General features: G+C 39.9%; 17 protein-coding genes across 28 annotated transcripts; 5 read left to right on the top strand and 12 right to left on the bottom strand.

Moving 5' to 3' along the window:
- Nucleotides 1–1,967: 1,967 nt before the first annotated feature.
- LOC102234498 (calcium-independent phospholipase A2-gamma-like) lies at nucleotides 1,968–25,247 on the bottom strand. Of its 2 annotated transcripts, XM_005796401.3 has the most exons (10): nucleotides 25,072–25,247; nucleotides 23,591–24,839; nucleotides 22,881–23,030; nucleotides 21,690–21,841; nucleotides 21,439–21,533; nucleotides 20,388–20,559; nucleotides 19,847–19,904; nucleotides 19,548–19,742; nucleotides 8,100–8,295; nucleotides 1,968–4,527 (listed from the first exon to the last, which is right to left on the bottom strand). In XM_005796401.3, the coding sequence occupies exons 2-10, from the start codon at nucleotides 24,770–24,772 to the stop codon at nucleotides 4,259–4,261; spliced, it is 2,469 nt and encodes an 822-aa protein (XP_005796458.1). In that variant the 5' UTR covers nucleotides 24,773–24,839; nucleotides 25,072–25,247; the 3' UTR covers nucleotides 1,968–4,258. The 2 variants fall into 2 exon arrangements, with proteins under 2 accessions (XP_005796458.1, XP_023208280.1); XM_023352512.1 differs by lacking the exon at nucleotides 8,100–8,295 and having other exon boundaries at nucleotides 4,359–4,527.
- Nucleotides 25,248–25,590: 343 nt separating this feature from the next.
- Nucleotides 25,591–28,489, top strand: LOC102235626 (dnaJ homolog subfamily B member 9-like). Of its 2 annotated transcripts, none has more exons than XM_014473732.2 (3): nucleotides 25,591–25,753; nucleotides 26,056–26,286; nucleotides 27,185–28,489. In XM_014473732.2, the coding sequence occupies exons 2-3, from the start codon at nucleotides 26,070–26,072 to the stop codon at nucleotides 27,604–27,606; spliced, it is 639 nt and encodes a 212-aa protein (XP_014329218.1). In that variant the 5' UTR covers nucleotides 25,591–25,753; nucleotides 26,056–26,069; the 3' UTR covers nucleotides 27,607–28,489. The 2 variants fall into 2 exon arrangements, with proteins under 2 accessions (XP_014329218.1, XP_023200295.1); XM_023344527.1 differs by having other exon boundaries at nucleotides 25,595–25,762.
- Nucleotides 28,490–29,536: 1,047 nt separating this feature from the next.
- Nucleotides 29,537–42,065, top strand: LOC102234672 (dynamin 1 like). Of its 4 annotated transcripts, XM_014473548.2 has the most exons (20): nucleotides 29,537–29,792; nucleotides 31,521–31,665; nucleotides 31,948–31,977; nucleotides 33,361–33,407; nucleotides 33,869–33,940; nucleotides 34,028–34,114; nucleotides 35,396–35,558; nucleotides 35,700–35,820; nucleotides 35,934–36,065; nucleotides 36,981–37,187; nucleotides 37,278–37,398; nucleotides 37,490–37,645; nucleotides 37,743–37,832; nucleotides 37,913–38,005; nucleotides 38,116–38,169; nucleotides 38,346–38,417; nucleotides 39,014–39,190; nucleotides 39,875–39,984; nucleotides 40,097–40,256; nucleotides 41,621–42,065. In XM_014473548.2, the coding sequence occupies exons 1-20, from the start codon at nucleotides 29,691–29,693 to the stop codon at nucleotides 41,675–41,677; spliced, it is 2,196 nt and encodes a 731-aa protein (XP_014329034.1). In that variant the 5' UTR covers nucleotides 29,537–29,690; the 3' UTR covers nucleotides 41,678–42,065. The 4 variants fall into 4 exon arrangements, with proteins under 4 accessions (XP_014329034.1, XP_023181227.1, XP_023181234.1 ...); XM_023325459.1 differs by lacking the exon at nucleotides 31,948–31,977 and having other exon boundaries at nucleotides 29,538–29,792; XM_023325466.1 differs by lacking the exon at nucleotides 38,346–38,417 and having other exon boundaries at nucleotides 29,538–29,792.
- Nucleotides 42,066–42,185: 120 nt separating this feature from the next.
- Nucleotides 42,186–48,334, bottom strand: LOC102234247 (troponin T, cardiac muscle isoforms-like). Its single transcript, XM_005796312.2, has 12 exons — nucleotides 48,229–48,334; nucleotides 47,583–47,637; nucleotides 47,428–47,438; nucleotides 45,674–45,695; nucleotides 45,522–45,579; nucleotides 45,309–45,425; nucleotides 45,140–45,217; nucleotides 44,924–45,034; nucleotides 43,042–43,154; nucleotides 42,827–42,917; nucleotides 42,671–42,708; nucleotides 42,186–42,496 (listed from the first exon to the last, which is right to left on the bottom strand). The coding sequence occupies exons 2-12, from the start codon at nucleotides 47,618–47,620 to the stop codon at nucleotides 42,451–42,453; spliced, it is 723 nt and encodes a 240-aa protein (XP_005796369.2). The 5' UTR covers nucleotides 47,621–47,637; nucleotides 48,229–48,334; the 3' UTR covers nucleotides 42,186–42,450.
- Nucleotides 48,335–48,667: 333 nt separating this feature from the next.
- cald1 (caldesmon 1) lies at nucleotides 48,668–69,833 on the bottom strand. Its single transcript, XM_023350026.1, has 17 exons — nucleotides 69,737–69,833; nucleotides 64,067–64,170; nucleotides 62,976–63,101; nucleotides 61,162–61,486; nucleotides 60,490–61,044; nucleotides 60,256–60,369; nucleotides 60,096–60,131; nucleotides 59,185–59,252; nucleotides 58,811–59,057; nucleotides 58,574–58,699; nucleotides 58,175–58,218; nucleotides 58,007–58,082; nucleotides 55,794–55,928; nucleotides 55,571–55,708; nucleotides 54,284–54,352; nucleotides 53,882–53,927; nucleotides 48,668–51,227 (listed from the first exon to the last, which is right to left on the bottom strand). Exons 2-16 carry the CDS (start codon nucleotides 64,138–64,140, stop codon nucleotides 53,895–53,897), a joined length of 2,166 nt encoding a protein of 721 aa, XP_023205794.1. The 5' UTR covers nucleotides 64,141–64,170; nucleotides 69,737–69,833; the 3' UTR covers nucleotides 48,668–51,227; nucleotides 53,882–53,894.
- A 1,511-nt stretch (nucleotides 69,834–71,344) lies between these two features.
- On the bottom strand, nucleotides 71,345–75,386 carry bpgm (bisphosphoglycerate mutase). The gene is made up of 3 exons (XM_005796310.2): nucleotides 75,292–75,386; nucleotides 74,005–74,613; nucleotides 71,345–72,676 (listed from the first exon to the last, which is right to left on the bottom strand). The coding sequence occupies exons 2-3, from the start codon at nucleotides 74,603–74,605 to the stop codon at nucleotides 72,501–72,503; spliced, it is 777 nt and encodes a 258-aa protein (XP_005796367.1). The 5' UTR covers nucleotides 74,606–74,613; nucleotides 75,292–75,386; the 3' UTR covers nucleotides 71,345–72,500.
- Nucleotides 75,387–76,722: 1,336 nt separating this feature from the next.
- Nucleotides 76,723–80,794, bottom strand: LOC102233211 (troponin I, slow skeletal muscle-like). The gene is made up of 8 exons (XM_014474023.2): nucleotides 80,432–80,794; nucleotides 80,137–80,178; nucleotides 80,033–80,039; nucleotides 79,656–79,700; nucleotides 79,431–79,562; nucleotides 78,523–78,612; nucleotides 77,713–77,886; nucleotides 76,723–77,484 (listed from the first exon to the last, which is right to left on the bottom strand). The coding sequence occupies exons 2-8, from the start codon at nucleotides 80,145–80,147 to the stop codon at nucleotides 77,398–77,400; spliced, it is 546 nt and encodes a 181-aa protein (XP_014329509.2). The 5' UTR covers nucleotides 80,148–80,178; nucleotides 80,432–80,794; the 3' UTR covers nucleotides 76,723–77,397.
- A 579-nt stretch (nucleotides 80,795–81,373) lies between these two features.
- Nucleotides 81,374–84,277, bottom strand: LOC102233471 (troponin I, slow skeletal muscle-like). 2 transcript variants are annotated; one of them, XM_023343020.1, is made up of 9 exons: nucleotides 84,178–84,277; nucleotides 83,996–84,083; nucleotides 83,500–83,530; nucleotides 83,388–83,391; nucleotides 83,263–83,304; nucleotides 82,773–82,904; nucleotides 82,589–82,678; nucleotides 81,918–82,091; nucleotides 81,374–81,836 (listed from the first exon to the last, which is right to left on the bottom strand). In XM_023343020.1, exons 3-9 carry the CDS (start codon nucleotides 83,508–83,510, stop codon nucleotides 81,747–81,749), a joined length of 543 nt encoding a protein of 180 aa, XP_023198788.1. In that variant the 5' UTR covers nucleotides 83,511–83,530; nucleotides 83,996–84,083; nucleotides 84,178–84,277; the 3' UTR covers nucleotides 81,374–81,746. The 2 variants fall into 2 exon arrangements, with proteins under 2 accessions (XP_023198788.1, XP_005796366.1); XM_005796309.2 differs by lacking the exon at nucleotides 84,178–84,277 and having other exon boundaries at nucleotides 83,996–84,145.
- A 1,418-nt stretch (nucleotides 84,278–85,695) lies between these two features.
- Nucleotides 85,696–88,350, bottom strand: LOC102233987 (troponin I, slow skeletal muscle-like). The gene is made up of 8 exons (XM_023343254.1): nucleotides 88,205–88,350; nucleotides 87,539–87,560; nucleotides 87,411–87,414; nucleotides 87,289–87,330; nucleotides 87,061–87,192; nucleotides 86,743–86,832; nucleotides 86,362–86,535; nucleotides 85,696–85,994 (listed from the first exon to the last, which is right to left on the bottom strand). The coding sequence occupies exons 2-8, from the start codon at nucleotides 87,547–87,549 to the stop codon at nucleotides 85,908–85,910; spliced, it is 540 nt and encodes a 179-aa protein (XP_023199022.1). The 5' UTR covers nucleotides 87,550–87,560; nucleotides 88,205–88,350; the 3' UTR covers nucleotides 85,696–85,907.
- Nucleotides 88,351–88,785: 435 nt separating this feature from the next.
- Nucleotides 88,786–93,636, bottom strand: LOC102232786 (troponin I, slow skeletal muscle-like). Of its 2 annotated transcripts, XM_023343242.1 has the most exons (8): nucleotides 93,465–93,636; nucleotides 92,576–92,604; nucleotides 91,495–91,498; nucleotides 91,345–91,392; nucleotides 89,714–89,845; nucleotides 89,545–89,634; nucleotides 89,286–89,456; nucleotides 88,786–89,197 (listed from the first exon to the last, which is right to left on the bottom strand). In XM_023343242.1, the coding sequence occupies exons 2-8, from the start codon at nucleotides 92,584–92,586 to the stop codon at nucleotides 89,111–89,113; spliced, it is 543 nt and encodes a 180-aa protein (XP_023199010.1). In that variant the 5' UTR covers nucleotides 92,587–92,604; nucleotides 93,465–93,636; the 3' UTR covers nucleotides 88,786–89,110. The 2 variants fall into 2 exon arrangements, with proteins under 2 accessions (XP_023199010.1, XP_023199015.1); XM_023343247.1 differs by lacking the exon at nucleotides 91,495–91,498 and having other exon boundaries at nucleotides 93,465–93,635.
- Nucleotides 93,637–96,199: 2,563 nt separating this feature from the next.
- Nucleotides 96,200–101,637, top strand: LOC106700073 (interleukin-17 receptor A-like). Its single transcript, XM_014473937.2, has 11 exons — nucleotides 96,200–96,387; nucleotides 96,490–96,511; nucleotides 97,334–97,468; nucleotides 97,615–97,733; nucleotides 98,383–98,500; nucleotides 98,729–98,776; nucleotides 98,871–99,016; nucleotides 99,684–99,752; nucleotides 99,842–99,911; nucleotides 100,011–100,097; nucleotides 100,180–101,637. Exons 1-11 carry the CDS (start codon nucleotides 96,265–96,267, stop codon nucleotides 101,112–101,114), a joined length of 1,872 nt encoding a protein of 623 aa, XP_014329423.2. The 5' UTR covers nucleotides 96,200–96,264; the 3' UTR covers nucleotides 101,115–101,637.
- Nucleotides 101,638–101,891: 254 nt separating this feature from the next.
- LOC102233731 (pseudouridine-metabolizing bifunctional protein C1861.05-like) lies at nucleotides 101,892–110,445 on the top strand. Of its 2 annotated transcripts, XM_023342941.1 has the most exons (19): nucleotides 101,892–101,915; nucleotides 102,981–103,063; nucleotides 103,157–103,271; nucleotides 103,373–103,547; nucleotides 103,979–104,090; nucleotides 104,376–104,482; nucleotides 104,620–104,746; nucleotides 105,057–105,177; nucleotides 105,629–105,714; nucleotides 105,883–106,013; nucleotides 106,096–106,155; nucleotides 106,239–106,302; nucleotides 106,394–106,488; nucleotides 106,578–106,706; nucleotides 108,755–108,869; nucleotides 108,958–109,095; nucleotides 109,215–109,381; nucleotides 109,468–109,550; nucleotides 109,647–110,444. In XM_023342941.1, exons 2-19 carry the CDS (start codon nucleotides 102,985–102,987, stop codon nucleotides 109,840–109,842), a joined length of 2,100 nt encoding a protein of 699 aa, XP_023198709.1. In that variant the 5' UTR covers nucleotides 101,892–101,915; nucleotides 102,981–102,984; the 3' UTR covers nucleotides 109,843–110,444. The 2 variants fall into 2 exon arrangements, with proteins under 2 accessions (XP_023198709.1, XP_023198715.1); XM_023342947.1 differs by lacking the exon at nucleotides 101,892–101,915 and having other exon boundaries at nucleotides 102,175–103,063; nucleotides 108,976–109,095; nucleotides 109,647–110,445.
- Nucleotides 110,446–111,311: 866 nt separating this feature from the next.
- Nucleotides 111,312–124,185, top strand: cnot4 (CCR4-NOT transcription complex subunit 4). 3 transcript variants are annotated; one of them, XM_023352193.1, is made up of 13 exons: nucleotides 111,312–111,435; nucleotides 115,150–115,375; nucleotides 115,529–115,726; nucleotides 117,099–117,185; nucleotides 117,348–117,449; nucleotides 117,888–118,013; nucleotides 118,139–118,263; nucleotides 118,355–118,561; nucleotides 118,645–118,702; nucleotides 118,793–119,048; nucleotides 120,218–120,721; nucleotides 120,906–121,139; nucleotides 122,824–124,185. In XM_023352193.1, exons 2-13 carry the CDS (start codon nucleotides 115,202–115,204, stop codon nucleotides 123,153–123,155), a joined length of 2,403 nt encoding a protein of 800 aa, XP_023207961.1. In that variant the 5' UTR covers nucleotides 111,312–111,435; nucleotides 115,150–115,201; the 3' UTR covers nucleotides 123,156–124,185. The 3 variants fall into 3 exon arrangements, with proteins under 3 accessions (XP_023207961.1, XP_023207955.1, XP_023207972.1); XM_023352187.1 differs by having other exon boundaries at nucleotides 111,312–111,545; XM_023352204.1 differs by lacking the exon at nucleotides 122,824–124,185 and adding an exon at nucleotides 121,588–121,827 and having other exon boundaries at nucleotides 111,312–111,545.
- Nucleotides 124,186–141,839: 17,654 nt separating this feature from the next.
- Nucleotides 141,840–149,661, bottom strand: LOC102232262 (potassium voltage-gated channel subfamily A member 1-like). 2 transcript variants are annotated; one of them, XM_005796304.2, is made up of 2 exons: nucleotides 149,005–149,661; nucleotides 141,840–148,358 (listed from the first exon to the last, which is right to left on the bottom strand). In XM_005796304.2, the coding sequence occupies exon 2, from the start codon at nucleotides 148,081–148,083 to the stop codon at nucleotides 146,608–146,610; it is 1,476 nt and encodes a 491-aa protein (XP_005796361.1). In that variant the 5' UTR covers nucleotides 148,084–148,358; nucleotides 149,005–149,661; the 3' UTR covers nucleotides 141,840–146,607. The 2 variants fall into 2 exon arrangements, with proteins under 2 accessions (XP_005796361.1, XP_023182555.1); XM_023326787.1 differs by having other exon boundaries at nucleotides 141,840–148,355.
- A 1,919-nt stretch (nucleotides 149,662–151,580) lies between these two features.
- LOC102232004 (shaker-related potassium channel tsha2-like) lies at nucleotides 151,581–157,875 on the bottom strand. Its single transcript, XM_005796303.2, has 2 exons — nucleotides 155,254–157,875; nucleotides 151,581–152,051 (listed from the first exon to the last, which is right to left on the bottom strand). The coding sequence occupies exon 1, from the start codon at nucleotides 156,713–156,715 to the stop codon at nucleotides 155,276–155,278; it is 1,440 nt and encodes a 479-aa protein (XP_005796360.1). The 5' UTR covers nucleotides 156,716–157,875; the 3' UTR covers nucleotides 151,581–152,051; nucleotides 155,254–155,275.
- Nucleotides 157,876–179,626: 21,751 nt separating this feature from the next.
- LOC102233472 (galanin receptor type 2-like) lies at nucleotides 179,627–180,550 on the bottom strand. Its single transcript, XM_005796397.1, has one exon. It carries the CDS (start codon nucleotides 180,548–180,550, stop codon nucleotides 179,627–179,629), a length of 924 nt encoding a protein of 307 aa, XP_005796454.1.
- Nucleotides 180,551–183,220: 2,670 nt separating this feature from the next.
- Nucleotides 183,221–186,543, bottom strand: LOC102233212 (parathyroid hormone-related protein-like). Its single transcript, XM_005796396.2, has 3 exons — nucleotides 186,084–186,543; nucleotides 185,811–185,931; nucleotides 183,221–185,256 (listed from the first exon to the last, which is right to left on the bottom strand). The coding sequence occupies exons 2-3, from the start codon at nucleotides 185,912–185,914 to the stop codon at nucleotides 184,866–184,868; spliced, it is 495 nt and encodes a 164-aa protein (XP_005796453.1). The 5' UTR covers nucleotides 185,915–185,931; nucleotides 186,084–186,543; the 3' UTR covers nucleotides 183,221–184,865.
- Nucleotides 186,544–213,920: the final 27,377 nt, after the last annotated feature.

The following is a 213,920-nucleotide window of genomic DNA, read 5'->3' as shown; positions in this document are numbered from 1 at the left end:
ACAGGATAAATGTCCTAAATCTTAAATTCTGTCCAGATTTGACATCTTTTGCAGCAGAGTCGATTGAACTTGCAAATAAATAAATTAAACTGCCCATGATCAAAATGCTCAACTACAGGCCAAGCTCTGCGTTGTGTTGTTTCTTGATTGTTGCAACATGCAGAAACCAAATCTCTGGGAGCCAGGAAAGTAAAAAAAAACGTGTAGGAATCCTGAAGGCTGGACTTTAATTTGTGCTTGTAGATTTACTTATTGCACGGTAGAGCAGTTGGCTGCATTGTTGCCTTGCAGCGAGTGGGCTCTCTCTTAGTGCTACAGCTTCGTCCCACAGCTCAAAAACATGACTGTCGGTGAACTGGCATCTCTAAATTGTCCTTAGGTATGAGTTTGTGTATGGTAGTCGTCGGTCTGAGTGGACCCCACCTCTCGCCCAAGGAATTTGTATCGAGAAGGGCATCCGACATAGAGCTTGAGCCAAAACAAATTTGTGGATCGGCAAAATAACTGCCTTGGTCGAGGCCCGGTTGAACAATGACTGCCTCCAGTGCTGTTGGATAAGGATGAAAGGAAGGATATTGGATTACTGTTGGTGGACTAGCGAGAAAGCATGTTAGGAGGTAGAAAGTGGAGTGGAGCAGTTAAGAGTGAAGACTCTGAATAAGGGGACAAAGGTCAATGCTAATGTAAATGTCAATATTATTTCTAAAGCTCTTTTAAAACAGCTATTAACTGTGCAGGATTCACAAAACCACAAAAAAAAAACACATAATAAATTAAACAGACAGGACAGGTTGGACCTGTGGGGAGCTGGCAGAAGTTATGGGGAGAAGAAAGGTAGATACTCTATGTGTGTAGAGAGCAGATGGAAAGAGAGCTTCAGAGATAGTGTCCTCCTGCAGTACAGACAGAAAGAGATTGTATTCAAAGTTTCCTTATTTGTACGTTTATCAACATATTTAGCAGCAGCTCAATGGGATGGTGGTGGAAAAATAACTTACAGTTTATCCGTTGTCATTGGTGGCCGTGCTATTGGCAGCCTCTGTTGTGGTGAACCATCTGTCGCCTAGCAGAGAGCAAACGGGGAGGATGTGAGCAGTGTACACGAGGATGATTGACAGTGCTAAGACCCTCACCTGGCTCTGATTGGTTGTTTCTGATGGAGCAGCATATTTTTTTCAGTTGACAGCAGGTCCACAGGGAGAAAACAGAAGATTATATATGTCTCAGACTGTCATTACATAGCAAAATAGTATTAAAAAAATATGTAAAAAATATTTATTTTTAAGTAAAAGTTACATATTGCTTCTTTAAAGTGCCTCTTATTTGGGAATCCTATAACCGTAATGGCCCTTTAAAGTCAAGTTAAAACAAAAATAAGAGTCAACACTATTTTCTCCTCTTTTCACCGTTGACAAATTTCAGACAAAAAGTTTGCGGACGTTCCCTCCTATGAGCGTCGTTGAAGCAGTTTCTTGCATCCACTTCTTTCTGAGGCCGTCCTTGTGTTTCCATGAGTGTAAGCAGTTGGTGGAGAGCAGAGTTTATGCTGGGGGGTGAAACGCGATCCATCACTGGGTCGAGCTGTTATCCAGATGCCTGAGCAAAGCCTTGCAGACAACGTGCCTCACCTTTCTCCATTTTATGACAGGTAGCTCAGGGATGAGCAGTGAAATTACATTCCCCTGACAAACACACCCGTGCCTCTACAACACACATTTGAGTTAAGGCAGGAAACAAAAAACAAAAAACAAAACCTATTTGGACCAGAATGCAACTGCGGTGTCGTTTGGACAAATCAGAATCAGAAGTGCATTGAATCTTGAGTCAAAAGGGCGATGTTATGAACCTACATTACAGTCTTAATACGTACATTTCTCCTGAGATGATCCACAAGCTGAGGGTGAAACTGCAGCTTTACTCAGATCAGAATCAGCTTATCTTCAAATAATTAGAGGAGGCGGGATGCATTATGGTTCAGCGAATTGTTTTAATTATATTCTCAAACAGCATTTACACTGGACCAACACGAGATGGACGGTAAAATTAAAACAATTAGGACGGTATCAGTAGCCATCTTACTTCAGGGTCCCTCAGGGAGTGACTCTGTCGGTTACACAGTGCTTGACCTGGTTGGGTCTGGAAATGGACGACTGTTGTTTATACAGCGGCAAACAGAAGAGACCCATTTTTCCACTGTGGCAAATCAATTACAGCAGAACAACAACAACAAAACATCTGTTTTAATACAATCCTTCAGATACAAGCTGCATCATTTCAGAAAACATTACAGTACGGGCGAGAAGAAACTGCGACAAAGCTAGATGAGAGGCGAGAGAGGCATCAAAGAAAAAAGGGCAAGCTGAAGACAGCACAACATGTAAGCAGAACCAAACACCCAGTCAATAGAAAAGTGTTTGAAACAACTTTAAATACTCTAAAGTTAAAACAACACGATAACAATATGACAGTTAGACTTGCTTTGGATCTGTTAAATAACATATCTGTGATTTTTATTCTCTATACAACATCTTATTTATATTAGAAACACATTTGTAATACTTGTAATGCCTGAGGTTGACCCTCATCTACTATTTGTGTCACACACACGATTTACCCATAGCTGCATTGTGCAAATTTTAGTCATTTCAACTGGGAAATGTCACCTGCAGCACAGGACCTCAGCTTGACCCTGACCAACTGTCTTTCACAAAAATGAAAGACAGTTACAGTTATAACAAAACGAGCCATTTCTTAACACATAAAACATCACACGAAACATTCTGCGTGATCACCAACACAGATTTGTGTATTTACCGTCATAAAGGGTTATCTGAAATACAGCTGCACCAGGAAATTGGCTAGTTACCAGAATTGGCCTATTTTAATCAAGAAAATCCAAATTCCAATGTTTTTCTGAGCGGCACCACATGCTGCTAGTTTGCGCCAACGGCAACACTCTTTGGTGTTGAAGTTGTTACAGAGGGAAGAATAAAGTCAGATGAAGCACAAAAGGTGCTCAGAAGGAAAGGAAAGTTTCTGGGGAGGCTGCTGCCATGGTTGATGTTGGTTAGTTGTGCTCAACCAACAGAGGTGCTCGGTTTCATCCCTTTGAGCTCTCGGCCTCTGTCATGGAACATGGTGCGTTTGGAAATGTTAGCAGCCTTTTGGAAACTTTAAAGTAACCATATATATTTTTTTAGGAAGTAGACACAGAAAGTGCTGGTTTACTAATGGTAACCACGGTAGTCGCTAATAAATGATGCTAACCAACGTTTGACAACTTAAATCAATGTTGTCTTTGTTTTAAATTAGTATGACCCTACTTTATAGCAACTGCTCTCCAGCTTGTATACTTTAAAGAAACCTCTGCTGCTGAAATATCAATATTTAATAACTGCTCATTGCTGGAAGCCTAAAAAAATACTTTAAACAGTGGTAATTAAGCTATTGGAAGAGAAACTGGAGTAAAAATCAGTATTGGCAGGTTACTTTTAAAAAACGGGACATTTTAAAAGAAAGAAAGTTAATAATTAAAAAGTGCTCACGTGAAATATTATAACTGCTAAAATTATATGAAGCTGTAAATATTTTCTAAACATTTGCTTTAGCTGCTTTATTCAACTGTAACATGAGACGGTGTAGAAGTAGCTTAATTATTCTTTTGCAAATTTGCAACAAGGGATATTAGTGTAATTTAGCAATAACACCCAAAAGGCATAAGACTATCAAGCTTTGTAATTTCTATGCTTTAAATGTAATCAAGTTTTTATTTTAATTGAAGCCAATTCTCTAGTGGCCTTGGCTTCATATCACTTATACTAATTTAAGGAGGGAAGTCAACAGGCATAGCGCCTCTACATCTAAATCTTGACAGTGTTGCTCTGATTTATATTTGAGGATTTCCTCAAACTTCAAATTTTTTATTTAAAAATCACGCTTCATCAGTGATACACAAGTAGTAACCAGATAAATGCTCCCTGCCAAAATTGTTGGCAGTGAAAATTGCTTATGTGGGACGTGCTAGAGCTGTTGGCACATCAACAGTAAAAATATCTATCAAAGTATTGGTGAGTAGAGAAGGCGTTTGGCATTTTATATGCATCTCACACTGTTTACCTTTTCTTTTCTTTTTTTTTTTTACAGCTACTGGTCAAAAAAAAGACATTAACTATGCTACAGTAACCACGGTAACATGACGTAATGTTAAATGTAGATTGTGTGGAGGATTTGGGTTGGGAAAGGTCACTTCCCTTTGTTTCTACAGCTTTGAGGAGAGGCCGTTGTACATGTCAGCCCTGAGCCTGGCCCACTCGGTCGCCCTCTGGATGGAGCTTTTCTCTCGGGTGAGGATGCGAGCGACCTTCCTCAGCTTTTCCTCATTCCTCTCCAGGTAACGGAGGCCCTCAGCCTGCAGGAGGTTGAGCTTCTCAAGCCGGCTCTCGTCCATGGGGACTTCCTCGTTCACGAAGGGGTTGAAGCGGAAGTAGGTGTCGGGAGGAAGGAAGGCGTCCAGCATGGCGTGAACCTCTGGGGGACAGAAGCACACAGAGCGAGGCCTCACAAGTTAACAGGATAGTAAGCACACACTAATTAACCTGGTAATAGCTTCAGTATGTACAAATATTCAACAGCTGTGTTTGGTGCGAAAAGTGCAAGCGAAGCCAAATTCTGTCTGTCAGGACTGTGACAGAATTAGATGTGCCACTCAGTGAGCACTTGGAGCTGAAAGCCTGAGGTAGGTCCAAGAGAAAATGCTCGACTTATCTGCCATAGCTGTCTCCATCTGCACTGCATGACTGGTTTTAAAATCAACAGCTTTTCAGTTCAAGCGAACAAGCAATGGGGGGGGGGGACTGTGTAAACACACCTAATGGATCCAGAAAGATTTGTGTTCGTATTTCTGTACATGTTCCCCCCAAATGTCAGGAAACCATTATCGAAACCGCTCTCCTCCGAGGTTTTGCAAAAGTCTAGCATTTCATTGGGAAAACATGCGGAAAGTTCTCTTGACTTTATTTTAGTTGTCAAAACCAAAGAGTCTTAAAAAGTCTAACCCTGACAAAATAATATTAGCAAACATTTCAGCTCGCTAGGTCAAAGTATATTAGTTTGAACTGATTAGTACCTTACACTGACAGCTTTGAACATGTCAACAAGAACAATCATTAAAAGGTTCAAATGGATACCATTATATTATAAGGACTAGCGCTGCTTAAGTCGGGTTCACACTGTGTGATTATCGACGCCCTTAAACAGAATCTTTAATCATGAATGGATCTGCGATTGTGAGGTTGAGTTGGTGGTCTGTACATCCTAAGCATCAACAGACTCTCCAAAAGCTCTAGCAAAATTAAAGCTGACAAAATCCAAATCCTTTCGGGAAGGCAGGAAGGAAAAAACGAACAAAGGAAGGACACAAGGAAGAAAATAAGGACAAAGAGAATGAAAAGGGAAGGACAAGAAAGGAAAGGGGACAATGGAAAGTAAAGATAGGAAAGGCACAAGGAAGGGAGAAACTGATACAAGCAATATTGAGTGACACAAGAAAGGAATGGCGATAGTATACAAAGATGGGAAGAAAACAAAGACAAATGGGGAAAGAAATAAGGGCACAAGGAAGGGTATTGGTAACAGACAGGTTTGGGGTTGTGCAGGCCACAAAGCTGTTCTTTATGGGAAGTGTCTAGGAGAATACCATCACTGAAATGAGTCAGGAGAAATCTTGTGTGCAGTTTACCACAAGCCGTGTAGGTGCCACAACAGAGGTGTGAAAAAACGTGCTCTGACCAGATGAGACCAAAGCTGACATTTTATCAGACAGTGCTGTGTGAAACAGTACAGAGCAACCAAGGTTTCCCATCAGCAGAAAAAGTTCAAAGGTAAGCACTGTGGCATATTACTTATTTAATATATAAACACACATCCACTAGCTCTAAAAAGAATACATTTTTATCTGCAGTCAAGGATCGGGACCTTTAAGAAACAACATGGCACATTTTTAACAAAAGCATCGGTCACAAAATACAAAGAGTATCAATAAACATTACAACTGGATCCAAGCCAGGATTGCTTATGCAGAGCTGAGGACACTCTGAGCATCCTAATGAGTTCACAAACAGCCTAGCTTCACTTCCCAGTACCACAACAAAGAATTTCCAAGGGGTTAAGAGTGGCCAGTGGTCTCAGGAGAAATCTGACCCAAGGTCAGCTTTCCAAGACATGTTTAACATTCAGAGTGATGCCACACTGCGCTCAGAACTGTGCTGTCCATTAAGTTAAAGTCTGCTCCATAAAAGGCTGTAATCACACCATGTTTAGTTTTATCTGACTAAGCAGGGGCCTTGAAGACAAACCCTAAAAAAAGAGAGAAATAAATAAAAATCTGTGACAGATTATATATTTTATAATTTATTGGCTGGTTTCAGGACAAAAAAAAGAGCCAGCTGACAAGATGATATAGAGGGGAAAAAAGTGCAATGAAGCAACTGGGTCACACACTGCACCACAGCATCAACAGGGACGGGGTGAGCCAAATTTAGGCACGGCAGAAGTACCCATGTCGAGAGGTGATAAGGACATTAAGAGGCTGCAGCCTCACAGGGCCACAGTGGGATCCACCTTGGACAAAGATAAACTGCAGTCCTTTTTCAGCACTAAACTCACAGAAACCAAAATTTGTAGGGGAAAAAGAGTTTTGTGCATATGTCCTGAAGGTCTTCTATTTTCAATTTTAGACAATTTTAGACACTACAACCACAAAACTACAAAATGTAGTGTGCTACAAAAGGATTCAGGCCCCTTGAATGTTTTCACTTTTTGTCCCAATACAACCTCAAACTTCAATGTATTTTTTTGAGGTTTTATGGGCTATACCAAAAATAAAATCTGTTAAAGGGGCGAAGAAAACATTAAACATGGGCTACGTCCTGGTCAAACAGGATTAACGTTCACTCAAAAATGTAAAATAAATGTGTTTTAACAAGAATAATAAATCTGAGCAGATGGAAGAAATGCCACACACATAAATCGATTCAAGCAAGTGCCACATATATTTCATCTATGAAAAACCTGGGAAAAACCTGACAAAAAACATCACAATGCCAGCAATGTCTCAACACAGAGATGTTTTGCTTCCTCCGAGAAGCATGCTTGGCGTCATTTATTGATTTTTTTTTTTATGTCGTGGTGTGGAATCGCTTAGAATACATTGGAAGTGCACATCTGCTTCGCCTTCCTTACAGAGAATAGTTGCTCTCAGAGGCATATCATGCTGCCAAGCATGTCGCGTTTTTGAGCAGGTTGAATGTGGAGATGGGGTATCGTCTCAGGCATGAAGGGTTAAAGCTACGTGGAAGGCTCAGAGTCTCACTTTACCTTGTTGCACTGCGGTTCTATAAAACCCACTGCACAACAGTTTCAGATTGTGTTAAAGTCAGCGGTGCTGTGCAAACTCAGTAAACTCCTCATCAGCAAAATGTGCACTTGGGAACCTCGCAAGGCTGACTGGGTTTGTCACTATTTGGCAACGCGGGAAAGTGCCATTTGACACATCAGGTGCAGCTTGAGCTGTGAGCGACTGTTGCGGTGAATAATGGGATATGTAGTGTGATTGGTGTAAATGCTACAAAGCTTCTGGTGACCCATTAATAATCTATTAATTGTATTTATGAAATTGTATCGTGGGCCAGATGTTTCTCAGGATCCTTTAGCTTGACATGTCTGCAACAGGGCAGAGCAGAGAAGTGCATAATTGGAAAGTGGAAGGGAAACCATACAGTGTTCAAAATTCATTTTCAACTCACCTCCCCCAAGTCAATACATAAATATAATGTAAAACAGTATGGCAATAGGTTCCCTTTAAAGCTTGCTTTAAAATGTTAATCTAAATCTTTAATATTTTGGTTTTGTTGTATTTTTTTGGAAATAGAAAAAATTGAATATGTCTCATTGTAATATTCATTTGTTTTTTAATTTTGCAATACAAAAAAATAAACAAAAATAAATAATTTATCCTATTCTAGAGCATGTAATGTGTGGACAATACATTCAAATTTTTGTCCGACTTAAGATTTGTTTTTCTGACATTTTGTGTCACCTACCCTCAGTATCTGTGGCACTGCTGATGACGTTGGCAAGTTTCGTTTTGAGGCTCGTATAAGTGACGCTGGTCTTGCCGGCGGTTTCGATGCGTCCTGTGCCGAGTGAAACGACACACTCCAGCGGCGTGTCGGGCCACAAACACTTAGACTCGTGGATTGCGAGCGCGGTTGGGTTGTTAATCAGCAGACCTCCATCCTAAGCAAAAACACAAGAAGTCCTGTGTTTGAGACCGGATATCACAAGACGATCAGAAGCAAAACCCAATTAATCATTGGTAAAGATTCAAAAGCCTGAACAGATTCTTGAAGTCAAGAGACTTGTTTTTTATTTAACCACTTTAAAAGAAGCTCCATTGTACAGCTGAGGAGCTGCTTGCAAATCTACAAAAAACAGAGCTAAACTGTTGAGTTTTTTTTTTTTCCAACCCTTCCTTCTCCACATTTTCATCTCAGCTAGCTTTGATATCAAACAGGCGCCCAGGAGAGCTTTTGCTTTGGATCCATACTGTACCCAAGGCAATGGGGGAGTTACTGTAGAGGCTGTGGGGATTGTTGAATAGGCATGAGGCTGATGGGGCCACAGGGCTGCGAACTGGCAGCGGGATCAAACACACCAGGGCCAGTCCTCATTAAAGAGGCCCAGCGGGGGGCAGTGGGGAGCCGCAGGGGCCCCCTAGTGTCTTGGGACACAGCAAAGGGAAGAGTGCTTGCTCATGTGACTTGGTATACGTGGATGTCTGATCGAAAGAGCATTCTTGCTTTGAGTCGATGTGTATAATTATGTGGGTGTGTCAACATAGGTTGTTTAAAGGTCTAACAAAAACACACTTACACATTTGCAGAAAATTTAAGAGAGTATAGAAAGTAGAAAAGAATATTTGAACTGCCTGAAAAGACACTTGTATTTGTACAAATATCAGGAAAACAGCAACGACGGCACAGATAACATTAAGATTGGACACAGTATCAAATACACATGCAACAGCATAGCAGACGGGGGATGGTCAACATGGCCCAGACACAAGGGTCTTGGTTTATTTGCTACTGTTTGCATGTTAACATTTTCATAATGATTACAGATAATGCATCATAATGATGTCTGCTTTGATTTATCATGGACTTATAGTGTATATTCAATACCCTGCATTAAGCCAATCAATATAAAACATGAAAATTCTTTTAGAGCTCACTCTGCCGTTATTGCCACTCCTTGTAAAGATTTATTTAAATACAATATATTAGTATCAGTGTTGTAGCATCACTTATAAATGTTGCAGAGATTTAGCCTTTACGTTTGTAATGATGGAGCATCTCTTTCTACATTACTGCATTGTAATATCACATTGAGTCAACATGAAAAAACTCTAATCTTGTAATAGGAAATGATACACAAAACTTCCTGTTTCCCTTGGTCTAAACGTGTGCCACAGGGGCCAATTTTTACACCTTAAGATGTTCACAAAAGAGAATGCTAATAAAGCAAGGTAGATGCTGATCTTCAGAAGTTGGGAAGGGACTAGGCTCAAGTAAATCCATGCACAATGAGGAGGAAAACTAGTGAGGTCATGTGCCTGCAGTAAATTTGTTAGTGTGAGATTATGCTGATTATGCCATAAAAGTTAATTTATTTTTTAGGACCTAACATATTTACCCGGGACGCAAATACTGTAAATACAGAGGACAATGGAATCTGTATTTATTTCAGTCCCTATGCGAGTCAAAATGTGCTCCTTTTTCTTCAAATGTAACCTATGAATTGTAATTTGCTTAGTTTCATGATGTTCTGGTCTTTGTACAAAAAAGACATTCAAAAATAGACTAAGGATGAGTATGTCTGTTTTTCTGAATTTAAATTCCATCATCTAACATCTTAGAAGTTGATAGAAATCATTCCTTTCAAAACATACTGCATGAGTCATTTCTAAATAAACCTACACATTAGTTAACACTTCTAAAGCAAACCAGTGTGACAGAGAATTGGTCTAACAGGCTGATATAGAAAAGTCCCACAAAGAGGGCTTAACTCTGTCACAAAGCACAGTAGAACTGCTGAGGTGGACATTTGTCCAAAGCACATCATTATGCAGCAGCGGCAGCTCGCCTGGCAAAGAAAGACAGAAAGAAATTGGAGAAAAGGGGGGAAATGCTTGGATTGGAAATGCTCCTGATGGAGACTAAAGCGTGACTTACTGCAGCGGGCACCAGGCAAACCCAGCTGGAAACAAAACAACTAAGCAGTTTTCTTATCACTAACTCGCGCTGTGTGAGGCTCCATTTTCTGAACTCTGTGTCAATTAAGGCAGCAGCCCGGGTCCAGTTATGGCCTCACCGTGCTGATGGCCGGAGGGCAGCTTCAGAGGAACAGTGGCTCGTTTCACACCATGCGCCAAGGCAAGCAACATTACAGCATTCATGGCTGAATGTTGCCGCCATTGCAAAACACCTGCTTGAACAATTCAGAGCATCCTTTTTTTTTTCCCAACTTATCGATTACACATAGATTCAAATCTTGCATTTTTTTAAAAACTGTACCATGAAGTAACAAGTCAGCTTTAAGGATACCAAACCACCATGGAAGGTGCAGAAAAATCTGTTTGCTGGATTTGCTGCATTGAATTTAGAAACGATGAATTTATCACAGTGATCTGCAGATGAGCCATGCATGCAAAATTTTCAAACTCCAGCTGCCTGTCAACACAGCAACGTGACGCGAGGCAGAAGTTGCTTCCATCTATACGGATTTGCGGGACTAAAGCTGCTCAAACTGCAATTTGCCATGTGTCACAAGATAGAAGTCCTTGGAGGGTTCATTCCTGTCAGACGTTGCTCTCTGATGGATGTGTTGCCCCTTTGAGGTTCAATTTCTATCAAATCGAGAGAAATTCCAACTTTGAAACGCAACTTCTTGAAACACCCAGTGCTTTGTTTTGATTGCATATCTTGCTTTTTGTAGGAAGTTGGCAATTATTGTTCAAGAGGATCAAAGCAAGCCTGGTATTATCCTGTGGCCTTCTAAAGGCAGAGGGGGGCATTTATCGTACAACGTATCATTTATCATTTTAAATGTCTAATCACGATAAAAACTTAGATTCATCGTTGTCACAATAATTAATGATGCTTTAAACCCCCCAAAACTGTCTGTATGGTCGGGAACGTTAGTTTTACTATTTTCTCCACTGCTTGTTCAATGGACGTATCAACAAATATCAACAAATAACTAAAACTGCACATACATTTTTTTTTGTCTTAAGTGGGAGGTCTACATTTAGGAGACAATGTTTCATTTATCAACAATTGCAGCAAATATAAGATTTCAAAATGGACACTACTGCTACGGCATTTAGAGGAAGACAAGTAGACAAAGGCAGTATTTATAGAGTCTCAAGTATAACTATGCTCCAACAAGCTGTTCACAAACAAAAAGTTTGGTTCCGCATGTCAATGTGAAGTTTACCAAGTCGTCTTCTAAAGCGCCTTGGGGTTTCTGACCTGTAAAAAGTGCTATATAAATAAAGTTTACTAACTTACAAAATTTAATTTGCCAGTATGATTTTTTTCTAGTATTATTGTTTCTTTTTAGAGAAGTTAATGGCTGTTGAATGTTGGAATAAGGTTTTAGGATAATTCATAAAACCTAGAAATTTGCATTCTATGACCTTTTCATGCTGTGACTGTGTGAAAGCTGTAGTTCTTACAATCTAATAAAGAGACAAAGTGTCTGTGGGAACACAAACAGCAGCAAGGCTAGTTCAATAATCCACAGACAGTCAGTTTGTGAAAATAATGTTTCATTTTGAGTTTTATGCCATTTGGAGATCAGCTCAGTTAAATCTGTAGCCCTGCCCTGCTAAGATGTCCACAAGCAATGCCTGAACATTTGCATGATGTCGCATGCACTCCTTTTAAAAATCTATCAGTTCTCATTAAATTTGTACAGCTTATCTTCATTGTGCCTGTTTAAGCTGCCTCAGAGTTGAAGGCCTGAGCTGAATGGGAAAGAGGTGCTATCTTCAGGATCAGAAAAAGTAATTTCATGGCCCAGAGTATGTCAACTCACATTAACTGGGACAGAAAACTTTATCCTCTCCACTCAGCTTCTATTTCTCAATTTCTTGCTCACTCTAAAGTGTGGGTAAACTCCTGTCTTACCAGCCAAAAGAGAAAGATGAAGACACCTTTTGTTTAAGCCTTAATGAAGTGAAACTACATTGTGTGTCTGGTGTGGCATTCTTGTCACAGCTCCACTAAAATGAGCTGTGGTCATTATACTTCCTCCTCTGGGCTTCTTTGACAGGGACAGGACAGGCCACTGAGCTCTGCCATGATTTACAATGAAGCTCCACAAATGAGAGTCCTTTTTCATAGTTAATTAGGGGATTATTAGAGAAGCATTACATAAGCCTTGGACATTCACTGATATCTTTCACAACCTGACTGTTGTACACAAAAGGCTTTTTTTCATTTCATAGTAGATAATTAAGTATTCCAAATAGTCTCTATTGCACTTTATTGTGCAAGAAATCGTCAATGTCATTACATGTGGCTTAGTAATAAAATAGTTGTTTTAATGTGAACTGACCCTTTACCTTTGACTGTTTTATTTCCAATGACACCCTGCTTACCCTCAGACTTCACGAGCCCTGCTAAAATTCAACAAGATGACAAAATGACCACCACAGTCCGGTCTGTAACTGACCCCCGTAGGCTGACTAAAGCAGTGCTGTCCAGATACGTTTCTGAGTCAAAGACACAGTTGAGCTGAAGAAGCAACCACAAATCAGAACCAGTGGGCACTTTCCCTTTATGTCCTGAGTGTGATCTCAGGCACGCTGGTGGAGGCCTCTAGTGTTTTATAAACTTCTCCTGTCTCTCAAACCTGTTATTAAAATTACTGTTGGGTCATAAAACTAATAAGCAACAAGATCCATGGCTCAAGTCACGGCTGGGGGTCTTTTTAAATGGAGTTTACATGTTCTCCCTTGTGGGGTTTCTCCGGGTACTCACAGTCCCGAAATATGCATATTGGGTAATTGGTTACTTAAAATTGACCCTAGAGCGGGTGCGTTCCTGGCTGTCTATGTTGCCCTGTCATAGATGAACAACCTATCAAGGAAGTGCTCCACCTCTCACCCAATGCCCACTGAAGAGGAAAATATGTCTTGAGCCAAATTCAAGCTTTGTAAAATAAATATGAAATATTCAGAATTACAACATACTGTACATCAGAAACTATTTTTCACGGTTCGTCCCACAGGTGGAAATAAAAAACAGTTAGCAGTAGCTTGCTACCTTTCGAGAAAAGGACAATTGAGCAAATGATTTTAAGGCTTCACCATAACCCAGGAGAGGATTAAAACAGTGACCCTCTAGGATTGTTCAGAACTGCGGAAGGCGCTCTTTGGAAGACTCAGAGTGCTAATGGCCCCTCACTTAAAGATGAAAACACAGTCATGACAATCACTACGAACAAAATGTTGCATGCTCCAATAGAGAAAAGTGATTGAGAGTCCAACAAATACAGCTATAAATTAATTATAACTGCAAGTAGCAGAGGAATGTCAGATAAGGTAAGAGAAGTAGGCTTTGCTGTTTAGCTGTGAAGAAGGTCAGCCGTCGATGTTAGTTTGAAATGGGCTGACGTAAATAAGCATTTCTGTCAGAGCTGCTGGTACAAACGTTTCGTGGATTTTATTGTTTAAATTTTATTGTCTGAAGTATTTATTGTTCTTTTTTGCTTAACTAAAGTGTCTTTGGCTCTACATTATTAGAGATAAACAGAATGTGATTGTTGGTTGTTGTGTTATTTCGGGGTAAGGAGGGGAAAGATTATTGTTACGTTAATAATCCATTTATAATCTCATCGTAGCCCTCTGAGTGGTAACTGAATCATAGGGTTTCTTAAGATTCCCAATCCTGGTGTATTTTGTATGTAATCAGAAAAAAAAACCTGAGACTTTAGGAAATTCCCCTGGTCAAGTGGAATCCAAACCACAATGAAAGACTCCATTGTGAAAAGCAAAAATGAGAGTAGAATCTATGAGAGTATCATTCCAATGTGGTGGACAGGTCAAGTGAGAGGTCTTCATGCCATATTATATAATTACGCCGACCAGTTCTCCATTTGGCCTTTAGCTTCACAGACGCCAAAGGTCATGGTAAGGTTCAAATCATTCTCTCAAGCTCTAAACAGAGGAGGAATCCATTTGTAGATGTTTCAACTTTGCCTGAGGGAGACACAATAAGTGAGACAGGCTCTTTCCTAGACATACTCTGAATTCACAAACACCTTCTGATTAAACGATTAATCAGATTTGCTGGCTGTGCTCGTTCAGCTTGAACTGAAAATCTGTGGAGTGATTCAGATTGATTTGGCTCAGTTACTCCTTTATGTCCTCACTGCATAACAGCATGGAGCTCATGTAATGATTGCCTACTTTACAATATGAATTTAATTCCATGCTCTTCTCATATTGAGCACAGACTTGGATCTCAATAAACTTCAAATTGAAGATTTAAAGCTGTGGACTATCCTGGAGAATTACATCTGGAGGCGCAGATGAAAAAAAAAAATCTCTCTCCTCATTGCTTGATGTACTATCAGAGTAGAAGATTTGCGAGAGCTATTAAAAACCAGAGTCTGCATAATCAGCCGACCAGTCTAATCCACAAACGTGTCTGAACACGAGCAAAAACATCCACATGTATTTATATCCACTCTTCCATTGTAGCCAGATTTGTAGAGTACAGCTAGCAGTTATATAATTGACCTGAGGTGTAGATATCTCCTTGTCCAGCCTGTCAGTTTATGTGGACAATCATGTCTTGGTAGATTTCAGTTTACGCCACACTACGAAAGATTGAACCGCACTCCAGGAGACGTTAAAAGTTTTCAATATTGTTTCATAACAAAACCAATTCCCCACCAATTTACCCAGAACCTCTCTGTTTGGTCTTCACAATGCTGTTTGGTCACTGATGTGCTCCAGCAAACCTCAGAGATCATTAGAAAACAGGTGGATTTATACTGAGATCTAATTACACACCGGTGAGCACTATTTACCATTAGTGCTTTCTGAAGGCAATTGTTTGCACTGAATTTTAATTGAAGGTATCTGAATACATACATATGCGTGGCACACCTTTTAGATTATTATGTGAAATGATTAAAGCCCATATTTCCATCTTTATATTTTCGTTTATATATTGTCGTTTAGCTTCTCTGTGCTGTATGTAGTGTAGCCCGACCCGACCATCAAACAAATAACGTTGGTCCGCCCAGCCCAAATTTTGAGTCAGACTTGGGCCATAAATCTATCCAACTCTATATTGATCTAACAAATAAAATCCTAATAAAACACAATGAAGCTTGTAGTTGAAATGTGACAGGATTTAAGGGCTGGAAATATTTTTGCAATGCACTGTACATTCACCCCATATATCCCAAAGGTTCATTTGTAATTAACAACATAATCCAAAAGCACTCTGTGTGAAATTTAATCAGATAAAGGTCTGCTTGATAGCATTAAAACCTCCTATAGCTTTTTCTGTAAGTCCGTTTTTTTTCCTTTGGGCACAAACATAAAGAGAAAGTTCTCTGCAGCAGGGCTAAAATGTTTAAGCTCTACCCTCAAAGCCAAGCTTTTAAAGATAATTACAGAAGGACAGCTAAGACATAACAGCTTCCAGAAGGATCCCGTGTTACTGTTCCTGAATTTTACATCTCTGCTCTCCTCACTGTGGGACTGAATGTGTAATTTGTTAACAAAAGATTCACACTGAAAGGTCTTAAAAAAAGAGAGAGAGAGAAAAAAAAAGTGAAAACAGAGCTCCGAAAAGGTTGCGATTTCTTCAGCTGGCCTTTTAGAAAAGTTGATTATGTAACACTCTCTTCTTTCTGCTCCAAGCAGCCAGATTTAATGTCTTCTTGAGCTAATGTTTAAAATTTGCTCTTCATTAGTGGAAAAGAATGAGAGCGGCGATCTGACCTAGTCCATTTACAGCTGTGTAAGTCTTTCTGCTGAGGATGGTGGCCTGCTGGGGCTCTCATCAGGTCACACTGGGGGGTGTCAGTGGTCACTTGTTTAATGCCTTTTTTGCCAAATGCTGGCAGAGATGGGCACAAAACAATCTTCCCCCATTCCTTTCCATCGCCTCAACAGATACCATGGTTACTAGGCGGAACGACTGGGTCCTTCTCGCCATTCCACGCATGCCGTAGCATCCTTTGTGAAGCGCCTGAGGTCTTGTACTTCTGTGTTATTTAGGGCTGCGATAACTGAAAGACTTGATGTGGAACATAGTCCTCCTCCTTCCTTTCATCACCTCGTTTTCATCACTCTTTTTCGTCCTTATCCCTACAGAAAGCAACCCTTCTAAAGAAACGGCATCTGAGGGTGAGGCTTTGATAAAGCCACAGCTGCTCTGCTTCAAAAGTCTCGCCCCAAGTTACAATTTCTCCAACGTCACTGATCGGAAACTACAGCTGAGGCTCCGTCAGATTTACATACGAGCCTGCAGGCTCACAGAAACGCCAACAAACCGTCGACTCGCTTCAGACGCAGGGCGAGATTTCCAATGGTTGGTCGTCTGCACACGGCATACCGACTCCAGCGCTCGCCCGCACAACAGGGTGATTGTTTGGGGCTTGAATTAGAAGAAAAAGTCTGTGGGTGGTAATGGGAAAGACTGAGATGACTGTCTCTCTAGGGAATCCTGACATCATACTGAAAGCATGTTGTGTTCGTCAATGGCTTCAAGTAGCCAGTAAATAAAGTCATCCGACTGGATGGCATTTAAAACTGGACGGACATGAATATGGATACTAAACTGTGGAAACCATTGATATAACTACAAATTTATTTTATTCTGAGAATGTTACTCTCTGACTAGTATTAAATCTAAAATTTAAAGAGGTGGTTTATAGTTTCAAGGCTGTGTGCTGTTAAAAGGAAATTACATTTTATCTTACCTGTAGTAAAACCCTCTCTTAGCTTCTTTGCTTTAATGAACAAAATTTGTTTTCAGATGGGGGGGCCAAGATAAATCCCTATTTACTCATCAAAAACAATCATAGCATTAATGAGAAAGCTATTTTACAAATCGCTAAGCCTCTGTAGCTTTTGCATCAGATTAGCACTCATGTAAAGTACCTTACAAAAGTGTCCATGCCTCTTTCTGGTTTTCTTTCAGTCAATGAATCAAGCTTATTTGCATAGCATATTTAAGCAACAAGGAAGTTCAAAGTGCTCTATATAAAAAAATAAGAGCACTTTGAGGTCAAATGTCTGGTATGGACTACAACACCTTAACATTTCTATGTGTAAATTTTCTTTTAATTATAAATTTGATTGTACAAACATTAACCAACAAATGACAAAATGACAGATGAACTGGTTTTGAATCCGTCCCTATTTATTCATCAAAGCATACGTCCCGAACCTGGAGGTGTATCAATCGGACTTTTCCTTGCCAATACAGATTTGCAACCATCTTATTGGTCTAACCGTTAAAATCCAACTTAAAAAATGTTGTTTGATAGAGGCAGTAGTTCTGAGACCACCAGAAAATTTACCTGCCATAATACGTCAGGAACTGACTCTAATTTTCTAATTTTCTCTAATTTTTGGGGGGATTTTATTCAACCCCCCAAAAATGAGCAGTAGCGTAGGCAGAAAATGGAGGGAGCTCTTAAAGTTGCTGCATTGATTGAACAGAAAAAGAATTTGTTTTTCATCCTTGCCCATCAAGTCAGCAATCACTCACAGCTGTTGCTTGGTGTATCTCTACCTTAATCTTGATCTGATTTTTCTTTTAGAAAACTCATAACAAAACGCTCAATGGACAGGCATTTGCAAATTGCAAAGGTTTCCATTTTGAAAAATTTGGCCAATTTTGATGACTCAATAGTGAGTCACTGAAAAAGCGTTAAAACAAAACAAGGACAAAGCCGACATAAAATAGCATATGCTTCAATTACAAACCTACACACAGAGAATGTGAATTGGAACTTTAAAGTATTTTCTTATCATTTATGGGTGATAACCAATGAACTAATTTTACATGTCAGATTTGTTGCACATGGTCTAAACTGCCAACGCCGCCTCAAGCTCACTCAGTGTGAGGTTTCTTGGCATCTGTAAACGAACAGAGTTTGTAAAAGCGATTCCATAATTAGACAGTCTGTCTCTTCGTTCCAACAAAGCAAGTGCAGCAGGCAAATTGCTGGTGTGTGAGCAGGGGGACGCAGCGGTCGGGATAAATTATGCAGCTCAAAGTAGAGGAAAACCTGGAAGATGGCGTGCTGGGGAAATCTCCCGCTATAGGTGGGTTTTCATCAACGAGTCTCTTTCATTCTCTCACCCTGCACTTGCCAATTCACATATACAGCAAACCTGACTTCCAATTAGAAGTGTCGCAGCTTGCTGAAGCTCGTTATGGCCTTTGATGCAACAATTACATCTATACTGTGAATGACAGTCGGATGAGGTGCCAAAAGAGGAGCTGAAAACAGTGATTTTGCCTCTATTTGCTTTTTATCTCTAATTGCAACAACTTATGAGTACAATTTTGAACACATTAAGGCAGTAGCTTTACTAGTCCTTTCTGGTGTTTTTTAAATTTTTTTTAACAAACATCATTCTTGTGTTCTGTCTGAGCTCAGAGTGAAGGAGGAGCGCATATTGATCAGTAAAATGCTAAAGTAGAAAGGTGCTTCGTTAGGTTTCTGTTGGCTAATGCATCCCACTTTGATGCAGATGATGGATTTAAGTGTTCCTCACAACGACTCTGCTGCCTCACTCTCCAGTAAAAATGCAGCTGACTGGAAATAAACACTGTTGGAAAAATAAAAAAAAGTTCCTGCTTCCCTCTTACTGTGCAGAGGATTTTTCTCATTAGGTTGCTTGAAATCCTTCCATTTCTTCATCCTCAGCCGTGAATGCTCAAAGCATTTTAATTCGGCAGCCCAACAATAAATTCTGTAGTGTGTAGCAGAGGACTGCTGCTGTGTTGTCGCACAGATGAAAAATACTGTATACAGGATGAATTTGAAACTCGAAACTCGATTGCTAAAATCGAACCTTCATAGGAACAAGAAGTGGAAGAAACCAAGAAAAGGTCAGCCGGCAGAGGATGTGGTCCACAGTGAGGAAAGAGACGTCTCTGCCTTAATGCATGCACATTTTTAACAGCTTCTGTAATTATTTGCTTTGCATAAAAAGTAGCATAAGTGGTTTCTCAGGTTGCAATATGTTGTTTCTAATTACGAGCAGCTAAAACTGTCTGGGACCACTAAATGTATGCACGCCGAGTGAATGTAGAGCCAATTAAATGTGAAATCATCTCAAATGTGCAGGTAATAAAGAACCGAATGTCTATAATTGTAGATTTCTTGTAAGGAACACGAGAGATAAATGCCCAGTATTTGCTCTGCTAGCTAATGTGTCTGACCTGGTGGAGATCATTTCCCAGTTTGAACTCCTGGAAGTATCCGGGGGCTGCTGACGTGGCACGGATGGCCTGCCACAGCTGGTGCTGGCAGCCCCCCAGGTAGTGGGAGCGCACCCCGGGCAGCAGGTTGTAGTTTCTGAAGACGTGCGCCTTCAGAGGAAGCCCCTGGTTCACGATGGTACTCACAGCTGCCACCTGTAGGTTTAGAAAACATCAACAGATGTGGCTCTTTGAGTGTGAAGCTAATAAAAAGAAGGCAGGACTAACAGGGGAGAAGAATACAAAGATCTAGCGCTCACCTTGGGGCAATCAGGATTTCTTGACGTCTCCACTAAGATGTGGGAGCCCACTTTCTCCCTACAGAGGGATGACAGCATGTCAATTTTCTTCAGATTCAGCTTGTTACATACAAAACTATTAAATTATAGATTTTGTCTGTTTTATGCTTTTTATCCCGTTTTGCAGGTGTCAAAGAAAAACTTTAAAAGAACTTCAGAAAGTCGGGGGAACTTTTGATCAATTTTGACTTCTTGAGTTCAAAAAATACAAGGTTATCGGTGCCTCTAGCCCTTTGTACAGCACAAAGAATTATAATTAAAATATTTTTTTTTTTTTTTTACTGGCTTATAGACCTAATTTTACGGCGACTCATTCAGGAATCATTTCACCATTTTTTATTTGATTTTATGGCCAATCAATAATAACAACACAGCTCTTCAGTGTCAACCAATAAGACTTGCGAAGATTTAAAAGAAAAAAAAAAAGTTTGCCATGCCATTTTAACTCTAAATAACTCTTAACAATATTTACTCAACGATGAACGACAGCAGTGAAACTGACTTGAGGATGCTCTCCCACGCTTCGCTGTCATAGAAAGCGTGGCTCCAGCCCATCTTCACGGTGCCTAAAATCACGTTCTGCTTGAAAACGTCTGAGCCCAGCCTCCGGTACAGATCATCGCACTCTTTCACAGGGATCTGGATCACGCCCAGCATGAACCCTATGACAGCTCCTGAGGTAAAAACACATAAAACCATTAAATAAAGGGGACTAGACTGAAATATGATGCTGGACCGGTATATAATAAAAAAAAAAGCTTCTGCATTTAATCCTAAATAAAGAACAACAGCCAAGCTAAATGTTCACTTACACAGCTAAAATTGCACATTGTAACTGTGAGAGAAGAGATTTAGATCTACAAGAATAATGTGGGGAATCAAACTGGGCAGATGTGGTTGAGATGAGCTTTAAATGAGCATAGTTTATCTGGCACACAGACCGCATTATTATTTGTCAACATGCATTAAGTCTTCAAGTACAATAACTCCTCCAACTGTTGGAGATTAAGGCTGAAAGAACCTTAAAAACAGTGCTCAGCTTATAAAACGCTTGTGTTCAATCTGCTGCATTACATAGAAGAAGTCTGCTAAAGGTCCACAGCGCCCTCTTGTGGCACTTTCAGTTACTATAGCATAGTAAAACTATCTCAATAGTAGATCAATTTAAAAATGGTTTCAACATTTTACAATTTTAATCTTTCCAGTAAATTTTAATAACATTCTGGAGATTTGCTTACAGAATATACGCCTGTCAAATTATCTGTGTGAACTACAATTCATCAAACAAGATAATGCTGACACTGGCCTAACATCCAACTGTGTGGCAAAGCGTCACTTCACTGCTTTATGTAATGTTTGAACACGTTTAAACATCGAGGCCATTGCTGTCAGGGAAACTGAGGTCTAAACAAAAGCCGAGCCACAAATGGGTCACTTAGTGATCTGCACTGCCAGTTCAGCCAGTACCCGTCTTAGTGTCGCACTCTGCTTTCATAATCCACCAACATGCTTTCAGTCTGCACACGGTGAAATAGGGCAGAAGGACAACATACCTGTGCTGACACCACAAATATAGTCAAACAGTTCATGGATGGGTTTGCCAGTCAGGGCTTCCAGCTTCTGTAAGGTCTGAAGGGCAAGAACTCCCCTGAAGGAATAATGTCAGACACACAGGAGCAGAAGGTCTATTCAAACAGGAAAGCACTGACTGGACAGTTGAATATTTAGTTATTTTTGATGCACTATTTGATGCATGACACATATTCAGCAGCAAAGAGAAGGAGAAAAAGAGCTAAATCTGTACCGTAAACCTCCTCCGTCTATGGACAGGATTCGTATCCCGCGGCCTTTCACAGGTTTATTATAGCCAACCAAGGCAAGAGCTTCTCTGACTGCAGCCCTTAAGCCCGGGTCGTTGGCCTGCTCTAAACGCAGCAGACAAGGAATGACCTTCTCCTGGCAAACATGAAAGGGGAGAAGAAGAGAGAGCCAAAAGATGCTGCTTATCAACTATGGTGTTATATGAACAGAAATGGATGGACAAGCTATACAAAATCAAATATAGAGATGCCCAGAAGAAGGAACAGGTGGAGGAACAGGACAGTCACATCATGATAACCCCAGATCTGTGTGGTGTTATCACGTAAATTTAGACTAAAATGTTGAGGCCTTGTTAAATCTACTCCAGGAAGAATTAAGTCACTTCTAAAGGCCAAACAAATACACTAGCAATGTGTACCCAGTATGGCAGGCTGTTTTAAAAAAAACAAATCAGCTTCATATCTCAAATGGTGTCACTGGATTTATCATTTGAAATGTCCCTACATCTGTAATTACAGTTCAAGAAAGTGTGGTGAAGCCAATTTTATGTTAGTACAGCCTGCCATACACCCAAAGATTCCATTTAAATTACAATGACAGATCACAATATCCATAGACGGTTTCTTATATTCTCCCAATGATATCCTGAACTAACTGATAACATTAATGATTATTGTATACATATAAAATGACAGTAAACTTATTTTGACACACTGCAGTTCAGCAAACAACACAAAGCAGTGAAATGAATCTAAACAAGTGGAACTCTTCACATAGCGGCAGAATAATAAATAACAGAAACAACCCGCATAAAATACTGCTCATCCAGCTGTGCAGATAGAAGAAAAAAAACAATTTCAGTAGAGTTCACGTCAGTTTTATTTTTAAATCAATACAATTTTAGATCAGTTGGGCATTTCTTATTGTGTTTCAAGACTAACATTAAAATACAGTAAATCTGTGTTTAATACGAAAAAGCTATGGTGAGTGTTATAATATTCATTTACACTTTAATCACAAAAAGATGAACAGATAAATGTCACATTACACGGAACGAGTGAATTCATTCACTAAGCCTAAAAGCAAATCAGACTAATCTTTGCTAGACAAACATTTGCGAAAGCATCAACAGGCCCTAACAAGGGGAAAAGAAGATGGACTGTTGATCCCTCACCTTGACTGCTACACCACGGGTCTCTGGAAACTCCAGCAGATGGTAACTTAAGTCCTCCACCCTGCTGATGTAGACCCTGACGTCTGATGCTCTGTGGAGAGCCTGGACCAGAGCCCGGGTACGGTTGTCCACACTCACCCTGGCTATGATCTGAGAGGAGAGGGGGGGGGAACTGTTCAATTTTGTGGTGTGTTATATAGATATCACAACACATGAATTAAAATTGTGGCCTGTAATAAATTACTTTTTTTTATTATTGTTTACCAAGAAGTTTGGTTTTTGTTTTCAGTAGAAAACATTTAAATTAATATATGAAGAATATATGAACAATTTCATCTGTTCACAGCTTTTTAACTTCACTTTGCTATAACTAGATGTTTAGTGTTTTCACATCTACAGCATGTGTACAGAATGTCTGGGAGGGGTTATTTTTGAAAACAGATTCTCAGAACTGAGAGACGATGTAAGCACACCATCAGCTGACATACAGAGTGATGGGATGGGGTGGAGGGTTGAGACACAGTGTAAACAGCAACAATATACTCGCAACCATCATGCATGGGCATCATATTCTACTTAACTATAGGTAAATATCCAACCTAACACACACACAGCATCTCATCCTTGACTCCAAACACACAAAAGTTTAACATTAGTACCCTGCTCACGTAACAGTCTGTACATAAAACACACGTTTGTTGCTGACCTACCTTCTCCCGTTGGAGCAGAAGTTTCTTAGCTTTCTCCTCTGCAGCAGTCTGCTCTCTGCTAATCGGGCTTTCAGTCGGTTTCACCGTCACAGCCTCAGGTTTCTTCTCCTCCACTGTGGTGCTTTTAGACTCTCCCGCTCTGAATTTAGGGACAAGAGGAGCAATATAGTTCCCAACAAATGCCTGCACAGTGGGAGCAGAATAGGACAAGTACTGTCCCAAACTCTTCTTGGAGGAAGGCAGGGTGACCGAAGCGGCGGAGTCGGCTTTATCGGACACAGGTACGAGGTCGGAGGGTTGCTGAGGCTGAGAGGCAGGTGGGCTGTTGTCGACATTGTCGCCTTTCTTGTCCTGAGTCTTTGCTCCGCTGCCAAAGTAAGAGTTGATGTGATGAGACAAGTAGCTGTAGGTCTCATCTAGGTTGGCTGAAAATGTGCTAGGATGGAAAAGTCCTGGAGTTTCTTTGGAAGTAGTAGTTTTGTTCCCATTGTTACTCTGAGGTGCAGGAAGCTCCTCCTCCTGCTGTTTCTTAGTAGCTTTGACAGTGGGAGCAACTCGTCTCAGCTTTTTATTACTAACGTCACGCACAGTGACAATCACCTGAGCAGAACCAGCGGGAGTAGTGGAAGCAGTGGTCCTCCCATCAAATGCAGCTGCAGAAATAGAGAGGCCAGCATGTGCAGAAGAACTGGGTGTAGTGGATACAGTGGGAGCAGGAGTGGGGGTGATTGCCTTTTCCTCATGTTTTGCTGTAGATTCAACACTGGCCTGGAGCTGTGTCTGTTCCTTTGGTTTGAGGCGAGAGATTTTGGACAGAAGCTGTGTATGCGTCCCACTTACAGCCTTTGAAACTGTGTCCAAAGTACTCTTGACCCGCGACATGTGCTGGCTCAGACCCGCAGGCCACCTGGAAGCTGAAGTATTCAAACACAGGGAGCTGGTGTGAAGTCCAAGTCGCTGCCTGACCTGGCTGGCTTTAAAGATCCATGTCTTCCTGCCTCTAGTCTTCAGATGATGGAAGTGCCTCAAGCTGAGGTAGCCAACAGGTTGTTGCACATGGATCCTACAGGAGGAGGTACCAAACAAGAGCAGTAAAGCCGCCGACCTGCGAGAAGGAGTCTGACATATAGAAGATGCTCTGTCTATTTTCACCCAGATATTTGGGCCCCATCTATGATTCATATTGTGTCAGAGGAAGAAGACAGACCCCTTCCGATGAAATATTAGAGCTACACGTACTGTCATTAACCTGCAAATGGACAACAAAGAAGCACAGATGGGGAAAAAAAGCACAAAAAGAAAACAGAAATGAGGCAAATAATGACGAAACGGTAAGACAATGAAACTCATGTTTGAGAATTTGTCGCTTTTATCGGGAGAAATAGATTAAATCTAACAGTTGAAATCAACTGCAGATCAGATACTAGCTTAGCGCAACTTGCTAGTTTCATAGAGGCCATTCGAGCCATAACAACTCATACCTGTTTTCTTATGCTGCCGTCTCAATGAGGTAAAACATCCCATAATTATTTCTTTGTGTCGCCCTCGTTTGTTTAGCTTTAACACTAAAACATAACCACCGTCCGACTACATTAGACGTTATTTAACCGGACTATTTCCAGAATGACTACGGGTGACCGTCGAAAGAAAAACAACGTTCACGTGACGCTCTATCTGCTTCTCTATTGGCTGTATAAAACTTGGCCCATAAAAGGAAGTCACTGATTGGTTGAGAAAATTGCCCCACATTATTTAGTGGTGAGTGGTGGGGACGGAGGGGTGTAGGGGCTAAAACCTTAGTTACAGTATAAGGATTGTAGTTTTGGTGATTAATCTCAGAGGATGTGCCTTTGCGTCCTCTGCCCATAAAATGAACTACTTGTCATAAAGACAAGTAGTCCTCGTAGTGCACAATTTTGTAATAATTTGACTATACGCAAAGGTAATATTTTCAACAGTTGAACTGGAAGTAATGATAGCAATGACCACTAGGAGTCGCAAAAAGATGTGAGGAATAGAAAACCAGCGAAGAAGAAGAAGGAAGTAACCGGGTTTTGAATGCTCTCCGTCTGTAGTGTTCATTAATACCATCTCATCAACATTATGTTTTGGTTAGATATCTAAAGATTTTGTGAAAGAGGACGCCACTTGGCTTGCAGAAAGGTGAGTGAGGTGAGCCTAACCTGAAGGAGTCCGTGAGAACAGTAGCTAATGTTAGCAGGTTATGCTAGGAGAGTCTGTATTACATCACCAAGAGAAAATAATTTTGGGGTGTTTTTGTTCACATTGGTCCTATTTTTACTTGGACCAACTTCGAAAAATAAAGCTGTCAGTTTCTCATTAACCATAATAATTGCACTATCTACAGCAACAGAGCTGTTGCTGTTTGCCTGGGTATCAGGTTCAAAATGACAAATATCTATTATTGTTGTTATTATATCATAGTTTTTTTCTCTTGAATGCAGGGCACAGTGTAGCCATGGCAGCTGTACAGTCTGTCCTGATGTTTGCAGTGTGCGTCCTCGTGATAACAGAGCTGATTCTCGCCAAGAAGGACTACTACGATATACTGGGAGTGCCCAAAGGTGCAACAGAACGCCAGATAAAGAAGGCTTTCCACAGGCTTGCAATGAAATTTCACCCCGACAAGAACAAGAGTCCAGATGCTGAAGTAAGATTCAGAGAAATCGCTGAAGGTAAGCAGTTTGTGAAGCCAGACATATAGACAGATGTGTCTATATGTGTGTCTATATGACATATAGACAGACATATATATCTATATATATATATATATAGATAGATATATCTATTTATATTAATTGTTCAATCAATTGTTTAACGTCAAATTTGCCACAAACTGGTTGTTTGCAGTTTTAAAACCTTTGCAGGTCAAGCTGCAGTTTCTTGCAGTAACTTTTCAACCTTTTAACATTTTCTTCCACATATTTATTGTTTCCCCTACATGACTTGAAGTAGACTTTAATGGAATGTCTTATGTATTTCTGTAAATAATTGTGTTCCTTTTACAGATTTATCAAGTGTGCAACTAATAACAATCCTGTTGACATGTTCTCCAACCTTAGTAGATTGGGCTGCACAATATACTGTGATTTTATTGTCAACGCAATATCCACATCGTAAAGACCCACCTGGTCTCCAATAAATGTTAGCTAATTATTTAACTTCTGCATTCAGGGTTTGCATGTTTGTAATGTTTGGTGACACTAGTTGTTTAATCCAGTATAAAATGTTTCCCAAGAGAAAAATTGGATCCTATATTGGTGGTAGCAGGAGTTGAACACGAAATGCTTGCCCGTCATTTCTGTTTATAAAAAATAACTTTGAAAACTATGTTTCTTTTCACAATCATGTGCCACTTGACATTTGTGTTTGTAATATGATAATGTGAAAAAGTTCATGGAGCATGAATACTTTTTGCAAGGCACTGTTAGAGAAGCATCTTTGTGGGTTGATATAAAATGTGCCCAATGCACTTTTTTTTCTTCCTGTTGATATAACAGAATCCTGTAATATTAACATTTGTTTTTTTCTCAACCTCATTGACTGAATTATTTGTCACTTTGTTTGGTGCAGCTTATGAAGTTTTGTCCGATGAGAGCAGAAGAAGAGAGTATGATCAGTTCGGCGACGACATGTACACAGGGCAGACGCAAAGAGCAGGCACCCACCAACCTTTCACCTTCAACTTTGATGACATGTTTAAGGACTTCAACATCTACAGCCAGAACAGACATTCTCGCCACAGGCGACACTTCGAAGAACACTCCAAGTCCCACAAAGAGTCCCACAGCAGACGCAGGAGACACTTTCAGGGCGGCTTCGGGGCAGGGATCCTCGACGACATGTTTGACGACATGGACAGAATGTTTACTTTCGATAGACACGCCAAACAGACTGAAGGCAGGTTTCACGGTACAACGAAGCAGCACTGCAGAACCGTAACCCAGCGCAGAGGAAACATGGTGACCACTTACACGGACTGCACCGCGTCATAAAATAATTTATGACCTAAATTGCTTCAACAAGATTGGTAATGAGGTGTTGTCAGGATTATTCAGCAGAAAGTGGGTTGCAAGCTTACACTCACTTTAGAGATAGCTTTGCTCTAAATTCAAATAAGCTTTATTGTGAATGAATGTAGTGAGTTTTGCTTACTGTTTGTGTAAGTTGAAAGTTTTTCTTTCTTCTTTTTTTTCTTGAAGCAAGCACCTAGGCGTTTTGACAAGAATTCATGTCTCACATCATTTATTTTTAGTCTAGGATCCACTTTGGCTTCCATTACGCCTGAAGTTTTTCAAATGGAAAACGGGAATCACAATAACCTACCTTCCTCTACATGTTGGTTATTTAAACTTTTGTTTCAGCATTTTTTCCCACATTCGTTTGAAACGCTCCTACATTGTATGGTGCCAGTAATGGTTTTTTTTTAATATGTTTTTATTGCAATGTTTATGGTCAACGTTTTTTTTTTGGGTTGTTTTTTTTTTCCAGTGCACTTGGTGCAAAGTAATTTGAATATCTGTGAAACAGAAAACTCTAGTGTCAGAGATATGTTTGTGTGTCAGAGTTTACATCAAGTTGGGCAGTGGAACTGTAAAACAATGCATCCTAAAGATGAGTTCTCAATTCGTAGACAGCAGGACCTCCTGTCTCGGTTCTTGAAAACACTTCTTCCAAAGGATTGCTTTATTTCCTTTTGACTTTAATCTTCTTATCAGACAGATCCACAGAGAGCTTGTTTGAATCGGGAGAAATGTTTTTGAAAACCTGGAAAGCATGTCCAACTGCTCTTTTTTTTGAGTCACTTGAATATGAGCTGTATAACCTAACATCTGTGCTGACTAATAAAACTATTAGGGCCAAGTAAATTCTTAGTTTCAATCCCAGCTTGTCCAGTGTTGATACATTTCTGCTTTTCATATATTGGTTTGTTACTGTAAAATATCTGAAGACACTTTAAATATAAATCAATTGTAAGAGCAAAATTATTTATTGGTTTAGAGTTAAGTTTTAATCACAGATGAGATGAGTGACTAATTAAATTTAAAAACTGATTTGGTTTTTTTTTTAAAAACATTTTACCATAAATAGCTGACAGCAGGGATTATACTGTTATTGGTAATTGTCAATCATCCACTGTGACTCTGAAAATTGTACAACAGAGACTCCACTTTCTGAGGAAACTAATCAATCACTTCCTACCAACGGGACATGTTGGACATGTTACAGCTGGGACTTTCTTTGCCAGGATATGAAACCTCTAAGCTGAAGACTGTTACCCATTAGTCCAAAACTCTTCTTCTGTTCAGATTAGAGTACATTTTGTATTTAATTTGAAAATTAAGGTCCAAGAGTCTGGAAGAAGACAACAGATGAACAGGTCTTAGTTTAAAGTTAGTGCAGTCGGTGAGGATTCTGGGAGCCATGTCACCTGCTCGCATTGATCCATTGTGTTTTATCAAGTCCAAAATCAACTACTTAGTCACTTTATGCTTACCCCTGTTGACAAGCTTTATTGAGAAGCTGATTACAACTATTAGTTTGGTGATCATGATGTGAACATTTTCCATAAGCCACAGTTATTACAGTTACACAGAAAGTACAACTTCAAATCTATTGTTGTATTTGCATATTTCTCTTAAGCTTGTTGAATGGAATTTTTAAAAAATGTTATATATTTTTTAATCACACTGGCAGTATGTGATTAAAAACGCAATATTTACGTTTAGGTAAATATTTTGATGCATAGCGACCGTCGCTTGGTGAATGGGTGGGGGATAGGAGATGACGGAGAGGCGATTTGCTTTTTGATTGGTGCGGTACATGTGACGAAATCAACCGTTGGAGTTGTAGTTTAGCCTTCTTCAAACAAGCCCTCCTTTATCCCCTGAACGTTGAACGGTACTTCCTGAACTGCAACTCCCACAATGCAGCTCCGTCAAACTGTTTGCGCAGTTGCGGCCAAATCCAACAGTCGAAAGTAGCATTAGCGAAGGGGGCATTGAATGACTTTGTCCCCGTGTGGTTTCATGTGAAGAAAAGTTCTTTGGAAGACAGTTCGGTTCTGGGATCGGCGCTAATGGAGGCCCTTATACCCGTCATTAATAAGCTGCAAGACGTATTTAACACAGTCGGTGCGGATATCATTCAGCTGCCCCAGATAGTTGTTGTTGGAACCCAGGTGAGAAACGTCTCTGTGCTTAAAGGCTAGCAAGGTTTCCAGCCTGCGTAAACTAATTGTTGTGGCTGTTTGGTGTTACATTTTTCAGCTGTTTGGCTGATGTTTTTCCCCCCTTTCATTTTCAGCCATACACCGTATCAATAAACTAACTCACTTGACCGTACACTGTTGTTACATGTTCTAGTTGAATAATTGCCGCTAGAGCTAGGTTAGCATTAGCTGCCTTTGCTTATTGTGAACTGTTATTGACAGTTGGCATGAACGTGTATTTACGTTACCAGTCATTAGCATTAAAACTGCTGGGTTTTTTTTTTTTTTTTTTACTAATTTAGCTAGGTACAAGCTCTGTTTGTTTTCATTCACCGTTCGCATTAATGATACTTTTTGTTCATTTGAGAGTTCAGGGTACGTCAAACAACAATACATGCATTTTAGAGTACCCTATTTATCAACTAACTAAGCTATTATAGTTTAAAATGTGGTAGTAGCTAACGTGTGTCAACATTAGAGCCTAATTGGTTTAAAGTGGCAGGTTTTGTCTAAGAGATTTACCTTCACTTGGTTGCTAATAGGATGTAATACCCTCAGACAGTTTGGCTTCTATCCTGGGTTGTCATGGAGAGAAGGCTAGGTGAAAGAGTTTGTAATGTTTGCTTGGCCTAATCAATGTTCTCTAAAGAACATTACCTGAACGGCCACTATCTCATTTCTTCCTCTTCTACAAAGTAAATAAGACAGGGTTTCCGTAAACTCACCTTTTGTCACCGTAATAATTTTAGTTCAGGACCTGCGTTAATAATAAAAAAGTAACATAATAATAATTTACATTTCACTTCCGTGCTAACTTGAAGTTAAATGTGACTTTACCAACTCAAGTTGGTATTTTTCTGTCCTGATATTCGATATGTGGGCTTATACAACCAGATTACCTGCCTTACTTTAGCAACTTCCTGCAGTGTACAGGTACACTTCATAACAGTTATTTATAAACAAGTGTCTCAATGAGAATATAACAAAATTGTTTGAATTTATTTGCTTATATAAGCCAGTTAGCTAGTTTTAGAAGTAAAATTATTTTTGCTATTATTATTATTATTATTAAGGAATCCTGAAGATATGAGAAAAGTATATCAGCGTAAAGATGCACCAATAAGGACTTTTCACCAGCTAATTACATTTTCAGTTTTTCAGCCACACTGATTGAGATTTTGATTAGTTCCGAAGTTTATTAGGGCCGTCATACGTAAAGGAGAACATGTGATAATTGTCCTTTGATAGTGGTTATAGCTTTGAATCCAAGAGAAAATAAACAAAATATCATTATCACTGGGGGTTTTTCTCTACTTAATAATGTGCATGCTGGTGTGTTTTTATGCAGAGTTCTCAGTGTCGATGTAAAAATGGAACATTTGAAAAATGTCAGATGTTTTTTGTATTAGACGTTCTGATTAGAGCCAATCATAGGGAAACCGTCTGATTTATTGATGCGTCCATAACATTGGACCTGTGGCTCTGTAGCTGCTCGATGACTCCTGATGTCCCCAGAGAATAAGTGCAATTAACTCATTTATTTTCCCCTCCCCACCCCAAAAAATGTAATAAAATAAATTAAAAAAAGATGATGGTAGAAGCAATCTTTCCTGTCAAGAAATGATTTGTGTGTCCCATTAGTCACGTCTAGATGCTGCTGTTTACCAGTCTTTATAATGTTGTTGCTGTTGTCCACAGAGCAGTGGGAAGAGCTCTGTTTTAGAGAGCCTAGTTGGCCGGGACATCCTACCGCGCGGAACCGGCGTCGTGACGCGTCGGCCCCTCGTCCTCCAGCTTGTACACATTGACGCAGAGGATCGCAGGAAAACCAATGAAGAGAATGGTAACATAACCGTCACCTCTTCCTCCTTTTTTAAAACTTGACTGATTTCAGTTAGTTATGTGCTATTTATTTAAATATATCTTATTGCCAGAATACTGGTATGCCTGTCTTTCTGTAGGTGGCTTTGATTTTTTAAATTGTCTGAAAGCTCTTTGAACAGCTACATTTAGTCTTTAATGCTTTCCTGTTCCTCTGGGATTTGCCTCAGAGTGATGCTGCATTGTTTCACTATCACTCAGATGCTGCAGAAAGGCTAACCTTTCTGTCTCTCTTTAACCACAGCAACCAAGAAAAATGGCCGCCTTTACAAAGGTCTCCTTTTCTGTTTTCTAGATTACACCCCCACCTGTGAACCCATCCCACTTGCTCAGCTGTTTGCCCTTTTTGCTTCACCCTCCCTCCTATTTTTGTAGCTGTTAAAAGTAATACATTTATTGCAAATAATTCTACCTTTTAATTTCAGTAAAATACATCTATCTATTCAATGGGTAAAAAAAATCTAATATCAAGAAATAATTGCTTTAAAAAAATACTTTGTACAACCCTCTTTTGCACTTTGGCTTTTCCTCGAACTTTTTTGCAAAGTTGGTGCATACAGATGGAGGGTCTCTTTGATCATTGCTTGTTGCACAATCCTGCTGGATCTTCCAGATCTCAGGTTCCTTCGTAGGAGCCTGTGTCATTCTTCAGCATGACACACAGGTTTTCAATCGCGTTGCCGTCTGGGGACTGAGAATGCCATAGAAGAAGAAGATTGATTTCTATCTCTGGCGAACCATTTCTGTATTAATTTGGCCTTATGTTTTGGATCATTATTCAGCAGTAATGTGACAACCACTGGTTAGTTTCCTGGCAGATTGTACCAGATTATTAAAAATTTCCTCCTGTTTTGTGACGTGACATGCTCTCCACCAAGGCTCCCACTAGAACCTTTTAGAAGTAAAACAACCCACAGCATTACAGATCCTCATCCATACCTAACTGTCTGCTGTCAGACCAACCTCAAGTGTTTGTTACTTAAAAGCTCAAACTTATTCTCATTTGACCAAAGTGTATGTCACATTAGTTCAGTAAACTCCATTTGTTTACATTTATCTTTTTTTTGTTTTGCCTTTACTACTACACAGCTATAGTGTCTAATAGTTGCTATGGAAGTTGGTGCTTCCAACATGAGTCTAATGAGGAGTTTTATTCGTGTTCCTTACCATTCTGCCCTCTGAGCGTGATAGCAAGATGAATTTGGATCTTTTCCCATCATAAGGGCGAGTAACAAAAAAGTGAGCATCATATTTATGCTCCAGAATTGTATGAATTAATACATAATACATTGATCAACTTAAAAAAAGTATAAATTAAAAACTGGTTCAGTTACAATTCTAATAAAAATAATAGTTAGAGGTGCCAATAAATGTAAATAGCTCTATGTATTGTGCTTCTGTGTCTCGTCTACCTGTTTCATTTCTTCTTTTTTTTCTTCCCTTTGACAGCATTTTTTTTTGTTATGCCTTCATTGTGTAAACAGATCCAAGTTTTTTTTGTTGTGAGCTTTGCAGCTGTCCATGTTTAGTTTTAGTTTTTCCATTCCGTCTTTGCTGTGAGAAAAATCCTCCCAGAGGACATTCACAAGGGGACTGTTGCCATAGCGGCAGCCATGTTTTCATGACCATATCCGATCTTATCTTTGTGTTTCTTCAGGCATCGAGGGAGATGAATGGGGTAAATTCTTGCACACCAAAAACAAGGTAGAATTCACCAACGTTTCTCCTTTCATTCCTTTCCTTTTTATTGAAGTTTCTGTTAGTAGTCTGCTGTGTATACATGTCTGAATATTATATTATTACATCTGAATATAGTCCCTGTCTTCTATTAATACCATACTACTTAATGATTAGCTACATCAGGCTATTTGTGGTACTTCTACAAGTGTAGCACAAGATCTATAACCTGTAATAAGAGTCGGTGGTCTCCTTTTAACTGCTAAAAATATATTTGGCTGGACAGTAAATGTCCTTCATGGTTAAGTTCCATAAAAGGTGGTTCTTAATGCACTCACAGCCTAATAATAAAGATATCAGAGGGTTTCTTTTTTAATATTGTGTTTTCATTTTTGCTCCTTTCCTTCATCTTTGTTTAAAAATTCTACTTGAATGGATGCCGTCTGTTTCTGCTGTCCTTACATCCTGTGGTTAACATTCACTTTCAGATCTACGCAGACTTTGAGGAGATGAGGAAAGAGATTGAAGCAGAGACGGAAAGAATTACGGGTAATAACAAGGTAGGCTTAGAAAGGAATAAAAATAAAAAAGCCACATCGCTTGAACATTTTCATTGAAAATGATTAACCTTGGCAATTTTGTTTCAGGGTATTAGTGATGAACCCATTCACCTGAAAATCTTCTCTCCACATGTTGTGAACCTCACACTAGTGGACCTTCCTGGCATCACAAAAGTAAGATAAGTTTTGGTCTCGCTTTGAAAATCTCCAGCATAGATGTGTAATTTTTTTTATGTAGTGTATGGAAATTGTAAAATTCCTTTAGTTGCCTTTTTAATTGGGCAATTTAGTCTTATTTTTCAAAAACAGGCATAGATTTGGGTGCAGAAATGATTGTAGAAAAGGTTTCATGTACCATTAATGAAATCTTGTGTGCAGGTTCCCATTTCAGAGTATCCACAATTACACATTAATAAAATATCTGGTTGATGGACACCATGGTCATGTACAAGCCCTGTTTAGTTATAGTTTCATTAGCTGTACCCACAAAATGTCTGACGAGGAGGAATGAAAGATGCATTTCCTTAAAATGCTAAACTGAAAGCATCACAATGGATGCGTCTCCAATGCATCATTGGAGACGCTGAAAAAATACACAGCAAAAATTCTAAGGTTGGTATTGATCCCTGAACGGCTGCATCGAGGACTGATAATCGCCTTGTTGTAAAATGTATATTTTACAACAACCATGTACCTCAGAAAGCTCTCAGATTTTTCTAAAGCATTGTCTCTTCTGGATGCTAAAAGTGTTTTTTGTTCATTATCCTCTGTCCTGTCAAATAAGACATTCCAAAGAAGTTCTGTTTATTATGCACTTTTACATTTTTAAAAGAAAATCCCCAAATCCTACAAATGGATAAATTCATAATAGATATTTGCAACTTAAATTAAAAGACAAATTTTAAAAGTGATCCCTATGTTTAGTACATTTCTATTGCATTTTACTATGTCTTGCTTAAGGCTTCCAACAGTTTTTAGTTTACTGCAGCAACACAGCTTTTCATGACCTGTTGATTATTGCAGTTTAATTTACTGCAATAAATTAGTATTGCAGTTTAATTTAAGTTTTTCAACATCAGTTTAATTTAAGTCTTACGACTGTGTAATTATACAAATTTGTTGCTCAATTTAGATTTTTCCTTACAAATTTTCTTTATAAATACAGCAAACATGTAATCTATTTTCATTTATTATTCTGCTGTGCATGTATGCTTCCATTTAAAAATGTTTCCACTTAAAGGCACAGACAACAATAGAAAGCATATCTTGCAAGCTAGGATTTATTGAACATACTTAATCAAAATATAAGAAAATTAATAACATTTTAAGTTTGGTCTTATTCAAAAAAAGATCAAATACAAATAAATAACTTATGATCAATTGGAACATGTTAGCTTAGGTCTAACGGGGCCATTTCACTGCCTTTTGGTTTCAAACCTTTATTTCTTTTTATAGGTGCCAGTGGGGGACCAGCCTAATGACATAGAGATCCAGATCAGGGAGCTGATTCTAAGACACATTTCCAACCCTAACTCCATAATCCTGGCTGTGACTGCTGCCAACACCGACATGGCGACGTCAGAGGCTCTAAAGGTGGCCCGAGAGGTCGACCCAGACGGTAAATGCCATCTTTGTTTTGTTTTCCTGTCCCCCGTCTGTTTTGACGTCGCGTTGTGGGTTTTTTTTTTTCCCCTCTGAGTCATGCGGGTCTGAATTCCCTGCTGTGTTTGAACTTCATGGGTGTGTCTTTTATGTTCAGGAAGGAGGACCCTCGCTGTGGTGACCAAGCTGGATCTTATGGATGCCGGCACAGATGCCATGGATGTTCTGATGGGCAGAGTCATCCCTGTCAAACTGGGTATTATTGGAGTAGTTAACAGGTATTACCGGAACATCTCGCGCTCATATACAGCTCTATTCCCGGCAATAATAGTAGAAAACAGAAACAATCAACTCAACACATTCTGATGGCTGCTTTTGTGCTTTTCCCCAGGAGTCAGTTGGACATCAATCAAAAGAAATTAGTGGCGGATTCCATTCGTGATGAACATGGCTTCCTACAAAAGAAGTACCCGTCTCTCGCAAACAGAAATGGAAATAAGTTTCTGGCTAGAACATTAAACAGGTATGCAACTTAAAATCCAGTGATAGATTACATATACACGCAATGGTTAACAGTGTTCTGTTCAATTGGGTGTGTTTTAAAACATTTGAACTAATCTGGATTATTATTGACCAAAAAAACCAAACTGGTTAGAATGATCCAAGAAAGGTGATTCAATTAATCCTTTTAAGGCAGGGGTGTCAAACTCATTTTTGTTTTGGGCCAGATCAAGATTATGAATGCTCTTAAAGGGCCGCTTGTGCCAGAATGTATTGATAAAACATGTTCACAAACTGTTAAAATCTCAATGAATTCTTAAAATCAAATAATATTGAACATCTTTTCAGTCCCTCCAGGATTTCATGAATGTTTTGTGATGTTTTTTTGTTTTTTTTTCAATAAAAATGTAAATGTTTGTGGTGCTAATTTGGAAATATTTGCAATGTTTGTGCTTATTTATGTCGGTAAATGCAACTTTTTATTACTCGCTGTATAGCTCATGGACTATAATCTGACATTAATTAAGGCTGAGGCAGCTGTTTGGTCCAAGTAAGAATTTATGAGAAAAACTGCAATAAACTCCCAATTACCTATTAATGCGAAAAATGCGGGGACTTGTTGTTTTTGCACAAACTTCCACAATAATTTTCAAGAAACTGGAGGGACTGATTGATATAATTGGGCATTGATTTAAAATAATATTTAAGCACTCTTAATGTTTTGTCTAGAACTTAGAGGGTTACATAAAAGCTATGGCCGGCTGGATTTGTAAATATTTGCGATATTTCCTGGAGTTTGACACACATGCTTTAAGGGATAAAATGACCAATGAGGAGTGTTTGTTATCTTTCAACTGCTTAACTTCTACATTTTAATTATGAACAGTTAAATTGCAGCTTGCTAACCTGGCTGAACTCGCGTGTTTTGTCATCGTAGGTTGCTGATGCATCACATCAGAGACTGCCTTCCCGAGCTGAAGACGAGGATCAACGTGCTGGCGGCGCAGTACCAGTCTCTGCTGAACAGCTACGGTGAGCCCGTCGAGGACAAGAGCGCCACCTTGCTGCAGCTCATCACCAAGTTTGCTGCAGAGTACTGCAACACCATAGAGGGCACGGCCAAGTACATTGAGACAGCCGAGCTGTGAGTTGCGCTTCTAAGTCTGGGAAATTCACAAATGGATTCTTAAATTTTAAACAAATCTTTAAAGTTTAAAAATATGCATTTTTTCAGATGTGGCGGCGCAAGAATCTGTTATATTTTCCACGAGACGTTCGGTCGCACTTTGGAGTCTGTGGATCCACTGGGCGGCCTGACCACCATCGACGTGCTGACGGCAATCAGGAATGCAACGGTGGGGGGGTTTTTTGCTGCATTTTTCTGTCATGATCTTCGTCTCAAGCAGGGTCTTCAGGACGGGTCACGGTTTGAATCTCTCTTGACAGGGGCCGAGGCCCGCTTTGTTCGTGCCCGAGGTTTCGTTTGAGCTGCTGGTGAAGCGGCAGATCAAACGCCTGGAGGAGCCCAGTCTGCGTTGTGTCGAGCTGGTTCACGAGGAGATGCAGAGGATCATCCAGCACTGCAGCAATTACAGCACACAGGCGAGGAATACCCTCAGAAACATCCAGAGGCATGCTGGGAATGCACAAACAATAAAACATGCGTGCTAACCTTCCTGACTTCCTTTCCTCTTTGCAGGAATTATTAAGATTTCCAAAACTCCATGATGCCATCGTGGAGGTGGTCACATCCCTCCTCAGAAGGAGACTTCCAGTCACAAATGACATGGTCAGAGTCTTATTGATCACCGGTGAGCATTCTGTTGGAGTTTTAAATCTGATCAGTTTTATTTTCGAATTTCTCTTCAGGTTCATAACCTGGTTGCCATTGAGCTATCCTACATCAACACCAAACACCCCGACTTTGCAGATGCCATTGGCCTCATGAACAATAATCTAGATGTAAGAAAATTAGATTTCAAATTTTTTGTCTGTAGGATTCTTTAATGGTGGTGGCAGCACTTTGTTTGTGCTTCTAGAGCAATGCTTCTAATATAATTTAACTTTTTTAGGAGCAGAGACGCAGCAGAATGAGAGACTTGCCTCCCTCCGTTCCCAGAGATAAGGTACACTCTGCCTGTGAACGTTTTCTTAAAAGCTCGATAGGATTTGTCATTCGTACAGTTTAATGTTCTTTATTTTGCCAATTTCTAATTGCTTCTGTCTGATATCTGTAGCTCCTGATCGTTGTAGCTTTAGCCTGTTTTCTATTCGCTCTGTTCTTCCTCTGGTTTGCTTTTAGTCCTTTAAAAGTCCCGTTGGGCAGTCTGTGTCCCCCTCTGAGCCTCTTGCCCTGGAAGGAGAGGCCACGAAGGTGTGTCATTTTCTGTTGCTGCATACTTTGCGTCTGTTCTCCCGTAAACTGAAAACTCTGCTTTTATTTGCTTTCAAACTCATGCAGCCATTTTTAAGATTTATTAGTGAATTCAGGTGTTGAGAAATGCGGCAGATTTGTGTTGGTTTACAATGTAAAAGTCAAATACTACATTTTCAAGTTCTAGCCTGCTAAGATGCTAATAGGTTCGTGAATACGTTGGCGGGTCACTCTAAATGTTAAATTTGTCCGCAGAGAGCATGCTGCAACGATCACAGCATAACATTTCATCCTTATCTTTCCTCTTGAATCTATTCTGAACTGACATGTGACCAATAATGTGAACATAAACAAGCATGAATCTGACCAAAGGATATTTGCTTTACTATTGCATTTATTTTTTTCAGCGTGTTTTTTTTTGTGCCTCTTGAAAGTAGATATCTTGAACTTTTTTGTTGTCAGGAGAACTTTTGGCATGCTGAAAGTTGACATGGTTTGATTTTGATCGGTTGTGTATTTCACCCTCTTCCCCCCCATCTTCCTCATGCTATTGAGCCTTTGACAATCGTTTCTTCTCTTATGTCTTCTCAACGTAGGCAGCAGCTGGTAGCCTTCAGAGCGGTTCTGTTAGTGAGCAGGGAGATGGAGGCACAGGCAACTGGAGAGGCATGTTCAAGAAAGGAGAGGAGGGTCTACCGGCTGACAGGATGACACCCCAACCTCTACCCTCCATCAGCCCTCAGAGGGGCCACGCTGTCAACCTGCTGGATGTGGTAAGTGCTCTGAACTGGCTTAACTGGTCAGAATTTCTAAGTTATTTTTTTCCATAGCAATGAAATATGGCTGCAGATGTCAATATGTATTCTGAAGCAACCACAAGTTGGCTAAATTTGCTGTAATAAATGTCTGATTTTAAAGAAAAATCTTTGTGGAATCCAAAATATATGCGCCTTGTACACAATTACAGGTAACTTTTGGATCTATGAGGAAATAAAATTAAGCCGTATGTATTTGTTGTTGCATGCTGCTGACATTAGTGGGCAGTCTCCTTACTTTGTGACCACTTAATAAAGAACAAAGAGACATTGTTCTACTTTTCTACAAAGTGTTTTGAGACCAAAATAGAGTTTTGACTTGAATTGTAAACAGAGAGATAAAATAACTGGATGGCAGACAAGTTTGTTATTCTGACAAAGATTTGTTCCGTTACCCCACATGAGCAAAAGGTTTAAACATTTTTGTAAAATATGTACAGTACCAAAGACCAAAAGTTTGGACACAACTGTGTGTCCAAACTTTTGGTCTGTACTGTATATTGTGATTGTTTCCCTTTGATTTCTGACACTGAAATGTGAAAAAGACAATAGTCTGTGTATTTTTTGTTTATTTATTGTATAAATGCTTTTGAATAAGTGTCAAGAGGATCAAGAAGCTAATTTTCATCCTTTTGTCACCAGCCTGTGCCAGTATCCAGAAAACTGTCTGCTCGGGAGCAGAGAGACTGTGAGGTCATCGAGAGACTCATCAAGTCATACTTCCTTATTGTTCGGAAAAATATCCAAGACAGGTACACAGATGGGTTTTTTTTTAAATTTTATTTATATGCTAACCATAGTAAATAAGTGGTAAAAATTGCAATATCTACTTACTGCCTGACCTAAATCATTGTTTGAACTCAGTGTACCAAAGGCTGTGATGCACTTCCTGGTGAACCATGTGAAGGACTGCCTGCAGAGCGAGCTGGTGGGTCAGTTATACAAGACCACCCTGCTGAACGACCTGCTGACAGAGTCTGAGGACATGGCTCAGAGACGCAACGAGGCCGCCGACATGCTAAAGGTGACACATTCTTTATGCAGTTGGTGTCAATTAGATGAGAGGTTTGATATAATTTTTTTTAAAGGTCAGTGTAAGACGGGTCGTTGCTTAAAGCACTGTTTCCCAACTGTGGTCCTCAAGGCACACTGTTCTACATGTTTTAGAGGTTTCCCTGCTTTAATGTGCCCGATTCAACTGATTGCAGTTCAACAAACGCCTGTTAATCAGTCATCATTTGAAATCAGCTGGACTGAAGCAAGGAAATACCTAAAACATACAGGGCAGTGTGCCTTGAGGACCAGGGTTGGGAAACACTAGCTTAAAGGTTCGAAGGCTTCTTATCGGGTGAAAGCAAATGTTAAACCTCAAGCATTTGAGCTCATAAGTGAAGCTTCCAGTCAGTGAAGATTTTGATGTTTTGTCATTTGCTGGTTGCTGCATTTGGTTTCATGGAGTCAAAAGTCAATACAGGTGCTTTAAGAAAACCTGAGCGCTGCCAACAAGCTTTAGGGAAACGTTGATTTAAGCCACAGGCTTCATGTAACCATGTTGCACCACAATGATGCAGTTATTTCTGAAAGTTCATCCCTGGCACGTCATGTTTACATGTCTCAGAAATATGTCGACATATTTCTGAGACGGGATTTTCAGTTTTCAGTAGCTGTATATGGGGCAGGTCAATAAATCAATAACAATATATATACCGTGATAGACACGTGATCAATATTAGTAAAAATGGGTCCTTTAGAATATTCAACAATTTCACTGAACTTTGATCCAGACCCCCACACAGCATTCGGGGATGTTGGTAGAGGAAAGGCTTGAGATACTCAACCTGTCATGGCTAGCTAAGGAAAGTTGGTGGCACCATCTCACTCACTCACTCTTTGGTTACCTAGCAACAACCTGTTGAGCAACTAGTGTAGGAGCGTTTCAAAGTTCCTCCATCATGCCTCATAACTGCTTAAAAATTGTAAAAAACAACGGCGTGGAGTGAAAACTGTAGATAAATCAGGAAAGGTCCTACCACCAACCTGACATTTCAGATATTTAAAACAAAAAAAACTAATGAATAATTATCGACATCGACTGAGATGAAACACTTATACGATATGTTTTTCAGTCACATCGTCCAGCCCTAACTGTATACCATAATCTTTAAAATTAATAAATTTATATAAATGCTGCATCACTTTTACAAATATAAAATCGTTTTCTACAATATTATACTTTAATTTTAGACTTGCATATTCCCCTACGCCCACACCAAAAACAAAAAAAAAACACTGTTGACTTTAAATGTTTTATGTAAAAACGCTGTGTTTCATGCACCAACGCGTGTGTGATATTAGGGATGTCTAATGCTCCTCTGTTGTCGTGTCCAGGCTTTGCAGAAAGCCAGCCAGGTGATTGCAGAGATCAGAGAAACCCACATGTGGTGAGCATCGCCACTCTTCATCAAGTACCGTTCATGGCTTCTGGGACCGTCATCCTCACAGACCATCCGTCTCCAGCATCCCCTCCGACTGAATCACGATGCACCTTGGAACTATGAGACCACTTGAAAAATGCACTGACGTTGGAAGTGTTCCTCACCAGTATAAAATTGTAATGTACAGAACAGCGAGGACTGTCCATAAATAGGGGATGGTGTGTGGTAGCCCCTCTTTATCAGCATTACACGCATACTGTAGTCCCAGATTATATTTTTCTTAAAGTAACCAAAAGCAGAAACATGAGAAATTTTATGTTGCCACTGTGTGGAGTCTTGCTGGGAAACTTCTGCTCTTATTTTAGATTTGAATAAAAGCTATAAATGATTAAACTGTACTAAAAGCGTCCACTCTTTATTAAAAGTTACCAGAATGTATTGCCTTTAAATGATCATTTAGATCTAATAACACTTTTGGCTCCTTTTTAATATTTGTTTTTAAAGCTAGAAAAGACACATTTGTTGTCATTCAGATCTTTATTATTATTATTATTATTTATTACAGTGTTGTCTGATTATGCGAGACAAATGCACATAGGGACAAATGGGCTATTAATGGTTTATAGAAATGAATTGGATTGGATGAAATGACCTATTTATTGTTTTGATCTCATGATGGTTGACATGTACTCTAAGACAACGGGACGATAAACAGAATTGGGAGTATTTGAGCGGGTCAGCTACTGCTGCGAAGGCCTTCCTCGTCTCCGTCTCGCAGCAGCTTTACCTCAGACGGCCGCCCATCTTCCCCTTACCGCGACCTTTGGCACTGAAACATGGAGAGAAAAACACTCAGAACATCAGTGTGCAGGGTACAACTTGTATTGTGATACAGCACAAGGAGTGATTCTAATCATTAGTTTTGATCCAATCTGGTAACTCTTTCATGGTTTGAGAATTAAATATGGTACACTAATGCACTTCTTTATTTTTTAAGACTTACCTCTGGTGGTCTTGAACTCGGCAGAGAAGCTGGTTAATCTGCAAGGAAACAAACCTCAAGTATCTAGTGGCTTGCAGAAAATCACAGACGCTAGCATGACATTTGACATGTAAGCAAAATACACTGACGATGCTTGTTTTGCTGTGTCAGACTTACATCATATTTCTGTCTTCTAAGTTTTTCGCTGAGATCAAACTTCTCATCCTCCAGGCCCCTCAGCGAATCCCACAGCTCCTTGGCCTTCTCCCTAAATACGTTTGTTGCAATTTCTCATTAAATTGACATCTAACAGGAACATTGTCATGTGTATTAAAACCAGACCAATATTCTGGGACTAATTGAGCAAAAGAACAAGCCAAGCTGAGTCGTACTTGAGTTTGTCCTCACTGAGGTGATCAACAGTGAGCGGCTTCCTGCGTTCAGCGAGGATCTTCTTCTTCTTCTCCCTCTCGGTTTGCTTCTTGCCTCCTCTCCTTGTGTCACTCTGTTTATCAGATGAAAAGTAAACTGTTAACCAGATGAACTTCCTTCTTACAATGAACCAGGAAACAGGGGAAAAAAAGATCCAAATATTAGAATAATAATGGCAGGGGTTCAGTTTGAGTAACTTTGTTTTTTTACGTAAAATACTTCATTCACTTCTCAGCAAATTTCAGGTTTGCAGGCATACTGACGCCAATAATTCAAAAGTGATTAATCTATATGTTAAAAATCTAAAAACGATGACTGAAGTTATGAACTAAAACTTCGATTCATGCGTTAAGACATACATGATTATCTCAGCAGACCAATCAGCTTTGACTATAACAGTACTAGCCCCGCCCACCGATTCTAATAACTAAAGCCGATTAAATAAATTCAAAGCACAAAAGCAAATACTTAAAAATATATATTCTTCTAACGTATAATGACTATAAATACAAAAATATATAGATTTTTTTTATTTGTATGTATTTTATTTTACATTTTCATATATGAAATTGTTTATTTAATGACTTATTTATGTTTTCAACTAGTGCTGTTGTAAACAAATATTTTAGTAATCGCGTATTCTATCGATTATTCTTACAATTAATCGAGTAATAGGATAAAATAAAAAGATAAAATAATACAATCTAACATAACAGCAGAGTTAATATCGTGTATCAACATCAGTCCAGTTTTTTACACTTGAGCTCCCTTAACAATAACTTTTCTATAGTTTAGAAAATTAACTCGTGACAATAGTAGCTCACTTTCCAAGTTAACCTGAAGAAAAGTTATACAAAAATCTGAAATTACATTCAATTCAATAATAAAGAGGCAGGCTCACAAATACGCTTACAAAGCTCCAGCATTTCGTTTATGTATTCATCTTAAGTCATTTTAACAGACGAACTCGCAACGTGCCCAGACATTTATAGCTTTTATTTGAGTGCATGTTAGTGATGGGATGTGACACCTTTGATTGTCACACACAGAAACATCAACCAGCTACGTGTCGTCACGGTGAGCTCCGCCACCCATTTGTTGCGACCGGGATGATATGAAATTAATTTTCCGGTTCGTCCGTAAAGCTACACTGACGTTAATCATCTAATGCGCAGCCGCCCGCAGTGCTAATATCCGCTCACCATACTGTCAGCGCTCCTCCCCGCTGTTCGCTCTGAACCGGCCACCAGGCGGCAGCTCTGGGAGGAGAAAAGCTGCCGTACTCCAGGCATCGCGCCAGTCATTTTAAGTCGTTTTGCCAAAAAACGACAAAAAAAAAACACGGACATTATCACGAATCAATAAAATCCTCCCAGGCCGAAGTTGAAAACTGGACTTTTATGCTGCTAACACTTAGCTTTCCTGAGCAACTCAGGCGGAAGTGAGAGCAAGTAATAACCCGGTGCGCTAAATAACAAAATATAATTTAACGAAGCTTCGAGGCAGATCAATTTTCCTCGAGGAATATTAAGAATCGAGGAACCTGAATCACTCGAGGAATCGTTTCAGGCCTATTTTCAACCATAGCATTTTCAGCCCTTTACACCTGAAAATACAGGCAACTGTTGCTTCGTGGGATTATGGGTGTTTAAATTGATGGAAATACTTAATTAAATTAAATAAAACAAGTTATGTAAGGAACAAACTCATTTATTTTTTATACATCTACTGGTTTTTAACTCATCTCCTAGAGAAGATCTTACGATTGCCATATTTTTTTTAAACTGTACTTTCCTAATTTGAACCTAAATTGATTTAGCAAATTAAAGTCCAAATGCAGACCTTTTGACCAGCGCCGTACTGTTGGCTCATGTTCGACAGCGCCTTCTTCTTCTTGGCGTCCTCATCCTGCTTTTTACGCTGCTCCTCCTGCTCCTTGCGCTCTTTCTCCTCCTGTAGGGGGGATTTGAAGGAACAACAACAAAAAAACTCTCTTTGTGCTGCCAGGTATTATCAGAGAGCAGTGAAGAAGTGAGTATTTCTGCAGAGAAACCGTACCGCAAGTCTGGCCTGCCTCTCCTTCTCCCTCTCTGCCCTGATCCTCTGCTGCTCGGCTCTCTCGGCTCGACGATTTTCCTGAAACACATTTGTACACAGAAGTTAGAGATTATTATTATTATAGAGTCTTGTCAGATCAACCTCACTCCTTTGAAGCAGAAATGCTCACAATTCTGTTGACCAGGGCGACGAGCTCCTCTTCCTCCTTCTTCCTCTGGACGAAGTGGGCTTCAATCAAACCCTGCAGCTCAGCCAGGTCTTTCTCTTGCCGCTTCCTGTAGATGTCCTGGCATCACAAGAGGAATCGAAGGGCCATCCTTTATGACAAGTTCTAATAGGACCCAAGTGGATGTAGTACTAAAAGAAAAGGAGATGAACTTACATCAAAGTCCACTTTTTCCCCATCAGGCATCTTTGGGGCTGTAATATTTGTCATGAACCTGCAGAAGGTAGAGATGCGTTATTACTACATAATATGAATCCTGATGGCAGTGGAAGGCTGACTGCTGCAATGAAGAGAAGCCGAACACTCACTTGGGTTTGGGCTTGGACTCATCTAAAGAAAGGAAAACAGTCTAGTCATTAAGGAAGTGGCGTGTTTTTCCACCACCAGACAAATATGAAATCATAGAGGTCAGCGTGAGTGAGTCAGTTATTGAAAGCACTTTAACATATAACCACGGCCCTTATTTATTTTTATTTCATTTTTTTTAATTTTGTCGCATTCAAACCACAAACAGCATATTTTCAGAAAACCGAAGGGATTCACATGTCTGGATCACCAGTAGTTGTGATCTCCACAAATCCGATTCTAACGGCAAAGCGGCGAGAAGAACGGCATTGCAGCCGTAAGAGGTGGCAGCATCATGCTGCGGGGAAGCTTTTCTTCAGAGAAGAAGACGGACAGAGGACAGGACAGTTAAAAAAGACAGCTTGTTAAAAGCTTTTTTTTAAAAAAAACCTAAGACTATAGGCAGAGGTTCACCTTACAATAAGACGATAGTGCTTAATGTACGGCTAGAACTACTACACAATGGCTTAGTTCAAGGCATCATGTGTTAGAACGGTCCAGTCAAAGTCCAGACTTAAATCCCATTGAGAATCTGTGGCAAGACCTAAACTTAGCTTAGATTCATGGTGACAGGAAAAAGTTGTGCAGCAAATTTCTAACCCAGGAGACTGACTCAAAATGTTTCTTTAAGAAGTTATTTCCTTTCATTTCACAGCAATGAGCTACTCGGCGTTGACCTGCCGGGGAAAATCCCAATAGAAGACACTGATGTTTGTGGTTGTAATGGGAAAAGAAGCATTAAAAAAAACAAAAAAAAAAACTTGAGTGTGAATACTTTTGAAAAGGCACAGCTGGAGGAAGAAAGTATGTGACCCGTTTATTAAACATGTTTTATTGTCATTACTCTGTTTTAATGTATTTCCGGATACTCGGCTCATGGGTGTAGACTGGTGTAAGAACACACGGTTCTAAAAAGTTAAACTTTCTTTAGAGACGATGTCCAGATGAGCCGTAAAGATTTCCAGCACACTGACCTCAACAGTGTATAGGTCAAAACTCAGATAAAGTAACCGTCTCATTCATGTATAACAAATAAAAGCCTTGAAACTTTTTACGTTTTCATCTGACCCGTACATGACTAGTAACTTTCTCTTTCTGTCTGGATATCAGCTTTATTCATATATGAAATAATAATAATAATTTTTTAAAAAACAAGCTACTAATACGTGCCAGAATTACATTCTAGCCCATTTAAGCTGTGTAAACATCCATTTTCACATTATTAAAAGATAAATCCAGAGTATAAAGCTCTGATAGGTGAGACTGATGTTTGTCTATGCCACATTCAGAGTTTCCTATGGGCCTGACAATCAAATCACAGAATAGACCCAATAAAATGCACAGTAAAGATATTCATACCCATCCCAAAACGGGGAAGAAAAGCACCACGAATAACCCATATACATTTATTTTCAGCCGTAGTCTGGCCCTCTTTCCAACAGCTGCAACAGCTGAGGTTATAATAAAGGTTGATCTTCAATCAGGAACATTTCAAAAATCCACCAAGGCATTGCTAACAAAGAGGGCAATTCTTGAATGGTCTCAGTTCGAGACCAATACAATTGTCCTAATATTAAAAAAGAAAAAAACTGGAACTGGTCAAAAAAAAATGTATCAACTGCGAGACGAATACTGGTGCATAATTATTCATATGTTGGACATTATTTGTGCGACTTAAATAAAATAGGTTAGGTATGTGAAATCTCAGTTTTCTTACCTTCTCCCTCTCTTCAGCAAGACAGAAACACAGACAAAAAAAAAAATAGGAAAAAACAAACAAACAAGATACCTTAATTAAAAATCATTTACATTTGCAAAACAAATATTTTATTTCGGACAGTTGTTTCGCAAACAATAAAACTGATTACGTACAGAGCCTCGTCGCCCGCTACTTCCTCTGTGTCTGACATTTGGTTCTGGTTGAGCTCTGCAAAATGGATCCCCCCCCATCAGACTATATTTACACTGGCAAATATTTCTGATCATTAAACAACACAACAGAAACTGGCAGCGGCTCACAGAGAGCTGAGTGTTATTGTTGTTATTGGACTAAACATCAGACTACTGTTGAAGTAAATGAACCGTAGAGCTCATAGAGTCACCTGAAAAAGTTACAGAAATATGTCCTAAAATGATAAATGTCAAAAAAAAAAAAAAAAGTGGGTTAAGAAAACAATGGCAATCTACAGATCAGATGTGTTTTTAGGGAATCGCAAAACTATTTCCTGATCAATACACATGCTTTTCATGCAAACTCTGAAAAATATGCCAGACAATACTCATATTCTATTAATTTGGATTTTATTCAGATCTTTTTTTTTTTTTTTTCAAACTGAGAAAATCAATACGAGTCTAAGACAAGTCAGCAGGCAGAGTACGAATGAGCACGTTTCACTCTGAGAATCACTATTAAGGAAAACAAACTACAGATTTAAATTCATTTTAGAAGCAGTAAAAATAACAGAATTCACAAATTGGACTTTTTTATGTTCGTATTTAACTTGCTAATCACTCTTACCTGTGACCCAGACAGAGGGAGGTCAGAGATGAGCAGCTTCAGACTTCAACTCCTTGAGCTTCACCAGCAGGCTGAGCATCGAGGAGACATGGTCCGACCCTTCCTAGTCACGTGACCGTAGCGCCCTATGGCTAACCAGTCTATTGTTAGGAAGCTGGACACCAGGGCGCTGTTTCACTCACACACTCACACACACACATTCTGCAGGTATATTCCTGCTCTGGTAAAATATCATGCAGCCATTTAATCTTTCACCACCTCCTCGAGTTTCAACTAGGCCTCATAATTTGACAAGTTGTTTGAAGGTACTGGGTTTGTTTTCTTGCTGGTAGAAAGTGACGCAACACAACCAGAACAAGGTCTTCTCTTTTTTTTTTTTTCAACTTTTTATTTTTTATTTTTTTATTGCTAACGGCAATATTGTCAAACAAATCAAATCGCAACAACATTTAGGCAAGGTGCAAAACGAAAACAAAGAAGAAGGTGGTTACAGGTGCAGATCATTAACTTGTTGATCCAACGTATCACAGACTGAATTGCAGCACAAAATAAGGTGGCATGTGAGAATGGCAGCAAAGAAAACCTTGAAAAAAACAATAATCCCAGCGGCCCATTTGATAAAGTGAGAGCAATTTGAAGCTCGATAGAAAAACTGATCAGTTCTGCAGCAGAAACTGATGTGTTAAAGGTCAACACATTCTCTGGTAGACAAACTAAGTGATGCATACAGATTTCGAATCCTTAGAAGCTCTATAACTCTTTAAGCTGACGGCCACTCACCGATCTATAAAGCATCTCAGTCATAGTTACTAACAACTTAGTAAAACACTGGCACTATATACAGGCTTTTCTCTCAATGTCCGGTTGACAGGTGCTGTCTCCAGAAACAGAGTCATGATCAAGTCAAAATAGTTACGCTGATGTTACCTTCTGTGATGATGACAACAAGGATTGCATAAATCATAATTAGGCACGGGTCTGTTTCTGATATGAAGGTATGTCGAGGTTTTAAAAACCTACGGTTTCATCATTCATCATCCTGTTTCACGCTGTTAATGTCTTTTTAATGAGGTGCCAGAGGAAGCGTCGTCAATGTGCCCAGAGGTTTTTTTTTCCCTGCTGTGAGGAGCATGTAGTTGAAGCATGAAGCAACGCCACGCCTCTTTCTACACACTGCTGGAAGGAAGGAGGCAGCTACTCTTTACTTTTGCTTATATGAAAGGCTAGTTTGAACATCTGAAAATATTCCCATGTGCAAAGAACACAGTAATATCTATCAAGAAGCCGACCGGCAGAGCAGATAGCCTGACTAATTAACAAGGTTCTTACTCTGCAAAGGACAGAAAAGAAAATAAGGATAACTACAACTAAATGTAGGTGTTGTTTGTGCAATAAAAATACTAATAATTCAAATTCATTCAAAATGATAAATGTTACATAGACATAACTGTAATAAACAATATGTTACATTACAGCAGTAGTAGGTATAATTTGTACGTTTCTGCTTTGGATGACGTTAACATTTTTTTTACATTTTTTTTTTTTATCGTTCTACTCAAGGCCATACAGTGAGAAGTTCATACAGGCCCATGTCTAATCATAACATCACTAGCAATATAATCTAAAACAAATTGACATGACATAAAATATATTTTCAATCCCAGGACTTTCTAAAGTGTTATATTAACCCTAAAGAAGAACTAAAAAAATGATTAAACTAATTTACTAGTAAGAAACAGAAATATGTGAGGTTCTAATTTGAATTGCTTTTAAAAATGTACTTATTTATTGCCATTTTGTGTACATTTTCAAGAAGCTGAAAGTAGAAACATTTTAAGGCAGAGCCGGTCCACGGATACATAGGGCCTCTAGCTAATTTTGACTGGGGGCCTTCAAACAACCACATCTTACCATATATCTTTACAGAATATTTCCATGTTCAAACCATTATGGATATTAACCATCCTGGTTAATATCCATAATAATAATATCCATGATATTAACCATTATATTATGCTACTATTGTGTAGCAGATTATTTGCTACACAAATATGTTCCTTCAATTCATATTCATTTGCTTTTGTTCACAGTGATGTCACTAAAGTTTTTTTTTTTTTTAAATATCAGAATATTTTTGTATTCTTTTGTTTTGACATCTAGAGTTAGAAATGTCTACTGTCTGAAAAGATGGTGGACATGATGTAGGAGAATGTACTTTAACTTAAAAAAACAAAAACAAAGACGAAATGCTTTCCCTGATACTCACATTGATTTAAGTTGTTAGTCCTTACTTTTGCATAGAAATGAGAAGCATGAAACAGCTTGGCTGCCTTTAAACATTTAAGTACAAAATATTTTCTTCGTCATACTACACTGATCTAAAGTTTGAATATAGAGGATAACAAGGTTTGTGTTATACAATTACAACATATTTACCCCACACAAAAAGAAAGAAAAAAAATAAAATAAAAAAGAATGATGTGTAAACCAGACTTTGTGTGAAAGTTGCAGTGCTGTTGGGCGCCCCCTGTTGGTTTGGAGGCTCTAAGAAATTGCTTAGTTCACTTGTTCCTTGGGGCATGCATCGCAAAGAACAACTTCCGATATTGGTATTTAAAGATCACTATAATTGTAAAAGCATAACTCTTTCGTTATTAAATGTTTTTGTCACATTTGTGTGTCATATTACAGCTGGTTAACAGATCACGAGTCCTCACGGTAGTCATCTAGGTAGCCGAAACTAGGCGTAATCGCATCAACGTCTCCTTGATTGGGGTTGAAAGTGATCAAGTATGCATCAGTGCAGAATTACTCGAGCAGATGTTAGCTGGTGCAGATGACTGGCAGCGTGGAACGTCGGCTCCCTTTCTGGTAGGAATGAGAAGTGTGGTGAAGGGCAAAGGAGCCCGGAGGAGAGCAGAAACCTTTTCAGTCAGGAAACAGCTTGACCATGAAGTCGTCGGTTGTTTTTAGTTTTTATTTTATTTTACCTTTTAAGCCTGCAAAGAGTAAGACATCAGATGTATTAGTCACTGCATCTGTCAAAGTTGCTACATATAAATTCTAATAGTTTAGTAGGTGTGAAACAGCATTAGCCTCAAGGTTGTTTACCAAAGCTTTATATCCCTTTTCCTTTATGAATCTAGCTCAAACTGGCATTTGTTTTCTTTAGAAACTTCAACTACAACGTCAATATAAGCCTCTTTGTGGTTGAAACTTGGTCATTTGCCCTTCACTTCATTCCTCAGCTGTCCATTTCTCATGAAGACACTGGGAGGGAACAAACAAGGATCGCTATTTATGGCTGAGGCTGACACCTCTCCGTTTACGGCGCATCCAGAAAGTATTCACACCACTTAACTTTCTCCAGATTTTTGCATGTTCAAACCTTTTTCACCAAACGGACTAGATTCAGAATAGACAAAATGAGCCGCGTGTGTGAAAAGATTCACAGTCTTTAGTCAATACTTTGGTGAAACACCGGTGGCAGTAATTACAAGCAAAAGAATGGTTAGATGTATCTTTACAAGCTTTTCACACTTGTTATGGCGTATTTTCTACCATTTTTCTCCACATAAACTCTTAAGCTCAACCGAGATGAATTAGATGGTTTCGCTAGGCAGCCATTTTTAGGTCTTTCCAGATATGTGTCATTTTTGTTTAGGCTGTAGCTAGACTTCTCAAAGATATAAGAGAGAAGTTACTGTCAGGCTGGAATGCACCCTGTGCCCTCTCGACAAGGCGCCCAGTTTCTGCTAGCAACCCCCCACCATGATGCAGCCATCACTGTGCTTCACAGTAGAGATGTTAGTCAAAGAGATGAACAGTGCGTGCTTCTTCCAGACGTTGCAAGTATTCTTTAGACCAAGACATTCTCTTTTGGTTTCATTAGATTACGTTCTTCAAATTCAAGTTGTGCGTTGTGGCCTGTCTGATTACTCTAGCACAGAAGGTTGACATGGGGAGTGCCTTCGCAATGCCTGACCTTCAGGATGGCTCTCTTTTTGCCCACAAGGGAACACTGGTGCCCTTTCTAAGAGACCTTTGGGGTTTTTTGTCACCAAAAAAACATGGCCTGGAAGGTGTTTTCCTCAAAAAATATATTATAGTTGGAGGTCGGATCCAGGACTGGATGTCTACAAACAAGTGCTTTAATCTCATTGCTTGTTTTCTGCTCTGGTGTGCACAAATCAGAGGCAAATGAGGTTCATTCTGAGCGGCATAGCAAAGTGCTTGAACACTCACAAAAATATGATGTGTGTTTATATTTTTAAGAATTTTGCATGATTTTCTAAAGACATGTTTCCATACGACGGGATATGCTGTGTAGATTGAATAAGCCTGACGAACAAGGCCGACTCGCAGCTCAAAGTGTCGGTAATCCTTCCCAGCACTCATTTTTAATGTGAAAATCAAGCAGCTGCACTGCGGTATGCCTGACGGCTTACTGGCTCTCCGCGCGTCACTGGGCTATCCAGGTGGCACACTCGGTGAACAGTGTGCTTCAAAAAACACGACAGACACGTCAGGAGTCTGGAACTTTCTTTATACTGGGAAACAAGGTCATGGTGGACGTTTTTAAATATAGACCTCGGTGCCGCAGATCTGAGCCTGTGCCCAAATATCCCGGGCAGGAGATTTGATTTACAGAGAGCAACTACTCTTCTACAAAGTGCAGTAGGTGGGTTGGGGAAGTTATGGGCTCCCCATGGGGTATGAATCAGTCAGAGCCTCCTCGTCTTACCAAGGATATAAGCAAACATACCTGACTGGTAAAGGTGAACACATTTGTAGAAAGAGTTAAAACTGATCCAGTCCTTTATTTGACTCAATTAGCCAGGTACCTTATTTATTTATTTGAAGCTGAAGTGCACTACATCAAATTGACACAAAGTCCACCATTATTGTTTTTTACCTTCTGTTTCTTAAAAGAAAAAAAGTGTGTGGTGCATTTTGTATTCAGCCTCCTAAATCAATACTTTGCAGAATCACCTTTCACTACAATTATAGCTGCAACTCTTTTAAAGCTTATAGCGCCTGTATGAATACGCAGACGGAAATGTTTGCCCGTTTTTCTCTGCAAAATAGTTCAAGCTCAGGCAGATTCTTGCTAAGGAAAAACATCCTCACAGCCCGACGCTTTTCAGGCTGCCTGGCATGTTCGCAAAAACGTTTAGTGACGGTCGTATGTGACCCAGTGCGCCTTCTTCCAGATGTTTGCATCTAAAGTGGATTTCTTTTTTCCACTTTTCTATAAAGGCCAGACTTGTGTGTCACACAGCTCATATTTGGTCTGTTGACAATTTCTCCCACCTGAGCTGCGGATTTCTGCAGATCCTCCAGAGTTACCATGGGTGTCTTGAATTCTCGTTAATGCTTTCCCTGCCCAGCCTGTCAGTTTGGGAGGTTTGCAGCTGCACCAGATACTCTAACCCTAAACCTGCTTTGAGTGCAGAAAGATACTAATTTGCTCATTCGTAACAAACGTGTAAACATGACCATCTGTTTTATGTTTTGTCATTTTTGCCTGTTTTCTAAAATAGTACAAAAATGCTCTTTGCAGATAAAATTAGAAAACTCATGTAAACAACCTACAAAGTGAACATAAATAAATCCAATGAGGAAATGCACTAAATATGTGTCGGTCACTCACCGTTTGGGTCTTTCTAATTGAACTTGCTTTTCCCTCCAACTGCCACCTAGAAACAAGAACGACAGCAGGAACTAATGAAGTAAACTTCTCCTTTATTTCGGACACCTTCATAAAGTAAATCAATTTAATTCAGTTTTGTATATAGTGCCAACCCACAACATGTGTGGCTGAAAACAAAATAAAGAACTCTGGTTCCTATCTTTTTTTTATCTATATAAACACCTATTTATAAAGAATACACATGGATATGGATATAGATTGGAGTGAAGAGAATTTGTTGATTAATGAAGCTGAACTATGCACAAATTAACCGAATTATAGATGCAGAAACTAATGCCTAATAGTTTTTGAACTGGTGGATTGTCCTTAAAGACAAATAATTGGTGAGTCTGCGTCTGATACCTTGGCTGGTGCTGAGGCTCTCTTGGCTTCCCACATGCTGCGTTTACCAACTTCACCTGGTTTTGCCTCCTGTCACGTTAAAGGAACACAATCACGTTAGTCTGACCTTATGTTGTAATTTCAAACAATGTTTTGCAACAATCAATAGAATAATGTACATTCACCAGATTCTGAAATTGGTTTGATTACTATTGTGCCCGATAATGCCTAATGTTGCTCATTTGATTCTTATCAACATTTTCCTGCTGCATGTGCTTTGTCTAAATTACATTTCAATAGTATTTATTTCGATATGTTCAGTAACAAGTTCTATTTAATTTAGCATCTGCTTGATGGGAAAATAAAGACACTAAAAAAACCTCAAAAAATTATTTTGTTGACATCATATTAGTAAGTAAATTCAGGAAATAACTTCAAATAGCAAGGACATCATAAAGGCAAAAAAAATTTGCAAAAACCACAGCAGACAGGAAATAAACCAAAGAAAAGCCAGGAATAGTAAATGACGCAGCCGGTCCTCTAGACTGCTGTGTAGCGTTTTTCCATCAGAGGGGGGTGTTGATGCAAACGTTGCAGCACGCTGAGCCAACAAGTCACAAGTCACATTTGACCCCAAAGTCATTTTGCTCTTAAATTGTGCTTCAGAACAATGTGACACGTCATTCAGAAACGCTGCTGTAAGGGGAGACGGTGTGATGTCTCCACAGAAGCTGGTGGGATTAGCAGCTTGTGTCCTACTTCTGGAAAAGAACACAATGTCCACCAAGTAGCAGTTCAGCAGAGACACAATTTGTGTATGTACAGTTACATTTTTTTTACGTTTTAGTTTTTGGGTTTTTTTGCTGCGTTGATGTAGAATGATGAATTCTCACTGTTGCCAAGCATGAAAAACTAAGATAAATATCCACTGTAATGTTTTTAATAAAAATTTTAACTGTTATCCCAATTTCAGCACCGTAAGTAAGTTCTTGATACAAGTTCCTTTCAGGCGTTTAGATAAAAACATGTTAAAACTTTAGAAAAAGTGTGAGAAGTATGAAAGGAGCGGTGAGAAGTGAAAGCAGATGCTGTTGGTTAAACAGTCCATGTGGGGTCACCAGACTCCTGTTGGCCACACCGTTCATTCATGGAGCTCCGGCACAAAAGCTCCAGTGAACAAAAGACTGATACGTCGACGTGCAAGGGAAGAAATTAGCGTGCTCAGAATATCAAAAGATTACTGTCACAAGGCAACACTGGTGTCTTGTTATAGTGGCTGCATGAAGAGAAGGATTCATCAGGTCTTACTGGTGGCTTTGCAGCTGCTGGTGGTGATGGTGCTGCTGCTGGAGCTGGAGCTGGAGCTGGGGTCTTCTCTGCTTCTGCAGGCTTTCCCTTCCAGCTGTTGCCGCGTCCGGCCACACTTCCTTTGATACCAGCCACATCCTGGAAGAGTTGAGAAGGATTCTCACCTTTGAGGTTCCTTCTGATACCAGATAATCATCTGATCCTCTCCGGCATCCCGTCTCACCTTGTTTGCTGGAGCCGGACTTTCAGGGGGGGGGCTGCTCACGGCACCTTTCTCCCACATGCTCTTGATGTTGCGCGTGCCTCCCGTGGGGATGTCGGCCAAAGGAGACTTGGGGGATTTTACTTCTTTGTTTCCCTGTGGGACAAAAGAGGGGAGTCCAGTTCCTTCATGTCAACATACAGCAACACACTGAAGAGTTCGCTTTCGAAACGTTTTCATTGCATTTAGCCAGTGGTTGCTTTTTGTGTGTGTGTGTTTCCATGTGTTTAGTTAAAGGATTGATGTAGTGAGGGGGGGGTTGAAGTCAGCCCAACTTTGTTACTCCAATGACTCGCCAGGGGAGGCAGTCACAGAATCAGCTGATTTGTTAAGGTGCTCTGCTTTGTTGGTCAAGACATTGAAATAACAATATGGTTTGTACAACCACCCAGCAGGAGTTAAATCCATAACCGATACTTTAGTATTTAGAGTCAAAGTAGTTGCTCTGCCGGCAAAAGGATTGCTGCAACGTGTTCATAAGATGTTGTTTTGAAGGAAGTTGTATGGGATGACTTTAGACAGTCTTCTGTCAGTGTCCACAAGATGTTGGCATGGCGATGCTTCAGGAAGAAGACTCTGCATGCACGACTTTGATTGAACAACAAAGGTTTATTACAAACTGCAGCCTAAGTCAGCACAACCAAATCACGAGGGAATCTTGGCCCAAACGTAGTGAAATCCTCCCCCGATCGCTGGACTGCATCTCTTTTATAGGGTTCTGATCAAAACAAAGTAAACATTATCACAGACCTACAGTATTTTCCAGATATAGGCATGTTTAGGGCTTGGCGACGGATTGTCTGCTGCTGCTGAAGTCCATAGATTATTAAACTGCTTTTTAAAACTCAGTGGGGGGGTTTTCTTTGGGCGGGACTGTTCCTCCCAAGCATCCCAAGTCCTCCGGTATGATCAGACCCTACAACAGTTTTTTCAGTGTTGCTCATTGCCACACTTCCTGTTGTCCCACATTTTTGAAAAAGCACAACCGTATAGAATATTGCCATCCTTCATTGGCTTGTGAAGGAAATGTTTAGTACGTGTGTGTGCTTTCTTACAGAAGAAGGCTAAATCTAAAAAGCCAGTCATGCCTCTGGATTCAGCCTTCATTGAGTCAATAGTTTATCTACATTCACTTTACTTCTGACCTGCAAGTCTTTTGAGGGATGTTGCGTTCTGTCTCCACAGATAAAAATTGACATACAATCCTTTTTGGAAAGCACCTCAATCCCAGACAGGCTGGATGGAGAGCAACTGGAAGCGTGAATTTAAAAGTCTTGCCACAGATTGATTCTCTGTGGATTTAGGAATTTACACTCTGACATGTGCTTTGAGTTGACTGCATGTTCAGCATTGTTGTCAGGTAGGAAACACCCTAAAACATGCAGGGCAGTGATACTGAGAAACATTGGTTTAGGTGGAGGACATGTTGAAGGAGATTTGCCTTTTATTAGTGGATGTATGTTGGATTGATCAGCGCTCCATGAGATATTTATAGCTTGGGATTTTGTTTTATAATTTTACTCTGCTTTAAGATTCCCCACAGTTTTATTTGTGAACATGTAGTGCATTCCTTTATTCTGAAGTTTGTAGTAAATATCCACACTTTTGCACTTCATGCCGCCACTGGCTTTCTTTCTAGACCAGGAATAAGCTATTATTGCCAATAGTGTCGTTCTTGCCTTCCGACTGGCTGAAACAAATTTGCTTAGAGCGTGAGAGTGAGTCTTTGAAAGACAATAACTTTTTTCAAAATTCACAGTGCATCAATTTTAGATTTTCAAATAAAAGAACAACTTTAGCTTTGTTTTTAGGTTAAAGTTTACAGAAAATTCTGTAAAAAAAACCAACAAAAAACCAAAAGAAAAGCACATGCAATGCAATCTATTGCAAAAAAACAACAACAAAATGTTACACAATTATGCGAATACTGATTAAAAACAGGAAAAAAATTGGGAAAATTACATTTTAATTCAATTTTAAGACATTACTTAATTTATTTTGCAATTTCGGCCGAATTCGCCACAGCCGGGGGGGGGGGATGGAGGTACAAGTTGCAGACCCTTGTTCTATCCGCTTTTAATTTCAGCAAGAATTCAAATACATACATTTCTGGAAATGCCTCTTTTTCCCTTTTTACATTCGCTGAGGGTGAATTTGATCGTATTAAGCCTCACCTGCATAGCGGACGTAAACTGTTCCAATCTGTTCCCAATCTTTGGCACAAGCGGAGTATGTGACACCCTCGCTGGGCTGTTGAATGGATGAAAAACATTCTGCATGTTAGATATAAAGCGGGAAATGTTTGATTATTTATATTTGGGGCTATTTGTCGTCTGACCCACCTTTTCTGAGCAGACTTGGTCAGAAACTCTGCCTTTTCCCCAATCTGTAGGATGAGACAGCGTTGCTCAAAATTAACAATACATGTCAACCTGACCTGTGAAGTTAGGTAGTCAGCAATCTAGATATATGTACAATATTTTATTAAAGAAAGGGAGATTGTCTTCCAGAAATCTTTCAGTGTCGTCTTAGACTTTCCGATGGTACTCTAATACTTTTTGAGCTTCTTTTCTTTCTTTTTCACTCATTTTCAGTCGGCATAGCCAACAATATGCTGAGGTGATAGACACCAAAGTACTAAAAATTATTCAAGATAAGCATTTGGAACGGTTTTTCATTAACTACATGCCGTAGGTTTTGAAATCGTGCTAAAGTTAACAATTTTTTTCTCCAAATCTCACCTTAGAGGAGCCTTTTGGACTGATGGTGAAATCAGGTTTTGCTGCTTCCTCCCCCATTTGTTTCTTCTTCTCTGCAGCCTCTGCTCTTCTTCTCTCTATCTCCTCCTTCATCCTCTTTCTCTCCTCCTGTTAGAAACGCAACAGTGCAACCAAATAGCATGAATTGTCGAAACAGCAAAACGTTTCGGCCTCCAACTAAAACTGCAGATACTTCCTTTAACAGAAGCACATGATCACCTGCTCTTTGGCTTTCTTTTCCTCCTGGTCCTTCTTCCTCTGCTGCTCCTCTTCCTCTAGGATTTTCCTCCTCTCCTCCCTCTTCCTCTTGAGCTCCTCCAGCTCAGCCTCCGCATCCTGCTGCTTCTGCTTCATCTTCTCGATCTCCTGGCTCTCGGCGTTGTTCCGCCGCTGTTTCAGCTCCAGCAGCTTGCGCTCGGCCTCCCGTCGCTCGGCGTCCTCCGCCTTGCTGGAAGGAACGCCGTCCCTGCTCGCACAGCGAAGCCGTTATTTACAGCAGCACTTGGCAATGAAGAATATGGGATTGGGGAGGGTCTTCTGTCTGGTTAGCTTTCATTTTGTTTTATGTCAAGGTGAGGCTTTTCAAGTTTTACCTTGTTGTTTTTTCTGTTTTCTTCAGTTTATTCTCAAAGATGGCTCCATTCTGTTTGGTAGGTTCATTCTTGAATGGAGAGGAAGAAAAGGTTACACATATTACCTTAACTGAAAGAGAATATATATATATATATATATATATATATATATACAGTATATATACTGTATATAATACGGTACAAGTGAGAATTTAACATACACTCATCATAGGCATGAGCTTCATATATTGTTAATATTTAAATATATTTATTTCTCATTTTATTTATTTTGATCATTTTGAACGCAAAGACAACTTGAGTGAGTGTAATAGACAAAAACTGTCTTGCAAATTGGAGTCCATGAATTTTCTCTCATTTACGCTGGTTCAAAGTTACACCTACAAATTTATCAACATTTAAATAAATGTCCGGCTGCAAGTTGCAGATAAAATCGATGCGTTTCCAGCTCAGTTTGCACGTGTCAAAAAGCGCTGCTCCGGAGAAAAGATTTATGACGATGTTTGGCCTAAACTGAGAAAATACGCTTGGAGGAGTGAAGGTGCATCCAGACACGGTGGTGGCAGCATTACGCTGTGGGGTCGGTTATGCTCTACCCAGTAGTGATCATACCTGACCTGAATAATGCCAGAAGCTTGCTGACGTGTGTGTTTCCTTTTGCAACCTGCTAATGGACACTTATGCAGATATTACTGGAGGTTTGTATAGTTCCTCCTGTATGAATATTTAGGACTCTTGTGTTTACAGGTAGTGCAGAATAAACTTCCACACCAATTTCTAAAATAACTGAACGTATCTTCATAGCATATATTCAGGTATATTTATTCCACGAAGAAAAAGGGAAAATTTCAAAGGCGTACTTAAAGGTCAAAATTTAATACGTCGGTGGCAAAGAAGTGCTAGTTGAGTTTTACCTTCTCCTTAAAGCCAAGTTTCTTAGGTTTCTCCTCCTTCAATCAGAAAAAGATCAGACAGAGAGGGAAATGATGTAAACATGATATTAATGTTTCATATTATTACATAAATCTGATGACTGTTATAATACAATGACCACAGTCAGAACTACAGTCCTACCTCCTCCTTCTTCTTCTTCTCTTCAGCCTCTCTCTTTTTACGTTTATCCTCCTCCTCCTTTTTCTTCTTCTCTTCCACCTCCTTTTTCCGCTTCTCGTCCTGCTCTTTCTTTTTCTCCTCCAGCTCCCTCTTCTTCTTCTCTTCTTCCTTCTTTTTCTCCTCTTCTTCTCGTTTCCTCCTCTCCTCTTCCTTCTTCTTCTCTTCCATTTCCTTTTTCCGCTTCTCCTCCTCTTCTGTCTTCTTCTTCTCCTCCTGCTCTATCTTCCTTTGCTTCTCGGCTTCCTCCTTTCTCTTTTTATCCTCAACTTCCTGCCTCTGTTTTTCTTCTTCTTCTTCTTCTTTCCTTGCCTTCTCCTCCATCTCTTTTCTGTGCTTTTCCTCCTCTTCCCGCTTTTGTTTCTCCTCCTCCTCTTTCTTCTGTCTTTCCTCAATCTCCCTTCTCTCTTTTCCCTCCTCTTCATTTTTCACTTTTTCTTCCTCCTCTTTCTTGAGCCTCTCTTCCATCTCTCTCTGTTGCTGTTCCTCCTCTTCCCTTTTCCTCTCTTCTTCCTTTAGTTTTCTTTCTTCCTCTTCCATCTTTGCTTTTTCCTCGAGTTCCTTTTTCTGCCTCTCTTCCTCCTCCATCCTCAGCTTTCTTTCTTCTTCGTGCTGTCTTTCTTCCTCTTCTCTCATCATCCTTTCTTCCTCCTCCTTGTTTTGGTCTGGACCAGCTTCCTCCTTTCTGTGGTTCGTCGTTGAATCAGGGTCCTCTTGCTCAACTTCGGTCGTTGCCGTTTTCTCCTCAGTCTCCTAAAAACAAATCGTGTGTCAACATCCTGTGAATGTTCTTTCGCCTCCAAAGAGACAAAAGCTGCTTCTTCTTTGTTATTATTAATAAAAAGAAAGAAAAAAAACACTTTTTTTCACCTGTTCCTCTTTCTTTTCTTCTCCCTCCTCCTTCCCCCATGAGTTTGTTTCAGTATTTGTGACTTCCTCCTGAGCAGACCTCTCCTCTGTTTTCTCCTCTTCCTCCTCTGTATGTTTACTGCCGTTGCTAACGGGGGACTGCTCCTGCAGGCTGCCGTCCGTGCCGTTGGTGGAGATGATGGAGGGGTCGAGCTCCTTCTGCCTCTCCATCGCCTCCATCATCCTCTTCTGCCTGCGCTCCTCCCTCTTGGCCAGGCGCTCCAGCAGAACCTGGTCATCCTCCGCTCCTCCAGGAACAGTCGTAGACGATTCGGTCTCCATCGCGCTAAACAAACACGAAATCTTTTTCACAAGGCTTGGAAACTTTGACGTAGGCACACATTTGACTAAAAATAAATCTCATATGAATGAGTGGATGCTTTGTCAGCTTTGGTCAAAAGGAGGAAGAAAATTGACATTAATAAACTATTATTGCCAAAATAATAATAAAAAAAAACCTCTTTGGAGAAAGCTTTTAAGAATATCAGTAACTTCCAATAATTCAGATGTTACTTTCTCTGAAATGTTACTGAAGGTTTTCAGGTACTTTCCAGAACTTCCATACAACTGACCAGGTATACTTTCCCAAACCTTATCATGAACTTTTTTGGTGAAACTTACTAGGCATCTCCTGGTACTTTCTTGGATCCTACCAAACGCTTACCAGGGACTTTTATACGACTGACCATTCACCTTCCAAAACATACATGAATATTTCATGTAACCCCTCATCAAAGTTTCTTCAAAGTACTGGAAAGCACTCTTAAGCTGCTGGAAAGTAACTTTTTAAGTTCCAAGAAAACTCCACATCAGTGTCATGAAATCTCCAAAAACAACCAAGTAAGTTACATGACGGTTTTGAAAGATAACCTCCAAGTTTCTGGAAAGTAACATCTAAGCTCTGGGAGAAATTCATGAAAGTTCAGAAACAGAATTTTGCAGAATGTACGTGATAAGTTCCATAGAGCAATGTAAGTTCTTGGAAAATACCTCGTTGCTTCCTTTAAGTAGAAATTTTAAGAGCTTCAAACATCGGACAGATGTTGTGGAAAATGAATAAGTTCCTGAAAGTACCTGCTAAGTTTCATTAATTTTCCCAAACTTATCAGGAATAATGAATGTTCCTGGTAAGTTTGGGAAAGGACCTGGTAAGATCCTGAAATGTCCCAGAAAGTACTCTCTAATGTCTGGGGAAGTAACCTGCAAGTGCTTGGCCTGGGTTAGAGTTAAAATAAACAGGTGAAATGTACCTTTTTATTAAAAAAAAAACAAAAAAAAAACACAAGCCAAAGTCATGTGAAGGTTTCTCCAAAGTATTTGAGAGGTTTTCATGGCTCTGCACTGAAAACCAGCATAGTTTTCTTCTTTTTTTAATAACTAACAAAACTTAAGTTATTAAAAAACTTCATTTTTAAGCCTTTGCATCACCCTGTGTGGACAAAATCTTATCAGCATTTGGATTATGAACACTACTTCTAAATTTTCTCCAATTGTAAACATACGTTGCAGCCAGTCCTTGCAAAGTAATGCTGCAACAGGGCTACAAAAATAATTCAGCGGAAATTGCTTGCTGTTTGTTTTGCGCAGGCTAAAATTACAGGAGGTTAGAAACGTTCCCTGTCACACTCACAAACACGATTGTCAAGCACCCTCAATAAAACGTCCCCTGCCTGTTTGTAACATGTTGACAGTGTTTTTGTCACGGTGGGCATCAGTTGCATTGGAAACACTCTGAATGTGAATCCCCTCAGTCATCTTGTGTGGCTGTCCGGCACCTGTTACTGTTGGCCGTGTCCGTCGTTTCAGACTCGTCCGAGTCTCTCATTTTCTTCCTTTCTTCCCTGGCACGTCGCCTTTGCTCTCGAGCCTCCTCCTCATCGTCATCGTTTGTGGAAACGCCCCTGAAAAAACGCCCCAGATGAAGTATGTTTACATAAAAATCTATTTGCTTCAGAGTAGTTTATTGAAACGAGGGCAGTTAAAAGACATGGCAAAGATTTGTGCCTTTCCATTGAGAGAAGGGCTTTCACTCTTGTGAGCCATCACTTAGATCAGTGAGTCTCTGTGGAGTTAAACAAAATGTATTCTTTCCTAAAACAAAAACCACGAGTATCTCCATCTTCTTTGACATAGAAATAAAAACCTGAACATGAAGCAAATTCACTACATCTTTTCAATTTCTTCTCTTTTATTTTGCTAATGTCCTTCTTCCATTCCTCCAAACTTTTAGTAAGATGTTAAAAAACCAAAAAAGTAAAGGCCTTTTGACACAGAAGGGCTCCAACTGTCAGAAGTACGTCTAGATTTTTATTTTTCTATATTTTTGCTTGCCGAGAGAGAAGGAGAAAGAGATGAAGAGAGCAAACATTACTAAAACGGCTCGAGAGCATCAGAGCGAGTCATCGTGTGCTGAAATAGAACGAGAGTCAAAACATTCCAGAGTCTGGCACATTTCGAGAAACGAGAAGCCGAGGGGCTGGAGGGCGGGCCGGGCTGACCCGCCTGGCAGCAGCTGGCAGGAAGACTGTGAGAAAACAGCTGGAACAGTCTTTCTGCCAGGACTCTGATGACACAGAGGAGCTCCGATCTGTCATCAAGTCTAAGTCGAAGTCGGTCTTGACTTTGTGTGGATCGGAACAACAAAACCCACAACAACTTCAACAATGTAATATGAGCTGATTCCTTTTAGATACACATAAAGGTTGTACGTTGCATCAATGGATTTCCCGTCAAAAGACCCCAACTTAAAAGATCATTCGTTCCCCTGGCGTTGAGTTTTTGCAAACCTCTGACCAGAACTCTCCATGTACGACTGAGTTCATGTTTGCACTGGAAACCTTTGACTTGTGTCCACGTCTTCACTCACCTCTCTGCATCCTGACGCATCTGCTCTCTCCTCTGCCTCCTCAGCTCCATGCGGCGGTCAAAGTCATCATCCATGTTGCCCCGAGGATTTTCCTCTCTTACTCACTGAAATACACAAACACGATTCTTACATGTTGCTAGTCACTTGATCTTACAGTTGAGTGTTTGCACCAGCACGTTATTTTCTTTTCTTCTTTTTTTTTTTTTGCAGTTCTGTGGGAATTATCATCACAGTCCAAACATTTGAAAGAGAGAGCATCAAAGACGAGGAGCTTCTTATATGTGACACATGAGGCTCCAGACAGCTTGATGATGTATGCGAGAGATAAAAACTACAGTGCACGTTAGTTTACAGTACCTTAGCGACTACGAAGTTCAGTCCATAAGCAACAGCGACTCTTCCCTCGTCATGAATCAGCCTTCGCAATCTGGTTTGTATCTCAGCCGTTCTGCAGCTCTCAGGATTCCTGTTTGCTCTTTCAGTGACTTTAACTACCAGAAAAGGCAAAGCCTGCCTCCCCGCTCTCCTCGTTTTCTTTCTCATCCTCCCTTCTCCTCCTCAGCCGGACTCCTGCTCTAAATCCAAAAGCCCCGTTTCGCAAGTGTTTACAGAGGTTTTCTGGCAGAAGAGGTAAAAGGGAATGCTTCATTTCAGCATTTGCCGCTCAAAGGTGGGGAAAGCAACAGAAGTTGAACTGACATGATGGCTGACGGGTCTTCATTCAGCATATTTAGTGGGAAAGTTGAAACTCCATTCAAATCTGAGGATTTTCTACCCATGTAAAAGAAAAATATAATAAAATCAAATAAAAAAGGGGTTCAAAATGTGTCCAAGGATGCAAACAAACCCAAAACACATTGCCTTTAAGGCAATGTACATATTGTGGAATTACGAGTTATAAAGACGAGTTAAGAAAAACCGATGCTACTGAAAATAATCTTGAGACACGTATGAGAAGTATATATGACTTACAATGAGAGGAATGATGACTATCAGTCATCACCGTTTCACCGTTAGGAGGATGAATGAAAAACAAAAACGTTTATTTCCTGTTTGTTGGTATTAATTTAATTCTTCGAACTTGATGCTTTAGTGATAAAGTTAAACCTGAATGACATGAAGTGATGTAATTAATAAAAAAAATACCCTAAAAATTAACTTTCACTTCAGAACTGTGCAATTTTATAAACTGTGATGCACGTTGGAAAAAAAATTGATTAAGAAAATGTATTTTTCTGATGGATTTTAGAGTTTATTCCACTCTGTAAACATGTGATATAATCTGCCTCTGACTCTATCATTTTTGTTGGAGTAAAAGCGGGAGCTGTGACTGTGCTGCCCCTCACACACTGAAAAATAAGGGGGGGAAAAAAAAATTCTTAATATATTTTTTTTAATATATAATTCTAAAATAATATCCATGAATGGACTTGATTATTATGAAAAGACTATTTATTTAAACTCTGAAACATTCACAATAAAAACACAACATGTAGGTCAAATGTCCAGATTGTTGCCAGATCACCTTTACATTCACCAACTAAAGTTAAAAAACAAAGATGGTCCAGTATTTCATACAGTGTACAGAGCTATCTTGTTTAAACCAAGCATTTAATCACATGGTTAAATTAAGACTGAAAACTAATTCATATGGCAAGTCTAGATAAAAGACTCACAACTGCTTGTCGCAAAGGTTTGATAGCTAACACACACCTATTGGCTTAGGGTGCTTACTTTTCCACATAGGGTCTGGTTGGTTAGCAAAGCTTTTTTTTCAATTGATGAGCTCAGATACCGACAAAAAAAAAGCAAAAAAGAAAAATCTGTAAGGCGGAAGACACTTTTTCAGGGCACCAAAGATTAAAATCAGCAGTAAATGTTTATGAAGAAAGCAGCATTCATCACACAGGACTGTTGCCGTTCGGTGGTGTTTCAAAGAATGCAGTAAAAGTTACAATCACCAGATTTAACAAGGAAAGCATCAACGTCCTTCAGCTTTCATAGCTTTTCACAGCAAATCCTGAAAAACATAAGAGAACCGTGAGCTGTGAATAATTACTGCAAAGCGTTGAGGCAGAGAGAGGACGGTGTGTTCAGGCCCGTTGGTTCCGTCAAGCAAGCCAGAGAATCCTTCAGCATTTAATCGTAACACTAAAAAGGACAAGATCAAGAGCAAAACCAATGATAAAACTCTTGACTGCTTTTCTTTTATTGCTCTCTGTTGGTCATGTTAATCAAGATAGACTACAAGGTTTTTGTAGGTTTGGAGTTGCGCCACTTTTTTCTAATTTCAGGTGAAGGACTGTTGACGTCTACTGCTGTAGTCACAGTCATGCAGTTGTTGCCTGTGGCACCTCATTAACAAGTTAGTTTACAACAGCATTCCAGTTTTTATGGCTTCACTCGTACTTCTGACTTTTCCACTTATTACTCACTGCCACAACGCTGAGTTTAATTCAGACTTCAACCTCAACTGTGTGCCAGTAAATCTAACACCACACTAGCTGAAGACAACGTTAACTGAGAGGTGGTAACGCATCAGAAAGATCTCATGGAAGACGTTGGTGAAGCTGTAAGAGTTTTATACTTTAACCTTCAGTTTTGACTGAAGACCTTAAGGTTTCTGATTGAGAGGGTCTATCTTTCAGTTTTACAAGGTAGATGGGTCAAATACTGACATGTCAGGACGTTTGTTTCCAGTTAAATTGCACAAGATGGTCTAATGTAAAAATAATAATAATGATAATAATAATAATCTACAACATACAAGGTTTTCTTAACCCCTTAACTTGCAGCGAAACGCCCCCTTGTATTTTCTAGGGATAAGGGTTTTAATACTCTCCTCCTAATTAATCAGATATGTTATAGATGTAAACATGGGGACGTTCAGTACGTGGTTAATCAGCTGACCCTACTCCCCTACCAGATGAGGTTCTCAGTAATAGATGGGGAAAGCACTTTAACATGAATATAGATAAACACTTGCCAGAGAGGCGTTTGCAATCAATCAAGAAGCTGCAGCTCCTTACTCCACTTGACCAAACATGGTCACGCATGAAAAAGTCCCCGAAGCAGGGTAGGAAATTCCTCACAGTACATGAGCCGCGGCCTGCTGCAGCGATGACCTTTTATGCGGTGTCTCTGATTGTTTGTGTACAGGTTGTTGCCTCGTTTCGCAGCGCAGGTACAGTTAGAAAAAAGAAGGATATCTTGCCCTTCGGTGAGCATGAGGAGACGCTCAGACTCTTCCTGTTTGCACACTCCAGTGCATTTTTGTCTTAGTGTATAAAATTACAGGAGTATTTCTCAACAGTTTTTTTTTTTTTGTTTGTTTGTTTTTTTGCGAGGGGGGACAGTTTATCTCTTTTCTCATGACACAACTATGCAAAGTAGATTTTTTTTTTTAAATGGAAAGACCAAAATTTTAAAGTTAGCTGTGATTCAATCCACAACAGTGGGTCGAGTGGAAATAAACGGCATGCGGTGGCTGCGTGCTTAGCCTCCTTTTATGGAAGCACACAGGCACAGTCGGCTGTAGAGTCCCCATCCTAGTGGTACACAAAGCCACAGAACGTGAGCGGCGTTTACTTTAGGAAATACCTGCTGCTGTGAAAAGTGGCAACCTGAAAATAACTTGTCCCTGTTCTTACCAGGAATCGGTTTCCCCCAAAACGCCGCTGTTTGGCTTCATGTTGTGCATAGACGGACCACAGCGGCTGATAACAGCTGGTTTAATATTAATGGGAATTTAAAGCACAGATTCTAGCTACATTTGATTTAGCTAGAATCCACTTGTGAAGTACGAACCACCTCCCGTGGTTTGCTAGTGTCTAAATCCACTTCCTCTCCCACGTAGAGGGTCCGGTCCAAAGAGAAACCGGCTCTTCAATCCATTCAATGTCACCCGGTTCATTTGTGTTCATAGTAAATGTAGCAGGATGAATGAAACCTGCTCTCAATGACTGAGAACACCTGTTGCATCAAATTAACTGCCAGTAGGGGCGCTGTGGGTACAAAGGGAGGATCCTTCACCTGCCTCTTCATGCTCTGACATGGTTACGTTTATATATATATATATATATATATATATACATGGCTCTCATCTTGACTATTTAATATCTGTTAATCAAGATAGACTACAAGGTTTTTGTAGGTTTGGAGTTGTGCCACGTTTTTCTAATTTCAGTTGAAGCACTGAAGGACTGCTGATGTCTACCTGTTTATAAATTACTCAAAGGTGAACTCTGTGTACACATTGCATGATTTCTGAGCTCATCTGGTTAGACTAGAACGTACAAATACATGCCACACTATTTAGATGTTGCTGCTGTTAGGCAAATACCTTAAAATCTCTATTTTTGGGGGGTTTTTTACAAAAAAAAATCTTACTCAGCTTCTGTTAGTGGTTGTATGAATGCATTTACAGTGGAAAGTATCATAGAACATGTAGCTTTGACCTAATGTTATGAATTTACATTCAGGAGTGAGGTGTGTTTCTCATTTCCTTATAAATTACATTTTCGGAGATGCAACGTTTCAGTCGGACAGCACTGATTTGTATTACAAAGTGTTGTGACAACTACGTATCCGTTTTCATCCACTTCACTGTCAAACACTACTTTGTATTGATCTATTACACAGCATTCCAATGACACACAATGACATTGTGAGAAAGTTCAAAAAGTGTACTTTTACTACTTTTGCGAGGCTCACAAAAACAGCCGCCGACCGTTTACATTTCCACACAATCCGACTTCAGCGATCACCAGGAGCGAGAGAGCCGGCTCCGGAGGCCCAAACACATTTTCAGTCCCAATTGAGACCATCTATGGAATAGAAGTCAGACCAGACTTGGCATGTCCACCTCTGAGTGTCCACAGCCACACGTCTGCTCAGTGTATGAGAAACAGATTTTAAAAACAAATGATGGTCCTGACTCCCGTTTTGGACAGAGCAGATACCCATGCTAACAAGTCAGATCTGGAGGAGGAAGGGACGAAATGTTGACTTTTGCAGCTTTTGCAAATGAAAAATTATGTTGCCACTACTTTTGGTTTTTCATGTTCAAGGTTTCACATTTTACATTTAATGCTGTTAAAATTATTCCTTATAAATTACATATCACACTTATTCCCCCCAAGTCAACTTTTCATGTTTTTGAATTCTCAAAGTGAAAATAATCCAGTAACATTTTTTAATAGGTGTCTGCTAAACATGGTAAGATAATTTATGCTTCAATGCAATGCTTTTTTGACACTAACAATGCAAATATTCCTCACACATCTCATTTCTTCCTGTCGATGTCGTCGATATGTTTCCACATCATTATCTAACATGAGAATTAGCTCTGCGTAGTTTATGTAAAAACATTCCTTATGTGGGATATTTAGAAATGGCCAAGTTGTATATTTCAAAATAAATGAGATGGACAAAAAGTTTCTTAAGCTCATTAGATGCAACAGTTTATCTAAATAACTGATCCTCTTTAAGGTCGTCTGTCATTCGTAATGTTTACCAGTCAGGTTCTGACCTCTGTCCTCAGAAACAGGCACAGAAGCTGAAAACCTTTTTTGACTGAAAACATTATATGTTTTTTAACTATAGTAAATGCAAAAGCTACTATTCACGCAGAACACACACTAGTGCACCAAATGTAACAATCAAACTTACCAGGGTGCAGACGAAGCGATTGGTCCTGCTGGAAATTAGCAGATGAAGAACAGCTGGAGGGCTTATAAGCAGGACATAAGGTGCTGAGCTCCGCCTGCTGAAGCTGCAGTAGTTTATGTATGGAATATGGCAGGTGTTATTTGTACAAGCTTAAATCTGAGGTTTTGTGGATGCATTTGTCATGAATTCATTAAACATTAATGTCTCCTGGATGTTTTTTTTGTCAAGATTCAAGCAAAAAAAAAACTTAACTGTATTCATTTTAGTTGTGTATAGTTGAAGTGAAGAGAAACGTATGATTTGTTTAAAAGTCTTTAAACTCTAGCTGACATTTGTAATTTGGCCATTTGGAGTGATGCCACAAAATACAAGCCAGTGCATTCCATTGCTTTCAGAAGTTACCTAATCATTGAGTCTGTTAACCTGGGAGTCTGAGGACAGACCTGGACTTTGTGGGAGAGCGGCTGTCCAGTGACAGACTGGGAGTCTGTGCAGGGTGTAACCCGGACGTCAACAATGGATGGAGTGGCAAGAACAGAGCGTAAAGAGAATACAGAGACAGGTGAAAGAAAACGATTTGACCAAAAAAAGTCCACAATTGGAAAGTTTTGACGTGGAAGCAAAATGCTGGATGCTGCTCATCACCTCAAACACATGCTATCAAAGCTGAGGAGAGGATAGATGTAGCTAAATAATGTGTAATCCACAAAGAAAGTTATTTGAGAGTGCAGAGACTTGAGACAGGAGCACAGGCTCACTTTCCAGAGCCAGAGCTGCAGTGAAATAATAAGAAGAATTACTTTATTCATCCCAGCAGGGAAATTATTTCGCAGTTACAGCAAGAATTTTTTATACACAGATTAACACACACAGAACGGGAGCTGCGTCTGCAGGCAGCCAGCGCCACTTTTGAAGGAGGACATGCGGCAAAGGTCGCCGGGACCAGGAGTCGAACCCGCGACGTCCGCAGGTCTAAGGCCTCCAAATGTGGGGTGTGCTAACCCCCTGCGCCACCACAGCACGCTCGATCGAAGAATATTTATGTTGTGCAAAGGCCCAGTCTGTCCAATTAATAATTATTCACTACTTTGTGTTTTTCTGTTACATAAAATTCAAGTTTGTATTCAGTAATGCGACTGACTTGTCCAGATGTAAAAGGTTACTCTTCGCATAACTCGTCACATTCGTTGTTCCAAACATCAAACCTGTTGCATCACTTTGCGTCCATAGAGATGGAGTTTTCTGAGACACTAAACTATCCATTCACTCATTTTACTATTGGTTGAATTTTTTATTTTTACTTTTTTTTAAAGTTGACGGACATACATTGAACCAGCCTGTGAAGACTTCCTTTGTGCCTCGGGGAAAAAAAAAGGTTTGTTTACACAGAAATGATTGCACTGGTCTGGGTCCATGTGTTGTATCCCACTGCCGTTTATTGCCTCCAGGCTTCTGTAAGCGACCGGAATCCAACGTATGAACGACCCAAACAATCCAACTGTTTTCTGATCTGTTTCCAGTATCATTTGCCTCACCACAAATTAAATACACTCCTGATGTGACAAAGCTTAGCAAAAAACATAAATAAAAAAACCCACACAAATATACATTAATGAAAATGAGAACTTTTATATTATTACATGATAACCTCTCATCCAGTAACATCTGTAGGATTAAAATGATCTGAAACTACAAACACCAGTGCTGCCGACACGCAAGTATTTGCAAATCCATGACTTGTCTTTTTCCTGTTGTGGCAAAGCAATTCAGGGCACAAAGTAACAGTGACGGTGAAACTCAACATGAAAATACAGGTATTGCACAAATTACACCCGCAAACAAGAGATGTGAGACAGCATAAAATAAACAGAGTTCTACTTTATGACAGTGAGTATACACACTTTGTACGTTACTCACATTTTTGACTTGAAAACTATTTAAAAAAAAAAACATTAACGATGCTTACATTAACCAATTAGTATATTTGCACAAAATAAGACTTACTTTTCGCAATTGGCACATTCAGCAAGTAACTTAAATTTGAAAGCCTTCTTACTAAAAGTGCAGATCACAACCAGTTCATACCAATGTATTAGTGAGCCGCAGGAGTGCGACCCACATCTTTGTTCTGTACAAGAGGTAAACACACTGTATAAACCACTGTGAAATTCAAATGTATGATTATTTCATACAATTGTGGGATTGTAATGGCATATTTTAACAATATATTGAGCGTCATTTAATAAATAAGCAGACTATCTGAAGCTCAGTAACAGAAAGCAGGTTAAATACCAAAAACACAGATTTAAAAAAAAAAAGGAAACGAGTCCTAATGTAACAGCAATATGTACTTAAAAGACTAATATGAGCTTTCACAGATTTTATTTTTGCTTCATTACTTTCTGTAGAAAAGAATAAGTAAATAAATTAAGGTCAACAAATAGGCAGCTAAGACAAGGAGCAGAGTTTCCCCCTCAACATTTACACACAGCACACAGTCCAGCAGCTTGCTAAAACATTTAGAGTACACGTTGTTTTCCTGATCTCCCACATTTCCAGTGCATCCTGTTTAAGCCAACAATCACACATTGTTGCAAGTGTAACATTGAGACCTAGGAACCTCACAACTGCAACGAGTTGTTGTTGTTCTTATTATTGGCTAATATTGCTATACAGAATAATTCAAGTCTGTTTAAGATTGTGGCTATTCGCCGGATGTAGTAATCCAGGCAGCAGGCAGTAAAGGCGGTGTGTGCGCACGTGGTCAAGTCGCTTGTTTAGCCTTGCCCTGGTCCTCCACCTTTTTAATGGCGGCCTGAATCTTGGCCTGGTCTCCCAGCAGCTGGCGAGGTTTCACCGGTTTGAGGTTCTCGTCCAGCTCTAGCTGCACAGGTACCCCGGTGGGTAAAGTCACGTTGGCGATATCGTCGTCCGAAACACCTGTTGAAAGAAGTCAATTAATTGAAATGATTCACGTAGTAAATTGTCGTCAGTTCACAGTTAATCTATCACAATGTTTCTTCGTCAACTACAGTCAAAGTTACGTTGCACGCAAACTAACGACCATTTTAGTAAATCGACAATTGAAAGTAAAAATTTTAATTTGTACTTTCCATTTTGATAAAGCTTATCCTATAGGAATCATATAGCTTACCGACTGTATTGGACTCGCTTTATAGTCTTGTATATAAATCAAAACTGTGTGAGATGATCTTTTTGTTTAGCATCAGCATTAAAAAAAACAAGCTAAATTGAGTCAAATTGAATAGTTTTATGTAATAATATCTTTTTGTCCCTCCCCCTACACACTCAGTGACTGAAAGCATGACTGCAGTGGGCAGGTGAACTCTTATGTAGGTTGAAAAGTCCCCTGTTCCCATGGAGACGGTGGTTTAAAGCAAAACCTTACGTGGCAAACCAGATCAAGAGACTCATCACTTACAGTATGAACTGAAATAAATGTGGTAGCAACAACAGGTTGTGGAAGTTTCATATTTTCATAAGTGGGAGGAGGAAGTGTCTCCTGTGGCTTGAGAAAATAATTACACGCCTTTTTACTTCCTCTGACAATTTGTCACATTTCAACCAGAAACCTTTTCATGGACGTTACGGCACAGACCAAAACAAAGCCTGCACCTGAACTGAAATGCAAACGATCAGATGACCTCAAACTTGAACGTTTTGGTTTGTGCTGAGTGCAATCTAACAATGCACATCTCCCTGAACACCCGATCTCTAGTGTGACACATGGTATTGGCAGTGTTATGCTGTGGGAATACTTCAGCCAGGGTGAAGAAGCTACCCCAGGACAATCCTGGAAGATAACCAGTTAGAGGCTGCATGGGAAAACATGACGAAAAAAAAGTACATTTTGCACAATACGTAGAATCTCCTCATATCCACTGGCATGCGTTCAATGAATATTCTTGCTTACTAATAATGCTAAATATTTTTGGAATGGTAAGGTCCTGTAAAAATTCATGATGATAACGAATATTGAAGCTGATGAATGAGACATGGCCCCCTCAAACCCTCAAACATTTACAAGTGTAGTAAAAGGTCAGCATGGATTTCATATTACACTTAAATGTAACATAAACTTGCTGACCTTTTTGCACAAGTTCAAGCTTCCGTTTTTGGGCCTGAAATATTTTATGTACTTCCTTGTTCAGTGACTCTGATGAGCAACAGGGATATTTAAAGATGATTTTACTATATCTATAAAAAGAAAAAGAAAGAAAAGCTCAACACAGTGGCATACTGCATACCTTCCACGTGTTTGAGGATGGCCCTGCAGCTGTTTCCGTGACCAGAAATGAGGATAGTCTTGCCTTTCAGGATCTCTGGGACCACAGTGCTGTTCCAGTACGGCAGCAGCCTGTCCAGAACCTCCTTCAGGCTCTCCGCTCGGGGAAGGTTCTCCTTCGGCACGTCGCAGGTGGCGTATCTGCGGTCGTTGTAGATTTCCATATAGTAGGGGTGGGACTCATCAATCAGAGGCGGAGTGATGTCATAGCTCCTTCTCCACAGCTTCACCCTCTGCTCTCCGTGCTGCAGGGCCATTTCTGCCCGGTTGAGTCCGATCAGGGCTCCATAGTGGCGTTCGTTAAGCCGCCACGACTTGACGACGGGGACCCACTCCTGGCCCATGGCCTCCAACACCAGCCACGCCGTGTGGATGGAGCGGCTGAGTAGTGAGGTGAACACCAAGTCGAACTTGTATCCCTGCTCCTTGAGGAGCCTGCCGCAGTCCCGGGCTTCCTTCACCCCTTCCTCGCTCAGCTTCTGGTCGACCCAGCTGCAGAAGCGGTTCTCCTTGTTCCAGGCCCCTTCGCCATGCCTCAGCAGAACCAGTCTGTACTTAGACATCCGAAGAACTAGAAGCAGAGGAGTCATGCATGTTACTTAATGGAAACAAAACAAAGCTGGGTGCGGCTGACAATTTTTTAGAAACAGACAAGAGATATCCTGTCAACGGTGCCTGTGTTTCCAATTTTAAGTAGCCATTGTTTTATTATTGTTATTATTATTATTGTTACAACTACTGCACTTTATTTTTTGATTGTTCGTATTTTATATACTTCTAATGTGTATTTTTATGCATTTGCTCCCCTTCTCGGCCAGGTCACCCTTGAGAAAGAGGTCTTGAGATCTCAATGGGTTTTTATCTGGTGAAAGAAAGGTTTTAAAAAATAATAATAATACATCATAGGTCGGTGATCTCAATTCAAAAGTAGTGAGAACTTCTTAAGAGTCGATGCTAGATAAAATAGAGACCTGCCGAAGGGGTCGACATCGGCTCATCAATTATCCTTATTGAAAAAGAGAATCAAAACAACAATATCGGTCTCATCTATAACATGAGCATTTCTGATGAATGGTGCAGCTAAGAGGATGGGTGACCCGGTGTTCTGTCAGTAGCACAGATAAACAGAACACCGGCACAGTTAATGCTGCACAGCCGTTCAGGAAAGCAACAAGGCCGGTGTATGCATGTAATTTCTCATCTTTACCAGAAACAGCCGAATTGTGCTAAGCAAAATGCGTCACCTTACCCCGGTGGAGTTAAAAACCCCGACAGAAATTGTTCGGCCAGGAATCGCCAGGCCGCAGCAACGTCCGCTCGGTGCGTTGGTGATTAATGTGGCGGTCGTCCAATCGGAGAGCTGTATAACCCTTTTGTGGGCGTTCCCTCCGGTGTCTGTTATGCCCATATTAGGAGGGGGAGCAACGGTTCACGCAAGCTCGCGGTAGGGGAAGGAGAACAGAAAGCAAGAGGAAGAGGAGGTCGCAGCTACCGCACTGTGAACATACAGTATTTGTTTGTGTTTCCATGAGTTAGAGGGGTAATCCGTTTCTGTAAAGATATTTACAATATTGTCTGTAGAAGTAGAAGTACAGTACATTTATAGTCATGTCAGTACTAGTAGCGGACATGGGCAGTTCTAGCGATAATGGCGCCCTGGGCGAGACCCTCCTTAACTTACAAGGAAGAAAAGCCAACATATTCAACACACACACCCCGACTTCAGAAAAATTTAGCTGGGGGACGAGAAATCGGGCTTTTAATTTAATATAAACACATGAACAAACATTTATATAACCTTTCAAATAAAATAGCCAAACTTATTAATACATAAAACAGTGACATGCAGAAAAGGCTGAGAAATTGTGCTCAGATTCACATAAACATTAGTTCAGAAGTTGCAGAAATCTAAAATGTTTCCAATTTCTGAACTCTTTTTCTTTAACTGTTACATCAATCTTTCAACATGTGCTGAAAAAATATATTTATCAATTTTGTGCTGTCTGTGATGAACTGGCATCCTGTCTAGGGTAAGGTGTACCATGCCTCCTCCTTGATTACCGCTGGGGATAGGCACCACCTGTAGGGAGGTTGTTCTTCAGCAGGGACAAGGGAGTTGATCAAAGTTGTAATAAAACGGCTTCAAGTAAATATTTAATTCCAAAGCTGTCAAACCGTTAAAGATTTGCAGCTGCAGTCACAGCAAAACGTAGTTTTACATTGTATTGGCTAAGTAAATATTTACATTAACACATTAACATTACCATTTAATTCCCCTTTGGGATCAATAAAATATTTTTGAATTTAATTGAGAGCAACAGATGCTTGCCACACGTCAGAGGCTCCTTAAAAGATCTTGGAATAGCCTTTTGAATTTTGTCCTGAACTAAAAGTTGCTAACAAGACACCAACCTACATGTCACTTGCCAACTTACCTTTTAGCCTACAGCAGTTTTTCTTGCAGTGTTTATTAGTCACGTCATTGGAAGACAGCCATATTTCCCCTAAGAATGCAAAATCACTGACAGCAATGAGAAATGAGACCTTTTAAGTCTCGTCTATTAGTGGATACAGCATGTATGTAAAGTACTCTGTGTATGTGATAGTCTCATAAATGCCATTTATTACAGGCTTCAAGAAAACTTCTACAAATAACTGTGTAACGAAGCAGACAAAGACAGAAATAAGGATGTGATTTATTAAGATTTTTGTAGAGAGCAAAAAACTGGTTTTCCTACAACAATGTTGGACATATTGTTATAAAACAGTTCTAATGTGTGAATTAAAACATTTTATGTAAGACTCCTTGAAAATACAGTGAAGGTACTACAAGTATTTTTGAGGATATACTGATATTTTGTAAGTGTCCTCAATAAAAACAATAGCATTCTGAATATGTTTCACATGTACTTTTAGACAGAGATCATAAGATTGGTTTATCTCCAAAAATGCACAATCATTTTCCATATAATTTCAAGGGTAAGCACCTCAGTGTTGGAACATGATCGGCTAGTCACAGCCTGGACTGTTAGAAAAAATAAATATGCACTGTCCTTTCAGTCCCCCCCAAAAATAAAGGAGAATAAGATTTTTAGGACAATCTTAAGACTGTTTTAAATTTGTAGATTTTTCTTCTTGAAGTCAATGACGACGAAGAAGACAAAGAAGAGGTGGGGTGAAATAGTGAGGTAATATTACTTAAGTGGAGCAGAGACAGATGATACAATCATGTGTATCCAACAAAAATGATCCCAAAGTTTTCATTGTCAGCTTTGTCACTTGCAAACCCAAGCAGTGTCGGCATTTATACTTTTCTTAATTTACGGCAGTGATCAAAGTGACACTGATCACAAACCTACTGGGCAGCATCAAACAGCTTCTTTCTTCCCTCCATCCCAGACATGGCGTCCACGTTCTTACGCCAGTCAGTGACTTCTTCTTTCTGTGTCATCAAAGCAGAAAATTTGAATCAGTTTATCCTGATTAAACACTTGAGATGATTTTAATGTCAGTGAGATGTGGATGATCGCTTGCTTAATGTTGCGGCGTTAGATAACATTTTTTATTCCGCCATGATTAGTATTATATTCTGCATGCGTTTGTGTTTTTACTCTAAGTGGCTTAAATGAACATTTGACCTAGCATTCAAGTCTACAACCTGCACTCTTACCTTTTCCTCCTCTTTCTTCACGGTCTTTAGGTTGGCCTTGAAGTCCACTGACTCTTTTACCTTCGCCCCCAGCAAGGCTCCCAGCATGGCTCCTGCAGACACCCTCACCTTCCTCAGGTTCGGTCTCTTCATCTTGCCCTTCAGCTCAAAGACCTTTTGAGACAAGTTCTGTATCTTTGTGGAAAACAAACCACAAACCCCTCTTTACAATTAAACACAAGGTTTCACATTTCCACCGTACGTAGATCGCATGTGTCTCTTATAGATGTATGCTTTTGGAGAAGGAAAGTCGTCTCTAGGAAACGTGTTCAAAAAGAATTTGCTGTGGAGCCTTGGTGACACCGTGATGTCCCTGTTTGTTGTGGTTCCGTAATGGCCAGTGTTGGAGTTTTTTTTCTTTTTCTTGTTGCTATTTTCTAATTTCTGAAAGTTAATGAACAAGTTTATAAACAAGATAGTGGGCCTCTTTGTCACATTACATTTCATGTCCCAGGAAATGGATTATTGTGTAAAAATTCAGATATTATGATAAAAATCAAAAATGCGTTATCCAAATTAAGAAAATGCTTCATTTGCATTTATTTTACAATAATTATTTAGAATGCGAGTAAATGTGGCAGGGATAGTTTTATTAATTAACAACAATTATTTTCCATTTTTTTCTTTTTCACAAAACGAATAAATAATAATACAGTATGTTAGATCTTTTGCTTCTTCAATAGAAGATGAAAATATTTCAAAGCATTTTGCACGTCTTTACCAGAACGCCCAATAAATGTGGATGTTGCTGTACTTACTGGAATCACTCACCTCCTTCTCATTTATTGCCACTTTGCTAGCAATGTCGTAGCGCTCTTCATCGACCTTGTCAATTTTTTGGTGGATCTCTTTGCAAAGATTCTGTGGACAGAAACATTTTGTGTAACAGACTCATTAAAGGACTTTAGGCTTACAGAATATAAGTTAACTAACAACAAAATAGAGATTACAGATGTGGAAGCTAAAGAGAGTTAATGTGAGCAACTTTCTGGAGCAAAACCTCTTAGCAGCTGCAGAAGATTTGAATTTGATTTGAATTTGTGGCCGAGGTTTACTCGACCATCAGGACGATGACCATTAGTTGACAACTAGAGCTACAATAAAATGACTCAGATCAAAACATCTTTATATGTCAGACTGGCCCAGTCAAAGTCCAGATGAAAGGCCAGCTGTGAATCTATGTCAGATATTGTTTTTACTTCGCCATTATACACTAGTTTTATTTTCCAACCTGTCACATTGCATACTAATGAAACGTATTATAAAATGCAGTTGTAAAGGACAATATGTAAAAAGGTTAAAGAATGATGAAAACAATTTATGTTCTGACTTCTATTATATGATAAACTGGATCTATTTTAAGGATGTTTATGACGTATTTGGAAAGATGTATCAAGTAAACTTAGGTTTAAGGATTGTATTTTATTTTTTTAATAAATATTCTTCTCTCCTGGGAGTTTTTAAATGAACATTTTTCAATGATTTGGAGAAGAGCCCATTTTAATCATCTATATAAATAAAAACCCATAACTAATTACTTTGAGGTTTGATGACCAGGTATTAAATATATAAGACAACAATTGATTTGGAGCAACTGATCTATTCAAAAAATTGCAATTTTTCTTGACATCCTCAACCTTAAAAATCATAATATACTAAATTAAAGGTGATAAGTGTACCTGTAGGTCCTGCATCGAAAGGCCTGACAGTTGGAGGGTTGGGTGTCTTTCGTCAAGGATCCTCTGTTTATCAGCTATTCTGGCTTGCTTTTCATTCTCCAGCATAGTCATTGCCTTCTTTAACAGTTTGGTCTGGGAAAAAAATCACACACACACAGAGTTTTCTCTGCTTAATGGCTGTGGATACACTTTAGCAAAGTTGGACATTATTTATATAGGGCATACCTTTAAGAACAATCTGCGGGATGCAGAGATTTTTGGCTTAGGTTTCTGTGACAGAATAAAAAAAAAGATTAAGTTTACATTTTTTGAGGTGTGCATCACTTTTTGTGTGCTTCTAAAAATCTCTGTACAGTGACGGTAGACGCAGCTTTAAAGCACAAAAGCTAAACATAAAACAAACAGTTTTTTTTATAGCCAAATGCAGTAGATTGGCATCTATTTGGCTATATGTACTTTCTTAATTCTCAATGTAATTTCTTAATGTATTTGTGGAATTAAAGGCCCAAGTTGTTACATTGATACATTGTTTTTAGTTGCTGACATGATTGTAAAAAAAAAAAAAAAATCAACATGAACCCATAGAAACCATTTAAACTCACCGAAGGGCTGTTGAGGGGAAAATTTGTGTCCATAGTGCAAAGAAGAAAAATTGATTAATTGTTGTCAATAAGTGGTGAAGTAGGATTTCTGGGGTTGAACTTACTTTCCAGACATGATAGAAGTTCCTAGTTCCTCCTTGTTAGGTCTGTAAATGTCAGACAGATGGGGTAAAAAGCATGGGTAATTTTCTCCATATTGACTATAAACACTGGAAATTAGAAATGAAGATCGCTTAAAACTGCAACTAAAATGCAACTAATAAAAAATAAGAAAACGTCAACTTTAATCTTCAAACTTTTCAGGGTAGAAATAGAGACTATTTCTGCTACAACTACTATAAAAGTGTGTCTTTTGTCCGATACACTGTTTTGTTTCCTTTAATGAAAAGATTTTCTTACCTTTAAAAGTGAGGTTTCAATGCTCAAGAGTCCCCTGGTGTGTGACTCAAGGGGATGAAAGAGGGCAGATATATAGATTTCAGGGCTCATGTGAGTGGCTCACTGAAATAGATTCTCCATTCTTAGACTCCATCTCTCGTACTTCACATGTATGAGGTGTGAAGTTCTTAGAGGTTCTGAGGAGGGTTCACCTGTGATGCTTTCTCGGTTTGTCTCAAGAGGAGCAGGTCACATCTGATGGTTCAGTTTACAGGCACGCAAAAAAAAAAAAAAATCGAAGTACATCCTCTTTAACTTCATGGGGTTTATGAATTATCTAGAAATTAAAGGTTTCTTTTTTTTATTTAAAGAATTTCCCCAATTTTTTCCATTTTGGAATCTGTGTTCCCTATACAGGAGAAATATTTTCTATATATTTGTTTTTTAAATTTTATTCAACACGTTTATTTATTTTTTATTTATGGCGTTATTATGGCTTACCTTATGGAAAAGTTTAGGAAATATTTAAGAGCAGAAAACTTGCAGATAAAAGGGAAAGTTGAGGGAATGAAGAAGGCCATAATACTTATAATGAACATGACATTACATATCAATCTAATTATTATTAATCTATTTAGTAAGCAAGTGTCACTTTTCCCAACTGAATAATGGGATTTTTAGTTGTATTTTAATTTATTTGTATGCATCTGTAAGACAAACTTAAGTTGTGTGATATGTATGGTTAGATTAAAATAATTTTCAAACACCAAATCATTTTTAAATTAAAAGCCCAGAAGTGACAAAGCGTATAATTTATTTATCTATTTACTTTTTTTTTTTATCATGATAGGTCAAAATAAACTTTTTAAGTATGCTTTCAAAGAGGATTTCTAAATATAAATAGAAAATAACACATAATCCCCTTTTTTGTGGAGGATAGAAATAGACAGAAACTAACAGTAATATCATTTTTTGAATTTTAAAAGCATTTTTATTGGCCAATGCTACTTCTATAGCTGTACCGCATCAAATCAGTTTGTTACAACTGAGAACTGTTTCTAAATAGCAAACAATATTGTTTAAAATCACCAAACTTTTCTGAACGTCCAAAGTTTCCAGTGGTGCATAAAAGTTAAAGAGCTCTGCTGCCATCTGCTGGAACAAAGAGCACAATTCTGCTGCATTGTTGATGCGGCAATAGTTTCCCTAAACCTTGAGTCTTCCCGAAGTGTCTCTTTGCATTCAGCAATACAATGTGGGGATAATATTACGTCGTAATAGCGCCTATTACAGAATTTGGAAATATTGTAAAACAGAAAAGCCAGTGTTTTTGTCTTCAGTTGCCAGAAGCGTCAAAGAGCTTCTTCCTGCCCTCCATCCCAGACATGGCCTCCACATTCTTACGCCAGTCAGTAACCTCCTCTTTCTGATAGAGAACAAAACAAATTGGACAAAAACATTTAAAAAGACAGAAAACAATATTCAGGTGGATAAAAACCAGATTCACCTTTTCTTCTTCCTTCTTGACAGTTTTGAGGTTTGCCTTGAAGTCAAACGACTCCTTGTGTTTGGAGCCCAGCAGAACGCTCAGCATCGCTTCAGCTGAGATCTTCACTCTCCGCAGGTGAGGCTTCTTGAACTTGCTCTGCATCTCAGTAATCTTCAGTTTCATGTTTTCAATCTGCCCAACCAGAGCACATGATTATGTCATTCTACCTCATCATTACTCAAGATAATGTCATTTGCATTTTTCATAGGTATATTACTCAGTGGTATTTAAGATTCACGTAATGTACAATCAATATGTGAGATGTCGTCATACCACCGTGGTGCGGCTGCAGGATGTTTCCAGTTGAGCTATGCAGTTCTAATGGGATGGACTTCAGTTATTGAATTTATTTTTAATTTTTTACTTTTTTGCTTCCATCATGTAATGTCTGATTTATGAACATGCTTGTGTGGTTTTCAGCTGCTTTCAAAAATGTAGGATGTAGAGACATCTTGTGGTATAAATCTCAAATTGCAACCAAGTTGGCTTAATTAGAAAAAAAAAATGGCAGGCTAAAAGTAATTATTTTGGTGGTATTTTGGAGGCTAATGCTTAATTCAATGCTTAAAATACATGGACAAGTGAACAGACCTTCATCTTGCATTGCTGTTCTGTCTTAATGATCTCACCTCCACATCGTTTTTGGAAACTTTCAGGTCAACATCGTAGCGCTCCTCGTCTACAATATCAATCTTGCGGTGCAATTCTTTGCACAGATCCTATAATAAAAAGAAAATAACGTTGTGAGTAACTTGCTGAAGGGAGACTGGTATTAATCAGAAAGTAAACGTTTTGGTGATTAAAAAGAAACACCTGCAGTTCCTGTGAAGACAGACCAGAAAGATTCAGCGGAGGAAGTCTCTCTGCTAGCAAGGCTTCTTTCTCCTTCATCTTCTGATTTTTTTCCTCCTCCAGCATTTGAGTAGCAACTGCCAAGAGTTTGATCTAAGAGTGAAAATCCATAAAAATGCAGCATTTATCCTCTTTTTTCCCCCGTTTTTTTTTCTTTTACTTGTAAGTATATGCAATACTTATGACAAATGCAAAAGAGCATAGATTTCATTTTTAAAAATGTGCTTGCAATGTACGCCTTTAAGAATAAGTGTGTCTCAAGGCAATCATAAACCTATTATTTCTCATACTGCAGTCTGTACACTGCAGCGTGCAGACTGCACTGTAGAGAAGTTAACAACATTGTTGTTAACGTCAATGAAAATGAAATAAGCTTAGAGGATAAAATCAATTAAATAAATAGCCAAACATTAAAATAATAATAATAACACAGACAACATAAATCTCTTACTTTTAACCCCAGCTTTCTGGAGGAGGAGATCTTAGATTTTTTCTGTAATTCACAGATAAATAATATTTATTTCCACCTTCTGTCTTGCACAAAACATAAGTGAAATGTATATTGCTGATACTTACCGGTCTTTGGGGACATTCATAAGAGAAATGAAGCATATTATAATTTTATAATTTTATATCTCATACAGTGCAATAACCAGTGGAGAAACACACGAGAGGCGATAGCACTTACCCGTCCGACATGGCTGACTTAAACCACCGCTCTAGAATGGGGAAAATAAATCCATTAAAATAAATCTGTTATTAAACACACTGCTGCTTCACTGCCTTTTAGTACATTCTGCGCGCTTTATATCAATTAATTGTTGCAAGCTAAATGCAAGTCTAAAAACTCCTGCAAATTACAAATGCATTTGATCGCTAAAGCTAAATAGTTTTGAATTGTAAGTCTTTAAAACGTTTGGAAAGGTTTAAGGCGAATGTGCTTTGAAGAGTCAAAGCAGTGCAAGTGTTAATATATCTGATGAGAGGTTCACCACGGGTGACAAAGCAGTTCAGTGACCAGATAATCCGCAGGCATGTGAGAAGACTCTGTTCAGCCAGCTGCTAATGTTAAACAATAACTCTGCTGCCCGCTAAAATGGCCTGAGAGAACAAGATGCTACTCTGACGTAAAGAACTGTGATAGTCGCTGTTAGATACTATGAAATAAAGAGAAATATACTCACACTGAGTCAAACAATGAAAGTACAGGTACCAATAGGAGCAAGCAACACAATGCCTAGCGATCCAACCTCAAGGAGCTCCTTGTACTTTCTGAAAAAAACAACAACAACACATGTCTCAAATTTATAGTGTCTCCTCCAAAGTAGCATGACTCACTAAAATAGAGTCGTCTCTGTTTTACTACCTCTGTCCGTCCACCAACAGTGACATTTGCAGGGGTTCACAACAATATTTGAGCTGCATAGGGGGCGTCATGAAGCCCGCTCCTTGGGTTCAGATATTTGGGTATGTTTAAACATGATTTCTGCGACACCTATTAGTGGAAATGGCAGCGTGTCCTTAGAGAGGGTCAAGGTCGGAGTCGTGACAGAGCGGGGCCAGCTGGAAAAGTTTAGATGAAGATGTCAGGGAGTCGAGCGGAAGGGAAGAAGTTAGAGTTACCTCCTTCATTTGGGCAGTGTTCTTATTTATAGGAAAACGGCATGGCTCAAGAGGTCCAGAAGTAACATAGACTATCCCAGATAATCTATTTAGTCGTCTGATATTAATATCAACTAAATCTGGTGTTTCGTTCCCAAATATTTCAAATTGACTCAAAATGATTCATGTTTTTTCCTTAAAATGTCTTTTTCCTTTCTCTAGCCGTGCAAAGTAAAACAGATATTTATTTATAGATTAAGTGCATTTTCCATTAGCAAATTTTGTCACAATTTTTGTTTATATTTGCAGCTGCATATTATGGCAGTAGTCTCATGACACTTTGCACAGACTGCATTGAGGAAAGACAAAAGCCAAAGGTTAACTGGGTTTTATTTTGGCCTGCAGAGGAACAAGGACAGGTGGTCTGTGGAGCTTGATGGTTTATAAACTGAGCCAATGTGATTTCAGCTTGGCACTGGATTCACACTGCAACCCTTTACACACACCAAAGAATACACACGTTTACATAACTAAGAACATTTAAGAACTTAGAATAAGAATTTAACAATAAATATAACTCACCTTATATTTACAAAAAGTCATATTTATAACAACAATTAATATTTATATTAATTGTTGTTATAAGTACCATAAATATAAGGTGACTTATAAATCACCTTATTTATTAAGGTGATTTAGTAAATATATATTTATCATATATTTGTATATATACACACATGTATATTTGTACACACATATATGCACATATATGTATATAAGTACATACACACCCCCACACAGCCCCACACACACACCCACACACGCCCACACACACACACACACACACACACATATATATATATATATATATATATATATATATATATATATATATATACAGTATATATACAGTATATATACAGTATATACACACACACAGATCATTGCATGTAGAAAGACTCTTCTCTTCTTGCCTCTGTGGTCTTTTGCTGCAGTGATGTTTAGGATTTAGATATTTGCAGGTGAGTGTTGTTTCTTCGTTTAGCCAAGAACATTAAGTTCTTGGTTTATGTGGCCACGTTGTTATTGTCAGCCTCATAAAATAGGCATAAAAAAGAGAACTACAGCATCAGCTTTAAGTTTTCACCAGAACATTTTATTAACTTTCTTATTCTCAGACATTTTAAGGTCAAGAAACATTTGTTTTAGGGTGGACATACAAGCAGTTCAAATGTTTTACAAGTGCAAAAACCACAAAACAAAACAATTCAATTAACCCTAATGCAAAAAAAAAAAAAAAAATACGGATTGATGCAATTATTTTTCTTGAATAATCTAAGTAACTTTGAATATTGCATGTAAAGTCTGCAGATGCATGCTGAATCCTGTCTCGTGTGTTTGCTAATTCTATGGAAGAACAATCCCTTCAAGGTCTTCTATAATTTCTTACCCTGTAAAACTGCATTTATCATCAAAATGTCCACAAAGACAAATCTAGGGGTTGGCATCGAAAAGCTTCTTCCTGCCCTCCATTCCGGACATGGCTTCCACGTTCTTCCTCCAGTCTGTCACTTCCTCCTTCTGATTAGGCAAAGAACATAAAAAAAATGTCTCAGCAGTTTTGAGAAATACTACACACTATACATATATTAGTATGGACAAAATAATGGATGTAAAACATTGTAGAATGATTTTTGCAAATGAGTAAAAAGCAAGCAATAAAACAGGCCATCTCCATTATTATTGCTAGCCACAATTGTGACAAATGGGGAAAACTATTTGAATTCTTGCTAAGTGCAGTTAAATTACTTTCTTTTCCAAAAGTTGGAAGTATAATTAGAATTTGACATGTGAATATTTCTGAGTAATGAACTGATTCAGTGATGGGGTCTTAACAGTTCTCTCACATAACTGAAGATACTGTAGCTGTTAAGATACGGTCATTTACCTTTTCCTCCTCTTTCTTCACAGTCTTGAGGTTGACTTTAAAGTCCACACTCTCTTTAACCTTTGAACCCAGCAGAGCTCCCAGCATGGCGTCAGCAGAGATCTTTACTCTCTTCAGAGCAGGTCGCTTCATCTTACCCTTCAGCTCAAAGACCTTCCGATTGAGATCCTCAATCTGTGGATTCAAATGTAAAAATTCAAGTACAAAGAGCACGTTTAGTTCAATCTGCTGATGTTTTTACTGACTCTGTTGATCGGACAAACAGTAGTTCAAGTAAAAGAAGTTTGCAGATCTATTCATTCATCATTGATGTGAAAAAACAAATACTAAACAGAATTTATTGACACATAAACTAGACGAAATGAAGGAATGAATCCAGACCTCATTGATGTTTTTGGCCACCTTAACTTCGATGTCGTACCGTTCTTCATCTGCCACATCTATCTTGCGGTGCAGCTCTTTGCACAAAGTCTGGAAACAAACAGAGATCAGCAACTTTTCCTCAAAGTTCCTGTGATTATTATTCAGTATAATTAATTGCATTTAGCATGACGCTGCAGGGAACTGGCTATCACAAACCTTTTTTAGATCATTTCTAATGTTATGATTACAGTTAGAGCTAGTGTCGAATATAACTTACGCCACAGTGATTTAACTGTTTGCAAAACACCTAAATGAATCTTCCCCCAATGCGCTCACCTGGAGGTCCTGAACAGACAAACCAGACAGCTGGAGAGGAGGAACTTTCTCTGTGAGAGTAACTTCTTTCTGCTGAATCCTCTCCTCCTTGGTCTTCTCCAACATCACAGCTGCTGTTTTCAGCAGCTTGATCTGTCAGGCAAAAAAAATTTAATAAAATAAAATAGATCAAACAATTCCCCATTTGGATAAAAAAAAATACAGACACTTCATAAAAGGAGACACTACCTTAAGATGTAGCCTTCGAGATGCAGAGATCTTTGATTTTCTCTTAAAGACAAAAGCGAAAAAAGTCATTTTATTCTTATTTTGGTTTAATTTGAGCTGCAATAAACATATTAATTTCTTACCGGTCTGTGTTGGACATTATGACGTGAGAAAAAAAAGGAAAATAGGAAAAAGGTAGTGAGGACAATTTCTGTAATTTTTTTGTATGATAAATATTCTTTCACAGATATTAGAAAACATTATCACTTACGCCTCAGACATGTCTTTTGCTCCTATGGAAAGATTAGACTTTTATTATTATCATCAGTTCAGGTGATAGTTACTTCATTTGCCTTGATGGTTATCGCAGTATAAAATCACAGTCTAATTTGCATGTCGATTTGATCAAATAAAATGTATTTTGAAGTTTTTCTGCAGTTATTTTATCGACATTAGTTTTGTCATCCAGACCTTGGAACTCCATCATTAACTAACTCTGAGCCTTTAAATTAGTAACACTTCAAGCTCAAGTACTGTGAATACTTGGAATGATTTTCCTTTTTGAATCCCATCTGGGCTCTGTCCAAGTGGAGAGCAGCTATCTCAAAATCACATTCAGATTTAGTTTGGGTAAACTAAATGTATAGCACAAGTTAGGATTTTTTTTATTTTTTTTATTTGCAATCTCAGCTATTACTTGGATAAAAAGTCACAATACTGTCTAAAATATTTAAATTGGTTTAAAAATATGTATATTTGCAGCACTTTAATGTATAAACAGTAAACAAAATTTTAGCTTCCTGCTAAATATGCCAATGTAATCTAAACTCAGATTTTTGGTTTGTTTTTTTAAACCATACTGCACTAGGTGAAATTTATCTGAAAATGATTGTATCTATGCCACATCATCATTAAACAAACAAAGAGATTAACGTACCTTATATTTAATCTCTGCGGAAAACAAGTTGATATGATATGACTCTGACTTTAAATAACAAGAACTAAACTCAAGTCTCAAATTTAATAGCTCCTATTGCCTTCTGTGAGTGGCCAACTAAAATAGCGTCTTCTGTCCTGACAGTCAACAAACTGTATATCACTTCTCTCCCATCACCCTATGCCAGGTGTGTGGCTGTACTGTAGGGCACAATAGTCTCAATATGATATAAATACATATATATATATATATATATATATATATATATATATATATATATATATATATATATATATATATATATATATATATATATATATATATATATATATATATATATATATATACATATATATCAAACTTTTTCCCCAGAGAAAGTCATACGTGTTTGAAAATCTTCTTAATCTGGTTATGCATCTGATTTTGAAAGACATAAGTTCAATATTTTGGAACAGTAAGTTATTTTTGTGCCTTAAGACAACTGCAGTTGTAAAGGTTTAGTAAAAAAAAAAAGGACATCTAGATGGTCAAACTGAGTGATCTTTCAAAACTAAAAAAAGTAAAGACAAAGAGAGAATTCAAACATTTGGTCATGGTGCTTTATTCAGCTTAATGTGTATTACAAATAAGGAGACAGCACCATCATCTGTCCACTACAAATACTGCACTTCCATAGCATAAAACTTTTTTTTTTCTTTTTTTTCTCAGTTTGCATTAAACCATGGCTATTACTCCTGCAGTGGTATCATAATTTACATTTAATCACGACTAAACATTGCTATAATCGCTTCATTTCAGCATGAAATTTAAAACTTTTCAAATGCTCACAATATGATTTCACTCAACGATTGCGATCCTGTAACGTTAGCATTAGGAAATTACTGATTATTTAATATGTGCATTGTTTCATTGTCCTGCATTAAATAGCTTCTTCCTGCCCTCCATCCCAGAGAGGGCCTCCACATTCTTACGCCAGTCGGTCACTTCTTCCTTCTGTTTGAAGAAGAAAAGAAAACAGAAATAAATGATTGAGGGAAATTTTGTCATCTTTTTATATCTGCGTGGATTTTTGGCATTTTACCTTATCGTCTTCTTTTTTCACCGTCTTGAGGTTTGCCTTGAAGTCGGCCTTCTTGAGTTTGGTAGCGTCCGTGCACGCGCCCAGCATGTCGTCTGTGGTTTTCTTCACTCTCTTCAGGCTGGGCTTCTTCATCCCCTTCAACTCGATGATCTTCTGTTTCAGTGACACAATCTACCAAACACGCAACCCTGTTTAGGAAGGACAGCAACGTCTGCACGCATGACTACCGATTAAAGCGTGACTCAAACTTTCTGTGTACCTCATTCTCATTTTTGTCGACTTTAGTTTGCATGTCGTAGCGCGTCTCGTCAACGACGTCCAGCTTCTGGTGTAAGTCTTTGCAAAGTTCCTGTGAAAAAAGGAGAGGATGCAGTCAAAAGGATGTCAAATAGTGACGCGTTGCTTAGCAGTATTTTCTGCTAGATTACCTGGAGTTCCTGGACTGACAGTCCTGACAGCTTCAGCGGAGGAACGCTCTCATTCACAACTCTTTCTTTCTCCAGTTCTTTCTCTCGACTTTCAGCAACCAGCATAGAAGCTGCCTTCTTCAGCAGCTTACCCTAAGATACAATGAGGCCACAGTTAAAGAGCTGGTAAACGTAACTGAGACTTTCAAAAAGCATTGTAAGACTGGAATGTTTTGATTATTGTTCCTGCTGACACTAATCTGTGTCATTTAGAAATGGGCTTGAATCAAAACAATACACACTTCTAAAATCACATGAGCTGTAAAGTGCATCAAAGTAAGTAAATCCACGTTCCTTGCTGCTACAAGCTCCACTTTACTGATTTGGATATGGTACTTATCAATGTTAACATAGATGTGCTTTTTTCCCCCGACATGAACAGTTTTCTCATAATAGCATATTTATTTATTCATTCATTCTAAATATGCTGCTCCAACAATAACTATATTAGCAAAGCAACTATAATGTTCTGACACATACCCTTTTGTTTTCCAACAAAAATATTTGACTGGACATAATTTAACTCACACAGATGCAACTCACTTTTTAGCACTTGCTGAAGTGCCAGCCTAATTGTATTACATTTAATCTCTGTGTTGATATGATTCATGTCCCAAGAGCCAGCTTCTGTGGCTGAGGATCAGATTGCCAAGGTCCCCCGCCCTCGGTCACAACCTATCTCACTCTGCTTTGGCCCCTCTCACAGGTGGTGAGACCCACGTCTCCTCTTTGGGCTGTGCCCGATTGAGCTCCAGGGGTCAATCGGGCATCTCTGGATGAGGGAGTATCCGTACGCAGTGATTGTGTGCATGATAAGGGGTCTTTGGGCCTCACTTTGTCTGGTTCCTCACCTAGAACCTGTCTGTCTTGGGTGACCGTACCAGGGGCATGAAGTCCCTGACAGCATAGCTCCTAGGATCACTGGGACATTCAAACCCCTCCACATGATAATGTCACAGCCCATGAGCTTTGTTGAGGTCACGGACACAAGCGGTCATGATTGTTTTTTTCTGTACGGTGTCTGGGCTCTCCCTTAGAGATAGGGTGAGAATCTCAGTCAGAATCTACTCAGAGTAGAGCCGCTGCTCCTTCACATCGAGAGGAGCCAGTTGGGGTGGCTCAGGCATCTGGTGAGGTGTACCGGACACGTCCCACCAGGAGGAGACCCAGAGGAAGACCCAGGACACGCAGGAGAGACTATGTTTCTCAGCTGGCCTGGGAACGCCTTGTGATTCCCCCGGAGGAGCTGGTCCCAGTGGCTGGGGAGAGGGAAGTCTGGGCCTCCCTACTTAGGCTGCTACCTCCACGACCCAACACCTGATAAACGCAAGAAACTAGACTTGTATGCGGACAAATCTCTGAAACAAAGAGTTTATTTTAAAAAATTATGACTATTCTTTCAGCTGCATTTTTCCAGATATTAGGAAATGTCAGTTTTTATTTATATCTGGGAAAGAGAGACATTTAGCTGCAGGTAAACAACAAAGCAAATCATGTTTCCCTCATCAAACAAGAGCTCCAAACCTGAGATTGTGTTGGGGCATCATTTATACACTTTGGAAAAATATGGCTTTCAGAGCTACAAGACTTACTTTTATTAGCAGTCGACGTGTGGCTGCAAATTTCCTTTTTGGCTTTCTCTATGATTAAAAAAAGAAACATGGCAGGTTTCTGCATCATTTACTCTGAATTGTTTTCCATTGTGATTTATGTACATTTCATTTCATAACATTGTGACTCACCGGTCTTCATCATCACATAAGATCAAAAACCATCACAAAATAAAGAAAAACAATTAATACCACAGAAATAGTCATTTTAAACACGTAATAAAGCAATAAAAAAAGAGAGAAGCCAACACTTATTCTCATGTAACTCTTCATTGAGTAACATGAGACAATGATTCATTGCTTCAAAACTTTTTCCATACATTTAAGACATTCAATTAAACTAAAAAACAATCAAATCTGAGAACAAAATACTAAAAAGTGCCATAAACTATTTGCATTAGTCTGTACAACTTTAAACTAAGACTTTGCTAAAGGCCCTTTCGGTAGTAGCCTTTCACTTTGCCTCATTTTAATTTGAAAATATTTACTACATATTTCCCCCACAAGGTTCGGGAAAATTTTAGCCAGACTTTAGTGTCATGAATTCTGTCCTGTGCTGTAGTCGAAGCATGTGAAAGACACCGGAAATAGTTGCAAGATGCACAACACAACCAGGCCTTATTGAAATTTTATTCATTCTTGCCATCAATGGCCACTTTATCAATCTTACCTATTTGTTAGTTAAAGAGAAAACGTGTTTTTTGTGGCATCCCTGTTGTTCCATATTTATTCCAGTTTTTGGTAGTTGTTTCTATTTGATGCTTGAGGATTTTTTTGTACCCTTATCATTGGCTGTACTATCCTTCCTTTTTAACCTGTCATTATCTAAACCTGTCAACTTCAACTAAAAGATGCAAATGCCAGAGAAACAATGTTAGGACATCCAAACTTTATTTTTAGCACAATGTTTACTACTGTGTGCTTAAGAAGATTAATTCAAAAGGTGCTTCAACAAATCATTCATTTTAAGGGTTTGCAAATGTGGGGTATTCTTATGTTTTGCTTCTTCATTTTTTAATTTTAACTTTGAAGTCACTTCAACTGTACGGGACACACTTAACACTGTGTGTAGAAAAAGGTTTGAAGTGATTTTTCAGAGTCTCTTTTGGGCATGAAAACACTTTTTTATACTCACATTAGGTTGCATTTCTTTTTTTAGTATTATTAGGAGTACTGTAATTAATTGTGAAGAAATTATGAGGTTATTACTCACCCCTCAGACATCACAGCAGTGTATCGTTCCTGAGAAGAGACAAAGTGTTTCACCAACCATTTTGAACTCACTACATTTATGTCTCAATTAGAACCATTTTATGGCCCAGATGTTTTAGTATTTCATGCAAGTATTTAATCTTGTTAATTTTGAAATAAGTTTCAGTTCTCTTCCTGGCACTTGTTAAAAAGAGTTGAGGTGGAGCCTGGAGCCTGTTGTACAGCTATATTTGACCACATTGTCACCATTCTTTCCTGAGTGCTGCATGCTATCGCTGGTTTGATGAATCCAGGCAAGATACAAATGAACTGCAGTATGTAAACAAGATGTATGCCTTCATATTTGCTTTTTTTTCTCTATTTCTATTCTTGTTTTTCTAGCAGTGAAGGGCACATTTTAACAAAAAAAGCACACTACTTAAAGGGAGCTCGCACCATAAATAGTCTTCAGCTTTGCCAACCATTTTATAAAGGTTAATCATTATCAGCTGTCATATCAATAACCATAATTTTGTTAGTCTCATATTGCGCTGGCTGACTAAGGCGATCGAGAATTCAGAAAGTAGCTGGAGGTGAAAGTCAAACCTAGGCTGCCATGTTCAAAAAGTCACATAAAGACCTTGACAGAAGTAACGACCTGTGCGTGCATCTCATACATAAATACCAGCACAGTATAAGTTTCAGGGAATGCAGCCTTCATTATTTAAGCAAAGTTAGACTTGACATGGCCCAGGCAAATATTGTAGATAATGTTACGTAGATTCCTGGGCTGCAGTCACTGCCTTCTCTCCGTCTCACAATGCTAGTTGGAGCTTTCTAAGCAGTGTTCACAATAAGCCTAACTGACTGCTATTTTCTACTGACAAAAGGTCTTTGCTTGCTGCGCTTACCTTTGACGATGAGCGAAAAACAGACGGGCCAGCAGGTTAGCGGTAGGTCATGTGAAGGAAAAGCACTTTATGATAAATAGTGAAAGTTCTGCGTATTCAAAGCAATGATGCTATTGGCTCATTAAAATAGACCCCCGTCCACCTGACAGTTCCCACATCACAATCCACAATGCCTTTTTGATTTGCCCTCAACCCGTGACCCAATTATTTCATGTGATTGTCTCGCACAAGGACACACCTCACACGTCTCTGCAATGACAGCTGAGCTACTCTCTTTCCAGAGGCCATGAACTCGGAGCATGCGTTCCTTTTAAACTGGTCGCATGGTGTTGCCAAGCAGAGGCCAGAGGATTGTTTCAAAGACTTGTTGTTCTGAGGACGCTTTTAATGCTAATGGTACAGTATAAGATACAACAAAAAAGGCAAATGCTGTATGAATGCAACAGTTTTCTATTAGTAAACAACATGGATTATATTGCTACTTTAAAGTAAGTAAAGTAGCAAAAGGTCACAAACATCCAGAAACCCCTCACTCAATAAAATGTAACACTGTTTTGGTTAAATACTCCCTTCTGATCTAACTTATAATTGCCTTGATTAACCTCTTATGTAGAGGGAGACAGCCCATACCCTTTTTTCTGGAAGGGTTTCAAAAGACCTTCCTATCTGTCGGTCTGGTGACATGTGATACATCTGACCACAGAGTCCAGCAGGAGACAGAATAACTCAGAGACAAGGCGATAAGAATTAACACTTTCCCACAGCCACAGTGCTATCCTCTCCATGGTCCCCTGCAAAGTTATTCACACCCGTTGTATTTTGTCTCGTTACAACCAAAAAAATAAAAAAATAAAATAAAATCCTGTGGTTACTCTCAAGAGCAAAAAAATGTTCTATTCTAAAATTGAAATGACACAAGTTTTAAAAATTTTGCTATCAGTTAGGGATGCACCTATTTATATCGGCCAGCTGATTTATTGGTGCTGATTTTTTTAATTTTGGGAGATTTTTACATATGAAGCCGATCTTGTCCACTGATCTTATCTAGGTTGGAAAAGGTCTAAGAATCAACCCTGTCCTCTTTTGCTCTCCGATGAGAAAGGTTTGAAATTCAGACCGGCCCACCAAGTTGTGTCTGTGAGCTTAACAATAGTGACCTCACTGTTGCCAACTCAACAACTTCCTTGTTATATTGAGCAACATTTCAGACACAAAAAAATGGTATTGGCCAAAATCGGATTTGGCAGGTTAAGCTTTTGAAATAATCTATAATCGGTTACTGGCCAGAAAACTGCAATCGGTGCACCCCTACTATCAGTCCCTCTAATCCCAAAATATACAGAGGCACATTTACCGCAACTATCAATTTTTATTTATTTATTTTTGCAGAATAGTTCAAGTTTAATCAGATTAGATAGAGATCTCTTGATTTGCAGTGGGTCAATGTCCCAACCCTCAACTTTAGTCAGGAAATATGGATCATGCCGAAAGTACAAGTTTCTAGATTGCAGTTCCTGAATCTAGGAACCGCAGAGCTGAAACTAGAGCTACTGCTTCTCCGCATCAAAAGGTGTCAGTGTCAGCATCAAGATGCCCTGTGGGTGCCTCCCTTTGGAGGGCTTCACTAGAAGGAGACCCCAAGGCTTTGAAATGAGGTGGATGGATGGATGGATGGATGGATGGATGGATGGATGGATGGATGGATGGATGGATGGATGGATGGATGGATGGATGGATGGATGGATGGCTGGCTTCCAAACACATCTCTTGGCACGTTCTCAATTGGATTTAGGTCTGAACTTTGACTGGGCCATTCTAATATACAGCTTCTGACAGGTTGAGCTCCCTGTGTTTAGTTGCATCCATTTTCCATTAAACTCTGACCAGCTTCCTTGTCTTTGTTGAAGAAAGGCAGCCCTGCAGAGGGATGCTAACATCACCATGTTTCAGGGCTCCAAGTCTTGTACCAGACTTCAGACAGAACTTCTTATGGTTTTCTTTCACCAACTCACTCCTGTCCATTCTTCACTAAAGATCAGATAGTGTGTGTAGTGTAGGTTTATCATGTTCCAGTTTCTTGCTGATGCAATGCAATATGTGGAACTTCCTGTACTGCAGTAAGCGTGAACTGACTAAATACTATGCATTCGGGCTGTCTGTGACTGCAACATGTTTGACTCCTGATGTTTGATGCAACATAAAGCTTCTTAATATAAAACATGTTAGGTTTTGGCTGCACCATGACAATTTGTGAAATTTGTCATGGTGCAGCTTCCTCAAAACTTTTGCAAGGCACTGGGAAAGAAGAATGAATAGATTTAGCTGTCATAATCTCAAAAGCTCTGAAAAATGTCTTTATTGATCTTCCTAACTCAGTCATGCTGTTATTTTTCTGATTTTGCTCAGAGTGTGAATAAGAAAGATCGTTTTGACCTGTAAAATCAGATCACCTTCTTAGTATAAATATGTTAGTTACTGCCCTCTAGTGGGGCTGCCTCTTCAGAGCTAAATGTGCCCTCTGGTACTAATTTACACAGTGCACTCTGCAGTGATGAAAAACAATTAAATATGTGCAGAAATGAGTAACAACCAAGACAGTCACATAGTGCTTTCTTTTCTATGAAAGTGGAAGTCATTAACCACAGCTGCGAACACCTCCTTCCTGTGTTATTCAGAAGTCACAAGGTGATAAAAATCAGACAAATAACACAGGCTGACAGCAGACAACTCTGAACTCTTGTCTTACTTGAAGCTTTCCACACTGCCTTGAAAATACAAATGTAAAGTTTTCAGGAGCTACATGATCTACATAATAATGATCAGTTTGTCTTTTTTAATTTTCAGTGTGATGGCTGGACTCAAAGCATCATCATCAACATCACTGTCATCTCTTAGGATTTTGACAAAGGACTGCAATCAGACGGTGAGATTTAAATACTGCCTTCAAATCTACTGATGGTTCTACTGAAATGAGCAAGCATTACACAAAAGCATGTATCTTTTATGTGTTTTCTTTTATTTGCAGGGCCTTGACAATTACAGAGTTTGTAAGTATATTTTTTTGCTTTAAATTGTTTAACCATTGACAAACTGGTCACTTAAATGTACAGTGGCTCCTAAAGGTCTGTACATCTTTGTTAATAAAGGTTCTTGTGATGTAAAAAGATGAAGCCATGCTAAATTATTTTCCCTTTCCACCCATAATGTGACATTTATTCTGCACAATTCAGTTAAAAAAACAAACCCTTCAGAGAGAAAAAATATGGAATAACCCAAATAAATAGAAGGTTGCACCATGTATGAGAGAGTACACACTTGATAATAGTGAACCTGATTGATGTGAGATAAAGTTGAACTATCTTAGGGTTTTTCTGACTGCTGCAGAAATGTTAAGTGGGTCGTACATCATAATCATACATCTAATCTGTCAGGAGAAAGGCACCAAAAAACTCCACTGATGGAACAACAAGGACTTGATGAAACGAGGCTAGGGTTAGGGACACAGGCATTTCTTTTCCAAAGAAATAATCCAGGCTTGGGTAAAATCTCCCATCCGATAATAACGTGTTATGGCCTGACAAAGCACTTACTTTTGGGACCATATTTCCAAATGTATGTTTGGCACAAAACCAATGCTGCACAACACTGACACGTTATAATATAAACACAGTGACATGGGAGGGGAATACCAGCATGAGGCTTTTCTTTTCTTCAGATGGGACTGTAGCTTTTTAAAGCAAGATATACAGAAATGTCATTTTTTTAGATTTTTAGAAATCACAAAACAATATGACACAACAACAGGGCTGTGTGGATTTTTAAGAGCCACAGTGGATGACATATAGTAATATAAAACCCTCCAATGTCAGCCAACTGCTCAGACATGGAAAAGATTCCTCGGATGAAAGCTTCTACTGGTCCAGAGTGGGATTCTGTACAAATAAAAATCAGCAAGGATGGATTAACTCCTGTTGTGAATGTGGCTTGGAAACTACGAGGTGATGGTGAGTAAATCTCGTCCCAACAAAAAAAAAAAGTGTTTTTATGTTTTTTTTGTTGTTGTTTTTTGATTATGTACCCTGTTTGGATGGAGCAAAATAAAGAGTCACAAACTTCCTCATGAGCTGTGCACTTGTGTGTGTGTTCACAGGGTCCTTAAGAGCAATTCGTGGCTCAGAGATAAACATCAGAGATGAAAATACAAATCAAAGTGTGTGTGAGCAGATTCATTTCTCTGTTAAGAATATGGAAAATTCAAAGGAGGAAAGGGTAAGAGCAAGCAAGTGTTTCTGTTGTCATCAAACTTACTGTTTTGTTTTATACCATTCTGTTTCCACGATCGGGTTTATGCTCTCCTGCGATTCTATCTGTCTCTTTGAGGAGGATTTCAAAAACACAGCTTTTACTTTAAAAATCAAACCATTTGGTTATTTAACGTCATTTGCCATCTATTGACTCTCATAGAACGTCTGGCTTCCTGATAAAACATTACATTTAAAGCTGTTCTGTTTGGCTCCTTAGCAAAACAGCGCTTAGGCATATTTTAAAATATGAGAACAGATGTTTTACTTCTCTTTTTAAATTATGTAAAGGCCTGGCACTCTACTTTTTCTTCATTGTTTTAGAGAAATACAGGTCTGTATTTATAATTTATTTATTATAGAAATAATCCAGTTTCTATATTGTATTGACTCAACAAAAATAACAAAAGAAATAAAAGAAAATCTTTGAGTGTAATTTGACTCTTTTCTGTCTCTGGTCTTATTGAAATATTTCTCTCTCATGAACGTGGGCTCAGAAAAAAACATTTTTTTTAAACTTTGACTGTGTGTTACATATCAAATTAAACTGACTGAAATTTTAAGAATTCATTTTGATCGTATCACTATTTTTTTCTCCTTTTGTTTATTGCTGCTAGTGGACTTTTTCCTTGGATGTTGTGGTAGAACCGACGCATACGTATACCATCACAGTGTTTCACTTCCCTGAACCTGACATCGGACATTACAGGATTGTGAACCAAACTCCTGTACCAGGTGATTCGCCTTTAGATAGAGACAGTGACAGTTATTTTGAATGAGCTTTATTTTAATAAGAACAAATTTAGAACAGAGAAAAATGCCTATTTTTATGAACATAAGATCCTGCAGTCCAGTGATGTCACAAAATTTTGTCTCCCACTACTACAACTAATAATAGTTAAATAATGTCATCAATAATAGCAATAAATATAAAATCTTCTAATCAGTTGTTATATTTTCCAGGATGTAAAGACCCCAGAATCAAAAACTCCCAACTGTGCCAGGAGAACGGTAAATGTTTCATCGTCTCTTGAGTTCAAATGTGGTACACGGGGAGCTCAAGGACTAAAATACAGCTGATTTTGTTTCTCTTTGGATAATTTAGGTAGTCTATGGATTCCCAGGATAGCTGCTGCGTTCACTGAGAAGAAAGATTCGATTATCGTGGAGTTTGACTCGGCGGAGTATTCAGAGAGCTACCTAGTCTCCATCCAGAGTGGAAGTGTAAATTGTTCCAAATTGGTCAATAAGGTAGCACCTCCACAGACGCATCTTGATAAAATACATCATTTAAAAGTTTACGCATGCCCATAATTAAATCCAAAAATAGTAGCTTCTTAATGCTGCTCAAGTTAAGTGTGAGGAAAACATGTAAAAGCCACACAAGCAACACAGATAACTGCAGCCTGGAGAAGACTGTGAAGTAAAGTCCATTTGGGTATTTTGGTGAGAGTCAATTGACTGTGGATTAAATAGCTGGAATTAAACTCAGTGGCCCAAAATCCTCTTTTCAGATGAAAGTGAATTTTGCATTTTGATTGAAATCAACATCTTAGCATTTGGGGGGAAAAACTGAAAAGGCAGAGGATTAAATTTTCAATCTGATCTTGGTCTACTGACAGATTTGATTAAACTTTTGTGTAGATGTGGACTATTTCAGTTGTTAACATCAACTGAGGTAAATTTAATCCCTATAGTCCCTTTAGAGATATTTGCTGTTTTTGCCGTCCTTCTATTACTCAATGTATGAGGTCTTTCTTTTGGAATTAAATTGCTGAAATAAATTAACTTTAAGCAACTATTTTGTTTTATTTTAGACGCCCCTGTAAGAATATTGTCCATGAAAGTAAAAGATTGGTGTAATAACTCTCATATTCCTTATCTAGGATTAATTATTTTCTGTTTGGTAAACCAACAGGAAAACAGGACGCGTCTGAATGTGACGCTGGAGTGTGTTTCGTCTCGGCTGTCACAATATGAAGTAATGGTGAGTCAGATTTCCAGAGCCAAATCTTAATGAAACAATACTTTCTGCCGTGAGATCATTTTAAGTGTTTATCTCGCTTTATTTTACAGATCCAACCATATTTCATTGGCTGCAAAAATAACTGTGAGAGTGCTAAGAAAAACATAACAAGAAGCCAAAGTAAGTTTCATGTTTGTAAGTTTTCAAATGTAATATTTTTGCTCATCTTTTTCTTTTAATAATATTTTTCTTCGTTTCTTGATATTTCTTTAATGACAGGCAGCCGATCTATAAAGATCTGTTTGGGAATGATGTTAATCTTTGTTGGTGTTCTTGTATATTTACTCCAGAAAGCCTCTCACAAAGGTTAGTTTCCTTTAAATGCACTTATAAAAAAGTATAACAGGAGACTCTAACAAATAAATGGTGACTTTATTTTGTATCTCAGCGGCTCCAGTCACTCCCGCCTCGGCTGACAAGCAGCAGCCGGAAGTTTTTCAAGTTCAAGAGAGAAAACGTGTCCTCATCATTTACTCCCTCGACCATCTGTTGTATAAGAACATCGTGCTGAAGTTTTCTGCCTTCTTAGCGGCAAAATGTGGCACAGACGTGGTCGTTGACCTCCTGGATTCAACCAGACTGGGAATACTGGGCAGCATCCAGTGGCTTGAGTGGCACAAAGAGCAAATCGAGAGGTCATCGGATAAAATATTAATTCTTTGCTCCAGAGGAGTCCAAGCTAAATGGAGAGCCATGTGCGGAGGCAAACAGGTTTTTCTGAGAGAGGACGCTCTCTCTCCCATCGGTGACACGCTCACTCCCTCCCTCACGCTCCTGACGCCATATTTTATCCGGTCAGCGTCGTTTGAAAAGTATATCGTGGCGTACTTTGATGACGTTTGTTCCGAGGAAGACATCCCCTTGCCCTTCAAGATTACAGTGCGCTACAAGCTGATGAAGCAGTTTGAGGAGGTCTTCTTCAGAATCCTGAACACAGAAAAACACGAACCGGGCCGAGTGAAGCAAATCAACGGGCTCTCGGAGGACAAGTACCACGAGTGTCCTTCAGGGGGCGCCCTAAAAGATGCCGTAGAGGCCTTTCGCAAGTATCAGCTGGAGCATCCGTACTGGTTCCAGGAGGAGTTACTGGAACGCTCCGAGCTGGAGGACCTGGAGGCCACAGAGGAATGCGATGAACAGAAAATAAGAATTACGGACCACTTAACATGTGTGTTCAATTCGGTCCAACTCATCAGTGACATGGAGATCCAAAACAGTGTGGTAACAATAAATGAAACAAAGATTCAGCTGGCTGAAATGCATGAAATGGGCTCAACGCTGGAGTTCAACTCTCACACTGTACAGGGCATTCAGCTGCTTTAACAAGATTACCTGGAGGTTTTCACCTCCCCGTTTATTTCAAGGGAGAATCATATAAATCTGTTGTGTGATATTTACAGGGTAAACGCTGTTTATATCCTTGGCCGGTTTGGGGTTAAAGTCCACTTTTAATTTTCTAAAACGTTTCTTGTGACAGTTACAATTAAAAAGGTTTTGCTTTTTTACACACACATACACACACGCACCCCCCCACGCACACACACACACACATATATATATATATATATATATTTGGAGTAACAAAGCATAAATCCCAACTTGAACCTTTCTGAGAATCTGTAGAGGGAGTTAAAGATTAGGGTGATGGCCAGGAGGCCTTCCAGTCTCGAAGACTTAGAGCAAACAAGTAAGCTGCTCATCAGTTACGAAGTTTTAATTGATGTAAAAGCCAATAAAGATTTTTTCACTCATCATTGAGAAGGGCATAAATAATTTTTGACATGTGTTTTCTTTGCTTTATTTACTTTTGTTAATAAAATGTAAATGAAAAATAGATTTTCCATCTCTTGAGAGACACTTGTCTAATTACCAGAAACGTGTTGGTTTAATAAATATAATTTCATTCTCTAGATCAGTCAGCACTGGACATTTTTTATATGAGCATGGTTGTTGGATTGTCTTTTGCATTGTTTTTCCATATCACAGTGATTGTAGTCTTTTTGGCAGGTTACGGCTCAGACAGTAGAGATCTGTGCTTGACGTTTGTGGGCTGTGTAAATAGTGTTTGGGTCAAAGTTTAGCTCCCTGGCCAAAGTTTGTTGCATTTTCGTTGGACAAGAGAAGGTAAGCTTCAAACTTTTTCTGGAGAATCTGTTTTTGATAAAGGTCTGGTTTGAGGAAATAATAATAATAAGCTGCAAAATGTGGTCTCCTGCTATGTATGTTCCTATTATGCTATAACTACTTTGGATTTAGGTATTTATTTCATGTTATTGGACAAAGTTTTTGTTTTCCTTTCAAAAAATCTTTCTTGTATTAGTTATTTTTCACAGCTTGTTTTTTTTTATTAAATATGTTTTTTTTGTTTCCCCTTTGGAAAGTTTTTTTTTTAAATATCCTCAAAACTAAAACATGCATTAAAACCCAAAGAACTGGTTTTGTTTTCAAGCTAGTTCTGTATACAGAGGCTAAAGAGGATTTCTTTCGTGGCAATTAAACTACATCTCTGCTCCAATGTGCAGTTTTTAAGAATTTCCTTTTGTTGCTGTTGCTGTGTGCCATGGAGAAGAAGCAAAATGAAAGAGCTCCTGTTTGGGTATTTGTGTGTCTATTTGTGAGAGTGGCCCCAGAAAAGGGGAAAAGGGTGATGGGAGTTTGTGCCAGATAACTGGGATAAAAAAAAGCCCCCACAATGGCTGAATAGGATCTGTACCTTGTAGTGGCAAACCCACTTTGAAAACTGGAAAAAAACTTGCAAGAAGCCAAGGACTACGTTTACTCTTTGAGAATCTGAGGTAAAATTGTTCTTCATTCTAATAATGGCAGATATTTTCTGAATATCATTTTCCAGAAATCTTCTGCTTTACACTTTTGATAGCTATAGTCTTTTGAAACTTGACCTCTGATATTTTTTTCCTTCATCAATTAATCTTTGAGTTGTATTGTCTCATAAATTCTAAATAAGCAGCTGGTAAGCGGTTTCCTCTGTTTCTCAACAGTAACAATAGCTAAATTTGTAACTGTTTCTTTGGGAAAAGTAGCAATATAGGTTGGAGTGATATGTTTAATTGGTTTAAAATCTGAGTTCCAGCTGCCTAAAACCTGATTTAATGAAACTGACTAGCGTAAGAGTTTAGACTGCTTTATTCAAAGTCTGCATGTTATCAGGCTTTATCACAAAAATCTCAGCAGAATGAAGGACCTGAAGAGAGCCTTCCAGTTCATCCTCAGAAGAGACGTGAGGCTCTATCAAAACACTGCGAGGAGCAAAGGTGAACACACTTCCTCATTAAACCTTCAGCACTGAGAAATGGTCCACATTGTTTGTTGCAGGCTGGTAATGCTGATTATCTCTTCTCTTTCAGATTTCCACTTCAACGTTCATCCGTCTGTGTCTCAGGCTGTGGCACAAAACAAGCCGGTGGTTGCACTAGAGAGTACAATTATCACCCATGGCATGCCCTACCCACACAACCTGAGGTACCCAGTATGACGCCAAGGTCAAAACACTATCAGATGTTTAAAGTTTTCAGGGTGAGTTTCACAAATCAACGATAAGCTCGCCTGCTGTTTCTGTTCAGCACTGCAAAGGAGGTTGAGGCCATTGTGCGAGCAGAAGGAGCCACTCCTGCCACGATCGGCGTCGTCGAAGGGGAAATCTGTGTCGGATTGTCGTCAGACGAGCTTGACCGTCTCGCTCGATCCAAAAGCCCCCTGAAGGTGTCTCGACGGGATCTGCCTTATGCTGTCAGCAAAGTGAGGATGCTACTTTTGAATCCCTAACAGAAATGTCAACTATTTAGGCCTCCTAAGTGTTTTCACGTTTTGTGACATTACAACAACGAACATTTATGTATTTTGAAGAGATGCTTTGTGGAAGAACAACACAAATGCATAATGGTGAAGCGGCAGAAGAACGATAACTAAGTCTGAAGATTTTAGCACTGAGCACTTTTGAGGTTTTCATTTGCAAAACTACACCAGTTTCCTTCCACATCACCATAAAATGCTACTTTTGATTGATGTAAAATCCCAATACAATTCTATAAAATACGTAAAAAAGTTTAAGGCTATGAACACATTTGCAAGGCATTGTGTGTATAAGCTTCTGGAAACATCTTGACTTTGTAATCTATTGTAATTACTGCTATTTTGAAAGTGTTCAGACATGTGTCACCATTTTTCAGGGTCTCTCCGGGGGAACAACGGTCTCAGCCACAATGATTGCAGCACACAGAGCTGGGATCCCTGTTTTTGTGACAGGAGGCATCGGAGGAGTCCACAGAGATGGACAGAACAGTGAGCTAACTTATACTTCACTGCAAAATAAACTTGTAGGGTTTTAATATTCTCTAACAAGGGTTCTTTTTGAGGAAAAATGCTGTTTTCTGACATGCCTGTCGTTTAGTTTAAATTAAAATTCTTTTCAGAAAAAGAAAACCTCGCGATAGTTTGTTAAACTGGAAGGATTAAGTTATCAAAACATCTCCGAGTCTGATTTGGTGCAGTGTTTGAGACGTCTAGCTGTGAAGTCGAATCAAACTCAAAACATTTATTCCCGCTGACTAAATGATGCTTCTTGAGGTCTGGACATCAGCGCAGATCTAACAGAGCTTGGCAGAACTCCCGTCGCTGTCGTCTCTGCCGGAGTCAAGTCTATCCTGGACATCGGCCGCACCCTGGAGTTCCTTGTGAGGAAATATGCATTATTCTGTTATGCTCAGCAGACTTGTAGCATAAAGTCAAACATGCCTACTATTTATTTATAGCTGTGGTTGTAATGTGTGGCTGAAGGTTAGCCTGTACTTCTTTCCTTATTTGTCTACAGGAGACACAAGGTGTATGTGTTGCAACTTATGGTGAATCTAAAGATTTCCCAGCATTCTTCACTCCAAACAGTGGATTCACCTCTGCGTGTAATGTCCGCAATCCTAGCGAGGCTGCAGAACTTATTGGTAATATATTGCAGAAATAAATTGTCTTTTCATTAAACATTGAGGGTCGTGATGATGATGATGAAATATATCCACGAGTGTGTTCTCGCTTTTTACAAGCAATTAAATGAGTTTGTCCAATAGTCAGTCAGCAGTGGAAAAAGAGCAGTTCATCGTTAAAAGACCAACATTAAAGTCACATTCATGTTGATGATGACGGGATGTAATCTTCTGACCTAAATGTATACTTAGCTCGACTTGACTGCCAGCGTGCAGATATTACACAGATACAGTAACATTGTTTATGTGTACGTCTGCTTGGTTTTTCCAGCAAGCACTTTGTCTCTGGGTCTTGAAAGTGGCCTCCTGATAGCAGTCCCCATCCCAGAGGAGCATGCAGCCGCTGGCCATCAGATACAGGAAGCCATGCAAGCTGCAGTGACAGCAGTCAGGTACAGAACGTCTCTCATATGTGTTTGCATTCAGATAGCATGGTAATCAACAAGCACCCCCAAAATATTTTGGACTTGGTTAAGCCGAAGTCTTCTGCCAAAATGCTGATCAGTGTTTGTTGTTGGCCCCACATACTCAGTTTAAGACCCGTAAAACTCGGTTGTTTCAGGTCGTTGCACCCAGTTTGTGGATCTCTCCCATTACTTTCACGTCATGTTGATCATCATAAAACGGCACTAAAAATATATTTGTACAGAAAAGCTTTAAATTAATGTGATGTATACATTTGATGTGCTTTTCTTCTGTGTTTTGTTAAGCGTTTTTCAATTTTATTTGGGAAATGTTCTATTCAAATAAAATGCTACTTATTTACTTACATAAAGTCTATTTTTGGTTTCCTGCATATCGATGTCTGCTCATCTCTTTGTGTCGTCTCTCTGATTTTCTCAGTTCTGAAGGTATTACAGGCAGAGACGTAACACCGTTTATTCTTCAAAAGGTCAACGAGTTGACTCAAGGAAAGTCCCTCCAGGCCAGTATCCTTTGGAAGCCTCTAAATCTCTCAGAAGTTACTATCGGAAATACGTCAGTGGAAAATGTAAGATGTCGTAAAGAATATGGCCTTAAAAATCTCAAAGATTATTAGCTTTCTAGATCAAATCGTGGGTTACTGCCATATTCCCCTTGACATGTCATGTTTAAAGACATTGCTCTCATTCACAACAATGCTAAAGTCGGCAGTCAGATAGCCTGTGCATTGTCAAAGCAGATGAGTGAAAAAAGATCAAAAAGTCAAGCTCAGCATCCTGGAAAACCCCCAAATGACTCAGAAGTTGTGAGTATAAAAAATTTATGTGTGTATATTTTTAATATTTTAATCAAGAATGAGTCAAATAAAGATCTGCATTCCTGCACAGGTTGTTATAGGAGGAATAAATGTTGATTTTATTGCCAAAGGGAAAACAAAAACACTTCATGTAAGCGTCACGACACGCATTTATCTCGAATACCTCCGAACAGCGGAGGGAAATAAGTTCTAAGAATCTGTTTTGTCTCACAGTTTGGACAGACAAACCCAGGAAGCGTCTGTCAGTCGTTTGGGGGCGTGGGACGGAACATCGCTGGTTGGTTCTCCTTATCTGATCGTGTGTGCAAACGTTTTCGTCAATACGTCTGACTGTCTCTCACATATTATCTCCTGTGTTTTCCTCCCAGACTCTCTGAGTAGGTTAGAAAAGACGCCGCTGTTCATCTCCGCCACTGGAGCTGATGCAAACAGTGATGCAGTTTTTAACCACTGCAAACATATGGCAAGGCAACATTAACAGCTAGTTAAAAGTCAGTACTGTTGGACTCTTGAATGCGAATTTAAAACACAATGTTTTTAACTTACTTTTAGAACACAAGTGGTGTGGCCAGACTGGAAAAGCAGAGCACAGCAACGTACTGCGCTGTTATCAACAACAATGGGGAACTGAGTCTTGGCTTGGGAGACATGGACATTCATCAGCAAATTACAGAACACTATGTGAGTTCCTGCTGGCAGATTAGGTTTTGTGTGCGACTGAGTGCCTTACTGACCATGCAAAAAAAAAAAAATCTAATGAAACCTGCCATCATTCCCTGAAAACGGCCTCAGATTTTGATGTAGCATTAGATCGGTAAGCATCATTTTTAGGTAATGGGTCCTCTAAATATTCTTAAATGTATTTGAACCTTTTTTACAACTTTTTCTTAGCCACTGATCACTCAGCAGGTTGAAACCCCATATTGCCACCATGCACGGTGAGCAGAGCAGGACGGTAAAAATGATAAAGAAAAATGTCTCTTAAGCTTTCTGATAGTAAATTGTAGCACAAACTGGGTTCAGCAAGTTCCCCTAGAAACCATTTTAAATGCAAAAAGAAGTCATTTGGGAGGCTCTTGTCATACTAGCATCACAAACTAAGAGGAACCATGAGCTTTAGTCAGACAAAAGACCTGCACATACGCCATGTAAACAGGGAAAGGCGTTCTTTATCTGGAGGAGTCCAGAAGAAGTACAAAGTTCTTTCTAATCAGGACATTTCATGCTTCACAATAAACTGGGAATCCTTATAGAGCTGTTCTACTGCACAGCACATCAGTCTTATAACGCCCACTTGAAATTTCTGGAAAATAGTCTCAGTTATGTGTCAAGAACAAACTTTGAGAATTCCCTAACTGGACTTTTCAGTTATTCCTGAGTATGTGGTCCTTAACATTCAGCTTTTCAGCAACAAATACTTTGTCGTGAGCTAAATATTCATTTATTCATTATAAACTCGTTGAAACGCCAAGAGATTTCAAATAAAAATCTGGTGAACTAAAGATGGGTTGTTATTGGATCTGTCGGCATAATGAGGATCAGATGTAGGCAAATCAACACAGAAATGTTTCAACAGACAAAAAAAAACCCTTCTCCCCACCCTCATACCGTAACAATCCTCTAGAAAATCTTTGGGTTGATCTGAAGAAAGAATGATGGAGAACCAGGTGTCTGTCTGCAGCATCCAGAGAAGTTATGCAGAGAGGAAAAGTTAAAGAACATTCTCTCTGAATTCTCCAACCATGTGAATTGTTGTAGCAGAAATTAAATTGTGTCTTTGGGTTTAAAGGAGGTTGTGGGAAATATCAACAGTAGCACTCCCTGTAATTATGGCACTAGTTGTTTAGCTAAAAAATTTTATTAATTATGAGAGGATTTTTTTTTCTTGCTTAGTAGATGTTCTTAAATTAAAGTTTTGAGCTTTCTGTATTGTATTATGCTATAATAATGCAAAATAAAGAAGGTTTTATTTTTATACTTTTTAAACATAAGTCAGGGTCCTATTGTGGTGGGTGTTGCAGATTATGCAGTGATCCTTTTTAGGTCCTTTACAAAAATGTATGTGTCGTGAACTGGTGTGGTGAAGGGCGGTGAGGCAGACGCAGCAGACCCAGGATGAGATGATTATGGTGATTTAATGGTGAAAATAGGCTCAAACAATAACCAAAGTCCATAAAACCTGGCAGCACAGTTGAGCAGAATGCTAGGGCTCAGCACTGGTAGCAACAGGCTACATGCATGGACAGGACACATAGACAAGGACCCGACGAGGAACAAGGAACACAGGTGGAGTTAAATACACAGGGGGGTAATCAAGGAAACGAGACACACCAGGGAACAATCAAGGGGAGGACAGGACAAAATGGAGACTCAGAGACACAGGAACTCAAAATAAACACACAGAGAAACTCAAATCACAACAGTATGTTTAAAAATCTATATTTGGCTTATTAAAAACTGAAATGGACTGTTTGTTCATCCTGTATTTTGAATGACTTGCCTACATTTTATTTAATTAAGTGCAGGTCTTTTATCTGGGATTTTTTTTTGTCTTTTAAATTGGCATTTTGTTTGATAAATTCTTGTAATTCTACACCATATTGTTTATTATTATTATTATTATTATTATTATTATTATTATTATTATTATTATTATTATTATTATTATTATTTCACCTGGAAAATTTAGTTAGCACTATTACTATCTATCCTTAAATGTGTCTTGAAAGGTTTCACAGTTTGAAAAACAGATTTCATCCGCCTCAATTGTGTGCCTTGATGGAAACATCCCCGTCTCCACCATCAACTATGTCTGTTCTCTTGCCGGGAAACACAACTTAAACAGTAAGCATACAGAGATGGTGGCCCAATAAATGATCATAGATGGACACTTTTGCCATTATTTAAGCAGTGATCTCTGTGTTTGTCACAGTTTGGTATGAACCAACAGATGCAGAAAAGGCTTGTAAGCCTTTCCTCTCAGATGCTTGGAAGTCTTTGTCCTATTCGTCTCCAAACCTGGCAGAATTGTGCATGATGAACAAAACTCTGGGTCTCACGGTTCCTGAAGGTAACCTTTTATCTTCTACCAGCATTAAACAGCATTACCACACCAGTCACGGCTAAGAGTTCTTGTGAAGAAGGCACATTATCTGATGGTAGCTAAAGTTGTGGTTGATTTCGTGCCAGAGCTGCCTACCTCTCTTGATGGGATCCTGACGGTTGCCGTGGCTCTCTCACGCCCTCTTCTGGAGAATCTTCACTGTCTGGTGGTGACTCTTGGGCCTGATGGTGTGCTGCTGTGTGGCCAGCACGAAGCAGGCTCAGTTGACCTGCAGCCAAGGAAACAAAAAAGTGTATGCGCCTTTTAAATGCAACTTTATAATGAAGATATTTACAACATCAACACTGAGGATGTTATTTATTGGGTTTGGATTTGCAGAAGCGGCAGCTTTGTGCGCTACACTACCCAGCATTGACCGTGACTCCAGAGGAGACAATGAATGTGTCAGGAGCAGGAGACAGGTACAAAAACTCTAGCTAACCCTACTTATTGTACTTCCACTTCAACTTTGTTTTCATTTTATTCATAATTAGTTACTGTTCCTGCTGTGTTTGAAGTTTTGCAGGTGCTTTAATGGCAGGGATTCTTCAGAGAAAAGACACAGACAGCTGCGTTCGGATGGGCCTCCTGGCCACGAGGATGTCCCTGTCATCACCACATCCCATCTCACCAACACTCACCTTAGACTCTGTGGATCCCAGCAAAGTCCAGGCACCAAAATGGCCCACGCCGGGCTTTGTTTGGCTCGATTGAGATTTAAATTCCAGGGTTTTCGTTGTGTCTTTTCATGTCTCACAATTATTATTCAAGGAACTGTTATAACTTTTGACCAGACAACCTGTCTCTCAAAGCTTTTTCATCCAAATGTGTATGTTACCTTTTTATTATTCTATAATAAAATACTTGAAGGTACTTTAACTGAATTTTACTTTCTTATTTTTAACTCTGTTACCTCACAATTTCAAGTTTGGTTTCTAATAATATTAGCTTTTAGGATATTTGTATACATATAATGCACTTGTTTGGAAGGCAGGCCAGAAAAAAATTACTTTTCCGACCTAACACCACAGTTATAAACACAGTTTGCTAAACTTATTTGGGACTTTAGCAGGAATAATTGTGCTTTGCAAAAAATATGAGGATTGATATTTTTCAGCAACAAACACTCCAGGTGTTTCTGATGTTAAACAAAGGAAGAGACTGAATTAAAAAAAATACAAATAAAAAATCAAACCCACTTTTAAGTATTGTAAGGGTTATGTGATACTAATGTCCTATTTCTGTACCAAAACTCCTTGGAAACTTTGAATTTTATGCCATCAAATTACAGAAAATTTTAACAAAACGAATCTGGTTGTCTCTAGAAATAAAATGAACAAAAAATGTCCTTGAATATGGTGGGTGTTTTTTTTTTTTTTTTTTTTTTTAGCAAGATAGAGATCCAAAACATAGAACCACCTCAGTACTGAGAAATAGAGTGACCAGAGATGACTCTGGACTCTGAATAACCAAGACACATTGTGTAGAGGAATGGTCAAAGATCCCTCTCTTTACAGCCTAATGACATGTTAGAGAACAAGACAATTTTATTATGCCACTGATAACTTTATAAGAATGAGACAGTCATGATTAAGCATATTTGGATACAGAATTATAAAAACAGTCATATTTTGCTACAAGGTTGAAAGCATATAGTTACAAAATGTTTTGTTGTGCAAACTGTACTCATGTGCAATAAAGTATTATTATTATTATTATTATTATTATTATTATTATTACACTTAGAGCCACATGTTCCTGTAGAAACTCAAAGAACAGAGTGTAAGCTGTTGTAACTGAATGTCTTGAATCAGTTAAATTGTCTATACATTTGATTGTAAAGTTCCTCAGAAATACATGAATGATAAACATTTGGTATGGAGCTCATGTTTTTACAGAATAATAATTCTAACCAGTGCCGACATTTGATAAGGAAGTAGTCCAGGTGAACAGTTGTTTGGAATAATTTTTTATGCATTTACGTTCATTTTCATGTACGTTATTTTCAAAGAAATGTATTGTTGCTAAAAAAAATAAAATCCTTACATTGCATAACTACTGTACTATTTTACTGCTTTGAATGTAAAAGGGCGTGTAAAATATAAAAAAACTCGTGTTCCCATAATGCCGTCCTGCATCGGCGCAGACTCAATGGCACCGAATACTTGCTCCACTCCCTCCTCCCTACTATAATGCTAGCTAAGATGGTGGTTTGAGCGTAATTTGTCTTAACAATACCAAGAAAAGAAAGGGCAAAACATCTTTACAGCCTCCCGATTAGAACAGAACCCCACGATTACCGCTATCGTAAGTGACCATATTTAGAAATTTCACCATTTCAGGTACATTGGCTTGCAGCCCCCGCCCAGTTTGGTGTGACTCCTTTGGAGTGGAATCCTAAGCTAAATACGGACAGGGTAAGTAACGCTAACGTTAGCCAAGTCGGGTTTCATCCTACATCCAGTGAATAAAAGATAGGTGGCTCCGTTTCAAACTTAAGAAGTGATTGGAGTTTTTTTCCAAACCCAGCGAATCACTGTCCAGGTAATTTGTGTTTCCTCAGACCAATGTCAGTTGTTTATACGGCCAGTGGTTCAGTGTTAGCTTCTATAGGCCGCGTCGTACATTTCTGGTGATAATGTTAGCATGCAGGCTAAGCGGTTAGCATTACCCAAGCTGTCACTTTCAGCGCTCTGTAACGTCATGTCACGTTCTCATTATTCGCGAACGTCTTTATTAGGTTGGACTAAATTTTACTGCGAGTTGTTTTTGTGACTATTGTTGCGGTCGAGCTGGATACGCGCCAACAGGCAGACCGGCTTCTCTTACCAATACGTAGCTAATGTTAGCTTAGCTCAACGTTAGTCAAATAACATCTGTCATAACGTCAGATCCAAAAGACAGAGTCGGTCTCTGACAGAGCCTGTAAAGTCGCCCACCGGGGGTTTAAATCTGTGTATTTTTGACTTTATAATCGAGCCAATGAGATGGTGATACACTTGTAAATATGTGTTTATTAGCGGACCGCTGCCAAAGCATCCGAAATGTTTGCGTTTCGTCTAAATTAACTTCCTCCCGTTTAGCTTCTGTCGGTCCGAGTTGGTCACAGAGTGCGTCTGCTGGCAGTGGTGTTGTCACGAAGAACCCACCGCTGGTGTTCATCTGCTAAAAACTCTCTCTCTCCTTCTCTGTAGAAATGAACTCTCTTGTTATACGTTTCCCTTTAACGTGTATTATGACGTGTCAGGCACTGTCAACCCACGAGAGATGTTTACAACATCCGCATTAACACCTAAATGCTTGAGTTCTGTTTTTAGCTCGTTTTTTGATGATGTGAGCCGGTCGTTTTAACCCACCCCGCATAAATGAAGTCCCTTCAGCAAATCCTAACCCCACCAGCGTTACAATGGCTTTTGCTTGATATATACACATATTTATGTCACTGTGCTGTAAAGTGAGACCCATAACGGATTTTCACGTCCTCAGATAATGCTTTCAGATTGCCTTAGTTGTCTGATAAAATTCATGTTCAGATGTATTTAATGCTTTCTTAGGGAGAGCTTCTGTTTATGTCAGCTAGGCCTACCATAATTATTACATAACCTCCTTGTTGCATTATTTTTGCACAATGTTGGAGTAGGCATGGGCGAGATTCTCAGCGTATAACATTGAGTAAAAAATACCACTCCATCATTGGTATTTACAGAAAAATACTGATTTTATTGGAAACAGGAACACAACAGTTACTGGGGTCACTCTAGGACAGGGGTCCCCAAAGTCGGTCCTCGAGGGCCGGCAACCTGCATGTTTTAGTTCTCTCCCTGGTTTAATGCACCTGGATCAAATGATGGCTCATTAGAGGCCTAAGAAGAGCATTGACATGCTGAAAACGTTGTTGGTACCACCAGGGAGAGAACTAAAACATGCAGGATACCAGCCCTCGAGGACCGACTTTGGGGACCCCTGCTCTAGGACTTCACATCTGATTAATGACTTTAAACTGTAGTGACTGCATGACATAAACTTGGATCATTTTAAAATCATAACTTTTTATAAACTGGCCCATATTAGCATTGTTTGTAAGTGCCTATAAAAGACATCTGTAAAATCACATGGGCGTATTCTCACTCTTCCTCTTCTATATGTATTTTATTTTATGCAGCGATTATTTTGGCACCAGCTGTTAATAGCAAAGCACTTTTAATATTCAACCTCTACATGAGCATCTCAGTTGAAAACCTAAACACAGTAACATCTCTGGTAATTTTTTAAAATTATTTTATTTTTATTTTTCTTACACCAAATAACAAAACAGAGGCTGCTGAGTCTGGAAAGACTATTTGTCTCTAGGGCAGTAAGAGTTGTGTTAGAAAGGGCTAATGCTGCTCTTGTAAGTAGTTCCAGGTGAACTGTACTTTGAGTTTAATTGCTGTGATTTAGCTGAAAGAGTTTTGAAATTTAGCTTTTCAGTTCTAAATTGAAGCTTAAAAAAACATTCAAAAGCCTGAACAATGCTGGACAAAACCACTTTAAGACTTGATTGAGCTGCCACTAATATAAGTTTAAAAAAAGGTGCTCCTTAAGTTGTCTGTAATGCATCCTAGTATATGTTTTACGCTCCAAGTTGCCTTATTTTCACAGTTAAAGGATTTCTTCACTCAAGAGCAGCTAACAGAAATTAATAACATTTAAATGAACATCCATAGAGGTTGATTTTTCTTACTTTTGGGGTAACATTAGTTCTCAACTTCCTGTCCTGTCTTTTAGCTGATCTGTAAATGTGAAGCTTTTGGTTGTATTAGCAATACCGTATAGAAGGGAGAGAAAGACTTGTTGTTCGGGTCTGCTTGCGTTCAGTGACTTGCACGTATTGACACTTCCAAAGACACGCAGACCGGTGTGTTGTTTTCTGTTTCAGAATATCTCAAAGGACCAGGGAAGGCCCGATAAACCACGTGTATTAAATCTCATTGTCATTTCGGTCCCTATTTTTGATGTCCTCCGCCCTTGAAATGTTGCTGGCAGATCGCTTTATACTTGTGCATCCACTTCTGCTGACGTTCTGTTTCTGAACAGTTTAATTTGTGAAGTTTGCTTTCTAGTTGATACTCCAGTTTTATCAAGACTGCTACATGAAATATTTAGCCCTGTGTGGGTTTTTTCCCACTTCAGCACTTTGAAAATTGAATAGATCTTTGTCACTTTGACATCAACATCACCTGCTGATTTCATGTTACTCAAGGTGGTCTGGTTTTTTTTAATAAAAAATTAAATGGTGTAAAGCAGGGGTCTCAAACTCCAGTCCTCAAGGGCCGCTGTCCTACAGTTTTTAGATGTGCCACAGGTACAAAATACTGGAATGAAATGGCTTAATTACCTCCTTCTTGTGTAGATCAGTTCTCCCAGCCTTGCTAATGACCTAATTATTCTATTCAGGTGGTGCAGCAAAGGCACATCTAAAAGTTGCAGTACTGCGGCCCTCGAGGACTGGAGTTTGAGACCCCTGGTGTAAAGGTTTAAAGCTGGTTTCTCCCCCCAATTGCAAATGCACACATTGGTTGCTCTGTCCTATTATTTTCCTGAGGATGCTAAAGCTTACTACTAAGCATGTTGGAGTGACCAAAATGTGTCTGCTTTCCCTTGTAAACATTTGTCCTTGTGCTGAATGTACAAAAATGTACTTTAATCTAATTTATGCATGTAGGTTTGATGAAAATTTTGACAAGTTTCATGCCATCTACACAGCATCCTGTTTGAAAAGACAAAAGCTTAAATGCACTCTGCTGTTCTGGAGAAGACTGTAGATTAGTCAGCTTTTTTGGTTGAACACAGTCATTCAAATTCACCTCAAATTTATCTCACAATAGAAACTGCAGCACTGATCTCGTCACCTATTAAACTGACCTAGCCAGTAGCTAACATTTCCTTTGCAAGTAAACACTTTAAGCAACATATACTGGCTGTTTTTAATCTATATCCAGATGGAGTTCCTGTACGTTTTTTTTTCCTCTCTCCTCGTAGCCCTGTGCTCTGTGACCAGCTCCAGTACTTCTCAACGTCGCCGTGCAATAGGATGTCCCACAGCCCTGAATTGAAGGACGACCCCATGGAGTGCCCTCTGTGCATGGAGCCGCTGGAGATTGATGACGTCAATTTCTTCCCCTGCACTTGTGGCTACCAGATCTGCCGCTTCTGTTGGCACCGCATCCGCACAGACGAGAACGGCCTCTGCCCCGCCTGCAGAAAGGTGCACAAAGAGATTTATCACAAAAGAGAATTTCATCTGCAGGACTGATTGCTTAGTGCTCCCAAACGCTCTTTTTTTTTTTGTCCTAAGTTCATCATGTTATACACTCTCCACTCCCCATAAATCACTATCTGATTTCTGTTTGTCGCGCAGCCGTACCCAGAGGACCCCGCCGTGTACAAGCCTCTGTCACAGGAGGAAATCCAGAGGATAAAGAATGAAAAGAAGCAGAAACAAAACGAGAAAAAGCAGAAGGTGACAGAAAATCGCAAGCATCTGGCGAGTGTCAGAGTGGTCCAGAGGAACCTGGTGTTTGTGGTGGGGCTGTCGCAGCGGCTCGCTGATCCTGAAGTGAGTACAGCAGTTTACAGTCTTAAGTGAATATGCTGTGCCTTAATGCTGGGTTGAACATTTTATTGGGGAGAGGATGTGTAATAAACCAAAGTTGCTCTCTGTTACACTTGTCACATACTAAAAAAATAGTCACCACTAGGTGGTGTCCTACTGCATTATTAGGATCTTTCTTGCTGGTACTGATTTCTTGTCATTTCAGATTTGTTTTTTTCCAAGAACCTTTAAACAGTCTCACATAATTTTTAATCCAATAGAAATTAAAGGGATTTCAAGATTTGGCAATTCATAAATCAACATATATGTCCATTGCCTTTATCTAATTTTGAACAAAATTAAATAAAAAAAATGCATCAAATTACAGGGTTCATACTAATGCTTGAAATCCGTCAAAAGGCTTGAGTTTCAAGGTGTTTTCAAGGTTTGGAAAATGTTTGATTTCTGTATAAAGTCCTTGAAAGTGATTGATAATCAAACTGTGCAAGCATCAGATTGTAATAAAGTACAATCTGACGCTTGATTTAAAAGTCTAAATTTGGAAAAATGTTATTTACAGTTGAAACCAGATATTGTCATATGCAGAATAAAAGACACAAACATTTTTTTCTCACCGTTTGAAGTTAAATGAGACCAATCGTGTCTTGTTTCAGGTCAGTTAGATTTACCAAAATTATTCATATTTACTCAATAACAGAAAACTTAGTGAGAACAGCTTTTAGAGTTTTGTTTTGCAACTTTCTTTGTATATTGTGTTTAAAAAGATTTAATTGGATCAAGAAGGTCATTTACCTTAACACAATTTGTTTGGATTGTTTCAATGTGATAAATATTTATTATTCCTAATGGCTCAATGATGTGTCTGTGTCATTGAAATAAAAAATTGTCTTATATTTTATACATTTAATAACATTATTGAAATTGGGGGATTTTATTTTGTTAAGTTAGTGTTTTGTTCTTAGACCAGTCAGGTGTATAGTGTGTGTGTGTGTGAGAGAGAGACATTTAAATTTTTATAATAGCATTAATAACAGTAATAAATTATATCATAAAATGGTGCATTGAAACTGTCTTGTTTAGTTCATTTGTGTTGCTGGACACATTTGAAAACTGACCTTTGACATGCTTGAAAAGTGCTTGAATTTTACTGTGGGAAAAGTGTATAAACCTTGAAAGTAAATGCAGCTGGTTAATGCATTTAGAAATCAATAATGGAAAAAAATTCTGGTTTATTTTCTGTTTTCAATTTGAAGGTTAAGAGAAAATTGTCAGGTTCTTTTCTCTCCTCTCGCTGAACACAATTTCTTGTAGGATTGTAAATGATTAGCATGTTTATGAAAGAACTGACACATTTTGTGTTGATTTCTCCTCACAGGTCCTAAAGCGACCAGAGTATTTTGGGCGATTTGGGAAAATCCATAAAGTGGTCATCAACAACAGCACATCGTACGCAGGTTCACAGGTGAGGAATAAATCATGGTTTATTTAAAGCTTCAGTGTTTATGAACACATCTGTGATCAGTTGGACGCAAACTGAGCCAATAGTTGGCATCACATGAACCTAAAACAGCCGTGAATCGTCTGTTTGATTAATCTGTTTGCTTTTATTTTGTTCGCCGTTCAGGGGCCCAGTGCCAGCGCTTATGTCACTTACATCCGTTCCGAAGACGCTTTAAGAGCAATACAGTGTGTGAACAATGTGGTCGTCGACGGGAGAACACTCAAGGTAATCCTTGGGTTTTCTACTGCCCACTGTGGTTTTATAAATTCTCATTTTGTGTGTTGAATGTAATCAGAAGTTGTATTGCCATCAGATATATATATCCAGCTCTGGAAAAATTTAAGAAACCACTTAAAATGATCAGTTTCTCAGATTTTACTTTTTATAGGTACATGTTTGAGTAAAATGAACCTTGTTCTGTTATTCTGTGAACTACTGACAATATGTCTCTGAAATTCCAATCAAAATTTTAGTATTTATTTGCAGAAAATGAGAAATGGTCAATGGTCAAACAATATTTGGTGGAATAACCATGAGGTTTGTCCACCAGTGTAAGAGACCAGTGCAGTGGTCTCTTAATTTTTCCAGAGCTGTATATATATTTTTCTATTGTAATGCTTGTGTATTAACAGTAGGATTTGATTCTCTCTCCCCCCCTTACAGGCTTCTTTAGGCACAACAAAATACTGCAGTTACTTCCTCAAAAGTATGCAATGTCCCAAACCTGATTGTATGTATCTACATGAGTTGGGAGATGAAGCAGCTAGCTTTACTAAAGAGGAGATGCAGGTGAGATTAAGGTTTTCTTATTAAAATATGTAAAGTGTGTTGTTTTTTTTTTTAGATTTCTTGCTTAAAGTGACTCTTTTATGTGCTTGTTGTATTCATCTGTTTAATCTTGAACTTGTACTAAGGCGGGGAAACATCAAGAGTATGAGCAGAAACTCCTCCAAGACCTCTACAAAATAAATCCTGGTTTTCTACAACCTCCAGCTTGTGGAACAGAAAAGTCAAAGAGTAAACCCAACTCCGCACAGAGGTTAGTCCTGTTTTTATTTATCTTCTGTGCCGCTTTCTCCCAGCGTAGCGCTTGATGGTTGAATTTATTTATTTTTCCTGCTTTATAACAGAACTAACAGTAGCAACGGTAAAGAAGGCTGGCCGACGCTGTCGGGGCACAACAAACTGGTCAACGGACTTTCAGAAGACCGCAAGTCCCCTCCGCTGTTAGACTATCTAGACCAGGAAGCTAGTAATTCAGATGGGCTAGAATCAGAGCTGGGTCCAGGCCAGCGTCCCACCTTATCCCCCTTCTCCTCCAACTGTGACAGTAATAGGTAATGGAGAGACCTCAAACCAATCTGTTCTGCTGTAAACTTTTTTTTGTTTCCTGATCTGTTTTTGCAATTTCTATCTGCAGTCCCAATGACAAACCTCCAGAATCGATTGGTATGGTCAATGGAGAAACTTTACAACAGGTGAAGCAAGCAGCCTTGTTCCTTTGATCCAAAGCAAATCAGACAGAGTCGGATCTCTTATGTGCAGTTTGTCTTCCTCTCATTCTGCAGATGCCCACAAGCGATTCCCCTTCCCCTCCTCCGGGTCTAACGAAACCCATCCTGGTGGTTCCCATCAGCATGTCGGACCTCTCGGCCCGTTCGCCCTTTGAGGGTGCTGCGGCAGAGTCCCAGTCACTTTTTTCAGACAACAGTAACTTCAGACACCCAAACCCTCTCCCTGCTGGCCTGCCCCCCTTCCCCAGCTCCTCCCGGGGCAGTTCCGACTGGCCCATGACACCAGAACCACAGATACTCTTCACATCAGGTATTGAGTAGTTTGAATATCTTGTAAATTCTTTCATTAAACTTTGAGGGCATTAAAGTTGCATCCTAAAAATTACTGTTAGCTATGCAAAACCAGAATTGTCCTTAAATGTGTTAACATTTGTTATGTAGCAACCACACACTTCAGTGTTGGGATTTTATTTTGTCCAACACAAAATAGAACAATTTGCAGAGATCCAGAGCTCAGGTGGGAGTATCTAACTATTACTTGTGGATTCCAAGAATCTGGAAGGAAGGAAAGCTATAAAAAGTCCCACTCTGCAATTTTCCACAATTGGAGAAAATGACAACTGTAAGGAAGAAATTGGTCCTGTAACAGGAGACCAAAATTAAACTCTCTGTGGTCAGCATGCTGAAGGTGTGGAGAAAAACAAAGGACATTCAGAGTGAGTCTAGCTTCTAATCTAGAGAGAGAAATGGCTCATGGCCTTTTATTAAACATAAACGAGAAAACTTACCACTGCTAAAATGTGACACTACACCATTTGTGTTTACATTTAGTGAAGAAGGAAGTTGCTCAGTGTCTTCATCAGAGGTTTTTGTGTTGTTTCCTTCAGTGATTCTTAGTACAGTGCCTCCACAGGCGAGGGGGAGGAACAGGTTTTTCGAAGGGTTTGGTTGGTTTGACACAGTGCAGTCAGATTTTCACCTTCCAGAAGTACACTAAACACTAGCTACAATTAAACTTGGCTCAAAGCATACCACAGTCCAGATATAAATTATCTGCAGAATCTGTGACAATAAGAAAGGATAGACTTGTTTGAGCTTTTGGTGTTTTGTCGAGAATAATGGGCAGGTATTGTTTTGTGAATACAAGTATACGCTGCACAAAAACTTTGAAAACCATCACATTTTCTTCTGCTACACTAGTTTGTGTTGACCAACCAGAAAAGAAATCCCGGCACATGGCAAATTTAACGTTTGTAGTTATAATGTGATGAAATGTGAAAAAGGTCTTTTTACAAAACACTGTCTAGTCGTGCAAATGCTTTATTTTGCATCTCTGTCTTCCTAACACAGTGGCTGTTGGACTGTCAGAGGAGATGCAGTAAATTAACAAAACTACTTTTGTTGAAATGCAAATGTACCTTTCTGATTAAAGTTTTGGCATCTGGTAATCAGACTAACTACCTTCTTCTCCTTTGAAAGACACAATACCAGTGTCTTCCTCAACAGACTGGCAAGCGGCCTTCGGTTTCGGCTCCTCTAGCAAACAGCAGGACGACGATCTGGGCTTCGACCCCTTCGACGTCACCCGAAAGGCTCTCGCCGACCTGATAGAGAAGGAGCTATCGGTTCAGGATCAGAGCCCCTCGTCTCCCGGGCCGCTCGCGCATGGGAGCGGTCACAGTCCGGGCCTGCCGCCGTCCAATCTCAGCACATCCCACCACTTCCCCGGTGGCCTGCCGCGCGTCCACCCGCTCCACCACAGAGCCATCTACAGCTCCTTCAGTTTCCCTGGCGGCCACAACAGCCAGGCCGGTCAGCAGCAGCAGCAGCCCCCCGCCACCAGACACCCCTGGATGGGCATCCCCACACGAAATAACCTCGCACATTTGAACCACTCAGCCAGTGCTGCCTCACACAGTAACATCCTGGACCTGAATCTGCCCCCTCAGCACAACACAGGGCTAGGCGGGATTCCCATCTCAGGTACCAGCCAGGTCGCTTTAATGTGCTCCACAGAGGTAGTGCGTGTTGAGACAGAATTTAGACGAGACACATTAGAAAGACATTTAATATCGCAACACGCAAACACTTCTGCTTAACACAAAGATGGGTGTTTTTGATTAGCGAGTATTGATTGTTTTCCGTGTCCCTCTGTCCCGTCCTGCAGAAAACAGCAGCTCTATAGACGGCTTAAATGTGAAAGAGTGGCAGGACGGACTGAGAGCTCTCCTGCCCAACATCAATATCAACTTCGGTGGCCTCCCCAACTCCTCCTCCTCTTCATCTTCCTCGTCCTCCAACAGTGTTAACCACATCGGCGGGCCAACGGGGCCGGCAGGCATTTCGCACAGCCTCAGCTGGGACAGCACGGCCAGTTGGATGGATCCTGCTATCATCACAGGTAAAAATGTCGGCTGGACTCGACTTCTGAACAGATAATCCTATGCATTATGCATGAAGTACAGTGCTGTGAATCTGTTAAAACATTTAATCTAATTAATCACACTCTAGGGCTGTGATTAATCACTATGCTTGGCTTTGTCAGCTGGAGATGTAAAAACTTGCTTTTTCAAAACAATAAGAAAGTGTTTTATTGTTTCAAAGCAAACATCTCTGGTTTTCAGGTTGTCATATTTAGTAAGGTTAAAATAGGGTTCAAAATTGTTTGAGATGTCATTTGGAAATGTAAACTATAAACTGATTGAGCTTTGGTGAAGGATATTTCACCATTGCGTGGAGGGCTAAACGTTCATTGCTGTGGTTTTTAAAGCAAAATGTGCCGCTGAGCACAACATGTGACTCTCCTTCCTCATCTTATCACTCGTGTTTGTGACTGCATTTGACCGCAGTACAAGACCGTGTAAGGCGCTGCTTTGAACTACGTACGATGAGAGCAGGTAAAACAATTAATCTGTATTATTGAATATTAAAATCTTTTAGATGAATCACATGCTTTAACATTGACAACCCAAACAAAGAGACGAACCCTTTTTCTCTCGCAGTTTGACCTAAACTCTGGTCACATGTTATAAGTCAAGTGCACATTTCAGCAATAAGGCAGTTCAAAGTGATTTACACCATAAAAACATAATAATTATGAAACAAGCAATACATTTTTTCAAATTCCATCATCAAGCAAATATACATTAAACATATTGATCAATGTTCCAGTTACAAATCAAAGTCAACTCTTAGCAGGTGACTTTTAGCCTTGATTGAAAGTGGAGAAAAAGCTGATAAGCCTTTTATTTGTTATTATTATTTTACAAAGTGTATGTAAAAACCTGGTTTCAGCTGTATTTCCAGTCGCCTGACATTCATGGAAAAGATGTAAAAGTTTAGATTTGAGAACAGAAGCCATTTTCAAATTGGGCCACATAAAACGTAGCGTCTCACTTCATGTAGTAAATGGACAGATAAATGCAAACTGATTTATGTGATTAACATCTCATTCTCAGCACAACAGATTTTACTCTGTAATTAATGGACACATTGCCACAGATTTAATAAAGTTCTGCTGGTCTTTGCAACAACGCTGTTTTTTGGGGGTGTTTTTGTTGCCAGTAATCAAATTTTTCATTCATGATTCAAGAGACAGCTTTGATTGGTTGTGTATTTGTAAGAATAAACCCACAATAGGAGATGAGAGTTTAACAATATTTTGAGGAAAACTCCCGTAAAATCTATAATTGGTCCAGATTTGATTAGTTCATATATATATATATATATATATATATATATATATATATATATATATATATATATATATATATATATGTATAGTGGTTTTTATGCTCGTCTAATATAAAGGTGTAACAAGCCACACATCTTGCTCATCTTTTGTTTTCCCAAACAGAATTGGTGTTAAAAAATCTGTGGTTAAAGGAAATTACATCTTTTCCTGTTTTACCGGTCAATCGTTTGGATGTTCATATTCCTTAAGTCGCCATCAACCCCAGACGACTCTACGGTGTAAAAACTGCGCAGCCATTTTGTGTTTTTCTTCAAAATGCGTGACTGAAAAGACCGGCTTTTCTGTTCCAGTCAAAAGTCTGAAGCGCCATTGTCACTTGTCTCCACCGCAGGCATCCCCGCCTCGGCCAGCAGCAGTTTAGACTGTCTCCAAGACGACAACCCGCCACACTGGCTCAAGTCCCTGCAGGCGCTAACAGAGATGGACGGTCCTGCCGGCTCCGCGGCGCCCGCCCCCCCACAGCCCCTCCACAGCGGCCTTCTCGACGGCCACCTCCCCCTCCACCACAGAGCCCCCAGCGGCTGGGCTCCCTACCTGCCCCCTCCCACAGCCAACCCCACCGGTCAGTTCCACTCCCCTCCACCAGGCTTCCAGACCGCCTTCAGACCCCCAGGACAGCCCGCCACAGAGCTACTACAGAGTGCCGCCGTGGATCGCCACTGAATAGACTGGAGCAGACATCCTACCCTCCTCCCTTCTTCCCCACCCTCCCACCCCACTTTATACCCACTTATCCTGTCCCACTCTCCCTTCTCTCCCAATGCAATACACACCAATCTGCAGAGTATGAAAAATTAACAAAATAACAAACTTGCTTTCTTCTTTTTTCTCTTCCTCCTTCCTTTGTGTCTACTCTGAAGGCCTGTTTGTTTTTTTTTGTTTTTGTTTGTGGCACACAGTTATCCAGTTCCCTTCGTCTGCCGCCATCACCTTTAGACCTAGTTCTGGGCGTAACATGGGATTCGTTGTGTAGCTTTACCGTCAGCAGAAAGCACAAGAATCAGTAGAGCATTAAAGTGCCCAGCGGTGACACACGAGCTAACTCCACAAACTGGCAAAAGAAACAAATTAACAGAAGTGAGGTCTTCTTAAACATATATATATAAAAAAAGAATAAATTAACATGATTACGCATGATAACATTTGTGTTTTTTGGAAAGTCGAAGTCATGACTAGTTTTTTTTGAGGAATGAAGCTGTGAATCTGCTCTTTGAAGCTTTGCCCCAAAGACGCTCACTCTCCCCCCTTCCCGCCCCGTCTGAGCAGGAGACTGAAACGGTTCAACCTTGCAGCCTCGTTGGGGATCGGTCGAGGTGAGAGAGAGATGAATTAAACGAGAGTGGGTTTTATAAACTATTAAGGGCAGGGAGGGAGGGAGAAAAGGAGAGATCGGGTTGGAGAGCGTTTTCAGATGCTGCAGGAGTTTAGGGCACAGGCTATGCATGGACTCCCTGTTGGGTACGGGCACAAATGGCCCGCATCAGAGGCCGCTTGGCTCATACTCTCTTTAGTAAAGGGGCTCCCATGGGCCCTCGCGTTCTGCTTGAGGGAGAGTTTTGCTGAACCTCTGTATCAGAGGATAGAGCAGTGTCTTACCGCAGGGAGCCAGGGGCTGTGGGAAATCACGGCACACATCCTGAGCACTAGGGTTAGACTCTTTACTCACAGTGCCACTGTGTGGTACCTACAATAGCTAGCCCTAACACGAACAGCCACCAGATAAGATGGGGTGGACAGCCAGTGACCAGATGGAAGAGGAAACGTCAAGAGATCCAAACAAGGGTAGTAAAGAGGTCAGCGGGTCCCATCGTTTGATCCACGAGGGCTTTCAAACGAGGCCTTAAAAATAGAAGTGGGAGAGAGAGCAGAGCGACTGCCGAGAGTTACGCAATTTCTCATACGACCCTTAGCAGCTGTATGCAAGCGCGCATCCCAAAGCGAGGTGCTGCAAGACCGTACCGAGTACCGTAGTAATAAATCAAGGAGCCCTCAGCCTTTAGAAATGAGATCAACCTCTCCGACCGCCGCCTTTTTTTTCTTCCTTCTTTTTTGAAGTCTTAATTCTGATTTGTGTTCGCTCTGTCTTTTCTCTCTCTTGCCCCCTGCCCCCCATTCCCACCCCCCTCCCCCCCCACACCCTTCCCACCTCCCACCGTCTCTCCCTCGCTGTTCCCTATTTAACAGTATTCACAAAGATGAACAAATTCATCCAGGAGAAATCAACACAGTCGTCATTCAGTGGGTTTTTAACATGATGTTGCAAGGAAAAAATAAAACCAACAACTTTGAGGCGCTTAACGGAAATGAACTGTCCTCTGCAGGTCTGGAAAAATAAACCTTAAATAAAACTGAAAACTCAGAGCTTGTGATTCCCTGATGTTTTGTTCTAATCCTGAATATTATCCGTTAAAGTGTGCTGCACCGTCTCGGTAGAAACCATCTGAAGGTGATCCGGGGAAGTTTATCCAGATTAAGATCAATCTGGTGTTTTTCTTCTGGTTGCCACTAGGAGGCAAATTGTTGCCTTTCATAGTTTTAGCCTCTGCAGCAGTTACAAGGTGACGGCGAATGACTTTAACCCTCTATGGCATGACTTTTTATTTTTGTGGGGAAGAAATATTTTCCTGCATTCTTTGGGAGCTTGGTGGTCCCTAATTACATGTCAATCATAAAATCGGACTCTGACACCTCCTGGAACCAGATTTGGGTTTGTTGCCTCAGGGTAACATTGGTCTAGAACACCAAGATTGTCTACACTGATTATGAGAAATGAAATACAAATCAAACAAAAACTATATTCATAAAAGAACTATTTTTTGGACAAAAATATGTCAAAAATCATGCCCCCCAAAAAATAAAATAAAGGAGCAATGTGAGGTACAGCTATGTGGTTTGTTGCCTGAGGGCAACGCCATGCCATAGAGGGTTAATAGTACGATATTTTAGATGGCGCATTTCCTAGTCCTGTTTAGTTGCTCACCTAAATGCATATCAGAATTATCTTTTAATTAGACGTGACTTTTTCCCCTCAGGGTGGCAGCGCTGCAGTAAGAAGAGCATGTTCTGTACTTTGGTTTGCAGCTCTGCATTCTTCCTGGTGAATGTATCTTATGGACACCGATATCAGATATATTTGGTGGGTGGTTCATAGTTTTTCAAAATTAAATGTAATTGCACAGTGGCATCCATGTTAAAACCTTAAAATGGATAGTCTTCAATTGCCCCAAACTGTATTTTGGTGCAAAGTTGCTCAGTGATTTTTTTTTTTTTAATAAGCAAACAGTATTTTAAAGGCTATTCTCTGAGCTAAAGAGAACCAGACTTTGAAACTCGGGTCATCTGCTCTATTTTTCTGGTTTTAGTCAGAATATGAGCAGCAACCTTCTGGATCTGATTGCTTCTTGGCCAGGTACCTCGTTTTCTTTCGGTTTTCTGGCCGAGACCATTTGATTTCTCTCCAAAACGCCCCTGTATCTCAAAAAGTTCACTCTAACAGGATTCTTATGGACTTTGGAACAGAAACTGGTCCGTGAACCATTTACACATCAACAGGCAGGAGGTGCTTTTCCGCAACTTCATCCTGCGTTTCTAACCAAAACCACTTTGTGTGTTGATGAAACGATCAGTCTTCTGTCAAGTTCCAGTCACAGTCCAGGTAGACGTCATCAATTCAATGGCAAGTTTTCTTGTCTTTCCCATTTTGAGCAGCACCTGAGAGAGAAAAAAAGGGCCCCCCCCCCTTCATGCCAAGAAGAAGAAAGTAAGAAATCACTAACAAATTTTCAAGCCGATATTACAGAAACTGAGTACAATGTGTTCCTTAATGCTGCTTATTGTAACAGCAGACTAAAAGTTCAACTTAATTACAACAAAAACTACTTAAATGCAGAGTTTACATTCATTCATTCCTGTTAATCTTCAGCATTCGCCAGAATTATTGCATCAAAACATACACAAATGACCAGACAACTCGCCCTTTTTATTTGCTTTTAATCAGGTTGGACAATGTTACAATGACGATCACATTAATACATATCGCACTACAATGTGACTGAAACTTTGTTTTATAAGAGTTGAGGCTGACCAGGAGATATGTAGCGAAGAGTTGTAAAATACATGGCAAAAATGATGACGACACGGCTCTGCTTGTAGACTGAGAAAAAAAACCCACAAGAGTAAAACACCTTCATTTGTAGATCAAACAGTGTCTGTAATGATGTTTCCGTAATCAGAGGGAACTTGCACTGGTGGCTGTGTTCAGTATGGGTAAAGTGGCTCACCGCCCAGGGTGTCATTCAATCATGGGACAATATTGGCACTCAAGAAAACAAGAACAAATCCAAAAACATCTCAGTTTCATGTCCAGACAATAAAAAATGTGCCATAAGCAGTTATAACTATTTACTGATCCTGGTAGCTGAGTGCCTGTTTCCAAAAGCTTTTCCACGGTTTCAAAGATTAAAATGTCAGTTTTCTACTGGCTAAGAATCATTAAAACATCGCTGGAGATTCACAAAAACTTCATTCTTAAAAGGAACTGCTCAAAAGAATGACAGCTAGGATACACAGAGGAATATGCAGCTGTCGTTTTTCTCTTTTTTTTTTTACATTAATTTTTTTTTAAAGCAAAATTATAGAACCTTAGTTTTCTCTAAAAATATAGGAATAGTCGACCTGCCGGGGTGCCATTCATGTCATCACTGACCTGCTGTCTCAAGATTCCAGCATCAAAAACTACTGTGACCAGAAAACGCCACACTAAAACACGGAGGAGGATCCAGCATGCTGTGTGGAGCTGGACTTCACTAAAACATATTACATAATCAAACCATATTTTTTCTCAAGCAGTAAGTGTTGCACAGTGTTTGAAGATTTGCCTTGGTGCAAACAGTTTTCAGCCAAACGACTACTATATACGGAAGAGGATTAGGGCCACCTAAAAAAAAAAAGAATTCTGAGATTAAAGTCAGAAACTCAGAATTCTGACTTTCTGACTTTAATCTCAGAATTCTGACTTTAATCTCAGAATTCTGACTTTAAACTCGGAATTCTGACTTTAATCTCAGAATTCTGACTTTAAACTCGGAATTCTGACTTTAAACTCAGAATTCTGACTTTAATTCTCTCAGAATTCTGACTTTAATTCTCTCAGAATTCTGACTTTAAACTCAGAATTCTGACTTTAATTCTCTCAGAATTTTGACTTTAAACTCAGAATTCTGACTTTAATTCTCTCAGAATTCTGACTTTAATTCTCTCAGAATTCTGACTTTAATCTCAGAATTCTGACTTTAAACTCGGAATTCTGACTTTAAACTCGGAATTCTGACTTTAAACTCGGAATTCTGACTTTAAACTCGGAATTCTGACTTTAATCTCAGAATTCTGACTTTAATCTCGGAATTCTGACTTTAAACTCAGAATTCTGACTTTAAAGTCAGAATTATTATTTTTATTTTTTCGGTGGCCCTAATCCCTAATCCTCTTCCGTAACTATAAGACCTTACAGCAAAGAAAAAGAAATAGCTAACACGGCTGGAAAAATAAAACAAAAAGGAAAAGAAATGCATGATGACAATTTTTACAACAATTACACCCGCTGGGCAGTCGGCTGTTTACGGCGTAACGAGACACAGATAAACGTACAGCGCAGGACGGCCGGGGCAGCCCCATCTGGTCCGGGTCTGTGGTGCTGAAGAGGCAGCAGCAGCGGAGGCAGAGATATGCAGACAGGCAGCAGATTCAGGGGCCATGACAATGAGTCAGCAATACAGTGGAGGAGGCTTGGGGCGGGAGGGGGAGGGAGTGGAGTAGTAGGGGGTTGATTATGTGATCGGGGAGATGATGCATGCCTGACGTACACAAAAAAAAAAATGCCATCTGTTAATTTATGGAGCTGCAGGAAATAGCAGCAGAGCTTCGGTTCTGGTGGGATCGGAACCGGCACAAAGCATGTCTTTAGAAGCCAACCTTTAATAATGACTAGAGTATTGATCGTCTTTAATGAAACTGTGTATTTTAGCTTTTTTTTTTTTTTTAATTATTTTTAAAGGACACAAATAAATTACTGAACAAAATAAGCTGAGTTTTTTTTTTTTTTTGTAATTTCTACTAATAACAGAGTAATTATTTACAGCCTTCAGATATATTTAAATTGCTGTCCTCTCACATCCAGTGATTAGATCTACACTAAAGCGCAATAAATCAAGTCCAAACAGCGTCGAGGCGCTACGTCGGGTTTTCATTCTCTTCCACTGTGATGCCCTCTGCAGGGCTTCGGCCTGCTAAACTGCTGAAGCTGTGCGCTCCTTGAGGACTGCAGCTACCGGATGAGGGCATGTTTGGAGGGCACAGGAACTGCAGTGGCTGGTGTAGAAGGCAAGCTGCGCCTACAGGAAGGGAAAGACGAGGCAGGTTTAAACAATACCTGGCAGCTGAACAATGAAAATGGTTGACAAACCGTGAAAGCCACAAGATTAATGTATGTAAAAAAAAGTAGCTTAAAGCGAGCTTGAGAAACGAGGCCTGTGTGATTTAGGACATTTTTAGACGTAATGAAAAATTAGATCAAAAAACAATATTTATACAATTGAAACCAGGTATTTACATAGACTGCAAAAACATAAAAAGTTTCTCAATCTGCAATTATGTGAAAATACTGTAAGTTTTTGTCGCCGAAGGTCACGTAAAATGACCAAAATGAATTATATTTTTCTAAATGATGCAATAAATAGTGAGAGATTTGTTTTAGCTTCCTTCAAATTCAGAGCCTTCACCAAAGTCAGGATGCCTTTGAACAAGTTTGGAAAGCACAGGTGATGGTGTAATGGCTTTTGTATTTTTCTTAAAGAACTCCATAGCTTCAGGTCACAAAATTCACATATTCGTCTTTGTGAAACTAACCCCGAGCTGCGTTCAGAGTTACTGCTCTCTGCAACACAGGGCACAAAGCAGCTGCTGACAACATCAAGGTTTGACTTTCGTAGAACGTGAATTTTCTGAAAGGTCGCACATCCACAACCTGGATGTGCGACCTTTGAGTGTTTCACGCACTGCTTCATGATACCATAGACAAAGATACCATAACATATTCCAGAACGAGAAAACGTCTGGTCGATCCTACTTTAACAAACCTAACAATTAAATCCTCTTCTGGAAGAAAAATGGGAAAGCTTGCAATCGTAATTTTCACTTTGGAGTAGAGCAATGATTTTATGGTTAGAGGAAGATGCATTAATAGCTAATAGAGATCAGAAATGATGGTTTAAAAGCAGGAGTGATATTGTGAAAACCATGACAACCGTTACCGTGTCCATGAAGGAATCTGACTCCACGTCTCACCTCGCCGTCGTCGGCTGTCAGCTCTTCAAATCTGTTGGCGTTGATAAAAAAAAAAAAAGGAAGGGAACAAATCTCTGTCATTCCCTCTGCCCCCCATTGAGGAGCAATTTTTTGACTCACATTGATGAGTCTGTACTTATCCAAGATGTTGAGAAGATGTCTTCCTCCCCCGCTGGCTCACACAAGCCTTTACTGTAAATTCATCCGGCGGTCCAGTTAATGTGTCCTGGTCAGGAAAACTGACCTGCGGCTCCATCACCACTCTATCCTTTAAATGTAACATGAACGGCATTTTAAATCCAACGATGAGTTCTGCCTGTAAGAGAGAGACAACTCCTGTCGCATATTCACTTTTGAAGGATTTTGGGCAGGAAATTTAGCTGCTTTTATTTTTTTCTTCTTCTGTGAATAGTTTAAGAGATTATCTGACAAGATTTGAATTTGTTATCCTAAGCATAGTCGGTTTCTATATTAAGACATTGAAAAACAAACAAATCAAAAAGAAATCTGCTGCAGAAATATCCACATTCTTACAGTCGAAAAGAGCAATAGGCTTTCAGGTTTTGTCATAAGGTTTGCAGGAAAGCTGCGATGTCTGCAGCCTGAAGGACATTAAACAAACTTACAAACATTTCATAGATGAAGATGCCTAAACTAATGTTATAGGACTGACTTGCTAATAAAATGTTTGCACTAAAAGAAAACCGTTTTCAAAAACACCCAAATTTATAGAGTTGTCCCTCTGTTTATCGCTGAAAATATAGAAACACATTCCAAGTTATGACACAGCAGTCTATAAATAAAAGACAGCTAAAGAGAATTGCAGTATATTTTAGCTGATTAGCTTTTTTTTCTTTATTTTTTGCACACTTTAAAAATGTAGACACGTGCCGTAATGCATAAATGTCTTTCTTCATATCATAACAGCCGACTCCAGCCTCTCAGCAGAGAAAAACTAAAATCTACTCTCATGTTTTAGATTGTTTAAAAATTGTGCTAATTTATTGTGACGCTACAGAAGTTTTAAGAAGTATTTTTGAGCGGGATGATTATTTTTTTCCCAGGACTGAAAGCGACTGGAGGCTCTGTGTGTTAGAGAGAGCGGTCGGCGTTACACAGCTCTGCAGTTGAACAGCATTCCACTCACTTAAAAAAAAAAAAAAAATCAAAATAGCTGCAGAATTGACATTCTAAGCTGTTTTGTTGCATTTGGTTATAAATGGGTTTGATGGGTGACCCCAAAGGGTCAGTTCAGATGTTTCAAGAGTAGTTCTGTGAAATTATTATCAGTAACAGTTTCATTACAGATAGTAGAAAGATTGTTGAAAGGTAAATAAATCCCTAGACTGGTGCAAAACTAACAATCTAGGCAGATTTACTCTGTCTCCTTTTAGCTGACTTTCAACTTTAAAATAACTCCTACTGAAAATGTTCATATCAGGATAAAAGAAGGCTGGCAGATTATAGCAGTCTACAATTCATCAGGGAAAAGATGGTTGGTTTAATCAGCTGGTCAGTCTTGTTCATTTTGAAACAACTATGAGGCTGGGAAAGCACTTTAAGGCAAAAACTTAAAGTCAAACTCAAAATCTATAAGTTGGGCAGACTGATGAGTAGCAGATGACCAGATGTATTGATGAAGTCAGCGGGCTTAATCAACACAGGAACACAAATGTTGTTCAGCGAAAAAATAAAATAAAATAGTAGACTTACTATCTGCAAACACTACATCTTATCCCACTGATACAAACATTTGCACTTTGAGCTGTTTTATAGTGGTTTAGCTAAATCAGATGCTGTATATCTGAGGGTTTATTTGCATTTTAACAAGATAATAAATAATATCACTGAACTTCACTTTAAATATACAAATCATTCCCTTCAACTCTGATATAAAGTGACAAATATTTCCTAGCTGAGCATGTTCTATCAGCCGCAACTGAAGTCCCACAAAGAGAGCCTTTGCTAGCACATGCTAACACATGCTAAATGCAGGTTTCCTTAATGTATTGAAGACTAATAGAGCTTTTCTTCTTCTCCTGATTTCACTTCTGCATAAACACGTCACTGGCAGATCATTTCATGAGATTCACACTTTTTCTGGCAGCACGTTTGTTCTGTCGAAATACACTTGCAGCAATAAAGCCGGTGACCTTTGTTAGGGCTTCACACATCTCCGGTCAGCACGCGGAAACCGTGCTCATGTTGTCCGTATCTCAGCAGGGCCTTCGTGCCTCACTGTGATATGCTTTTGCGGTTTTGTGTTTGCCAGGCTGCCTGAACGCCGTGCGGTGATGTAACTGAAGCAGGAAGGTCACAGCGGCGGATTCGTTGATGTTAACTTTTACAGTTTCTCACCCAGACAAGCTTGCTGACTCTGCACCGTGAGCGACTGAAGCACGTAAGATGAGATCCACATCGTCCCCAAACTACAAGGACGTTCTCAGGATAAGAACTTTGATGAAACAACAGGATGCATAGAGAGACGATGTTGAACGTTTTAGGGATGGATTGATTTTAATTACAGTATTTTCCAAAATGGACTCACACCTCTTGAGCTTCGTCTTTATTACGCTACGACCTTAAAGTACAGAGTATTTTATTGTAGCTAAAGTAGGGAGCAGAAAGTAGGCGTCATGGTGAGATAAATGGAAAATAATACAAAATCTAACAAGTGGGATGTGCATTTTCCTGCAATTATAGGTCTTTTGAGGTTTATTACATCTAGGCTTTACAACGTTGCTCATTATTCTTATCAAAATCAAACTCAATCAGTTTTAATGGAGAGCATCAGCTCCATTGTCATGGAGTTCAGGGTGATGGCAATGTTTTGGTATAGGGTTGGAGTTGTGCCATAGGTAGGTGGAATGTTTTTACTGGACCAATTAGGTGATCCAGTAATTCTGATTGCAACAGAATTTATTTAGGGGTATCAAAGAAACGCAGACTGAATATATGACACACTGAAAACCACAAATATGATTTACTCTGGTTTGGACTATCACTGAATCCCACTAAACTACACTTAAGTTTCTTGTCGCGATGTAACAAAATATAACAGTGTTCAAGATATTTAAATACTTTTCTGCAAGGCCATGTATATTTCGTCTATGTTGGTGGTTTAAGGTGCAAATATTTTGATTGTTTTAAAGTCTTTTTTTTTTTTCTGAAGATGTCCATCCAGACATTCATAGTTCCTAGAGTCTCATCAGCTTTGGTGATACAATGGAAACTTTCTGTCAACCAGGTAATCCTTCACTTGGTTTCATATCCATTTGGTGATTTACTACAGAGACGGAGGGCTGTCAGTAGTCTGAAGAGGTCCAGAGTTTCACAGAAACCATTTGTGGACTTCCACAAGGACGAGAAAATTATGGACCTGCCCTTAATTATTAAACAAGTGTGTCAGCAGCCTGGCCTGATGGAGGTAATGCAAAGAGGAAGTGGGGCAGAGAGCAGGCCTTAGGGATGGAGGGTGTAGCAAGGAGAGTGGGTTTCGGACCTCAGGGTACAGTAGCTTTAGACCCCAGAGATTTGGGATGAAGCGCTGGAGATCCAATAGTGCTGTCAAAGCTATTTTGGACGTTATTAACATTCAGAAGACGCTTGTAGCTGTTGGAGATTAGGACTAATGTGCACCGGCAACTCTGCAATTTGGCTTCACAGGGCTATAAAGTCACGACCAGAGGACACTTGTGATTTGATCTAGAATAATCATATGATACTGTGCATGCACAGCTGATTGGGTCGCAGCGAAAAAAGCCTCCTGAGTGGCATTTTGGATGACATCAACAGGAATGGCGTGGCACTTCTGTACAAAGGATATGGGATGAGCATCTGTCTTCAGAGTAATCGACCAGGGAATATCAAGAAGCCTGACTCAGGCAAACTGACCATTCTTTATGTGTGTGTGTGTGCGTGTGTGTGTGTGTGTGTGTGTGTGTGTGCGCGCGCAGGTCTGTACGAGTGTGTAAAGGTGAAAGCAAATGAAATTGGACAGTGAGTCAGAGAGATGATTTGCACATGCAGGCATGGAAAATTTTCACTGTGCGCCTTCATTCCTTAAACACTCCTGCCCAACAGCTGATAGGTGGCTTTCCATTAAGAACTAAAAAAATGTTGGAGGCGTTTTGAGACGGGCGTTCACAGAGAAAAAGAAGGATGATGTTCAGCTCATTCAACAAGCAAATGTTCCTCTTCAGGGACCAAATGATTAAACTGTAAACTTTTTAGACGTATTCGGAAAATAGGTGAGATAAAAATACTACAGAATGTCATGTTTCTCATACGAGGATTTAAAAATAAAATGTTAATAGAGAGAAATTATTATTTCAGATAATGCTACCAATGCTTCTTCAGCTGCATGTAGCACAAAAACAACTTAAGAAGTTTCATTATTGCTGCGACTTCAGGTTGGAGCCTTTCAAACTAAAACATTTACCAGCTTAGCTGATAAAACTGATGTGTCACAAAGATAAAAAAAAAACAGACAAAACGCAAAATTATGTTGCGAGTAACATTTGAGAAAAAGTAAAATACCAACAATTTGTACTTTGGCCAGAATCTACATTCGCAGAAGATGCACAAGGTTTTATTTATTGTGGATTTTCTCTGATACACTCGGGGCTAAAGTTAGACGTACAGGATACACATTTCAGAATATTTGACCTATGTCTTAACAGATTTTATTCATGGCATCCTGGCACAGATAAGAATCTAAATAAATCTTCATAAATCTGAAATTCCATAATCTTCATTATGACTGTGGTCTTTAGCCTCGGTGTTAGCCTGCTTCATTTAATCCAAAACCCAGCCTGATGTGTGTGGGATCAGTGTCCTGCTGAAACACCCATCCGTGTCCAAGTTTTAATCACCTAGCCACTGATTTGAAATTATATTCACGTTTTTGGAGCGCTTCTTTCTCCATCAGCGCACGGTGATGTAAAGTTCCTTTACTGTGAAAAGTGACACTGAAGTCCTCCCAGCTTCAAATTTATGGTGGTTCTTGGATCATAAACTTGGACAAAACTGCATGGTCCAATCAGACAATTATAAGCACACAAATTGGTTTGGGAATGAATAAAGGAGACTAAGATTAAGGTTTTGAAATGGTCCCAACTTCAGTGCTGTTAAAAGCTGTGCTTAAAGGCTGCGTTCATGCAGAGAAATCAACCAACTGGAGTGAACCACACGCTTACTTATCGCTACGAAGACGTGTGGTTTCTCTGCAACTCGTTAAAAGGCATTAATCTAACTCTAAACTTAGTGCAAATGAGACCTGAATTTACTAAACGACGATATGTTTGTTCTTTTCTGAATAATTCGCTCCTTGGGAGAAAAAATAAATCTCTGTCATTTAGGAAAAAACATTCTCAGAGAACAAACAAGAGCCTCGGTCAACAGCAGTTTTCAAAACAGCACAGAGGGATAAATTTGCCTGCAGTTGACAGAAAAAAAACGAAAAAAGAAGAAAAACGATGACCACAAAGAACATTTTGCTCTCCAGCATCGCAGGTGACTCTGTGACGCCAGCTGCACAAACCCATGATCACACAGGACCAGCTTATCTGAATTATCATGTTCACTTCAGTTCACTTAGTTGGGATTTCATGGCATACAAACCAACACAAGCCAGTGGAAATAAGGGAGGCATGATTTCTACTTTTTTTATATGTGTTTTTTTTTTTTTTTAACAAATAAAAATCTGAACATGTTATTTGTAGTCACTCCAACTCTGGTGTAAATAATTGTTTCAGAAGTCAATTAATTAGTAAATTATCGTCACTGTCTTCCATCCGGGTCTTTTTTGTTGTCTGAATGTTGCTATGTGCATATTTCCCTACTCTGTCCTTTCCTCCTTTTATTTTATTACTTGTTAGAAACTGTGTCACTATTAACCCAAAGGAATCAGAACAAGCTTAGTATCCAGAGAATCACTATTTAGACCAATATTATACTTTTTAGATTATTATGCAGAGAGACTCCTATTACTGAAACCCAGAAAAGGGATAAGAATGAACTTAGAACCCAGAAAAGAAAAGAAGATTATTCCAGAACAGAAACATTTAGTTTTTATCATTACTTAGAAACTGTGGAGTACTCTCTACTTTTACAAATTTAGAGCATGCTTAGAAAGTCCAGAGAATACTTCCTTATGCCTGGAGTATCTAGTTAATATACTATGGATCAATATTATTAGATTCTCTTTCTTCTTTTGCTCTTTCCATTGGTTTGTCATTTTGTTTGTATTTCCTTTTAATTCATGTAAAGCACTTTGAATTGCCTCGTTGCTGAAAATGTGCCATATAAATAAACTTCCCTTCCCTCCCCTAAACGCAATAAATTTGGAAATCTGGCAAAATAACTATTTTGTTGAGACAAATTAAAAAGAAAAGTTTGCCATAAACCATGTGGAAGGGCACAGCAAACATTTAGAAAAAGTGGATCAAATGAGACTCAAACTCAACTACTTATGCAGAACCTCACGTGTATTGGAAAATGTACACTACATAACACTAAAGTAAAAATATGGTGGTGGCAGCATCATGCTGTGGGGATGCTTGCTGTAGACGGGGAACGGGGAAACTGAGTTGTTGGGAAGATGGAAGACGCTGTGTTACTTGGGGAGATAAATTAAAATGATTTAGAGCACAGGTGTCAAACTCCAGTCCTGGAGGACCGCAGTCCTCCAACTTTTAGATGTGCCTCTGCTGCACCACACCTGAAAAGAATAATTAGGTCATTAGCAGGATTCTGGAGAACTGATCTACACAAGGAGGTAATTAAGCCATTTTATTCCAGTGTTTTGTACTTGTGGCACATCTAAAAACTGCAGGACAGCGGCCCTCGAGGACTGGAGTTTGACACCTGTGATTTAGAGCAAAGCATGTTACTGTGTTAGAGTGAAAACTGGGCTTTACTTTTATTACACTCCACAATCACTCACTACTTTGTGTTGGCAAAGCCAGGAAATACACTGAGGTTTCCTGTTGTGGTGTGACAAACATGCAAAAGTTTAAGGGGCTTGAAAAGCATCTTACGTTCACAATTTAATGACAGCTTAGAGTAACAAAAAAAATAATACTCACTTATTAACTCATCAGGTCTGCAGGATGCTGTTATTGTCGACGTTGCTGCTCACAGAAGCTTTTCCTTGAATTTGGCATCTTCTCCTCGTGAGGTTTTCTCTGGCTGCTTCAGTTTTTCCACCAGCAACCTGGAAACTCATATATCCTTTTGTTGCAGAATGAAAGTTAGTGAGCGTGTGTCTGTTAGTCTGGGTTGAACTGGGGACAAGTCCTGAATATGTAGCCTGCTACTGGGAGAAGCTCCAGAAGAAAATTAATTCAAAAATGTGTAATTTCTTTTTTCTTAAAGGGGCAGTATTATGCGTTTTCCAGGCACACAGTGCTGTTTTATAGCATAATCATGTAACTATGTTTTCTTCAGTTGTTTTAAATATGTTATATATATCAAATGTGACTTAAAAAACAATTTACTTCGTAATTTAACGCCCTGAAATTGGGTCCCTGTCTCTTTAAAAACTCCTGCTCTTTCTGAAACTCCGCCTTCAGGAAGTCATCACAACATGGCTCCTCTATTAACCCTTTAACAACATTTTAATCAGTGTTGCACAGAGAAGCAGCTCATAAAATGAGCTCAGCAGAGGCGCCGTGTTTGCTAATTGCTGCTGGCTAGTCTCAAGGAGCTGAGTGTGGGAGGCGGAAACTTGGAAGCTTGCAAACTTTGAGGAGGGACTGCGCCTCGAAGGCGGCGCTAGGTCCACCCAGGCGTTTAGCACAGCTGAATGGTTGCCATGGGAGATTACAAGACTTCTCAAACATGCATGAAAGAATCACACCAGGTATGTTTTTGGTGAGGGAATAACATTCTAACATGATGTAGAGCTCATAAAAGTACATTTCACATAATGCGGCCCCTTTAATGTAATGCTGATAGTTTTAAAACACTCAGAAAGATTAACTGCTGCCAAAAAAAGGGGCATTTCTTTTCTAACAAAGTTAATTAGCGCTAGATAAACAGAAAGCCTCAGTATCGTTTTGAAAGACTTTAAAGCAGAGCAGCTCATCAGCTGCAACAATCGACTCACAAACGCAGGAGAAAAATATCAGAACTCCATGTTCTTTGCTCTGCTGTATCATGGAAAATCTGAATCTGGAAGATGGCAAGTAGGTGCTGAAATCACTCAATAGATGTAAAGTGAGGAAGAGAGTGAGATATAAACAGAGTTAGAGTAACAGAGAGCGTTGGTGCAAGAAGAGTGGGCCCAGCGCCAACCTACCCCACCCTTACTGCTGCTGCTGCCTGCAGAGAGAGGAGTGCTGCATTTCCTGAGGGCAATGCAGAGGAAGGGGGAAGAGGTTCGCTTCTGTTCAGGTCACCACACTCTATAAAACAAACAAAAGCAGCCACCTGAGAAGGACGGAGGCAAGCGACTTGTTTCCATCTCCTCATTTTGCAAAAAGAAATGACAGGGTTTTTAGTGAAACTAATGCCGAACAATAGACAACAGACAGGACTCACCTGAGCTAAATGGATCCAGTGCCTAACATGAATGGGGATTTTACTGATTTGTTTCTACGTATTTATTTTTATATGCTGATGAGAGCAAGAGGTGATCTTTCATTTAATCATCTTGGTAACAGATATTACATTTTTACAGCATCTTAACCAAACCAGCTGAAATAGCTACCTTTCCATTACTACAAAGCTTTTTTGTTGTTAAAAATATCATTTATCTTTTGTATGTGAAGGTGAAGAAAAAATCACACAATTTTATCTCGAGCGCGTTGAGCTAATAGTGACCCATTTGGAGCAGAGTTTGCAGCCCCATAAGTGCAAGTAAAACATGAAATTTTTACCTTAAATGAATCAAATATTCACAGAAAAGACCAACGTAGAGCTGTTTGTTTGTAAGTGATACAGAACACATGGTTGAGGCTGTATCATGCTGTGGGACCGCTTTCATCATATTACAAAGAAACTTTAAGCATCAAAGGGGCACATAAAAAAAAAATACAGAGAAGTTTGAACAAATTCAATGTCACAAAACAGTCGGAGCAAAAATTTCTTTCTTTATATCCTGATCTCAGCCCTCAGGATAGAAGTCAACAACACAGAAAGAATTATTGCAATTATTGAAAATTGGTGAAGACAAGTGAGAACTGCCACCTAAAATTATGACATCTGTGCGTTTAAAAGAGCTTGTTAAGGACTGACAGATAGTAGATGTTTATATGGCAACATAAAACATATTGCAGTACTTTTTATATAAATGCCTTTCTGTACGTTTTTGTCGACCAGCCACAGTCTAATCAAACATTGAAATCTATAAAACTGGATATTAAACAGTTTCACTGTCACAGGAGACCTTTGTTAAGCTTATGCTGTTTTCCCAGCCGAGCAATCTGTTACCAGGCTTGAGTTGCACAAGTCCAAGTTGCCAACTGCACCGGCTGTCAATCATTTCAATCGACGTTCACAAGAACCGGGAGAAACGTTTGAATTTTAATGACGTTTGACTTAAAACATTAAATATGGGCTGTTTCTGTGCTGTTTCTGGTCTTGCAGTTGTTTGGGAATGAAGTCATTAAGTCCTGAGATAGACTCTACCATCATAACTACAGCATTGTATGCAACAAATACCAACATAATTTATTTAGTTTAAATAATTAGCTATGCTAAGATGAAGGCTGTGCCTAGCTGTTAGCCTAACACCAGAAAGAGAGTGAATGTAATACAACCGAATGAAGCTACAGCTTAGTGAATACTTTGTAATTTGTATTTCCTGTCTGTTTTTTGTATAATAATAATAATAATAATGTAGAAATGCATTGCTATTAGAGCTGTCAGAAATGAGAAAAGCATTTCATTGCAATACCTTTACAGAATATTGCAATATCAGTTACAATCAACCACAATTTTCCTACTTTCTATACATCTGTTATCACAATGTTGCCACCTGAGCTAAATGGTTACTGAAGAAATACATCAGGCACAGACTGACCAAAAATCTAAACCACCGGCCATAAACTCTGCTGCCATGTAAAATCTGCACGCATGGCACACTGAATATCATTTCCTACCGAATATTGTCTTTGAGTAGATAATTCAATGTTGGGGAGAAACGATGCCAAACAAAATACACTCACGATTGTTTCTCCTCAGAGTAAAACCGCTGTGACTGAGAAATCTCAAAATGTTGTATGCTTGTTAGGTAAGATTCTGCAGTAAAAGGAAACAATAGTGTCTAATTAAGTATAAGACAATTTTTTGGTGCCAGTAAAATGGTTTTCACAGAGAACCTGTGGTCATCAGTGAAGGTTTTCCCAGGCATTTTAATCTGGGAAGGCTTCCGGAGGAAATACTACTTTGCCCTCTAGCTGAAAACAAAAAGGGGAACCGTGGCTCTGTGCTGAACACAAAATGTTTTTTGTAATGGCTCACCGGTTCCCCTCCATTAATTTCTCTGTGTGTGTGTGTGTGTGTGCATAATTATTACCTTTTTCACACCAGTAAAATTGCAATATTTGCTCTTTCCTGAAAACAATTTTCACAAACTAAAATAATCAAACAAACCTTCAACAAGAATCAAAGTAACCAACAAGTAGATGTCAAAAATAACATTTTGCTGCAGCTTCTAAGATTTGAGATGCTACTCTTTATTTAATTATTTTTTTTTGTTAATGATTTTTGCTACACCAGGGCAGAGGCAGAAGCTCTGAAGGCGTCAGAGGTGTGAGTCGACTTGCAAAAGGTGACAGAGGCAAATGATCCCCTGCTGGGACGGGACGATTAGAGTGAAACTATTACCTTAGTCACATCAGTCATCGCTAATGGCTCCTAAGAGAGAGAACTGTAGTAGAGGGACACCGACACTTTCTGCAGAACTGCAGCATATTTCTGCTGCTATGGCGTCGCGCAGAGAGAGCCGCGTACAACATGGCGGCGACCTGAAGTTTACATTCACTCATCATCAGCTCCGGGGTAATATTAATGGTACTTTTTAATGATCATATGATCCCACAACAAGCTTTAGTCAATTAAAAATCTGCTTTATCTATTCCAACACACTTTGATGACACCCAAATGTGTCGAAGGTCTGACCCAAACTCTTAAACTTGTTTGTCGGGATGTTTTGGAGCTATGAGGAAGAATCAGGCAGGGATTCAACTGGAAAATACTGAAACACCCCAGCCACTTTCCACTCATCCACAGAGAGTAAGAGAGGGTGCAAACCAGGAGAGAAGTGTTTTCTCTTCTTCTTCTTTTCAAATTTAACACCTGCAAGTATAGCTGAAACTTGCAGCTGCCCACAGAAACAACAGCCTTTCTCAAATAAGTTTTAAAGGAGATTGAGAGTGATCATCATTTGATCTCAGGAGTGAGTGTGAGGCTTTCAAACGTAGCAACAGTTAGACGTAGCGGTGGCAGCACCAGGCTGAGGGGTCTGCTTTGCTGCATGTGTCTCGCGCACGAAATGAAAATAAGTCAAACATCTCAAAGCTGAAAGTGAGCAGTCTGTCAATACTTTCCACAGACAGAAAGGGGAACTTTATAGTTGCTTTTAGGGGTGAACTAACTATTTCTTGAATTTGAAAACACTTCTTTGATTGTATCTTTTGCTTAATGAGCAAAACAGGGTTAACTTTTGATGTTTACATGTAATTCATTTCTTTTTCTGCTACAGAGATAAGTCATAAAAACAACACAAAACTTTAGACTTTAAGATTTAAACTTGTCCTCTCTTTTATTCCCCAAATGAAGGCCTTAAAAAAAATCAACAGATTAAAATGTTTGAACTTGCTCCTTCAGTACTCCATGAAACCGAAACGGTTCAAAAGCGAAAGGTTAAACTTAACATGACCTTCATGCCGATGATGAGCGTATGCAGGCTTCTGACCCCGAACTGAATCCACGAATTTGAGAGTGAATTTACCCCCACCGGCCAAGCCCCAAGCAGAAATGATCGAAGCCTACACGAGCTGATCCTTAAAAATTTATTCAGGTTAATGGAAGATGTAGTCAGAGGTGATATAGGAAACAGAAACATAAGAACTTAGGAACATAAAACCCTTGCATAGATCACAGACCATGCCTTTTGTCATCATCTGACAAACTGAACACATTCCAGCATAATCCTTGGTAAACACAACATGACAATGACAGCTGGATTAAATAACACAGTTAAGAGTTTGGTTTGCTTTGTGGATGGAAAGAGGAGCAGAATGCTTCGACAGTCCTTCGGCGCTGCGCTCCTCGAGAGCAGGTAAATGTGCGATCGGGACAGAAAACACAGATTCATAGCCATTGTACTTCCTTAGAACAAACGGGAACTCCTGGAGCAAGGTACACAACACCCCAACAGATCGATCCAGTTCAGTGTTTCTACAGCAGGTGAAAAATAAAAAAAAAAATAAATAAATAAATAAATAAATAAATAAATAAATAAAAGCAGTCCAGCATCAACACTTTTTAAAACCCAGAATGCCCTGAAATCTGAACAGAGGATTGTGTGTTTCACATGTCCGCCCCCCCCAACATAACACACTCACAATACAGTCTGACTGAGATAACAGTGGACAATGTGTCACATTGAAGAGCTGTTAAGAGTCTAAGAAACTAGCCCTTGTTGTCCTTGCTCACATTCAGCACCGACCTGCACATCAATCCCACATCGGACGCCAAGCTCCGTCCGTCCGGGCGCTAAGGTGCTTTTTCAGAAATCACAACAGCTTTCACAATTGAGTTTGGTTGCAGATGAAAGCAAGGGTTTCTTTTTCCAAAAAACGATGCAACTGTGTCGTAGTTAATCCGCAGCTTGAAAGGTAAAGCTCATGCAGTCTTCCATCGCCCATGCAGTTTTTTTGTTTTTGTTTTGTTTGCTTGGTTTTTTTTTTTTATGTTTTTGCATTTAGTAGGTTTTTGTAGAGATACGTTACAGCAGGAGTAAAGTTTGGTCAAAATAACATGAACAGCAGGAATGATTTCATTTATTTCCTGTTTGTTTCTTCGTTTTGAAACTAGAATAACAAAAATCAGCTGTGTCTACATAACCGTCTGCATCATCGGATGTACAGGAAGTGATCGTCGTACAGTGATTTTTATTTAACATGGCTTGCTGGAGGAACACATTCTTTTTTTTTCTCCGATATATAAGGCTTGTTTGTCCTAAATCAGTCATGTTACAGTGCCACCATACACAAAACAATAAACAAAAAACCCGGAAAATAACGCATTTTACTTCTTTTTTCTCATAATTTCAGTACATGTTGGTTACTTTTCTCTAACTTGTTAGCATCAAAGAAGCTTTTTTTTCCTTTCTCTTTTGTTTCTTTGTTCAATTTGGCTATATTTAGCTCTGATTACATTTGTTTACAGAAGCATATTATCAAACACACACATGTTCAGGCACCTTCTCTTATTTTCACACCATAAACGACCTCAAGAACTTTTCTCTGAGTGCATTGTTGGCTCTTCCTTGCAGGTTTGACTGAGCCATTTAGCAGCTTTTTAATTATTTCTCTTTTTTTTTGTTTGTTTGCTTCAATGAAGCCCTGTATGTGTTTCTCTAACTAAAATAATAGTAACTACATCTGAGGACAAACGTCCCGGTCGGTACCAAGTTGTGGTAACAGATTGGTACAGTCTTTAACATGAACAGGTTATATGTTGTCCTATTGCTCGTTAGGATGCACTTTTCATTGGGTAACTGAATGCATAGCACCATCTGTATATGTCCTCTCTGCTAGAAAGATCATCAGTATTTTCTTCATCGCTGCGCTTTTTGTTCCCCCCCGTGAAAAATGTGATGACAGCAAACGGTTTCTTTGCAGCTGCATTTGAGGCTGATATAATTTCCTTGTATATTCTATGTTATTCCGTATATACGTCATCCTAATCTACAAAGAAAAGACAAATTGAGTCACGTCCTCTGTTTGTTTTTTCTGTTTTAAACTTGTAATAAGTAGGACTTTTCACTCTGCCTGAGGAGGACGCTCTTCAAAAGTACAGTACAAAGATCTGTTTCAAACAAAACGACAGTTTCCTACACCTAGCCACCTTCCTGCTTCCAAAAAGAAAAAAAAAAGGCATTTAGAGCGTAATTCGTCGCGTTTCTGCTTCAGATTGTGTTGTGGGAACAACACAACAGTGGTAGTCTTGTACTAGCACCACAAAGGATGGCCACTGCACCAGCAGAAACAGCTAAGACATTCGAGTAGCACTGCAGTGCAGCTTTTTTTCTTTTTTTTTTTTGTCCCAAGGATCTTTGTTGGGAGAGTGTTAAATAAGAAGAAGGAGCGTTACAGTACAGTACCGATTCTTACTACTCCATGGATGAACTCCTCCCAGTACGGAGAGCAGACTGGTGTACAGTAGCTGCAGAGTTTCAAGCACATTTTGTACCAAATCTGCTTGCTGTTCTCCTGTGAGCCAGCACTGTGACAGAACAAATCAGAACCAGTATCTAAAAAAAATTTTTTTCTTTTTCAGCAATGGAAGGAAGCGGTTGTGCAAAAGAGATGGATTGCATTTTTTTATTTTTTATTTTTTTGCTGTGCATTACAATGCCCCACGACTGCTGCTGCAATATGGCAGCTTCTCAGCTTTTCTTTTACACAAAACGCACTCAGCTGTTTCCCCTGTGACGACACTTCACTTGACATGGCACTGTTTCAAATATAACTTACACTTACAACAGTCAGTGGAGAGAGAGTCGCGCCGTCTCTACGAACTCCATACAAACAAACGGGCTGATTGTGCGCAGCTTTTAGTGGAAAAAAAAAAAACAAGAAGCAGGATTGCAACACCCTACTTTCCCCATACATGTAAGTGCTTGTGTAAAAGGCTTTGCTTTGGGACTCTCACATTCAATATTGCATGACTGCAGTTTACACTTAAGGTTCTATTTTTTGTTATCTAACTATATATACTGTATATATATATTTTTTTTATAAGTGTATGTGCATGTGTAGGTATAGGTATTGGAAGCCCTGCATTGAAGCCTTCAGCTCCGCAAGTTTGCAATGACCTCGCTGAGGTAGAAACCCTGAAAGGATGCACGGTGCACAAAGAAGTAAAACAGGAGTGGATGAAGACTCTTTCTTTTTTTTTTTCTGAATGAATATGGTAAACATGCAGAGAACAATCCATTGCTGCTTAATGGCATCATTAAACGCATGCCAGCACGAACATTTGGTTGTGCACGTACCACAGTCACCTGCTGTGTGAACCTCACTTCATCTCTAGCATTCACTAACATCACACCTGGCAATGTTTGACACTGATATACACCGGATCTACCCAAACACCGTTTGCACACTGAGGCACTTTCACTGATCCTGTTGGTGGAAGGGATAAAAGGCACTGGAAACTAATCTCAGAATACGTCTATGAAACATGATTCTTTTCTGTGGACTCGTTTTCTTTTTCTACTAAACTTTGTGGTTGAAGAAAGAAAAAAATGAAATGACTGAAAATATATATAAACTGTTTTTGTTCTCCAAGAACGTCCATGCACTCCTCTATTGACTAATACTGTAACTGGTGCTTATAATGATTATATGCATTTTCCAATATTACTTAGTAACTTTCTTTGTCTACTTTTAAATGAGAAACTCCGCGGCCTAACAGTTGGATTTCTGTAAATCTGATCACAATTCAGAAAGACCCAGATTTTTCGATTCCTTCAGTTTCCCCGACGACGGGGAACTGCGAAACGCATGAACCGCAACAAGCCGTATACATCATGCTGTATACATCGTACATTAGATATACCAGGATACAGAAGTACCTTAGTGGTTAGGCCATGATGCAAGTTACTTTTTTTTTCATGCTATGATCTCATTTATGCACTGTTCCCTTAAGAGTTAACATTCAGTTTGTATACTTCTAAATGATTAGCAGTTCAAAAGAAAAAGAACTCATCCAGTGCACTCTGTATGGCAACATAGGGAGAAGTGGGAAATGGAGGCAGACATCCAAAAGAACATCCTTTCCCCTACTTTGTGACATATGCCTCATGCATGCCGGTATCAAATGGAAAGTCTCTAAAATCATGCTCGCATGAAGCTCACTTTTACAAGTTGTGCTGTGATGCATCTAAAGGGCATGGCATCGGATCACTTGGTGATAACACAATTACGGCAGCTGCTGCTGCGTGAACAGCAGCATTGCAGATGTCCGTGAAGCAAGCAGTTCACCATCTGTTTACATCCAAAAACACGAGAGAAGAGCAGTCTTCCTACTATAAGGTGCTTTGCTGAGTAGCAGATCCTTTGCAGGGGGAGAGGGAAAGGGGTTGTGGGAGCGGGGAGGCGAAGGGTTTGGGGTGGGGGGGTCATCTACCTTCTTGGCGGAAACCACCTGGCTTAGAGGCTTGAATGTCTGCAGTCATTTCTGGTGCATTGTGCAGCTTGCTGATCAGTTATCTGTAGTGCATGCATAAGATTTTTAGTTATCACACCATCATCTGACAAGACAAGGTGTGCTCTGTGTCCTCTAAGGAGCTGTGTATATGTGTAGTAATCAATGTTTTCTTAACATTATAGTTATTGGATCAATAAAATTAATTATTCTATCTACATTGGTATATACTGTAACAACTGTGTATCTTTTTCTTTTCTTTTTTTTTTCGGCTGAGGATAGTTGTAGGCCTAATGCCAGTAGAGCGCTCTGGGAGCTAAATGAAGCATTCCTATCAGATGGTCTGCTCCCCGTGTGACACAAACGACCAAGAGTTCCTAGCTGATGCCTAAACATCTGTGAGCAGCTTGCTTTTGTTCACACAGTTCTGAGTGGCGATAGTGCAATTTCCAGTTCTAAGGTTCGCCTCCCTAAAGTTGTCGATGCTATTGTTGATGTCTCCGTCAATCTCCATGTACTCTGACTTGCTGACGGTGGAGGAGCTACGGCGGCTGGAGTTGGTTTCGGACGGGATGTTGGGGTTGCTGACATTGAGAAGCTGGGCCTGCTCCTCTCCCTCCGTCTCTCTGTGGTAGAAGTAGTTGAAGTTGGATACAATGACAGGCACTGGGAGGGCAATTGTTAAGACTCCAGCGATCGCGCACAGAGATCCGACAATCTTGCCCCCGATAGTGACTGGGACCATGTCCCCGTAACCCACAGTTGTCATGGACACGACAGCCCACCAGAAGGCGTCCGGGATGCTGCCGAATTGAGAATCCGGCTCCTCGGCTTCGGCGAAGTAGACGGCGCTGGAGAATAGAATGACTCCAATGAACAGGAAGAAGATCAGCAATCCCAGCTCTCGCATGCTGGCCTTGAGGGTCTGCCCCAGGATCTGAAGTCCCTTGGAATGTCTCGACAGCTTGAAGATCCGAAACACCCTGACCAGACGGATCACCCTGAGAATGGCCAGAGAAGTCGCTTGCTCCCCCACCCCTTCGTTTTCTGGGTCTTCTGCCAACTCGGTGCCGAGTGTAATGAAATATGGGATAATGGCCACAATGTCAATCGTGTTCATCATGTTCTTGAAGAAGGCCGGTTTGCTGGGGCATGCCATGAAGCGTACTATCAACTCAAACGAGAACCAGATTATACAGAGAGTCTCAATGACAAAGAAGGGGTCAGTAAGAATATTTGGTTTGTAGCGTATTGTAATGTTCCCGAATGTCTCGATTCGACCCATCGGGTCTTCTTTTAGCTGTGGTAGAGTCTCCAAACAAAATATGACAATGGAAATGAGGATCACCATCACAGACACAATGGCGATCCCTCTTGCGGTGCCTGAGCTTTCTGGATGCTCAAAAAGAAGCCAGATCTGACGCTGGAACTCCTTTTCAGGCAGCGGACGCTCTTCCTCTCGGATGAAACCCTCATCCTCACGAAACCTCTCCATCGCGTCCACTCCCAGCTCATAAAATTTTATTTCTTCTGAGAACATATCCAAGGGCACGTTTACCGGCCGTCTTAGCCGGCCCCCTGACTGGTAGTAGTACAAGATTGCATCGAAGCTGGGCCGGTTCCTGTCAAAGAAGTACTCATTTCTCAGGGGATCAAAGTACCGCATCCGCTTTTTGGGGTTACCGAGCAAAGTCTCTGGAAACTGTGACAGAGTTTTCAACTGTGTCTCGAACCGGAGGCCGGCTATGTTGATGACCACTCTCTCGCAACACTCGTGGTCATTGTGATCCGGGGGGTAGGTGTCCTGAGGATGTCCCGGGACGGCTGAGGTCTCGTCCATGTTGTCCCCCGCTACAACGGTCATTTTCGGGGGGAAAGAGGTGGAGGAGGACGCAGCGGAGCAAGAGACGGAGCAGGAATCACGGAGGGGTGTCCGTTAGTCTGACTGGCCAGGCATTCACGGTTGGGAGAAATTTTTCCACTCCTCAGCTTCCCACACCCCACAGATCGTTGGAGGCGTCCCCGTTGCGAGTGGGGGGGGCGGTTGGCTGCTTTGCCTCAGTGCGGCTCCACTGCGGCTCTCGCTGACTTGACCATTGCAGCTCCCCAGTGCATGTGAAGCAGTCGCTGCTGCTGCTTCTGTCAACCAAAGAGAGAAGGAGGGAGGGATGGAGGGAGGGACGGAGGGGATAATGGAATCAAACAGCCGAGATATTTTGCTGGCTCAGCACTTTCTGCAGTTTAGTTATTTATTTATTTAGTCATCTTCTTCCCTGGGGGCTGCAATTAGAGCAGTTAGTAATGATGGCAAACACATCTCATTCAACAAGAATTTCTCAATGCTGTTTCAAAGAGGGGAAAACATTTTTAGCTCTATGTGGAACTTCAGAGTGCCTGTCCTTCGATTCTCTAAGGTTTTCAAGCCAAAAATGGAAAAAAACAACTATTTGTTGTTGCTTTGGTTGGAGAGGTAGCATTGTCCTCATGTCACATCATGTCTCTGCAAGAATGTTTGTTTTAGCTTGTCTTAAGGCAGCAATTTATGCTCCGCCACACTCACCAGTCTGAGTTGGACTGTGACGCATAGCCTTTTATTTATTTTTTTTTCTTTTTTGTACAGTTTCTGCATGCCTTTAACCCTACAAAGCTAGTGGCAATTTGCAAATGGATAAAGCAAGGGGCACAGCACTGCAGCAGTGTGTTAGTCTTGCAGGGTGGGGGGGTTGGGGAACAAAACAGCTCTAAAGCTCTACATAAACTTTTGTATTCAGTTTAAGAGGCTTACCGTGGTTTGATCTTGAGAGGTCCTGAACAGCTTCGAGCAGAATCATCCAACAGCAGCAGCAGCAGCAGCAGCAGCAGCAGCAGCAGAGGCGTTTAAGGTGTGAAACTTTTAAGTTGCACCAGCCTAGCACCCGAGAGTTCACGTCATCTAAGCTGCGCTCTTAAAATAAGACGAGTCGAAGAGGAAAGCTGTGTAATTTAAAGACGAGAGGTGGTGGATTTTTTTTTTTTAAATAAATAAATAAATAAAAGAGCGAAAAAAGGGGGAACTGCTATCCTGCAAAGCCCCAAGGTTGCTTTGGCAGCGGCACGGTGGTGAGCAGAGCAAACGGCATATGAGCAAACCGCAGGAGGAGATGCTGCGCTGCAGTTCGGAGAGAGATGCATTAAGGGGCAACGAGCGAGCCCTTGGCATTCCCAGACATCCCTGCATCAGCAGAAATCTGCCACAAGACGAGATGACGGGCAGGATGTGCTCCGGCGCAGGACGGTGAACGCGATTTTTTTCTTATTTTTTTATTTTTTAAAGAAAGGAATAAAAAAACACACACACACACACACACAATTAAAAATGAGGGCTGAGAAACAGACGAGTGCGGCATCGACGTCCGCACGGTTTCTCAGCAATGTCAAGCATGTTTGGCTTGATCATTTAACATGCAAGTGTAAGAGGAAGCAGGGGGACCGAGGGGGGGGGGGGGGGAGGAAGGAGGAGGATGAGGAAGGGGTAGAGGAGGGGAGGAGTTGGAGGGTTTCGACGCAATGCAGACCGGCTCCACTAAAGGACGCCGCCAGAAGTTCTCCACACAGCACAAAAACACCAACGCCTGTGTGCCAGCACTGCAGACTGCAAGCACACACAGATTATCCGAGAAGTCTCATGACAGCTCGGATCAGATCTGTGCTCGGAGAAAGCTGGTCAGGAGGAATAAAACATCCTGATTGGCTGTGCGGATGTTGCAGCTGACATTTATACATAGTTGGGTTTTGTTGATACTGACTGAAGCATATCAGTGTTTGTTTGTTTTGTTTTGTTTTTAAACGAAAGAATATTGTTGCATTTCTCGTGAGGATAAAGAAAAACGCTCTGCAGAGGACACAAAAGACTTTCAGGACCACGGAGAGCGAAAATCATGGCTCCTACTCAGAAAACCACAAAATGTTCCCCAGATAAATCTGACTCAAAACTTTCTAAACGAAGCTTTAAAACAAACAAACAAAACAAAAATCCACTATGGATCATTTTTGCTAAAATATGTCCACCTGACACTATGACATCACACTGAGGGCTTTTCTTTTTATTATTAAAGTAATGCAAATCAAACGATTCCTCAGTTGTTGTTTTTTTCTTTTCTATCATTTGACACCAAAGCTGTTACAAACATTTACATTATACAGAAGCATCTCAGTCAGTTTGAGCATCATCAAAACATTAATTTATTTCAGTAATTGAGTCCAAAAATAATTTTTATCTATTAAATCGATTTACACAACTTGATATTTTCTATTCACTTATTTAATTTCACAGAGAGACTTGTGACTTACAGCTAGTCCACAATTCGGCTTCTCTGAAAGTTATTGAATAAAACCAATAAAAGTATTTTCAATGCCGAAATACTTGGTGTGAGTCACTCAATAATAGAGAAAACTGTGGACTTAACATTTGCCCACTAGAGACTCATTGATACCACAGGATATTGGCTACAACTGTGGCATTCCTTGCAGTAAGGCACATCTTAACCTTAGTGCTCTTTTCATATTCAGCGTATTTTATTTTGGAAATCAAGGTACTACACTGCAGGTGAAGAACGGAGAGGAACAAAATTCAAATTGGTTGGGGTCCAGTGGGGAGTTTCTGCTGGTTTGGTGCTGCTGGTTTGTTTCCGCAGGCCCAAAGTCAACTCAGTCATCAGGCAGGAAATTAATGATAAGTCCTCATTATGATTTATGGAGATTTCTTGTTGGTTTTTTTTGGCAGGACTTGAACCGAACCAAACTGCAGGAAGCACCAACATCTGCTTTAACCATGGCTTCACTGAGGTTGCGTGACCCAAAAACTGACCTGACCACATAGAAAATGTACAGAGAAGATGAGAGACACCAGATCCAACGATAAAGACAAGCTGAAGTCTTTATCAGCTGGGCTTCCTGAACATGTCAGCAGAGCCACAGACTGACCACCTCCACGTTGCACTGCATCGAAACAGGTGCAGTGCAACTGATATTTCAGTATTAATAATATTTTTACTTTTGCTATGTAATGTATTTGTGTTATGTGATATTCTTATTTGCTGAGAAAGCCACTTTGGGAGATTTTGTAAATTGTAAGTCATAATTATCAGAATGAAGAGAAAGTTGTCACTTCTTGTAATTGATCAATGTGAGTTTCACTTTCTGTATTGAATTACTGAAGTAAATGGACCTTTTATAATGTATTCAAATGGATCTGTATGTCAGGTTCTTGTTCAGACTGTGATGCACCAGTAGAAATAATAAAACTGGAGTCATGATGATATCTTACTCAGTAATTCCTTTAAAAAAAAAAAAGAAAACATGAGATACATTCGGATCTGTGTTTAAATTAGAAAAATATATGTCTTTTATTACATTTAAAAAGTTACAGTGAATGCATGCCATGCATGTTGGCACAATACGGCTCCAGGAGTTTTTTGTTTAAAGCTGGTTGCAAAACAACAACAAAAACCTACAAAAAAAAAAAAAGAAATAAAAAAAATCAAGGTACACGTTGCATTGCAAGCATAAGAAAGTGACATTTGAATATTACAAAATTAGAATGTATATACATTAGAATTTTCATATAAATTAATTTACAATGCCAAAACAAAATAGTGTTACTTTACACAAATAATGCACATGATGTTTATGACAACTGACAGGAGCTTTTCTTTCCCAGGATCGTCCACTTTAAAGTCTCTGCAGTGCACAAAAGTTCAAATTAAAAAATAAAATCCATGAAATTTCAAAGAGAATGCCAGACGTAAGTCTTGTGACTGAAGGGGGAAAAAGCTTCATGTAGTCTTCTGTCTCCTGCAAATAAGCAAAAGTTTATTCAATTAACTTTGCATAGATGAGAGATAATTTCTAGATCAATGCGCATCGTCTCTAACACAGGCGATTCAGTCAGTCAACGCTTCAACAGTGCAAAGATGTTCAAGAGTTTGTTCTGCTATTTGCAGATGCATCAATCGGCCACACAGTGGCGCTAAAGTCCCACTTATAGGATCAGCACTGGTCGGGTTACGGCTGCGCACTGCAAGATCTCTTTAGCAATATTCATAAAATATTGGGAAATATCAGTGAAACTCATCACTGATTATACATACATAAAAAAGTCAACCTTTCAAAAAATAAAGTTGCAATTTTTCTGAAATTGTGGCATTTGACAGACAAGATATTGAAAGTTAATTTGATTAACGATAATCTGTATTCTTTTGTTTTCTTGGATTATAAATGTTGGTGTAACACAGGTCAGTGAATCTCGTCAGGATTGCAAGCATTAATTACTTTCATGTTACTTTCGTGATGCTGTAATTGATAAACTAATCTACTGTTTATTTTTGGATAAATATGTCCATGTGGCTAGTAGTAGAGGGGTTGCAACTCTTTCATGTTGTCAGCCAAATGCATAAAAAGTTTGGAGAACACTTTAAAATAAAAAATAATAAATTAAGTAAATAATACATTTTCTTGGGTTGGGTGAATTAGATGTGATGATCGTGCTTCAAAAACGTTGTCAGAAGAATTTTAACACTTTCACACCATCCTAAAGTTAGAAGCCTTTGATGCTGCACAGGCGAACGCGTCACATGTGGGAGAGTGATGATGCTGGAAGACGTGCAGGGGAAAACGACATACAGTAACCTGCAAGAGAGCTGCAGTCCCATGCAGGCCGCAAACCAATAAGCCGTGAACTCTTCAATGCCAGCGCTAGGACACAACACTGGCATTGTAGAGTGTGTGTGTCTGTGTGTGGGTGTGTGTGGTACCAGATTTTCATATCCTTATGGGAACATATTTCTGTCTACAATGTGGGGTTATAGGGACCATTGCTCCTTGTGGGGACATTTTCTTGGTCCCCATGAGGGAAATTGTTGTTTTTGGGTTAGTGGTTAGGTCTGTGATGGGTAGGGTTAGGATTATGATAAGGGTCAGGCTGTAGAAATTAATGGAAGTCAATGTGAAGTCCCCACAAGTGATAAATACACAACTGGGTGAAAAACTATCTTTGTTAAAGGACAGAATTAAGCCGAAAATTACTCACAAACATGGAACGACAGACAGGCAAACACACCCCCACACGCACACACACACGCAAAGATAGTTTTTGCCTAACTTTCAGCAACGGATAATAAGTTCTATCAGTTTTAGCTAGCAGTAATCCATTTTTTATTATTTTTTATTTTCTGCTTTTACTTTTTCCCCAACTAGTCTGGGTCTCATAATTTGGTTTCAACATTCTTTTCCTTTTTTTTTCTTTTCACGTTAATATTTGACGCTGCAGTCTCGAGGAAGGACGCCCACCCTAAAGCCTTGCCCCACCCTGAAAACTTTCTGAACGTCATTCTAACGCCTTAAAATGGCCTGCCTGATACTTAACACCGTAAAATGACACCAGAAAAGCTTAAAGGCACAGACATGACACGCGCTATGTGCCAAAAATGGCAAGCTTATTTATATGCGCTGTCATGATGTCATGTAGTTTTTCTAACAATAACCCCACTGTGTGGGAAAAGGGGAGAAGTTACTCAAGCGAGAACGGGTGTGTTTTTAAAAAAAACTCGAAAACAATCATTTTAAATGCAGAATGTGAGGTGTGAGGTTGAAGAATCGCCACATTTAAAAATTAAGTTGGTCTCTTCTGGTCAGTCAAGCTTTTATGCATAATGGAGAAAAACACAACATTCTGAATCGCAATACTTGCTTTTGTATTTATGTATTTATTTATCTATTTATTTAAACCAGTATTCTACTTTTATTTTTTTAAAGTACTTCTTTCTAAATCTCTTTAACTCATTCATGGCCCCGCCCTTAAATCACAAACATTTAGGCCAAAAATTACAATTACAGTAATTATTGTTACTTTTTTTTTTTTTTCAAAATCATGGAGATGCACCAATAAAAGGGTGTGGTTTCACATTTGCAACGTGCTTCAAAACTATACATTTTTTGTTATATATTTGTAATTGACAACATGCACTATTAGGCTGTCTAAAAAATATTGAGGATGTCAGAAGGTAAAATAATCTGGTCAACAATCGCATGCAGATTACCGCCTCTGAACCTGGAAGCAGATGTGCTAAGGCAGCAGAAGGACATGCTAGGCTTGTTTCCTGTCAGCTGTCAACACAGTAACCGAGGCAACAGTTTCCACATGCTCAGGACAATGGGAAAACAACAGATTGGAGAAACATTGCCTGGTCTGGTTTCGGCTGCAGCAATCAAGGCGATTGGGTCAGAATTTGGCATAAACAGCACGAAAGTAACTCTCCATAATGCCTTAGGTCAGCGGTTCGGGCTGCTGCTGGTGGCAAAATGTTGCGGCCAATATTTTCAGGGCACCCTGAAAATACGCTATTAGTACAAACTGAGAATAATTTAAAGGCCACAGTCTACCTCAGTATTATTACGGAGTTCACTGTGTATCCACTGGCCTCCAGATATACCAGGTAACATCTCTGAGATGTCCAGCTGCAAAATCTGCAGCCACTCATGGATGTCCTCATATCAATAAGGGCCAAAATCTCTGAGGAATGTTTTCAACATCTTGTTGAATCTCTACCAAAAAAACAAATAAATAATGAAAGCAGTGCTTAAGGCAAAACTGGCCCAATCGGTGTAACTAATAAAGTGACTGAGTGGAGCTGACTTTATGCAACATTTCTAAGACATCCTGAACTTTTGTAGATTTTAAAGATGCACAAGTGGCTTCACATTGCATTCTGCTTTGTAAAATAAAATACATAATTTATTCTCTTTGTTTTTCTTCCTTTCATCCAAGTAGCTGTAATGTCTTGTAATTTCATAAAGTTAATCTTCAGACACTAGACTCTGTTGTTGATATTTGATTAAGAAAGACAAATGCTGCCTCGTGCGCCCCAGTAAAACGGATCTGGAAAAGTCCACGTGTTTTGGAGTTTGTAATGGAACCCCACATGAAACTCTCCCTCGGGCCCCATAAAACCTTGGACCGGCCGTGCATCGTAAAAACCCCTGCGCAACTAAAACTCACCAGAAACAAAAACTTGTCTTGTTTACACATCCGTCAGCTTTCCTGTGTAAGCCTCCGGCTGAGTCGCGTTTGGATGAGTCAGGACCTCAAGGTCGTCGCTCCCCTGATAGGACTCGGTTTTGGAGAGGGACTGGTTACTTTTTGTGGAATCCGTCTCCCCAAAGGAGCTCTGTTGCTCCGGCTGCCCGCAGGTCACGTGGATGTACTGCACATTTTCCTCCTCTTCGTTCTCTCTGTGGTAGAAATAATTGAAATTCGACACGATGACGGGAACAGGTAGAGCTATGGTCAGCACTCCGGCGATTGCGCACAGGGAACCAACGAATTTCCCCCCGATGGTGGAGGGATACATGTCTCCGTAGCCCACCGTGGTCATCGTCACGACGGCCCACCAGAACGCGTCGGGTATGCTCGAAAACGTCGACTCGGGATCCTCCACTTCGGCGAAATACACCGAGCTGGAGAACAAGATAATTCCAATGAGCAGGAAGAATATGAGCAGCCCCAGCTCCCTGAGGCTGGCGTGGAGAGTCTGGCCCAGAATCTGCAGGCCTTTGGAGTGTCTGGAGAGCTTGAAGATCCGGAAGACGCGCACCAGCCTGATGACCCTCAGGATGGCCAGGGAGGCCGCCTGCTGACTGCTGCCCTCATGCTCTGCCAGATCCAGGCCCAGGGTGATGAAGTAGGGCGCGATGGCCACCACGTCGATCAGGTTCATGATGTTCTTGAAGAAGGCCGCTTTGCTGGGACAGGACAGGAACCTCATGGTGAACTCAAAGGAGAACCACACGATGCAAAGCGTCTCCACCATGAAGAAGGGATCCGTGAAGGGACTGAGCGCTTTGCTTTCTGCGCTTCCGTTGGCGTGCAGCTCTGGCTCTGGGGGCACCTCTCTAAACTCCGGTAAAGTCTCCAAGCAGAATATGATGATGGATATCAAAATAACCATAACGGACACGATGGCGATGGACCGCGCAGGTCCCGAGCTCTCCGGGTACTCGAACAGGAGCCAGAGCTGCCGCTGGAACTCGTTGGTCGGCAGCGGCCGCTCCTCCTCTCTCGGCAAGCCCTCGTCGTCTTTGTACAGCTCTATGGCTTCCTCCCCGAGTTCATAAAACTTTAATTCCTCCAGGAAAATGTCCACAGGTACACCCACGGGCCTCCTGAGCCGTCCTCCCGATTGGTAATAATAGAGAATGGCGTCAAAGCTCGGTCTGTTCCTGTCGAAGAAGTACTCGTTCCTCAGCGGGTCGAAGAAGCGCGTCCTTTTACGCGGATCCCCCAGGAGCGTCCCCGGAAAGCGCGACAGGGTTTTCAGCTGCGTCTCGAAGCGCAGGCCCGATACGTTGATGACCACCCTCTCGCTGCACTCCTGGTCCGCCGGTTCCAAGTCAGCAGCATCTTGTAACAAAGGAGTGACCGTCACAGCCTCTTCTTTATTGTCCTGGGACACCACAGTCATGTTTTGTTGTTGTTGGGGGGTTTTTTACCCCCTCTGAGGGTAAATCCGCCACTCACCTCCCTGGTGCCTGATATTTTTTTTGTCCTCCAAAACCTTATCTCTCATGCGGGGCCTCCACTCCAAGATAAAATCAAACTCTCATTTTTCTTTTTTTACTTTCCTCTCCAATCGACTTACTTGAGGATATCCAAAAGTCGTTGTCTGTTGTTTATTTACACCGACCTCTTGTCAGATTAGTGCCTCCGAACTGACAACTTTGAATCGTGCACGGAGATCTCCACTTGCATAAGCAGGACCAGAGGCTCCAGATGGGCTATCATATTCACACCGTTTTAAACTCCAGAGCCCTCCCCGTGTTGGAGGACCGGGTGACACTTGGTGCTGCTGCTGAAGCTGCTGCTGCTGCTGTCCCTCTCCTTCTGTCTCATTTTAGTGAATGCACCAGGATGCTTTGTTTTTTTGTTTTAGTTTTTTTAGGGAGGGGGGGTTTACTGATTACAATTTTCCTAATTATTTTGCGGTTTCTTTACAGTGTCTTGCTTCAAAGTCCTCTGGTTTACAGTGCCTTGCAAAAGAATTTATATCTATATAGTGTCATGTGACAAACACAAGCTAAAAATAAAATCATGAAAAATAAATTAAATCCCGCATGGCTCTTTAAAACGTTGTTACAGTTATTATTATTATTATTATTATTATTATTATTATTTTCTTTTTCCTATTGAAGTTTGCAAAATAGACAAAGCTCAGCCAAATTAGATGGAGCGCATCTGTAAACATAAATGGTGAAATTTATAGAATCTTGTTAGCTCTGAACTTTGACTAGGCCGTTCTAACATGAGAACACTTTGACCTAAACCATTCCTTCGTACCTATGGCTGTATGTTTAGTGTTGTTCTGCTGAAAGGTGAACCTTAGACCCAGTTTTATGGGGTTTTTTTTTGCAGCCTTAAGCAGGTTTTCTCCTAAAAATACTCTGCTTTTAGCTTCATAGGTCTTCGCAGCTACACTTTGGTTTTCACACCACGCAGTGTTTTGCATGTAGACTAAAACGTTGAGGCTTGGACTAGACCAGAACACCTTCTTCCACATGTTTTGCTTGGTCTTTGTAGTTCTGTGCAGAGGAGGGCAGAGAGCCCAAAATTTGTACTCAAGTAAGAGAAGCACTACTTCAGCGTATTTTCACTCAAGTAAAAGTAAAAAGTGTAGTCGTCCAAGAAATTACTCAAGCGAGAGTAAAGAAGTATTTGGTAAAAAGTCTGATCAAAACTTCATTTAATATTTAAACATTACCTCATCAATGGACCAAAATGTAAAGTTGTATGGAAATTTTGGTATTTTATAGATGAAAATGTAATAATAATTACAATATGTCTAAAGAGAAGGCAAAAGAAACATTTTTCCAAATCAATTTCTTTCAATATAAAACTGCAATATGAAGCTTTAACAAAAACTGCAGGTGTGTGTCTGTGAATCTTTGGTCATAATAAGGTTGTTCTTCCTTCAGTACCCACAATTTATCCTCTAGTAAAAGTAACAATACTTCATGATAAAATTACTGTAGTAAAAGTGAAAAGTACAGCATAGTAAAAATACTCCTAAAAGTTTTTGTGTTTTTTGGAAAAAGTTACTTCAGTAAATGTATCTGAGATTTGATCAGTTGCTCAGTAGTTGAGCAGACTTTTTACCAAATACCTTTTTACTCTCAGTCGAGTAATTTCTTGGACGACTGCTTTTTATTTTTACTTGAGTTGTAACCCTGACACTGCGTGATTTTACTGCACCTCTAAGGCCTGAGATTAAATTACACAAATTCCCTTTTCTCAAACTCAAAAAGTGAATTTTGAATCAGTGGCATCAGATTAGACAACGTTGTGTTGACCTAAAATACAAATGGAAGTTTGTGTGTGAAAAAATAAATAAAAACATTTTTAGGGAGGGCAAAGACTTTTGCAAGGCACTGTATTTATTACTGAAGGCCCAGGTTGTTTTCAGCTCAGGAACGAAGTCTTGATCCCTGCAAGTCCTTCATTCATGAAGTCAGGAGGTTATTCTTGTCTCACTGGGAACCTCCAGGACTCAGACTGGATCTACTTTGAGTCACAGCGCCCCTTCCCATACTTGTTAAGTTTTGGACTTGAGAATACGGGAAATATTTATCTGTCCGAGGTGGATGGGTGGAGGATGGGGTATGTAGGGTAAGTGTTATCGTAGGGCGTGGGGGGGTGATTCTGAGAAGAAGACTATCTTAAGAAAGGGTGGGGAGAAAACTACCGACTACCGTAAGAACGTGGGGTGGATTGCGACGTAATTACTCTACTACGGGACATTTATGGGAGAATACTAATAGAGGACAGAGTGGTAAAATACGGTAGTTTCCCAGCCAAACCGGAGACTTGACAGGTATCCTGATAACCAAACACATACAACTTGTGAAGCAGAATGACGTTGTTTCTCCTCTCTTATAACTCCTGCTAGATGTGCCCTGGAACTAATAAGGCAAAAGACCCTGAATGTTCGGATAAAGCCAGTGGCCATCCTGGACCCAGCCAGTGGAAAGTGCTGGCTTCACTGACACCTGAGTAGTGGGAGTGGATAGCGCCTTCATGAAGCCACAGCCAAAATAACATTCATCCTTAGCTGCACTCTAAGGGCTCAGTTGTAGTACTTTGAACGCAGCGACGTCTGCAATACAAGTGGCCTCAGTGTTTCTCACGGTAGAGAAGAATACATTCACTGCAAAATGAGATCTTAGATCAGGGGAAGCTCCTGAAAAAGCACCAGTGTTGGATTAAAAGTACATTTAAGTCTTTCTTGATTTCAGTCTTTCCCACACAAAGTGAATGACTCAAGCTTTAGACAATGTGGCCCAGTTATAGACTATAAACTCCTGTGATCTAATTATAACTAGCTGTTTTCAATTGCAGTCATTTCATAATGCTGTATATAAGACACCACAGTTGTAGGCTAAACAATGACTCCAAGAATAGCATGGGGAGGGGGGTGCTAATCAGTGCAACAAACGCAGGACGGATGGTTTGAATTAATGTGCTGTAGCTCCAAACCTGCTATGAGGAAAACAAGAACCCTTTCACTCTCAGAGGGTTACATCTCACATCAGAGGAGCGTGATTTTTGTCGAACAAAAGAGCAGGATATAAAGTCAAATATCAAGTTTATGGACTAGGTGTCACCTGCTGCTTGTGTCTTAGCATGTAGCACGCGGCAAATGACATCTGGGTCATGCAGCCACGTCAGGTCAAGACTGTATCCACGGAAACGTACAATAACAAACAAGTGCGGACACTGTGACTCTAAATTCAGCCCGAACAAATGTGAAGAGCGTATTTGTTTAAAATGCATTCGCCGTGACATTCCTCCACTTTAGGAAGCGTTCACCGCTGAAGCCTTCGGCTCTGCGAGCTGCTATTTGTTTGACACGAGTGTGTTGCATTCTCTGTGGAGGGATACGTGGAGGGATATAGTGTGGACTAAGCTGTGTGGCAGAATGTCCTAATGAAGCCTGAGGGAGGCGTGCCATAACGCTGGCAGGACGAACGACTGCTGACAGTGAGGGACCTCCCATCGTTATTAATGGCTCAACCTATGAAGGCAGGAGACCCCTCAGTGACAAAATACTGTTAAGTCACTCATCTTGCATGTCATTTTCGTTGGTAAAGATTAACTACCAAAACTGCTACGTAAAATGGAGACATTTTTGTTGACTGGTGTTATGTGTTAGCATCATTAATCTGTTATTCTTAAAATTACAGAAATCTTAGGCCTTTTGTTTTCATTTTTTCCTCACCACCAGAGCCAGATTTACAAGGATGCGGGTCCCTGGGCTGAAGCACGTCTTAGTGTCCTATCCACTAAGGAAAAATTATTTTATCATGCAAATTACATTAATAGGCGGTCAGCAGACATTGACTGATGCATTGCAGGTTTAATTGGTCCTCTAGCCAACAATCATCTGTCCATGTTGTTGCCCAAGAAATTGAGTTCATGTTCATAAAAATCCTAAAATATTGCAACTCACATGAATTAGATTTATATAGACTAATATGTTCGCAAAATGATGAAAAAAAGGTAGAAAATAAAAATCTTTGCCCGACCTACTGCCCCAGTACGCCCATTCTAAAGTCTGTTCCAGCATATCGCCTTGTCTTTCAAAACTTTATCATTACAACAAACCTTGATGTATTGTAGTTGACTTTATCCTACTAAACAAACAGAAAGTAGTGCATAGTTGCATAATGCACAGCTTTCAAAACGTGTTAAATATAAACATCTGGAAGGTAGGGAATGCATTTGTGTATGTTTGTGAACGTCAATGAACAAAAAGTATCATTAAAATCAATATAAGGGATAAAACTGAAGAGAGGGTTAAAGCAAGGTACCAAAATCCCAAACTTTGAACTTTTCATCTAACTCTCTTCGGTCTAACATCTTAAGATGAGAAGGGCATGGAAAGAAACGATGGTGAGAAATGATAACAAACTAAATAAAGAACAATGCTTAAAAAAACAACCTGTTATAGCAAAATAGACGAGAGATGTTCACCTCCCAGCAGCAGCTCAACCCTAAACATACAGTTGGATCTATTTTTATCTAAGCGATGAAGTAGTGGCATTGTGGCCTGGTTTAGATGAAAGGTTATTCATTTGCCACAAAGACCCAGTCAAAGTCCAGAACCAAATTTAATTGGAAAATTTGTGACCACAGATGGACATTGCTGTCAACAAACCCAGCAATGTCCCACTTGATTGAACCCGAATTTATCTGAAATGAAGAATAATCAAAAATAATTAGTCTCTACGTACATGCAAAGCTATTAGGGATATAAAGCAAAGGAAAAGTGGATCACTCAAAATATTGCACAACTTCTGGAAAATAAAATCTGAATAAATGACCATTAAGCATTGCAGTTATAAAGTAACGAAATATGAAAAAAAATAGACAGTATAAATACCTTTGCAAGGCTATACAGTATTACTTATTATTCCATATTTTAAAGCTTGTCTTTGTCTAAATATACTGAGGATGGGTTTCCTTTCAAAGCCATGACAGACATGAGGTAATCACAGTAGCTGCCTGTGTCAGCAACTCTTCTCAGCTCTCATGTCTTCCTGAACCCTAGGCCAACTATTTGAACTGAGTGCATGCATGTCTGTGTCTGTGTGGACGTATGAGTGGTAAGTGAATACAGGTGCATATCGTGCTTGAGTGTGAAAGATTTTAATAAATTGAAAGGGAAGTTTTTAGATGGTCAATAGTAGCACTCAAAACGTTTTAGGGTAATCCACTCTGCTCAAATTAAAATAAAGAAATAGTGTCTGTGTGTTGGGGGTTGTGCGGGGGTGGGGGGGTGGGGGTGTGTGGGGGTGTGATGACAATGTCAATACTTTCTATTCAGTCTTTATGACAATCAGAGCACAAATAATTGTTAGCATTTCAATCCATATTGCTTTTACATAACAAAATTCAGAGACGTTTTTAATAATTGCCATTCATTAAAACAACGGTTTAAGCTAAAATTGGGCTAAAATATATCAGGTTTGTTAAAGGATATACATTTTTGAAATTGTTGAAATAGTGCACAGCAACAGAGTCAATAAAAATACACGTTGCTTATTTATTCATTTTCAACTTTCAATTTTACTGGTTTCTTAGTTGAAAGTTACTTGTTCATTGTCTAAACTGTGCAAACTATTTATGCAACTTTCTTGCACTTTAGATATTTCTTTCCTATAAGTAGCACAATAGCTTTAAAAACTTTAGCATTATTTTTCTACACCTTCCAGAGCTTCTTACAGAACTTGTTTTGCAGTTTGTTGAACTTTACTAGACCTTTCAGACTACTATACCAGAAGTTAGGGTACTAACAAAATACCGGGTTCTCTCAGAAATCTTGAACTTACGGTCTGTGGACCTACTGTGTAGCTGCCTGAACTTTCCCTTAACTTTACTCTTTTGGATGGCACTAGGTCCTTTCCTGTAAACTACTGTTTTCTTTCCATGGAGTTACAGGGTGCTTTCATAAAACTCAGAGTATTTTTCAGAACTTGCAGCTTCAAAAATTTTGCCTGACTTCACAGATTATGTTTCCCAAATTCCTGAGTTGTTGTAGATGGTGATGGCTGTAGCAGTCTGTCGTACAGCGAATCAGAAGAAGCCTCTGACTGAAGACAGTCTGCTGTTTTGTGACAGTCTTATGAAGACGATGCTCAGGTTTGTCCACGATGTTGCTCATTTGATTAAGATTAAGATTTGCACAATCATCTTCAGTGCTTCCAGAGCGATCCCCAGAACCAAACCAGACTTCTACATCAGAGTTTTGTAAGCCACAGCTGATGGTAGAAAAGATTTAACTCTCCAGATTATGCATCTTGCTGCAAACACTGAAGCATAATTTTCTCTGTCTGTTCTTGTAGACAGCCAGTTGCGTCTCCTGTCCTGTTGTGCAGGTGAACAACAAGGTCCATTTCACCACCATCTCCACTTCTTCTAGTGCTACCAAGTAAATAAACATTATTACTTTAAAGATCTGTTGGAAAGCAATAAAATAATGAGCTACATCACAGTTTTCCAAATAGTGAAAGACTCATTTTCATTTTTCATTTTACAATGATGAAAGAAAAAAAACTTCCCTTGACATTGCATGTGAGCAGTAGGATCATAATTGGAAACAAATTGCAATTACAACCACAATCTTATGTGAAAGATGTTTTAAGTCAATATGCCACTGATGTAACTCTGTGGGAAGTGAGAAACCCTTCCTTCTACACGTTGAATGTCCACAAATGTATTTTTTTTAAGTCTTTCAGGCTGTCAAGTCGTTGCCCTCAGTTGTCAGAAATACTGTGGGAAATTGGGTCTTTTGTAGCCAATGCTTCATGCATAGATATTGCCCAAAGTGGTTAAAAGTCAAGTCAAGCTGTTTCATGTCTTTTGTGTCATACAGTGAATCTGTAAGGTGTGTAAGATGGTACTGGTATCTCTGAAAACATCAGTCTTACCAGTGAGGCAACAAATATCAAATAAATATTGGTCCATCTTTGGTCTAAGAGAAGTGGCTGAAAGGAACAAAGGTTGCTAGGTGAGTTGGTATTTTTGGCACTAAAATAATGCAAATAGTCAATGAGAGGGTCACCAGTCTGACGGCTACAACGAAACAGAAACATTGAGCTCAGTTTACGACACAGAGTGACCGATAATGGTTGCTGTCTGCAAGGAATCTTTCTCAATGCCTCCACACATATTCCCACCAACTTCCATCCTTGGTACGAGGATTGATATTTTTCACAGTGTGGATGTTGATGCAACAGTAAACAGAAATGTCACTTCTAATTGTATCTTGGATCACAATTTCAATTGGAATCTTATCAATCAAGTTTGCGTCAAGTTTATTTGTATGGCATATTTCAGCGATGAGGCTGTTCAGAGTGCTTCGCACCATAAAAACACAAAAATGCAAAAATAAGACACCACACAGAAAACAAGTGAAAGTTACATTTTGTCAAGAGTCATCATTATGCATCAAAGTGTTGGACAATGTTTCATTTATTATGGTTCAGGCTTATGTTAATTAAAAAGAATTTATGCATTTTCTCCCTCTGTGTTGTACAGTTCTGATGAAGTTATGATATTATTAGTCAGTGATAGGGCGTCAATGATGCAAACTCGTGAATACTACATGTAATCCAGACTCATCAGCCTGATCACCTGGCAACGATCTGAGGGCAGCGCAGCTGCCTCTAATTACTAGTGTGAAAGTTTCGGGCCCAGTGAGCCTACGCTATGTTTATACTGTCCTCATTACCCGTACTTCAACTTAGATCCATCAAAGTAAAGTGCTCAAACCAAGGGCTTCCACGAGGGAAAGTGGACCCCCTGGCCAAGCTCCTTGCCAGTTCCTGCGTTTTGATAGCCACCAAATTTAGCCCGGTGTCATCTGAAGTTGATGTTCATGTTTTTGCTGATCGGCGATGAGGCATGCAGCAAGACATGACACCGGATATCTCGGATCCGGAGGGATGGGTTCCTTTGAATTACCTTGGCATGGGCGGGTCTCACTCCTAGCTTGGATTATTGTTTCACTCCTTGATCAAATTTTTTCCTTTTTTAGCAGACCGAGCTGTCCAGCATTCAGACAGGGTGCGACTAGGGATCAGTTCACAGGATGACCACACATGGGTTGTTAATCAAGGGGGACTTCAAAGTTCTCAGGAAAATTTTTATTGGTAACTTTGTTTTGCTATCGCTTTACTCTAAGACTCCTCTGACATTAGCATGCAGAGCCTTCTGCCTGAGCTCCTGTTGACTTCCTTAGACATTAAATATTTCTGTGTGACTGATGAATATTCCCTTTGGGGAAAAAAGTATCATATACTGTAGTTTTGCTCAGATTTGATTTTTCTAGGTAATCCTAGTAAGTAAAACAATAACTTATTACCCAGAGATGCTCTCAATCTTTTATTTTCCAAGTCCAGCTAAGTCTTGAGTCAATCAGCAGACGGATATTTCTGGTATGTTCCACTGTGTTTCTGTAGGTCACACCTTTCAAAGCTATTTTATCGTGAATTCTAATTTGACACAATATTATTTGGCAATTGTCTCTCTCAAAAAGAATACAACAGGCTAAAAAACAAAAATGTTTCCTACATGCACAATATTAGAGTTAGAAATATCCATCCGTGTTCAAATAAGGTATTAAAATTGGGTTTCCACCCGTTAAGGTAGAATTTCTGAATGAATCAAACAGGAAGGGTTTTTCTTTTTTCTTTTAGATTTGGTAATTCTACATATTTCATTATCGTCTGTCTTCCTGATTACACTGTTCCATTTACTTCCTATTTTTGTTTGTAACTGGAGTTTTCCAACTCTCATGTCAGGTGTATGTGAATTTATAAACAGTACATTTCCTTACATATTTGTTAAAACTGTCGCCACGTCCTGACAGAATAACATGACAGATAATCTGTGAAAATAATCCAGCTCCTCTGCCTCCTCCCTGCGGTCCTGCTGCTCTCTGCAGAGCGACAGCTAGTCCCTAAAGCTAGTTAGCCTGGTCACCGAGGACAACGGATAAACAGTTTGCCTTTAGTGCTAAGATGTGTCTCCACCATTAGCACAGCTGCAGCAAGCATGACTGACATTCCCAATTCGATGTGATTGCTTTGAAAGTACACTGAAATGACATTTGCTGTAAATTTGGTGCAACCTTTCTGAATTGAACAATGCAGACAACAACTTGCTGTTTAAATTTTATTCTCAGAAATGCACAAGAATACACAAGAAGTTCCAGCAGCAGCAGCTGCTGCTGCACATTTCTTGATATTTGGGCAGTAAAATGTTGCAGTGAATGTTGCATGGTTTCCTCTGCAAGGCCAGTGGGACGTTGACCCCCACGCAAAGTTGCTTCTAGTTTATTTATTGTGGCAACAAAAACAATCCACTGGATGCTGAACAGAGGTGTGTTCAGAAACAAATCTAAGCCTAAAGCTGTTTTTAAATCATCAAATGATTAAAACATTCTGCCTGTAAAAATAATTGCAGGAGTTATTTGAAGCAAGCGCAGATTTTTCTCCTCCTGATTATTTATTTTGTAGGAAGTGCCACATTTACACTGGCGCTTACAAGGCCTCACTTGTTCTGAAGTCTAGTTGACTCAGTGTTAACTCCAGCGTTTTCCAGTTTTTTTGCACTTCACCTGTCATGTACCTACATATTACAACAAGCCTTACAATGTCAACAAACGCCTGGACTGCAATGTCAGGCCACGCTAGTCCTGGGGGCTTCAGGTTAATGCCCTGTGACTGAACACACTGCAAGGAAATCCTGTAGCTTTAAAATAAGCCTTAAGAATCCATACGGATCCATTAAAATGGAGAGCTTTCTTTCACTCGGTTTCACAGCGCATAAATTCTACTGTTGGATTTATTTCGGAGGAAACTTGCTGCCTGGTTTTGGGGAAGATAGCAGCACCTGGAGAGTTGTTCACTCAGCGGAAAAGCAGAATTTTTGTTCACAGTGTCTTGGAGAAAAGGTTCAAATATCATAAACCTTTCTACATTTTGCTACATGACAACTAAAAGTATCTATTTATTGTCATTGTGTGTGATTGGAATACACAAAATAGTGCATGATACCAATGTAAAAGCAATAAAGATGTTCCTTTTGTAGCCTATGGTGGGGAGTTTTTCTGGGATTGCCCTGCATTTTCCCACTTATTAAAAAAAACTGTGATTTTATTTCTACTCCACAATCATACAGTACTTTGTGTTAGCCTTGTGTTAATCTTAATCTCAATAAAACACGGAAGTCTGTAATTGCAACACTCTGTATCACAGCTCTGTCGCAATGTAAATCCATATGAAGTATTACATGTTCTTAGAACTGTCTCCCCATAGCTTCGTATCAATAATTTAAAGCCCAGCTTGTGTCAGTACAGATGCAGTATTTTTGTCGTTCACCAGAGCTGTAACTGAATCTATCTCTAAAGTGCAAGCCCTGTGGTAGAACCTTAGAGACGCCTATAAATAAACAGCCAGCGCTCCTTCAACACTCGCCTGTTCGCCACATGGAATGATTAGCTCATGGCAGGAGCTATCTGATCTTACAGTGTGTTGCCGCAACTATTTTCTGTCAGCTATGTACGTTGGTTAACTCATGGAGCGTGTTGAGAATGCAGTCTCTCAGGAATTCAAATGATGTGGTTGGGCTGCAGCATGTTTTGGCCTTTAGTCTCTCTTCCAATGAATCTTGGTTTATGATCATGTTGGTGAAGTAATTTCCATCTCTTTGAAAGGAAAACTGTAGATCAGTCCGAATGCAGTGGTGTAGAAGTTATTTATCGGGTAGCACACATGCTTCTGTTGGTGGTGAAGACTCAAAGAGTGTTAATAGATTTTTTTTTAATGAAGATGAACTGGAGATTTAGATTTTCTTGCTTGTTAAACATGTATGTTCTTCAAGATAATTGGGGCCTGCCAATAGCAATGCATAAGGAGAGCAGTGCCTCCATGCATTGCATGGCAGGCACTTATTGTTCTACACCCAATAGAACGCCTCTTTATTTATTATTTTTCCGCGGCCGTTAATGCGGCTCGTACCGCTGCGTGCCCACCCACAAAAGTGGTATCAAAGCGCGCGGCCCTGAAAAATTAGCTATTACTTGTAATGGTATTCGGAGTTACGATGGCGACGTAAAAGGCGAAAAATGAGCAAAATTTCCAACTGCCGAAACGTAGAGTGTAACTGACACCAACTGCCGCTCCGTTAGAGTGTGAAATAAAGTGTATTTTTGACCCCAAAACAATTTTGAAATCGCCGTCACGCCCACAAATATCGCCATATCAGCATCAAACTCGGTCATGGCATTGATACGCATACCTGCTCCGGTAAAATGTTTTTGAAATTTCGCTAGGGCTTACGGTTTTCTGTCAAGGTGCTTCAGAGCGAAATCATGTGCCTGGGTAAACTGACGCTCTCCCTCATTCACTTCCATATATTTCTGAAAAATTTCAGACCTCCGCACACACCATCTTTCTCTCATCGCTGTTAATAATGTGAGTGAGGTAGAGATATGAATCGTGGGACTATCGGGGACGACAAATAGCCCTCTAATACGCTTCAAACGGTTTTCGAATATGTATCACGGTTCTCGAATGGAAAGGAGTTGTTCGGACTGCTTTTTTCAGTCAAACTGGCTGGCTCAAACAGATAGAATTCTGTCAGTTGTGAGTATGTCTCACTCACAACTGACAGACAGGCTTCATTACTATAGCAACAGAACAAAGAGCAGGGCAGAGCAGTTGATTAGGACTACAAAAACGCATCACTGTTGTGCTAACTATGGCAGAACTACAACATGGCAGAACTGTCAGTTTCTACAGAAGAGGAATGAGCTGGCCTTTAGAATTACTTGTGTTTTGGCCATTTTATAACTGATTTTAACTAACCATTGTTACACACAGGGTTAGTGTGGCAATTTAAAATGAAGCTTACTGAAAATTTCAAAATAAAAGCCTGAATATTCCTCTCAGGTCTTTCAGAAAAACTAACTACGTCAAACTGTTAGAATAGACCCTTTTCACATGACGTCACACAACTTCCGTTTTGACTCGAAGCTGTGTATCCTTAGTTCCGGTGTACATAGTAAGTAATGATAAAGTTGTCTATTTCATATATATATATATGTCATATATATATATATGTCATATATATATATATATATATATATATATATATATATATATATATATATAGAGAGAGAGAGAGAGAGAGAGAGAGAGAGAGAGAGAGAGAGAGATGTATAAATCTGACAGCATATGTTGATCAGACAGATCACCGGAGCAGATCACCGGAGCATGGAGTTTACACAGTCTCTAAAACATTTGCCTAAAATAAGATTTGAAGATATATCACGATTTGCAAACCAGTTCTCTCTGACAAAAAAATCTAAATTAGACAAAGGCTACAAATTCTTCACCGAACAATACCTGTTTGACTATGAAGGTAGGTATTTTTGTTTTGCGTAACCGTTAGCTTAGCATTAGTGAATTTTGTTAGCTAGCTAACTACGTGACATAACTGTTCCATAACCAGAACTTTTTACTGTTTTTGAACTATAACGTTTTAGGCTCTAATCTTGATCAGATTATTAAATTATAGACTGGAGTTGCCACTCATCCCATAAAATAGGGATTTGTTTGTTATAAGCAGAGATGTCCGGTGCCGCCGCTGCTTTGTAATGCCTTTAATCGGACCACTTTTTCGGTAACGAATAATCTAACGAGTTCGTATTTCAAATCCAGTAATCAGATTAAAGTTATTTATCCAAATCATTGCACATTAATATTTTCTTGTGTATTTATTTTTATTCCTTCTTTGCGTCTTTGGGAGAGACTCTGTGACAGTTAGCAGTGACAGAAACATGAACAGTGCATGGAGATGCGCATTTTGTTGCTGGAAAAACAGAAATATCGTCAAGCCCAACTGTTATTTGTGGCTTTTGTCTTGTTTTTATTTTCCATTAATACAGAAAATGAACCTCTAAACGTTACATCACTGACAGGCGGCGGTGTATATGTTTCCTAACTGTGGCTAAAGCTGCTGCTAGCTGGTTTACTCATGATCGGAAGCTGGTTCCTTTGAATACAGTTGGAGAATGGTAAATTGACAATGACTTATAACTGTTATCTAGCACGTAAACACTGTTTTATAAAACACAGAAAGTGAACCTCTAAACGTTACAGCGCTGACAGAGTGTATTTTTCCTAAATGTGGCTAAAGCTGCTGCTAGGTGGTTTACTCTCCGATCGGAGGCTGTTTATTTTATACACAGATAGAGAATGGTGAATTTACAATGATTAGTAACAGCTATCTAACACTTAAATGCTGTTATTATTAAACTTACCTTTTATTATATCCTTAAGATTATGAGAATGCGGGAAGTTTTCAGCTTGGTTCCCAAGGCAAAATCACACCGGAAGTAAAGATACCCAGTTTTGAGTTATGGCGGCCATTGTCTGACGTCACTGTGAAAAGGGTCTATTCTGTCTCTCCCTGTTTGTCTCACTCACATGACAGTTGAGCTGCTCTTTAGAACTACAATGACTCAAGGTTAGGACTACAACATGGCGGACACTTAGTGCCTACAAAAGAGGTCTGAGCTGAATGTAAGAACTACAACATGGTGGAACTGTCAGTTACTACTGAGAAGGAATCAGTTGGCCTTTAGAACTACTTGCGTTTTGGGCTTTGTATAACTGATTTTACCCAACCATTGTTACACATGGGATTAGTGTGGCCATTTAAAATTAAGCTTACTGAAAATTTCAAAATAAAAGCCTTGACAATTTTTACATCAGGTAATTGCTCTTTTGGGCATTATAGAAACAATTTAACCCAATCACTGTTACTCACGGGATTAATTTGGACATTTAAAATGAAGCTTACTTAAAATTTCAAAAATAAAGTCTTAATACTCCCCTCTGGTTAGTGCACCCACCATAGGGGGTGCAATAATATTAGCCTGTATTATCTTTCTCTCTTAGGTTAGTGTGCTGCCTTGCATAGCAAGGCAGTACATTAACATTAGCACAAACATTAGCATTTCACTGCCTCCCACTAGTGCACCGCCATAGGGGATGCAATAATAATACCAAGCTTTTAGCTATTTTTCTTACATATTGGTTCTCAAAAGGTTTGCTGAGGACAAGAGATTGGTTACTGTGGATTAAACATAATAACAACATTAGTCAGTGGGGGAATCCAACTGGGTTAAACTAGAAAAAAATGCATTCATCCCAGCGAGAGTGTGCTGTGAGAACACAAAACCCAAGTTACATGTAGAGAAGGAGAATTCAATCCATATTACAAAACAAATTAGACTAAAATACTGGGAAATGGTGGTAGGAGTCTGTCCTTTAACCAATGGGCAGCCAGTTCAAACTCTGTTCATCTACATTGTTGTGTTTTTGGATAAGACAATTCACCCGCCTCGACTGCTGGTGATGTCCAAACTGACCCCTCAATAGCAGCGTTTCTTTACAAACCTTTGTCGTTATTCTGCTTATGTCAAAAAAACAAAACCACAATTTTGCAATTGCTGTGTTTTGAAAGAAAATTAAAATCACATGTGAATAAGCGTGTTCACGTGATAAGTCATTCAAAATCGTGACAGTGACAGATGTGAATACTCACTCGAGATATATTCATAGTTCAGCTGTGACGCTAATGTCCACCATCTGTTGGCCGTCAGAGGAGACGTCCGGGTCTCATTCAGGCATTGGAGCTTGTGAGCGGCTGCGCATGCGGCGATTTGGGGAAATTGCAGTCGGCTATTTTACAGAAAAGCTATGGATTCAACACTTTCAAATGATGCACAACTTCTGGTGAATTGTGAGATGCTGCTCTAGTGCTCTAGCACGAGTGGAGCGGGCTGCACATTGTCTGAAAAAAAAGAAAACTAACCATCATCCTCCTACTACTTCCTGTCGACTTCTTCATTGTTTCCAGATGCAGATCACTTAACTCCTGTAAAAAAGTCTTTCCATTGCAGTTTCAATGTGGCCAATAAACCACCTCATCCTATCTCAAAAACGTTTTATCAAATAACTCGAGAATTTCCAAAATTGACGTGTTTCCATTAACCAAATTTATTTTTGCATTTTTAACTCTCCCAGTTCAGTGGTTAATGAAACTAACACAATGCTACTGGGAGAGTGACTGAATGCTCTGGGCTCCTCTGGACTCGATAAAATGCTATACAAGTACAAGTTGTTTTTCAAAGAAAGCTTTAAAATGTGCTTAAAGCACATCTGCGGCATTCAATTGTAGCATTTAAAATTCAAAAACACCATTAATGTTAAGAAATCTCCTAAATTTGTTCAGTGTGGGATTAAGCTGTGGGTTGTTGAAAATAGCTCTTACGATGACTCTATTAAAACAGAGAGGCTGCAGCTCAGCCTGCGGTTTTACCTTTCTCTTTTTGTAGCCTCACACTTTCGGGATCATGAGGCTCACATTTAATGGCCGTCCTTTACAGAGGCAGCAGATCCCACTGAGTGATTTATTGCTGTTTGGTAGAATAGCTGTCCTGTGAACAGATATTGGCATCACTGTTGGGGATAAATTTATCAGTTTGCCCTTGTATGTAATGAAGCCTAGGCGCAAATTCAAACTGGAAGACTCTTTTATCCCCACCGGGACCCGTTAATTGAAGCGACCTGCCCACAATCGTCGACCTATCAACGCCGGACCAAGCCACGTCACGTCCAATCACCGACCAAGTCCCAGCTGATAAGGACCTTCATTCATGGCGTCCTTCGCTCTCCAGCCGAGCTCAACCTGTTCAGCTGCACGCCTCAGCTCTCAGTCAGCTATCTCACCAGATCCTTTTCGTCGTTATTGCTCGTCCTTCCACCTCTAATGTCAGTCACAAAAGCTGCTTAGCCGCGGGCTCGGCTCCTTCTTTTCCTTCAGACGCTCCTCAGATGGAAGAAGAGTTCCTCCCGGTCCAGGCCTCATTCATTCCAGACAGCTTCTCCCGCCGCTCTCTCGCCGATCTGGGATCTACCGGCCCTCGCTCCTATGCCACCCGCTTCACGATCCGTCTCTGGCAAGTGGACACATAATCCCACCGTCTACGTTGCATACGTCCCCTGGCAGCCTTTCTCCGCCCCGGCCGGGCCGCAACGTCTCGCTGCTTCGATCTACGCTGCCGTTTCCTCCCAGCTCATCGTCCACCATCTTCCTTTCCACCGCCAGCGTTCATCGCACCGCCTTCCCACTGGTTCCCCGCTTTGGCTCAAATCCGCATGACCGCTGTCAGCCCGCCCGTCAGCACCTCCCATCGGACTTCCCACGCCACGCCCGCCTCGGGCTTCGGGGGTAAGATGTAGCCTTCGCGTGCCTCATTCACTCTTTACAACGCGACAAAACGTAGGAACTTTATTAGTTTATCCCCTTCCTGAACTCGCAGGCCCTACTCGCATGCGCCTTTCAGGCTGCGTTCCAAACTTCATCATTCTTACATCAGTTAGTTACATTGGGGGCTTCCGTACTTCCCATGCATGTGTTCTCGCTCTTTTTCGCAGTTAAAACTGCTTATCTGATGTTTTCATGTCGTGGCCTTTTTCTCCAAGCCGCCTTTAAACGCATCATGAGTGCTGAGACGCTCGCGCTGGGTTACCCAGAGGGCAGCGAAGGAGAGCGCAGGCGCGTTAGAACTTCGGCAACAATCAGCAAACGCAAAGAACCGTGCAAATGTTTCCCCAAACCAATCGACTGAGGCGAATAGGGCCGTTTGATACAGGCAATCATAGCTAAAAGTTCACTCTCATAATACAGATAGCTAAAAGGCGACTCTAGCACTTCAGTTAGCTAAAAGGCGACTCTAGTACTACAGATGGCCAAAACGTGACTAGCAATTCGGTTAGCTAAAAAGTGACTCTAGTAATTCAGTTAGCTAAAAGGTGACTCTAGTAATTCAGTTAGCTAAAAGGTGACTCTAGTACTACAGATGGCCAAAACGTGACTAGCAATTCAGTTAGCTAAAAAGTGACTCTAGTAATTCAGTTAGCTAAAAGGTGACTAGTAATTCAGTTAGCTAAAAGGTGACTCTAGTAATTCAGTTAGCTAAAAGGTGACTCTAGTAATTCAGTTAGCTAAAAGTCGTCTCTAGTAATTCAGTTAGCTAAAAGTCGTCTCTAGTAATTCAGTTAGCTGAAAGTCGTCTCTAGTAATTCAGTTAGCTGAAAGTCGACTCTAGTAATTCAGTTAGCTGAAAGTCGACTCTAGTAATACAGATAGCTGAAAGTCGACTCTAGTAATACAGATGGCTAAGAGTTGACTCCAGTAATACCTTAAGCTCGTTGACAAGTAGCCTGCAGGCTACCGATGTTGTGGTACATGTTCAGCCTCGTAGATTCATTTCGCCCTACCCGTTAAATTTTATCCTGAGCCAGGGCGGTTCTCCGCTAATAAGCAAGCTGTCCCATTTTCTCATATTTCAAGCTCATGTCCCGTCCAGTGCTTTTACGCTTCATCTCTCATCTGAAATCTGCATACCATTTTTCTCAGATTATCCTGCCACTTCCTGGTTCACTCAGCTTGTCCTCTAGCTCACTCAGGTTCCAGGCTCAGATGCGTTCGTTCCATCTCGCTTCTGAACTAATCATCATTAAGCACCCTCCGGTTTCCCTTACGGATTCGTTAACACGGCCATCAGCACTTACAAGCCGCCCTGAAGCCACGGCTTTTTATAAAGGAACCAAACCCCCTCATCATCGCCTGGGTCCAAGTCAAGTAGTCGCACGGCAATTTTCAACTAGCCAGCCAAATCAATCAATCAAATTCCTATCGTGTAGCATGTCGTAAATGGATTAACATAACTGCGCTTTAAGAGCTCAGGAAACCGTCCGATTCACATTTACCTTGATTGGTTCCTTGTACTCTCAAGCTGCATCAGCCGTTGTTGTAAGAGCTCACGTTCAGCGTTATGAAGTTATCGTTAGAGGCCGTTCAGAGCTGTTTGTTCAAGAGACCGGGAGCGGTTCAACGAATAAAAGTAAGTTTTCTCCGCGTTCAAGCAGGATTCGTATATCCGAGCAACTTAAATTCAGGTATGACAATCTAAAGAGTTATCATCACGATAACGTTTTTTGCAGTTTATTTGTCGTCTCGCTGCCATCTGCTGGTACAAAAAAAAAAAAAAAAAAAAAATTAACTCCATAGCGAGTGAAAATAATAGCTTCATTTGTCTCATCTTCTGTATTTCTCGTAGACCTCTCTCAGCTCTATTTAATAAATTTCAAACCAGAAATCTCTCCTCTCATCCCTTACCGGATGCTCGTGGCTGCTGTAGTATTTAAAGATCTCACTCAACAAAGCTTTTTAGCAGCAAGGTGTCTTCAGCGCAAGTGCTTTTATATCATAACAGCTCAAGAACCAAAGTCATGCATAGGGAAGCAACAAACAAAATATATCAAGTCAAGTTCCGTCATTAACTTTGTAATTGAGCATGTTTCCAATACATTCTAAACAGGCGGGTTTTAGTCGAGATTAATCAAAGTCGTGTTTCAGCTGTTTTAGGGTCTCCCGGGAGTTGCTCCAATCCGCGGGGTTTAGATGCTGAATGCTCCTTCTCTTTCTGGCCTGGTCCCGGGGTCGTAGAGCGGCTCAAACCGAAAGACCTCATGAGCCTGGGACGTTGATGCTTTACGGCAGATCCTCATTGTTCGTGGTGCCAAGTCGTTCAGTGATTTGCAAACTAACAACGGTATTTCAAAGTCAATTCTTTGGGCAACAGGGAGCCAGTGTCGGGATCTTAAAACTGGCGTTTCGTGCTCCATCTTCCTGGTTTTTAGCGAGAACGCGACCAGTAGCATTTCTGACCAGCTGCAGCGTTCGATTGATTTGTCGGAAAGACCCGCAAAGTCGCGTGGCAGTAACCAATGTAACTGAAGATAAACACATGGATGATGATCTAGATCTGGCGAGTCGTTGTTCTTTATTCCAATAAGTGCGAAATTTTTTTTTACATAATTTATATATGGGCATATATATAAAAATCCCCAGTTCATCTTCAGCATTCTTTTCACGTAATGAGTATCTCTCCTCCGTGTTCGCAGCTTCCCTCAGTGCCAGACGAGCACTGCACGATCCACTGGTGGTGGTTGGTCAACCTCAGGCAAAAGTGCACACTCTTATGCAGCAATCGTGATGCATGTCCTTCCCCTCATCGTCCTTCACACTTTTATTTTCAGGTTCATTCTAGAATGATCTTGTCTTTCGCCCGTTTCCTCTAACGTCACCCTCCGAGTCTGATCCTAGCATCAGCATCCCACCTACAGTAGCAGGCAGTTATTTTCTCACTCTAGTCTATTCATTCTCCCATCCTCTTTTGCTATCTCACAGCTAGCTTCCTTCCACCAGCTTACATATCTTTTCATAGCATCCACTTTACCTTTGTTCACCTTCATCTACAATCTTCTCGTCTCTTACCTCCATCTCTGCAATCATCTTCTAATTACTCCTCGAGACACAGCCCGTAAGCCCCTAGTTAGCCTAGCTCCTCCTGCCTCTAATTCTGAGCTTCGGCCCTGGCCTCAGCTCTTTTTGGGGGGATTTCATTCTCTATCAGTAATATCACTCCATAGTATCATTATTTCACCTCTACTGGCCTTCACCCATCAGCATTCCACCTTCTCTTGCCCCGCTGTGTCCCCGCTCACCCATAGTGATCACTCTTCTCCCAGCGGCACTTCTCCCTATGCCTCGAACCATTCCCAGCTGTCCTTCAGCCATCTGCCTCTCTCCTCTAATGCCTCGCTGCGCTTCCAGCTTGCTTCTTTTTCTAACCAGCTGCCCCTCATCCCTTGTCCTGTTCCTTCCTCTGCTGGTCCCTTCCATGTCTTCGTTACCTCCTAAGCCCTGCCGCTACCAGCTGGCTTCTTTTTCTAGCCAGCTGCCCCGTATCCTTTTCCCCGCTCCATCTCCTCTATTCAATGCGTCCCTTTATCTTAAGCCCTGCTCCCTCTATCCTATACCCTGCTTTAGTTAATGCTGGCGTTTTTTAACCAGCATCCCCCCATCATATGCCCTGCTCCCTCTATCCTACACCCCTCTTTAGTTAATGCTGGCGTTTTTCAACCAGCATCCCCTGTCTTATGCCCTGCTCCCCTCATCCTACACCCTCCTTTAGTTAATGCTGGCGTTTTTCAACCAGCATCCCCTGTCTTATGCCCTGCTCCCCTCATCCTACAACCCTCTTTAGTTAATGCTGGCGTTTTTTAAACCAGCATCCCCTCTTCTTAGCCCTGCTTCTATCCCTTCATTCTCACCCCACGCATTCCCCGCCGGCTTTCCTATCATCATGCCCTGCCGTGTCCTCTGCCAACTATCGCCAGCCCACGTCCATCCCACTAGTCCCGCAGCATTTCCAGCCGGCTCATCCTCCAGCATCCCTATGCCCTGCGTTCTGCTACCCCATGCCCCGTTGTGTCCTCAGCCGGCCGTCACCTCCCAACATCCCTTCCTCCCTTGTCCTGCCGTATCCCCAGCCGGCTCTCACACCACGTCCCTATGCCCTGTGTTTTGTGTATTCTACCGCCTCTTGCCCTGCAGCATTCCCAGCTGGTCTTCACTTCCCGTCCTACTCTCCCTCTCCTTTAACTGTCATGTCACGTCCTTTACGTTATTAACTCGGTAGCCAAAGTCAGCGCAACTTCTTTCCCCCTTTTTACTTTCTGCCTTATATTCACGGCCTCGGCCTCTTTTTGGGGGATGACGTTCCTAACAGCATCGGGGATGCTCATCTGAAGCCTATCGCTAACGCTGCGATAACCGTTATCCCCAGCCGGGGCCCGAGCGCCAAAGACTTTAAATTCTGTTTGTCAATAAACTCTTCTAATTGTCTTCTCATCTCCGTCTGAGTCTCTCCAGATTGAAATGAAGCCTAGGCGCAAATTCAAACTGGAAGACTCTTTTATCCCCACCGGGACCCGTTAATTGAAGCGACCTGCCCACAATCGTCGACCTATCAACGCCGGACCAAGCCAAGTCACGTCCAATCACCGACCAAGTCCCAGCTGATAAGGACCTTCATTCATGGCGTCCTTCGCTCTCCAGCCGAGCTCAACCCACCACCACCCCTTCTCCTCCATTCGCCCGGTCCTGAGGCCCGCACCCTTCTTCAACCTCCACCACCAGTGCCGGGCCCCGGGGGATGACGTTCCTAACAGCATCGGGGATGCTCATCTGAAGCCTATCGCTAACGCTGCGATAACCGTTATCCCCAGCCGGGGCCCGAGCGCCAAAGACTTTAAATTCTGTTTGTCAATAAACTCTTCTAATTGTCTTCTCATCTCCGTCTGAGTCTCTCCAGATTGAATTACAGTTTGATAGTATGAAAAGGCAGAAATAGCTCCCAATCTCTCCCTGAACAGTGTTACGCCACTAGATGTAATATAACTGTCTTAATTAAAACAGTCATCTGAATGATTGTATTTACATATGGCCTAAATAGGACAATTATTTTAAAGTGAACATCAGTTATAGAGTCTGACACATTGCTTGGCACCTCAGTAAATGCCTTTAATTACAGTAGGATAATATTATACTGGAAAAAAAAGAAAAAGGAAACCTTAATTTATTCAGTGGTACAATAGTCCGAAAGGAATTAAAATGACTGCTTACCAAATAATTGTCACTTTTAACATGTTTAAAATAAATTTCTCTGAAGATTTTTTTTTTTTTTTGACTGATCAAAGTTTGTTGGAATTTCATAAGTTACAACTTTATGTTATAAATATGTAAATATTTCCATATCTTGTTTTGGAGGCACGTCAGGTAAAAACCTTTTTCTGTCCTACCACCACAAACATAAACATGTAGAGTTTGCTAAATTCTACTAGCACTTTTACAGGCTCCATGCTCTTTGAGACAAGACAGATTATTTTCAGCGACTAAACCTGTAGGCCGGGTTGGTGTGAAACACAGGATGGATAGCTAGAAAAATACCTCATTCTCAGTCAAGTATGGTGGAGGGCCTGTGATGCTGTGGGCCTGTTTCTCAAGCAAAGGTCCTAGGAAATTTGCTAGTGTGTTGCATCATGAACATTTAGAAATACCAGAACAGTTTAAACAAAACTTTGGTGAAAGAAACCTGAAAATGGGTCACAACTGGGTCCTTTTAACAGAATAATGCTAGGTTTACCGGACACTAAACAAAGACCTGAGTATAAAAAAAAGACCTGCAGATTTAGCTGAAGAGAAGAGCGTGCAGGAGAGGACTCAGGACTCTGGAGTACTGTGAGAAGAATTATTGTGAAATGTTAAAGCAGAAGGCTGAGTGCTGTCCTGTTGACAAAAGGGAGAAATGCAAAGTATTGACAATAGTAACAAATTATGCCACTCTAATAAAAGACTAACATTTTTTACACATATTTGAGGGGTGCCTATAAAAGGAACCAGCAATATATTTTCCCTGTCATTGACATCGTAAGATTCAGCAATAAGAGCTGATTCAGAAAATAAGAGCAAGGCATCATAATGCATGCCATGTTGTTGTGAAAACTCAGGGAACAGCACAATTTAAAAAAAGCGAAACGGAACAACATTTACTAAAGAGATATGAGAAGTCTTCTGATGCGAAACAAATGTAACTCGATGTCCATCATTGTCCTTCTAAGAGCGTATATCTTTACGCAATGCTTCAAATCAAAAACTTTAGGAGGCTGATCATTGCTACAGATTTTTTGCACCACATCCAGTCTTCAAACCAACCTCTCGTTGTTGACTTTTTTATTTTTATTTTTTGGATAATAATAACAGTTTCTGAAACCATATTTCAAAACAGAAATCATGAACATGAGCATAACCATGGAGCGACACGTGTCTGCCATCAGAAGCTGTCCGTGGTGACGCTGGTGACCTGCGGCTGCACTCTGTTCCTGCTGCAGCTGAAGAGCCAGGCTGCCCTCCTGTGGTGGTAGCGTTTGGACAGCAGCACATAGAGCACCGGGTTGATGCAGGGGTGCAGGTACTGCAGCATGGTGCAAATGAAGTAAAACGTCTCCCAAGCCCGTCCGTGGCGGTACAGTCCCAGGTACACGCACAGCTCCAGCACATATCCAGGCAGCCAGCATACGGAGAAAGTAGCAGCAGCCAAAAACACCAAGACAGAGGCTCTACGGGTGTTCCTGGCACTGGACACCGACATTACGGGGCTCTTGTGGAGAAAGAGTGCCAGGCGAACGTAGTTGAAGGCGATGACCAGCATTGGAATAAAGTAATAAAGCACGAACTGGCTTATGACCACTTGGTAGTGGTGCTCATGAATGGTTGGAAGACAGAAGCTGAAGTTTGCCAGGCTCGGGTTCAGACTTTCCTTGGTGGCAAACATTCGCAGAGGCAGGCTGATGAAGAAACTCAGGGCCCAGACCAAGACAAACATGAGGATGACCAGGTCCATGGTGGGAGGCTGGTACGGGTTGGTGATGATCATGGCTCGAGTCATGGAAACGGCGCACAGAGAGTACGTGCTCGCCGCCAGGCTGAACGCCAGCAGGAACTGGTAGACCTTGCAAGAGATGTCGCCCAGAGGCCAAGAGTGACTTACAGCGGAGTGCAGAGTGAAGGGGATGAGGAGGAGGGTTAGGAAATCAGCCAGAGTCATGCTGAGAAGAAGGATGTCCAGGCGATTCTTACGCAGTGTGTTTTTCTTGGCAAACAAGGAGAAAGCCAGCAGGTTGGCACAGAAACCAATGCCCAGGATCACTCCGCAGACACAAGCAAAGATCACCCCATACGTGTTGGGAACGGCCATGTTAGCACTTGTTGGTCACCTGAAAAAAGAAAAAAATGTCTTTTATTACTTCCAAACTTTTGTGTTTTGTTTCTCAAGCTTTATTTTATGTTCTTCCTCTAAATGAACCAGTGTGCTGCAGAAGTTTTCGTACGTCTAGAGCTTTCCACACATGTTCATACCAGAAACCAGAAGCTTTTAGATATTTTTTTGTGGATTTCATGTGTTATATGAACACAGAACAGCCTGTAATTGGGAGTGAACGTTAAATAATCTACGACTGTCATTTTGTCTTTGAAGAAAATTCTGTTCTGCATTTGCACAGTTGCTGCTAAAACGTCTGCACATCCCTGAAAAAATGCAAGCTTTTTCTGACTTTTTGTTAAATAAGACACCGATAAATCATTTCAATATCTTTTCCACCTATTACACCTATTGCACATATTGTGTAAAATCCAGTAAAAACAATGTTTGAATTTGTCAAAGGGAAAATTAAATGTTACTGTCATTCTGTTGGCAGCATCCCTGACAACATTCATATTCAATAAAGTAGAATATGCTTCCTGATGATGCTCATTTGTCAAAAGTACCTTTTGAAAATAACAACCTGTAGCAAGGTACTAAACATGCTTTTCATCAGCCTGGATTTTATTGGTCTGTTGTGATATTCAAGATGTTACACCAGACCACTAATAGCTATAAGCAAAAATCATCACAATTAACAAAAATAAAAGCTTAAAAACATCAATCTGTCTGTAATTAATCTATATAATTAGTTTCACTTAGTTAAGTGAGTTACTTAAATAAATATACTTATCTGATATATTGACCTGGTCTGTAGTTCCTGTTACAGTTTTTGCACATAAAACTACTTCAGTATTTTTTTGTAAAGAACTGTATAAAGAAAACTATTAATTTAGGTGTTTATTTCCACAACAATTTTATAGCAAAAGCAAAAAAAAACATTCAAAAATACTCTGAAAACAAATAAACTTTTGTTTAACGTGTGTTATTGTTCTTGGAAAGATCTTCACTTATAAGAAAATTCATAAACATGAGTAAAGCGAGCCTATTTGAAATTCACTAATACCAATAACAGTACAATAAAGGAGGAATAATTATAGTTACACCCACCATTGTTGTTCCTCAGCTGTTCCTTCTCTGCTGCACCTGTAGATGAAAGTGCCACATAACATGTGGGGAATAAGTTGTTGGCTTTGCTGATTTTTGTCTCGTTGAAACGTTCCAACCAGGGAAGACCGTCGGCCTCTTTGGACTCATGACAAACTGTGGCAGCGAAAGGTGAGCGCATGAACGGCAAACATTGCTTGAACCAAATTGATTCTAGTCGACTGGGTTTAAAGAGAAACGTTCTTCGCTGTCTAGAGACCGAGAGAGAGAGAGAGCAGTAACATGTTCCATATGCCTGGCAGGTTGGCGGTGAAACGTCCATACTTAATCACTTTTATGTGCTCAGCTGTAGCTGTAAACAAATATATAGAGCATTGCAAAGGGTTTTTAATGTTTACAAGCAGTAATAACATCCATGTCGTGTTGTTTCATTGTAGAAAAAGTCTGAGATTGCTTAGCTTGATACATGACAAATGTTCCCAGAGCTTTCCCAGTTTTCTGCTCAGTTTTAGTTTGTTTCTTAATGCTGCAAATGCATTGATCCAGCTACAGTCTTGATTAAAAATGACCCAATTCTGAAAACTGTTTTCTTTTTTTAAATATCAGTCACACTATGATACTATGAGCCACTTCAGAACAGAGATATTAATGTTTCTCCGTATTGCTCTGATTGATTTCTCCTGTGCGATCTGCAGGCTCCTAACTGTGGCTTTATCAGGCTTTCCGCAGCATTTATGGCTCTGTGTCAGCTAATGGCCTGTGGTGTACACTGCTGCTGTTAGCACAGGATATAGCTGACGTTGATGCATTTGGTTACCACACCATTACCAGTATCTGTGTCTTTTCTATCGGGGGTTGTTAAAAAAAAGCCACAGGGTCCTCCAGTGGGACATTAACAGCTTGGTTGTGTGATGCATGAGCCAAAAAGTCAACATAAGCATCGATATGTTTTTGTTATTTCCACACCAACCTCTAAGGTAAGTTTTAACCCATAAATTACTCTGAATCGCAGCCTAATTACACTCCGTCACACACTCATGATGTCATTGTGTTAGGAAAAAAATGCCTAACCTGCAGTTTAATTAGCTCTACATTGCAGCAGTGTTCACATTTATAGTCTGCGGAATATATAAATATACATGTTTTTTAAAGAAGTTGAAAATACTTCATAATTCAGATCAATGTTTATTTTTAGTCTTCCCAGGGAGCTGCAGCATCATAAAAATACTAAATTCTGCTGGTTTTGCCTTGTTGTTTAAGATCAACTAATGAATTTATTTTAATGACATGCAAAGATGAACAGAACTACAAAGTGGCATTTTTAAATGGAAATGTCACTTAAAGGAGTTATCCCGTTTTAGGCCATGAATTAACTGTGATTGACCACGTCTTTTACAAAAGCTGAGATCAACTTTATCAAGCCAAACCCGAGCCTGACTACTGTCCAGAACTGTAAAATCACTTGAACTGACCCTATCTGGAAACACGAATAGGTGTATATCTGGCAACAAGGTCAATAAAGACAACACGATCAAAAGGTACCTAAAAGCTACCGTTTTAATGTTTGATTAACTGGAAACATGTACAGCATTCCCTCAGTGCAAGTCCAGAACAACGAAGCTGGGTTGAGCTTTGGCTTATTTATTCTAAGCAAAACAAACAAACTGTAACTTAATTCAACAGAAGCGTTTTTCTGACGATGCCTCTGATAAGTTATGAGTCCATAAGGGATCTGAGGTGAGGAAGGAAAGCAGTACCATCGACAACAGTCGCTACGCTAAAATTCAACCACAATGTATGTAACTAAAGTGCACAATGGAATTAAATCAGCAGCACCGTGATACATTCACAAAATAAATATAGACTTTCAAAGTGAAATAAATTATGGCTGAACCCTTTGAACAGAGGCACAGTCAGGCAAAAAGAAAGTTAACCCTCTGCAAATTGAAACGGCTTGATTGATTAACCACTGACAGGTGTAAGATCTTTGTTGCCATAGCGTCAGGGAGAAAAACCTGCTGCTGATGCCTCTCAGTCTACATTGAGTTGTTTATTTCTCAGTGAAAAATATTTAAGACAGTTGACAATCTTCCCAGGAGAGGACCTTCCACCAATGTGCAATGCTCAAATAAATGCCAAAGAATCCATAAAGATACATCTCATACTCTACAGGCCTGTAAATGTAAAAGTTTATGACAGTACAAGCAGAAAAGGACGTAGAAGTGTGAGATTATTATTGAGGTTTGCCGGAAAAGTGCTGTTACGTCACAAAATACTGCCAGGTTTGCAATAATGCATCTGTGTGAACCTGAAGACTGAAAACTTGACTTGACCAGGTTTGGTGAGAGACAAAACCATCACATCAACGCGTCAGCCCGATTTTCAGACACGGCGGTGGAGGGCTGATGATCTGGGCTTGCTTGTCAACCAGAGGACCCGGACTCACCTTTGAGCCTTTCAGTCAAACATGAGCTAGTCTGCATGTGAATGTTTTCATGAGGCTGTTCTGAAGCCATATTACTGACATTTAACTCATCTAGAATCACATTGAAACAATGAAACAATGCTGTATAGAAAGGAGTGGGGCAGAAAAGGGATCCACATTGATGTGAGTGACTACATCCAGCTAATGGTGGCTCAGCAAATTATTGAGTGATAGGCTGTAATGACTTTCAGCCATATTGACCTCATTTTTGTTTAATGATTAATGACATGCTGAAATCTGTTGAGGGTTTTTATACACCTGAGGTTAGAGAGAAGTACTTTTAAAAGCCGATTAAGCTCAGAGCATTAATTTATGACATTGGAAGAGGGCGTACTTTCTTTTTAACATGACTGTATGACCTGAGCAGTTTGTCGGATTTCTTGTTCCTTTTAGGTTCTTACGCAAATGGAAAATAAGCATTTCCTCGTCTGCTCGGCCTGTGTACACGTTTGGTTATAGATTACAATGTATACAAAAAGACGTCCCAAGGACGACCAAGTTACAGAGGTGGGACGATCTTCCTAATAAATATGAACCTAAGATTTCATGTTGAAACTCCAGGAAGTATGCAAAATACAGTTTATCATACAAGCACAACCCTGACTCCAGAAACAGTCTGTCAGGGATCAGTCTGTGTCAGTGTCTTAGTGCAGTACTATTAAAAAAAAAAAGAAAAAGAAAAAACGTTCTGGGTTTCTATAGATGGGGTCCTTTGTCTCTTCACGGCCCCTTCCCAATGGCGGCACGGGCTCTTCTCCTCTTCTTTTCGTTCTCTCTCCGTCGCCCTAACCGGACCTTTTTTTTCCTCTTGGTGGCAACTTTAAGGTCGTGCTCCTTGTAGGCCGCGGCTTTGTTGGTCTCCTGGGTGAGGTGGGGAACCGCCCCGTCCAGGTTTACCCTCTCTAGGAGGTCCTTGCTGGCCCCTTGGGGCTTCTGTTGTAGGCTGCTCCCACTGAACACTTGGCTCTGGGTCCGGCTCTGCGCAGGTGGAACGTGCTCCCCGGCCGTGTGCACCTCCTCCAGCAGCTCCTGTAGCCACGTGCGGCGCCTGTACTCCTGGATGGAGCGGCTCTTGTCATGCAGCAGCTGGGCGTGGCTCACTGACCTTCTCCTGACAGAAGCAGAAAAGAGGGTTTGTTAAAAACAGAGAGAAAGTGCTGAAAACAAGCTTAATTTTGATGTTTGGGGCTTCAGAATAATCTACTGACAATATGTGCTATTTTTTTTAGCCTTTTTTGACATTCTTATGATTATCAAATGTTTATTTGGCATATCTTAAATATTTAGAACAACAATTCTTAGTTTTTCCTGTAGCGCTTGGGGTTTTTTCACTCTGCAGTGTTGAGTTTATGTGAGGCAGCTAAAATTTATGGTCAGGATTCAGGAAACCTCAGTACAGTAGGTGGCAGCACAAACATGTCTGAGACCTGTCACTACTCTGACTTTAAGACCAGCCTAAGAGAAAGAACCCCACTCACACACACACACACACACCCACACGCCCACACACACACATGTTTCTTACTTTATTATGGCCATATAAAATGGTTCTGCACTTTCTAAATAAAATTAGTTGAATTTTTTTGATGCATTTCGGCACAAGGGTATTTTTATGTTAATCCTAAAGTTTATGCATTCAGTTGTAAACTGTAAAATATTACTTACGTTCTGTTAATGAGCACATCAGCTGTTCTCCCTTCAAAAGTCACTGGGAAGCAGAGCAAAAACACAGCCAGACTCCACTGGTGAAGCAGCACTAAAGCAAACATGCTTGATCCAAAGAAATCTGAAGAACAAAATCACGTTATGAGTTACTGAATAAATAAATAAAACATATCTTATTCATTTTTTAGATTTTAAGATTTACTGCTACCTACTGATTTCTAATGTTTAGTAAAACAAATAAATGAATAGATTGGGGAAAAAAACTGAACTTACACAACCTTTCCAGTTAAATTCCACGAAAAACGTCAAAGGTTAAGAAGTTAAACTCCAGAGAAAAATATGCTCGAAAACATTTGAAATTATCCTGCCATATGCATTTTTTGGTCCATCTAGTATCTCTTTTGGTGTAACGTCAGCCTCGGGAAATTCCCCACGAGTCTCCTCCATTCATTTGCCTCCCAACAGTGTGTGTGGAGCTATTTATTTCTCCCCAGTGTCCAAATTAAAAGAGGGACAAAGATAGAAAGAGCAGCAGCAGCAGCCCCATTAGCTGCGGCGTTGCAACGCTACCCTGTTCTCCAGCAAGCTCTATGAAGAGTTACTCTGAAGCAGCAGCATCATCATCATCATCATCTCTGGTGGCCCGAGCCGAGAAAGCAAACATCTCAGTCCTGCGCAGTGAGGGAGCCTGTGTGTGTGAGAGGAGCTGAGTGAAAGTTAAACTCCGCTTTAGGTGAAGATGCAGCCACCTCAGCCTCGATCCAGTCTGTGCACCCTCCCCAACCTTCCAACCCCTCACCTCTGTCCCTCCCCCCTTACCCTTCACACACACACACACACACACACACACACACACACACACACACACGCACACACGCCCACACACCTGCTGTGACATGGAAAGACGCCCGAAGGACCACCACACAGAGAAAGAAAGAGAAACTCTTTAGCAAATGTTATTTTAATAATATCAAACACTTTTACACACACCCCAACAAGAAAAGGTCATAAATAAAGCATGCAGTGGTAAATCCTTTGTAAAAAAACATTAGTGTATAGGGGTAACCATACACTAACCAAGTGGAGAGTGAACGGTTGAAGGCGAGGGGCAGGGTTCCTCCAAGGTAAACACCTCGGCCTAACCACTCTCCCAGGGGAGAATGACCATAACCTCAAAGAAATCCAACCCACAGCCTCTCGCTGCAGACCGTTCAGTTCACCGCCGTTCTGCCTCGGCAAACCAACTCACCACCGAATGGTCACTGTGGCTTCTGATGGGGGCGGGAGGGGCTCACATATTCACCTAATGCAGAGAGAAGAGTGCGTCGTTTTATGGCGGCTCTGTTTACTCCCAGATTCGCTGTTTGGATAGGGAATCAAGTCTTGTAAAAATAATTAACTCTGTGACAAAGTGACGTGAAAATACTCCAAAGGTTAGTGTTGGAGCTGCCCATGGGAAGAAATATTCAAGTACTGCAGTGCAAGCTACAACTGCATGTGAGATGTTACACAGCTTTACATTTACTACACTTTATCGGCAGGAAAAAACTACAGCGTGGATAAAAAAATGAGGGATTTTCCAATGATGTTTGCAAGGTCAGTGGCAAGGTTGTGTCATGAGCTGTTGCCTTTTCTTGCGTGGTTATAATTCTTAGTTTAAAATGTGTAACCCTAAAAGGCTTCTGCCGGAAGAAGCCAAGGTTAAATGAAAAACTCCACTGGTCTCCTCCGGCGCTGTAGACGTGTTGTTTTCGTTTCCTGTTGGTCTCTTTCATTGACTAGTTGTTACTGCTGTTTATTGGTAGGGTTAGAATGATTGATTTTAAGTCTCATCTCAACCTCAGCCTCCTGCCTTAAAGTCAAATCAGGACAGCATCCCCACAGCATGATGGTGCTACCACCATGGGTCACCATGGGGATGGTTCTTCTGGGGTGGTTTGAAGTGTCCTTTCTGTATTTTTTTTGTTGGAACATGTATCATCTTGCATGTACCAAAAGAAAAAATCAATGTTGTCCTCAACTGAACAAAGCTTTTTCCTTTTTGTTAGTTGTGTCCTCTTTGTGATGGACTGCAAACTGGATGTTTTTCGTTTTTCTTTTAACAATGGTTTTCTTTTTGTCACATTTCCATAAAACCTAGACTTTTGGACAAACCGACGTACATTTGTTTTTGTTTTGGGGGGAGTTTTCCCATTCGGCTTGTGACAATCTGATCACCATAAACCGCTGTGCTGTTTCTCTTGTCTAATTCTCACCGTGTCCAGCCTGTCTAATTCTGTGATCGGTCTTCGTACGTTTGCAGTTGTGCCTTACTATTTCTATTTTCAGATGACGGATTGAAGAGAGCTCCAGGAGATAGTCAAAGCTTTGGATATTGTTTTACAACCTAACCCTGCTTCATGCTTCTAGATATATTTATGCCTGACCTTTTGGTGTGTTTCTAGGCCTTCGTGATGCCGTTTGCTCACCACTGTTCCCAAAAAAACCCTCTGAGGACGTCAAAGAACGGCTGTAATTATTCTGAGATTAAGTTAGACACACCTGGTGACTTCTGACGGCAACTATAGTTGTAATGGGGTCAAGACGCTTTTCAAGACAATGTGTTTCAAAATGCGCAAAATGAACAGTTGAACAGCAGCTGTGTACTCCTTGTTTTGCGTTTCCTGGACAAAAAAGAGCTATAGATACCACAAAATTACATTTTCACAGAGATTTTACTGCATTCCTATGTTCTTTTTTTTCATCGTCACGCAGCTGGAAAGCTTGGTCCCATAAATTCTTATTTGGTACAGTTTGTTCTGCAGTTCCTTCAAGCTTTCAAAGTAATTATTGCATACTGTAATTGGAAACAAATGAAAGTTAACAGTGAAAATCGGATTTAGTGTGGGTGTGCGCAGAATTACCAGGAGTCCTTCGCTGTTGCTTCAGTTCAGTTGATGTCTGGTGCAATCCGTTTAAACGTTGCCATGAATCATTCCTGGGATTTGACCAGTTCTCCTTCGGCAACAGAGCGTACTGTGTTAAAACCCAGAGATTTCAGTGATCCTTTTATGTTTCCTTTAACGTCTCTATGGTTCATAAAGATGGTGCAAGGATTATAAGGTTTTATGTGACTGTTCCTTCGTCGGTGGGAACCTGCGTTCTTGGTGGACTGAGATAACGTTGGTGGTCCGTTTTCCTTTAATCGCACTTTATGGTCATGTCAAATGGTCATTTTAGTCAATGTTTTGACTTGTAAGAAGATGGTTTAAAACCACGTAAAAAAAAATTTAAAGAAGAACGTTTGGGACCACATCTTCTAAAATAAATATGCTCTTCTCTGATAATGACGATGTGTTGACTGCTTGACTACAAATTGTCTGAGAAAGAAAACAAATTTGTTTCTTGACAAAATAAAAATACATTTTTAGCAGGAAAATATCCAGCTGCTTATTAGAGATGCTTATTACTTTTCCTAACAGTCCGACTTGGGAGGGAAAATGCGTAATTTAATAAAATGGTTATGTAAAAAAAAAAAAAAAATGTTGAAATTTGCCCAATAAAGTTGTTTAAAACACTTTTTGTCGAAGGGTTATGAAGCAAGTGGAGTGATGGCCAAGGCTGAGGCACGAGGCGCGACACGGTTCGTGCCTCACCTATGATCAAATTACTCGAGCAGGGACCAAGATCTGGTTCATAAAGACGACCAAGCGTGAAGTTTCCCAGATAATAAAACTGGGTGTCTTATTCTGGTCTTTTATTTTGCCCTTATGTGAGCTCTGTCAGTACAATATGACTGTGCATGTCCACAAATGACTTTATCTTTATTAAATTCAATAAATTATTGCTCTTTCGAAGCACTTCTCATGATATTTTGCTGCAGTGGGGATTTATTTTTCACAGTGTCTGTGTGACATAGCCGGCAATCTGAGTACCAGTGGGTTGAACTTGCAAAGTCTTTCTCTGCATTATGTAAGCTCAAAGGAGACTGCCATGACTAATGAGTAGCTAAGGAAACCAACAAGAGCTCCCCAAGAACACAGACTTTATTTCTTTATCTGAGAGCTAAAGAACAAAATTACATAATTTTGCCTTGGTTGGTTTGATATTTGCAGCTGGTTCTTGATTTTTCCCATGTCTTATCCAACAAACTTGCAATTAGTAAGAAATTTTAATTGGGCATGGTTGCCAGAAATAAAACAACTTTCTAGCAACAAACTCAAGCGAAAGAGGAACTTTTGGCAACCCATCTCATGTGTTGAGCCATTAAAGCTGCAGTAACGTTTATAAAAATATATTATTTTTTTTACATATTTGTTGAAACTGCCACTATATTTTGACAGTATGAGACATCTGTGAAAAAAATCGAGCTCCTCTGGCTTCTCCCAGTGTCCCCAGAGCTAACTAGAAACAACCAATCAGAGACAGGAGGCGGGTCTTAGCGCTATCAATCACTCTCCGTGTGGTGCTGGTTATACCTCCCTCTCACTTTCCCCCCTATGCTGCAGCTAGCACAGCCTGTTTTGAGGCTAGCTAGCATGGCCACTGATCAATGGTTTTCCAGTAACAGTAAGTCGTTCCTCCACCATTAGCACATTGAGCACAAGAGGTTGATTGACAGCGCCAAGACCCTCCTCCTTGGCTATGATTGGTTGTTTTTGGTGCATTTCTTCAGATGGCAAGAATACTTCAGGGAGAAGATGGAAGAGACTAATCTTTTCACAAATTATCTGTCTCATATTACACTGTCTTGACATGATAACATTTTTAGCAAACGTGAAAGAAAAAACTTTTTTTGTAAAAGTTGATAATTGCAGCTTTACCCGCAGATAAGCAAGAACTTGTTTTTCTTAAACGTTTCATTTTTTGTGAACTTGTAAATATTTCGTGACATCTTTACTTTTGCAATATCCTGCAAAGGTTTTGTGATGTTCGCTCTCAGTACGTTTTATTTTGTGTGTTTTTTTTTCCAATGCCCAGAACAGAACTGATGCCCACATTCCTGCTACATTATTTGAAGCCTCACGATTAAAACATGCATTGATTATGTGTAGAAAACTTTCAACTGCTTGAGGCCCCTGATCCCATGTTTTAATCAACCACTGCACCGATCACAAATACATATTATTCTTGAGTGGAATTCATAGGCAGAGTTTGTCCTTATTTTTAGACGGGGAAAAAAATATGCAAGTGATCACCTTATGAGGCAACAATGGATGTGGAGACTTGAAAAATTGGGAGGAAAAAGTTGGAGAAAGTTATGATATACAGTATGTCCTTCAATGTATATGATGTAACTCTGGCGAACAGGAGAAGTAATGAAATTTTTTTTTTTTAGTTATTACTTTTATGATGTAACAAGTATGAACCCAATCAATCTATTTCAAATCCTCAGTCGGTTGTATGCAGAAACTCTCTGGATTTATTTACCTTCCTGACTAAAATCTGTAAAATATGTCTTTGTGTGGCGATGATTAGTTGCATAGTTGGGCAAGTCAGGTTGGTGGTATTTAATAGAAAACTGAATGTTTTACAAGCAGTAATCATTCAGTTCAGCCCTAAGTCCAGGAAGGTTTTGGAGCTGTGGGACCCCCGCACTCTCTCCAAAATCAAACTTTCTTCTGTTTCCAGAGAGTCAGCCCCAACACTTTACCGTTTCGTGGGGGGAAAAAATACCTCATCTGATTCCTTTCTGCAAAGACTTTACCTGCAAAAAAAAAAAAAAAAATCCCATTTCCTGGCAGACTGAAGCCCGTGGAAAAGGAGCCAGGAAAGCTGCTTTTGATTCATGCTAAATTGCACTCTCAACACAGAACAGTATTCCTGTTCGTTTTTCATCCCTCTCTTGCACCGCACCGACTCCACGTTCACACGTCCAACACTCGAAGCACGCCCACCCACCCAGGTAGGTTTCTAAGTATTTGCGCCCTTGTTCTCCAAACAACAGGGCCATGCACTCGGCATCAAGAGAAACATTTATTTCACGTAGAGCGTTTCAAACCTATTTTTAGAGGTGTTGTCCTCGTTCCCTGAAAAGACCCACCCTATTATGTCATAAACTCTGGCTTGGGCAACTGCAACAGTTCCTACTTCTGTTACATTTATTCAGCATGCAATTTATGTATGCATGATGTATTGGTTAAAACTTTTCTCTTTCCTAGTGACGTTATTACACAACAACAACATGCGCTAGGTTTTCACTTTAACCTAATCCGAGACGTCTTCAAACAGGTTGAGTATGGTAGCGTTTCAAACTGAGACAACTAAATGTCATTCTTATTTCTTTTTTTTCCAAATATTTGAGGTTTTAAAGTATATTTTGTCCCTTTTATGGTGCATTCATGGCTTTGAATTGCTCATATGAGAACCTAAAGTTTGTTATCCTGGAAAACCTCACTTGAAAAATTACATTTGCAGAGCTGCTTTTCCCTCTTAATGGCTTCTTAACACGCATTACTGTACGGACCATTTCAGATAGTTCATTTAAAGCACGCTTTAAAATGTTTTATTGTGAGCATTTTTTTTTTTGGAGAGTCTTCTGCAGCTCATTCACGCCTACTAATCACAACCGTCATGTGAGGAAAGCTCTTTAGCCTCCCTTACCTCTTCCAGCTTTGGCTGTTTTCAGCAGCTCTGCTTCTCAGGCTGGGCTTCTTTCAAATAAATGTTCAACAGACCAGAGCGTTGAGTTGATCCAACTGGTTTTCTTTTGAGTCAGTGGTTTCTTGGTCATTTTTTATAGCCAGGTTTCATGCAGTCCATAAAAAGACAGTTTTACTTTTTAAGGCTGGGGTTAGGTTAGTGGGTGGTTTTCAACCACAGCATAATAACTTATGGTTGCTTTTAAGTGGCAGAAAAAGGACAACGTTTGTTCAGAGTGAAGAGGTCAAAATGAGGTCATCAATTATTGTTCAACAGGATTTCCGATGTGACTATGAAACTAAATAGTTATGTTGTTTTTGCTATGCAAATTTCTAACTAGAATGAAATTAAACTTTTTTTCTATTTCAGGCCAGTTGGATTAAAAAATAATGTGGAAACTGGAACTGCTTTAAAACAGTAAAAGTCCACTCAGACGAGCTGTTCGCTTCAGCTTTAGGGACCATTTAGTCTGGATTTAAATAAAGTGGCAACAAGAGAATCATTTACTGCACGAAAGTTATGAACTCCTGGTTACCTCTTAATATAAACTCATTAAAAATCTTCTGATCGATCCCTTTAATTTTGATCCTTTTTAGTTTTTTCCTAGGTCTCAATGCGACAAATCGAATTCGTAGCAAGCTAGTAAGAAATACATTATCCAGAAAGATTTAATTTATCAGTTGAATGTGGAATGAATAAAATGTGGATTTGGCTTGACTATTACCGAGCACTACAAATGGTGCTGTGTAAAAGAGAGCTGCAAACCTCATAGGAAATCAAATGGGTGGCAGTGAAATCTAAATTAATATAGTTTCCATAGAAACTAATTGAGTAATTAAGATTAAAAATGTCATTGTGCCACTAAAAACAAAGCAAAAATACATACGTAGAAATATTGCTGGTACTCCTCTGAAAATACAATCAAATAATGATATTAAAGGAAAAAACATTTTGTCCTAAGAAAGAGAATTTAGACCCAAACCATGACTTCAACAGCGTTAAACGTAACACGTTAAACTACTTCAAAGTTGTTGCTTGCATTACACACTTCAGTGGAAAAACTCCAACTCGAAATGCACATTTTTAGGTTTTGTCCAACAATGCACAATGGAGTGTTTAGTCAGAGTGTCAGAGAAGGGTCGCCACTTCACCACTTAAGAGGCATACATCCTGAACATTACCTAATTCCTGCTCAGGGTTAACCAAACATGGCCTCCTGTGCCGCACATTTATTTGATCCGAACGGAGCTGTAAGATTTGTCTGTTTCTGTTTCAGCTGCTTGATTTATGGTAATCCTCCTCAGGTAGTGCTTCGCAGGGCTGATTTCATATTTACAACTACATATTGTTTTTATGTTCGCCATAAATGTCAGGCTCCTGGAGACAGCGAGTCGGGGAGGTCCTGCAAGGACAAAAGCGTGTTGTCCGGACTCAGTCTAGAGTGCAGGTACGTTAAATCATTATTTTTCAGACAGGAAATATTTGCCACTGGACGGTTTGCCTGTAAAATGTATTTCTAAGATGAAATGATTCCTCCCTGGCATGGCTAGGCTCATCTGACCTGTGGTGCTTTTTACACTTCAGTTTCCAAGTAAAAGCTGAATTGTTCGTGTGCTTGTGATTTAAAAAAAAAAAACTGTCCTAGAAAGTATTTCTGATTGATTCCAAACGCAAAAAATAAGTCAACAGCTTCAGTCTTTGACCTGGCCTCGGAAGGTTCCCAGCGCATTAGCATTTCTCTCTTGGCAGCTGCAGTGGTGCTGGCGAGGGTGACGGGTTGGAGGGGCGCAGGTCTTGACTCTCTGCAGTGGGCCCTGTGCTCCAGGCTTAATGGAAGAAGGGAGCGGGAGGGCTCTTACCCCACACTTGTCCCGCAAACCTAAACCACAAGCTGCCCAATGTCTAAGCCCCCCACACCCCTCCAGCCTCACACAAACACACTGACCTCAGAAGCGACTCGTAGGCCAGCTGGACGCGGCCTGACACCCCACACAGCCATCAACAGTGACCACCACCCTCATGCTCCTGACCTATCACCCAAACCATTACCATAAACTTCGGCCCGGCTGCCAAGCAACATACAGGGCAGCGCTCACAGTCAGAGCTCGTCCATGTAAAGATAGCTCTGTCTCGGGGCAGAAAACGGAGCCGGCGGAGAGGGGGCGAACGCCCTAAGTTATGGTGGCGTTTTACACACAACATAAAACCCACTGTGGTGTTTTATGTTTTGTGGCTTTGAGTGATGCGGTGGGGCTGGCTGTGGCGCTGCAGCGGCTCCTGCAACGAGTGTAATATCTGAAGATGATGCCCACTGGTGTTTGAAACGCTTTGTGGCGACTGTTGGAGATTTTCCTGTCCTTTCCTCGCCTGGCAAATCGTGTTATTTTACGCAAAAGTAAAAAAAAAAACAAATAAAACAAAATTGAATAATCAATAGAGGTCTGACTGAGAAGACCACACGCATGTGGTGTTACAGTAATGATGGCTGACTCTGTTTGTTTGCATAAGTGAAGAGCGGGTTCAAATCGTTAATGAGTGTTTTGCGTCCAGCGTGCAACCACAGCTAAGCTAGTGGGTCAACAAGGTTGGCCAGGCAAACCACTGGGTGCGTGTGTGTGTGTGTGTGTGTGGGTGTGTGAGGGTAAGAGAGAGATTACACACCTAAGCCTTAAAAATCTTTTCCATCTAGCCTGAAGAATCCTGACGTCAGAATTTGTCATCCTTTCAAGCGTGTGTGCATATCGCTTTGTTCTACATCATTCATAAGCGTCTTTTCTTTTTTTTAAATTATTGACATCAAGCTATATTTACTTGCTCTGGCATACCCATGCAGTCAGGATTTGGTCGTGAAAAAATACAAGCCATCTCAGTGTGAATATTTCAACGCGAGAAACTATGCTTCACTTGAAAATTTCCAAATCGTTATAATGCACAGCCCCGGCCAAGTGCACTTCTCAGACTCTAAGCTGATCCATTTACAGTAAATGAGCTTGTCTCTGTTGGTTTCCTGGCCAATTACGGCACAGTGAACTTTGGTCTTGTATTTATTTATCCGTAGGTTATTTTAAATGGACCGTACTCAATGCAGAGGCCTTGTTGAGCAGTCTTGTCCTCCCGGCCAGCCCTGGGACACGCTAACAGTGCTTGGCAGACAGACGCGGATGCTGAAGGCAGCCTCTGGACAGCTTTATCCTGTGTCGAACGAGGCCACCCGCTTCGTTCTCACCAGGGCACAGTGACTGGCACGGCACTCCCAGGCCTCAGTTTTCACCTCTCAGTTTTCTGCCTCTCCGAGTGAACTGGAGAACGTGGCACTCATTTTAGAGTTTGGACAACCCAAGAGGACATTAATGTAGAAACCAGAGAGTAGGAAGTCTCGAAGTACTAGAAAATATAACTGGAGAAACTTCAGTGGGGGAATTTTTAGATTTTTATTTTAAGGTTTGATACCGTGCCTCACAAAAGTATTTACACCCCTCCCCTTGAATCTTGTCTCGCCGCAGCAACAAACTGCGGCGTTGGGATCTTGTGTGATGGTCTTGTTAAACAAAGAGCATCTATGAACTGTCATTTTAAATTCTTCCCCCAGACTTAGTTTTAAATCGAAATTTTGATAAAATAATTCAAAATCATGGATATCCTTTAGGTTTAACCAGCCTGACTGCATGTTTACGGTTGTTTTCCTGCTGGAAGGTGAACAATAAGGAATAGCAGTGATGTGAGCTTCAAATTTTATCAAGACATTTTAAGGATTTTATTGCCATGAAGGTGACAAGTGATGATAAAATGTATTACAAACTCATTGCTTCCTTTTTCAATAGATCAACCCCTATATAAACTGAAACTTACCCAAAATCAGAAGAGTTTCTTCCATGTGCAATCTGTGTTCAGCAGCAAGTACCGCCAAACAAAAACATGAAAAAACTTTACATATTTTGATTTTTGTCAAGGTTCTCCTGAAACCAACAATGAAAAAAGCTAAGCTAACAGCACAGCCATCAAAAACAAACATGCGACGACCCAGCTGAAACTAAAACTAAACTTCATTTGCTTTTTTTTTTTATCAAGAACTGTTTTAAAACTATCATAACATAAATATGGATGTATTACGAATATGTTGTAAATTGTGATAACTGTTGTGACTGTTTCATCTTGCTGAGGTCTTGCTTTCTGTCATGAGGTGTGGTGCGGGTTGGTGAGGCAGACGCTGTAGACCCAGGTAAGATGAATATGATGATGATTTTAATTATAAATAAGTCCAGCAACAAGAAGCAGGCACAAGGAAACACTGACGAAACATAGACGCTAACATTGACGAGGACCCGATGAGGAACAAGGGACACAGGTGGAGTTAAATACACGGGAGGGTAATCACAGAACGAGACACACCTGGGAACAATCAAGGGGAGAACAGGACAACGAAGAGACGTAAGGACACAGAAAACTCTAAATAAACACAGAAAAACACAGATCCTGACACTTTCATCTTTAATTTAGAGAAGATTTCTACAATTTCCCAGTGGCCACCCGGTGTGCGGAAACCACAAAAATAGCATTTTCTTATGTTATAACAAGGTTCTTATTATGTAAATGTGCAGAAATGTAAATCTGCTAATGAACAGTGAGTCTATTAAACATTCAATTACTCTCTGGGCAAGAGATAAATCCACTCCAAGTGTAATTCAAACATGGGCCCTAGCCAGACATCTTGTTTTCTGTCGGAATGTGGTTTTCCAGCAGTCTAAATCCATGAGGCGAATTTGCTCACAACAGCCAATGCGTCTCTTCAATCTGCATCCCCTTGTAAAGCAAGGAAGGAAGTCAGAGCTCACAACTGTTTATTTAATGCTGCCAATGGTCTCCCAGCCCTTGTAACATAACGCCGGGCTTTCATTGCGTCTCCGCTGCATGAGTAAAAGGGAATTAGCTTTTTAAAGTTTGTTTTGTAAGAATCGTAAATAAAGCAGCACTTATTCAGACTGAGATCCTCTTTCTCTAAGATGGGGTAAGGCTTGCATGGGTGGCATTGGAAATACTGAGGCAAGCTGAACATGTTTATATTACCGTGCCCCCAGGGAGAGCGCAGCTTTGTGGTGCAGATGGATTACAGGGGAAAGGAGCTGTTGTAGCTGCTTAAGGTTTGGTGTTAATGGTGGGAGAGAAGTGGCTGTGTAGGTGTGATATGTTCGTTTTGCAGGCCAGTCATTTCTGTTCACGTCAGTCGGGGACGGGGGGGATTCCCATGCCAGCTACCGAGCATAAAGACCACTTTGAAACTTTAAATAATGCTGTATTGTCAAGGAAGTATTTATAAGTTAAGCGATTCTGTAGAAAATCAGGGACGGAAAAAATACTGAAGTTTTTTTTTTTGTTTTTTTTTTATTAAGTTTAGAGTTTAACCATATCTATAGTTTTGCATAGAGATTACTTACTAATCAAATTATATGAATATGAATGTTTTCCTAAATTCCAAAAAAGATCCAGCAAAACTTAAGCTGCTTTTTCTGTTTCCTATATTGTCATGTATGTTGAAATATTAAAAAGCCTGATGAGAATCAAAGAAATGTTGTAGAACATTAAAGGTGCGGTATGAAACCTCACCTATTATATATATATATACAGTATATATATATATATATGTTAAAACTGTCACTGTGTCATGACAGTACAGTATGAGACAGATAATCTGTGCAAAAGGATTAAGATTAGGGTTTGAAATAACAAATCAGAGCAAGGAGAAAGCTCCTAGTGTTGTCAATTATGCTCATGTACATGCTGCTCATTGTACGAATGGTGGAGAAACAACTTAACGTTTCAGGAAAATTGTTTATGGCCTGAGCATTCATTCAGGCTATTTTGTGGTGAACTAGCTGCAGCGTAGCGCAGAGCAAGGGGGCGCAACGTGAGTAATGCATGCATAAGGATGATTGTCAGCACTAAAACCCTCGTCCTGGTTATGATTGGTCATTTCTGATCAGGATTGGGGCATTTCTACAGATGGACCACTGAGAGGAGGCAGAGGAGCTTACTTTTTTTCTTAGATGATCTGCCTCACATTATTGTCTGGATATAGTGACAATAATGCTTTGGATCTGAACAAAGTAAAATCTGCTGTGTGGTCTACACAGACACTTTGATGACATCTAAGCACAACCGAATAAGTAACACGTAATACCACACAGTCACAGCCCATGCACTCTAAAAGTCATCGTTGGGGATTTGAGAAACATCTAGAGTTTTAGGGAAAATCCACATTTATTAGATCATCAAAATATTGCTCAAAAGCAGTGATGCAGTTTTTCCAGATGTGCATTTAAAAAAAAACATAGCGGCGCAAAACTGGGCTGTAGGGCTCACCAGCTAACACTGTGGATGAAACTGGCGTCAAATCCATAAATCTGAGTTTAGTTTGGATAGGACACTCAGGTGTATACTGGGTCAACCCTTTCTCTCTTTGTTCAATAGTCCCACCAGCGCCAAGTGGGTAAAAATATACAAATTTTAAATATCTTATTGCAAGAAAATCTAGGAAATAAAAAAATATCACCCAGATGTTTTTAGATTTATTTTAACACCTTTGCAGCTGTTCGTCTCTGTACCCAATCAGGCCTCTTCATGTAACAGCACACCAGCTCTCCCGTACGGTAAAGAACCATAGTGAGAGCAGGCGTGTGCTGTTTGGATGGGATTCTGTTTGTGTGTGAGCATGTATCGGTGCGCATGTGTGGGTGTGTGTGTGAGCAGGCATAACTGAGGTTGCTGAGCCGTGGCCTTCTCAAAATTAATAAGGACTTCCTTCCTACCAGACAGTCAAACACCTGATCATTTACCAAGGAGAACGAAGCCCACGCATCCGTCAGAGCTGGCAGCCTCTAGCCTTCAATGAGGATCGGCTTGTGTTCTGTAGCTGCCCATCAATCAAAATGTTCACATGCCGGACATCCATGCACAAACCATGTTTTCTCTTTATGCTCCACCCTGACTGTGGGAGAGAATGTTTGTGTGTAAATTTACACTCGGAGAATCCTGGGTGGCGACTGCGTCCAGCACAAATTCAAAAAAAGGTTTCTCCACTAAGCTTGCTTTAAAAATGTTTGAGCCAAAATAAACCAGGTGAAATGTGCATTTTATGATGTGCCTAACCTCTTACTTCTCCTCCTTGAATATCAGATTATGACTTTTTTTTTTTTTTTTTTCAAAAAATGAATTAGAATGGCTGGTTATAAGTACAAAAATCCCCAAATCGTTAGCTTGCTGCCAAGATCTTGAGTTTATGTCTGAAAACAACTCAAGGCTCCAGAGGTAAAAAATCCCCTTTTCACAGCATCAAGTGTCGTCCTTTCTCAGCAACAATTTCCTGCTGTTCACTTTTTAAGGAACAATATACTCGTAATTACTAATCAGTTATATTTATTTGTGTTTTGGCCATTAAGGATGACGTCTCTCTACAGAATCCAATTCCATCAGAGCATAAACTAAGTAGTTTAACACCAAAAGTCCAACTGAAGTTTTCCCCTTGGTAGGTAATATTTGATTTACTTTTTGACCAACATACAGAGATATGTTGGTAACAAAGATGTGATGTATTTTTGTTCTGCAATTATATGTTTATCTAATAGCATAAAATCACAGCCTAACACGACAACAACTGGTTCACTCACCAGCAATGTTTTTGTTACCTGACTCATAAAGAAAGTAAAATGATAGGATCTATTAAAACAAAATGAACCAAGACATTTTTCACTAAAAACAGAGCCGTTGTTGCTCTGGGCAACAGCAACAAAAAACATGTGAAAGGTCTGGAGTCAACAAAGCTTCACTTTACGTAAAGGAAATCTCCTCAAGCAGTTTGGAATGCAAAACCTTATTAAAGATCATTTATCTAAAATGAGTTGTACCTTTACTCTGCTTTTTAAAATGGACTGGCATTTTATTTGTAATTCTCTCTCTGTTTATTCGGCTCTCTGAAAGCGACACAGTGATTCTGTGTTTACTTGTGTCTCTTTCCAGGACAAAGCTATTGGCAGAACTGCTACTGTAATTGATTTGTTAATCTGTTCCATGGTAATTATTATTGTCTCAGTGATTTCTGGTTGAAACCATTGATAGAAATATTCCTTCCCATAAAAACTCATCCTGGACCAACACGTCTCTGTTTTTTCCGACTATAGCCTGACCTCTCGACCCCCGGTGAGTTGCAGCAGATGACCGTAAATACTGAGAAGTAACTCTTCTCCACTGCCACCATGCGCTTTATTTAGAGTTTGCTTTTAAATGAAGAAAAATATATCCATTAAAATGTACCCAGGGTGTTGTACTTCTTGTACTTAGTCAAACACACAGAATATATCATATTTACTAGTAATAATCATGTTAAAAGTCGTATTCAATAAATTACAAAACGTCATTTATGTCAGCAATACATTATCTACAGTAGATGAATTACACACAGACGGTGGTTTTTATTTCTGTTCATTTTGATGTTTTTCTGTTAAAAGCAGAACTTTACGGTAGGCACTTTCTATTTCACTGAATATGACTCTATAACCTGCGTAATGACACGAAAAGCCAGGTGATGGTTATTTGCTTGTATGGTAAATTACAGCCAGGTCACGTAGCAAAACATTGGGCAAATTCAACCGTTTTTTCTGACTTGCAGACAAAACATAGTTAAGGGTGTGAGGTCATTCCTAACTCTGAAGGTAAATGTGGTGCAACATTAAGCCTCCGTAATGAGAGTAATGGTCTCAGTCTGGCCATCGTACAACACAATGTTTTTCTAGTTTTATGATCTATTATCTCGTTTTTAGTCTGTGAAATACGATGCTATTTCTTTGCTTACGTCACATCACGCTGATGTGAATCTGATTTTCTTCTTTTGTTGTTGTTGTAAAAAGTCAAATTGTTTTGAAACATTGGAGCCAGTAACGTTTTTACTCATGTGTATGAAGTCATAGTAACACCAGAGGATTTTGACCACAACTAAACCACACACCACAGATTCACACCGACTGATGTGTTTTTAATTAATGTACTTTAGTTTGCTTGAAGAGTTGATGAAACAAACAAGACATTTCAAGGACACGGGTATCTTGTCTGCAGGTAGGTGTTTCAAGACAAGAAGAAAATGTTTGGAGGATATCAGAATAATATATTGAAATCTACTTTGTAGAAGCAAACATGGAGAAGCAACATTTAGTTTTGTCAAGAACAAGAATCCAGAGAAACCCCTGCTTGTTTATCTGCTTATTATCCAGAGAAACTCTTTACAGCTTATGAATTATAAAGTACTTATACTTATACAGCAAACAGGACAAGAGCATCTAGTTTATATACTTCACTCAACCTAGAACAGGAATTAGAACAAACTTAGAATCCAGAGAAAATTCCTAATAGTTTTTCTAGAGAAACTACACATTACCTTAGATCAACATTTAGCATTAAACTTTTAAGACCTAGAGAAACTCCTGTTAGTTTACAGATCTAGAACAAACTTAGAAAGTACCATCTAGTTTCATCAGAACAAGAATCCAGAAAAAACCCTACTTGTTTATAAATTACGTACTACTTATTCTTAAACATGGGGAACTAACTTGTAGTTTTGTATTTTTTTGTTTTCTTTATTTCTTTTGCTCTTTCCTTTGGTTTGTTGTTTTGTTCCATTTCCATCCAATTCATGTGAAGCACTTTGAACTTATACATTTTTGTTGCTGAAAATTTGGTATATAAATAAAATGACCTTACTTTACCCCACCTGTTGGTAAAGATCACCGCACCAACGCGTTTGAAAAAAATTTGTCTTTTACAATAATATATATGGAAGTATCTACAGAACCAGTCTGTGAGAACCGATTTAACTCTTGTAGGAGTTGCAAATCTTGTTTGTCCGTCCCAGTAAGTCCAACTCAAGCCACAGGAACATCCGATCATAGACAATCAAAAACAAGTCCTCACTGAACTGCTGTTTTATTAATGGAGTCTTCTCTTTGAATGTAGGTTTTCCACAGCAACAGCCTGACCAAATTTAAGCCCAGCTATTCTACGATCCTCGGCTCTGTTTGATTAGAGCTAAGCACTGGAGGTCCAGTGCCGTGCTGTTTTCTTTACCTGGGCCCATAACTCTGAAAAACACACAAACACTTGGGTTGTAAATGACCTGTTCATCACACAGCGACAGGAGAGGTGATTCTGGACCCTTGGTGGGCCAGGTGTGCAGATGAGGACAGCTGTGGCGTGCCAAGAACCGTTGGCGTGGCAACGCAGGTCGGTGGAAAGTTCTGGAATCTGTCGCCGCCGGCAGAGCCGAGCTCCTGAGTGCGACCGGTGTTGGCTTTGCCTCCAGCTGTTTCTTTACAGACATGCTGAACGCCAGCAGGAGCCAGGGGCCAAGATCAGCCCGTCGAGTCTGGCCACACACAAGCCACTTAAGCGCACACGTACACAGACCCACGGCCACAGTTATTGCAAGCTCACGCAGATAAAAACGGGTACGCTTCTGGCAACAGCAGCAACCAAATTTACCAAAGTAGTGAGAGGTTTTCTCACATTTGATAAATCTTCAACCGTATTAGTGTGTTTGTGTCAGGATAGGTCAAGAATTATTTATTCATCGACGTGGCCTAGACAAAACCTTACGGAAGGGCAATCTGTGGTAGAGTTAGTAAATCCAATTATGTATTTTTTTCTTCTGCGTCACAATGATGTGGTGCTTTGCGTTGGTCTTTCAAACAGAATCCCAAAAAGCTCTGAAACTTTTGATAATTTTGTAATTCACTGTATGTGCAAAGACATGTTTTTGTACAATGTCTGGGTAGTGATTGCAATTTTTGAAGGTTTTTTTGTTTGTTTGCTTTTTTCTATTTTAAACATTTTTGCTTTCTTGACATTTACCCTGAATAGACTAAATTTGCTTAGTTGTGCGTAAAACTGTATTTCTTTTACAGAACTGTACAGTAAATATTGTATTTCTGTTCTTAAAAAACATACTTTCAATGTCTTCTTAAATATAACTGTAACTGCACTGTAGTTTAGGCTGATTATTGACTTTATGTGACTGTTTGTTTTTTACGTCATTTTAGTCAGTTTTGTTGCAATAACATTCTTCCAGCACTAATATTAAGCAAGTGTAAGTTTTTCCTGTGTAAAAATATACAAAACATGCCTCCATTTTTTATTTTTTTTTATTAATAATGTGACAATGCATTACAGACTATGCTGTCTTTGATTGAAGAACCTTTGATGGTGGTGTCAGTGAATAATTGCTATGTTGAAACGGCCCACCGCAGCAAAATAAACTTACCATCCTTTGTTTTTCTTGTGTGGTCGACAGTAATTCATTGAGCAAAGAGTAATGGGAGGGAATTCTTTTGAGGCCCTTGTTTGCTAATTCATTACCTTCTCAAGACCAGGAAAAGTGGCTGCGGAAATTAAAATTTATTGAAATCTATTTCAGTGGTAAAGCTGGCAGTGTTTCTTGGAGAGTCAATTCCTCTTTGAAACTTTCACAGTGAGTTTGGGTCAACGGAGGAGGTGAGCTGCCTCCGCGGTCGGACCCAGAGGAGGAATGTGTAGGTTTTGCGGCCGATGGAAACCATGGACTTAGAGGAACTTGTAGATTGGCGTGCTGAAAACAAAATATAAGCTGATCAGCAGTCTTTTATGTTTAAAATGAAAACTGTTTTTTTTTTTTTTTTTCACTTTGTTTCCTGCAGGTGAGTGGCCAGGAAAGTGTCATGTCAGCACTAATGTTTCAGCGTTCCTGCAGAAAGGGAACGGTCGGGAAAGGTTGTTGGCTGTTTGACTATCTACAAGCTTGGACAAAATGTGCAACGATTCATAAACGTTGGTAAAGAATGTGAGAAAGGGCAGAGTATTATGTTCACCTTCCAGATATCTTTATTTTGGACTGATGATCAATGAATTTTATGACTTTCATAGACCCACAAATCTGGAGGACATCCACCCTTGGCTGGAGAACAAAACAAAAGCCACCTCAGAAGTTAATCACAGACAGTAGGTTTATTGTAATACATGTCTGAAGTTGGGTTTTACCACCCTGGTGCTCTTTGAACTCATTAAAGCGTTGACTTTCTTAGAGTTGCCATTCTGTTTCCATCACTCGACAGCTCTTCAGCAGAAACCAACAGTGAAAATGGCAGTCGATGCAAGAAGGCACTTAAGGAAATGTCAGAAAATACTAAAACAAAGTTGACCAGACAGCTTAAAGGGTTTGCAGTTTGTCATCTGGCGGCCATAAGTGGATAATGGTAAGTGTAGATGGTAAAGCCAGATTTTAGTGGTCTGATCTCAGTGACTTTGTAAAAGGTTTATTCATAACATATTTGACCGGTTGCTTAAGCCTTTGGTATGGACAGGGAATATTCCTGCAGCACTGGCAAAGTTATTGCCAAAAGCAATAACATTGCCATCAAATCGTTTCACAAAAGGAAAAAAAATCTTTTTTTTTCTTTATGTTCTTACAGTGTAAAACCCTATGTACTCTGAATGTTTTCAAGGTGATCCTCAAACTTCAATGTATTTTATTAGGATTCTATGTTATAGACCAACACAAACTAGTACATATAGCACGTTTTTTTGTTTTTTTTTGTTTTTTGCATGTAGACTCAGAAGTTTAGTTTTAGTCTTACATTACCAGAGCTTTTTTTCTTCTACATGTTTACTGAATTTTCTGTCAGACGTTGAATGAGGCTTTCGTAAAAAACGACTTTCTTCTCCACACCTTTCTGTTGTCTGGAATAGCTTCTTATCCTTCACAATCCAGGTGACTATTTTTCTCAAAAACCAAATCTCTGAGGCTCCGTTGGAACAGCTTTACAGATCCCTTCAATGAATTAGAATATTATTGAAAACTCCCATTTATTTCAGGAACGTTATCACAGAGTGGAACACTTTATATCACATATGTCAAACTCAAAGCCAAATCTGGCCCACCGTAGCTTTTTATGTGGCCCTTTACACTCCAAATGTCATCAATAAGTCCTTCCAGTTTTTTAGAAATCTGCAAAATTTACACAAAATTAACAAATCTTTTTGTTCTTATTTTACCGCAAATTTCTCTCAAAATTGGTCAAAGACATCGAGCTTCAGTGACTGCTGCCTCCGCTGTACTTGATGTCAAGTTATAGTCATGGTGAGTTATGGTGAGTTATTAAAAAGCCACATTTAAAAACAGGCATTAGAGCAAAAATCGTACAAATTTCTTACAAACATTTCTAAACTGGCTCTACAAAATATGCTATTTTGATTGGAAAAAAACCACTAAACCCAGAACAAAATCCTGGAGGAAAAGCTATTTATTGATATTCTAACAGTTTAATTTGTTTTATCAATACATTCTGGCACAGCTGGCACTTAAAGAACATTCAGATTTTTGATATGGCCCAAAATGAAAATGAGTTTGACACCCCTGATGAATTACACACATATGGATGTTTGAAAGTCTTTATTTCTGTCAATAGTGAGGACTTTTCACTTGCAGTTATTGAAAACATGATATTCAAAATTAGAACATTACATCAGACCAATAAAAAGAGAAATTATTTTTAAATATAGATTTAAGTATATTTTATACCTGCTTATTAGAATACAGTCATATTCCAATTTCTTGAATATTTATTTTTACTAACATTAAAATACACACGTGGACTTTATAAAAAGGTTGGACTGGATTTTTGGAGTTTTAATACAATAATCACTCCATACTTTTCGGTTTATTATTTGTAAAATAATATCAAATTTTATTTTCCTTTCACTTCTCAATTAAGCTCTGACTTGTGCTGGCCTATTTCATAAAAATCCCAATAAAATACATGGGAGATTGTGGTTGCAGGCTGACATGTGAAACAGTTTAAGGAGCATAAATACTTTTTGCAGAGTGCAATATGAAGTTTTTCCATTACTACTTGTCATCTTTGTACTGCATCACTCTGTCTGTTATTGGACAATTATTTCAAAGTCTCCTTGGATTAATTGTGACGCGACTGACTGAAAGCCTTCCTCTCCTGCGTCCGCTCTTGCTGGGTGCAGAGTTGGTGGATACGGTTGGCTGCAGTCATAACAAGCATTTTTCAAAGTAAGCTTGATTTGATGACAAGCTCAAACATATTGAATGCCCTGCACTGTTTCCAGGCCAAGTCTGAACGCTGTCCAATGGGGACCAATGAAAGAGAGAGGAGAATCGGGACAAATAGAAAGAGATGCTCTTAGACAAAGCATTAATAAATATAAAAAGAAAGAAAACTACTTTCTAAGTACCAACAGGGGAAGGTGTGGTTTCCTTCGGCTTTTACAACAATTTTTACTGAATTTGCTTCAAATTGTTATGTTGTCGCTACAATTTCAGTCTAGCAGATGGTTTTGTTTATTTGTGGTTGCTGTGCACTTACTGCTTCGCCAAAGCGTGTCCATGGCTAATAGACTTCTATTCTTTCTATTTATTTTATTTTCCTCTGCCCCTGCTGATGTTCTTAGTGGATCTTCTGTTTCCACACGCATGCCGACTAGCAGCCCTCTCTCTCACTTCGACAGCCGAAGCTTCCACCTCGTCTGCAGGGGTTAAAGCTATAGAAAGGTGACAACAGTTTTCCTCCCTAGTTTGCCTCTCTGCACCACACTGAGCCTGACAAGCTGCTGAAAAATAGGACCAGGTTGCATTTCAGCCTCAAAAGAATGTGCAGCGGCTGTGAGTAACCCTGTGGTCTGCCTTGGCATGTTTGGTCTGGCTCCTCGAAATTTTATGTAGAGTGCCACTGAAGACAGAGGGCATGAACACCAAAGGAAAGTGTTGAGGGCGTTCCTACTTTTGACCAGTATTAATGCCAAGGCCTAATAGTAGCACCTTAATCAGTCTCCCTAATATTAGCACCGTGAATATTTTTCCTACTGGGTGGTAGTTGGTAAGTTAGGATTAGTAAGTTAGTCATTTTTGTGCCATGGTTGTGTAAAGAACTTCATCTGACCGACGGTGCCGTTCAAAAGTTTTCTTACCCTTTGTGGAACCAACTCTTGCTGCAATTGTAGCTGAAAAGTCTACTGGGGTTTGTCTTTGCTATTTTTCCACCGTTCTTCTTAATCTCAGTCAGATTGATTGGATTAGATCTGCAAACTTCTGTTTGAGGTGTCGTCACAGGTTGCTTTGACTGAGCCACTCTAAATACACTTTCCCATTACAGTTTTGGCTGCATGTTTAGGGTGGTATCCTTCCCAAAATGGGAACTTCCATCCCAGGCTTAATCACATTTTCTGTCTGTGGTGAAGAAAATAATCCCCTCACCATGATGCTGCCCCTACCATGTTTCCCTACAGTGATGTCCAGTGTACAGATGTTTGCTTTTTTTCCCCTTTGAAAAACCTCAAATTTGAGCTTCTTTCATAAATATTTGTGGACTTCACAATAACTCAAGAACATCAAAATTTGTGAAATCCTAACAAACAGATTGTTATTTGTAGATCACTTCTGATGTTAAAATACAATGGTTGCATTGTATTTTAACTAGGGGTAAAAGGAGTTTTTTTATTTTTGTAAAAAATAATTGCAGACCTGTATAATTTTCTTTTCACTGGCACAACTTAGTATTACTCCTTGTTAGTCTAATACAGGAAATCTACACAAAAGTTATAGAAATGTGTGGTTATAATTTGACGAAATGTGAACAATTTCAAGGGATGTGAATACTTTTGGAAGGCGCCATATGTGGTGCTGCTATTACCTGAGCCTAACACACAAGAAAATCCCATAAAGTATTCCCAAAACATTCTTATGTCAACTTTTATTCTTCTTAACAGGAAAGTTTGCACGGTTGAGTTATTTTTTTTCCTCGGTACATCAGATATATTAACATCTTGAGCTATTGAAGCCATGTGGTTTTCTCATTAAATAGTATTCAGGAAATTTCCCATGGCTGGTTCCTCTATTATCAAAACCAGAATCACTCAGGGCTTATGGGGGACTCAAATAAGTTGCAGCTGCCTGGAAAAATGATCTAACAGGAATGGATATCAACTAATAGATAACTTGGACAATTTACCTGAAACGGTGGCTGATATTCAATAATGCCCCCACTGACTACATTTCTTCCGCTGCATGGTTGCGCTCTCTTATTACACCTGTGCTGAATCTGCAGGAAAACCTATATCCTCACTCAGAGGGGCGTGTAAGAGAAGCGTGTAAATTAGACCAGAAGCCGATCTCTGGTCAATCAAGCCACCCAGCATGTACGCTCACTGTAAATTAGGATTAAAGCTGATATCCCCAGCAAGGCCAATATTTTTTCTGCTTCACCACTAAATGTCGGCGATTTATCATTCAAACATCCTCAGGTTTTGTGTAGATACTTTTGGACCTCGGGTTCAGTGGGTTTGATCCTCAGCCAGACACAATATCAATTCCCGGCCAAATGTCCAAGCTGTGAACGCTTGTCTGAGAGTTACCGTAAATCCTTTTGCTCCCACCGCTAAGAAGCTCAGAAAGCCACAGCCCCCACTATTTGCCACCCCTGTGGTCCTCTCAGGTAGCCATTGATACTCCCTAAATTATGATCTTCGTGTATAGGAGAGTAATGCAAGAACAGAGCTGAATGGATAAAGGCTTACCTGTTGCCCCTTATTTTCCTCAGTGGATAAGGACTGGGGTGCTCAGTTGTCCTCTGTTTTGATTAATCTGAGTCTTTATTGGGAATGATAGTGATGATTAATGGCCCATTACCCCGCCTCTGTCATAGAAATGCTCAGATTTCATACATTTCCTGGTCAGACTTGAGGTTTCTCTCACTACTCTATGGCAAAATAGTATATATATATATATATATATATATATATATATATATATATATATTTTTTTTTTTTTTTTTTTTTTACAGATCAGAAGTATAACAACCCATTTACACAATTCCTCCATGGATATCATGTTGTTGTTCCCATGCTCTCACTGGGTTAGCTTAAACCTGGCATAAAAAATTTAATAAATTTCTTCTACCTAGGCTCCTTATTTGAAATCATTCCAAGAAGTACATTACGATGGTGGATAAAGTTTAACTTTCTTGTTAGACTTTAATAACCTTGTTACTCAAAATTAACAAACACTAGTATATATATAACATTTTCTTTAGATGTTTATTTAGAGGTGTCCAACACTCCCCCCACACCACCACCAGGTTCCCAGCAGGTTTCTGGGATCAAACATCAAGGTCTGTCTCTGGTCCTCGACCCCTGCCCAGGCCCCTGTGATGGGCAGGGCCGAGACTGAGAGGGCCAGCAGAGACAACACACCAAAGCTGTGTGTATCTGCACAGAGAGGCCTTTCGCTCGTTGCCATGTTGTTGCTCACCGCAGGACTGCAGTGTTTGCTTTAGAGCCAGTGCATAAGAGAAAGGCGGACCACCGGCACTCGCCACCCGCTGGGCGCAGGGCTGGACCTGGGGCTCATCTTTGTTGAAAATGGCTCTGGAACATGTCGCCGCCCACCAGGTGGTCTATATTTAGCAACAAACTGAAAAACCTCTTCATTCTTAAAAAGCTGTTTAGATTTCCACAGAGAAGGCGGTTCAGAGGAGGACGGGTGCTGATGCTGAGCTGCTGTGGTTTGAGAAGCACTTGTCTTTATTCCTGACTCATTTGGACAAGATATTTATGAATTAAAAACTGCTTTTTTAATCAGTTTTTAATTTAAAAAACTGTTTGTTTTTTATTAAAATGTATTGAGACATGACAGTTAGGTTAATTGGTTGCTCTACAATGCCCTTACAGGGGCAGTACGATGTAAAATCAACTTTTTTTAGATTTACATGATGTTATCAATATACTGTAATTCTCTCATCAAAAACATACCTGGGATGCTGCTTTAATTTTGTCATGCATATTTGAGAAATCTGTCAAATCTCCCATGGCAACCATTGAAGTTGGTAAAACACTTTCGGGAACTCCCCCACTCAGCTCCTTCAGACTAGCCAACAGCAATTAGCAAATACTTGGTAGAACTCCATCTGCTGAGCTCATCATACGATCTATTTCTCATCCAGTACATTGTAAACGCGTAATAGATGAATGCTGTTGTGATGACTTCCAAAAGGCAGAGTGTTGGAAAAAGCAGAAGCTTCTTAAAGAAACAGAGGCACAATTTCAAGCCGTTAAATCGCAAAGTCAAATTTCTTTGATATATGCAGCATTTCTATAGTTTTGGTTTTAGTTTCTAACAACTGAAGGCGACATAATTTCTGAATTGTGCTATAAAATGGTTTTATGTGGCTGGACAAGACATAATGCTGCCCCTTTAAGGATGTTTGTAAGTTTGTGAACGTTGAGAGGAAACATGAGTGCAGACAGTCCTGACAAAAGCTACAACTATCCTTCCCCACAACCTGATGCAACAGCATAAAATATATTGTTTTGTGTTGAATCCCTACAACAAACAGAAGCAGCAGGAGTTCCATGCAATTATATATTACAAACAATTTTAGAAAGACAATATTGCCGTATTTTGTTTACCGGGGTAACTGTACCAAAATATTGGGCAATACGTCTCGATCCGTAATCTAATCAAACAATAAAATGCTGAGTTTTCTCTTTTTACTTTTAACACCTCTCAACATCTCATTGGAATTGAAAGGAAAGCAAATCCATGACAGAACATGCATATTACTTTTTTGGCTCTCGTGTGCCTGAATGTGAAACAATCCCCCTTTTCATGACCATAGTCTCATTCAGTGGGTGGTGAGAGCCCCACTGTGATTGGGGATGAGGAGGCTTAGTGATTTTTTTCTTCTTTTTCTTTCCAAGGTGAGCACCTCATAGGAGATGAATGTTTGCTGCCATTAGTAGAAGTGTAGGAGTGTCAGTTAACCCGACACTGGCACAAGCAATACTTAATACCAGATGGAGGGAGCTGTCCTTGAAGTCTTAACAAGCAGGCACTCAGAAACAAGCCTTTATTCACTGCGAGAGAACATAGAAAAAAACGATAACCTAGCAAGGTTACCACAAAGTGTACGTTAAATCCCACATAGGAAAGGGAGGAATAAAGGGAATTGAAAGGGGTGGGAAGGGGCAGAGGTCCAAAGTGGATAAAAACACAGTTTAGATGTTGCTGACTGTAATTTTTTTATTGCGTTCAAAATAGGCAGGAATATAAAACAAAGCAGTGGTTGTCACGCTAACGGGTCCAAATGCTTAAAAGGTGTCAAATTATTGTACCTCAGCTGGATACATCTGTGTTGGACGCCAGGGGGTGTGAAAAGAGCCAAACCCACCAGACTTGGCACATTTGTCCTTCACCGCTGGCACCGCCGAGCCAAGCTGTGAGGCTTTGGAGCATTGATAGAACCCTGACATTTTACTACCAAAAACTATGAGCTGATACAAGATTGTAGACTTCAAGACTGCCTCCTGGAAGAGTGGTAAACATGACAGCAAGTGCTTTTTCCCCCAACATGATGATGAGCTCTGCTGAAGGGGGGCCAGTCTGGGAGCAGTTCATACCAGCAGCGAGACACGGAGGCCCGAACGTTTCCATTTTCAAGATTAAACAGATAAGATTGTATCAGCTGAAGTACCAGGTTTGTCTTGGCTGTTATAGATACAGAGTTGAGGGCTATTACTTAGAATAACTTGACACCAAAAAAAACCCCACATCGACCAGTGAGGAAATCACAAGCACATTTAACTTAGTCTACAGAGGCACCTCACACAAAGATCCCTAAAGAGGTAACTTGTTGGCAGCTTTGATAAAATCCACTTCGTTTTCTTTTCAGGAACTTTATTGGAAATTGAGCTCAAAACCTGCCAACCTTTGCAAAAAAAAATGTTGAAACAACTGAGCTGCTGGCATGTTCGCTGATCTGGCACTTGCACCGACAAGTGCTGTTAAGTCTCCGTTAATTATCCACTTCTCATTCACAAGGCTAGCTTAAAGATGAGGTAAAACGACTCAATTAAGAAAGAGGTCACTGGACTTGAAACATATACCAAGGACATAAAACGGTGAAAGGGAACAGCAGGGGGATATCAAGTCTTCTGAGGGCACTTTGGCTCTTCCACAACTGGTCCAGTACCAGTGTTCAACCATGCGGGCAGAAAAACTAAGCAGAGGCGAGCCTGTTCGAGTCAGCCAAGTTAAGCACGGAAATAGTTCTTTCCTGTCAACCCAAGAGTCTGGCAGTCACCTTTGTGAGGTCGCCCCCTCATTTCAGTTTTGAACCATCTGCCGAACTGTTCAGCCTTGTCAGGCATGTTTCGAAAAGATTCACCTGCTGGTGGACCTTGATTAGTTTTTTTAGACTTGATGTTGCAATAACATCTTTCGCAATAGTAATTAAAAATAAGTTATTTGAAAAGAGGAAAAAAATAGACTAAGGTATTAATCAGCCAGTGCTGAGGACTTGAGTCTATAAATGATGAGATAAATTTTACCTTGCTTCAACAGTTGTGGTTACCTATTATAGGCCATTCACACATTTCCTACCCACCAAGTAGAGGTATTCAAATCCCTTGAACTGACTTTGCACTTTTTGTCATATTGCAACCACAAACCAATAAACAGATATCTACCAGAGACTACTATGCCTTTATTGGCACAAAGACAGAACTTCAGTGGAGTAATGACACTAGGTTGCCTTGTTTAATAATTTAAATGCCTGCCTTATGAGCAGATGAATGCGGCAGCGTCAGCCATCTAGAAATTATAGTAAAAGTCAAAAAGGACATGAGGAAGCCCAAAATTGTCTTTCATGTATCTTGGCTGATTTAATTTCCCACCATGTCACACAAGTCGACAGTGTGTTTAAGTTGTTGCCTTAAATTACATTCACAAGTGTGTCTCTAATGAGCTCAAATGTTTTGAAATACATCATCGTCTGGGCTTTCCTAAATTGTTTGAAATAGTAATGATGGGGTATGTAAACCTCTGGGCTGGCATTCCAGCTAATAGAAATAGTTGTGGTAATCCTAACTAAGAGACAACAGGAAAAGTTTGCTGTTTTATTGTTAGACAATGAGGAAAAACATTTTGTGTTTTTTTTCCTATCGTCTATATGTTTGTTAAGCTCAAACTGTACACATCTATTTGACATGAACAATAAGGTTTCCAACAAATGATCCGACGAGATGTCCCATGGCGTCCTGTCTTCACTCACTTCACAACCAATAATGTTTGCCTTAAGTTCAGCAAGGACACGAGCAAGTGTGTCTTTGTATTAAAGTGCCAAATAAAATGGGAGAAGCCCAAAACATAATAGTAATGCAAATAAACGGAGTAGTGCCTTTGATCCAAATAGGCAGGCAGCCAACTGGGCATCAACAAGGCCAGAGAAGCAGTTTCATTTTTCCTTTTGACAGGAATGTCTAAGTAAGTAAGTGTGTGTCCTTAAAGTGGAGTTTAGATTGTCAACAGATGAAAATATACTGCGTTAGCATTTCTACATGGCTGTTCAGAGGCCAGGAGACACAAATCCCAACTCTGTTGAAATGCACTGGCCCTGC

This window comes from Xiphophorus maculatus, chromosome 2 (assembly GCF_002775205.1).
Source record: "Xiphophorus maculatus strain JP 163 A chromosome 2, X_maculatus-5.0-male, whole genome shotgun sequence".
NCBI lineage: Eukaryota > Metazoa > Chordata > Actinopteri > Cyprinodontiformes > Poeciliidae > Xiphophorus > Xiphophorus maculatus.
The sequence above is the reverse complement of the archived record's forward strand: the minus strand, read 5'-3'. Positions and strand labels throughout refer to the sequence as shown.

Bases quoted from the DNA above. Each gene is read 5' to 3' on its own strand.
- LOC102234498 (XM_005796401.3), bottom strand. From the start codon at position 24,772: ATGAATCATAGATGGGGCCCAAATATCTGGGTGAAAATAGACAGAGCA. The intron at 21,534-21,689 runs GTACAGATTTAG...TTATTCCTTCAG, and splicing joins ATAGACGGAGGAGGTTTACG to GGGAGTTCTTGCCCTTCAGA. The intron at 4,528-8,099 runs GTAGGTGACACA...TCTGTCCCCCAG, and splicing joins CAGTGCCACAGATACTGAGG to AGGTTCACGCCATGCTGGAC.
- LOC102235626 (XM_014473732.2), top strand. From the start codon at position 26,070: ATGGCAGCTGTACAGTCTGTCCTGATGTTTGCAGTGTGCGTCCTCGTG. The intron at 26,287-27,184 runs GTAAGCAGTTTG...TGTTTGGTGCAG, and splicing joins ATTCAGAGAAATCGCTGAAG to CTTATGAAGTTTTGTCCGAT.
- LOC102234672 (XM_014473548.2), top strand. From the start codon at position 29,691: ATGGAGGCCCTTATACCCGTCATTAATAAGCTGCAAGACGTATTTAAC. The intron at 35,821-35,933 runs GTATTACCGGAA...GCTTTTCCCCAG, and splicing joins ATTATTGGAGTAGTTAACAG to GAGTCAGTTGGACATCAATC. The intron at 36,066-36,980 runs GTATGCAACTTA...TTGTCATCGTAG, and splicing joins CTGGCTAGAACATTAAACAG to GTTGCTGATGCATCACATCA.
- LOC102234247 (XM_005796312.2), bottom strand. From the start codon at position 47,620: ATGTCAGACACAGAGGAAGTAGCGGGCGACGAGGCTCT. The intron at 45,218-45,308 runs GTGAGCATTTCT...AATGTGTTTCAG, and splicing joins TCGCCCTGGTCAACAGAATT to GAAAATCGTCGAGCCGAGAG. The intron at 45,035-45,139 runs GTACGGTTTCTC...TCCCCCCTACAG, and splicing joins AGAGGCAGGCCAGACTTGCG to GAGGAGAAAGAGCGCAAGGA.
- cald1 (XM_023350026.1), bottom strand. From the start codon at position 64,140: ATGGATGATGACTTTGACCGCCGCATGGAGCTGAGGAGGCAGAGGAGA. The intron at 58,219-58,573 runs GTGAGATTTGGA...CTCATCCTACAG, and splicing joins GTCCAAAAGGCTCCTCTAAG to ATTGGGGAAAAGGCAGAGTT. The intron at 55,929-58,006 runs GTGAGGCTTAAT...TTTGTCCCACAG, and splicing joins AGTTTACGTCCGCTATGCAG to GGAAACAAAGAAGTAAAATC.
- bpgm (XM_005796310.2), bottom strand. From the start codon at position 74,605: ATGTCTAAGTACAGACTGGTTCTGCTGAGGCATGGCGAAGGGGCCTGG. The intron at 72,677-74,004 runs GTATGCAGTATG...TTCTTTCAACAG, and splicing joins CATCCTCAAACACGTGGAAG to GTGTTTCGGACGACGATATC.
- LOC102233211 (XM_014474023.2), bottom strand. The intron at 79,563-79,655 runs GTATGCCCTATA...TTTTTTTCCCAG, and splicing joins CCCGCAGATTGTTCTTAAAG to ACCAAACTGTTAAAGAAGGC. The intron at 77,887-78,522 runs GTGAGTGATTCC...TTTTCCACAAAG, and splicing joins TGGCAATAAATGAGAAGGAG to ATACAGAACTTGTCTCAAAA.
- LOC102233471 (XM_023343020.1), bottom strand. The intron at 82,905-83,262 runs GTAAGAGATTTA...TTTCACTCTTAG, and splicing joins CCAGAAAGCTGGGGTTAAAA to ATCAAACTCTTGGCAGTTGC. The intron at 82,092-82,588 runs GTGAGATCATTA...CTGGTTGGGCAG, and splicing joins TTTCCAAAAACGATGTGGAG to ATTGAAAACATGAAACTGAA.
- LOC102233987 (XM_023343254.1), bottom strand. The intron at 86,833-87,060 runs GTGAGCGCATTG...GTTTGTTTCCAG, and splicing joins TGTCTGTTCAGGACCTCCAG to ACTTTGTGCAAAGAGCTGCA. The intron at 85,995-86,361 runs GTAAATGACCGT...TTGCCTAATCAG, and splicing joins TGAAGAAAGAGGAGGAAAAG to AAGGAGGAAGTGACAGACTG.
- LOC102232786 (XM_023343242.1), bottom strand. The intron at 89,846-91,344 runs GTAAGTCTTGTA...ATTGTATCTTAG, and splicing joins CACGTCGACTGCTAATAAAA to GGTAAGCTGCTGAAGAAGGC. The intron at 89,635-89,713 runs GTAATCTAGCAG...CTTTTTTCACAG, and splicing joins TGTCAGTCCAGGAACTCCAG to GAACTTTGCAAAGACTTACA.
- LOC106700073 (XM_014473937.2), top strand. From the start codon at position 96,265: ATGATCTACATAATAATGATCAGTTTGTCTTTTTTAATTTTCAGTGTG. The intron at 97,469-97,614 runs GTGAGTAAATCT...GTGTGTTCACAG, and splicing joins TTGGAAACTACGAGGTGATG to GGTCCTTAAGAGCAATTCGT. The intron at 99,912-100,010 runs GTAAGTTTCATG...CTTTAATGACAG, and splicing joins AAACATAACAAGAAGCCAAA to GCAGCCGATCTATAAAGATC.
- LOC102233731 (XM_023342941.1), top strand. From the start codon at position 102,985: ATGAAGGACCTGAAGAGAGCCTTCCAGTTCATCCTCAGAAGAGACGTG. The intron at 106,014-106,095 runs GTGAGTATAAAA...ATTCCTGCACAG, and splicing joins CCCCAAATGACTCAGAAGTT to GTTGTTATAGGAGGAATAAA. The intron at 109,551-109,646 runs GTACAAAAACTC...CTGTGTTTGAAG, and splicing joins GTGTCAGGAGCAGGAGACAG to TTTTGCAGGTGCTTTAATGG.
- cnot4 (XM_023352193.1), top strand. From the start codon at position 115,202: ATGTCCCACAGCCCTGAATTGAAGGACGACCCCATGGAGTGCCCTCTG. The intron at 115,376-115,528 runs GTGCACAAAGAG...TTTGTCGCGCAG, and splicing joins TCTGCCCCGCCTGCAGAAAG to CCGTACCCAGAGGACCCCGC. The intron at 118,014-118,138 runs GTGAGATTAAGG...ACTTGTACTAAG, and splicing joins TTACTAAAGAGGAGATGCAG to GCGGGGAAACATCAAGAGTA.
- LOC102232262 (XM_005796304.2), bottom strand. From the start codon at position 148,083: ATGACCGTTGTAGCGGGGGACAACATGGACGAGACCTCAGCCGTCCCG.
- LOC102232004 (XM_005796303.2), bottom strand. From the start codon at position 156,715: ATGACTGTGGTGTCCCAGGACAATAAAGAAGAGGCTGTGACGGTCACT.
- LOC102233472 (XM_005796397.1), bottom strand. From the start codon at position 180,550: ATGGCCGTTCCCAACACGTATGGGGTGATCTTTGCTTGTGTCTGCGGA.
- LOC102233212 (XM_005796396.2), bottom strand. From the start codon at position 185,914: ATGTTTGCTTTAGTGCTGCTTCACCAGTGGAGTCTGGCTGTGTTTTTG. The intron at 185,257-185,810 runs GTAAGTAATATT...TGCTTCTGTCAG, and splicing joins GATGTGCTCATTAACAGAAC to GAGAAGGTCAGTGAGCCACG.